At 37.6% G+C, this 261855-nt stretch overlaps 11 protein-coding genes and 4 long non-coding RNA genes across 38 annotated transcripts; 6 read left to right on the top strand and 9 right to left on the bottom strand.

Moving 5' to 3' along the window:
• Positions 1-78: 78 nt before the first annotated feature.
• On the bottom strand, positions 79-13737 carry LOC136249037 (uncharacterized; the record flags this gene model as incomplete). The annotated part of the gene is given in 7 exon segments (XM_066040941.1): positions 79-222; positions 280-349; positions 5134-5288; positions 5398-5493; positions 6892-6926; positions 6977-7278; positions 13448-13737. Coding segments are annotated over 7 exon segments (1014 nt in total), but the record flags the coding sequence as incomplete, so codon positions are not given.
• Positions 13738-16814: 3077 nt separating this feature from the next.
• On the bottom strand, positions 16815-31040 carry LOC136251764 (uncharacterized). Its single transcript, XM_066044177.1, has 4 exons — positions 30869-31040; positions 18714-19100; positions 18267-18315; positions 16815-18204 (listed from the first exon to the last, which is right to left on the bottom strand). Exons 1-4 carry the CDS (start codon positions 30966-30968, stop codon positions 16815-16817), a joined length of 1926 nt encoding a protein of 641 aa, XP_065900249.1. The 5' UTR covers positions 30969-31040.
• A 24449-nt stretch (positions 31041-55489) lies between these two features.
• Positions 55490-63023, bottom strand: LOC136249033 (uncharacterized). Its single transcript, XM_066040929.1, has 4 exons — positions 62709-63023; positions 61957-62259; positions 58225-58279; positions 55490-57139 (listed from the first exon to the last, which is right to left on the bottom strand). Exons 1-4 carry the CDS (start codon positions 62836-62838, stop codon positions 55693-55695), a joined length of 1935 nt encoding a protein of 644 aa, XP_065897001.1. The 5' UTR covers positions 62839-63023; the 3' UTR covers positions 55490-55692.
• A 955-nt stretch (positions 63024-63978) lies between these two features.
• On the bottom strand, positions 63979-71025 carry LOC136249031 (uncharacterized). Its single transcript, XM_066040928.1, has 4 exons — positions 70795-71025; positions 66221-66490; positions 66139-66166; positions 63979-65485 (listed from the first exon to the last, which is right to left on the bottom strand). The coding sequence occupies exons 1-4, from the start codon at positions 70970-70972 to the stop codon at positions 64063-64065; spliced, it is 1899 nt and encodes a 632-aa protein (XP_065897000.1). The 5' UTR covers positions 70973-71025; the 3' UTR covers positions 63979-64062.
• On the top strand, positions 70742-72116 carry LOC136249032 (uncharacterized). The gene is made up of 3 exons (XR_010697996.1): positions 70742-71031; positions 71224-71696; positions 71738-72116. It is a non-coding gene; the product is annotated as an uncharacterized lncRNA (long non-coding RNA).
• Positions 72117-72639: 523 nt separating this feature from the next.
• Positions 72640-88446, bottom strand: LOC136249030 (uncharacterized). The gene is made up of 3 exons (XR_010697995.1): positions 88302-88446; positions 73512-73621; positions 72640-72929 (listed from the first exon to the last, which is right to left on the bottom strand). It is a non-coding gene; the product is annotated as an uncharacterized lncRNA (long non-coding RNA).
• Positions 76839-98046, top strand: LOC136249029 (uncharacterized). Of its 5 annotated transcripts, none has more exons than XM_066040926.1 (17): positions 76839-76986; positions 88530-89161; positions 89712-89767; positions 89831-89953; positions 92576-92766; positions 92826-92907; positions 93942-94088; positions 94140-94230; positions 94607-94666; positions 94727-94903; positions 94959-95167; positions 95248-95370; positions 95424-95519; positions 95575-95670; positions 95724-95837; positions 96772-96879; positions 97765-98046. In XM_066040926.1, exons 2-17 carry the CDS (start codon positions 88588-88590, stop codon positions 97867-97869), a joined length of 2352 nt encoding a protein of 783 aa, XP_065896998.1. In that variant the 5' UTR covers positions 76839-76986; positions 88530-88587; the 3' UTR covers positions 97870-98046. The 5 variants fall into 5 exon arrangements, with proteins under 5 accessions (XP_065896998.1, XP_065896994.1, XP_065896997.1 ...); XM_066040922.1 differs by lacking the exon at positions 76839-76986 and adding an exon at positions 79024-79308; XM_066040923.1 differs by lacking the exon at positions 76839-76986 and adding an exon at positions 87936-88141.
• Positions 98047-100902: 2856 nt separating this feature from the next.
• LOC136251674 (uncharacterized) lies at positions 100903-102648 on the top strand. Of its 2 annotated transcripts, none has more exons than XR_010699142.1 (10): positions 100903-101174; positions 101322-101365; positions 101416-101593; positions 101643-101699; positions 101793-101905; positions 101945-102096; positions 102147-102227; positions 102279-102366; positions 102420-102488; positions 102540-102648. It is a non-coding gene; the product is annotated as an uncharacterized lncRNA (long non-coding RNA). The 2 variants fall into 2 exon arrangements; XR_010699141.1 differs by having other exon boundaries at positions 100906-101174; positions 101956-102096.
• A 713-nt stretch (positions 102649-103361) lies between these two features.
• Positions 103362-107011, bottom strand: LOC136249027 (uncharacterized). Its single transcript, XM_066040921.1, has 12 exons — positions 106857-107011; positions 105870-106373; positions 105746-105822; positions 105576-105692; positions 105436-105526; positions 105329-105370; positions 105044-105271; positions 104196-104350; positions 103993-104115; positions 103879-103929; positions 103747-103827; positions 103362-103692 (listed from the first exon to the last, which is right to left on the bottom strand). Exons 1-12 carry the CDS (start codon positions 106903-106905, stop codon positions 103645-103647), a joined length of 1566 nt encoding a protein of 521 aa, XP_065896993.1. The 5' UTR covers positions 106906-107011; the 3' UTR covers positions 103362-103644.
• A 3688-nt stretch (positions 107012-110699) lies between these two features.
• On the top strand, positions 110700-118108 carry LOC136249025 (uncharacterized). Of its 8 annotated transcripts, none has more exons than XR_010697993.1 (8): positions 110700-111552; positions 111609-111711; positions 111763-111831; positions 112256-112348; positions 112398-112558; positions 117392-117455; positions 117698-117807; positions 117894-118108. It is a non-coding gene; the product is annotated as an uncharacterized lncRNA (long non-coding RNA). The 8 variants fall into 8 exon arrangements; XR_010697988.1 differs by having other exon boundaries at positions 110702-111552; positions 112398-112531; positions 117894-118106; XR_010697994.1 differs by lacking the exon at positions 117698-117807 and having other exon boundaries at positions 110704-111552; positions 112402-112531; positions 117894-118105.
• An 11218-nt stretch (positions 118109-129326) lies between these two features.
• Positions 129327-152741, bottom strand: LOC136249023 (uncharacterized). Of its 3 annotated transcripts, XM_066040916.1 has the most exons (10): positions 152382-152741; positions 151655-151813; positions 151019-151118; positions 150886-150961; positions 148873-149261; positions 144585-145009; positions 144474-144529; positions 137975-138082; positions 134089-134429; positions 129327-129803 (listed from the first exon to the last, which is right to left on the bottom strand). In XM_066040916.1, the coding sequence occupies exons 5-10, from the start codon at positions 149017-149019 to the stop codon at positions 129408-129410; spliced, it is 1473 nt and encodes a 490-aa protein (XP_065896988.1). In that variant the 5' UTR covers positions 149020-149261; positions 150886-150961; positions 151019-151118; positions 151655-151813; positions 152382-152741; the 3' UTR covers positions 129327-129407. The 3 variants fall into 3 exon arrangements, with proteins under 3 accessions (XP_065896988.1, XP_065896990.1, XP_065896987.1); XM_066040918.1 differs by lacking the exon at positions 152382-152741 and having other exon boundaries at positions 151655-151865; XM_066040915.1 differs by lacking the exons at positions 150886-150961; positions 151019-151118; positions 151655-151813; positions 152382-152741 and having other exon boundaries at positions 148873-149459.
• Positions 152742-152765: 24 nt separating this feature from the next.
• LOC136249024 (uncharacterized) lies at positions 152766-173409 on the bottom strand. 2 transcript variants are annotated; one of them, XM_066040920.1, is made up of 26 exons: positions 173302-173409; positions 171449-171560; positions 171315-171394; positions 171111-171199; positions 170974-171051; positions 169613-169827; positions 169396-169564; positions 169270-169348; positions 169175-169225; positions 168982-169076; positions 168885-168935; positions 168779-168838; positions 163221-163399; positions 163039-163101; positions 162946-162972; positions 162679-162885; positions 161855-162015; positions 161763-161804; positions 161653-161711; positions 161531-161596; positions 160590-160672; positions 160460-160538; positions 160153-160203; positions 160033-160091; positions 159817-159982; positions 154266-154631 (listed from the first exon to the last, which is right to left on the bottom strand). In XM_066040920.1, exons 20-25 carry the CDS (start codon positions 161534-161536, stop codon positions 159889-159891), a joined length of 372 nt encoding a protein of 123 aa, XP_065896992.1. In that variant the 5' UTR covers positions 161537-161596; positions 161653-161711; positions 161763-161804; positions 161855-162015; positions 162679-162885; positions 162946-162972; positions 163039-163101; positions 163221-163399; positions 168779-168838; positions 168885-168935; positions 168982-169076; positions 169175-169225; positions 169270-169348; positions 169396-169564; positions 169613-169827; positions 170974-171051; positions 171111-171199; positions 171315-171394; positions 171449-171560; positions 173302-173409; the 3' UTR covers positions 154266-154631; positions 159817-159888. The 2 variants fall into 2 exon arrangements, with proteins under 2 accessions (XP_065896991.1, XP_065896992.1); XM_066040919.1 differs by lacking the exons at positions 159817-159982; positions 160033-160091; positions 160153-160203; ... (20 more) ...; positions 171449-171560; positions 173302-173409 and adding an exon at positions 159403-159664 and having other exon boundaries at positions 152766-154631.
• Positions 173410-173495: 86 nt separating this feature from the next.
• Positions 173496-200992, top strand: LOC136249022 (uncharacterized). 3 transcript variants are annotated; one of them, XR_010697985.1, is made up of 20 exons: positions 173496-173765; positions 178084-178502; positions 179358-179410; positions 180887-181006; positions 181263-181432; positions 181487-181556; positions 183985-184140; positions 184198-184288; positions 188267-188338; positions 188387-188569; positions 188627-188823; positions 188960-189082; positions 189133-189228; positions 189301-189396; positions 189511-189639; positions 191247-191354; positions 194030-197753; positions 198002-198202; positions 198254-198355; positions 198411-198897. XR_010697985.1 is itself a non-coding variant. In XM_066040913.1 (17 exons), the coding sequence occupies exons 1-17, from the start codon at positions 173596-173598 to the stop codon at positions 200797-200799; spliced, it is 2334 nt and encodes a 777-aa protein (XP_065896985.1). In that variant the 5' UTR covers positions 173496-173595; the 3' UTR covers positions 200800-200992. The 3 variants fall into 3 exon arrangements, 2 of the variants coding, with proteins under 2 accessions (XP_065896985.1, XP_065896986.1); XM_066040913.1 differs by lacking the exons at positions 194030-197753; positions 198002-198202; positions 198254-198355; positions 198411-198897 and adding an exon at positions 200719-200992; XM_066040914.1 differs by lacking the exons at positions 194030-197753; positions 198002-198202; positions 198254-198355; positions 198411-198897 and adding an exon at positions 200224-200710.
• A 3253-nt stretch (positions 200993-204245) lies between these two features.
• On the top strand, positions 204246-223984 carry LOC136249020 (uncharacterized). Of its 7 annotated transcripts, none has more exons than XR_010697984.1 (18): positions 204252-204464; positions 209538-209953; positions 210322-210368; positions 210536-210646; positions 212154-212329; positions 213116-213191; positions 213244-213390; positions 213446-213536; positions 213854-213913; positions 213976-214149; positions 214198-214409; positions 214855-214977; positions 215029-215124; positions 215183-215272; positions 215320-215433; positions 217164-217271; positions 223640-223817; positions 223867-223984. XR_010697984.1 is itself a non-coding variant. In XM_066040908.1 (18 exons), exons 1-18 carry the CDS (start codon positions 204274-204276, stop codon positions 223709-223711), a joined length of 2256 nt encoding a protein of 751 aa, XP_065896980.1. In that variant the 5' UTR covers positions 204252-204273; the 3' UTR covers positions 223712-223984. The 7 variants fall into 7 exon arrangements, 6 of the variants coding, with proteins under 6 accessions (XP_065896984.1, XP_065896980.1, XP_065896979.1 ...); XM_066040908.1 differs by having other exon boundaries at positions 204252-204336; positions 204385-204464; positions 223640-223984; XM_066040910.1 differs by having other exon boundaries at positions 204314-204336; positions 204385-204464; positions 209258-209953; positions 223640-223984.
• A 27227-nt stretch (positions 223985-251211) lies between these two features.
• On the bottom strand, positions 251212-252363 carry LOC136251673 (uncharacterized). The gene has a single exon (XM_066044122.1). The coding sequence runs from the start codon at positions 252300-252302 to the stop codon at positions 251229-251231; it is 1074 nt and encodes a 357-aa protein (XP_065900194.1). The 5' UTR covers positions 252303-252363; the 3' UTR covers positions 251212-251228.
• Positions 252364-261855: the final 9492 nt, after the last annotated feature.

The raw sequence follows: 261855 nt of genomic DNA, 5'->3' as shown, positions 1-261855 counted from the left end.
ACAACAACATGTTAGAAGATTTACATCAGTGTATTCTTGTTGATGGTAACAGAAGTCAAATGTATGCATACAACAAACCTTATGCTCCTCTTTAACTGCAACATCCCCCAGCTTTGTACTTAGCTTGTACACATTTCCAAATCCACCGTGACCAATTTTCTCCTGCTGCCTGTAATCAATGTAGTCAACACAGACCTTTCCAACCATCTCCTTCCTTGGCTTCTGTTCACCAAATGCAAACATGCACACATGTACATTGCAAACCAAATCAATACTTACAGAATAGAGCAATATATTATTCTCTGCATACTTCATGAGATCAAATTTATTCGTAGCAGTACAATATTTCCTAATATACAAAATGTAGTTGTACAGTCATAACTCATAACCTTTGACTATTATTATGTACATGGCTGCATATGTCATTACGAATATCCAAGGTGTACATGTTACATGTGTATACAGTTAGGGCTTTGCAGTACACCTAACCGAGATTTTAACAAGGCTACAATGGCAGTACATCTAACTGAGGTATTAACAAGGCTACAATGCTATATATGGGACCTCAAACCACGATAGCAAAATATCAAAAATATTAGTAAAATATAAGAAATTAGCATTTTCTGCATATTTACAATAGGGATAGCTGAGCAGAATGTTTTTGGCCTGCTCACTTACTAATTACCATACATTTGTGATCAATCTTTTCTTGCACTGTATCCATTCAAGGACAATACCTATCTTTAGCAATACCAAGGTATTACCATACCACAAAGTCCTATATGTAGTTACAAATGCATACATACAGTACATATGTATGTGCATCAGGGGCGTAGCTAGCCAGACGGTGGTGGGGGGGCAGGCATCCCCCACAAAACACTCGACATTGTTCATAATTGCACAAAAGGCTAATGACCCAATGATGAGCTAGCCAACATACGGTGTTGTATTATTACAGCTTATGTAACTAGCTACATAACTACTTCATTACTGATTACTACCAGTTATCACTTATCAATGGAAATATTTTCGTCGAGCACCATCGCACGTGCCACAACTACTCCAACAAATTCGTCCACAATCCAGTACAATTATATTGTGAATATTTTAGTACAATACAATGTGTCACAGTTACTTACGTCAGCCACAGTCTGTGCTGCAGTCCTAGCACACTGGCATAGTATAACGAGCTCACTCACTTCAGCTGGCAAAATTCAAACGCCATGTATTGGCACGAAATCCCAACTCTATACCTTTCCTGTTAGCAGAATTTGTAAGCTTGTGACGGATCATCTGACTGACTGACAAAGTGAAAAAAATTAAACTGGCATGCCACTACACTGTACGAAGATCCAGTGTGATTAACTCGGGAAAATAAAGTTGGTCCATTTAACACTTTATCACCTCGTAGGTTTGTAGCATCATTGCATATCACTTGTCACTTCTGAGTTGCGACTCTTGCGAAGTCACTTTGAGCGGGTCATCTGTCTTTAGATTCAAAAAATGCACTATCACATGAGTAGTGTAGGCTAAATATAGAATTGTGTCTAATATTTTCGTTCGGTGAAGGCATAGTCTACACAGGGGAACCCCTGGGGATTCGGGCATACCTTATTTTTAGCGCATCGTTTTATTAATTGCTTGTAACGCGTAAGAAATCATCGTATTATTATCACCATTCACAAACGAGTTGAATGTTGTGTGCACTTGCGTAGTAGTGCACAAATAGTAATTTGGGATGCGTGTCAGTTACTAGAAAGCTTGTGACGGAAGTTTTAAAAAAACATCACTTAGTGACGGGGGGGGGGGGGGGGGGGGGGGGGGCAAATGCCTCCCCTTGCCCCCCCTTGGCTATGCCACTGATGTGCATACACAAATTTATGGAGCTAGAATGTATAGGGATGGGCATTTATTCAGTTATAGTGATTTCACCTACCTGTGAGTATATTACTCTTGCGGTTAGGTAAGTATATATATATATACTCACCTGTGGTTTGATGCACGTAACACTAATGCATGTCATGCCTAGCCCGTGGCAGGCAACAGTACGGTTGATCACCAAAGCCAGTGCAGGCTAATAGCCTCTGCCACACTGCAGGTGAACCAGTCAGTAAAAATCCACCCACCGGATTCATTTATGAACTTACCTCACAACTTCCATGATGGGTGATAGCAGGTAACGTTGCTCCTACATTTGTTGATATGAACAGACAAGTCCTAGGGATACACAGAATATGTTTACAATCGATCATTTGTTAGCTTACTCACCGATAGTTTTCACACGTTTTTGAATACAGACACACCCCCATCATGAAGCCACCACTCTGCAAGGAGTAACTACTCTACAAGCAAGCTTACCTATCTAGGCCTTTAGATATGTATGCCCAACTGCCCGAGGGCCGCAGGCCCAAGGGCAAAGGGTATACATATCAGGCAAAGCCCGAATGCACCATGTTACAGCTAATATGTAACACTTATATGCATACCTAAAATTTTTGATTAATGGTCAGCAGCTAGTATGTTCTGGTTACATTCGGTTATGATGAACGGACATATCCTAGAGATATCACAGACAATTTCGGTCACACGAGTTTAATGTTTTAATCAGTGCTATTGAATCATTTATGCCCTCGGGCCTGCGGCAGGCAAAGCCCTCATGCCCGTGTTTCAACTATTACTTATTACATGTCATGCAATATAAAATTTCAATCAAGTAAATAATTATAAAGTTTTAAAAACAATAGTTAACCATTTAATACAGGTTGCATTTATGACCTAATTTTAGAAAACCGTCTACATACGCACATTTATCAAAATTCGTTTTATTGGTTCTTGGTTGTCTACAGGGACAAAGGAATTAATGGGTAAGTTTCAGCTTCATAAGATAAGCAGTGTGGGAAATACAGCAGTAGACACCCAGACAAGCAAATAAATCAATATGTATACAGAAGACATTGAGAAAATAATCTACAGGCGCTTACATAAACCATTGTAACTTACTGATACAATGGCGTACAGAGTTGAATCTTTGCTCATTGTATTCGCCATGAATTTGTGAATCCACCAAGGTATAGTTTTTGCCAAAGGTATTCTTCTGTGATTCAGAAGGAAGGAAAATTCATTAAAGAAAAATTGTCGTAAATTCTTTCGTCACCGCAATGTAAGCAAACATCCGTAACTCAGACAACCACCTGTGTATGAAGATAAAACAAAGATTTTTGAACTTCCCATGAATAGGGGAACATGATGATATCCAAGATTCATCCACTGAAGTGTCAATTCACCGACCAGTAAGGTGATAAAAACTTGCATGGATTTTTTTCTGAAGCTTGTGTTTTTTACCCATTGTTTTTGAATGCATTTTATTACAAAAGTACTATTGTGCGTAAATCGACTGTTTTCTAAAATTAGGTCACACTTACTGTTTTAGAGAAATGTGGTTGACTGTACAATAATGTAATAGCTTTATAGAGACTTCAAATCCAAGGCTGTAACATATTTATGACATACTGCTAAGCTTGTAGATATAACCATGCAAACTTCAGAGTAGTACGTAATTGTATGCAATGCAGACAAAAAGATTAAACTAATGTGAAGAAAGCACTTGACCTTCAAATGTCATAATGTTAAGTGCCCCAATGACACTAGGCTCCTACAGTTGGATCAAGCAAGTAGGTGATAGCTGACCATAAAAGGAAAGAACCACGACCAAGATATTACCAAGCTATAGGGCTGTTCTTCTTACAGAAAACAGAGAACCAAGCAAGTCTCTTGAGTCTTGACTAATGCTTCCTTAGCAGTGCATAGCAACCTAATTACCAAATTGCAAAATAATTCATAAATTAAAAATTACACTAAATTACAATATTTACAAATTTAATTATCTAGCTAATTTAATGACAGCATAGCATTAGTATAAAATACATGGTTGATAACTGCTTGCTTAGCTTAGTAGCATGGGGACCTGGTTTTTAGAAGTAGCACAATATCAACTTGTTTATAGAGGAGCTTAACATGTATGCTTGTGAGTAGCAGTTCCAGATTATTTTGTAGCTAAAGGAGGTATGAAAGGTGCTTTTAATATACATGTACGTACAGTAAGGGTGAATGGTACACAGATTTTTGTTGCACTATTTCATTCAAAAAGTGACTAGTGCCAATGTTTAAAAATGAAGTAAGATTCCACCGATAAAAAAGTAGTGAAACAAGAAATATGAATGATGGTAGTATCACACTACATAGCTATGTGGGAAAATCCCTACACTGTAGAAGTACCCTAATTTGGAAATATACTGATAACCTATAGTTATAATTGCCAATTCTGATTGTGGTGAACATAAAAGGTTTTAAGTATTGACACTAGTGATAAGAAAATTAATACCTGTGAATAGGACCGCCCAGAGAAATTAAGGGGCCCAGGGCAAAGAGTTAAAGTGGGGCCCAGATGCAAGGAGGTTTTCATTCTAAATTACAACCCAAGCTGTAAGTTGAAGACCAAAAAAAAAAAAAAAAAGGTCATGACCTGCTAACAGTAACATTAGCTACCCCTTACCAACTATATCTCCTTATCTATAAACTTACTACACTGCTCCTCTGAAGAATACTGTGACTGCTCTATTCGAGTATTTAGATCTGACTACTCTATTAGAGTATATTGATCTTTTAAACAGGTATTCGGGGGGCCCCTTTCAGGCTGGGGCCCAGGGCAAAATGCCCCAGTTGCCCCCCCTGTGGGCAGCCCTGCCTGTGAAAAAGGTGTGATGAAAAAGTCTGAGCAAAGAAAAATTAGCCTAACTTATTTAGGAATTGAACCCTTGGCCACAATACAGCAGTGATATCATCTCCAACCTCACATTTCAATCACAGTGTACCAAGACCAATCATCCAGAAACTGATCATTTATAGCACCCATAAGGAATAACTGCTTTATAAAAGTAAAGTTTTTGATATTAGCAAATTGCTGTGATACAACAGTGTTGACAACAATACTGATATTTATAACAGTGCACTTGGCATGTCAGGTGTTCAATGCAAAAGTAGGGATTTCCCCAAATAGCTAATGAGAATCATGAAATTGGTTCATGACAATAGTTGTTTAGTAAAACATCAATAACTACAGCACAGTAAACTGACCATGTTAGCTCAAAATAATCAGATAAGCCATGCGTTTTAAAATGGTATTCAAGGTAATGCTGATAATCTACTGCAAATTGTTGATGAGAATGACTCCCTTTCAAAAATATTTTCAAATCATGGGTAAAATCTTCATCAAAGTCCTCCTGGCATCTCTACATAATGGAATACACAGCCAATCAACACATAGTAGGTGATGGCTAAGTATAGGATGAGCCTTATCAAATAGTATGGTAGTACTGTTTAGTAGGGCCACATACTTACCTGTCCATACGGACACAATTTGACTGATCCTTTGTTTAAAAAATGATAAAGAGTGTGCACATATCGTCCATCTAGCTGTGGTGTAGTCTCATCAACCTGTTTTAAGATAAAAGTCAGGAGATACATGCTATGCTGCAAACTACACACCATAAAACATTTTTAGTATCATACAGTACGGTAGTACTGCATAGTAGGGATGATGAAGTTTGGGCTGTAATACCCAAAAATATAAACCAAAAGCCAGCCTCACTTTCCTTCACAACTTGGCAGTATTGGTCAGGCAGAATTACACCAAACAATGCCTTCAAAACAACCCCAAACCATTTCAACAAATTTCTAGTAAATATTTAATTTTGTACTGACTGCCTAATGCCTCTAGCCAGCATAACTCGAATATGGATAAGGTAATGGGTTTGATTTCTCATTGTTTGCCATCACTTTGCCCAAGATGTGCCCTTTCGCTAACCGCAACAACTACAATGCATGCATCATTGACTTACCTTTGTCCATCTTTGTGTCCAGTTTCTTTCTCCACTACCATGTAGGTGCTGATTTGTGGTATCACACTATGGCTTCAGCACAGGCTATTGTGAGAGTCATCCGTAATTTCTATAGTGTGGCTGGATTGATTGCAGAGGCACTTATTGCGTTGTTCTTCGTTTGAAATGCTGAAAACGAAGCAAGATTCTACTTTGCTTTTCAGTCAGGATGACCAAATATGAAGCCACACAAAATATATTGGCTGGACTTGCAGTGATAGTCATTTTACTGAACAATTTAAGACTGAGTTGTATAATTATTGTGCTGAAATTACAAACATCTGCGAGCATGGCCATTTATTTATTTTTTGTAAATTTCTATGGCAACATTTTTGACAGCTTTGCTATCATGGCCAATTGTGTGGTCATTCGGTCATTCCAGTGACTCCATGGTGAGTTGTGTCTATGGTTGTGTCATGTTCACACAAAGAGTGCTTTATTGCAATAGTGGAATATATACATAGCACCGTTTGGCACATTATGTAAAATAAAACACACTTTTTTTTCTTTTGAACTTAGATAATATCAAATGTATATTAAATACAGAACTTATTGCAAGGAGTAGTTTTTTTGTAGTAAATTGTACTTTCTACTGTACATAGTCTTCCTTCTTGAGTTGTAAGGGTAAGTGACAGCAGTGATTTCCATGAATGAGTAGTGTAGTTTACACTATGACTCTAAAGTAATTAGTTTTGTATAATACAATTAAAGGACGGCTACATGCGATTACTGTTCTATTAGCATATTGATTTTGTATGAATTATTTCCTTTGAGGATGGGGACAGGTAGAGAGAAGTCCTTTTTCCCCCTACCCTATATTAGCTATATAGGTGTAGGATAGGACTATAAGTATAGGGAACATAGGTTCTACAGTATAATAGATAGGCCAACTTTGGTAGGACCATGCAATTCGCTTGATACTTATCTGATGTGTCAAGTCTTACATAGTACTTACTGGTTCTTGAGTTGCAGATGAAGAGCTTCCATTTTCTGCACAGAACATTAAACAGTTAAAACCAAATTATGAAAATCCTACTTACCTGCTGTGGTTGGTAAAGTGGTTCTAATGGAACTACTTTGTAGCAATGGACCATTGCATTTCCCAGAATCTGAGGAAGATACTGTTGTGGTCACCTCTGCTTGTAAATTAGGGAAAGAGTTTGATCTAGTATCATTATTTGCTAGGGGATTAGAATTTGGTACAAGCACATTATCAAATTTTCTTCTAGTTGTTGTAATTGCATCATAGTTGACCTCAGTGTCAGACTTTACAGCATATGGCTGAACACTGCCAACATCCAATGTCTCGAGTTTCTGAGCAAGTAATGTGGAGGATTCAGACCTACGTACATATAAAAGTTTAAGCAGGTATTTAAAGTACATAATAACAATGTAAGCAATATTTGCATATAATCATGCTACCATTGGCTACATAGGGTACTAGGAACATTGTTATAAGTAGAGTATGGCACTTTTGAATACCCAAGGATGAATTAAGTAAGACACAATGAATACACAACATGTGTGAAAGAGATGAAAAGACATTTCTCTGTTTCTCTTAATTTATTTCCAAGTTCTACATTCCTTAGGTCATATTCAGCAGAATCTAACTCAAATTACTTTGATTGCACATTGGATCATGTGCATTGATAAAATGATGGTGCTCATAACAGTGTAAATGCTTAGAAATGTATACAGTGTAAATTGCTGTCAATTATACTCTGAAAATTAAGAAAGCAAGCAGAAGTTTTAAATGGAGTTACATGACTGCTCTATTAGAGTATTGGCTGTTAAAATAAGAGTATTTAGAGCATTTGACCCTTGGATAATACACACCTTGTAAGTTTATAGAGTATGATAACCAATTTTATAGACAACTTTTACTACTACTATTCAATGATTACTCATAGGGAAAGTGTTAATTAACAAAAGCCACTAGTCATCCAGTTGGACAGTTTTTGTGTACAAGAGTTAATTTACTTAAATTTTTATAAAGTGTGTGAAAAGAAAATTTATGTAAGAAGATTAAGAAAAAAATATGAAGAAAATATAACAAACCTTGAAGATGCATATCTCAGTGATGGCTGGGTGGATTCAACTCAAATTTGGAATAGGAGGTGCCCTACCCTGAGGGAGTTTTCACAGCAAAACTGGTTAATTTCCATTCAGGCACTATTGAGCTAAGAATGCGTGAAAATAGCATTTTCCTGGCTCCTGTAAAATACACATCTGCGTTTCACACTAGCTGTACTTGGCCGCACAATAGTGTGTCCTGATACAGTAAATAAAAATGCCATTGACTTTGAGCTAGTTGTAAATAAAAATGGACAGATAAGTTTCATGCAAGACAAGATGTCACGGCTGCGTTGCAGGATTAGCTGATATACATTAGAGGGGAGCTAGATCACATCAGGGCTGTCCACTTTCACTAGGAGCACTTGACCTTGCAGTAGCTGAGGATCATCAGGTGGCTCCAGCTCATTGATTGAAATCTTATCTTAGTATTTGTCTAACACTTATACCATCTTTAGTGCTAGGGATGGTGGCAACCAAGGGAATAATAATTTTAAAAAGTTTTCATGTATCTGTAACTCCATAGTGTTTGAACAGTATAATTAACCATTTCTGCTGTGGAAGCTTCCTCAGGGTAGGGCATCTCCCATTCCTAATTTGAATCGAATCTGCCCAGCTATCATTGGGATATTCATGCCTTCAAACTTTGTCTTATTTTAGTTCTTCATATAACTACACAGTCTTCAACAATTCCTGTAGTAAAGGGTAAAAAAGTTAAAAGGAATTATCAAGGCCAACCATAAGCTGGATTTGGAACTTGCAATTAAAAAAAAAAGTAATATATGTCAGCCATTATTAAAATTTATTAGTATTAACATCATTGCAGCCACTTGTTGGCCGCCATCTTTGATTTCACAGCTTTTTTCACCCAGGGTTTTTAAGGCCAAACCTTTCATGGACATAGAGAGGATAGTTTCCTCAGGTTTTAGGAAGTCCCTCTTTGAAATTCAAATTTCTATTCAAATTTCTAACAAGGAACTGAACATACTGTTCAGTGTAACTATGATAAATAAATAACAAAATTCAGCGATACATTATATTTTATAGTTAAATAAAACTATGCATTGATGGCAGGATAAGCCAGGTCTGACCCGGATTACAAAATATCTGGATTGTGCATTAGATTATGTGTGTTGATTATAATGTCTGGATTGACGGTGACGAAGAGAAGTGTAGAAACAGACCGCTAGCAAGCATATTCTTAAGAAGAAAGTAGGCTGCATGTGGGAGCAGTTTCATGTAGAGTATTGTCAAATATTCATAAACTCTTGGTAACGTAACTGTGCACCCTAAAAGTATAATTGTAGCAGATAACCATTTTCGCATCATGTATATACAATTCATACTACATTTCAATGATCACTCATGCATGAAAAATGCTAGCGGTTGGCCAGTTGGAGCTACGCCCAATTTTCATGTAAGAGACTACTTTTAATAAAGCTTACCTGTGTTACTGTTTGGTTAACATGTAGCCAAACTCTACACATTTGCCTTTTACTCTTGCTAAAACTCCATTATAACAGAGACCCAACTAGTATTGTCCAAAATGGCATGCCTCTACTTCAATGAATTACGGTCAGATCTGGATTGCTATTCATACAGGTCATTGCATGGTGCTGACCGAGTATCAACCCTGGTACAAGATGGATCCTCAATACTCTTAACAATTCATCAGCATATGTATCTTACCTCACTATATAGCTATTTGCCAGGGACTATAAAATGTAACTGCATCACCAATTCAAACACGAAATATTACAATCTATTGAATTTGAGTTCAATACTTTTCAACAGCTAGGGACTGCATCCCCCAGGTCCCTGCATCAGTCAAAATTCAAGGGTAGCACGGACACCCCCTTTTGGAACAAGCCTTTGTTGCTTTTTTTTTCAATTAAAGAAGTTGGTTAAGTTTGTGCAAAAAAAACAAAAAAAAAACAAAAAACAGTTTATCATGCATTTAAGGAAATACTTTATTATGGTAGTTACTAACCTACTAGGGACCCACAAAGAAGGCAACTGAATGCCTGGGAGTCAGAAACATGTCTGTTAAACACAAAAAAATCCCAGACCAGATGGTGGCTTGATCCACAGACAGCTTGTAGTCTACGCAAGTGCCTGAAGAGCCACACAGCCTGGGACCCAAGATTTCATGGCTAGATCACCTTTTCTCCATCTATTCAAAGTGACTATATTGAAATTATAAGCAGGTCTGGACTGCTTAGCATAAGCCACTCATTTTTCACACCTCTGGCAAGATTGTTTCACTGTTTCACTGATTGTTTCATTTTTTTGTATGTAGAACCTACTTTTTGAAAACTGTAGTTTGAACAAAGTTTCTGAACTTAGTACGTGACTTAATTAACTAACCAGCTATCACTCTAATGATATTTGAAATTTGGCCATTAATAAACTTTAAAGGTGAAATTTCTGTTTAAACCTCTATATTAAAGAAGTCATAATAGATCTCACTTGATGACTGTTTTTATTTCAAGTTGTTTAAGGGGTATACAAAAGACAGATGCCCATACTGTTATGCAAGAATATTAGACATTTGACAAGCTGAATTTAAAATTTGATTGACAATATTGACCCCATGCAGCTGCCAGTCCGGACTATATTTTTAAGTATTGGTATATATGTATATGCACTGTGACAGAAAAAAGTTGTCTAGCTCACCATGTGAGACTAGATACCATGTCTTGCAAAGATATCTACTAACATGTGCAGTATAGAAAATTCCAATGGGACCTCCTCTGTTTCTCATCCACCGCCCACATTTGGTTATTGTCAGCTCCAAATATTCCATTATTCTATATTCTTCTATTATTTTCTAACTATTCTTGCATACTGTACAGACTCAGTAAAAGCCATCCTGTAACAGTGTCAGCTCGCATGTCAGCAGTACTATCAAGTCGGCACAAATTCACGTATACATTATTTTTGCAACTTAAAAGAAAGGTACAAGCTTAAGCATGCTTTTATGCAGTTTTTTTTTTATCAAATGAAAATCTGTAAATTTTTGTAATGGAATAATGGAAATGGACTGCCCGCCCGCATGCAAATATGCCTGAGTCCAGGATGGAATTTATTTGTATTATTATTAATTGTAACAGGTAAAGAAAGCTTGGAGAGCCTGTAAAGCCTGATCTTTACAACAAAAAAAACAACAAAACAGTTGCTTATTATTACAAAGCAAAAACTATAACTACATGTACAATTGTACAACAAACCAACTAATTAACAATTATACAACAACGTATATCAGCTACCACAGTGAAGTAAATTTTTGAAATCATTTAACAACGGTGTATTGGCTACATGATAAGGTAGGTTATTCCAGTCATTGATAGCTCTTATGATGATCTCACTCTAGTTGAAGTATATGGTTTAAATTATGACCCCTAGTTATGGATGAATTATTATTGATTAACACATCTACATTGAGATAATTGTTCAATAGCTGGTAAATCCTTATCATGTCCCCACGTTGTCTCTGGTATTTCAATGAATTTGTTGTTGATTCAAAATGTATTGAGGTCCCCAAATAACATTTCCATATTCCAACACAGGCTGAACTAGTCTCATGGGGCCATACCTACTCTTCGCACGGCGCTTATCGATTGATAATTATAAGTGCACACCTAGTTGTGAGAGGGTCTGGTATAGTTTGAACATAGATAATATACCCCCCTGGATTGGAGACTAGTAAGCGCCATTGGTTACAGGCTGTTTCGTGCCCCCTTCAATAACAAGACAAGTTTCTCTGGGCAAAACAAGACTCACCACTGGTAAAGGGTTCTTTCTCAAGATGTTTTGGAAGCCAACAGCGGGTATCGAGGCAAATTGGCTCTTTATTGTGCGAACAGTAGAAGCAAAACTGAATGTAAGATGTGATGGCTAGAACACATTCAAGGAAAACACCGAAACCCTGTACGCTACGTCCTTCGCACCCAGACCAGTCTGCAGAGCATTATTTGATGACTTTGTAGTATAAAATGTGTAGCGATGCTATTTAGAATTACAGAGAATGTGCTTCCCATTTTGCCAAAAAATACCATCTCAAAAACCTACCAAAGAAGTTATGGGAAGGCATATTATTTAGCCGAGGCCATTTTTTATAGCATAGTTAACCTTGTGGTACTTTCTTTTTCTACCTACAGCACTTAGTTTAGTCAAGAATGTGCTTCCCCCAAAGCATGTAATCCGCTATTGTAAGACTTCTAACCAAAACTGACGCGAAGTAGTCAAACTTACCAAAACAATTATCATAACAACACCACAAGTCATTCTCGTTACAAACTGAAGTCGCTAATGCCACTGTTTAGTTGTAATAGGATTAAATTTGTTGAGGCACAAAACTTGTACAAAGTCTATCGGCACGCAGCACAGTTTCCAATCCAGGGGAGGGGGGGTATATTATCTATGGTTCGAATAACACTGAGCTTTTTCAGGGTGATAATAAAACACCTGGTTAACTTTCATCACACCACGTCACATTGTGGACTGGTGGCTTACTGTCAGCAAGGAAAGGAATTCGCTAACAACTCGCAACGTCACGTCACGTGGTATGATGAAAGTTAACTCGGTGTTTCATTGTCACCCTGAAAAAGCTCAGGGTGTCAGAACAACTTAACTATTCGAACTATACCAGGCCCTTTTGCAGCTAGGTGCTTATAATTATCAATCGATAAGTGCCGGGTCTGGTCACACGAGACTAAGGCCACTCCAATTGGTATACCGGTTTCTGGTCCTGTTCACTCTGCAAGGGGCATGTGGGTGGGCAAGTTTTGTCATTACGTCATTATTATTATACTGTTAAAATCACTATATCAAAACTTTACTGGATACAGCTACATGACTATAATGCATGCACTAACATGAATTATTTATATACAACAAGGTAAAACCTACAAATGCTGACACATTAGATACCAATCACGAAATACAAACTAAAAGCAAACTTTAAAAAGTCAAAAGCCATATACCAAGGTTGTCACTTACAATTAGCAACAATAACACGTACCAGAAAGCAAACATGTGCCAATAAGCGGGATAGATGTTAGGTAGAGTATGCACGTTGTAACAAGCAGCAAAATCGTAATAATATCAATAATGACTAATCTAGAGATTTTAGATATTTTGGTGCAGGTGGGGGACCAGAAACCGGTATACCAATTGGCTAAGGTCAAACGTAAGTTTTGTATAAGTTAATAAATGTATTAACTTGTACAAAACTGGAGTGGCCTAAGCCTGGTGCTTGGGTTTATACCAACTACTTCCCTCTTGTTCCTAACCACTTTATAATTTCATTAAAAATATGGCTATTTGAGTTGTAAATGCCCCTACCCTGGGAACAACTTGGGGTGACGAATTCCCTACAAATCCCGTTAAGCAAATAAAAACAACATACATAACTGATTGATTTGATTTTAACTTACATTAACTCATATGGTTTGACTCTCGGCTTGACTATTACGTTCAATTTGACTACAGGATCTGTCGGAATACTGGTCGGGACCACACCTTCAACTTCCACCACGTAGTGATCAGTGCGACTCGAATCAGTGTTATTGAAGAGCTCATTTAGTACAAGATTATTGCCCAGCGATGACACAGGACAACAAAACAACGCTCTACACTGTCGAATCATCGGTCGATTTAGTGGTTTCCTTAGTAACAGCCTTTCTGAGAATCGGATTATACGAAATAATAAGAATAATACCCTTCGTCCCCATCCGCCCACGCGCTTAATCACACACTTTCGCGTGATCGAGCACGTGGGTGGCTGGGGACGAGCCTATTTTTCAGAGCCTGCCAGAGCCATGAGCCATGCTGGGCTAACACAAAGCACACAGTCAGTAGGCATTCCAGCCCGATTTTAAATTCATGGCTTACGGATTGCCAATCTAGCTATTAAGTCAAATCATTTTTCTCCGGAGCTGGCCATGTTTTTTAAAGGAAACAATGGCACCTGATCAGGAAGCCACCTAGCAACCCGGGCTGTCTTGAACTGCAGGTGCTAGCTACCAGTTGAAAGTTTGTAGCTACTGTGCATGTAAGTTTGTAGCTACATGTAGCTATCGAATGAGAGAGTCAAGGGAGAGAGTTCTTCAAGTCAGGGTATATCAGACCTCAGCAATCTTTGTGTGCTTTGTGGCTGGTGAGCAAATATGTTTCACCTACAGCATACTTGTCAATACAATGGTGTATAGTTATACCAAGAGTACATAATATAAAGTAGTAAGAGAGAGTGTCCAACAGGAGTACATTCCACCAAATACACTGAATAAGATAGAATATCAACACCTTGGTTTGTACAAAGGTTTCACCATCTCAACACATATCAACACTTGCCTTCCACCAGTAAATGTGTCAATTGGATCAAAACTTTGAAAAGTCTAATTTTACACAGTGTGTTTGTACAGGCTATATTGGCAGTTTGACATTCTTCCTTAATATTGTATATTATAAACTCTTGGTTATACAAGTGACTATCTCCGAGTCAAATAAGGAAAAAAGATAGTGACAACTTGTTAGAGTCGGGTAACAACTAAAGTAGAGATGTCACTATGATGCAACAATACCTAAGATGGAGTTGTAGTTTCAATTATGGCATTGCCATGCTGACTCTGAGTTGGTTTTTATAGCTATATGCTTTTGAGATAAACCATCTGAAAATTGCTGTGTATAAAATCGCTAACCCAGCAAAGAACCTTCCATCTGACAGTAGATTTCCATAATGGTTGGACAAACTCTATTACAATTTTCAACCCCATTGTAACTCGGATGATGGAGCAATTCCAAGTGGTAAACACATGTTGCTGTTTTGTGCCTGGGAATATATACAGAGAATTTTTTTCAAAAAATCTTGGATACTGGAATACCTACCTTTTGGCAGACCATGACAATGAAAAGGACAGGTAACATCGAAGCCATCTCATCACAGTAGCATATGGGGTTTGGACCACTTCTCACAGTCTCACACAGTAAGGAATCCAATTAGCAGATTAGCATTCAGTTGTAAAAAGCACAAGATTCTTCAGTCATCCCTCCTGTCATATAAAAGTGAATGAGCTCCCTTATCTTTCTTCATGGGTACACTTCTTCATGTTTTCATGTCTTCTGCAGGTAAATCCCCCTAGGTGGTGGGTTATTAGGCTGGGATTCTGGGAAAAGGGGTTAAAAACCCTGACATCAAGAAATGTTCTCTCGCAACTGCTGTAGAAGCTATTAACAGAAATGTGTAGATAAATGTGCAAATGTTTAATGGTGAATTGAATAGTGCTGGGGAATCCTACCATATCAAAGTTTTATAGCATCATGTTATGCAAGGCAAAGCCATATTCCCTCCAAGGAAGAGCTGTGAGCCAACTTGAAGCTCATTTCCCTCAACAGATCTCAAATTGGAGGGTGCCCAATTAAGTGAATCAAACTGTGTAGAAACAGCCCTTTACAATTTGACTGAGACAAAATCAGTGACAGCAGTAGTCAAGCAATTTCATCAGAAGCAGAGCGAGACTCACTGCATGAATGACTAAAAGGGTGGGCAATGTCAAAATGCTCATCAATTAACCAAACAGCTATAACAAGAGTACATAATATTTATATAAATATTATGTACTCTTGACTATAGCTATCATGCGAAATAGTAAATTTTTCTTCATGTGTACTACCATGCCTGCTATACTATATTTGGCCACGTGAATTGACATTTAAACAATATCATCAGCACTTGTTCCATGTGCACTATACACATCTACTAAATCCTTAGTTGTAGCTAATTGACAAAAATCATAACCTCTATGCATAAAATGAAGTATGCAAAGAAGCAAAAGCCTAAAAAGGTGAAGCTTTACTGCTGGACTATAAGTCCATAATTATCAGTAAAACACAACTTTTTTACTTCTACTGTAGTCAGATCCATACTGGATCCTGCAGCTACAATATGGCCTCCATGCCTATTTTTAGTATCAGATGAATCAAATAGAGAAAAAGCACAAGTAGTGTAGCTTATTTCATTACAAATTACTTTCCTTGTTACAGTATGTATAGAATGACTCACTTCCATAGACAACGGAGAATTTGCTTAAAAATTATAATGCTTTTCAAAACGCTAGCTACATGAATTCTTTGACAATTTTAACACTCCCTCCAACCTAACCTAACTTAACTCCAACCTTAACACTCCCTCCTCCTTCCAACACTCCCTCCAACCAATCTTAACTGAATTCATTACCTGTTGCCCTGAACAAATATACTGCCTCATTTTAAGTGTATAATTATCTGTATGTAGTAAATAAAATAATAGCCTTTGCTGCAACTGCTGAAGTACTTGAAAAAACATACCTATATGAATGCCAGGGAATGCATATATATTTTGAGCACTGCATATACTACGTACATCAAACTAGAAAATTGAGATGTAGAACAAGTTTGTAGATATATATGAACGTATTCTTTAACAATTTTGACAGATCAACTGTGTTTAGTACTCTACCATATATACCTGGTTCAAAGTGGTAAGGACTTTGATTTGGATAATTGGTGAAATTTGGTGCATCTGCCAGTATCAACTCCTGTGCTCCATCATGAGAAACCCATTCGTCAAATTAAAGGTATTCCATATTATGATTTATAAGCAAAATTCCCAAATATAGTATCACCGTGGTGGCTCTGTATGTACCATAAATGCAAACACTATAATTACAGTGTATATCATGTTAGCAATAGACACATACTATCCATGCACTCTATACTTGTACTGAAGTATGTGCAAAAGCTCACAAGTACAATGCATAACGACTGTTAATCTATTACAGAATTAATGTCATTATGAATTATTTCCATGTAGCGGGCCCAATCACAACCCATAAGTTCCAAGTAAAATTCAGGGTCTGAACTATACAACTTTTCCATCTCCTGCAGTCTCTCCAGTTCATTGTGCATTCTATGAAACTCTTTATTTAAGAATACAGCATCTCTTAAGGCTGCTATTTCATGATTTTCTATTTTTTCAAGAGATGTGTCAAGCTCTGCAAATTTTGCCTCTAATTCTTCACATTTTGCTCTGCATTTTTCTACCTGTAGTATTACATCATCTACTTTCTGACACCTGACAGTGACCTGTTCTTTTAAATGTTTGGCTATTAGTTGTTTTTGAACTTGCAGAGCTTCACTGACATTTAAGGCCCTGCTAAGCCTCACCCGAGATTCTTGCAATGATTCCATCCTTTGCTGCTTCAGTTCAGGGGATAAATGTACTAATTCACTAGTATGATCTATGACACTATCACGGAATTTTGTAGATCCAATCCCATCTTCCAATGTAAATACTAAAGCACAAATAATGGAGTTCCCAATAATATCTGGAATTGTCCCTGCTGCTTTTAGAGCACCTTTCTTTGGATGCTTCACCTGACCTCTGTATTGCTTACAAGTGTCTTTTTCTACACATAGTATGAAGTGTTTTGAAAATAGCTTTTCAATATCAATATCTATTGTTTGCACATGAGGACGATAAAATTGATGGTGATTTCCAGGAGTGCTTGGAGGGGGTAGATCAGATATGTTTTGCTGAAATTTGTCAAGGTGCTCTTTCACATGGAAGATAGATATGCTTTCATATCTTGGTATTGTGATAGAGGATATATAGACTGGTTTGACAAACAAATGACTAAGAGGACCTTGAATTCCCAAGAAAGCATTGATTAAAATTATTGAACTGCATTGTAAGGAGTGTGGCTTTCCAATGAATGGCCGTTTCCATGATAAAAAATGGCGTTCTTTTTTAGAAAAGAAACCACAGGGAGGATGTGAAGTGAACAAGTGTAGTTTTATATCATCTTTCAGCATATATCCCTTGTTTGTTTCATTGAGTATAGATTCTTGGCCATCGTGAAGTTTGTAAATTTCTGTTAAAAGGTAAAAGCTTGCCAATCGGTAGCAAACAGCTACAGCATGTCCATCACAGAGACCCCATTGAGGTTCATTGGCATCATGTGTCCTTGTAAAATAGGAACATTCTTGTTTGAGTCTAGTTCCTGCAGTCAGTAAGACAACCTTGAATTTGCCTTTCCTTTCAACTAACAAAGCTGCTATACATGTAATGATGTTTGACTTGCGATCATGTTTTGTACTTTTCTTCCATTTATCAATAAATTGAGCTTTATAGTACTCAGAGACTGCATTACAAATTCTACATAAAATAGAAAATGTATTATTAGCTGTAACATCTATACGCCATTCATGCAGACATACTTTTCTGACTTCTTTGTACTTAGAAAGGCTGCACCACTATCATTAATTCCTATGTATAGTGGGAAATCATGTTATGAATACACATCTACGAAGAAAACTTCATTGAAACCAAAATATATTTTGCCCAACCATAAAATTTTGTATTAAAATATTGAGTAATAAAAAAGAAACCAGTAAAAGGTATTATGTATCACTTTACTGTCACTCTCAATGGAACTTGATTAAAATGTGTGTTGAAATATGTTGCTACAAATTTGTACTGAATCTTGCACTAATTCAGAGCTCAAACAATCAGTTTATGTTTGCAATTACAACTGTAGCTATATACTACCACTAAAAATTCATATTACTTTTCGTAGGCCCTGCTACCAACTGAATATATTTTTTCAATGCAAATATGATTTACTGAAAAGGTATATACAATTTACTGCAGTCACATGTAATTACCTGAAACTATACTACTCTTAGCCTCAAGAGGTAAATTGATCTGTTCTGTTGAAGCTAATAACAATTTTGTTGGCTTTGATGCACCTGTGTCTGACTCCTGAAATGCTGTTTCACTTACAGGCTCTTGTTCCTCCACAATGTCACCTAAAACTATCTGCTCTGTATCTTGCTTTCTACCTGTATTGGCTTCTGATATTGATTCACCCATGACAGCAACATCAGTTGTTGAAGCCTCTTCCATAGTGTCCCCCCCTGCAGAAATTTGGTGTGATGTGGGTAGTGGCACTGGTGAATTCTGTGATGTATCAGACTGAACACCAGAAGATTGGAGTGACAGTTTTGAGGGATTTGTATTACTTGTATCTTCTGCATGGGTAAAACTGGAACCTGTGTGAGTATGCATGTGCACAAAATATATACAAATAGACCATTACTTTTGGAATAGACTAAGGGGTGGTCCACAATTTTCTGCTTTTCCGCGAGCGTACAAACCGTACGCTAGGGGGTAAAATCGTATGTACGCTTTTAAAATATCGATAACGTGAGTTGGCGAGAAATCCGAATGTAGTGATGAGGCTCTAGTAGTGAACCTCTACTGCTACTTATTCAGTGTCCAATTATAACGGTGGACTAAAGCGAGCTGATGCTGTTAATGCATGGGCCCAAGCCAACACATGATTGGAAGAAATTTTGCTTCAGCGAACTCTGGACAACAGTGTAGCTAGGGTTAGCTACCAATGAAAACAAGCTTTATAAGCTAAAGGAAAGAGCTCATTGAATCTACAGGTAAGACGGTTGCCTATAGAGAAAACCTGTCTCTGCAGAGTGTATACCCACATCTCCTGACTCCAGTCCACCTCAGACTATGGTGAATACTCAACAAACTAGTACCACTGTTGCTACTGCCAGTGTTGGGATGGTTTTGTATGAACATGTCGAAGATAGCCAAGAACTGTTTCTATGATGTGTATGTACACATTTGCAAATGTGCATCAGGTACTAATGCCTGCTGTGTGTAGCAATGTTTCTTTCAGGGTAGTGTCAACATTTATACAGTATGCTTTGGGATGGGGGGGGTTAGAAAAAAGAGTACTCTTTGCACGCTCGCAAAAAGCAGAAAATTGTGGACCACCCCTAAGATATATAGCTTTATATATATCAAACAGTACGGTACAGTGGAACCCCTCTTAATGGACACCCCTGAATGGTGGACAGCCTCTTTATAATGGACAATTAATAAAGTCCCAAATGCAACTTCCAACCTGTGTGTATTATTGTCTCTTCAATAGCGGACACCTCTCTATTCCGTAAAACGGACACTGCATAATTTCCAGACATGGCAAGCACTACAGTACAACACCTCGCTAATTTCAGACACAAGTAACAAAGGTTCATTGCCAGTTACAACAATCAATCGAGCTACATCATTTAATGCAGAAAACACTGTTTCTGTATTGCCTACTTTACAAAGTGTAAGACAAATTGCTGAAGTTACAAGAAGCCATATGAACGTAAGCACCAAAGTCACAAGATGCCATAAAAATGTATATACAAGTACTACTGCTAATGTTCTTACACAGGTCTTCTGAAATTAGTAGCTGGTGCACTTTAAGAATAAACTACACTACAGGATAAACTACATAATCTGTATAGCCAACCATCTTGATAACTATGTAATCAAATACGGAGTAATCCAGACAAATCTTTACGGGAGCATGTAGTTATAAAGTTATTGTGGTGCCTAATTGCCTGGATAGTGTAGTAGAGGCCACACACCATAGGTAACCCATGCCCAATAACATCACTTCCGTTACTATTAAACTGATCCTATCTGTTTCACATGTTACCATAACCCACCCATCTTGTTTCACCACTTGGTCTGGTCTCATGCATTAAAACTGATTATTTTAAAATTTTAGAAAATCCTTCAAATAAGGACACCTCCATATAAAGGACATATTTCATTTCCCCAATGGTGTCCATCTTAGAGGGGTTCCACTGTAGTACTGTTTAAGTAGGGATCACATCAAAAGTGACGCGCACCACCAAAGATGCCAACTTTAAAAGTCATCCTTGAGACATCTTATGTGATGAAAACCACCTTTATGGAATAATAATAATTCTTCTAACATGATATACAGTATTAAAAACAAGAAAACACTTTCAGGTGGCTGGATATAGAATTTTATAAAAATACCAAAGCTCAAAATTTGGTCTGCCTCACTCACTCGTTGACCATGGTCGCAAGCCTAGAGACCAAACAAAGCAGCACACAGCCACCATTTTATGCCATACTAACAAACTCACTGGTGGGATGTGTCTTTTGGGGTTCCGACGAGTGTGATTCATCTGTGTTTTCTTTTTATCTTCAATCAGGTTGGTTGTCTTCTTTTTCAAGCATTAAAACCATATTGAGGTGTTAATTTTCCGTATCAACACTTTCCCTGAGCAGCATATTTATATGCCACAAAATTGCTTCAGAAGGCTGAAAGAAAAAATGGACACTCAAACGTAGTCTAGTGTTGCGCGTGATACGTTGATACAGCAACTATGTTGTCACTTCAACTTTGCCAACGCCTGGACTGCAATTGACGAAGAGATTTACTATAGACAGACTAATAGCTATACTCGAGAGTTTGTTGAACACACTGACTCAGCCACTTGCCGGACAAAATACTTGCTGGACAAAATACTTGCCGGACAAAATCTGTGTGTACTTGGCTACAAAACACTTGAGTAGCTGTAGATAGTTTGGCTTACGAGAAGATTTTATTACTTCATTCTGTACTTGAGACAAAAGGCCTATTAGTTCGAACAACTTCCGGCCCTGGTAAATAGAATGACCATCCTTCAGACTGAAGACATACTATACTAGCTACTTGTACCTGAGACAAGTCATAGACCTGAGCGCCTGAGCTCCACTGCTACTACAATCAGAGGTAAGTTATGCATGGTACTACGGGCCTATGCACTTCCAATTTTGACACAGCACGTACTTTAATAAGCTGTTCAGGAACTTGATAACAATATGTCTATACTTGTTATGTGCCCCGTATATAGTTGTTTTCTTATTTACTACAGATAGCTATTATAGCATTGAGTTCACCTATGGTGTGTCATGCCCTCTAAAGAAAGGAAGAAACAGGAAAGGGATAAACCTATTCATGAATCCGTAAAGCTGATGGATCAACTGATAGGAAAGAATATTTTCATAATTATTATCATAGTGATCTAAAGCTTGGCCAGCAGAGGTCAGCAGCAAGTTCTAAATCCTCCTACCATAAGGATGTCGAAAAGAACAGGGAGGCCACTGCTGTAAGATCTATAAAGTCTTACGATAAAGATGTTGAAAAGAGCAGAGAGGTCACTGCAGTAAGATCTATATAAGGATGTTAAGACTAGCAGATGATTTAAGAAATTCAGGTGTGGAAATATAATTGTAGTGTTTTTATTTACCATGCATGAAATGTATTTACTTGTGATTCTTTTCTATAGGTATGCATTGAGATCACCAAATGATGCTACCATTCATATGTATGTTACTGCTGTTAATGAATCCCTAAGGAAGGACAAAAATATAAATGAATGTCTTGTTGCAAAGTTCAATGACGTTTATAATGTAAACTAAAAACTTATCATCGATACTCAAATCTTTGCATGATCAAGGTCCTGTTGCTCCTTGATATAAACAGTATACAATATCTTTCATATATAACCATGGATTAGTACACTTATAGCTACAGCTAACTATATCGCTGAACTAAATAACTCAACAAATTGGTATATCAAATTCTTAAAATGAAGTAGGGATCTATGCTACAAAAACCACTGAAACAAGGATTGTTAAGCTACAATCGTGACATCAAATGGTCAGTGGTTGTATTGTTTGATTGTGATTTGATGTCACAATTGTAGCTTAACAATCCTTGTTTCAGTGGTTTTTGTAGCATAGATCCCTATACTTCATTTAAAATTCGATATACATAACTAATATATATATATAGACAACTACGAAAAATTAGAAATTTATAGTATGTATAGGGATCATAGAAATAAATCGCAAGTAAACAAGGGAGGTCATCTACACCCCACTAGCAAACATATACATAGAAGTAGGGATAAAATGTCCACTTAGTCTAGTAGTGTAGATGACCTTCCTTGATTACTTGCTTTTTATTTCTATAGTCTCTACTGAAATGAGAAATTTCTAATACTTGTTTATTTATTTCGTAACTTAGACAATGGTAGGTAGAGTTTACTTTGATGTGTGGCGGTTTTTCGTTACGAATAAACACACATGATATAAGGTGTCTTATTGGTAAGACACCTGAACTCAATAGGACACTTGTTTCCACCACAATGAGACCCACAGTAATGGCAATTTGCCTCTTGTGGACAATTAGTATAGAGGACTTGCACGCGTGAAGCAACGGTTGCTAGGCGGACATGTTTCGGGACAACTTTCTATGGCGCATATTGGGTCAAAACGAAGGTAACGAGATTTATTCACTAAGCGCTGAATATAGTGGTACTGGGAAGCGGGGCTGGTTTCGAAATAGAAGATCTTATCATTGGCTTCGTGAAATAGGTGGCTAATTAAATTTCGATACATTACTCACCGATTCTAACTTCATAGCCTTTTTTAACGAGCTGGGTGGTATTTACAACACAACTCAACACTGATTCGCTTCATTACAGCCTGTACCAAATCCTGAGAAAGCGCCTTTCAGCCACAACACTGTCCCGAAACATGGCCGACAGCTACGGTTGCTTAGCAATTACGATGATTTACGTCACGCTGCAAGTCCTCTATTCAACACAGTCATTATGGAAATGATGCAATTGTGAGCCGATTGTAACAAAGAATTGCACACAGGTATATGCTCTCATTTTTGTAGCTAGCAGAGGATTACACTATTGTGGTAGCTGGATAATGCTTGAAAAAGTCATTAGCTAATCCAGTTTGTGGCTTGCGCCACATTGCATCACGCCCTGTAGACCTAGACAGTCATGCTGGGATTGGCTATTCACATTCACTACCATTCTCACGCACCTCTAAAGCCACAAATACAACTTTACAAATCACTATCATGTTCCATTGCTTGTGTGACCTCAAGTATTTGCTCACTGAAATGCTCTTGGTGTTTGTAATAGAGGCCCTCTATAATACTAGCCCTATATTGTCTGAAACACTTTGACACTCGTAATAGGCATCTTCAAGCCATCAGTGATGTCAATAATTACCTCAGCTGCATCTCAGTAATTATTGACGTCACCTCAGGTTTTTAAATCCTCGAAGACACCTATTATGAATATCTAACTATTACATAATTTATGATTGGTGAACCAATTCATACTGCATCAAAGGAAATAATGGCAACAGCCAGAAATTACATGCACCTGACTATCATTTACTAGAAAGCATTGCTGCCTTATTTTGCTTCATTTTCAGTATTTTTCTACCCATTATACGGCATTGCAAATGAAGAGTAGTATAAGAAGTGTCTCTACAATGAGTCTAGCCATTACAGAAATCACAATTAATTTTGTACCCCGACTATCAATTACTGGGAAGCAAAAAGCCATTCCACTTCATTTTCATGCAGGTATGTTCTACCTATTATACAACATTACAAACATAGAATAGTATGAAAGTACCTCTGCAATCAATACAGTCACTACAGCAATTCTTGTGACAGCCAGCTGCACTGAAACCACCATTACTGTGAATCAATACCTACAGCAGTGGAGAAAGTAATAGGACCAAGGAGGACAAAGGTAAGTCCATGATGCATGCATGCATTGCAGCTACAGCAGTTGGCAAAAAGACACCTCTAGGGCTGAACAAGTGAAGAAATTAAGAGTTGCATTGTGCTTGGCTGTATAGGCATCAGTTAGTCAGTAGAAAACTCTGTTAAATAGAAAATTTTTTAAATTCCTTGAAAAACTTATTGAAAGGATTTGGATTTGTTTGAAGGCATTTATGGGCTTTACCAATACTGCAAAGTTGTCAAGAAGGAAAAGGTACTAGTAATATAAGGCTGGTTTTTGGGTGATATTTTTGGGCAAGAGAGCCAAACCCTCCATGATCCCTACTACAAAGTACTACTGTGCTGTATCACAAGTGCAAGGTTTTTTACTGGATATGAAGTCATAAAAAGTACACAATTTATAGACCTATTAGAATAATTAATACAACAAAGAAGGTTAATTTTCCTACTGCTAGGTATCCCCTTGGTATGTTTCATAATTTTGGCACAATAAGTGTTTACCTACAGTATTTCCTGTTGCTACTACACTGCTGCCACTGCTGCTAATCCAAAGAATAACTTCCTTGTTAGTTTGGTAATACACATAAAAACACTCTACAATAGTGCTACCTCACTATATAATAATTACTATCGACCTTCAATATAGTTACAGTATATATATATCATTATAAATCTCGCGTTGTGTATTAATGGTCTATAGTGGGGGCGACAAGCCCTGCCCTAAGTAAGACTAGACATTATATACAGCGCTATTTGAGATGTATATTGCCAATCCAACACTGTATGTCAATTTCATTTTTAATCAGTGGGCCCATGGCTTCAAATTTTTGGTATTGGGCGAAAACAAAGTTTGGCAAATTTGTTGAGTTAATACAGATTTGTATTGGACACACGATTTGACGGATTTTAGTTTGGAAAAAACATCGTTCACTCGCCAAATTTGAGGACCAAGAGCCAGAGACATCAAGATGCTGTAGAGGAGGCGGGATGTGACTTTGTCCCACTTGCTGTAGAAAATTTTGGTGCTTGGTCACCATTTGCACTTCGAACCCTTCGTACCATCGCTGACCACACAACAGCCAGAAGTGGTGCATCAACCAAACAGGCTCGTAAACATTTGTTACAGCAACTTTCAGTTTCTTTATGGACGAACAATACCCGTATGATTTTATGATACTGGGCTTTGTAGTGTGAGGATACTGATTTTCCTTTCCCCAAACCCCTGTTGTGATTGTGTTTGTAGTTTAGTTGTAGAGTATAGTTTGCATTGAGCTGTATTTTGTGTTGTTTTTTTTTCAACTGCTTTATCTTCTGTTTTCAGTTGCAAAAAATAAATAAATAAAATTTGCAGACCTTGTCATGGATGGCAGCGGCTAATTCCAGACACTTTGATCGTTCTCAGCAATGGTAGAATCAATCCCTGGGCCTATAATTTGATGTGCTAATACAGTGTCCTATGGCCTATCTATAAACCAAAATCAAGCGATTCCGTTATTCCACCGCAAGAGTTTGACACAAATTTGTAGCGCAATCATGGGTACAGTGAGCTAATTTTGTTTTAATACTTTGAAAATGTTTATCTAACCAGGCATCCCAAGCTCATATTTTTGATTTTCAAAGGTTTATGAAGATCATAGTCATATCCTCGGCTAATCGGTTTAAGGCTCAAACGAATAGTGATTTTTACTATTCGAATACCCTTTAATCAATGCTACCGAATATTCAAACATTCTATTTTTATGCATACCAATTAACTTTGTCGGTGACTCACTGGAATCAACTACTTACATAAGAATATTTGAGTTGTTTTGTTTGAAATCATCTTGATCACACATGCATGTAAGTCAAATGTGACTAAAACAAACACAGTTTAGATACATTACATAGGTAACATAAGTGACAGTAGTTAGAATTACATGTACTTATGCATCGAACAGTTATAATTTGTTTAAAAATACTAGCATGTTCAAGTGTTCTGGGTTTAAACTTGATCGCAATCGGTTAGCTATAATTCCAGCACATGAAAAGATGCGCTCCGATGGAGTTGAAGTAGCTGGAACACAGAAATACTTTTGAACTAAAGGTACAAGTAAACTGTAATGTGAAGTACTAGCTTTCCACCATTGTAGAGGAGAAGATTCACGGGAAGGAATGTTAGCTGATAAATAAGCCCTAACTATTTCAGAGACATGATCACCACTTCGACCATTTTCAGCAGAATCATCTTCCCCAAGTAAAATATCTAGGGCAAACAAGTGATGTGGCTCAGAAGCACGTGTTTGAGAACGTTTGGCCCCTTGTACTAGCAGTAGTGTCCCTGTCATACTCAAAACTGTTGATAAGGTAAATTACTGATGTTTCCAGCAAAGATTTCTGTGAGCATTTAAGAAACTTGGTATCTTTAAACCGTGGATCCAAAAAGGTAGCTAGTAATGGAACACTAGGTTCACTTGGATCAATTTCATTCAAGTTCCATTGTTGGGTAAGTTCTCTTATAACAATATTCTTAAAATTTCTAACTGGTGCTGAGTCACCACTTTCAGGCTGCATATTTTTGATAATCCCGTGTATAACTGGTAGCATAGTTGAAACTGAAACACTGTATTTACTGCTTAAGTAGGTAGTGGCTACCTGAAATGGGTACAATACATCTTTTAGCTGTTCTAGAAGATCCCACGATGAAGGTTGTAAATCAAGGTGACGGTGATCTCGTCTAGTTACATTGCTATCAGCTAGAACTGCACTAATTGGCAATCGTAACTTCAACAGACGATCAGTCATGTAATAGACACTATTCCATCTTGTCTTTACATCTTGAACTATTTGTAGTACATCTTGGTCTGGTGACATTTGTTGCTGACGCTTCTGCAAAGCAGTATTAGCAAGTTCACTCTTCTTGAAATGCTCAACTAATCTTCGAGCCGCACTAACCACTTGCTGAATTTCATTTACTTCCAGGCCAGCCTTAATACATAATTGCAAATCATGACCAGCACAACTTTCACTTGACCACCCAAACTTTTCTGATAACATTTTTCCAGCACGAACAAAATTTGACCCATTGTCATGAACAAAGCTAACAACCTTTTGTGCACTTCTGCCAAAATTTCCCAGTATCTCCTCAATCCACGATGAAATATTATCACCTGTGTGCTGTTCAGATACTGGCATGGTACCCAAGCAAACTGATTCCATATTCCACTCACCAGAAATAAAGTGGGTAGTTAGGCTAATGTAAGCATCATTGGCAAGGCTGATCCACATGTCAGAAGTGATTGATATGTAATTAGCTGCTTGAAGAGTTTGTTGAACTTTGGCTACAGCTTCTTCATATTTGAGCTCACTCAGTTTTGTAAAGTAAGTTGCAGACGGTAAATGATAGCCTGGTTCAACAAAGCTCATGAGTTTCTGAAAACCTTCCCCATCTACAAAATTTATTGGCCTTAAATCTTTGATGATAACACTAGTTATACGGTCTGTAATAACCTTTGAACGGGTCCGAGAACACACAATACTATGGGTAAAACTATCTAGTCTGGTTTGCTTACTTGTAGATGGAGCATCACTCGAATCATTCGTGGTCCCGGCTTCACAAAATGCAGTAGCTATAGTGGCGTCTCTTTAAATGTTCACATATTGATGATGTCTCTCCGTGATATGCAAGTAAACCATCATTATTTCCAACTGGACACAACTGACACTGAACTGATTTTCTGCCCTGCAAGGCACTGAAAAACTTCCACACCACTGAACGAGGTCAGTGTTGTCTTGAAGAATTACCTCGAGAACAATTACTGGCAATGGTGCCAGTCTCATGAGTCTCTTCTTCTTCATCATTGTCATCTATTCTTTCTTCACCTGAGTCATAGCTAGAACTATCCATTGCCACGTGTATAGTCAGGCAGCGCAGAACAAAGGAAACAATTGACTTAGCACGTGATAACTTATTAACTAGACAGATGCTAAAGCATGTGGGGGTGAGCCTGAGCTTTATTTTATTTGATGTTTGATTGCATATAGCTTATTAATAAGTTGAGTAAATTTAGCAATATGTTAGTGATCTCATAATTACATTGGTGCTAATGGGTATACAAAATTAAGTTATTTTGTTAATACATCAAATATGCTTAAAATTATATAGCAGTTATCAACCAAAGGTAAATCGTGCGTTTTGCGTGCATGCTTAATATGTAGCTATATGAAATTAAGAAAGTGCAAATCAAAAGGTTGCAGGTTCGATGCTCAGGCTGGGTTCTGTACTGTTGTTTCCTTGAGCAAGAAACTTTATTTCCATTGCTCACAGCCACCGAGCATTCGGACCTATGTGGACAGCTTTGATTGTGGCAACAGGTTGACCACACGCATACAGTATGCTCTACTACAGCTTCAACTGTTGGGAAAAGATGAAGGGCATTATTAAAGCTAGAAACATGAGCAGGTGTTCTTGTCAAGTGTCTCCAGTCACTCAGTTACTTCACAATTCCTTAACCACATTATTAATAAGTTTAGAGTTTTTTGTCACTCTTTTTAGCCAATCATGTGATTTTTATTTTGTTTTCAAGTTTGGCAAAGCACTGACCCACCGCACTGGCCCGTGAAACATAAGATTAATTTTTCATGGCCTTAGTGATAAACCTTGCATCTCTTTCATCTCGTGATTCTTGGGCTCTTCTTTCTCTATCACGTTCTCTTCTTCTCTCATCTCTTTTCATGTGCGTGCGGGTGAATGTGCACGTGAGGTAGCTCTGGGACCACTACCAAGTGTGGGGACTTTCCGATTTGTATAGGAAATTTTTGTGCACACAACATACGTACCATTTCAACTACCAAGTGTGGTTTCTTTTGGGAATTTTCATGCACACGACATACATACCATTTTAACTGAGTGTTGGGCATTCTGTTTTCTTTAGGAAATTTTTGTGCACGTGACATACGTACCATTTCAACTACCAAGTGTGGGGCTTTCCAGTTTCTTTTGGGAATTTTCGTGTACGCGACGTACGTACCGTGGCCACTTCACAATACTGGGGCTCGCTCAGACTCGCCCCAATTACAGAATTCGGATCCCACGTACTTTCGATTACTCGAAGACATTATTATGGCTTCGAGTACTCGATTCGCCGGGTTCCGAATAGTCGAATATTCGGATATTCGTTTGAGCCCTAAATCAGTTGCATGTTCATAAGAATCCATGCATGCAGCACAGGCGGGCAAAGGGTATGAACTTTCTACTTGATTTATAAGCTGCAGATGAGTGGTACTTTAGTCTCCATGCTTCAAAGAGGATTGGTATAGCCTGTGGAAGGCGCTACTTGCTTTTATCCGAAGTGTCCAGAATTAGTCGCATGTTGCATTTTCGGACATTTTTACACCGGCGCTGCTAAAATTTCAGCTCATAGCTAACTCCTCAGAAGTTGATTGTATCGAAAAGAAATTTGTCTGCAGATGCACCATAACTGTAGGGTTTCCACTGAAAATAAGAAGGTGCTTCTTCTTGTTGTTTCTGGATATTTTCACACAGACCGACTTTTAAGATAAAGCATTGTTTGCAGCATTCGATATCAGCATAATTTTAACACATGTAAATATCCAAAAAGTGGTCACGTGACCAAAATCCTAGCATATAGGATTTCCACCGCACAATAGCATGATACCTATACTTTTTTCATTGTTTCTGGTTAGTTTCACACAGGCTGACCTTTAAGATAACAAACAAGCACTAATTTATTGTTAACCTGTCTATTGCTTTCAATATCAGTGCAGCGCTAACTGTAAATATAAAATACACTGGTCACGTGGCCAACAGTATCATTATACAGCTATGCATGATGAGCTATAGCATTAAAAAGATGTAGAAGTCTTCAATGAGGTACGAAATACACTAATTGTGACTTAGATCACCTTAAAATACAGTGATTTTTCAAAATTGGCTGTCCAATGTAACTATTATGGTATTTTTGGTCACGTGGCCACTTTTAAAATGTTTTTGTACATTAAAATTATGCTGATACCAATGCTACAAGCAATCCAATAATACTCTAGCACTTTATTGCTTTAATGTAAAGGTCAGTCTGTGTGAAAATCTACAGAAGCAACAAAAGGAAGCAACTTCTCATTTTGAGTTGGAAACCCTACCATAAGAGGCTTTAAAACGATTACTAGAGTTTGTCTTACTCATTGTGAGTGCAATGTTAGATTAGATTATCAATTTTTTTGTCAAAGACATGGGTACACAAAAGGCACAGCCTGCAAACGTGCTCCCCATACAGAACATACAAGTATATTAGAGCGATTTTACTAAAAAAGAGTGTCCGGACTACCCTTATCAGTGATATCAGGCTTATGCGGTAACGCCCATTTCGTGTACATTATAAATTGGCTCACTAGTGTCAATCTGCAGTGGAGTCATGATGCTCTTTGCAATTGTTTCGTACCCAGAATCTCCAGTGCACTGCTCGGCTGAACTCTCTTTGGTACCTTCCATAATGAATTATGATTCTTGGAAATGTTGACAACAAAATTTAATATCACGTGACGACGTTCGTTCCTCGCAGCAGGGACCCGTTGATTCTGACACGCAAGTTGCAAGACCAGACCTACCACCCGGCTCTGTAATTACATTTATTGGGGAAGTATACATTTATTAAAGGTGTAATTTAGACATATCTCGATATTTCCTTTTGAACAATATCTCGATTATCCAACATATCTAGATATTTGAAACAAATGCATTATTATAGTCAACTGCCAATTATGTTATTATTATTATTAGGCATTCCAGCCTGATTTTTAAATTTTGGAAAAATGGGCTTTTTATATGCTCACTAGATAGAGTATTGATTGCTGATCTCAGAAATATATAGTTTGTTGGGTTGGAATTAGCTACTTTGGCATGCATGGTGCTTAAAAACTGAAAAAAGGTACATTTTTTCTCCAGGGCTCCCCATACATTTTAAAGGGGAAAATGGCACAATTGAATCAGGAAGCCATCTAGCAATCTGGACTAGCTTGAAACTACAGTTGCTTCTAGCTGCAAGTTTGTACATGTAATGAGAGTAACTTCAGATCATATCGGATCTCAGTGATCTTTGTATGCTTTGTAGTGAGCAAATATGTTGCACACTTCTCAATACAATGGTGTATACCCATAGGCAAGTGGCTATCTCAAGTAAGTAAAAACATCAAGTTAACAACTTATAAAGGTAAACAACTAAAGTGGAGGTACCACAATGATGCAACAATACTTAAGGTGGAGTTGTGGTTTCAATTATGGCATTGTTATGCCGACTTTGAAGTGGTTTATACTTTTGAGCTGATGACACAGCCATCAGAAAATTGCTCAGGAGCTGAAAATCACTAACCAGAGCGAAGTAACTACACACTTTAAAGTAAGCACCAGTGACTACCTTCCACCCAACAGTACGTTTTTAAAAGTTTTCAAGTATTCTACATACATTGCATGGCTTGAAAAGATTACAAAACAACACAAAACTTACTTATATGTAACGCGCACGATAAAACTAAGATTTTCATGATGATCAGCGTGTGGACAAACCCCACAGCGATTTTCATCCTCATTGGAGCTCGTACGGCGGAGCAATCCCAAGTTAAACACGAGTTGTTATTTTGTGCCAGGGTTCTATTGGGGAATATACGGAGAATTTTTTTATTAAAAAATCTTGGATACTGGAATGCCTATTATTATTATTATTAATGGACAAAAATTGCTTGGCAGTACAAGACTGTCAAGCTAGGCCGCAGGCCTTTGAGAGTGCCCATATCTTGTTGTTCTCCATAAATCATCAAGATTCTTCTTAAACAATGCCACAGTTGGTGCAGAAATAACATCTGCTGGAAGAGAATTCCACAAATTAACTACTCTGTTGGTGAAAAAATTATGCCTCACTAGCAGCCGAGATCGAAATTTAAAGAGTTTACGGTGGTGACCTCTGGTGGTATCCGTATTACTCAAAGTGAAAAATGAGGTAGGGTTGATGTCATAGTAACCATTCAATATCTTGTAGGTCTCAATTAGATCTCCCCTTTGACGTCTACAATACAGATGACGACGTCTACAATTAGATCTCCCCTTATGACGTCTACAATTAGATCTCCCCTTATGTAACCAGTAAGGTGAACAAATTGAAATTTTGAAGAGCATAAATAGGGTCCGCAACGCGAAAAATCGATATCCTCCAATCAACTATCTAACTATAGTCACGTGTTAGGCTAAGTGTAACTTGAATAACACCGGCGTGGCACCCACGTTTGTCACTTTCTTCTGGTAGAAAACGATACAAATGTCTTAAAATCACGTGATTTTTCGTTGCAGCAGTTCGTAGGGCTCTTCGTATGCCACGATATTCATTCTTAACATTGTTCAAGTAGTCTATCATCAACTCAAAGTATTGGTGGTTTGATTTTATTTGTCAGTTTCTGGTGGCAGCACGATCTGTGCAGCTTTTTGGCGACAGACAAAATGTTTCTTGCTCTGGAGCACAGGACAAGCAGAGCAGCAACTGCGCTGTGGATCAGCAATGACCAGTACTAAGTAAAGTACCTACGTGCGGAGTATGGTTATAATTGAAGCTTGTTAGCCATCTGGCTGAGCCATCTATATGCTGAAATCCGGCCAAAATGACGCGATTTTTGCAAACAAATACCAGAATGGTTGACACATCAGTGAGACAGTCTCCAACAGCAAGGATACGAAGCTTATAAACACCTAACAATACGGCTATCTCGCCCAGTAAACGCATAGAGCAATCCAATGCATGAAATAGGCACTCACGTGATCGATATTCAAATCTCGACCATAATCTATTCCAATGACATTAAAATCACTTGGAATCAAGTGACAATCAGTTTGTGTGCATTAGGTTCAACATCTCGATTAGCCCAGCAGTCTGAGACTCTCCCTATGATGTCATCACAGCATAAAACACACTTGCACTGGCCCAGACCACGCCTGAGTGAACAATTAAACACAAATATTCACAAAAGGAGCACACTGCATGGTTCCTATTCAGAAATGAAAGCAATTTCATGGGCATTTCCGCGATTTGAATTTCGATCACTTGAGTGTCTATTTCATGCATTGGATTGCTCTATGCGTTTACTGGGTGAGATAGGGTTACCATTATTCCACGGAATGGCATATTCCGTGGCATTATTCTCCGGAACGGAACGCCTAAAGTGCCTAGATATATCCTCTAAATCACTTTCAAACACTATACAAAACGAGCCGGCTGTTTCTTGTAGCCGATAACTATAGCCTTTCGGCTATAATTATGCCTCGAATTATGCTAATGTAGAATTTTATCACGTGACATCAGAGGTGACGACACGAGGGAACACAAGATGAAGAAGGTGAGTTGGTGACGAATGCAAATAAGTCCTTTTGTGGTGAATTCAGTCTTTGCTGTAGTTATAGAAAGTGCTTATAGCAGAAAGAACCAGAATGGAAGGAAATTCTGACGGCAGAACCAGAGTGGAAAGAACCAGAATGGAAAACAACCTGGATGGCAGAACCAGTGTGGTAGACCAGAGCTAAGAAGGACTGAGAATTACATTTTAGGTACTATAGCAGATCTCTGTGATTTTGATGAGAGATTCAGAGTTTTATAAACAAAGACCACTCAGTTGAAAACTGAACTTTTGACTTGGTTTATGAAAGAGAAATTTAGTACTGCTGTATGTTGCAATACGTATGGCCCTAACACAGAATTTGAAAACTTACATGAGTGGACAAGAATCAGTAAAATAGGTGAGTTTGACATATTGTCTCTCAGCAGAACAGCCTAACTGCTCCAAACCTAGCTACAATTTATAATCTTCTTAAATGCAACAACTTTGTAAAGATCAGGCTTTACAGGCTCCTTGAGCCTCCTTACCTGTAAACCTAATGCTAACTTGAGAATGGATTTACCATCATTTGAGCAAAATGAACACTAGTGGTGATAATTTTAATGGCTGAAAGTTAAGCTAAAATTTTATCAAATCTCTTTCTTTGATATCGGCATGGGTTTGCTAAGCCTGTGGTGGAGTTATTGAAGTGTTGGTAGCCTGTAGTTGTTTACTATAGATAGGAAAAAATGGCAAGGCCAACAACAAAATGTCATTGCTTACTTTCTGGACAAGAATAGCATCGGTAGTAGCTTTTTGATGCACTGCATGCAGTGTCACATTGTGGTAGTGATATACAAACATCTAATGGTTGCACTCATTTTGCCGCTTTCTCTCTCAATACTTTTCTTTGACTGCTTGGTTCACACCCAATGAAATTATATAGAACATGCTGACCAGGTTTCTACTCTATTTAGAGCTAATTTTAATATGGGCTCTGCTACTAACAATTAACCATACATTTTTATTTTTTGGCGGGAAAAAAAGGATTAATATTTCCTTATTGTTTTGTAATTAATATCATTATGTTAACAGTTAATATGTTTGCTCCAACATGCAGATCATCTAGTGTGCAGTGAGGAAGGCTCATCACACAGTGGATCACTCCTTTTGGACAGCTCTCCATCGAGTCAACCTGTCAATGAAGCTTCGAAAAACTTGTTCAAAAGTATACGACTCAGTGAAAAGAAGCAGCATCCTCCTGCAAAATAAAAGACTGCTGATACATACTGAGAATCGTCCAAACATGAAGACACCCATTCCTGGATTGATGAATTACACTTCATGTATGTGGACAAAGCTGTGGTATTGTCGGGTGATTGGATTAATGTTGCAATTATCAATGCTAACCAATATAATATTGAACAAGTAGTTCAAACAAAATTTCAAGATGTTGGCTATTGAGTTATTTGATTGTTGAAAGTGCTTTCACTCAAGTTATACATGACAGCAACAGAAATCACTGGGTGACAATTAGTAACTCAACCAAAAAAGATGCGTTGGTTTTTGATAGTATGTTTTCTTATGACAACTAATGCAAGTGGCCTGTTTACTGCACACCAACTAAATCAGAATTTACCCTGAACTTTGTAGATGTTCATAAACAGACTGGATGTAATGATTGTGGTTTGTTCAGCATTGCATATTCAGTGCTCCTGTGTTTAGGTGAAAACCCTGGCACATTAGTATTTGACTACCCTATAAGATGTGTAGCCATCTCTCATCTTGTATTGAACAACAATGTTTTTCTATGTTACCAATCAGAGGCAAAAGAAGAAAAATCTGAAAATAAAATAAACTGAACAAGCAAAGGCTTACTGGATGCCAGCATGCCACGTTGACCTCCAATGATATGCTGTTTGGAGTGTTCAGAAAGGTACCATGGGGACGTATGCATTTCTCCAGTTTCTGTTGAAGCACCTTAGACAAAGACTGTATGCTGGAGTTCTCAAAGCTGTGTTGAAACTAATTAGTGTTTAGTAATTGTTACAGTGTAGTCTATTGGTGTACCATTTATTTGCTGTACTGCTTTTAATTTAATTGTGTTAATTTACTGTATATGCTAATACTTTGTCACTTATTTTACTCGATAATGTTGGTCGTGTTATCAACATAGTTAATTGTATTCAATTTTTCAGCGCTGTTCAACTGTGTATTCGTGCTACCTGTAAGAATTTTTTTCACTGGCATCAACCATGTAGCGAGGTTAAATTAGACATGCTGTATAGCTACATACATAGTTGAGACTTGGGAACTGGTCCAAGTTGAGAGACAACCTTTAAGTTTATTAGTACTGTAATAAAACAGACATAATACTGCGACTACTATTTTTTATGCTATAGCTTTGCAGACCTGATAGCTATAGATTTAGAGTTGAATGTAGTCTATAGAACTTTCCTTATAGATCTAGCCGTTCTAGGATGCCCATGGCCACCAAGTAATACTATAGTTGATGCGCTGGGGGGGAACGTGTGTCTGCTCTGTTCCGTTCCGGAGAATAATGCCACGGAATATGCCATTCCGTTCCGTGCCGTTCCGTGGAATAATGGTAACCTGAGATAGCCGTATTGCTAGGTGTTTATAAGCTTCGCATCCTTGCTGTTGGAGACTGTCTCACTGATGTGTCAACCATTCTGGTATTTGTTTGCAAAAATCGCGTCATTTTGGCCGAATTTCAGCATATAGATGGCTCAGCCAGATAGCCAGCAAGCTTCAATTATAACCATGCATACTCCGCATGCAGATACTTTACCTAGTACTGGTCATTGCTGACCCACGGCGCAGTTGCTGCTCTGCTTGTCCTGTGCTCCAGAGCAAGAAACATTTTGTCTGTTGCCAAAAAGCTGCACAGATCGTGCTGCCACCGGAAACTGACAAATAAAATCAAGCCATCAATACTTTGAGTTGATGATAGACTACTTGAACAATGTTGAGAGTGAATATCGTGGCATACGAAGAACCCTACGAACTGCTGCAACGAAAAATCACGTGATTTTAAGACATTTGTATCGTTTTCTACCAGAAGAAAGTGACAAACTTGGCTGCCACACTGGTGTTATTCAAGTTACACTTAGCCTAACACATGACAATAGTTAGGTAGTTGATTGGAGGATACCGAGCTTTCGCGTTGCGGACCCTAGCATAAAGAAGTAAAAAATGTTGGTTTTGGTACAGTGCTCAAGTGGTGGGAGAGTTGGAGATGTCTACACCATCAGATATTCCTTGATATACAAGTAATTTACGGAAGTTTACTATTATCTAGATAATAAACTTATCATCCTAATCTCAATAAGTCTTCTGATATCTAGATAATTGGATATATCTACGATAATCGCACACCTCTAATATTTATTTCACCTACAAGCCTGGGATATGGCTGGTACAGAGTAGCTAGTCTACCAGCATCTTTTTATTGTAATATTAATTTTCATTGCTAATTGAAACATGCTGCATGTCACCGTGGTATGTTTTTTATTTAATAAAATGTATGCATAGTAAAATATCATGTAGCTATGAGTAGTCGCCAAATTGAATTATTAGTAGAAAATGCAAGCAGTATGGTTATAATACTCAAGTTTCCAAACCAATAATGTGTATTTGGCTAACTGTAATTTTGAAAAAAACAAAAAAGAAGCTAGCTACATGATACTAAGACACTACATAGGCGTAGCAAAACACTTTTAGATGAAGGGCTTTAGGTATAACAGCTAGTGTGCAAAACACTCAACATTGTGAGGCATGATGCATGATTAGGGTCTCTCTGGGGGCACACACCCCCACCCCTCACACACACATGCACACAGAAAAATAGTTTGCTTTCTGAGGAGGACAATTTTACGTACCGACTGTTATATTATGCAGTTTAAACTCTGAATCACCTGCTAGTCACACAGTCATGTTCCAAAAGTCTACTGAATTTGTATCCTGTTATAGCAAAATTTCAGTTAGAGCTTGTTCAAACACTATTCCTCAAGGTGAGATTGTACTCATGTGCATGGGTAAGATGGTGTGCAATGCAAGAATGAAATGCGATACTTGTAGTAGTCTTGTTGTTCAAATAGATAAAGGGTCAACTAAATATAAGACCAAGTTCATTGTATATAGACTCTGCTGGATTTTTATTCTGAGTACCTGGAACAACTTGCCATTGTTTGTCCTAACCTTAATGTTACGTATACCGACAGTATGCTAGAAAACTTTACAAGGCTTACATGTCTCTGTATAAACCTTCAACAACTATGACTTGTTGAATGTTAAAACTGAAAAGATGGAGGATCAGGCACAATTTTGGAAAATTTGAGTGATATGAAATTGATTTGCCTACAGCAATACGTATGTCTGTAATACAGCCATCTATAGAAAACATGCAGAAATTGATTTTGCTACGTATTTCACGAATTCACAAGTCTGCAAGTACTGGAGCTATGAATGCAATGGAAGGTATAAACTTGTTGACAAACATAATTAAACATAATGCAGTGTTATCTAATTTCTCATCACTTGCATGTACACTACTTCATCGATGCTTTACATTGTTACTATAACTGCAGTACTGACATTATGAATGGTAGCAGTAGGATCTGATTGATGATTTTGTTAAACCATGCAGAAGTGTTGGAAATGTAACTGAAACAAGAATTCTCACACAGACAGCTATTTTTGGTGGGTACAGTAGTTACATAGTATAGCTGTTGGCCATGTGAATCTATTTAGATTAGAGAGTGAACAATTATAGTAATACTAGCTTGATTTCATTGTGAATCCCTAGATAATGACTACATAATATTATATTTACATTATTACCGAATGATATACGCATATCTGTACTTCTGTGACACCTTGAGATGTATACTTTACTTCTAGTGATTGAGTAGTTAAGACACATCTAGCTACTGACATTTTTGTGAGCAAAAGTTAATACACATCTTATAATGTTAGTAATAGACTTGTACATATGTTGTAGAGTTGAGACTTAATTGTAGCTCTTCACTTCAGTCATGTATGGTCACTTTCAGCTGCATTGTGTTGATAGTAAAGAGGAAACAAAGGATCCATGAGACATGCTTTATTTGCATTCACCTGAGCATCTGGAAAAATGTACAGTAATGTCAAAGAAGTGAATATGTGTTCACTCCTAATGGTTTTGTACTGGAACAAGCATGCTTTTAATTTTTTTATAATCAATAAATTAAATATACAATAATTTATGTTGTAAACCTGTATCAAAGTACTTTTTGGGCATTTAAAGGGCTTCACAGTGCTACTAAATATTTGGGTAGCTGGCTAGAGTTATTAACATGAATTCCACAGTTGTATGTGTCACAGCCAAGACTTGTATAATATAGCGTATCACCAGACCCTTGTGGTCTAGGGTGACCCCGACAGTTCAAAATGGTTTCATAGACTGATCAAATACTTAGGAGGAAGAAATTCTTTTCCCCAGTACTGGGGAATTTGACACTGGAATTTCCCTATATTGTCCCATATGCATGGTCGAGCATTACATTTATAGCCACATACATTAACAAAAGACCCCTATTATCTATGCTTCCCAGTACAATATGAGTGTGAAAAGCTCTCTGAGAATGGTTGTAAGGCAACCAGCTGCAGTACGCTTAGAGAATTTTGATTATCATGATTACCATATTGACGCACCTAACAAATTAAAGAAGCAATTAAACACACAGTTGCCATGCTTACAAACTCCTGCTTCCTGTCATATATCAGGACTCATTTTTCTGCTGTGTGTATTTCTCATTATACACAAATTTAACCATTATGTCTCTGAATAACGAAATGTTGAACACACACAACCATAGGTAGGTTTACAAGATTGTCACACTTGTGTAGTAGCTATACCTAGTGTATTGTGCAGTGCCATGCAATGCCTTTTGTGTTGTTAGATTTGTGCAGTGAGTCCTCTGACATTAACTACTGTACTTTGAGTGTAAACATCACAACTTGTGTTGGGTGAAAAATGTAATTTGTTTCAAAAATTCAATATGTCACAAAAGAACCACCCCCAAAATCAAATTTAGATACTAGCAACACACTGAGGTGAGAAAGCCAGCTTCACACTAAACACTTTAAGACACTAACCACTTTAAGGACAACAATACTTAGTAGCAGAACAATGAATATGCAACCTTTTTTATAATCTGTTAGTAAGATGCTGCAACATCAAGGGGTGAGCTTGCTGTATTTTATCGTTTACGAGAAACAAGGGCTCAAATGATTATAGCATATTTTTCTTGATATCTTGTATAGCATCTATACATATATTTGCTGCATGCAGAACTACAGACATATTACTGTAATATCTTAGTATTGGTTAGCTGAGATCATTTGTAAGTGATGAAAGTGTGCCTAAAAAACAGGGCTGCAACAAATTAAAATGCTTTAAACACACAATTGACACAAAACTGCAACAAGTACTTATGTATCAAATGAAAGAGTTATAGACTAATACATGTAGTTTCCTAGCAGCATCCACTTTAACGAGAGCTATGCAGCCTACGCATAATATGGAATAGTACACCAAATAAGTTTAAGAAGGATCAGTGTTAAGAGCTGCACTGGTTTTCAAATGTGTTCCATGCAAGTTTTTCACCACTGATGCTTTACAATGTTCCAATTATGCATACATCATAATAATTATGTGATCAGGCCTGCGAAAGTAGGGAATGTAGGAACATAATTTTGCCAATTTTTTTTAATTAAAAATTCATAACTTGACGTGATTATGCTATTGCCATGCAATTTTCAACACATATTAAACGTTTAGTTGACTTGATTATGCAATTTACATATTGCAGATAGTTTATTCCAATACCAAGATATAATAATTTATGTGATGGTGTGTAGTTTGTGTCCACATGACCTGTTTTTGCAGGCCCAGTTACATATGCTCAAATGTTTATTTCAATGGTAAACACTGTACTTTAAATAAAACTATTTATATAGGTTAAAGGGAGTAAAGAATTGATTTACTGAACAACATAATTATGTAATGCATTTAAGGGGAGGTGAGTGGAACAAACCAATGAGTTAGGGTAGGGGAAACTTTGGCAATAACAGTTATGGAAGTTTGAAGTATACAAGTGATACAACAGACATGGATGCTATGTATCCTGGGGGGATGCTACCACGAAACTTTTTTCAAATTATAGAAGCTTGAAATAGTGTTTTATACTACATTCAGTGCTCTGGTATAGTAAATGAAATGCCTTCTACTTTTATTGGTCAATACAAGCATTGACCAATAAAAGTAGAAAGCATTTCCAATGCCCACAATTATATATAAAGCTGAAAAACTGTCTGTCCGTCTGACCATCACGCCACTTACTCACCAAACTCAGCTAGATTCGACACATTCAGTGCTGATAATGAAGCACTCATCATTCAGCTACTCTAAGATTATTATCATGAGTTCACACATGTATCCATTCGTTCTCTATGGCGCATAGAAGGGGTGAGAGAAAACTTGAGCTACATTCCTTTAAAAACTACAGCACATATTGTTCAAGTGATAGAACACTTGACTAATTTATAGGAGGTTGTGGGTTCGAATCCACATGTTGACAGATTTTTTCTTTCTAAACAGTACCTTTTGTGTACACCTTTTTGAAACTCCACTTTTAGCTCATCATGTCAGCACATATCGACACGGAATTTTAGTGAAATTAAGTGCCCATCATCTGGCAATTCGAGTGTTGTTTTAACGAATCAAATACATGCTTTTGTTTGTTCTTTATAGGACGATGAAATTAACCCCAAGTTATTATAACCAATGTGGGTTCATTCCCCACCTAGGCCATAATTTTTTTTTTCACTTTTGGGACTTTTTTGATGCACTTTTTGTTTCTTCATCCACAAACTCTTATGCTCAGTTTTCAGCACTGTCTTACAATATAGGGACTCTTATAGAAATTTTGGGGCAGGGCCAGCAGGTGAATTGCTCACATGCATATTTGTCTATCTGTGTGTTGGTCCAGCGTGTTGTATTAATTAACACTTACAACTGCAGTATCCAAAATATCTACATCTATGTTTTAAACACATAGGTGTGCACTGACATTCAAAACTGGTTGTTCAGTAAATAAGCAACTTGCATGATTGGACAGGATCCACTGTGCATCTGAAAGGTGATATTACTGGAACCATGCAGATATTGTAGTTTACACCGAGGAACTGCGTGTGACCTGGCTCAACTGTTTCACTAATCCTGCTGACATCCTTTCACTCTAAAGGATCATACATTACCGCAATCAATTATACTGGAGGATTTTTAAAACTGGGCTGTAGTATGGCAAGAGGTATATGTGTCACTGCAACATCACAACTTAAAGTGCATATATATAGCATAGGACAAGTTCTGAACCTTTGCTTACCATGCAGTAACTATAATTGCAAATTATGTTACTTGACAGGTGGTATATGCATGCAGTTTCAGTTCTACATGATGTTTACCTTATTGTCAACAAAGAGAAATGAACTTGTGCATAATTTAAAGCCAATATGTGACCGGATCTTGGAAAACCTACCTTTTGGGCACAAGCTAACTTTTTGGGAAAACTCAAATGAAAATTTCAACAATATTTTTTAAGTTAATTTTTTTGCACATTTGGATAAAGCAACTATTAAACCTTCTTGCTGTGAAGTTTCACACCCATAGCTTCTTTTTCCTAGGAGATATGGATGATTATATCAGACCATGCAGTAATTTCACATGCGTGGGACAACAAGTAACTTACAAATTGGGTGATTTGTTCAGGTGCTGGAATGGCTAAAACTTAGACTAAGACAATGATGATACATGGCATTTAATTGCAGAAAAGTACCAAGAATACTTCATTAAACTATCAGAAATGTCTTTTAAAGTATTTTAGATGGTAAGAATGGAATTATTAGTAAACAAAGTGATTTGTCACCCTTAATCACCCGCAGAACTCAATACATTACCATAATAGTTAGTTTGTAATGTACAGGACAGAAAATTGGCTATATCTCAGGAATGCTTAAAGATATTAAGCTAAGATTTTAACACAAGATAGATAAGCACCTTGTACCTCATTTAAGCTATAAAACAAAAAAATTACTCGTGTGCCAAAAAGGTAGGTTTTCCAAGATCAGGTCACATATACCGTATTATACAACTGCCTTAGCTCGCATGCAGTTTAGCTAATTAGCCCTACATGCTCATTATTATGTAATCTAATGGCATAAGGATCATGTACTTTAAAGCATTACTGACATGCATGCTGCACAGCAATATAGGACACTAATATTTATGCTTGGTTCCCAATATATTAATTATTATTATGCTGGGAACAGAGACCAAGCATTAAACACCAGCACTGCTCATGTAGCTATGTAATGTGTATGGTGATGCCACTTTAAGAGCATGCGGTTTCCTTATGCCATCCTGCTGAAATTAATGATCCAAAACACCAAAGTTTATTGTTTGTGGTTTTGACAGGAATACAGTTCAATTATTTAGTGAGTCTTCCCCACCAGCAATGTGCTGTAAAGAACACACAAACACGGTAAAAAAAAAGTAGTGAATACTGTTGCAAATAGCGAATGTCACTGGAAATTCTTAGTGACGGTCACTAAAATTTACAGTGACGTTCACTATTTGCCACAGTATTCACTACTTATTTTTAACTGTGAAGCACTGGTACCTGCTTTACATGCAGGAAAACTAGTGCAATGCTTAATGTGGAGATGGTCCTGCATGTAGGGCAGGTACCAGTGCTAGTGCATTTATATAACAGTTTGCATATCCACTGACTGCTCTATTAGGAATATTGATCTTCTGCAGACTCCTTATTATCAGACATTCACCTAGTATGCTAGCCTGGAAAAACACTTCAGATGGATGTCTGTCTGTTCACTGAGGGACCATTTGTGCATTATGCATGAGCAATGCATAATTACAGCATTTAGCTATAATTGCATTGATAAAATGTGTACATGTGCAATAGTTAATGTCAACAAAAATACATGTACAACCTGTATAGCTATGCATAACTGTGGTTCATAATTATAGTATTCTATTGTCTACAATATTGATACCATATATATGTGACCGGATTTGTGAAAAGGGGTCTTCCACACACATCCAATTCTATGAACTTGGAAGACCATAACTTAGTGTTCAATAAAGATAAACACCTGAAATTTTCGCCATCCACTAACCTATGTTCAAAATCATTACTGACCTAATTTCAAGTCAACAGCTTTTTCCAATCTTACGTTATGATTTGTCAAAGTTCATACAATGAATGTGTGTGGAAGACCCCTTTTCACAAACCCGGTCACATATATTAGTTTCTCATCCAGTCTAGTATTATTTATATTCATGCAAAAACAGCAAAAAGGTGCAGTGCTAGCTTTTAAAAGCTTGTGTGAAAAATCAAAGATATTTTTTAATTTATTTATTAATGCTTTACAGCACAAGTGCTGAAGGTCTACCTGGTCCTACAGCCTGCTCAAAGACTAATTAGCTATCTAAGGTGTGTTTCAAAAAAGTTAGCTTTTAAAAGCTTGTGTGAAAAATCAAAGATTTTTTTAAAATTTATTTATTAATGCTTTACAGCACAAGTGCTGAAGGTCTGTAGGGCACCTGGTCCTACAGCCTGCTCAAGACTTTAGCTACTTAAGGTGTGTTTGAAAAGTTGGAGAAAGGAGAAAAAATCCGTGACTGGACCTAGGTAGCCTCGAACCTGCAGCCATCCGATTTACACTCAAACGCTTAAGGAGTCTTCCAGGTGGTCAGGATATTTCTCCTTGTTATTTTCATGTAATTATATCCATAGGAATTCAAGATGGCGGCCACAACTAAATGGCTGCAATGATGTGAATCCCAATAATACACACTTTGTGTGGACTTCACTTCTATTGTGTTTTATATAATATTCCAAAACTGGCCATACCCACTTTTAAGATACAATGATGATTATGGAAGACAGAAGTCACAATATTTGACTATTTGTTAATATTCTTGTAGCCAATACTCTAAAAGAGTGTCAGCACATCTTTTGAGAACCCTAACTGATACAACATTTATATAGATTTTCCATTGGTAGATCTATGAAATTATGAACCTTGTATAGAACAATGTGATTAGCAGGCCATCTGTCAGTGTAATCAATTAGCAAGAAGCATCTGAAATGTTAATTGGTTGATTTTGTCATAGAAGAGTCATGAATATGAGTAGCAGGCAAATGAATAGTGGCCAACCTTATAAGGTAGTTTGGTTTCACAAGGTTCGAGCAGTGATGGTTCCTATATACGGACCAATTTTGAAGTGTTTTTTTTGGAAAATGGTAATATGGGGGAATAAAGTATAACACTAAACCTAACTACTTACAATTACTACAACTATGATACATGCACTACTGTGTGTCTATATACATACGTAATAACATTGGTATCTGCATGCCCTATGTGTAGGATAATAATTTTACATTGCACATTAACCACAATTACATACATAAATTATAATAATGCATTGTGAACCAAGCATTAAACATTAGCACCATTCATGTCCTAAAGTTATATAACATGCATGGCTGATGATGTCACTCAATTATTATGCTATCCTGTAACTGATGTGAACATGCATGTAGGGATAATTAACTATGTATATATAAGCTATCAAAACAGGTGCAAACTATGTGATGCTAGTGGTTTCTAATCGTACAGGCACAATGATGTATCATGCTTTCAAAACGATACATAAAGTATTTAATACCAGAATTATTTGCAATAAAGTTACTACATAACAAATCTTAACACATAGGTGCATGCTTCTGGCACCAGGTTAATTGTTGTTGTTGTTTATTAAATGCAGGAAAGTAGTTAACATCAAGAAGAATTCAAGTTACAAAAGAGAAGGTATACTTACTCTAATAGAACACACAGGACAAACAGTCAAACACACAGACAAATTTACACTCATGCATGGCCTACATCTAATAAATATGTTACCAAGAGTTCCATATGTTGTGAAACAATACCAGAACTCAATGGCTGTGAGCAATAAAGTAAAGTTCAACACAAATAAGTATTTTACACTTACACCACACCAACCACATGTAAAAGGCAGGCACTCTACCAGCTCAACTATTTATTCAGTGGTTTGCTATGGAATGTAGCAGAAATTTCTCTACATTGTGGCCTTCAACACACTTTATTGGACGAAGTAAAGCACACTGAAGCTTGAAGTTGCAATAGACTTTGTAGGGGAACCAACCATTAAGCTTAGTTTTTAGTACCTCTGCACTGTACATGTAACTCTGGCCTGTTAACCTTAGCTGGTACATAACATGTCATGTTCCTGTCTGTTGATATAAATTAGATGTACTCAAAATATATAGTCTGTGCATGCCTATAACCCTATAGCCTCATATTAAAAAGCACAGTTTTTGCTTCCTGTTATGGCTACAAACTATGATTGTAGAATGTCTATAACTTTCAGTACTGCCATGAATAAGACATTACTATCCTTGCAAGCAAATACACAATAAGACTACTGAGATTACTATGATGTAGGCTTGCCCCTTCAATATTATACATTTGTCTTAAGTCTTTTCTTTTTCTTGTAAACTATGATATAACATAATCTGGCAACTTTTGACACATTCAAGTATAGCTAGCTATATTATGCACAACCAGCAAACAATGAATAAATTTAACTGCAGGTAGTCTTAGAAATGTTACAAATGTGTCTAGCTAGTCAGTGGGAGAAGGTTACAAGTTTACATAACTGCTATGAAGTGTATGTAATTATCATGTTTACAGCAACCAAAGCACTTTATCTGGTGCATTTCTCACACGTGAATTCCTTCAAAACAATTCTTATAAAAGCTGCAAACACACATGTACAGTATAGCATGTTCAGTTCAGCAAGATGCAAACTGTATATCTCACTGTTTTGTTGTTGTTATTGACTTCACTATCAACAGCTGAAAATGGGACTTGTGCAAGCTTAAGGTACGGATTTGATGTTGAACTTCCTGGTGTTTCCTGTGTCGACATACTTGATAAGAACCCAGCCAGTCATGGCAAGTCAGGATACTATATTATTGATACTGATCATATCCACTCTATCTACTGTGATATGGAAATGGAGTGTGGTGGTCACAAAGGAGGGTGGATGAAGATTGCTGATCATGACACTAGCAAAGGAGATGACTGCCCCAGTGGATGGAAGAAGATAAAAGTAAATGGTTTAGATTTATGTCGATCACCTAATGATAATGCTGGTTGTTACTCCACACATTTCCATGTCAGCAAAGCCAGTTACAATAAGATCTGTGGGAGAGTGAAGGGCTATCAAAAAGGATCACCAGATGCTTTTGAAATAAGAAGTCCTTCCTTAGATAATGGCTACGTTGATGGAATATCCATTACACTAGGCAGTCCTCGTAAACATGTTTGGACCTATGCAGTAGGCCTGAGTGATGACTACAACTATCCTCCACATAACTGTCCTTGCGCTAAATACCCAGGGCCACTCCCTCCTGCTTTTGTAGGTAACCATTACTACTGTGAATCTGGTGACTCTGGAACATTTGATGTCACTGTATACCACACCACTGATCCCTTGTGGGATGGTGAAGGGTGTCTTCCTAACAATAACTGTTGCACTGACACTAACCAACCATGGTTCTTCCGTCAAATGGCTATGGACAGAAAAGATGACATTGAAGTACGATTGTGTACTAACTTTGCATTCTCAGACGAAGCTGTCTTGGTAGAGCAAATCAAGATTTACGTGCAGTAGAAATTAATCAGTAGAGTGTGTGGGTTTCCCTTAATTTCAGAAATTGTAATTTTATGATAACAGATCATAAAATGCACTAAAATAGGGTAATATCTTTGGATCCTAAACTATTGGATTTATTGCAGACTTGTACATTTCTAAAACAATGTAGACATCATACTGTTTGGTCATTGGTGGGTCAACTTTATACCACTCAATATTTTCCAAAATTGTGAACAACTTTCAATTTGTACTGGTTGTATTATAAACGGGGTTGCTGTCATTATAGTTAACGTATATGGCACTGTGATAGTAGCTGCTGTCAGGCGGCGCCCGCCCCCTAAAAGCTGTGGGTGTGTCTATGATCATGTACTGATGTATCAAATCGAGTATCACGTTGTCGCTTTGATGTTCAATATGGATAAATGCGGAGGGGGTAGGACGCCATTGTTGACTCTTCCAACTGAATTGTTGGTTTATATAATGTCATTTCTGACAGCAGTGCGTGACAAGGTGAAGCTACGATATGTTTCACAGAAGTTACGAAATGTTAGCGATATACCATCACTGTGGAGGGAGTTTGCGTGGCCTTATTATCGCGATGGTGATGACGGTTGTGTGAATAACGTGTTGAAGGTGTGTGGACAACATTTGAAGCGACTATCCTTCCGGCCCCCATCACGTGATACCATCAAAACTAATGAAGATGTTAGAACATTGCAGCAATGTGTTAGAACTTCGTCTGCCAAAGACCGACGTGAACCATGAGCAACTAGGAAACATTTTATTGAACATGACACATCTTCAGAAGCTAGATGTACACTGGGATAGTGCCATTATAGGAATTCTGCCACTAGTGAGAACAGGTCTAACAGAACTGACATGCAGTCAGGACCACTGAAAAACAACCCTATCGCTTTAAAGCAATGGTACAATATTGGATGTCGAACAGTTTTGTTCCAAAGACGTTAAATATCTTTTATGCAAGCCAATATCTCCCTTATCCTTTAATACATGAATTGTGGGATTGTTGGGTTAACTCAAGTATAACTCAATATCACCAGTTGGTCACACTGGTCATATTTTAAGAAGTCCACTGAATTTGTATCCTATTATGCCAGAGTTTCAATTAACCTTTTGTCAACCAGCTGTTTCACCATTTGTCACAGTCAGCAACAGTCATGAATTATTGTGATTAAGCAGTGGGGTCATTCCATACCAAATCAACATGAAATTGACATGACCTCTTCAGATTTCTTTGTAATTTGCTACAGTTAAAGAGTCTATTGAGAAATTACATCACACCAAATTTCGGCCCATTCTACTAATTACCTTTGGAGATATGACCACTCAAAAGTTGATTGAAAAATTTCTTGCAACATACAAGCTAACACAAAATGGTTCAATGTATAAAGTCACAGTTTGCTTTATCAAATTCAATATTAATTTCTCTTTCTGGTGATATATAGTTTTTTTATAATTGCACAAAGTGGAAGGTCAAACCACAAAAAAGTGGTTTTTTCTTTGATGTCAATTTTCAAAGTAACGGTAGTTTTAATTACCTTCATACTTTGTACACAAGCTGTGTACATATACAACTTTCTCATGAAAAAGTTCCAAGTTGGGACAATAAGCAGAACATCCATTTGTGAACTTCTCTTATCAAGTCAATTAGCTACTTTATATATTTACAAACTTATACGGACACCACAATTAATTTGAAGTTTTTTACTTCTCCTTTAACTGTTGTAATACTGTCTTAGTTTCCACTTTTGAAATAGTATAAATTCTTCCAGAACTGGTTCTTGGATCAACTATTGTAAGGACGTCATCAGTAGACACTGTAATTACTGGATACTTGTATGATTGTGATGGGCCATGAGGAATTAAACTGTTTATACTAACTATTTTGTCATCTTGATTTACGTGAACAACACAACCCAACCACCATTCACCTTCGTCCACAGCTGTGACAAATCCTTTTATGTCATCAATTGCAATTTCAGTCTTATTTAAACGAGTAACTCTTTCCTCTTTAGCAACACTTGAATTTGAAAACATCTTTGTTAAAATTTTAACACTGCTTAGAGGAATAAAGCAGTGAAGTTTCTGTGTACCAGGTATATTTATTTTTAACCTTTCTTCTAGGATGACCTCTTCTCGTCTGTACTCATCTATTGTGCAGTATTTAAAATGGACCCTTTCTATGTTCTCAATTGCCCAGTCAAATAGCCAACGAGGAGTCATAATTTGGGAATGATATGCTCTTTGCAGACTCCCCTTAGCAGCGAGACATTTTACAGTACCACCAATTCCATCACACGGTCCCTTGCCGTGTGATGTAGCATAGAAATGCCATTCAGCTTGTATCCCAAAATCTTCCTTGTGATGGCAAAGGTTCACAAAGTTTTTGCGATTTTTGTATTGAACTGCAGATCCATCTGAAAAATAAAGTATTTTATCTACGCTTAGAAATTTTTCTTGGAGAAATTGTACCAGATTCCTTTGAAATAAATGCACAGCAATTGTGTCATGATGTAAGCAATCAGATATAACAACATAACTGATATGTTCTAGCTTTCCTGATTCTCTGTAATAGGCAACAAATGGATGTATTGTCGCCTGTGAGTTGTTCCAATGGAATTCTTGGGCTGCATCTTGTAACACAAAAGAATAATTCTCTGAGAAATCGCCTATTACTATAAACTGTCCTGGAAGCAGGCTTGACATAACATTTGTTTGAAATAGAGATTGCTGCTTAGCGATGAATGAATGGGGTATCAAAAGTTTAATCTGATCACAAAATGAATCTACAAAATCATCTGCTGACTTAGTAATTGTCTCTAGTGTTGATCTATCCACAGACACCCATTGTTTGTACTGGATACTGTCAATGTAATTGTCATCCATTATGTCATTCAGGTAATCTTTGAGTTGTGAGATTCCTGGGCAAAACTGACAAATCCTTAAGTAGCAAGTAGGCTGTGGAGGATTACATATGACTAGTGCAATACAGTGGTAATAATGCTGTAAATGAAACTCCCTACCAGCTGTAAGCTCTGCCAGTTTACCAGCAACCATCATCAACTTTGTGTTTTGGTGGATAATTCAAACACATACTGCATGTGTTCCACTAGCTCCAGCCAAGACACAATGCTTTGGGCGAAGTTCAGCAAACCTAGAAAATTCTATCTTTTCAGCTGGAAATTGATCTTTGAATTATTGGTAAACTTCTTTCAGGTTTCCTAACAATAATCTCTTTTGAACTAAAATTCTTCTGTCATCAACTTTAACAGAAATACAATCTTTCCAGGCATTACTCGACTAATATCATCAGACTCATAGTAGTTTGAACCATTAATTGTAATTGTCTCATTACTCAAACCATGACCATGATTTGGGTTTGGCATGGACAAAATACCTCCTGACTTAATTAACTAAGGTTTTAGCCTTTCAAACCATGTAATTGGAAGCCTTAAATTCACTTTCAATCTTTTTGATGCTCCAACTCATAGGAAGAACTGTTAAAATTTGTACCTTAACACTCTTCTCTTGGGTTTCATGGAAGAACTTTACTTTTAACTGCTTGATCATCTCACTTTCATCATCAGTATTCTCAGACATATGCATGGACTTCACAATAGCACATTTTATCTTAGTTAGCTTTTCCCTAGGGTAGCGTGTACTTTGTAGCCCACTTTTTATGACTGGTGATTCTCCAATGATAGATAAACCTTTGTTAACACTCTCCAGATCCTGATAATCATAAGAGTCTTCATCATTTGATTCTTCTTGTATTGTCTCCATTTCTGAAAATTTCTTTCTACAGCTATCACATATCTTCTGATCAAGGGTGAGAGTAGCAATCTTCTCATGCATCCAAGGTAAAACTGGCCTTAAACTTGTCTTCTTGTACCTTGGGTTGTTGAAAGGATTGCAACAACTATTTATCCAGTGCTTTTGTGCCATATGTTCATACAGTCCTAAACGAAAATTGGCAGATAGTACACACTATTCTGTGTTTTTATATGCAACTGACAATGTATCCAATGGTAAAAGATGGTAACAGTGGTGTCTAACAGAGCCTTTACATTTCCATTGAAGTTCTTTAACTGTAAAGAACTTCCAAGAGATTTGTAGACGATACAACAAGTCAACAAGTAAAAATTTTGGTGACATGTATAGAGTAAATACAACTACTTAGGCTGAAATTGTTTTGGAAGATTAGGCTAATCATGTAGCTTTAAGGTTGAACAATTAAGACAGAGCACTATGCATGCAGGAAAAAAGAATTAGTACATGGATCTCAACCAGTTCACGTTATAAAAACCATTTTGGTCCCATCATTACTACTGTAATTGCAGTCCCAACTTGAAACTTTTACCTATGATAGGTGTGCATATACACAACTTGTACACAGAATATGAAGCTAATTAAAACTACCGTTTCTTTGAAAATTGAGATCAAAGAAAAATATCACTTTTTTTATGGTTTGACTCTGTACTTAATGCAATCATAAAAACCTATATATCATCAGAAAGAGCAATTAATGCTGGATTTGATAAAACAAACTACAACTTTATAGTTTGCATCATTCACAAGTTATGGGGAATTTTGTGTTAGCTTGTATGTTGCAAGAAGCTTTTCAATCAACTTTTAAGTGGTCATATCTCCAAAGGTAATTAGTAGAATGGGCCGAAATTTGGTTTGACTTAGTTTCTCAATAGACCCTTTATGTGTAGTAAATTACAAAGAAATCCGAAGAGGTCATGTCAATTTCATGTTGATTTGGTATGGAATGACCCAGTGACTTGTTATTGACTGATTGTACTCATGGGGGCAATATGGTGTGCAAGGCAAGAATGAAACAAGATACCGATTGTAGAAATATTGTAGATAAGGGTCAACTAAATTGTGATAGCACCTGTCTTAAGTATGTGACCAAGTTTTGTCATAAGCTTTGCTGGATTTTATTCTGAACACCTAGAACAACTTGCTATTGCATGCCCTAATCTACAACGACTAAACTTACGGTGTACCAGGAAATGTTTGAAAAGCTTACAAGGGTTACATACTGTTGCCAGTTCCTGTAGAAACCTACGAGGACTAGACTTGTTTAATTTACAAATTGACAGGTTGGAGGATCAGACAAAATTTTGGAAAATATTGAGTGATGTGAAGTTGACCCACCTAGCGATATGTATGTGTGTAGTACAGCCATCTATAGAAAACATGCAGGAACTGATTGCATTGTTTCAGAAATGTACAAGTCTCCAAGCACTGGAGTGTAATTGTGAGTGCAGTGCAAAGTATAAACTTGCTATAAAAATGCATGTCTGTGTTATCCCATTTCTCATCACTTGTGCACTGCTTTATTACTGCTACGATTGTTAACAAGAACATTAATGTAGAGGACATATATACTGACCAGCTGTAAGAAAATAAAATGTTTGGTATATCATCATGATCAAAAATCATGGAAACCACTGTCATCAGTGACCTGTACCAACTTGCAACAGTTGTTCATGTCAACTACTAGGAGCATCCCTGATAATTTTATGAGTGCAATATCAGCTCATGGTGGACTGGTATACATGTAGTGTTGTGTGTGAGATCAGTGACCAGTGAAGGTGTTACTGTACTTATAAGGAACTCTCCTAACTTGCTGATACTTCATGCTGTGATTGGTGTTGATAAGATCTATGATAGCAATAATCATATTGTTAAACCAGCAGTGTTGACAACCTATCTGAAACAAGAAAATTCTCACATAGGCAGCTATTTTCAGCAGGTAGTTACATAGCAACAGATGTAAGACATCAAAATCCATTTGGCTTAGAAAGGGAACGATTAGATAGTACTGACTTGTTTTCATTGTGGTACCCTGACTGAGTGTTGTGTACATACAGTATCTGTAGCAACTCATGAAGTGTTTAATGTATTAGTTTATTAAAATTATACTGAGTACATAAGACATAGCTGCTTAGCTACACAGTTGCACTATGCACAGTGGAACCTCAGTTGTCCGAACCCTTTGGGACCAGGGGTAGTCCATAAGTCTGAAAAGTCCGTATCTCTGAAACGGTATATAAATAACTTTAAAACAACATAAAGATTTTTTTTTTTTTAAATATCAGGACTTTCAAATACCCTAATAGAACAGTCACTACTTTAATAGAGCAGTCATTTCCGTAGTTCAGTTAACCAAGAATCCGAATAACTGAGGTTCTACTGTATATGTTCCACTGTATATTAATTTTGCTGAATTCAGATATTAATTGGTCAAAAGGCTTAAGGTAACAACATGGAAAAAAGCTAAAGTAGATCCCAACCATAGACTCAGGACTTTCAAGAAAGATGGTATACATACAGTAGAGAGAACCATGCACTGAGTGAAGAAGAAACCAAAGCTGAACCACTGAGGTTTGCCTGTTAAGCATAATGAGTGATGTCTTTCACTGCATGTCTGTAGGTGAGCTAGGATTGGAGGTCATAATGAAGTGGTACCCTATAGCTCACCTTGAACTCACCAAAACAACAAGTGTGTTTAATGACCTCGGCTAATAATTCATAGAATCCTAGTCAAAATTTTGTCCAAATGTATTAATCTCCAAAAGCATTTCATCAATAATACATTCCATCGTTCCCATTATATTGTGTTGTGCTTAAATATTCACTTACCAAAAAATATGGTAAATGACTATTATAATATGCTGTTATGTATTTCAGGTTTTTGCTGTTAAGATAAGCAATGTATATAAATGATAAGTGATGTATTAGCTCCCAAATATATCTAAGCAACACATAATTATAATCCTGTAGTGGAGCATGCTATAATTGTGATAACTCTAGTGAAGCATCTGAGTATAACAATGTTCGCACTGTAGTATTGTGTATTATACTCAGTATATAATACAGTGTGAACATTGTATCATTGTTTTGCATTGCATAAGTGTGTTTTGCAAAAAATCATAATTATTGAAGTATTGACTGGTTTGCAATGAGAGTTAGTCCTGTATGGTTTGGTATCATAGGTCAATTGACTCAGTTCATTATCCCCCACCATTGCAGGTCCTTAGCCAGAATTTAGTTCTTTTGATGATGAAAACGTTGTGTGGTGTGATGATGAATCCTGAAGCTGGGTGCATGCCACCCCGGCCCCCTTCCCCCTTACAAGGAAATTTTTGAAAGTTAAATGTCTGGCATTTCAGACACTCTTTATAACACAAAATTTTAGGTTGGACTTTTGCTACTAAAATTTTGGAGTTTAAATTGTTGTCCTTTTCAAGAGGGAGTTTTCCCTGCCTATACATACAGGCCTATACTGTGACTGTCAATTCACCTGTAGAAATAAATATGTATATATAGTACATGCATGATACACACAAAGCATACCATGTGCGTGCTTATCACCTAGTTAGCTATTTAATTATAGCTGTGCACGTATGGTATTTCATTCATGCACAATCAGCTGGTTGCTAGGCTGTGCACATTGCATACCATCACCACCAGGCCATAATTATAATGATGTCGCATGTGTAAATCAGCCTTGAATTTGTAAATAAACAACTTGATCTGATCTAAATTGTGTTAATGTGGACACTTGAAAATGAGCTACATATACAAAATTGACATCTCAGAGTATGCATGCTTGTGTAGCTGTTTGCTTCCTATGATTACGCTTCTCAACCATGCAGACATGGAAATCTTCTGACAATGTTTACATCATATATGAGAAATGTAATTGGGATGGGGAGCTATACTCACTGATAGCCATGTGACACCAATAACAAGAAACTACGTGCACCACTAACCATCATATTACTGAATGAATAAAAAAATCATAATGGTATTTGTAAAATCATTTACAGCTATTTGTTGTACACATGTATTCACTATGCTAGTATTCACTATACAAAACTACATCACTACTAACTGTTAGACAACATGTACAGTATCTATTACATCACCTATAACTACATATGGAGCTATACTGTGCATAAAACCGCAAACAAAGTAGTAACCTATGTAATTAGTATGTCACTGCATTATTAATATTATTCCGAATAGCTTCCACGCAACGTGCATAATCACAACACATTAGATCGGAGTAGAGTTGTTGTTGGTCTATACCATCAGTCTCCTTCATTTCTTGCAAACTTTCTAGATCATTAAGCATCAGTTGATATTCCAAATTATGTGGTATAGCATCCACAACTGATTTTATCTGATTTTCTTTTAGGATGTTTCCTATAGATTCAGTAAGCTGGCTGACCTGTGCTTCTAAATCATCAACTTCTGTCTTTCGCTCCTTTGCCTTTTTCAATTCTTCAATAATTTTATCAACCTTTTGACATCTTTGCACATACTTTTCCTCCATTTCCTGAATAATTATCTTTCTTTGAGCTAGTAGAGCTTCACGGACATTCAAAGCCTGACTTAATCTGACTTGAGCTTCTTGTAGTGCTTGCAATCGTGATTGCTTTAACTCTACTGAGAGCTTCATCTTCTTATCCAGATTTGCTAATCTTTTGGAGCATTCATCAGACCCTACCCCATCTTCTAGCGTGAACGCCATTGTAAATATCCCAGCATTTTCATCAACAGCAGGTGTTACACAGACTATTCTTTTGGATCCCTTCGTTGTTGGCTTAACTACCATCGTGGTCTCTTGTTGAGGTAACTGACTACTGCAAGAATCAACATTGAATGGCTTTTCATTTATGTATGATCTAAAGCATTCTGGAAAAAGTTTTTGCAAGTCTACATCAACTATTTCTACATGGGGCATTTGAAAATGATATCCTCCTTTTTCTCCGCTTGGATGAAACATTTTATAAAATTTGCTCCGGAACTGGTCAAAGCGCTCCATTATGTAAGTGGAATGTAGAGTAGGTACAGATTCATACCTTGGTATTGTGATGGAAGAGATATAAAGTGGCTTCACAAGCCAATGACTCAGTGAACCCTGAATTCCTAGGTAAGAACCAATCAGTATTTTTGAACTGCACTGTAAGGTATGTGGCTTTCTTTTAAATGGTCGCTTCCATGAGAGCAAATGGCATTCCTCCTTTGCCATAAAGCCGCATGGAGGATGAGTGGTGAACAAGTGGAACTTTACATTTCTCTTTAACATATATCCTTCATCTGACTTATCAAATATGCTGTCCCCATCTTGATAGAGCTTGCAAAGTTCAGTCATGAAGTAAAGATTTGCCAGACGATAACAGACAGCTTCAGCATGTCCATCACAGATACCCCACCAGGCCTCTTCAACATCATCTGGACTTTTCCTCGTATAGTAAGAGCATTCCGTTTTTACTTTAGTTCCGGCTGTAAGCACAACAACCTTCATCTTATTTTTCTTCTCCATGAGCAGTGCTGCTATAACTTTGATGGTGCTGGATTCTTGTCTGGTCTTCTCCTTCCATTGGCTCATAAACTGCCCAATGAAATACTTGGAGACTGCGTCACAAATTCTAACAATGAGATTAAACAGACAGGCAATAAAAACAACTCACTGCTAAACAAAGCATGACATCTGAATCTACTCATAAAGCATACATACACCCATATTATACCAATGATCCAAGGCACAACGGAAATTGAATTTTTATGGTAAACAGACTATTCATACCATTCATTAAGGTGGTTTTGAGAGCCATGTTTTTGGGTGGAATGACATGATGGAGGGTCTAGGGGCACAACTCCCAGATGCTACGATTTCAATAGATAGTACAAACACATAATGAAATTTAATTGTGTTCTATAAACATGAGATGTAGGTATCAGTGACAGTGGCGATTTCCATATATGATCATAAAAACAATAATAATTTGCATTGTATTTACAAAGGACAGCCACCTGCTCAATATGAAAACTTGTAGCACTGACCATGGAATACTTAGCCTCCTAGAATTTTTTTGTATATGGGATACACTTGGAGGATTTTCTGATGACTATTAGAATATCTCTTTTTCTTTGGTTTGATGATGGAAAGGAGAGAGGGATCCCATGTAGCCTGTATCCTCCTTGTTGGATTCGCCAATGAGTTGCTTTAGTTAAACAAAATCAAACCAATTATCTATAGTATGCTGAAGTTTTGTGACTAGCTCTAATGTATACCGTAGGGTTAAACGTAAAAAGGTGTACTTGCTCCCCTGGATCTGTCACTAACTACTGGACAACAGACAGAAGAAAGAGATAAACGTCAAAATAATTTGACAATTACACATACAATATAATTACAAGGGGTGAGGAGTCGAGTGTCGGGGATAATTATCAAGTTATACTTAAAAAGGTAATAATAACTGGAGTCCTGGCAAGACAAAAAATAGGTACATAAATCGTAGGCTTTAAAGGAAAGGGACAGAATTTGCCTTTACAGTTTTGTACTTAGAAGTACAAACCAGGCTTCTAGTTACATAATCTGTTTTTCATGGCATCAAGAGACCTCTATATACAATGAAGCTCATAGCCTTAGCCATGAACTAAATTAATACCCTTTCTCACATAAAACAGTAGTTCATAGCTATCACAAAAAGCTATCAGCAATCTTACTTACTTTTTTGATTTTTCAATATTAGCCGGGATACTCATAGTTAGTCTGTTTTTATCACCTATAAATTAAAGTCAGAATAAAAATCATGCAGTGATATTACTGAGTAAACATTAAACACTGACTAATAAGTGAGCCACTATTATTTTATGATGCATACATATATTATACATGCTTACATGTACAACATGGATGGAGAAGCAGGCAAGAGTGAGGAGCCAACTTTAGCAAATGGCACACAATTTGCAGGGTTTACAGAATACAACAGACATGGATGTTATTCTAGAGAGTCTGGGGACCTGCCTCCAGGAAAAATTAAGCTCTGAGACATGTAGCTATAGTTTATTTTCACAGTGCTGTAATTGACCAATTGAAATTTAGAGATATAAATTGTGACCTAATTTGGGAAAACCATTGATCTTCACCTATCAATAGATTGTGAGATATGCGATTGTAAACATTTCAATCCAGTATAGCTTGGGAATGACAAAAGCTACAAGTTTGAAGTGTTTGCTGTGAATACAGCCAACCGTAGTGTTTATTTCACTTCAATCCATACCATGCTAACTATTGATATAACTATGATTTTGAGCACCTTTTTCATGACAGTATCTGTAACACAAGCACGCCACCATGGGGGGTGGTGGGTGGGTGGGTGGGTGGGTGATTAATATATGAACAGAAAATGGCCAAGTGAGTCATATGGTGCCTCCAGCCTTAATATCAGGCTCTCAAGACCACCTGTGCCACTGAAACTTAAAGAAATGTACATAGAAAATATCTGGGGAACTGTCCACGGCTGTTCATGTCTCTAGTCTCGTGTTTCAGCTGGCCATGGCATTACAAATTGTTCCCAGTAGCTGGCACATGTCTCTAAAAATCCACTTGTGAAAAGCAGCCTGATCAAACCAGATGCATGGTTGTGTGGTGTAAATGTGTAGAGATTGGTGTGGCTATCTATTCATGGTGAAAAGTGAACTTCACTGGTGTGTGTGTGTGTGTAGATAAACAATTTTCAAAAATTTGGTCACAAAGCAGGAGGGGGTGTTTCTACTGCCTATGATATACAATAGTCACTATACAGTACATTACAAACATGCATTGATGTAAGCACACATCATACAATGTGCATACAAAGCTAGCCTGTAACATTGATTTGGTATGTCAGTATTGAATTTTAGTTTTGTTGAGCCATGTTAGGGAGTCTTACACCTGGAGGATTGAAACTAGAATTTTCATCAGAAAACATGAAAGATGTGTGTAGCGTAAGTCGCCAATTATCAACATCATTTCGTCAAGCAAATGCAATTCTTCACTGCAGTGACGTATGAACTTCCGGTTTGACTAATCAATAGAGCAGTCCTTAGTCTCTTAGCGCACCAAATTTAAATAATCTCACATGAGTGAATGTCATGTTATAGTGAAACTGCAAAGCCTATTGTGCACCAATTATCAGCATGAGGTACCTATTATCGGCACCCTGTACTTCAGTTATTGACCAATTATTGGGAGATTGTGCGAATCCGTGAGTAACTCTCTGGTGCCCTGTTGGTTCTTTGTGAATTTTTGTGGGTTATACAGCCCTTTGATAACTCTGTTTCACAGAAGTTTTACGACCAGCCATTTGAGAGATATTCAGGTTAGATACAAAAGCATACTGGTTTCCGATACAAAATTTATTTTATGCAATTCCATGGCTAGCCAGCATAGCTTGTAGAGTGCTTTAGGAATAATAACTACCAAATGAAAACGATTGTAAGAAATGTTTTAGAGGGTATAATAACCTACAGTGTTATTGGATAGGTTCTATATATTCCGTAGTCTGTGTACTTTACAAGTGTGATAATTGGTGACTTATGCTAGGCCACCGGACCTTGCATAGATAAAACAACTACCCTTCTACTTTGGAGTTGGAAACCAGTCAGTGGATTTTCTAGACCTGTATTATAACTTTATGCTTATATTACACTTGTTTGCACATATGTAGCTATGTTGTATTATAACAATTGTATTTATTTGTGCTAGAGTTTTAAAACAAAATACATGCCTCCAAGTTATTTTGGTGTGAGTGTTCTAGTTTATTATGCAGTGACTGTTCTATTAGAGTATCGCAAATTAGCTCAAGAAAAATGTTAAAGGTGTATCTTGACCAAATACCGTTCATGGCTGAATTTCTGGTGCACTTTACAAGGCATGCCAAGTCATGCTGTATAAGCCTCACTGTACACTAAACCCGTTGGTTACTATACCTCCAAGTAAAATTAATGTTATGGACTAACGACCTTTACTCAGTTGATTGTATGTACAACCACAAAGTAATTACAAAGACACAAAATACATAGTCTGCGACAAATAAACAAGTGTTACAAACAGAGCTGGGAGATAATTTAGATAAAAAGATTATCTAGACACCTAAATCACCTAAGATAATGAATTTGCTTATTGAAATAATTCTAAATCTTTGTAATCTATTGTAAATCAACCACAGTCATATGGGGAAAGTGTCAAACTACATAGGCACAACAACGGGGGGTAAGGGACTCCAGCCCCCCTAATGATTTTCTGCTTTTAGTTTGCAAAAAGATTGAAATACTCTAATAGAACAGTCAGTTGTACTAATAGAGCAATCAGTGTGTAAAATTGCCCTCAGAATTGGTCTGAGAAGAATAAATCTTCAAAATTTTCCTGCCCCCCAGACTCCCCTATAGAAATCATGCTTCACATGTTGACTGTGCTTTACAACCACCTGGAACAGAACCCCCCTATCTAAAAATTTTTTGCTATACCTATGGATGTGATAAAATTTCTGAGTTAACAAACACCGCTTGGTTTTATATGTAAAACTGTGTTTGCAAAATAGTCCTATGATGTTACACCATTATCGAGATGATATTGATTACTGAGATTGTCACTTATCGAGATATAGGGTTTACTATTATCACCCTAGTTACAATGTATAAAACTATAGCTTATAATGTTTACTGAGTCTAAAGAGAAGGTTTATAAATCCGCAGTAGTGCAAACGATCTGGTTCTCCTAGAAATGGGACCTCTGTGGGTGTGGTCATTTCAGGATAAGCAAATTGTACTATGAAACACACAATAGAAGTGCTAGCATGTTGAGTACTCTGCACGTGTTTTATAACGTTGTACTGGAACGGTCCAGTTACAGCAATGAAAGGGTTATCCCTTTCATTGCTGTAACAAGATTGTCACTCAATGTATAGCTGTCACTCAATGTATAGCTATACATTGAGTGACTATACATTGGTTAAGGAGCTGTCACTCAATGTATAGCAAACAAAGCCTGCATGTGTTGAAATGTTCCAATAATTAAATTGGAACTGATATTAGCGAGATGCTAATTGGTACTGGATAAACTACTCTGATATATCCCCACCATACGGCATACACCACACTGAGCAAAAGCTGTCCCCCTTCATTGGTCAGAGTGGAGCTCTGGGAAGCCCAGTCTATAAGGTTAGCAACCTGGACTGAGGGAACAATTTCAGCAGTTACAGCCCCAGCCAGTCCTTCTGAAATTAATGCTTTTAGTCAGAGGGGGTAAGTGAACAGTTACATTGGTACTGTTACATAATCTGGTGGATGGCATTAATAAGATCAAAATTATATAGCTAATCATGATGTAGGACAACTTGTTCCCCACGAATAGCCTTAGTGAGCAACATACAATGGATTCATAGCTTAGTGGCATGTATGTTTTATGCGTACATTATACCTGTAACAAGGTTGCTCACATCGCTACCAGTTGGAGGTGTAGTTCTTGGTAATACATTTTCTGATGGTTGAGATGATCCAGTTGACGACTCCTCCTGAGCTGATTCTTGTTGAACCTCAATAACAGTGTCTTCTTGTACACTTTCTAGTACCATACTCTCTCCTCCACCTCCATTTAGTTCTGATGTAGCTTCAGATAAGGTTCTACCCCACATCGCAATTGCAGGTTCATTCTCTTCTAATGTTTGATCAGTCCCAGAGACAGTTAGAATATGTGATGAGTCATTTGTCTCCTCTACAGTACCTGCAAGATAATAAACACATCATTATATTAGACCTGACTGTGGTATTTCATGAAACACTCTATGAATCATGATCATAGTTATCAAATACAGGCATAATAATTAACTGAGGTAGCTAGCTATAGAATAGCTTCACTGTTTAGTGAATGTCCAGCAACCATTATATATACCAATTTAGCTAAACTTTTTAAATAACTCAGTCCTAGTCTCGCGTAGCCAGACCTTTTTCTTGGTGGCGGGGAAAGGAAAAGGCGCCCCGGGGGCCCACACAAAGGAAAGAAAAGGGTCTGGCTACGCGAGACTACTTCAATCTGGCATAGTCCCAGTGTTTGAATGGTAGCAGATAGCTATTGCCGGGCTAGCTAGCTACTGAACCTGCCTCCTTCATCTCCTAAACTGGCCGGGGACCAGCTAGCTAGCTATGCTCAGTAACACTGAAAGATGAATGTACCTTGGTCGGTACTGTGTGAGCTTTGGATGGCAATTTGTTCCGAAGACGTCAGCGTACTCTCTGCGGCTGAACGCCCCTTTGTGGCATATCCAGATTCCCACGAAATGTCTTCGGATTTCTTCTCGTTCATTTCTAGATCTGTGTAACCAGTGCGTAACAACACACCACAGTGTCTGCGAACTCGTCCTTATATAGTGCCTGACGACTACCGAAATTATCATGAAATTCCCCCAGGAAGTATTTATATACTAACTTAATATCCCGGCTACTGGCTTCTTCAGACAGGAAATGCCCGAGGTAATGTCACAGGAGCAGACTGAGTGAACAGTAGGTGCTCTCTGATCTGGTACCTATTTACAAGTTACTCCTATGCAATTAGATGGCCTCTAGGGTATTAGTTAGGTGAAAATCACCATTTGGCACATCTGAGTCACAGTACCACACATATTATTATACTTAAGTGCCAATGAACAAGGAAACAGCAAAACTAATGCTTTTCCTGCCATTTACAATAATACAATTAGTGATGATATCCCACATGAGGAAATAATAATACTTGAGACTCAGTGTCTTGTGCCAATGGTCTGATCTTGATGTATTAAATTTCACAGGCTGGAGCCATCCTGACATCAAGGGTGAACTCACATTCCCACATGCATATATGCAGTGTTGGGCAAGTTACTTTTTAAAAGTAACTAGTTACATATTACATATTACTTGCAGCTGAACTATTTAGTTACAGTTACATATTACCCATAAAATAAAGTAACTGTAGCTGTGTCCATAGCCTTAGCTGTGTCCATAAAGTAACTGTGTCCATAGCCTTAAGCTGTCACGTGTGAAACTACCACCTTATCACGTGACACGATTGCGTTGTTGGACAATGTGCAAGTCTTGATATAAGTAAGTAGCTGGTGAATAAGCCTCACTTAGTAGGCTTCATTACTTCGTTGTGGCTAGGCGTTACTCAGTGGGTTACTAACGAGATTAGTAACTTCGTTACTTTTAGTAATAATATTACGTAATATTAGATTCGTTACAGTAACTATATTACTTAGGTAACGCGTTACATTTGCAAGTAAAGTAACTTGAGTTATATTACCTGTTTTTATAGCGTATTTCGTTATATTACTTTGTTACCACAAAAGTAATACTATTACGTAACGCGTTACATAAGTAGCGCGTTACTCCCAACACTGCATATATGTATATTATAACACATGAATAACACTAACAGTTCTGAGCAGAGCAGTCACATAGCTATCTTCAATTACTTTTATATCACAGCAAGGTAATATTGTAATAATTACCCGTTAATTACAAGTCACATTATAGAGTTACCATAACAACATGTTTACAGCTCGTTACACATTGTTTCCACATAACGGGCCCAGTCACAACCCATCAGGTCCAGGTAAAGCTCTGGATTTTCTTCCAGCCTCCTTTGTACCAATAGTGCATCTTGATGCATCTGCTCGTACTCTAGATTTTCAGCTAATGCTGTTTGTAAAAATGATAGATGTGTTTCTTTGATTTCCTTTAGAGATATTTTGGATGCATCCACCTGTGTAGTCAATTCATTGAGGTCAGTTTTACGAACCTTGAATTCTTTCAAAATATTGAAAGTCTTATCAATGGTACTGCATCTCTTTTCAAACTGATTGTTCATTTGCTCAACTATTTGTTTATCCTGTACTTCTAATGCTTCTTTGACATCCAATGCTTGACACAATCTCTCTCTAGCTTCCTGCAAAGCCTTTAGTCGTTGCTCTTTGAGGTCTGGGGAAGGTCGAAACAGTTTACCTTTTAATTTTATCATCTTTTCACGATCAGCTTGGGATCCAATGCCTTGATCAATGGAAAATACTAGAGCTTCAATTCCAGCATTGCCAAGGACATCTGGCACAGCTCCACCAATTTTTTTACAACGCTGTTTAGGAGGTTTTGCCTTAACAGTAGTTTCCTCTTGTGGAACTTCAGCCTCACTGAAAGTCTTGTTAGTACGTTTCTCCTGAATGTATGGTGTAAAGCACAATGGAAACAAATCATTTGGCCTAACAGCAACAATCTGCACATCTGGTTTGCAAAAGTGATAATCAACGTTGATAAAGGAAGAGTGTTTAACATTGACTAGTTTCATCTCGAAAGCTTCAAGACGTTTTACAATATAATCATCATGAAGCGTATCAATGGTTTCATATTTTATTATTACTATTGATGATATATATATTGGCTGTACCATTAAGTGGCTTAATGGGCCTTGTATACCCAAATATGAATTTATTAATATTTTTGAACTGCACTGTGGGTTATGTGGCAATCCTTGAAATGGTTTCTTCCATGACAAATTGTGTCTTTCTCTTTTACCCATAAAACCACAGGGAGGGTGTGAGGTGAACAAATGAAATTGTATTCCACCTTTAAGTTTGTACCCCTTGTCTGTCAAGTAAAAAATTGAATCCACACCTTTATGAATTTTGTATATTTCAGTTAGTAGATAGACACTTGCCAATCGGTAGCATACAGCTTCAGCATGTCCATCACACAAGCCCCAGGAGCACTCTTCACCATCATCACGCACAAACGTACATGCAGTCTTGAATTTAGTTCCAGTAGTCAATACAACAACATTGAAATCACCAGCCTTTTCTATCAACAAAGCAGCCACAACAGTGTTAGTGTTTGACTCTTGGTTCTTTCCTGGACATCCCCTTGTTTTGTCTTTCCAGTGATGGACAAACTGTTTGACATAGTATTCAGAAACGGCACCACATATCCTAACAAAGGAACAATTCTGTATAAACGTTCATCTTTGATAAATACATGTATGTTCCTCATATAGACATGTGCTTAGTTCTTATCTAAACATGGAACACAATATGGAGAGAGAAAAATAATGTTTAATATCCTCAGAACAGGTTGTAATTGCTGATTTCAATTATGGTACACAGACACACAAATATACACAGCCAGGTGTTTATGGGCAGTCAAAATACGCCACTGCCTTTTCAGTACCTGACTACATGCATGTTGATCAACTTGTACTCTACCAAAAAATACTATGATACATTGGCCAACAAATAGCTAATTCAATTCATCTCACTTCAATCATTGTGCATAAAAATTATAACAGTGGAATTTCCTGTTAAGACCACACCTCATTATGCATGGAGTGATACCTTTGTGTTTACCAACCTTTCCATGTATGTATCTAATAATCTTTACATCATGTCGCTCATTTGTAAAAGGTCAAAAATTTGTGTATCACAATAACTAACACGTTTCTAGTAGATTAAATTTCCCAAGAATATCAAGCACTATGAATTCTTTTGAAGTTACCATGGTAATTTTCTCTCATGAGAGATACGTATAATACTCAAGTTACAACTAAAAGCATCAAATATGACAAAACAATACTTCTTGCACATACCTTGTTGCCCGATCACTACTGACTGAGCCTACATAAAAATAAAACAAGTGAACTGTTTACACATAAGGGCACAAGCCAATACCTTGTGTACTCCTCATAGCACCATGGATGTGACCACTAAATACAGTACTGGCGGGTATTGACATTGCTGAAGGCTGTGAAGACCCTTTCTGTGATTCCTCCTGAAGTTCAAACTGCTCATCATGAGGTTCTTGGCTGACAATCAACTCTTCTTCTTCTTCACATGGTGTATGTCCAATGGTAGCCAACCCTGTACGACTATTGTACTCAACCATTTGATCTCCTGGTTTTGTCAAAAATGGAGGAGAAAATGGTGAGGATGTTGGTAAACCTATAACGATGACAACATGCTGATTTATAATCAGATGGTAACTTGTACTGTACATGCATGTATATAGCTAAATTAAAATCATGTCCAGACCCACCCCACAGTGGGTCTGGACATGATCCATGACCCACCCCACAGTGGTACACTCAATAGTCTTGTACTGAGACTGTTTTCCTTCCTGTCTGTTCAAAAGAAAAAGTGGTCTGAGCACACACCAAGAGTTAGCAACGCTGTGCATGTGCAGGAAGCAAAATACAAAAAAAATTAACTCAGGTGGCATAAATGCCAAAACAAGTATACATGTTCACCTCTATGTTCGCTTGCATGCTGTCAATCCAAAAAGTATATGTACTCTTCTATATGACTACTTGAATAATACAATGCAGCTGGCCACTTTGCTGTGTTTGAGAAATTACATGTGGACTAAACTATCCCAACTAGTGAATGACTATTCAATAAGGATCTGGATACTGGCCCATTTTTTTCAGCCAGCTCAACCACACTACTATAGGTCACTTGTGACTCCTAGTACAAAACTTGGATTCAGACCACACCAGTGGGTACATACAATTATGTTCGACCAATTACACCTTTTAGCTATACACTGTTAGTTATAGGTACATATATGCTGCTACGAGAGTGATTTCAATATTATTACAAGAGTCTGACACATAGCCTCAGACTTGTGTACATATTCTGATATTTCTATATCCCTATGTGTAAAGTGTGGACAGTTTAAGGGTATTTGGTAAGTTCCTGTTTCAGTTCCATTGTGGTGGGTTCTAGTTCCTGTTAGTGCATGTGCTCAAGATTTAGACCGAATTTTAATTTCGTAGCTACTAGATAGACAACAGGCTATAAACTGTGGTGATGGAAACTTTTACAAAGCAGCAGTTCCGGAGGTATGATACGCCTTTGTCTGCCAGGGATTGGTGGAGTGGCATCATGTGGCATGCAAGGGCAAAAAGTGGCGGGTGTTACAAGATTGAATAATGGAGCCAGCGTTTATAAAAAGAAGTTGATTTTTCACCATATACTGCTGGGATTAATTGCCAGAGTGACTGAAAATAGACACTAACTGTATTTTTTTAATCCATCGCAATAGTGTAGTGCCACTGTGCAAAGGATTAACCATTTTATTGTAAGATTTCACAAATGTAATTGCGTATATGTTAGTATGCTTTATATTAACATTTCCATGTTAGGCTATTTGTAAACAATGCTGTTCACAGTTATTATGTCACGAACCAGTTTGAGTGGGATGAAGTTAGTTATTACTGGGTGAAAACTAACTTATTGCACAGCGGCAGAGCTGCTCTGTCTAGCTGTATGGTACAACAGGGCAGGAAATTTTCAAGTTATTAAATATTCGTGGATTATCAAAATGTAGTAATTTTTGTGGAACAATTTTTTTGTGGTTAAGAACATCAATCTTCACACGGGCTGTAAAATATCGATAAGATGTTCACGAAATCCACGGGATATTGTACCCTATAAAAATTTCTTGCCTTACGGGATTTTTAATAATAGAGCTTTTTCATCTCCTTGATGGCCAAAATTCGTACTGTAAATTTTTGTTCATTATTCTGTATTCGGTCATATTAATGAACATCAGTATAGAGTGGTCTATGGGGATACTTCGAACCATTTTACAGGTTAGTGTGCATTTTATATATGTTAATGCTTACCTGATACCAAGCCCAGTTTTTGGCCATTGGTTTTTAGCAGTTTAAGTGGACTGGCTAATTTCAACTTGACCATAGGCCCGTTGCATACAAATATTTTTAACAACAAAGCCGACAAAAACAGTTGTCAAAGAGATGGAAAAGCTCTCTAGTTATGGGACTATCACACTCTGGCATTTCATTTACATGGTTCTCTAGTCACCACTAGATCACCACAGTTCCCTTACGGACTCTGCCCATTCTGAGTGCAGAAAGAGACTTTGTGATTTGTACGCTGGGTAAGCCTCAGCCGGAGTTTACCAAATTTATGCTAAAATTAATGTACTTAGTATTTGTCCCGTTTCAACTTAGGATACTTACTCAAAGATTTCACTTAAGCTCCTAGGCTAGTAGTAAACACCTTGTACAGGCTCTACCTTCTGTGTTGCCTAATTGGTAAAGTTGATATGCTAAATTGATAGCTACAATCCTCAATTGTGAAGCAATGGTCTAGTCTATAATTTACAGGGGGGAAATAGCGAGGCCTATAAGGTCCCTGATCCCTAGATGTATACAGTGTGCAGTGGTGGATCTCAGAGGGGGTTTTAGGTTTAGGCAACAGGGGTAGATCTAGGTTATTCAACAAGTGTGCGAATTTTAACTAGGGGGTTTGCAAGGGGGTGACACTGTAGGTAGATCTGCGACTGTGGTCAAACTCTAAGTCAAGGGTCAAGGCCACTAAATTTGTGCTGTCAGGGGCAAAAATTTCCAATCCACAATCAAAAAGTACTGAAATGTCATTGCTAAGTCACAGTAAAAGCCCCACAGGAAAAATTAGCCTTCTGAGATTGGAATTTGGCAACACTTTTGATTGAATTAACATTGTAATGAATTTCTGAATGATATTGTTTATTATCCATCCCTGCAGTGGAAATAGACCAGTTCATTTAATGTGCAAGTATTTTAATAGACTCTTTCCAAAAATACGTCACTGCTTAGCAACACCTTTCCGACATTTTGATTGGGGCCACTGTCAATAATCACGATTGCACTACATAGAAATACGGTGGTGAAAACAGCTTGAGCAGAGTAGTATTGTTAAAGGACAGGCCATAGAAGTCTTCAAGTTTGCAAATTAGTGTTCTGGTTAGAGGCAGGTGGTTATCAGGGCTGAACAAGGTGCGCAACATCGACAACACTAATTTTCTTGTCTGCCTGTACAAGAAGCTGGCTTCAATAGCGTGTGGGAGGTCAGCCTCTGTTACAGTTACTATCACCAATACAGTACTAATGATTATACCCAGACTAAAATGCTATATAATAGCTTCTTGTATGGGCAGTCAAGGAAATTAGTGTTGTCGATGTTTTGCACCTTGTTCAGCCCTGATAACCACCTGCCTCTAACCAGAACACTAATTTGCAAACTTGAAGACTTCTATGGCCTGTCCTTCAACAATTCTACTCTGCTCGAACTGTTTTCTACTTAGTGCAATTGTGATTATTGACAGTGGCCCCAATCAAAATGTCGGAAAGGTGTTGCTAAGCAGTGACGTATTTTTGGAAAGAGTCTATTGCTGTGGTATTTGCTATTGTGCAATACCGGATGCTGTGGTTAGCCATGACAATGTACAGAAACCATTGGGAAATGGACAACCACGGGAACTAAATCCTTTGTTACGAAGAAAGTAAAGAAGATAACCGTGTTTTGAAGACAGCACGGAAAACTACATTAATTTCTACACCTGATGGTAGTTGTCTGCTGCTTCTAGGTGTAGAGATTGGCGAGTTATGAGCCACTGAAGTGCAGGTGTTTGTTTCTATGTTTATATGGAATAACAACACCAAAACAAGCGTTAGGATCACCTGGATAGTGTTTGCTGACTCACTAAACATGGTGTTTGCTTGTTGGTTTTCAAGTACAAACTCACTATTACCAACCATGAAAAGTGTTGTTCAGCAAAATCTTAAACTTTGCGGCTCTATAACTCGCTCATCCTTTACCCTATTCACAGCAGACAACCACGAAGCGAAAGAGAAATTAAGTAGTTTCAATCTATGTACAGAGAATTGGAACATACCGTATACTTTGTAAGTAAGGGAGATCTAACCATCAATTATCATCGTTTTCCCAATGGCTTCAATGCATTTTTATGGGCATCCACAGCATCCAGTTGTTACGTCACGCATTTTTAACTGGTCTATTCTAAAAGCTGACATGCAGCAAGAGAGTGTCATGTAGGTACGCACTGTAGGTAGATCTGCGACCGTGGTCAAAGTCTTGACCCAGCAAAATTTTGCTTTGACCTGTGACTAAGAGGCTTTTTCGATTGTTGACTGGTGACTTAGCAACAATATTTCAGTACTTTTCGATTGTGGGTTGGGAATTTTTACCCTTGACTGTTGACTTGGCACGAATTTGGTGGCCTTGACCTTTGACCATGGTTGTAGATGTACCTACAGTGAGTGCCTGTGTGTCACCCCCTTCCGTAGAGAGCAAAGCAAACCAACTAAATGAGTTTCACAGGAAATTTTGACATTTTAGCCTTAATTAGTTATTTAGTGCAATTTTGGATATAGGACGGTACAACAGCTCTCGTCAAATACATATAACATCTAGCCTAGTTAACATCATATCATACATACTGTCATCCATGATAGCGTTCTTTACAACTGGCGACGTCGATGACGACGCAATGGATATTGGTTTACTACTCGGTTCATTATGAACTCGACTAGGAGCGCTGCTGGGTTCTGTATATCCCGAATCAGACACGCCTGATTCTACAGAGATCTCTGATGAATGTCTCTTGTTTATACTCATCCTGATCCTCGTCCTGGTCACACTCGCGGTCACAATAGATCACGTGATTAAGTTATGCGGTAAGCCAATAGTTTAGTAAAATTAAAAAAAATTACTGATTTATTGTTACTGGGCAGACGGCAATTGCCGATGCGCCCAGGGGGCGATCAACACCCCAAAGAAATCACATATACACATAATATATACAGCAAACAATTAGATAGACAATAAGTAATTAGTAAATGTATCTATGTTTTCTGATTCTATGACAGATGGTCTACTGGCAAGCTGTTCCAATCTTTGATTGTTCTTGGAAAAAAAGAATGTTGATAATAACTGGACCGTGTACTGGGTTGGATAAAGTGGTTAGTGTGGTGGTGTCTGGTGGATCGTTGAGTTGGCAAGAAATATGGTGGAACGGATAGTATATCTATGGGTAAACTTACTTCGGAAATCTGACCGTTCCAGCTTTCATTCATATAGATACTGAAGAAATAATAGGCCATTGGCCTCTCTCATTATGTCCATATCCAATTTCTGCCCAAAAATATATTGGGCGCATCACAGGGCAGGTAACACAGTCAATGATCTTAACAAGGAGCTTGGATAGAAAATTTATGTTAATAATCATGTCTTTGAAATTGATTAGGTGTTGTTTTCAGTAGAATTATATCAAGTTACCACGCTCTCGTCCTCAGTGTAGTGGATAGCTTAGTCATTTTGGTAGGTTCTGAATGTATTCTTGGTAAGGTAGATTGCTAATTGGAATAATTATCAATTTTGTAGCACAGTGCTGAATTTCTCATACCTGCTATCCCGGACCTGTTAGAAGGCCAAAGCCTGTGAATAGCTACATGCAGGGACTCAGAGCTCACAACTAATTATTTAAAAGCTCTGAACAAGAGGATCTCAGTGACGCTGGCAGACCCAGTGACTTGATCCCCAGCAACATCATGATGTATTCTAGCAGTGGCGGATCTAGAAATCAAGTTTCAGAGGGGGTTTCAGCTGAAACCATTGCAACCCCCCTGTATCTGCCACTGTCTAGGCATACTCCAAAGAAGCCACAACAACTGGGATCTGAATCTTCTCCATATTCAACCTATACCTATCCAAGTACCACATAAATAGCATTGAATAAATATAACATTGATAATAACATTAAAGCAGGTCAGCCATGATAGCTACCTGGGAGTTATAACTACGTAGCTAATAGATACTGTAAACTGGAACAGCGTGCCATATAGAAATAACATATGAAGCAAATACAGTTAGAGCTAGGCTTTTTTCAACAGAATCTTATAGGCCATGTCAGAACAGCACAAGTAATGTGACTGTTATAAATCTCTTGTTTGCTCTACTCTAGAGTTATATGCTTGCCTGTTCTCTGTGGTAAGATTGGAATGGTAAAAGGTGTGCTGCAAGGTTTGTTACAAATAACTACAACAGATATGCAAGTGTTAAATACATACTTCCATGCTGGAAAACCTCCCTTGAGGACAGATGAAAAATGGAACTCAGAGCCTTTATAAAATTGTCCATGCTGACCTAATCTTAATTATAAATACCACTAATTCCAACCACCCGACTACATTAATATCCAACCAATGTGCATTTATATGGATTGTTAGCTATCTGCATTCTTTTACTCAGACACAGTAAAGATTTGGAGTCACCTCCCTAAACATTTAAGTATACGACAACAGACATGTGGATACTTTTATACAGGACATAACTATAACTGTACACTTGACTATGCACACACATGTACAACATTACTCGTGATTGAGTTCTGTAGATTAATTATATGGCAGTAAACATTGACTCCCTGTGTAATACATGCAAGCTATACATATCAGTCAGAAGTCTGTAAGCCTGTGAATACAGGAAGCCTATGTATGATAGCTAGCATTCGCTGGTAACTCCAACTGTCCTAGAGGTGGTGGCAATTGGCATAGCCTGTGGATGATCATCACAACTAAACAATAAACAAAATCATGCATGCAGTACGTACCTTGGTATAATATATTAGGCTAGTTATAGGCTATAACAAATTGAAATTTATTTATGTACTGTACACAGACTAGTTTACAATCCGTTATAATGCAAACACATGATAAAGACAATAATCACATGTATGCATGCTGCCATGTGTGACAGTATAGGTATACACGCTGAGCTGAACCCTCAACAACTAAAGCACATCAAATCTTGAAATTTGGCCCATTTGTAGTATTGTTTGACCCGCTAAAACTATTTTTTATTCAAATCAGTGGCTGACACAGAATTAATTTTATAACCAATCAAAATATTCACCCATAAATTTTCTATGGAGAATGCATGGGTGAACTTGCAATGGAGCCAAGCTCCACATGTCTGCTCTTGACACCTTTACTGTCACCACTAATAATCTGGTTGGCTGAAATATACTTGATGTTATTTGTCTTGAGAAAAAAAAGTCCGCTTTCCTTTTAGTTCAGGGTTCAGCTCGTGCATCTTGTATATATACGTACTAGCTAGCTATACCACACATTTCCTTTCAATGACATGATACACTCACTTCGAATTCCTCCTTGAGTCAAGTGCACACTTCCCACCGAGCTGATTGTAAAGGAAACCATGCATGTAACTTAATGTACTAGTCTCACATGCCCAACCTGTTGCGTGAGTCTAAGAAGTTACACTTCCATTAACAGAATTATTATAAGCTAACACTATACACAAACACACGCATGGTCGTTAAATGGATTAATTTAAGAATAAACCACTTGTGGAGCTTACATTTACTGCCTCAACCTTCATATATTTATGCATGTAGCTAAACTAGTTACATTACACATTCTCATGCACATGATATTTTATAGGAGCATGTAGCTAAGGCAAGATTCAGCCCACCATGTGTAGTCTACTTGAAAGCTGTTTCAATTTCACTATTCCACTCTTATAGGTTTTCAGTAGAGTTATATTAGTTCAAAACTTCTTACATATGCCACAAATTGCATATTTCTAGTCAAGGTCAGTTACTATTTCAGATGGTATACAGCTTCAGCAAATCATGCATGCAAAATATACTTAACTTGAAAGCACAGTATATTTTGCATGCATGATTTGCTTAACATTGGTATTTAGATTGTCTGTGCAGATCTCTCAAAGGAACGGAAAGTCAGAAAGGGCCGTTATATGTGTAGCTATAATATCATTATTAGTGACAGATTGAAGCATGCACAGATAACAAACATGCATTACTTCATGGGTGTGGAGTGTGCATCCTGTTTGAAAATTATTAGAACTTATGCACTTAATTATTAAATTAACAGAAAATACATTTCAATAAGGTACATTATATGTATGATCATACAGCCTGTTTATTGAATTATACAGTGTAAGTTTACTGTTTGACCAAACAATATCCTGTACAGGTTAGGCTGCTACACAAGGTAATTCACCCTCAATGTTTCTCATGAGGTATATGTGTATATAAGAATGCATGCAAGAAACAGAACACCTATTATAGTATAAGCTATAAGCCGTCATGTGACAAATAGTTGAGTGTTGCAGATGCATCCAAGTAATAGAGATACTGTGACAGCTGTCTGAATGACAAGCATACTGTAGTTTTATATTTAAAACAAACTCAATTTACAAATGGTAATACTATTGAAGTTTTTCACAGCATAATACAGTCCTTATTTGGCAACAATAACTTATTGCTAACGGTTGTAAGAATATACATCCAGTGACTCCTTATAAAGAAACTGAAACTATGCTTATTACTGGGATTCTTAGTTACCAAGCAACAATGTGATTGAAGTATGCATGTTCAGAAGGTTGTTTGGTTTGAAGATCAAAATACTGAACAAATAATGTACAATATAACAAAATTACAGCTATAGCTATTGCAAGTTTTGTAAGAAAAAAATATATAGCCGGTATGGTAAGAAAACATAATAGCTAATCTTCCAGTATGGTTGTGCAAGACACTTGGCATGGCATGGTCAATACATGTAGTAATTTTGCTATAATATACATTATTTGTTCAGTATTTTGATCTTCAAACCAAAACAACCTTTCAGGACATGCATACTTCAATCACATTATTGCTTGGTAACTAAAAATCCCAGTAATAAGCATAGTTTTAATTTCTTTATAATAAGGAGTCACTGGATGTATATTCTTACCACCCTTAGCAATATAAGTTATCAATGCTGTATAAGGACTACATTATGCTGTGAAAAGCTTCAATAGTATTACCATTTGTAGGGTTTGTTTTAAATACAAAACTTGCTATAGCTATATTGCAAGTTTTGTAAGAAAAATATATAACTAATTATAATCTGCTGGTACATGGTTGTGCAAGACACTGGCATGGCATGGTCAGTATACATGTAATAGTTATACCATGGGCACGAGTGCTTTGCCTGATATACACACAAGCACAAGCACGAAGGCCGCAGGCCTGAGTGCGTATATACAGGCAAAGCACGAGTGCCCGTGGTATAACTAATATGTTCTACTTTAGCATGTAGACCCACCTAATTGGCAAAATCTGTAGTAGCTATACCATTCTCTTATATAGGGAACCAAGTAAGCTGTGATTGTGGGATTCAATTTTATTTTTGCTAATAATATTATAGCAATTTTAAGAGACTAGTGTTAATTATGTTACTTTAATTGCTACATTTGTAAAAAGAAGCCCACGTAGCTGTGCAGGGCTCATCTTCTGTACAGATCAGCTTCTGTATAGTCTTTCATTATTTTATTTTTCCCGAGGGTAGCCAACGCCCACGCAAAACACAGAAATGGTGTACCAGAGGGGTTGCCAACGCCCACGCAAAGCACCCAACTGGCGTGTACGAGACTCCCAATCTTTATGTATTTTTAAAAGCATTTAGTGATATTGCTAACTAGTAACTACCTGTACAGTTGTTGATCTACATCTTGTTCTAGTTATTCATGATCGATCATTGTCTACTTTGTTAAACTCCCTTTCTCCATTATTTTTACATGATTTTGGATTTAGGATTTGGTTTCAAATATATTTGTGTATTTCTGATTGGATTTCTCACATAGCATACAAGAGTCCCAAGGCATTGGCTACCCCTCACTTTTTACCAATAGCCAGTTCATCTCTAGTTGACAAAGATAGTGTGTCTAATTATGATATTACAATCTAAATTAAATTCTTGATCACAGATCAGTACACATTTCCCTTGTTGTTATATGTGGCACACCACAAAATTAACCAGTGTAAACAACCATTACCATACCTTGTAGTGTTTTATTTTTATGTGAATATGTAGTGAAGTGTGTGTGTGTGTGTGTGTGTGTGTGTGTGTGTGTGTGTGTGTGTGTGTGTGTAGTGTGTGTAGTGTGTAGTGTGTGTGTGTGTGTGTGTGTGTGTAGTGTAGTGTGTGTGTAGTGTGTGTGTGTGTGTGTGTGTGTGTGTGTGTGTGTGTGTGTGTGTGTGTGTGTGTGTGTGTGTGTGTGTAGTGTGTGTAGTGTGTGTGTGTGTGTGTGTGTGTGTGTGTGTGTGTAGTGTGTGTGTGTGTGTGTATGTGTAGTGTGTGCGTGATAAAGATTTTTTTAAATTCACCAATTTAAATGTGACTGTTTTTTCCACAGGTTTATGTGTTGGAGAACTGCAAACAAATAACTTGAAATTTTTATAATGACCATTTTTTAAAATATTTATTTGATTACATGTACAAAATACAAAGATGTATCACGTGATCAAAAAAGTTATTAGCATGATGTACAAGGACTATTGACCATTGAAAAGTTGATGAATTAAACATTCAAGAACGGAATACTTCTCCATTGCAACTCGCCCACGCAATATAGCGCGCGCGTCACTAATAATCAGTGCTCAGCCAGGGTATGCGACTATTGGATTGAGATGGTGATTTTTATAAAATTATTTGTACCGTGTAAAACGTTCGTCACGAACGGTATAGCTAGCTGAAGTATTCAAGAAAGGATAGATCTAGCCTGGTATAATCTGGAATCGTTAAAAAGTTCGCGCCTGGATTGTTGGGGTGAGCCAATATTTTCATTGCCAATGGTTCTATGTGTAATGTTAAACCCCCTACTTTGTACCATGAAGAAGGCCGTATTAAGCTGTTACATTTTACGTGAAAGTAGATGCCATGCTGGCCATTCCTGCTAGAACCTGGGAAAGGTTTAAAAGTTATCTGACGCTCCATAACAGAGCCTTGAAAACCTGCTTCCAGTGTAGACGCGTGTATCTTGCCAATAAAAAAATTTTTATTACAAGTCGCTTAATCGGATATGGTTATATACACTACGAAGTTGAAGTTATTTTTGTGTGCATTTTAAATCTCTACAATGACCTTAAGATCCAATCCTGTGTATGACTTTGACAATCCACTATTATGTATTGCCTTATAATCCAATAGCATTTAAAAGTATATAGTTCTGTTTTTCTAAAATTGCTTACAACTGAACTCATCCATCTTGTACCTCCACAATCTTTCAGTACAATAGAGTATTTGGTTAAAAATAGCTTCCAGATTCAATCTTGTGATAGCTATATTCCAAAAATTTCCCAAAGGAGCATCACCTCTAGCTGGAAACTTCTACATGTGTGTACTCTACACACTGCATGGTGGGTGTATACTTGCCCTCTCAAGCCCTCCCTTCATTGTTACTGTTTGGGCGTTATAGTTTGAGCCATGAGACTGTAAAGCACACTAGCTATACCTTAAGCCAAGCAATACACTATAAATTTAGCTATCTTGCATATTGATGAATTCAGCATATAAATTTTATTAATTCGTGAATTGATGCAATCAATTAGCAAAAAACCTAACTCTAAAATTGCTAAATTTAATGTACCACTAAATTAAGGTATTGCAAACACAAAATTAATGGCAAGTATTGATCATATATGCGTAGCTGCATCCTTCTCCTTCCTGTTCTTGTAAAGAATATATTTTTAGTTACTGGCTGTGGCCGTATATGACTATGACATGCAGCTAGTAGCTGTTACAACTGTTCTGGAATAATGGTGTTGTTTCAACGTTGTTACACCTAGGTGAATCATAATGCTTTAATTACAAGCATTGTGAAAGCATTGTGAATCACTTAAACAAAGTGGCATCATTTTTCAGTCAAAATATTGCCAAATTTTAATACAGAATAGGCTAAATTTGCAAAAAAATTTCTGTGCATGGGGGCATGCCCCCAGACCCCCCTAGATAGAGCTGAGTGTGCTTTGCACACTATAGCTAGATGTAACCAGTTTCACTTTTCTTAGCCAACCAACAATTGTTAGCACCCCCCCTTCTGAAATCCTAGATCTGCCCCTGACCAATACCCAGCAATATCTTTTGGCTGCTAGAGCTCAGAAGGAAGCCGGATCAGTATGCAATATGACCTTTAGCTTTCTGGCGGGCTTATCTGTTAATCTTATTCCCATCGAGATTGGTTGTTTAGGCCATTTTATGCCAGACACAAAATCATACAATTTCCCAAGTGGCCAATGCTTGTGAAGTGACAAAGAACACTATAAGATCCCTGCTTGAGCAGGCTGCTTGCATTGCTGTCTCCTGCTCATGCAGGGTTTTTAATTCTATAGAGCCTCCCCAGACTGGAATCTATTGCTTTGCCTAAACTGAACTTTTCTGCATGCTATAATTATTATTATTCTTGTGTTGTAATTTAATAGTGTAAGTCTTGCCAGGGCTCCTGCCTGTACTGTCCATGGTACTCCTGAGTCTAGACCTCCATGTACTTACAGTATGTTGTATAAAATAAGACGTCTCTATCCACGATCACTAAATAAAAGTTTCCGTAAAGGTTTGGGTTTCCAATGCACACAGTTCTGTAGTAGCTATCATGTACAAGGATCATCCTGATGTGTGTCAGTAAGCCGAACAAAAGTAAAAAAAAAGTTAGCTATATTGAATGATGAAGTTTCATTTTCAGTTGGTTTCAGGTGGATGTATAAAATCGCTGGAATATCAGTGTCTCAGTATAATTATGTAGCCAAACATTGCGAAGATGATTGGGTGGAAGACATACAACATTGGCGTCATTGCTAACCGGGCCCGCGCTAATAGCTCGAGCCCGTCTGGACCCGAGAAGAGAAACTCACGGAAATCATAGAAATCAAGACTAGGCGGAAATATACTTGGCGGAGAGTTTATTGGTAGTTCCGAGCGAGGTTCCGAGGAACTCGCCATGGAACCTATACAAGAAACAGGTGGAGTGTATGGAGTTTTCTTCCACTCGCGTGAAGTACAGGACAGCTTTTTACAATCCCTTCATGGCAACACAAAAGCAATTCAAATCAATCACGTGGAGAGTGGCTATTTTCGAGGGGAAATAATAGCACCGTGAGTAATCTAAATGTTCAGTTGTATGATAGATAATTATTATTGTAACTTTTTTGCCACTCCAAATAAATTCTCTATTTCCCGTCCACCGCCCGCATCTGGTTACAGCGAGGGTTACAGCATAGATAATGTATGCGTTCCTAATGGATTGGAAACGCCCGTTAAATTATTTTCCTATCCTAGTTACGGTGCGCCAATAAATTGGGAAATTTGTTGAGTGACTATTTGGCTTTCTCTCGCTTGTTTGAAGGCCAGTTTGAAGGCATGGACATTCCTTTTACATTGTTTATTGTGTTGCGTTGTGTACCGAACAAGAACACAGCGTGTCTGTGGGCACTGGGAGAAAATATTTATTTATTTATTTATTTAATGCTTTATGGTGAAAAGTGACACCAAAGGTCTGATGGCAACTTGCACCATCAGCCTGCCTAAGTACAAAATTATCTACAATTATACAATGTTATGTTGATTAATTATAAATGTTTGAAGTTTGTGACTGGAGGCAGGTACGCACCAGCTAATAATTCAGCAGCAGTGCTATTAGCCAACTTCTCGTCACCGCATTTACACAACCAAAGAAATGTGTGATACATTGAAATGAAGTTTATGCTACAGTACCGCTCAGCTTGAGCTAAACAATAGCACAAAGTAGTGCCTGTTTTGTGACATTTTATTGAAGCAGTGGAAATTTAAAGCAAAGCAGTGGAAATTTAAAGCAAAGCAGTGAATATCTAACTAGCCTACTACACTCTACCTACTACAAGTGGTGTAAACAGCAGTAAAGAAACAATGCTACACTTTCTGTTTCTTCAGGAAATTTGCACAACCGTTTTGAAACGCCATATTTCACCTTTGAACCTGAATTTTCTTACGCTGTTGTTTACTGCTGTTGTTTACTACTCTCCAGCAGTCCAGCCTCCAATTAGTGTAGGTGGCAACTAACCCAGCTGTAAACAACAAACACTAATTTGCTAGTTACAAGAACAGCGAAATCTTCCACCTGTCGAGGCCATAAAGTTTATGCGCAGCGAAATGAGGATTGCCCATGACGTCGCTATGTAAATAATACGGGTGTTTCCAATCCATGTGACATATATTATCTATGGTTACAGTCAGCTCTAATTATTCCGTATTCTTCCATTATTTTCCGCCATACTGATAGACTCAGTAAAAGCTATCTTGAAACAGTGTCAGCAGTGCTATCACATCGGCACAGACTTCACGTTTGTGCTATTTTACAAATTAGGAAAGAACAAGCTTAAGCATGCTTTTATGTGGCTTTTTATGATTGTGCCAGGCAAATAATGGCTTGAAAAGTTGCCAATAGGGGATTCCACGAATTTACTAGAAGCCGCATACTAACCCACATACGCTAAAAATTTTCCCGGTTGAGGAGACTGGGCGTCCAAATATTTCCGTGAAGGTATTAAGAATAATTGAAAGCCCTGGGGTGGTTAGTAGTGAAATTAAATGCTACTTGTTGAAAAATCTCAATAGATAGGTTGCTTAAAGCCAAATTTAAAACTAATGTGGACACAAGTGACAAAAGCACCAAACTTTCTCCATATATGTGGTACAACCTTAACTTAGGATCCATCTTATTCTAAAGAGGGCCTTTCCATAAAAGCATTTATAGTTATGTAACTAAAGAATTTTCTAAATCGGCAAGCCATATAAGTGCTAGTTTTGCTCTATTTCATACAAGAAAACATTATGCAGGGTTGAAGATTAAACCAAGAGCTGATAAACAGTAGTATTACTCTCACAAGCTATATTCAATGCTAACAAGTAATTTTTTTCATTCATACTGACTGTTACTGGGTCTGCAAAAAGGTACCTTTTCCACATATAAAATTTGACCCATTTTTGAATTTTGAAGATTCATAACTTTTTGATCATGGCATATAATAGCCTGAAATTTTCCATGCAGTATCTGGCTACATTCTGGTACTAAGAGCAAGTTAATCAGTATAAGGAGTCAAGTGTTACATCATTTTGTTTGCTAGTATTTAAAATGTGTGGAAAAGGTACCTTTTCGCAAATCCGGTGACCTATAATTTACAGCGTATACAGCCTGTATGATCCACAAACTGTATAGAGAAATTTCCCTATAGTTGCTCACTATGGAAATGAATATACACTGTAATATTTGCAGTACAGTAGACCCTCGGTTATCCGGCCCCCGTTTATCCGGAACCTCGATTATCCGTAATTGAAAATGATTGTTCTATTAGAATATTTTGAGTATAGGTGTGCGTTCTATTAGAGTATTTCAATGGAGCTCTGTATATAAATGTATGGGCTTCAATTATCCGAACTATTCACTTATCCGAACACTTTTATCATTGCCTGAGAACAAAGGGGTTCGGATAACAGAGGGTCTACTGTAATTAGTTTGATGAATATCTCTTACATAATACGTTTTATTTTATTTATTTATTAAGGCTTTACAGCACAAGTGCTGAAGGTCTGTAGGACACCTGGTCCTACAGCCTGTTCAAGCGTTAATCGGATGGCTGCAGGTTCGAGGCTGCCCAGGTCCAGTCATGGATTTTTTCTCCCTTCTTCACCTTTTCAAACACACTTATGTAACAACTTTAAAAACAGGCTGTAGGACCAGGTGTCCTACAGACCTTCAGCACTTGTGCTATAAAGCCTTAATTAAATAAATACTGTAGTCATTCAGATGTCACATCTTATACAGAATTCATTTTATGCTTGTTTGCGAAGTAGCTATAGCTTGATAATTTACCAGCTTATACTACACCAACTCTTGTTATTTAGTATGAAAATATGTGTTAGTGCTACATGCATGATTTTGTGTTTATGCTGAAATCACATGCATGACCACAACAATAGGGTCCTTCATACCATTAACCCAGCAGTACAGATGTAAGATAAAATTCCTTTACTCAAGTCTCAAGCTGAATTATTACTATAAATGCATATTTGTAGTAGTGGATATAATGTACAGGATTTCACCAGGGTTTGTGAGAGCAAAGTGTGGTTTAAGTACAGTATAACCATGGGATGCAGTCACCATGGATTTTTTTCATGAATTTCCAAACAGCTTTCATTATGCAATGGTAGAGTACAAATGACTAACTATGTACATGTAAATATAATTGCCTTGCTACAAGAGCTTGACTGGACATGCAAGTATGTATATATCAAAATTAATGCTATAGTTTAACGATGTTTCAGACATATGATGCAATCTGATGCAGTATTGCAATTTTAAGATCAAATTGTAGCAGTGAAAAATAACTTTTAGTATTGCATGTTTACATTCACCAGTCCATTACCGTGAAACTTAGCAACCAAAGATTACACATAGTTAGCTTTGACGTGCTAGGTTAGGATGTAAAGAACACAGAATTGCAATATTTCATTGATCAGTTAATCAGAAGTGTAGAATTTCAACTATGACATGTATGGCACAATTGTATTCATACAATATTGGGTAAGATAGCTGTGCTGACATCACATGCAAAGAGGAGTTCAACTAGCACAGTGGTCATGGTAATTTTATTACCGTGAAGCAGAACTTTATAGATGACTGTTCTAGCAGTATTATTCTTTCAAATTCCCACATTCAATAAATCAGTCCTGCAATTATAATTTTGACCATGCAGCACTGATTAGTTTTCAGAAGAGCTTAGTTCTTTTCCTTGCTATTTTCACCTTTCTGTTATGGTACGTTTGTTGTATCATAAGCAAACAATTGATGAAATGTACTCTACTAGCTTCTCCTATAAGCAAGTACATGGTTAAATTTCTGAGGGGGTAAACACTCCTAGATCTGGGCCCCTATGCCGGAAATTGTACACTTCAGAGCGAGCTAATCTAAAGATTCCATTTGTCAAAGTATGTACATGCTTGAGGAGAGTACATATGCACTGTACACAGCATACCGCAACACAGCCTAGGAATACTTGTGGTGGTAGTCTGGTCGATTATTGCATGCTTTAAGTGATTATGGTTCAAGTGAATGTAAAACGCAGAGTGGAGATGTGCTCATACTGCCCGACTGCTCTAATAGAGTAATTGTGAATAAAACACAAAAAATAGACATGTGTTGATAAATATTTAAATTTAATGACATAATTTATAACTTAATGACATCCTTTATAATTTAGTGTCACTTGAAATACTCTAGGTTATTCTAAGGTTTCAAATTACTATTTAAAACACCAAAATTGCAAATAGGCATATTTCCGAGCCTTGGATGGCTTCCCAGCATGCATGCCTGAGGTGGATCCTATCAAAAAATTTTATCTGATGTGGTAAGGAACTCACAGAAAAAAAAGTGGTGCTTTTGTCAGTTGTGTCCACATTTTTTTGCTAAGCCACCTAACTACAAAGGAAAGTTGATAAGACGGTACGCTAAAATAACCTTAATTCGCGAGAAACCTTGGTTCGAAAGTCGTGATTTGTTCCGTAAGTCGTAGTTTCACAGCTATAATCTGGAAATTTGTTACATAGTACCCCTATGAACCTGGCAAAAATATATGTGTGTTTCGTCCCATTAGTATTGCTCATTTTCAAGATGCCATGAACAACTCCCTATGCTTCATGACCAATCCCGGTTAAATTATGGGGCATAGTGTTAACATCTCGAAATGAGCAATGCTAATGGGGCGAAACATATATTGTTGACAGGTTCATAGGGATACTGTGTAACAAATTTCCAGATTGTAGCTGTGAAACTACGACTTACAGAACAAATCACGAATTTCGAACCAAGGTTTCTCACAAATTAATGCTATTTTAGCGTAGCTACCTTCTTATCAACTTTTCTTCAAGATTTTTCGACAAGTAGTCTTTAATTTCACTACTAACACCCCAGAGCTTTCAATTATTCTTAAAACCTTCTGTAAAGATGGTTTCTAAAATATTCGTGGAAATTTTTGGTAGAGTGTGCAATGACAAATTTAGACATACGTATCTTGATATTTCTTTTAAACTTATCTCGATTATCTAACATATCTCGATAATTGAAACAATTATTTGTTGTATTTAACTGTCAATATTTTAACCAGTAAAGTGAGCAAATTGCAATTTGAAGAGTACAAAAAACTGAAAAATGTTAGTTTTAACAATGTTTCCAAGTAGTAGGAGAGTTGGAGCCCCCAAGAAGTGTGTACACCATCAGATATTCTTTGATTTACGAGTAGTTTACGGAAGTTTACTATTATTTAGATAAATAAACCTGTCATCCTTATCTCCACAGTCTTCAATATGTCGATAATTGGATATACCTAGATAATCACGCACCTCTAATTTTTGGACGCCCAGTCTCCTCAACTGGGGAAATTTTTAGCGTATGCGGGTTAGTATGCGGCTTCTAGTAAATTCATGGAATCCCCTATATTATAATGGAAATGGACCGCCCACCCAGCCGCATGCAAATATGCCTGAGTCCAGGACGGGAAACAGAGAATTTATTTGGAGTGGCCTTATATGCAAGTTTTGAATTTTCATTCACTGATGCTGGTGCTATACTAGTACTCTATCATATACTGTACAGCTTGTAATATTAAAACTGCAATGTAATTTGGAGTGACACTGTAACAACAACTGGGCTGGTCCATGTTAGTCTTGTTCCTGGACCCTATTTCCTCGGGGGTGGCGCTTATCATACAGTATCTATGGTAGTGAGAACAAAGGTGTGGGCGTGGCCTGCAATAAAATATCACCCAAAAGCCTTACTCAATTTCCCCTCATGACGACTTTACAGTATTGGTTGGGTAAAATCTAGCCCAAAAGTGCCTCCAGATCGACTCAAAATGTTTTCGTCTAGCCACCTTCCCACAACGCTTGCCTGGGCAGGCATCCTCCATTGTAGACGAGATGTCTCCTGCCACCGGGAAATGGACTTGGTATACACAAAACTATTGAAGTAGTCTGGCAGCTATGCCAGACCTTGGTGCCATTGGTGTATATCAGTAGTAGGTGCAGGAATGTACGTGGACAGCCTTTATAATTTCATGATGCAGATCATGATCTCACTCATCATATTATGAATTTCACTGATTAAAACTAGAATTATGTGACAGTTTTTGAATAGTGGTCATGAATTGACAAAAAAAAGTTCACAACAAGTATAAGAATTTTAAACTAGAGTAGGGACAATGTAGGACTGCTGCAATAAAAAGTACTGAAACAAGCTGGATCAGAGTAGTGCGTAATGTCCAGATACTAAGAAGTGATTTATCCCTACTGTGCATTTTGATTGTAGAACCTCCATAGTACAGTAGGGATATTCACTTCTTATTGTTTTACAGTGTCTGGACATTACGTACTACCAAGAGTTCATAATATAAAGAGGGAGGGAGAGTGTCCAACACTGTATTACTTGGTCAAAACACACTGCGTTCAAAGATTGCATCATATCCTGAATATTTCAGTATACTTCAGTATAATTCCATACAAATTCGTCACCTGGCTTCACCTACTGAAGAGCGTTGATAGGTGTTGATTTATCAAAGGGAAGCATTCTTAGTGCTTTGCTTTAATAGAATTAACACCCTTTCAGTAGTGATTTAATAAGTTTTGGTGCTGATAGTCATTGCACAATCTTTGTACACAGTGTGTTTTGACCAGGTAATACAGTGTTGGATACTCTCCCTGCCTCTTTATATTATGAACTCTTGGTACTACTCCGATCCAGCTTGTTTCAGTACTTTTTATTGCAGCGGTACTACATTGTACGTACTCTAGTTTAAAATTTCTGGCTTAAGTATGCAGTGCACTTTTGGCTTCTTGTATGGCTTTACTGGAGTACTTAAAGTTAACCACGAAAGCCTGTTTTCCATAGGCTCCAATGTATTTTGACATCACTTTTGATTAGCTGTTAATCCTGTATACTTTGGTGTGGAAATTAGTGATACGGGTTTTCAGAAGCTTCTGGAACCACTCTATTAATATAATTGATTCTTGTTGAATAGCGCTAATGAAGCTAATATGCAGCAATACTGGTGACCTGTTAATTATGACATCATTTGTGTGGAGTTGTCTTTAGCAGTTAAAACAGGCAAGAGAGAGCTCTTTTGTGAGGTAGGTACTTAGTGGTGAAGAGTTTGAATGATTTCTGGCCTTGAAGCCATTAACAAGTGATGTATTGCTTTGCCAACAGAGTAAACCTAGTTTTCACATGAGATAGTGTTGATAGTGGTGTTTGCCTTTATCTAACCATAAAGTCTTACAGTTTAGAGATTGAAATTGGTGTTTTCTTTGTACTGTTGTTTCTGGTAATCTTCCTTACTTTTGTCTTCCCTGCTTTCTAGATTACGAGCACAAATGATGTCATGTGTGAGCGATAATTTATACTACTGCATATTAATGTGATGCTTCGTGGTATGAACCACCAACATGGACTGGCGTAAAGAGTACTCCTTGAAGTTTATAAAGTTTCATAGCAGTAACCAATACTGTGAATTATGCCCAAGTAACATGCGTAGAAAGAAAAGGCTACAATACATTGGAGCCATTGGAAAACATGATTTTGCAGTTTAAAAAAGTACTCCACTGAAGCCATAAATTTAATTAGATTCCTTGGTAGCTTAAGTATATTGATTACTGCCCACCTTGGAAAGGGTCTGATTGTCTACCCATACTATTTTTATTCTGAAAAATCGACAACTTCTGTTGCGTGTTCTAACAGCCAGGGAAGCCTTCTGGAAGTAAAAGTACGATTTCAGTACCTCATGCCACAAAGGGCTTCTTTGTACCTCTTAGAAGACAGGTAACACGTGACAAAAGTTGTAACAAAAATGGTATGTGCACATTGGACAGACGACCAGACCTTTTCCAAGGGGGCACTTATAATCTCTAATCCATAAGCGCCACCCCTGAGGATATAGGGACTGGAAATGAGACTATAGGTCCATGTAGTCCTTTGCTTGGTTACAATGTGAACAGATTCCAGAAACTACTCCCTGTGGTACTTTGTAATGTCCTGTGTACAGTAATGCTGGCTTCATTGGGTATTTTTGGGCTCTGTTGGTAAATAGTCTAGGAGTGCAGATGTGACCAGAATTAATATTAATGCACATATGCATGCATCATATCCATGCACATTTCATTTTGATAGTGTTTATACTCATCTAAATGGTTCAGTTGGCGAGGGGAGCCTGTACTCCACGGAATAGTGGAATTACGGAATAAGCGAAAATCACATTCTAAATATTTTGTTGTTTATAGCCTCTATAACATTTTAATATACATGCCTCACCTCGTAGAGAACACAATCACGATGGCACCGGTCCTCGGGGCAATCTTTAAATCAGTAGGATATGTACAAAGATATTCACTCTAACTAAGCTAAACTACCGTTAAATACACTTCACTACATAATCGCTAAAAAACTGGAAGTTCTTTGTGCTATACATGCTCATACCAGCTGTCACACACGAGCAGCTAGCTAGCTAACTGGCCGAATAGTTTAGGACAAAACAATCCACTCCCTAGGTAGCTACCCTGCATGCATGAATAATCTGACCTTTCTTACTTATAACTCTGTTACCATTTCCTAAAGTGTTTCAAATAAATTCGGAGAATAATACTGCTTTCAGCTCCCAACATCAGAGCTCCAACCTTGGCTCTAACGCTTCGTATATAACTCTAATAAATTCGGGCAGTTACTCGTGTGTGACAGCTGGTATGAGTAAGTATAGCTCAAAGAACTTCTAGTTTTCTAGCAATTGTGTGGTGAAGTGTATTTGATGGTAGTTTAGCTTAGTTAGATTGTTCTAGAGTGAATATCTTTGTACATATTCTATTTAAATATCGCCCCGAGGATCGGTGCCATCATGATTGTGTTCTCTACGAGGTGAGGAATGTATATTACAATGTTACAGAGGCTATAAACACTAACAAAATATTTAGAATGTGATTTTCGCTTATTCCATAATTACGCTATTCCATATTCCGCGGAATACAGGCTCCTGTTGGCGAGTAATGTGAAATTAACTACTAAATTAAAACCATACCAAATCTGTCTTGACTCGAATGCTCCGTGGCTATCAGGCACCTACTCACCAAATGAGTAATAGTTACATACGTAGTTAACAAGATGCCAATTGTAATTCCCGCCGTAGAAAATACTTAGTGGTTGTTATTGCTACCCTAAGGAAATTCATAAATGTGACACTGTGTGGTTATGTACAATTTGTACATTATGTGTTTATGTTTACACTATTATGTGTTTATTCCATTAGGGTTGGTGATGGTGGTGGAAATGTACAGTCACCTTTATTGGTAATTGGGACTTATGAAATGCTTCGGGACCAGTTATTTAATAGCACACAATCACAGCAAACATCGTTTGAGTCATCAGTGAATAATCCTGTTAGTATTGTTTTGAAAGAACAAATGGAGCTTGCCCCTCAACAACAGCTGCAACACAATGAAAGACAACCACAGTTACCATCACAAAATCAGGAACAAGGTCAATGGCAACAACAGGAAGAAAAACAACAAAGGCACCAACAGCACCAACACCAAACGTATCAAGACCAGCAACAAATGCAGCACCTACAAGCACAGCAACAGCGACCACGACAACAGGAAATACAACAACAAGACCCAGCACAACAGCAGCTAACTCAACAACACCAAACACCAGAAGAGGAGGAACAGCAAAGTCAACTGCAGCAACAACGCCAAACAAATCTACAATCACAACAAGAAAACCAGCAGCAACAATTAAATCAACCATCACAAGTTGCAATTGCATGTTCAGGACCTTCTAATGCCTCAACTTCTGGAGTAAAAGAGTCTGTGGTAACAATGTTAACTTCACAACAATCATCACAACAGTCAAGGGGGAGAATTAGCAGTGCTTCAACTGGTAAGCAGTAGTAGATTTGTATGTGAACTCGTACACCCTGTATACCATAAAATCAGAAATTCGATTTTTTGATGTTGGCTGTATCAATGAAATAAATGACAAGCAATGGCCAAATAGGTAAACAATTTTAATTTAAGTTAGACTTTCCTCCAGGCCACAAAGAGCGAGACTAATTCTGAGTGTGGTTTACTATTTGATAGGTAGCTCCCACAAGGAAATTTTTTCAGGGCATGAGTCTTATAGTGAACATTCAGGGAGCTTTGTATTGCAACTTTGGGCTCATGTAGCAAGGTAATGTGTATGTCATGTTGTAAATCAAGCCTTAGATACAGCTGCTAGTGTTCTAAATTCATTGTGTTAGCTATACCTCTTTTTTGCCTGTTTTTCTTCGAATATTCTTGTCAAAAAAATTTTGCTGTGATCAATTTTGTTTAAAAATGAAATATTTTGCATCAGATATTCAAGACAAATATTTCTGTCATTGAAATTTTGTAATATGTACTTGAACTGTTTTCTATGTCCATGATACTTATGTATTTAATCACTGCAGGAATAGGCTGTGATCAAGACATTTCAGATACAAATAAAAACCCGAATGCTATACAGGTAAGAAGTATGAATGTATGTAAATGGATCAGGATTTTAAATGATTGCCTGAATTGTCCACAGGTAGATGTACCACAACTTGGAGCAAAAGCTGCATTTGTAGCTACCAGGAAGCGACAGCATACTGTATACTGTGTGTTACATGGAATTGAAACTTCACTTAACAAATATTATGACAATTTGGAGGTAATCAGAAAGTACAATTAAATTGTTTGTTTTCTTCCTATCGTGGGCTCTACAAACAGTAATATGTATGCTAGTACAGTATGTGTACTATCCTTACTGTATGCTACATGGTTAGTATACCATATACGTACAAATTTTCGAGGGACACAGTTCCTTGGCTGTCCACAAAATTTTCTTGAAAATTACCAATTATATCAGGGTTAGCTCTATGCTTTCTAATAGGTAACATCATTGAAAAACAGCGTTCCTCTAAAATAAAACCACAAAATTGTCTATCCTCGAAAATTTGTATGTATACGGTACATAAATTCTCTCTTGAGCATTGAAACAGTATTTTGATAATATGGCGATGGTAGACTAGTCATCATGCTTCCTTGGTTATTTTTGAGCCATTTAAGCAAGAGTTCATTTGTATTCAGTGAAAAACAAAGTTGATATTTACTATAGGTATGTATTTCCAATATATTTCCAGTAGTTTATTGATTTAAAAATGAAGTAGAAATCCAAACGATAAAAAGTAGTGAAACAAGAGATGATTGATGGTATAACAGCATAGGAAAATTCCTACATTGGTATCAAGAGTTAATAATAAGAGAGGAGAGTGTCTAACGCCGTATAGTCCTGTAATAGATGATTGCGCAGAAGTTAAACGGCTTCTTTTCCGCGTAACGTACAGACTGGCTAGTATATTTTTGCATTTAACCACAAAGGCTATCCCAGACAAAGGGCATGCGTTCAACTCGATGTTCAAGTTCACCACGAAGAGCATCGCTCTGTTGCGTAAAGAAGTGTCCTCGAAGATAACTCTGGGGGAGAGCGTCTGAGAAACCAATAAACAATGAACCAAAGGCGGAGTATTGCTTCGAATTTTCACTGCATCGCCATGTTACCCTACCTTTGAACATTCTTCAATTGAAGGAGCACTGTTCCCTGTACATACAGCTCAGTCTTTAGTTCAGTCTTCGAATATTCTCGAGGATTCATCACGGTGTGGCTAAACTAATTGCGGTAAGGAAACGAACAAATACTAGAAGCCTATACGTTACACGGAAAGGAAGCCGTTTAACTTCTGTGCAATCATCTATTACAGGCCTATACAGCGTTAGACACTCTCCTCTCTTATTATTAACTCTTGTTGGTATGTTATAACAATCATTTTGTTCATTCCCAAAGTAGGGATTTTCCCACCAAGCTATGCTCTAATACCATCGTTTATCTCTTGTTTCACTACTTTTTATCACTTAGATCACTACTTCATTTTTAAATTAACATTTTTAAAAATATATTATATAGTTTGTTATAGCATACAGCTATATAAGTGTGACTGTTCTATTAGGGTGACTGCTGTATTAGAGTATCTCCAGTCGGTCTTCACCTACCAGGGGGCATGTCACTATTTCATATTTTCATTGCACTAGCATTATAAATGCAGCTAGACCAATAATAACAGGGTGTGTGGTCATCGTGATCGAGTAAATAGATTATTGAGAGGTATGGTCCCCACACTCAATCGTTATTGATCAGCCAAGATTGTTAATGGGCATTGTGTTGAACCTATCCTGAAGTTACAGGTGTACGCACTTTAAATAATTGTGGTGTCTCAATATGCTGCTTAAGGAAGGTGTTGATACGGAAAATTAATGCCTTGATATGGTTTCTTTGCATCAAGGAGAAGATGACCAGCCTGATTAAAGATGAAAGGAAAGATAAGACTCAGATCGTCAAAAGGCACATGCCACTACTGAGTTTGTTATTGTGGTATAAAATTGTGGCCATGTGCTGCTTCATTTGGCCTCCAGCCTTGCGACTGTGGTCAGGCAGACGTGCGGGCAGACGAAAATTTGAGTTTTGGTGATTTGTTTAAGATTCTATATCCAGCTGCCTGTGTTTTCTTGTTTTTAATTCTGTATTTGGTGTTAGATGGACTAATGTTATTCCATAAAGGTAATTTTCATCACGTAAGATGTCTCTATGGTGGTTTTGAAAGGCGGCATTTTAGGTGGCGCTCATCACTTTTGGGGGGATCCCTACTTAAAGTACTGTCAGGTGCCCCACTATTACTAATTAATTCAAACAAATTTTATACCCATCAATTAAGTACAGAAGACTATTTTGTACAGTGGATCCTTGCTTATCCGAACATCAATCGTAGCTGCTGAAATAGACGAAAAGGGCATAAGCAGCGGTGAACAGTGAAGAAATCAAGCCTGTTGCAGTTGAGTTCTGCTTGAGTTGGGCTTGGCTTGACCTATAAGGCATCAGTTAGTCAGTTATTAGAAAATAAAATTGCTGAAAGAGTCCCATAGAAATTTGTTGTAAGCGTGGGGTCGCTCTTGGTTTGATTATGTCTAACCAATGCTGCCAAGCTGTCTTGAAGGAAAAATGAGGCTATTTTTGGATGGGCAGGAAAACCCAAGCCTTGAAGACCCCTACTAACTATACACAGTACTGCCGTACTGTACTATACAGCACTTACATATTCAACTGTATCTGTTTTAGTCAATAGGAATATTGTTCACCATCTGTAACCAGCAACTCACACGCTGCATGTAATAAATCATATGGATGTTTGGGTGCTTTTAGCCCCTAATCTTAAAAGCTGTGTTGTTTGAAAATTTCCAGGAATGTCAAGCCAACTTTGACAAGGAATTTGCTAGAGGGTTTGAAGAGTTTTTAGATAAAAGACTAACTATTAGTGATGCTGCAGCTGCTGCTGATAATAATGAGGACCATCAAACCAGTGATGATTATACTGAGTACATCTGTGATCACCTTAAGAGGAAGCTTTGTCCGTTCCATTGTGTTCGATTGTGGTTAGCTAACTAGAATTATTTTGTGTAAAGTCATGTACATGTGTGTGTTTTCAATGTAGGAAATACTGTGTGGATAATATTTCATGCATGCAAATTTTCAAAGATTTGTGCGGAGACAATGAAGGGCTTGTAATACTGTCAGTAAGTTTTTTCCTATGTTGCATTGTAGGGCAGCTAAGTATGAAGGCTGAATAATGTTTAGGGGATATTTAATTCAAATAATTTTGTTCTCTGCCTTTTATTTATGTAAGACTAATCGATCAAACTGCAGTATGATAGGCAGTACATCTGTAAACATTTTAGCATTACAAATAGTCACTTCAAAAATTAAATATTAATTCCGTACTTAACGTTCAAGTTGTAGTAATAATCTTTGAAACACATAGTGATGTAGAAAGAATATACCATACAGTACAGTACAGTAGTACAGTACGTAATTTTCCTGCCATCAAAAAGCCAGCCTCACGTATAATTGAACTCGAAGGTGTCTTCTGAGTGACTTGAGATATTTCTAATAAGCTATATAATGACTGCCTGACTTACGCTGTACTTTACTTTCAGACAAACCAAAATAGATGACACTATTATACAGCAGGCTTCATTTCTTTATTGTTTGATGTTGATTGGGTCCAAGACATGTCTTTTTACCTACCACAACAGCTGCAATGTATGCATCGAGGACTTACCTCTGTCCTCATTTGTGTTCCATTTCATTGGCATTAATGCATCTGTGGTTTCTTAAACTGGTTATCATGGACAAAACGAGAATCGTCTGTAATTTTTATACCATGCCAGCTCCAATGAGTGGATTGATTGCTGAGGTGCTTCTTCCACTGTTCTGTGCATGTAACACCTTGTAATAGTCAGATCATATACACACAAAGCAAAATGTTGCTCACCTGTAATTGACTATCAGGGTGCACTGAAACCTGTTTTTATGTCTGATGTACAGTAGTATCCAAGTTTACTATAGTCAGTTATGACCTCCCTACTTTTTATTTCTATGATCCTTAAAATTCCTTCTACTATAGTTCACTTGCTCATATTCATTCCAAAAGCTTTAATTGATGCTTGGTTCATCCCTAGCATGTAAGTATTCAAACTATAGCCCTGTAATAAAATACACTATACATGTACATATATAATATAAATGATGTATACACCATATATTGCAGAAAATCAAGGAGAACAGTACTGGAACTATCTGTAAAGACTACACTGAATACAAAAACATGAAGAAAATTGGTAGTGGTGGGTTTGGTAAAGTATACAAATACTCTCCTGGGTCTGGTCAACAATTGGCCATTAAAGAGGAAATTAAGGTACCAATTAATGTTTTTAAATGCTAAATAATTAATTTTAGTTTTTCTTAGCATCCATTAGTCATGGGGAGTACAAAACTCTTTCAGAAGATAGCTCAACTTAAACACAGGCACATAATTGAAATGTTCGAGTATATAGTGGGTACGTGTATCTTTTTGTCTTCCATTTTGTATGTACAAGTCCAGAATTAAAAACTGAAGTGTCCCCTGGACACCAAATGCACTGATATAGTAACACTATGGCTAGTGTGGGTTTAAAATTTCAGTACTGTTAAAATTTACAGTCATATATGCATACAAATATGCATGCATGTGTGCAACACAAACACACACCACACTACATACACACACAAACAATTAGAGGGAGCCTGGTGCGTATCTAGTTAAAGCATGCAATGTCACTAGTACATTGTTATTTTGGTACCCACTATGGTCCTTTTATTGTATCCACTTATTAACCTACTACTACATACATAGGGTGTATGTTACCATGGAAATCTAATGTTGTCATTCTTCAGGACCTCGTGGTAGTGATGGCAAACAATCTTATTTGTTTGTGATGCCATTTGTGAATCAAAGTGAGTCAACATGCTCTGAAGTTTTTCGTGTATAGTATACGTATGTATTGTATCGTACAGAGAGCCTTGACAAGCAGTTTGTTAAGGAGAAAAGTTGCAAATGTGTTTTAGACTACATGAAACAATATCATGATCAACAGAATTATATTTACCGGAATTATCTTTTGCTGTTTCACCAAGTGTTTGATGGGTTGAATTATTTGCAGACTCAGAAAGTTGTACACAGAGATGTGAAGCGTTAGTTTTTACTCTGATTTTAATTTCCTTGCTTTACTGTACCCTCTTCATTTAGCTTCCAATATTTTGGTACATCAAAAATGTTCATGTCAGAGTGTCATATTGTGTCCATGCCGTGAACAAGATCGAGTAGTGTTTATACTGAGTGACTTAGACCTGGTGTGTATGGAGGGAAAAGATGCACTAGCCTCATCCTCCGGTGAAGTGTGGGATAAAATGGCTATGCATGATCCAGCTGGCACAATGGAAATGAAATCCCCTGAGGTATGGACTTCATGTACCACAGTCCCACAGTTTTTTTGTTTACAGTGTATTACACATTTTGTGTATTTTTTTGTGTATAGTCATTCTACAGGACTGGTAGTGGAGAGACAGTGATAAGTCATAAGTCAGATATTTGGTCTGGTAGTGTGACAATGATGAATGTGTTAGTTGGGAAAGAAGCAAACTCTGCAACACACGATCAGGTCTGTATTGTGTCAGTGATATTCATATGTCATCCTTGCTTATATTTCTGCAGATAATGGGCTTCTTGAAAACAGGATCCAATACTATTCGCAGTGTCACTCATGGTATGGATGAGAGTCTTGGAATGCTTAAAAGTATTTCTGAGAGAGTGAGTGTCTTTTTCCTTGTGGTGATATTATACGTACATTTCTACATAATTGTAGTACACAGAAATATGTAATCAATTGAAAACAGCCAATAGTGTTATCGTCAACAATGAAATGCTAGACATAACAGCAGATTTTGTTAAATTGAAAAAGGTGAGTAAATTCTGGGCCATCTGTCTTACTATTAGCACGTAAACTATGTTAAGGTGCTCAAAGATAGTGGTAAATACCTCAGGAGTGTGCAGTCTTTTCAAGGAGGAGTTCCTGAAGTGTATAAAGAAGAGAGTCCACTGGCAGGAATACTATCCACAGTCTATTTGGTTAGGAATAATGTGTGTGTGTGTGTTGTGTGTGTGTGTGTGTTTGGATAGGACAAGCCCACATGAAATGGTCATGAGAAGATCGTTAGTGCTACTAAAATATAATGGATTCTTCTACACTACTTTTTTATAGGGATACATCCACAGACAATTGTTTGATAAATTTGGGGCAAATTGATGACTGCCACACATTGTCGTTTCTGTATTTTTCATAATTAAAATGCTTTGTTTCTCTTCATGAAATTTACTCCATTGTAAAGTGTAAATACAGTAGAATTCGAATATCTATCAAACCTCATCAAACTTCATTTGGCTCACATGAAATATTATTAGCATCACTAAAGTGCATTGTGTAGTTCATTTCAATTCATGTGGGCTTGCCATGTTTGAATACCCATTGACTACTATATTGCAATTGTGGTATTCCCTTGAATTCTTTTCGAGTCATATTGAGGGTGACATATTGCTCTGCAGTCGACCCTTGGTTATCCGAACCCCAATGGTCTATAAGTATTCGATAAGGCAACTATTGTAACAATTAAATCAACTTGTTCCACTCGGATATTAACTGTCCAACAATTGTCTCATAGCTACATATAAGTAGCTCTCGTTATTTGACATTCCAACTACTAATTCACTCAAAAGCAATCTAACATCGTAATTATTATGAAATACTCTAATATAACACACAGCTGTTTACTCTAATATAACAGTCATTTCCAATTTTGGATAAACAAGGGTACAGATAACTGAGGACTGCATTGCCATACACTATCAGCTATCTCATGATCAAGCATACTTAACTGCCATTGTTGTCAAGAACACATTAGCTTCTCTTTGTGAAAGCGACAATCAGGCTAGTGTGTGCATGCACTACACACATGCCACATAAATTTTATGCAATACATACATCACACAAGATTTTCTTATGCAGGCCAATAACCTACATTGGGAGTGTCTATCTAGATTACCCAAGGTTTATGATACGATGTTATGGGACTGTATCAAGCAGACTTTTGCAGTCATTGCTGCAGGAGCAAAAGTGAGTTGACTGCATGATGTGAAACCTATTGTATAAGTGGGGATCCATGCATTAAAAACAAAACATTGAACAAAAGATGTACATACACTATCCTTACTTTTATCTTAAGGTTACAATTTGTTCAAGCCTAAGTAGGGATTTTCCCACTTAACTATCTTGTTTTACCATCATGTTTCATGTTCTTAGTGTATATATAGATCCCTACCTCATTTTATTGATATGTAGATGTGACTATCTCAGCAAAAACCCATTTAGTTCCTGAGTTTCCTCAGCATTATCTACAGTGTCCAAAGTATGGTTACCAAAGTTTCAGCCTATTGTGGTGAATAGTAACTGCAGGCACTTAAATTTGCAGCCATAACTTCCGGTATACAGAACTGGAATTTAGTTTACAATGTTCACCAAGAGTTGACAAGTGGTATGGTTTTAGCTTTGTAGTCACTTGCGCATCACAGATGAAGGAATTTTACATGAGAAAAATGATGACGATCTTGTTTACATTGTATATGACATTGGGCTATAGAAATGATTTAAACTCTTCATGAGTAGGCAAATAAGATGGAGACTTGCTTCCTGCGTAGCATGAATTCACCAATTTTTTAAAAATCACATTTCTCTCAAAAAGTATGCAAGGCAACTTTTTGCTGACCTCTACATGCATAACAGAGAAACAATAAAAAGAAATACATAATGAGAAACCTATGAACATGGTGGGTTTTGCTCACAACAGTCTCATATTTGAGGACTTAGAGTTGTCTTTGTTGGTGTATATAACCATCAACACTGGTTGTACTATACGGTGTTGTCAAGACCCCTCCCATAATATTATTAACTCTTGATGTTGTACTTATATTATGTGTGTATTCATGTCTCTTATTCCAATAGTTCATTCCTGAGAATAGAAAAGATGCCAAATTCATTGTAGGAATGTTAACACCCATAGAAAGAGTACTACAAGCAGAGATTCAGTCACAATCACAGTCACATTGAGTTGGTCGGTGGAGTTGGTCGGTGTGGATGGGATCATGAAAAGCTGGAGCTAGTCCTAGAACATCTGATAATAACTGTATACGCAAAAGTAATTGTGTATCAAAGTCTGTACTGTCCTGCATACAAATAGTGTTGTTTGTTAGTTAAAAATATTGACACTCATCATAATGTCCAAAACCACTGAAATAGTTAATATTGACATATGGCAATTGACTTGATGATATCAAGGTAGCTTGCTTACTTTGGGCATGGCAACAAAGAATTTTAGCATAAATTCCTCCCGGAAATAGTTGCAGATTTACTGCCTAGATACCCTACTTTTTCTCTACAAACTTAACTGCAAATAGATTATTGCATGTTGAGTGCTATTTTAACAGAATTTCTAGCATTTTAGTAGTGATTTTACCTAAAGGGACTCAATAGAAATGAATATCATAAGATCACACATGTCACAGAAGATTGATTCCAGGTGTCTAGAATTGAGCTTGTTAACAATAAATAAATAACAACTAAAGTGTTGTTATAGCAATCAATGTAGAGAGTGATCTAGACATGACTATTCCACCAATCAAGTGAGATGGATCCCAAATAGATAGAAAATGTACAACTGATGATTTTATATTGTTTCCTAAGAATTTATTATTCTCACAAAGAATCCAAAAATTAATTTTTCCATCATTGTTGCCATGTTCATTACACCGTGAAACTTGTGATCACAGAATATTGTCCCTTACTCATCACACCTCATGTTCCCACTGAAGATTTTTGTACAGTGATTTTTCTCCATCTGTAATTGTATGTATTATTGATACGCCAGATACTATATACACACCTTGCAGTACTCTACCATCCTTTGCATAATGTGATGGTCAACTCCACATGTATGAAATAGCTCTCCGACTGGTGAACAACTAAATGATCATTTTATAAGCATACCTGGAAGGCTATACTGCCATGATCATTGGTAACTACTGAACCAATAGGATAGGCAACATACATCCTCCAAGAACTATAGTCATTCCAAAGCCATCATGAACACAATGTTAGTGGTCAGTAACAATTCATGTACTGAAATATTTCCAGCGCATGCCAGGACTGACAGATTGTGTACCTTGCTAATTATATTTCTACAGTGGTCCCGCAATTTTCCAGCCATTGATTATCCAAACTGTGGAGGTGACTGTTCTGTTAGAGTATTTTGTCTAATGTGTGTGTTCTATTAGAGTATATCTGAACTATTTGGTTATCTGAACACACTCAGGGCCCAATGAGTTTGGGATCCTCACTGATTAGGCACCAAAATAAATCTAGAAATTGGTCCAGTAACAAGACCTCTCCCACAAATTACTGGCCTGGATGACAATGAGCAATTGGAAACAATGGAAATGCAAAACGTACGAAATGTACTTCGGTTAGTAGCCACCTCTAAAAGACCTTTTTATAAAGACCACCTCTTTACATGGTAATATTTGATAAGCTCCAAACATGTACGTATTTCTTGACTCATAGAAAGGGACCAATGTCATCTCCCATATTAAGTCCATACTTCATTCAAGTCATCTGGCTGTATACCTGCATTGCTTAGAATGTGTCATACTAAAATAGTCCACGCAAGTGAAATTTAGCAAGTTCATGAAATAGAAGAGATGGTTGGAACTTCACTATTATTACAAAGGTGGTCTTTAAGAGGTGGCCACTAAACAAGTGTTTTACTCTAGGGTACATTTATATGACGATTATCAATTTGACCATTTCCGTTTTCCATTTCTACTGTTTCCATTCCCTGATGACAATGATATTACTATAGACGTCAGTGATGATTTCTCATCTCTCTTGTCTACCAAATACATTATATTGAGAACTATAGGCTATGTTTTGACACTATAGTGTACATGTCAATACAGAGGAACCAAGATGTCCTATTGTGGTTGAAAGTTTTGATATGCTAGAGGTCAAGGGAAATGGGTTAATGGCATAACCTCTTTGTGTCACATCATTACTATCTAGAAACAATAGCAAGTCTGTATTGCAAGGATTCCACAATTCTCTATATATAGTCAATTGAGTTGTATTTCATCTTGCATTATGTAATCTTGTGGGAGTTAATGCTGAGTCACAGAATAATAATTTATAAGATTAAATGTTTGACTAAGCATGTGGCGTAAGCATACACTGTGAAAAAGAGGAATATAAGATGGTATATCTAATGGCTTAAACTACACAAATAATCTCAGTATAGTCTTGCATTATACTAACTATCTTATACTTTGGTATAAACCCCATCTTATATTATGGGAAACAGATTATACTTTAGTTTAATACACATTCTTTGTATGGCTTTGTTTATTTAACTAAATGTGATAACTTTTAGCTTCACCATCAGATCTCATTATTGTCTTATTTTTAGCTTCACCATCTCATTATCACCATCCCATGTGACTTAAGATTTTTTTTATATTATTATTATTAGCACTTTACAGTGACCAGCACTGAAGGTCTTACAGCAACATGTGCTGCAGCCTTAGGATTACCTAACCTAATTTCAGGGACGTATACCTAATGACTTCACTAACTGAAAAGACGTAACAGAAAATGGGCCAAAGTAAGGAAAAAAAATCCCTCCAACCCCAGGATTCAAACTGCAGGTCACCCAATGTCTAGTCGGGGCCACACTCAGTCTTCCTCCAGGAGGGATGGATTTTCTTCCTTAAACGTAAAGTATTTATTATTAGCACTTTACAGTGACCAGCACTGAAGGTCTTACAGCAACATGTGCTTTACTGTACCAAACAAAGTCATGATGATTTTACAATAAGTAGCTACACTTCTGTTAATCACTATATCTAGCTAACTAGCTTCAGTTTGTTGTGATAATTTCATACGCATACATTTTCATATGGCAAAGCATATAATACCAGAAAAATTAATTATTCAATCTAAGAGTCATACAAATCTAGATTTTCTTGCACAGTTAGCACACCTGCAAAACTTCGTAGTAATGCTGGTCTAAAATTGAAGGGGTCAGTGGTGTGCGCATGCGTATTAGATGCAATTAAGTCGCCATCTTTGTCGCTATTGTTGTATCATAGGTTGTAAATGTGAGCAATATGGTGGTGTCGCTCGGACGGTGTATCTCGCGGAGAGTGTGCGCGATCGGCGCCATCGTCCAATGAGCCATGATGATAGTTATGGACCACAACTGTACATCCCTGCTTGTCCCTGCTGGCCTGTCACGGTAGTGGTGAAGTGGCGCGGCCAAGTGGACAATTCCTTCAATGGCAGCCATCAAAAACAGCTCTAGATGAGTAAGTATTAGAACTAAAATGATAGCTTGTACGATAGGTTTAGCCGTATTAAATTGTTTATTGTGTATTGTATGACAATGGCCTGCAAATGATTCAACTTTGGTGTTGCTGTGTACGTATTACATGTTTTATATCCTGTTATCTCAGCTTATGGCGGATGACGAGTGGACACAGTTCATCAGCCATCAACGGTAAGAGTATGCATGGTCTGCTCTTATGATTTTGTATATTATCTCTTCAGAGGTACAGTTTCTTGTCGAACCTCTTGGTTCTGCAGGCTGTCAGTGTACAACATCTGCAGTGTTAGTTTCCTTCAATGGCAGCTGCTTCCGTTAAAGAATCTGGTAGCGACCATGTGTGGACTTTTTGGTTCTTTTTTTACGGAGTTGTTCAACGTCATCTTCTAATTACTTACAGCTGTAAGTGCATTAAGCCTGATTGTGTTTTTATTCATTTTCTTTTCAATAGGGTAGGAATTACAGACTTGGTCTCGGTTCTAGGAGATTCTTCTTATTGCTAACATCTGTAAGTAGGTACACTGAGAGTGTCCAGTATGTCTCATTTCTTCTGGGAACCGGTCTCATTTCCTCATGTTTTTCACTACTTTTTTATCAACAGCTGATGGCTGCTACCTCGTCTGGCTGGCACTGTAAATGAGTTCAGTGCTTTCAAGAACCTGTTCCATCTTGTTTGTCCTTATTTCACTGACCATGCTCGTATTGCTAACAAAAGTAAGTTCACTGAGAGTATGCAAATTATATTATATTTAGTCTTGTTTCAGTTGTACTTAGTGATTACAAGATTCTTGGACTTGGTTATCAGTGTATCAGATGCTTCTTGTGAGCTTACGTAACACGTTAGCCCAACAAAGTCACATACTAAGTGGCCATTTTATGTCTGGTTAGACTCACTGATAACACCTGTAAGTACACCAAGTAATCCAGAATATGAATTATGTTTGCCTCCGTTTAGGGTTGTGAGACCTGATCTTATCAGACTTGTCTTAGTTGTACATGGATTGTCGGTCTCAGTTTTAAAAGATTGTTACAAACTGTAAGTACAATGATTGTTCAGTATACGCATTATATTTACCATCTTTAATAGAGTTGTGGGACCTAGCCGCCGTTCTACATGGTAATGCTAGGTTTCCAGACAAGGTCTCGGTTTTATGAGATTCTTATTGTTACAAACTGTAAGTCCAACGATTGTCCAGAATAAACATTATATTTACCATCTTTGTATTAGAGCTGTGGGACAGTTCTACCTAACAACTAACAGATTGTCATAGAGTTCTACATAGTGATGATAATACAGGTAATTTGTAATGGAACTTGTGAATTGTATTTACTGTCTTACCTGCTGCAGTTGGATAAAGACTGATAAATGATGAAATTGATTTGATACTGTCATGGCCAAGGAGACATTGATTTACTAGCTGTACCTATTGTGGTTTTAACATATTTACAGAATTAAATTCATTACAAATATAATTATAGAAATTATTTAATTAAGGTAGCCACAGATTATAGGAAAGTAAAAAAGTACAGTAGTATAGTAGCCAATATATGGTTGAAATAGGCTTAGTATAGTCTGATAATACACCGCACTATACTAGTGATTTAATCTCTAATATATGACCGTCTTAAAAAGCTTGTTATAGTAAAGTCCTAATCTATTAATATATACTGTACTATTTCATTCCAATACTAACATAATAAGACTGTTATAGACCTTATTATTCTGAGCTTTTTTCACAGTGATAGTTAGCAATATACTTCTTAGTGGTCCCTACTATACAGTACTATCGTACTGTATGATGTTCCAATTTTTATATTCAACAATGAAATTGAAAGCTTGCAAAGTGGAATAGGAAGATTAAATTAATTTTATTCAACATTAACAATTGTTAATTTAAACAGTTTGTTAGTGATTTTATTAATGAAAGAAGATGTCTACCAAAATTGTGGTGATGCGCTTCGAAGTTGATGGATCACATTTTTGGTTAAAGAATAGTAATATACCAAGCTATCATGGCTGGTAGATGGGAGGGGAATGTATGTGTTATTTATGCTTTCATTGCTATTTTATTGCAGTAGCCACATATCTCAACCTGTACTATATATCCTGTGGTATAGAATATCCCACTTAATATAAACCTAAAGAATAAACAGGATGTCACATGATAGGTTCCTTCTAAATATTTTTATGATTGATAACATCTTTTAATGGTACAGTATATAATAGCAGACATCATCAAAAATGATAATACAGTCATAATAATGTATATATAAAGCATAAGGTAAAAATCAATTCAGCAAAATTAATGATACAAGCACAAGCTGATATATAGTATAGAAAGTTTAATTGTTCTCCATCAGATATAATATCAAGGTTAAATGTTAGGTTTTATCTTGTATCACATGAATGGGTCAGTTTCAATATAACCTCTAGCTCAGCAGTCACTCCTTCCTCACACCTCGTGCTCCCACAGAAGCTCAGCATAGTGAACTGCTGACATCTACAATATTAACATAGATGCATCACAAAAGCACATAATATAACATGTACACACCTCAAGATAGTCAGCCAACTTCTGCACTACGCTACCATCATTAACTTCACATTTGTTGAATAACTGTCTGATTTGTACAACCTTGAGAGGTAAAACAAGATGATCAATTTCTTTGATAACACTATAACTCACCAATGGCTCAGTTGACTGTGCTGAACCCACAATAGAAGACATCCACTGTTTCTATAGAACAATTAGTGATTTCATTGCATACATGTATATATGTACCATACTATTCAGACTTACCAACATCTCCTTACATTTCCTTTGACCACTGAACTTGGTTAATACTTTAATGATAGTAAACACCAAGTCCAGTTTATCGTATACAACCTCTGCTCTCTTGTATTGGTGTAGTGGATCAACAAGCTATAGGGGAATACTGTACTGTAACAACATGTGTGATATAACTAAATTTAAGTTATAGGGACTCATAAGGAATCCCATACCTGGAAGGCTTTGCTGTCAGGATTTCCAGTGATTATGGAACTAACATGATGGGCCAGGTCACATCCTCCAATAACTACATTCATTCCGTAGCCATCATGAACACAAGCAGCTGTGGCCCAACAGTCACAAGTGGTCCTCACAAAGAAGTTCCTTACTGGAAATAAAGCAATAAAATTAATAAAACAATATATGAACTTTATAACGTGTGACCTGCCTGAACAAAAACTGGCTGTTTTCGAAGATTATATTTAGCCAAAAAACACATCGGGTAAAAATACGTGTGCTTCATGAAAAATTTACACACACTTTAATCGCGTTCGTATGCACTGAAATTAAGCTCAAATTAATAAAACCTATATATCACTAGATTTGCCTGTTTATGGAGAGTATGAAAATCTTTGTTTCGTGTTCACACAGCAAAGGATACATGAGTTATGGATGTTTATTTATGATGCTGTAAAAACAACATTCAACATCGTTATTTCTTAGTTGGAATGACCTTCTTCTTTGTCAACACGGAGTACAGGGAAAGCAATATACCTTGATTGATTTGCCAGTTCATGGTGCACATATTGAGCCAAGTCCCATCTTCATAACTTGTTTCAATCATATGTTTCAATCATGACTTATGATCTATTATCTGAGCGCCAGTAATTTATTTCCCGTATTTTTACTGTACAAATCGACACTGTTCCAACTGTCAAGTGCTATAACTCCAAGACTATTCATCATAACTTTGGCTGTCCACTCTTTTGTTACTATAGATTACAGAAATGCAATAAAATGGACTTTGAGGAATGTGCGAAAATGGCTGGTTTTTTCTCAGCCGGTCACATATTATATTAACCTCGAATGTTCAAGGATACATGTTTATGCTTGTGTAACTCTTCCATGGCCTCTATTGTACTACCAATGAGTAGGCCAAAACAATGAGACAGTTTCCTCTTCTCGCTAAACTTCTTCTCCCAGTTCCTCATGTAAGATGCAGAGTGTTGTGGAAGATTGTCCAGCTCAGTGAGTTCAGCTGTGACCACACCCAACTGCCTTATGATCTTGTTGACAGCTTCAGCCAAGTCTGCATGATTAGCAATTCAATAAAAATGTTTGCTGATGAATCATGTAAATAACTTACTGTGGTCAAAATGTTCCCTGACGAAGTAACCACAATCTTGATCTGCAAAACAACAAAACATTAATCGTTGACCACTATTCTGAGATTATAACAGTTGTAGGTGGTACCTTCCAGATAGGCAACTATGCTATCTAGTTGGTTGCCATTATCCAACTGGTGCCATTTGTCAAAGAGCTTCTTATCCAGAATAAGTGAAACCTGCAGTACCACAGTATTTACAATATGTGTTACCCTATGTTCATCTAACCTTCGTAATTTTCAAGGTCACCACATGTCCATTTGTAGTCAGAGCATTTTGAAAGTAATGATCTCTATTGTACCTTACAGTAACAGCTTCACCATATGGAAATTCTCCTTCCCACTGCTATATATAACAATGTTATAAAGTTAATCATATTATGTCGTATAGCTTCTTACTGTTGAAACATAGCAAACTGTAGCATAGTGGTGCTGCTCTTTAGGCTTCAGTGGTATAAACTCCTCAACTGCTTGTGCTAATAAAAAGTGGGATAAATATCTTCTGTTATATTGTGAAACGTACTTGTCTTCTGTGGTATCACACAAACAGCATGCTGGCTAATCTCATTATCCTTTTCCTGACACTGCACTGGTGATCCAGTCACAATGAGCCCCTCATCATCATCTTGATGTGTTGCTTCAACACTGTCACAAGTGACTTCTCCTACAGACTGACACTCCTCATTAACAGTTGTAAGCAATCCACCAGTTGATCGGAGAGAAGAATCCAGAGAGGACAAGTCACCATCAACTTCATCACTGTCTTGTACACCAGGACCAACCAGGTCAAGATGCTCTGCACCATGTGGAGTAGTAGTACTGACTGCAGAGGAAGGCTCAGGGTCAGTACTTGTGTTGATGTCTTCTCTGCCCTCTAAAACTGACTCATAGTGAACCTTAGGAGAATTAAGATATCCAGCATTCTCCGATCGCAACTGGGAGAAAGTTTCATTTTGTGTAAAACCAATCGAAGTAGGTTGGTACACTAGTGTGTAACTCCTACGGGTTACATCAGTATCGCTGTCACCTAATAGGAAACAGAATTTCATCACATTGCACAATAAGGAAACAGAATTTCATCACATTGCACAGTAAGCACCCTTCACCACAAGATGTATTCATGTCTACTGGCCCCATTCAGTGATAAGTCAGCACTCAAAGAATAGTGTGACTTATATGAGTGCATAAGGTCATGCTAAAACACTCACTGTAGTTAACTGTGCGGGTTCTCTTTTGTTGCAAGTATACGCCCATACATGATGCATTTTAATAGTATATACCTCACTGAGTTAACCAACCCGAGCCAACCTACATTACCTGTAGGCTAAAACTATGCATTTTCACATGTTCACTATTCGCGGAAACTTAACTATACCATTGCTAAACTCAGTAAACTGAATACAGCTTATAAATTGTCAAATAATGAAATGAACGGCAGCGATGCATGTTTATAGTAGGGAATATATAATATGATAAAAGCAGGTCACACTCAAGCCAACTTAGCACTTACTTCTAGTGAAACCGATGCACTCAGAAGCGACGAGTTCTTCTAATTCCATTCAACAACGCACACTACGCTCTGTAAAAGTATTAGAATAAAAAATGATCGTTAGTGATCAAGACCTTACCTTATACTTATCATATACGTCATATCTAAATATAGAACTGCTGCACCGCTTTCCGTAATTGATGACGTGACATTCACAAGAAAAGTACCGGTAAGTGGTGCATAGCGCGCGCCTTTTCCGTACCCGAAGAAACTCGTAGCTTCCATGTTAACTCCGTTTAATTTATTAAACTTCCAATACTAATATTGTTAGCTATATATTAAATCATAGATCTATGATTAAATGAATGAATGCATGAAGTCATGAATAACAGATTCCCCTCCATTTACCAGTTTAGCCATTTGGTATATCCCTATTTTGATGGGCTAGTCAATTGAGCTGTTGTATTATGTAATCGCTTAGATTTGAGTGGTTCAATTTGGAATCTGTTATTCATGACTTCATTCATTCATTTAATATATAGCTAGCAATATTAGTATTGGAAGTTTAATAAATTAAACGGAGTTAACATGGAAGCTACGAGTTTCTCCGGGTACGGAAAAGGCGCGCGCTATGCACCTCTTAAACCGGTTGAACAGGTCTAACCACTCCAACACGTAATCCCATAGCAACGGTTAGTCTGGCGCCGCCCGCCCCTTCGCAAAAAGTAAGGGTCTGGTGAAATACAAATACCTATAAAAAATAATTATTATAATCATTTCAAAAAAAAATTTTCAATTAGACAGCGCACGTAATGCTTGTTACGTCAGATAATTGCACTTCAATTCGAACAAAAGCATTGTGTTGCCAAGGCAATTTCTGTGTGAATGTCATTGGCATGCACTAAATGGCTAGCGCCGAATCTGGGCGCTAGAAATGATTTAGTATATTTCACCATAGATACTAAATACATAATGGATTGGAAACGCAATACATTTTACGGTTACGGGCTCGATACGGTCACGTGATGACATTTACGGGACACAGCAGCATTTTCAATAGGCACAATACATTTTTGTCGAATTCGCCCAGAGTTTTCTCGAAAACAGGTGTCTTTTTTAATTCGTTCATCCTTTTTTTAGCACTCACGAAGGTATGAACTTTTCTTTAGTATAGCATGTATCGCTAGACTTGGTTTCACAAAGCCAGGAAAACCCCCACAGCCACTACCGTCATGTAGCCATTCTTTCGCTTCGCTTACGGAAAGTAACTGCTGTACAGTGCTAAAAATAATTATTTTGTATTCATTACGATGTGGCGAAACTGTTCAGCACTTCTAAAACTTCGTACGTCATACGCCCTATGCACTAAAACCCCCACAGTAGTTTTTGAACACAAATTTCGCGTTCCTTCCTTCACACCTTCGGTTGTACGAAACGACTAACCTTCAGTCACAAACCAATAAATAGCTGAGTCATTTAGCAATGATTTAACGCTTTATAAAACCTGTAATAGTAGTCTCAGTGTTAAGAACAACTGCAGTTCGTACACTTGGTAACGTTGCCATAAATCACGTGACCGTATCGAGCCCGTAACCGTCAAATGTATTGCGTTTCCAATCCATTATGTATTTAGTATAGTAAGGGTCTGGTGAAATCATAGATTCTATGATTTCACCAGACCCTTACTTTATGCGAAGGGGCGGGCGGCGCCAGACTAAGCAACGGTCTAGTTAAACTACTAACTGCTGGTGAGAGCTCGGTCTTTACGCTCAACTGAATTCAGCTCAATGGAGATTTCGTTGCGAGACGAAGATGTTCTGGCAATTATTCTGGGCTTGGCTACGCACAGGGAGTGCATTGAAGGTGTGGCACAACGAGTGGCTCTAACTACACGACCAAACACTGCTCCAACCCTGGAGGCTGCTACCGGTTCTTCTCAGAACCTCTCTCGGCTACCTCTTCCGAGGCCAACCAAGGTACGTGCTTCTGTTAACTCAACATGTGTGGCTGTTTTCGCGACGTTAGCCTCGAAGCGGCTAGCTCACTAGCTCCTCCCATTCCTTAAGGAGTGACCTCATTTGTAGTAACTCTTCTCTACTTCTTAAGGTGGCGCTGAAGTAATTATGTGAAGCCGTACAATGCCCATTTGTCACGATTAAAATTAGCCAACGCGCTTAATTAGCTATTTTAGGGTGGTGGAGAACTCCAGTTGTGAACCATGTAGTCTAAGTTTAAAGGGTTCTTATGTAGCCTGTAATGTTGTAGCCTAGCATGCCAAGTTTCGTGAAATCAACCGCTTTAATTTCGTGGTTATTAAACTCTGAACTTACGAGCCGATTTTAAAAATAACTCACCCCAGAAACAACCTAGCGCTAAGGCGCCTTGGCTCTTATGGTTTCTCACCTTGTAGAACAATTCTATGGAATCCTTTTTAACGATAACAACGTGGAAACTGGTTAAAATGCAAACCTGCATTTTTCAACAAGTGATATCACGCCCGTCAACAGCGAATCGCGAAAAATCTTTCCATAGCCCTGTAAAGAAACGCTTCACCAGTGCCTCTGCCAAATTTTGAGGGTCTATGGTACATAAATATGGAGTTATTTCACGAATTGTAAGACAGTGTAACTGGTCAGGGCGTGCTCCGTAAAGCAGTATATTGATTTATTGGCTCATCCGGCTGTCTACTGCCTTATTTGTCATGGATTTCCACCTTACATTTTTATAATAAATGACTTCATTTCTCCACAGTGGAAATGCTATTGCTTTGAAAGTACACAAGCTGGTATACTGTATGTTCTTTAGAATAGTTGAGTTAAAATGTGACCGGATTTGTGGAAAGGTACCTTTTCCACACATTTTACATACCAGCAAACAAAATGGTGTAACACTTGATTCCTTACACTGATGAACTTGCTCTTAGTATCAAAATGCTGCTAGATACCCACCACGGCATACCAAAACAGCTATTTCTCAAGAACAATAAACGACTGAAACATACTACCAACTGATACAATTGAAATTGCAGATACTGTTCTATTTACAGCTAGACTCCAATCATATTATTGTACCTAATGTATTTGTTTATGTGATTCCTGAGCACACCAGTAGGGCTGACTGCTCAGTAAACAATAATAATAATAATAATAATAATCTCCTATAATACTATCAAAGTATATTTATCGTCGGTTCGCCAGTCTCACGTTGAGCAAGCTCACTCGCCGCCCGACATCAGTCAAATGCCACGACTTCAGCAAGTTCTGCGAGGAATTAAGATTTCTGGTGCGTCATCTCCGGCAGTCAACAACCGCCCAGAGCCAATTTTTTTTTGGGCCCACTTCTGACTTAGAAAATTTTTCTCGTTTGGTGAACTTACCGTTTTTGTTTGTTTTACGTAAAGTCACACTACTCAGGGGGTTGGTGAATCTCGGGGACAAAACCCTCGGATCAACCCAGCTAGGTTCCTTGGGGTTCTTCTCAAGTGATGTAGCGAAGTCAAGGAGCGAATTATACAGGCAGCTAGTCTTACTAGGTGAAAATTTCCTTTGTCACCTCACAACACACGAGATGACTGAAACAGATTTGCCATGGGCTGAACTTGCTGGGAGTGGAGGAAATGAAGGCTATAACTGAGAACATGAAATAGTGAACACTGAGTATATCTATATGGTAAGATAGTGTAAACTGCAATTGTTGGTTAGTTGGATTTCCTGAGACTACATGAGTAGCTATCTTCATTTGATATGCCAGTATGTCAGTCATTCAGTGTCCAGTCCAGCCGAGGGTTCAGCTTGGTGACCCCACAAATAGCACAGCTAAGTTTGCATCATTTACTCAGGTGAATTGACAGGGAAGAACTCATTTTTGTGGGCCCACTTCTGAGTTAGAAAATTTTTACATTTTGTGAATTTACCGCTTTTTGTTTGTTTTACGGAAGTCACATTGTTCAGGCATAGATTATATATTCCCCACCTAGGGAATATATAATCTATGGCTTGCCATTTTCTAATCCTTTTAGTGTGCACATGCAGTACTAGTTTCAGTAGTAGGTGTTCTAGAAGCAGTTCCGTTGGGAGCTATAACATATACCATCATTCTATTATAATCCAATACTATAGTGCTGCTGTAGTGAAGCTTTATGTTTACTAAAGGAGACTATGGAACCCACTATGACAATTACGGTCATATGAGTCACTAGGCCAAGAGTTGTAAGATCACTTCAGTATAGTGACCTTGTCAAGTATATAGGTCCCAAACACAACTGAGATGTACTTCATGACCTCATTTATAAGACCACCTCAATATACAGTAGTGACCATGTCAAGTATATAGATCCCTCTAACTTGGTCTGTTGTTGGGACATGAAAACTCATGTACTGTATTAATCAACTCCTATGATATGTTTATTGTGGCAACAGTTGGTTTGTTAGTAGTGCTATTTGGGAAGGCTATGATTAAAGAATTTTTTATGGGTGTTTTCAACTATACTGTAAGCTAACAAAGCCATTGTCTAGGAAATCATTTTGTACAGCATATCGATACTGTTGCAACTGCTGTGACAAATCGCATGGTACAAAATAAAGGTGACATGTGGGAACCATTACTTGTGTATTATCTTGTGAGGTCATGTGATCTTGTCACAGGTGTTGACTGTGGTATTTCATAATGAGATGAATTGTACGGCACTATCACCATGATGACAACTTCAGAGACACTGGTATGATAAGTTGTGTGATTTTTTTCACACAATCAATTGTGCCACTCCGTTGTTAGGCAAGGTTAACATTACTGTGGACACCTCAACTAGTCCAACACGAAATGTAGCTACCCTGATTTATGTAACATGTTGCCATAGTGATAGCTGTTACAACACAAGGTTTGCATGACAACAGCATACTACTGTATCACATTTCCGCCATCGTAACAGGCCTACCAAATAAGCATAATTGAAGCCTTACTACAGAGCCCAGTTGGAATGGTAGCATGGACCATAAAGGTAGGTGTGGTGATGTGTTCAGGGCCGCCCAGAGAAATTAAGGGGCCCAGGGCAAAGAGTTAAAGTGGGGCCCTTGACCCAAGTTGTAAGGTGAAGACCAAAAAAAAAAAAAAAAAAAAAGGTCACAACCTGCTGGAAATGACAATAACTACCCATCACCAACCATATCTCCTTATCTATAAGCTTGCTACACTGCTCCCTGAAGAATACTGTGACTGCTCTATTAGAGTATTTAGATCTGACTGCTCTATTAGAGTATATCGATCTTTTAAACAGTTATTCAGGGGGCCCTTCATGGGGCCTCCTGGGGCCCCTTTCAGGCTGGGGCCCGGGGCAAAATGCCCCAGTTGTCCCCCCCTGTGGGCGGCCCTGGATGTGTTGTTACCATCTTGGTGTGTGTTGTGAGGGCCATGTACTTCTCCAGCCTCAGAATGGCTGTGTTGTCAAGGGGATAAGGGAAGCATTTATTGACTATAACAAAGTGTCCACCCACATGATCAAAGCTGCTGCAGGACAGGTGAGCACCAACCACATTCACACAACTATTATTGTTGCCATAGTTACAGAAAGGAGCATCATCACACAAACTACAATTGTGATACTACTGTCTTAAAGAGTTCCTACTTCATCAGTGAAGAAAACTAATGACGCAGAGGCGGATCCAGACTTATGGAAAGGAGGGGGGCAAAAATGAACTGAGGTACTACATTGTCTCTGGTTTGATAAGGTGAGACCAAAAAAAAATGGTCACAGCCAGCTGGCAATAGCTGCTCACCTTATCAATCAAGCATTTATAGTTGATAAAATACACAAAAATCCTTAAATAGCTCACTACACACTGTTCTAATACTGTGACTGCTTTATTAGAGTGACTGCTCTATTAGGGTATCTCGATCTTGGTATACTAAAAAATTTTGGAGGGGGGTCAAGAGCCCCCTTTGACCCCCCTGTATCTGCCCCTGTGACGCCATGGCAACTAGTGGCATGTACAAGTGAGCACGTGCTACAGTATGTAACCAGTCATGTCCATTTAACTGTCTGTCATCACAGGACTAACCTACTGACATTCAAGAAACACACTTCACAAGTCTTAGTTATATACATATACTATCTATGAGAACACTCACCAGATAAGATCCTCAAGTGATAGTAAGAGTATTTGTATAAATCCAAGATCTCACCAGTCTGTTTTTTCCATCTACAATTTTACTTTGGAGCAATAATTATCTAAAGGCTCTAATTCATATTAAGTATTTAAATCTGTAATTCACCTTATTGTAGTTGTACTAATTTTATTGATTTGTCTATGTTTTCTTCATTTTCCTTTGAAGTTGTACTGTATAGCACAAAGATAAATTTTCTCTCCCATCTTATTCTAGGATTTCTATTGACTAAGAAAAATTTAATTATTTGTATACAGGCTCAAAATTGAGAAAATATAAAGAAAGTGAATTAATATTACACAGTCAGTTTGCTTTTGGATAATGTCTCCAACCGCAACAAAAATTTGATGAATCCATGTATCTCATCGCTGGTCGTCTGAGCATTCTGAAAGTGATACCTCCCTCAATCAACCATATATTCTGTTTATTAGACTGAATAAAGTCATGATCACCTAGCCTTTTCCTGTCACCAGTAACTTTCTAGTTAATTTCTTTGCGGATATTACGCTCTGAAACTGAAGAAATTAGTGGTCTTCTAAACTATTTATCTTGTCAAGATCAACAGAAACAACTGACATCCAATCAGCTACTGTATTGTAGTAACAAAACTTTCCTTGGTCATGCAATAAATGAATTGAAGAGACCTACTTGATATATCAGGCAGCAGAACAATCACTGCATGAGACAGCTATTAATATTTTATTATTATCCTATTCCATTTTCTTGGAGGTTCCACTGATAAAATACAATTTCAGCAATGGTAGCGGCTGGCCAAGCTGCAAGTTTTGATTCAGAAAGCATTCCATTCTGTAAAATAGACCCCATCCTGGATCCAACTCACTACTCAGGCTGAGATATCTGGCATTAGTCCACTACTCTGAGTCCACTACTCTGTTAATGAATCATTGATGTTCACACAATATAGCCTCCTTGAGGTATCTGAATGTTTGCTCCTCACAAACTGCACAAAATTCCTTTAGATTCTGCTTAGACTAAGCTTGTCACCATACTTGTTTCCTTTGTAGTGTAGTTACATACTGATTTAGCCTATGCCGATTAGAAAGGCTGGGCCCCAGACTGTACATTCTGAAGTCAAAGTAAGCAAAAACAACTCACATACTAGTAAAAACAAGTCATGCATTAAGTTCCTTACTTGATACATCCGAAGATGAACACATTGAGTCAGCTATTCCCACAATTAGTAGAACTCTACTTCGTTACTAATGACAACCAACAAGAACCCACAATCGATCCTTAAATTCGTTTTATCTTTCTTGGGGTACGTTTGATTACCTGCTGGAAGTGCCACCGATAACTTGTACAGCAATGGTAAGCTGCAAGCTTCAATTTGAGAAAGCATTCCGTTTCCGTAGTTTAGTCCATCATTCCGTTCCGTTCCGTTCCGTAGAATAGACCCCACCTGTTTAAGCGCTTCTTTAATGGATAAATTCGCTAGGTGCTCTCTAGGCGTCTTCCTTGCTACTCCAGCTGGTTGTCTTACAACTATATATCCTATAATTATATATGTTGTATTGCTCTGGGCACCACTGATAATAGGGGTCCTTTATCTGTGTATGCAGTTATCAATGTCATGGCCCCACCCCAGGATCATATCATTAAGGGACAACACTGGCTAGTGTCAAACTCCCCACTACTGGGGCAAAGAAAGTTACTGAATCCCTTCCTCCTAAGAATTGTTTATTTATTTACTAAGACTTTTGTTTAATGACCTTATACAATTCACTTGAACTGTCATTGTCCCAGGGGTGTAATCTCTCTCACCCTAGGGTCTGGTGACATGCAATACAAAATCTTGGTAGTGACACATGGAATTCATTGGTTGCCAATCAGATTCCAGGGGCGGATCTAGGATTTATAAAAGGGGGAGCTAACTCAAGGTACTAATCTCTTGGGTAGAGGTAGTGAAGCACACTTCCCAGCATGCGAAGCATGCTGGAACTAGGGGGGTCTGGGGGCATGCCCCCCCAGGAAAATTTTGAAAAATAGATGCTAAAACACTGCAATTTGGAGACATTTCCACATAAAATTCATAATATTTTCTGCCTGTAGTAGATATTTTATATACTGCCTTTAGATTATAGGTATGGCTCTCTGAAGCATTTTGCTAATGGAAAAGTTTGGGTAGGTACAGACAACCAAGTACAGACAACCAAGTACATGATGCACCCCTCTCACAATTGCACAACACTGAATAGGTGCATGTTAGAATAATAATGTTGAAAGTGAAAAATTTTGAAATTTGAACAATACAAGATTGAATCTGAGAGCATTTTCAATGGAAATTGTGAACCTGAATTAAGTATTGTCATACATATTAACTACACAAGTAGATGAATGAAGCCCTTTAAACAGACCAGTTCATTTCATTGCATGTATAGGTGCTGGCAGATTTGGAAAAATTCCATAACAGAACCAACTACATGTTTCCAGTGAATGTTCTATTAGAGTAGTTAGCTGACTGCTCTATTAGAGTATCTCAATCTTGTAAACGTCCAATGCTGATTCGGGTCCTTGTTGCATAAATTTTAGCATAAATCCACTGATAATACCTTGGAAAGACGTTTATAAGGTGGTTTTATGAGTATTTGTATTATTAGTGATCATATAATTATGCTAAGACAAAATTTCATTATAATACTCAGCATATTGATCAAGTAAAGCCTAAATATGAAGGGGGGGGGGCTTCAGCCCCCAAAGCCCCCCCTGGATCCGCCCCTGGATTCTAGATAGCCTCTTGTGTCAGTTATTTTGGTATGACTAGAATTCAGTTTATTATTTATTGTTGTCTCCTGTTCTGGTCACAGTCTCCCAACGCGTGCACTTTTTATCATATCCTCCATCATCAATGTACGTCACACAAATTTGTAATGTGTAGTTAATGTAATATATTGTAATTACTGTCAAGCATTCCTATAGCATGTCACCAGACCCTTATTGTCAGGAGGTGACACTAGCCATGGTCATTATATAACTGTCAAATCCCTGTGTGTGTGTGTGTGTGTGGGGGGGGGGGAAGATCATTTAATACATGGGGCATGATATACTAAAGTGCTTGAACAGGTGACCATTAGTCATGGTAGTGCAATGGAACCTGCCTTGGTGTCCACCTGTATACTGATGACCTTAGTAAACCACAATTTGATGCAGCTACCATACAGCAGGAACTTTGCTGGAAAGAAATGCTGACAAATTCATACTTCATCAGCTTTGACAAAATATTTGTGCTCATCAGGTTTTTCTTCTGTCAAATTTTCTGTCATATAATACCTGTCTAGTAAGGCTGCAACCTGAAGGTGGCCATTATAGGCATGTCTTACTGTATGTGGACCAAGTTATTACTACATAAAAGCAAATGTTGATTGCATTGTAGTGAAAGTACCGTTGGATGTGCATATGGAAAACACAGCATTAGGAGGTGTGGACATGTATGGTGTGTTGAGAGACTACTATACAGCATGGGGCAAAGCTGACTTCTGTATTAGTCTTGAGACACTCACAAGTGCTGTATTTTTGTACACACAAGCATAGGCAGTACTTTAAGTGTTAATTGTACTTCCTGGTCATCTTGCTCATAGCATTTTATCTTGAGTAACTAAACTGCTTCAATATCCAGTGATCAGACTAAGTGTACATTGTTCTTATAATCTATTTGTAGTCATAGATCAAATTGGTAGGATTATATCAGTGATTTCAGTTACAATGTCACGCATGTGATCAATCATACTGCCCTTGTTTTGTAGCATTCTTGTACTGTATATCCACATAATGTGGCAGATACAGTGCACATACAGTATACTAGTTTATTATACGGAAATACAGTACACATTGGCACTTTTATTCATCCCACACAAAGTGCAATATAGATTGTTAATCAATTTGTTCGAACATAAAGAAGAGTGATTCTAAACTAAAATCTAATTATCAATAATAGGCCAAACATATCTAATTTGAAAATTGCTATGTAGTGTAGCAACTAGGTGTTAGCATGTTCAATTTCAGTTGATTACTTCCTGAGATTCCTCTGTGTATGCATAGTTATAATTATACAGGTTATTTGACTGTACATATGTGAGCCTCTGTGGCAGTACTTATAGCTGGTTTCTAGGCAGTGGTTGCTATGGAATTGTCAGGGGATACTATTAGATGGTGCATCAATTGTACAATGGTCCAATTGTTTTATAAACACCCTACAGGCTGTAGCGCATAATGCATACCTTATGCATATTCAAAAATTTGTAAGGAGTGTTCTTGATATTAATAATGGAGTGCCATTGGGCTCACATAGTACTGTAGTTTTTTACCTCAGTTACACATTAAGGCATTTAATCTGTATGTTCACTGTACTGTGTATTATGTAATCCTCTTTTTACTGACAGTGGAAGCTGTATGATCAATATTGGCAGCGGTAGCAGTAACAATGAAACAGCATCAGCAGTCCAAGTAAGGGTATGTACATACAGTAAGTGCTTTAATTTAGTGCTGCACCAATAATCGCATCAGTATCAGAAAAACCATACATCAGCTACATTTTTGTATATCAGTATTGGATTGGCAGAAAATGTATTAATTTAGAAATACATACTCATGTGCACCAAATGGTATTTACAAATGCATAATGTTACATTCTCCTACATAACAATGTTGCTATTACTGCTTAAAAGTACTGTTACCTATTGTTGTAGCACTATTGGAATTACAATTGGTCCACTACTAGTAAAATTTGCTGAGACAGGCATTCAGTACTATATCAAATTGGCTACGTTTATCACCTTGAAAATATGAAGCAATATCGGTTAGCAGAATATCGGCAAATGTCATATTGGTGCAACACTAATGTGCTTATGATTGTACACTACTATTATTATTACTACTTTACAGGGACCAGTGACAGCAACTTGTGCTGCAGCCTTTGAGTTACCAGCCTAATAAATAGAATTGGAGACTTTAAGAGTACTTTACCTAGTTAATTAATAGTGGACCAAAGAAACATGGTTGTCACATAGTGAGATACCTGTAAAACTGATGGGACGGTACATGTATGTACAACAAGTCAACAACTGTAACTATGTAGTTTGTTTAGTCATGCACTACACACTAGGGTTGGGAGGTATTTAGGTATTAGTAGTTAACAGTAGTTAACAAAGGTATTTTCAGATACCGATGTTGGCTTCAAAAGTACTGAATACCGATTTTAATGTACATGTAGTTATAGTTGATGGTTTAGTGGTACCATACATGAAGCCAAGCTTCATTTTATTACACTGCACCACTGCACATTACCACTAAACCATGAACTAATATTCACCAGCATTGTGATTTGATTACTTTTAGGGGCAATTCAAGCCTTTCTTTGTATGTAGTCCAGTTGATTAGAAAACTTTTACTACTGACACAGGTGTGGGTACGAGAGTGACATACAAGATATTTAAAGGTATTTAGGTATTTTTCTCAATACCGTACCGTTCTCAAAAATGCAATACCGCCCATCTCTACACACACAGACACACTACACTACAAATCTATGTACATGCAAAGTCCTCATCTAATGCAAAATTAATTGTATGCACATACATATTACTACTGTTCTGTACTTATGCAGGGGCGGATCTAGGATTTATAAAAGGGGGGGGGGGCTAACTCAAGGTACTAATCTCTTGGGTAGAGGTGTGCAAAGCACACTTCCCAACATGCGAAGCATGCTGGAACTAGGGGGGTCTGGGGGCATGCCCCCCCAGGAAAATTTTGAAAAATAGATGCTAAAATACTGCAATTGGAGACATTTCCACATAAAATTCATAATATTTTCTGCCTGTAGATATTTTATATACTGCCTTTAGATTATAGGTATGGCTCTCTGAAGCATTTTGCTAATGGAAAAGTTTGGGTAGGTACAGACAACCAAGTACATGATGTACCTCTCTCATAATTGCACACATGCAACACTGAATAGCTAGGTGCATGCATGTTAGAATAAGAATGTTGAAAGTGGAAAAGTTTGAAATTTGAACAATACAAGATTGAATCTGAGAGCATTTCAATGGAAATTGTGTACCTGAATTAAGTATTTCCATGCATATTAACTACACAAGTAGATGAATGAAGCCCTTTAAACAGACCAATGCACTTCATTGTATGTATAGGTGCAGGCAGATTTGAAAAATTCCATAGCAGAACCAACTACATGTTTCCAGTGAATGTTCTATTAGAGTAGTTAGCTGACTGCTCTATTAGAGTATCTCGATCTTGTACACCTCCAATGCTGATCCGGGTCCTTGTTGCATAAACTTTAGCATAAATCCACTGATAATACCTTGGAAAGATGTTTATAAGGTGGTTTTATGAGTATTTGTATTATTAGTGATCATATAATTATGCTAAGACAAAATTTCATTATAATACTCAGCATATTGATCAAGTAAAGCCTAAATATGAAGGGGGGGCTTCAGCCCCCAAAGCCCCCCCCCCCCCCCGGATCCGCCCCTGTTATGTATACAATGTATAGAATTATCAACAACTTGTAATAAATACACAATTAATTTACTAAAACATAACTTTGGCTGACCATTTTTGCAATTCCCTGCAGCTACCCATGGCAACACATTTTTCATAATGTAAATATTCAATCAAATACAAGTATACAACACAAGTACAGTAAAATACATATCTTACTTGAGACTGCTGATGCTGTTGCTGGCACCGCATCCATTACTGGTTCTGCAGCATCCAATCAGGTTACTGTTAGGAGGAACAAGGAGGATTGCATACACACTACACGCAGATTTTGTAATGATGAAATGTAACATTAAAAAAAAACTATACACTACAAGGCTCTTTAAGAAATATAGATGTACATGGCTCCACTATTACACTGACTTACACATTACCATGGATATTCATTGTGAATTACACACATAAAAGTAAAGGACCAACAGTGAAAGAATCTTAATTCCCACATGGAAATGATTTACATACAGTGCGTACTCCTCTGTGTGTGCAGAAGTGCATGTATGGTTATAACATTTGTGCCACACAGACATAGGAAAATTCACTATACATGCACCATTGGTAGACATTTAGGGTTCTGTCTTGTATCCATTAGATCATGCAGATGCATTGCTTGAATGAAATACAGTAGCTGCATGGACGAGCAGTCACACTTACTCAATAAAACATGCCTATAATGGCCACCTTCAGGTAAAATATTTGTAGCCTTACTAGACAGGTACCACACGACAGATATTTTGCACAGAAGAAAAACCTGACGAATGTGACATACATGTATCAGCATGAATTTAAGTAAGTATACCTGTAAAAGTGACATTGCATTAAAGCTGATAAAGTGTGGATTCATCAGCTTTTCCTTCCTGCAAATTTCCTGTTGTATGGTAGAGCTACATCACCCCCCCTCCCCCCCCACACACACACACACAAACAAAGGGGTTGGCATCTACATAATGACCACAGCTAGTTATCTACATAATGACCATGGTTAGTGTCACCTCCTGACAATAATGGTCCGGTGACATGCAATAGAAATACTTGGTTGTAATTACAGTATATGGCATCAGCTACACATTACAAATTGTGTGGCATGTATTGATGATGGAGCTTTGCATAGGATATGATAAAAAGTGTCGAAAGCTTAATACTGTGACCAGTACACTGAAAAAAGGGTCAGAAGACTGTGACCAGAACAGGAGACAACAATAAATAACACACTGAATTCTAGTCATACCAAAATAACTGACACAAGGGGCTATCTAGAATCTGATTGGCAACCAATGAATTCCATGTGTCACTACCAAGATATTGCATTGCGTGTCACCAGACCCTTGTGGTCTGGGGTGAGAGAGCGGATTACACCCCTGGGACAATGACAGCTCAAAGTGAATTTTATATATATATAAGGTGAATAAGGTCATCAAACAAAAGTCTTAATAAATAAATAACTTTCTTTGCCCCAGTAGTGAGGAGATTGACACTAGTCCCATAATGATATGATCCTGGGATGGGGCCATGACATTGATAACTGCATGCACAGATAAAGGACCCCTATTATCAATGGTGCCCAGAGCAATACAACATATATAATTATAACTCACATAGGATAGTTGTAAGACAACCAGCTGGAGTAGAAGACGCCTAGAGAGCACCTAGCGAATTCATCCTTTAAAGAAGTGCTTAAACACACGGTTGCTATGGTTATAAGCGCCTGCTTCCCGTTGCATATCGGGATTCATTAATTTTGGTGCCGGCCGGACAGCTTTCCAAATTTTCTGTTGCACGTATACACTTAAATCATGGCTTAAATCTAGGGGCTTGCTTCAACAGGAAATTTTGTATTCTAATCTATAAAACTGACATTTTAACATGATTCGTATAGGCTGGCATAGTATCACAAGCAGGCTAGTTAGAGGTAGAGCTATGTGAAGTATGAAACATACAACAAAATATGGATGCCATTCTGGGGGTCTTAAACACTCTTGAAATATGATTTTAGACTGTGTAGAGTAACTTAGAAAATCACAGTATTTTGATCTAAACCTTTGATACGCCGCTTTGCAAATCAATGCAAAATTGTCTGAATATACTTGACTGGTTTCTGGATCTGGAAATCACAGAACCCCCTGGATCCACCCCTGAGAGCTTAATACCCCTGAGTCTAGGCCCCTGTAGCTATATTGTATAGTTTGTCGTAATCAATAAGACATTTTTCATCACCATTTAGCTACATCTGGGGGCACTGACAACTGTAATCACTGCTATTTCTATAAAGTCAACCAAAGGAATATTAAGGAATTGGCAAGAGTACCAGAATTTCAAAATCCCTTTATCTCTAGGGAGTGGGTGGAGCATGCAGACAAGACAGATTTTGTTTTGTATATCTCAGTCTGGGGGATTTCTGAGGTTCCAAAATCTGGACAAGCAAATCCAGATACCCTAATAGAGCAGTCACCCTAATACAACAGTAAAATATTATTTGATAAACTCTTTAAATTGAATCTCCCAGAGGATTTAACTTCCAAAAATTTCCCTGGGGAGCATGTCCCACGACCCCCTACATAGGCATACTTTGTATGCCGATGGCTACTGGATCAAGGCTACCCAGGTCCAGTCATGAATTTTTTCTCCTTTCTGCAACTTTTCAAATGTCTGTAGGACCAAGTGTTCTGCAGACGTTTAGCACTTGTGCTGTAAAATCTTACTAAAATTATAAAATGAAGTGTTAGTGTGCTTCTCTCACATTAGGGTAGATGTATTGCACATCAAAACCCTGGCATCACAAAATGGTCATAAGTTCATAGCTGAACTCATGACTGCCACTGATCCCTACATGCATGCAGCTCTTTATCAATGTAGACCACTTAGAAAGTTAATATATTTGTGCATAAAAAAACTACTCTATACATCAAAAATTCAGTCCTGAAACATAAAATACCTATAGCTTCTGGGGGTTATGCCCCCAGACCCCCTGCTTTATACTGCTACCTACGCTACCCTATAGTCATGGTGCGCCCCCCTTGTCAAACCCTAGATCCACCCCAGGGCCATGGGAAGCTATATTAGGCATGAGGCTGTTATGCTCCAAAATTTGAGCATTATGCTTTTGAGCAGTGCTCAAAAAATTACCTATTATGCTTTTGAGAATTGCCCATTATTCCCAAAATTAAGCTACTATAATTGGCTAATAATGCCAGTTAATTGCTGTATCAGACCATTTTCATTGATGTTTAAGCTTCAAATATTCTTGCATTCTTTAGCTGGTTGTTTTATTAGAGTATTTTGTTTCAGTATGACTGCTTTGTTACAGTAAATATTCAGTGACTGCAGGGGCGGAGGAAGCGTCTACATGTTGGGTAGGCAACTGTAAGATCATACTTCTATGACCATCACCAGCATCATAGTTGTGCAATCACAACCAGCATTTGCAACATGCTTAGGCCAGCTCCAGAAATTTTTTGAAAAATTGCTTTCTGCGATTGAATCTGGAGACAATTTCACATCTATAAAATAATGCATAGCTAATATAGTCTAATGGAATGAATAGCCACTGACTGCTCTATTAGGGTATCGATGACTGTTCTATTAGAGTATCTCGAGTGATAATAACCAAAAGCGATCCTAAAAAATCAGAGCAACCAGACTGCTTTCTATGGACTTGGAACATGGCTCAATAGTTACCACTAAAAGTTGGGTAGGCATTTGCCTACCCTTCCTACCCCGTTCCGCCGCCCCTGGACTGTTCTATTAGAGTTTCTGACTGCTCTATTAGAGTATCTCGATTTTTTTTAACGGAATTGTGCAATTTGCATATTTTCCTACTGTTAAAGCTTTATAATCACCTCAGAATGCTAGCATAATTCCTGATTCCCACACATACCTATTATTCCCGAAATTATGCTAGCATAATCACCGCATCCCTAAGCTATATCACATCAGTGTATGTTGTCTTGTCTGGAAAGTAAATAATTTTGTGTTCTATTGGAATATGGCTTAAGACTGGTCGGTTGCTTTCAGCTTTCAGTTTTGCATTCTCACTATCCGGACACACACTAATATTGTGTGTTCCTATGCTCTCTACAGTTGATGACACTGTGTACAGTCATACCAATGAACATTACTGATGCATTTAATATAATTATGTGTACACAGGTAATATAAATTTAATCTGTCAGTATGTACAGTACTCTTTGAAAAAGTTTTGTGGAACCATGTAATGTATAGTGTCCATACATCAACAAACTCATTATAAGACTTTATAGAACTTTGCGTGGGCGAGATCAAAGGGAAAGTGTACTTTAAATTTCATAAAGTACACTCTCAGCCGGCCAACTGTTTCATCGACCACAAAGAGTGCTTTATTGCACCGCAAAGAGTGCTTTATTCACAATAAAGCACTCTTTGCGGTGCAATAAAGCACTATTTGTGGGCAATAAAGCACAGTTGCCCACGTGCCTTGGTGTAGGATAATAGCCTACGGGGCTCGCGCCAGTACGACTAATCACCCAAGCCGGTGAAGGTTGATAGCCTCGCCGCTGAGTGATCAATCACCCCAGCCAATACGAGTTCTACCACTGGATTACTTTTATAGACATACCTAAATGCTTCGATGATGGGTGGGAGAAGGTAACGTTGCTGTTACGTTTGTTAATGTAAACGGACAACTCCTAGTGTTGGGCGATATATCGATATTATATCGTATCGTTTGATTTTTTGCTGATATCGAAAAGTATCGATATATTATTCAAAACTCGATATTTCGATACGATACATCACGTGATCTGATTTAATTTTAAAATGTCTATTTTAGCTTATTTAATAGTTAATTGTAGCTTTCCATTACCTTCAGCAATTTTCCAATTACTGTTACTCTTGTGTATGTGGACAGGAAATCCCCATTGTGTATAGCTACCTAATATCAAAATATGTGAAAACTAGCAATTTACACGTGCAAATTAATGTTACAATATCGTATCGAAAAGTATCAATATCGGTCAATTTTAGTCAATATCGTATCGATATCATATCGTTCTGAAAATCCTGGTATCGCCCATCACTAACAACTCCTGGAGATATCACGGAAATACTTCACCATGTGACTCACAATAGAATCGATTGTGGGTTGCGAGCAAAACCAGCCAAAAGACGCGATGAACGTCTACTATGCCAAACTATGGTGAAATACACGTGAGTTACTTTGTTAAACTAGTTTGTGTTCGTTCAGGCTGCTAATAGTTCGTGCAACGCTTGTTAAATACGAGTCCTAGTACATGGTGAAGCTACACGACTAGAAAGTTCCATAAATCATTTAAAGCATAGCCCTGCTCGTGCTATATGAAAAATAAAGTACTCGGCCGCGCGCCTCGTACTTTATTTTTCATATAGCACTCGCGGCTATGCTTTAACATATACATACAGGTTAGTGGATTGAGAATGTCTGATTTCATGACTTTTATCATGGTCACAACATTTCAGTATGATATTGCTTTCAGGCTTGAAAGTGATATCACCATGTATGCCGTGTGAATACATGGTGCTGTTTATGACTTTTAGTTAGTGTGGACATGGTCCTGCATGTAGGGCAGGTACTAATGCTAGTACATAATAAAATAAAGTGTTAGTGTGCTTCTCACATTAGGGTAGATGTATGCCCTAGCATCACAAAAAGGTTGTGATTATGACTAAGTACTGGTAGCTAAAGTATAGATTATAATAATCTATGGCTAAAGGCACAGCCTGTATACCAGATCAGCACATAACAGTACAATCATAAGATTCATAACCTTATAGATTGTCCAACTTAATCCTATAACTAAACATTCTGATATTCCAGTGCACTCTTTTTTCCAATCAACTAGGCTTAGTGAACTGTCCAGTTGCTACCTCTTGGTCTGCTCTTTAAACTGGGAGGTGGTTAAGGAAAATCTGTGATTGAGATAATCGTTCATTTTTCAATAAAAACACCATATTTCTTATGAGGTTTGTAGCACGTGTAGACGGAGGCATGTAAAAAGTCCTTTGGAGCCCTACTTTTTAGACCTTGTCAATAAAAATATTTGTAAACAATCATCCTTTGCCAACTCCTCAGCTGTAGCAGCAGTCCAGCACAGGATGACTCTGGGACTGTGGCTTTATCCCACTTGTTACCGGAACTTTTGGTGTTTTGCTCTTCAAGCTTTTTATTCCATTGCTGACCGCACTGCTGCCATGGTGAAATGGCTGAGAGAAACCTGCTGCAACAGCTTTAAGTAATCACACATCCCTAAATCATAACAATTGCTGGGTGGGTAGCTAGCTCAACAATTAAAGTCACAGTTCAGTATGAGACAAATCATTTATAAAAGAGAAGTCACCGTGTAGCTATTACCGGGGTGCAAAAGGTCCGAGGTGATGCTCCGAAGCATCACCAGGGGCCTTTCTAGGATCTTTCCACGCAACCGTGCAACTTGCTCGTCATCAGTCCACGTTATGATGTGCAGGTAGCAGAGATTCGTAGATGACCCTAGGAAGTCCGCCTCACTGATGAGATCTCCTAAGACCGATCACTGCCACCATAGATATTAGAGAGAATATCTATGCTGCCACTATATAACTGCGATTAATTGATTTGTATTTATAACCTAACCATCATTGTTTTGAATCGATTGTGGTAATGATCTTGCAATGGTGATTGTATCCTCTAATTCAGTATGACATTGTACGTATCCTTGGTAAGATCGCAATTACTTTACTGTACTCAGATCTGGCGACCACATTTGATGAAAGACATTGTTAACCTTGAGAGAATCCAACGCCGAGCCACTAAACACATCCTTAATGACTACACCAGCTGCTACAAAGATCATCTAATTAACCTGAAGCTCCTTCCCCTCATATACATATTTGAACTGCAGGACATACTGTTTGCTATCAAGTCACTAAAGTCACCAACCTACCAGTTCAACATCAACAACTTTATCAGTTTCAACTCTTCTACTACTAGGGCTGGAGCAAGCAATAAACTCTTGATACCCCAACACCTTAACAACACAGCTCGACATTCTTATTTCCATCGGTTACCATCTTTGTGGAATGCCATGCCGATAATGGATATAAACACATCATATTCTACTCTCAAATCTAAGCTTAAATCATTCTTATGGAACCACTTTCTAACGAATTTTGACGAGAGCAACAACTGTACCTTTCACTTCCTTTGTCCTTGCAGAACCTGTCATCAATCCAGACCTCCAGTCACAAACTTCAAACATTTATAATTAATCAACATAACATTGTATAATTGTAGATAATTTTGTATTTAGGCAGGCTGATGGTGCAAGTTACCATCAGACCTTTGGTGTCACTTTTCACCATAAAGCATTAAATAAATAAATAAAATAAATGACGCTCGAGGGGTCCGCAACGCAGCGAAATCGCGTACGAGATTCAGAATCTTTACGGATTCACCGGAGATTCAGGGATTCCGAGGGATTCAGTCGAGATTCACTAAGATTCCCCGGGATTCATGCAGATTCGCTGAGATTCGGTGGAATTCAACCAAGATTCAGTGGGATTCACTCGAGATTCAGTGGGATTCACTCGAGATTCAGTGGATTCACCCGAGATTCAGTTTATATTCAGCGAGATTCACCCTAGATTCAGGCAGTGAGGTTCACCCGAGATTCAAGCAAATTTAGCCCGGCCAAAGCTCAGACTCAGAGGTCGGCATTCTAGCGACTAAATATGTTCACCAGGATATATTAGGCCATGCACACCAAGTCAAACCTTAGTTTCTGGTCACGCGCCCGCATGGCAAACCTGAAACCCTAGTTTATGAGGACTATTATTAATATTACAGGTGCTTAAGTGCACGTGACCCAGCAAGACACTTATTTTTTAATGCAAAAGATCGATATACTCTAATAGAGCATTCAGGGATTCCAATAGAGCAGTCACACTACTCTTAACTCTAATATTAGGTATATATTAGGTATATATGCCATACTAATAAAATGTTTCTATCTATAGCTAGTTTTGTCCTTGATTATAGATTATATAGCTGTTCAGATTATAACTGTTACTAATGCTTCTGTAACCAAAGTAATTTCAGTAGCATTAACTACTAGTCCATGCAGATGGGCCATACCTTTAACTTTATAATTCAAATGTAGTCCTCTAATGATTAGTCTAGTAACTTCAAATTCCTTATCACTGAACACTACAGGGGTATGGAAAGCCGGCAACATTCGGTGAGCTTAAACTTAAACTTTTCCATAACTAAAATTAGATTGGCAAGTAGAAACCCTTATAGTTTAAACATTCCAGATGATCACTAAAAAACACTAGTCTGGAGCACTCAATGACTCAAAACTTTGACAGTTACTTTTCTCAAGGTTACTGAATAGAAGGCTGGAAACACATAGCTAGTGGGCTAAGACTTCACATTTGAATGAAGAATTTCTGATGTGAAAATAGAAGTTAAATTTCATTGTGTATCATGATCATTTGAACAACTTAGCTATAAGTCATAGTAATACTTTCCTGACATAGCTAATGAGACATTTATTTCACTTGGAAAGCATAAGTAGCTACATGAGCAAAACATTTCCTATAGTATATTCTAAATAAATAAATAAATATACTTAAATGCTATACATCAGTGTATAGCTAGCCATGATCCATCAACAACTTTCCTAGTGCATTTTTTGCCGAAGCACAACTACTTATGTTAAGTTTGACTAAAAACAAAATCAACATGAATTTGCTAAATTGAGCAAACAATAATACCATACAGTATATTGTCACAGTAGAGTCTATAGTCCTGATCATCCGCCCGTCCGCATCCATTTGTAGGCTTGGGAGTGACCAGAAACTAAGGTATGACTTGGAGTGGCCTTAGTGTCAAAAGCAGCTCTAAGGGAAGTTTTGGATTCTGCTTCGCAGAAGTGTATTACAGCATCCGTACTGTAGCAAGCTATAAATCGTACCTCACAATGTTAAATCTTTTTTCGGTTCTAACTTAGTACTACCTCGTCTTCTTCACTTGCCATCTTTGGTTCTCCTTGACCGCTGACCTTTAACGTTTTATCAACTGAAACCAGAGTACCGTGACGAGGAGAATTTTTTCGTGTCAGCTACAAATACCAAGTCGATTTCTTGCGTAGTTTTATAATACCGAATCATTTTTTGCGTGTCACAAAAAACCGAGTCGATTTTTGCAAGTTATTTACAAAAACCGAGTCGATTTTTGCAAGTTATTTACAAAAACCGAGTCGATTTTTATGCGTGTTATAAAAAACCGAGTCGATTTTTGCAATCAACCCATCAAAAGAGGCATAATTTTGAAGCAAACGGCACTGCACACCAAGCGAATGTGTTGATTTTTGCAAAAAATCGACCCATCAAAATAGACATCATGATTTTGAAACAAACAGCACACCAAGCAAATGTGTTGGTTTTTGCAGAAAACCGACCCATCAAAATAGGCACAATTTTGAAACAAATGGCACACCATAGATAAGTACTGTGCTGAGAAAAAAAATTTTTTTGAGAAAAATTGGTCTGGCCACACGAGACTATCAAAGACGTACACACCCACAAAAGGTTTCTAATAATCTCCTAGAAGTCAATTTACATCAATTGGCACATGGAAGTAGTTGTTGATTTTTCAGAGCAAAAATGGTAGCCAAACCTTACGTACTTTCCAAGTGGGGCACTTTACATGGCCAGCAACCGTGACATCAGCCATAAACTGCTACCATTTTAAGTGCATATGCAGAGAAAAATGTGGCACATGAATAAACTTATGGAAAAATTTACTAGCCTCAAAAACTATTAATTTGTCAATTGATTCACACAAAATGTACAAATAAAAAAACAAATGGTACAATAACACTATATATAAATCTGTAACTAGCTAGTAATAGTCAATCTCCTGCTCATTCTCCTAGCAACTGATGTCACAGAATGTTTTACTGTTCTAAATTGTACCACAAGTGGTAGACTGGAAAAGTTGAAGAATGCAAGCATCACAGTATAAATCAAGTGCAGTGACGGATGAAACAAGTCCTCAATTTCTTTTTTGTATCTACTGCATTCTTTATTGTCACCATGAGCCATACAAGCAACATATCTATCAATGCGATACATCAATTCATCAGAGTTGCTAATCACTAAGCTAAATGTGGTCCATGCTATCACCATAATTGCTAGAAGATAACACAGTATTAGGAAAATCTTGATCTCTGGAGCATTAAGTTCAAAAGTGCACACTTTTCTAATAGATCTTTTCTTAAATATTCCTTGATGCTAGATGTATATAAGAAATAGAATCATCAACACTGCAACATTTATGTACCTAATTGACTATAACAATAATGTTACTAGCTAAAGATATCCATGCCAAAAAATACAGTCAAGTTATGAAAAATGCAGCCTTTAAAACACATGGAATCCTGCAGTATGGTAGTACTGTATAGTAGGGATCAAGAAATTCAATATCACTCAAAAAACAACCTCACTTTTCCTTCAAAACAGCTTGGTGGTATTGGTTAAGCATAACCAAGCCCAAAAATGCCTTCAGAGTGACCCCCAAACCTTTAACGAAATTTTTATTTAACTAAATTTTCTACCAACTGACTAACTGATGCCTTGCATAATTCAACTATGCTTAACGCTACAGGATTGATTTCTTCACCATTCAACATTGCTTTGGCTCAAGTCATGCCTTTTCACCAACCAAAGCAGCTACAGTGCATGCAACATAGTCGTACCTTTATCCTCCTTTCTTTCTCCACTACCTCGAAGGTGTAGATTCACGAAAGCTAACACATGGTGGCTTCAGTGCAAGCCGGCTGTTATGAGAATCATCTGTAATTTCCATAGTGAGAGGATTGATTGCAGAGGCGCTTCTTGTACTAACTATTCTTTGTTTGTAATGGTAGAACATATCTTAAAACAAAGCAGAATAGCTGTTTACTTCCCAGTAATTGATAGTTGGGGCACGCGTACAATCACAATTTCCATGGTGACTGGATTGATTGCAGAGGCACTGATTGCACTGTTCTTTGTTTTTAATGCTGTATAATGGGTGGAACAAAGCTGAAGATGAAGTGAAGTGGCAATAACGTTTTCCAGTAATTGATAGTCAGGGTGTGCGTTATGTCTGGCTGGAGCCATTCTTTCCTTTGATGTAGTATGTGTTTGTTCACCAGATAGAAGTCCTCAAATAATGTGCACTCAATTAGAGTATTACAAATAATACAATTGTAACTTCTGTATCATTGCTGTGCCTGTAGATAAGAAGAAATATAGGCCTATGGCCAGCTTTAGAGTATATAAAAAAGACATGAAATCTATGCCAAGTCCCTGTGATGACTGTTCTATTAGAGTATTTTGGCCCTACGATGTTTCATTTCTTTGGTTTTCGCTTTGTAACTCTGTAGCTGGTACTAAGATTTCTTTGAAACTATCACTGCTATGATGTGTACATGCCATTTATCAAGAAGTGAGTTGCCCTGTAGCAGATCAATCATTTTACCCAAATAAAATGTCCATATAGCACAGTGAACGTTTATTGGATTTGTAGCAAAACTTGGTACATAACTTCATTTATAGAGTATATTTAAAAACTATTAATTTAAAGTGAAGTAATCCAAGTGATAAAAAGTAGTGAAACATGAGATGAAAGATGGTATTACAGCTAGTTCTGTGAAAAAATCCTTACATTGGTATATGTTACAACAATTGTGACCGTCTCAGCAAAAATCTGACTTGTTCACACACTTTCTGAATTTTTTTATATTTTCTCAGCATTATCTGCAGTGTCCAAGGAATGGATCACCAAACTTTCAGCCTTCTATGGTGAGTAGTTTTGGAATTATAGTGCTATAGACAATAGGAAGAGCAAGATAATCGATTTGTACAGTGACTATACTGAAAATAAACTACAGGCGCTTACATTCACAGCCATAACTTCCATTTTCATTAGTCTACAATGTTGCAATTTGGCTTAAAATGTTTACTATGGATTAGCAAATCACCCAAGGTATAGTGTTAGCCCTGTAGTCACTTACACATATGGGTATGAAGGTGGTTTAGTTGAAGAAATGACGACAATCTTGCTTAGGTTTACTGCATCGTAAACCAATGCATATGATACACACAAATGAAACAAACTTTTCAAACTCTCCATGAGCAGGTGAATAAGATGGTGTATAGTTTCAATCAATTTGAGTCTTCCTTCTCTGAGTAATGGCATGATAAAAACTTGTGTTATTTTTTGTAGCATGCGTAATTCCAAATTTTTTAAAATTTGATTTTCTCAATACACATGCTTATGCGAACAAGTCGGGTTTTTGCTGAGACGGTCACAATTATTATGTGTATTGCCAAAGTAAGGATTTTCCCACTGAGCTTTGCTGTAATACGTACCATCTTTCATCTCTTTTTTTCACTACTTTTCATCACTTGGAACCCTACTTCATTTTTTAAAGTATATACTAGTTTGTTGTTATAGCATACAGCTATACACGTGTGACTGTTCTATTAGGGTAATTGCTGTACTAAAGTAGCTAAAGTCAGCCAATGGAGCATGCTTATTTTCACTGTGCTATTATTATAAATACAACTAATAAGGGTGTGTGGTCATTGTGTTTGAGTAAATAGATTGTTAAGAGGTGCACACTCGATTGTTATTAATCAACCAAGATGGTTAATGGGCATGGTCTCGAACCTATCATGAAGTTACAGGTATCTACTGGGTATATCCAGTACTTAACAGTAGCGTAAGCGCTTTAAATAATTTTGTGGCATCTAAATATGCTGCTCAAGGAAAGTGTTGATACAGGTTTCATTGCATGAAGATGACAACCAGTTTGATTGAAGATAAAAGGAAAGACAAGGCACAGTTGGCACACACTTTCGGAACCCCAAAAGATGCATGCCACTGGTGAGTTTGTCATTGTGGCATAAAATGGTGGCCATACATGCTTGACTGCTTCGTTTGATCTCCAGCCTTGTGACTGTGGTCAGGCAGGCAGACAGGCCAGCAGAAAAAAAATTTGAGTTTTGGCAATTTAAAAAAAAATCTATATCTGGCCGCCTGTAAGTGTTTCCTTGTCTTTAATGTTGTATTTGATGTTAAATGGACTAATATTATTCTGTAAAGTGATTTTCATTGTGTAAAATGTCTCTAGGATGATTTTTAATAGCGGAAATTTAGTTGGCATGCATCATTTTAAGGGCAATCCCTACTTAAACAGTACTACCATACTGTTTGATGCTCTTTATTTGTGGAAAAAAATGTTTGCATTGCATTTAATAGTGATTCCTACAAAGTGTGCAAAATCCTGCATGTTAACTCCTTAAGAAGAAAAAAAAAAACAAAGACAAAATAATAAAACTTTGGCTACCCATAGTTTGGAAATGGCTGGAACGATTTTGATCAAATTAGGTGTGTGGCTTAGACTTCACAGTCAACCTACCATGATGTCAAGGCTGGTAGGATACCTCGACCAAGAGTTAAACGGAACCTAGCTTTTGCGTCAATTGTACACATGCATTCACTGTGTTGTGGGTTAACACCTGTGCAATACTAAGTGTGAGGATACAGCCTTTAGCAACAAGTGTATATAACTGACATACTGACATGTTTAACAAAAATAACGGTGACCCCATAATTACAGGTTTTTGCAATTGAATTCTGCGACTTTGCAATTGAATTCATCCCGTTTGCAATTGAGTTCGTCGCTTTTGCAATTGAATTCGTCCCGTTTGCAATTGAATTCGTCGGTTTTGCAATTGAATTCGTCCCGTTTGCAATTGAGTTCGTCGCTTTTGCAATTGAATTCGTCCCGTTTGCAATTGAATTCGTCGGTTTTGCAATTGAATTCGTCGGTTTTGCAGTTAAATTCGTCCATAACAAGAATGGCAGCTGGAGGAAACACGAAAACATGATGTAGCAGCTGCTACAAGAACTTGTTCAAGTACAACAGTAGTAAACAACTCTTTATAAGGCAATAATTCTTCCTCTACAGCCTATCCAGCAACATTCCAAACTCTACTACGCCATTCGCGATGGGTGTGGTCACTCGCGAGCAAGTTAATTAACTTGTCAGACAGCTATCAACTTCGCGTACTACCAGCTCCAATTACTTTCTAGTGTCGCAAGTGTAACTCTCCAAGGCATAAATGGTTCATCTCTTAATGAACGGGTTGGTTTCTTGGAGCCGTTTTGTTTATGACGAATTGTAATGCAAACGCGACGAATTCTATTGCAAAACCGACTAATTCAACTGCAAAACCGACTAATTCAATTGCAAAACCGATGAATTCAATTGCAAAACCGACGAATTCAATTGCAAACGGGACGAATTCAATTGCAAACGGGACGAATTCAATTGCAATACCGACGAATTCAATTGCAAACGGGACGAATTCAATCGCAAAGGCGACGAATTCAATTGCAAAAACCTGTAAGTAACATCACTATTTTTAACTGGAGGTGCAAACAGACTTTGTAACTATCTCCTTCAAAAAGGTGCCATGCCTTGGCCCTAACTTATCTATGTATATAAAAATGTAAATAACTTACAATGTGGATCTTGTAAAGCACAATCAACATTAGAATAAGACTAGTACATCCTAGAAAAATTGTTGGAACAATTGCACCATAAAAATTATATGCTGCAGAGACTCCACATCCCAGTGGAGGAAACACAGTTATCTGAAACTTGGATGTTGCAGCAAGAACCAGATATGGCACAGTTCCCACAATGAACACACACATAACTTCAACAGTGTGAATCTTTCCACTGTATTCTGACTGGTCAAGTTGGTGTGATTTAACAGGATATAGTAATCTCAATGAGAGATGGAACACATACACCTGCAAGAACATACAGTATAAAGTCACTCCAGATGTTAATATAAATCCTACAAACATAATAAAAATAATCAAACACAGATAATTATACAATCTAAATAACAGGTAGTATTTGTACTAACGAAAATGAGATAAAATGTATATCATTTATGAGACAGATATTTCACAACGAAGACACGTGATAGTGTGTCGTGCGGCCAAGTACAGCCAGTGCTGGCGTGCAACAGACAAGTGTGTATTTTTCAGGAACTAAGAAAATGCTGTTTTCATGCATCCGTAGCTTGATAGTGCCTGAACAGAAATTAACCATTTTTGCTGTGGAAACTCCCTCAGGGTAGGGCACCTCCTATTCATATTTGAGTCAATTCCACCTAGCCATTACTGAGATATGTGCCTTCAAAATTTGTCTTATTTTCTTTATATTTTTCTTCTTAATCTTCTTATGTAATCTACGTATTTTTCTTTTCACACACTTTAGAAAAATCGCAATAACTTGCATGTGCTTTAGTTGATTTACTTCAAATTTGGAGGGCAGTACAAGCATAATGCAGCACAATTATAGTTCTATTTTCGTACTGATTGGATTAAGAACAGGGGAACTATGCATGATTTTTGAAAAATGCAAAAGCAATTTGTTGACACACTTACAGAGTAATCCGCTTGACGGAATAGCATGAAAATTGGTCTGTACATGAAGTAACTATTGTAGTGCAAACTTTTTGCAATGAGAGTATTAGGTAAGAAGATATAACCAAACATGTGAAACAAGCACAATCAAGATACTCTAATAGAACAGTCACAAAGAAATTTAAAAAAATGTGCACAAAAAACATCAAAAAAATCTGGTTCAGGGTTTGAACCAGGGACCTCCACACCTATACACCTAAACCCTTTACCACTCTGCCACTGCTGTCAGTTTGACTCAGTTGCTCACCTTACTTAATTTCTACCTTATAAATGGAAGTTTTCTAGTTTACTATACACCCATCCATGGAGATTCTAGAACATTCTATGCGTGTTGTATCAGTATGTTCTATTAGAGTATTACACAAAATTTTTTTTGGAATAAGTAGACAGGCTACATACCAAACATAAGAGTTATGTGATCGAGAACCAGCTAACTACTTATGCAAACTAGTTGTTTCACACATGTCAGGTAACTATCAAGGTACAAACCTTCAGTAATGTTGGAAACCTGTTAAATAAGTATCAACAAGTTAAACCAACCATACCAAGCACATTTTGAGATCCCTTTATAGAGCAGTCATATACATGCAATGTTCAGCAACTAAAATAATCCAAAACTTATTTTCAGTACAAATGTCTCTTAAAATCTAGTTTTTCTGTTTAACTGTAGGAAAATAAAAGATAGACAAAACAAATGTCTCTTAAAATCTAGTACTTCTGTTACCTGTAGGAAAACAAGTTGATGTTGTGCCACTTCTAAAATACCAGGTAGCATGCAGCTACATATAGCTATAGCCTCAACAGTGTATAAATTAATGCTATATGCTATGCTATTATTTGTTTTATAATAATGCAATAAGTTGTTGTTTCGTATTAGTGAATTATTTGTAATTTTCTTATTACATTGCAAAGGAAGCACTATTCAAACAAACTGCTTTAATCAACATATTTTGCACAGAGGTATCTTCTCAACTGTTTTATAGCTTGTCTATCGTGCCTTCTCCATAAATTCTCTTGACAAAACCACAAGGCTTCCTTCCCTACATTTTTGTACGCGTACATATGTGACATGCCCCCTTTCAACTTAAAGGGATAGGCTATTCCTGATAGTCTATAAGGCCTGCACCATTGTTTTTCAGTTGCTAAATGCCAGTAAAACCAGAAGGGAAGGTAGTTCACAAAGCCTGAGGAGAGTTGCCACACCCATATTTCAGACCACAAACCAACTCAGAGCAAAGTTTACCTGTGTGGAAGTTTAATAAAGATTTCATTTAGCTTATACTTCTTATGTACAGGCTGCTATTACCATTGCTCACGTGGGTGCATACAGACAAACATAATAGATAGGTACACACACACACACACACCCACGCACGCACGCACGCACGCACGCACGCACGCACGCACGCACGCACGCACACACACACACACACACACACACTTTTAGAAAACAATTTCAGTAAACTAGTCGCACCCACAGCCGACCTTGTGGGCACGCACCTGGTTTAAAAAGATAGACAAAAGCCAGCATAGCTACAGTACTGCCCAGAGGTAACGTTACAATCCCTCGCGAGTGCTCAAATCCAAGCCATGACTCGACACGACGCACGACTGGAATACATCACGTGCGAAGGCACGCGGTTACTCACCCGAGGGAGCTCACCTACTGCGGCTACAGGTGGTGAGTTAGTTAGCACACACATGCCAAAGAATTTGCAGGTCGAAAATTGGCTACACAAATGTCAACCGCTTGCGAGTGTAACGTTACCTCTGGGCAGTACTGTATACAGATACAAAAAGAAATGATATCTAATCCAAAACAGCCAAGTTGTGCAGCCTTCCAAAAATAGGCTAGTATGAAAAAGATGTGATATCAAAGGTGACGGTAAACAAATGGCTGCAATAGTGACCGTATAATATCATTGCAGCCACCACTTTTGATATGATATCTTTTTCATACTAGCCTATTTTTGGAAGGCCGCACACCCTTTTTTTTCACAGCTTGGCTGTTTTGGATTAGATCTAAATAGCAGGAAGTATTTGACAGCAGGAAAGTATGGAGTGGCTCAACTATTTCCAAGAAAAAGGTGACACATCTATAAATCAGAGAATTTGAAACTCTCAAAAATATTATTAGATCTGTACAAAGTGAACTTATACACATAAAAAGTGCAAGACAATAAAAGGCATCTAAAGAAGCCAGATAAGCATTTGATGTTCAAATTTTACTGCCAAATCACGTGTTTTATTGTAATGAACTTTTCTAGCATGTAAAATTCCTAATTTTTCCTTACAATTGTTTGCTACTATAATTCATTACTTCTATAACATCGCATCAAAGGAAAGAACTGTGCCAGGTGAATGAAGTTATAATTGTATGACAAAACGTGTACCCCTATACTATAAGTACAATAGCCATTTCACGTGGTCTTCAGCTTTATTCTGCCCATTACACAGCCCTACATGTGGAGAATAACACATAAAGTTAGCCTAGAATCAATTTGTTTATTGGAGGTGTGGTGTAAAAGTTACAAACAATTCCTGTTTTATTCTTATGCACACAAAGCCATCTACCTGCTACCTGCAAATTGACACCTTGCACTGCAAACAAAAATAAATGAACACAACAGTAAGTGTATGAAGTATGTATTGTACCAACTGAGGCATATCTAAAGACACGTGTTAGGATTAGGGTTAGGGTGAGACTGATATTTATTTTGGTACATACTATACAGTAGTAGTACTGTACTGTTTGATAGTTTCAATACAACACAGATTAGCCAGGTATTAGGGTTGAAAAAAGTTTTAGTGACAGTAACTCCAACCCTAGTATTTTTCATATAGTTTTATCACAAATTGTCTACCATCAACAACTTCACAATACACATTTCTCAAATATTGCACTAACCTTGTACCTGACAAAATGGAGATGCAAGATTTTCTTTAGCAAGAAACTTTTTTCCACACAGAAGATTTTTAGTGCTTACACTTAGCACAACAATGAACAAAAAGAACGCTGTGATGGAAAGTATAATACACACTATGAATACAATTATTGTGTACTGTCTTGCTAGAAAATGAGACATAAATTAATGAGGTTGCCTTGTACACATTAAAAGTATTATCAAGGAGACATACTGTACATGAAAGACAAAAAGCTTTGAACAAACTATTCAGGGATGATTACCTGAGTAAAAATAAAGATTGCATGAATTAGGCACACATTATGCATTATTTTTAGACAGTAACTACGCAAAGTAAATTTCAGACAATAATCAGGTACTTTATTTGATGGATGATAAAAATTATGACTGGATTTTGGAAAATCACCCTTATGGGCGCATTGCTGATTCAGAGAAAAACATATTTTAATAATTTAAAGCATTGTTACTCACCAGCCTTGGTAGCTACACGTATGGATTTTTCACCAAAGATGGAGCAATTCACAACCTTTAAGAGCACCTGGTGGCCAAGGTAATTCTTGTAGAGTTTCCTGCCATTTTAGATAGGTTTTTTCACCAGTGTTGCTGTATCATGAGTCCCCAAAAAGGGGTGGTGGGTGGTGGGGTGGGCAAGAGATAGACCACAAAATGGACAAGGATGGTAATTGAAGGCACCAGACCACAAAACAGCCCGGCCATCAGAGGCAGGAAATAGACTGAAAACTCACAAAACAGACATACATCACACATTCAGCTCCCTGCTCGTCTGTCCAGAGTGTATGAACCCTCCAAAGCACTTCCCTGTTGTTCACAGACCTGTACATATGTCTGGCATGGTTATACAGGCCACCAGAAAACAGTCTACCAAAAGCAAACCCGACAAGTTAAAGGCGAGTTTGATGTGGAAATTGTTAGCCTGATAGCGCAGCAACTTCATGCTGGTGTTATCTGATTTTTGGCTGTTGCGCCCATATGGTTGATTTTGCTAGATCTGGTCATAATTGTTCCATGAGCATCTCACATGCACGTTAAGCCAAGAACAACAACCAAACTATATATATAACAGCAATAAGCAGTTATTTACTCTATGCATTCTTCTTAGAATTACAGTTCTTGGTCCCAGAGCATTAACAAATCTATCTATAGTGTAGTCTTAACAAAACTCGTACCATATGATACTAAGTGTATACAATATACAAGTAGAAGAAAAAATTAGGAATTTAAGTTGGATTAGGGATTAAAGAAAGGAAAAAAAGAAAGTAGTGAAAAAAGGGAATAACTAAAAAGTAGTGAAACAAGAGAGGTTGTCTATACCTGCAGATATACTAATGGATATTATTTTAATCCCTAATTCAGTCATAGTTATAGACTGAAGCATAGGGATTAAATGGCCATTAGTAATCTGCAGGTATAGACAACCTCTTACTTTTTAACTCTTCCCTTGTTTCACTAGTTTATTTTTAAACCAGGTGTGCGCCCACAGCTGGCCAAAGGCCGGCTGTGGGCGCACACCTAGAGCCTGCATTAAACTGCCTATATAGAGCCTGTATTAAACTTCTGGGCAGGTAGGCTTTGGTTTAAGACGGTTAATACGTGCCGGTTTGAAATACAGGTGAAACGAGTTTGTAAGGACGTGGTGAAGACCTTACCCAAGGGCTCTACAGACGTCAAACAGCCAAAAAACAACACAGCTGGCCTCCTAGGCTACCGGGTATAATGAATTCCTTCGAGATGAAAAGGGGGTGTGCTCGTACATACGCAAATACAAATGAAGAGCAGCTTTGAGGTTTTGCTTGGAGAATTTGCGTAAGAAAATGTTATAGACAATTAAAACAGTTAAGAAGATACTTCTGTGTATTATTAGTGGGTTAAAATGTTTTGTTTGGGGTACGCCTCCTTAGCAGTGCTTAGCAACATAATTGCAGAATTATGAAATATTTTATCAATTACAAAATACAAATTACTATGATTCAATTGTGTATGTAGCAACAAAGCAAAACCCAATATTATTAGTTTAGTACACTTTTAATTAATTCCATTTAGGTTTGTTTGCTGCATGGTGTCTGGTTTTTAGAAGTAGCACAACATCACCTTGCTTCTCTTTGATCCCTAATCCAACCTAAAAATTTTTATTCTACTTTTTTAACAGCATGATTATGACTACTGAACCCTCGCATACTACATCAAAAGAAAGAGTGGCACCAGGCATGCCATAAAATAAATGTTGCGTCTGAATGTGTGCCCCAACAATCAATTACTGAAAAGTGAAGTGGTCTGAAGACATATATGGGCTTGGCTATGCCTAACCAATATTGCCAAGCCGTTACAAAGGAAAAGTGAGGCTGTTTTTAGGTGATACTGTTGGGCAAGAAAGCCCAAAAGGCCAAGGTGAAAAAAGTTGTGAGCAGCCAAGAAATGGCTGAAGTGATGCTAATGTCAATCATTTTCAATGATCACTCGTCACTAATAATGATTGACATTAGCATCATTGCAGTAATTTTTTGGCATTTCACAACTTTTTTCACCCTGGCCTTCTTGGGCCACACCCTTTTTCACAGCTCGGCTGTTTTGGCAGATATTACTTCTTTATGTAATTAAAAGTCCCAAAACCGACCACAATTCAGTTTTGGGGCTGACTTTTACTTGTTTCTTTACTGTAGGAAGAACAGAAGAGAAAAATAATTAATTTGAACTATTTTTGTAAATTACAGTTGTCAATAAATATTACAATGTACCGAAAGGATAACTTGTAATATAGCTCATGCAGACTCTCTACTGGGTGACTTGTAAATGTACGTAGGTGAACTCTCTAGTGACTTGTAATGTAGGTACTTAAACTCTACTGGGCAACTTGTAATGTAGCTGAGCTTTCTACCGGGTGATTTGTCATGTAACTGAAGCCAGTAGAGACTTCAGCTACATTACAAGTCTCCCTATAGAGAGTTCAGCTACGTACAATCACCCAGTAGAGAGCTCAGCTATGTTACAAGTCACTAGTAGCAGTGAGTGATTTGTAATGTAGCTGAACTCTCTACTAGGTGACTTATAGTTTAGCTGAATTCTCTACAGAGAGATTTGTGAAGTCTCTACTGACTTCAGCTACATGACAAATCATCCAGTAGAGAGCTCAGCTACACTACAAGTCACCTAGTAGAGAGTTCAGCTACATTACAAATCACTCACTACTACTACTAGCAACTTGTAATGTAGCTGAGCTCTCTACTGGGTGATTTGTCACGTAGCAGAAGTCAACGTTGAAACCGGGTCACTACTGCTGACCCGGATGACCCACTGACCCGGATTTGACCCGGATTAATTAAAGCCGAGACGTGTTTCGGCTAGTCTCGAGTGAGCGAACGAGTCTACATTTTGAGCGTTCGATTCGTGTTGAGTAAATATTGCAACTTCAGTAGGGACCCGCCGATTATGCTCATAATTTTACCTATTATGCTATGCTGCACTGCTCAAAAATTCACCTATTATGCTTAAATTAATGCTCAATATTTACCTATTATGCTCGATTATGCTCAATGTTCATGCCTTAGTTCATATGCTTTGCTACTAGTTTAACACTGTATAGAAAGAAAAAAATGAGTGGCTGGAACACAAGTAATAAATTCTTGCTGCATGCCTGCATGTAAGAGACAAGATCGATATACTCTAATAGAACAGTCAGTTTGATGATTGTTCTATTAGAGTTACTGACTGCTCTATTAGAGTATATCGATCTTATTTTGCAATTGTCATTCTTCCAGCAAGAATTTACACTATCGTACAAATATTTAACCTATTATGCTGGCATTATGCTCAATGCTTTTAGGTACCTATTTTGCTCAAAATTATGCCAGCATAATCGGCGGGTCCCTAAACTTCAGCCTAGCTGTAGGTTGAAGACCAAAAAAAAAAAAAAAAAGGTCTTCACCTACTGACAATAGCTACCCCTCACCATAGATACCCTCAATTTCGTGCTGCATGCTACACTTACTAACAAATGAGCGTGGCTGAACGTATGTTGGTAATGCGATAAGTGGGCGTGGCTCACGAAAGAGCTGCGCGATAGAGTTTATAAGTTCCACGTCGTCAAATGAACAATTTCGTTTCTCACGTGATCCAATCCGGGTCAGACCCGGATAAATTGTGACCCGGAGAAAATGTGACCCGGATGACCCGACCCGGTTTCAACGCTGGCGGAAGTCTCTACAGGGTGACTTGTTATGTCTCTACTGGGTGACTTGTTTGTAGCTAAACTTTCTACATGCAGGGTGACTTGTTTGTATGTAGATGAACTCTTTACAGAATAATTTGTTTGTAGCTGAACTCTCTACAGGGTACTTTGAAATGTAGCTGGACAACTTGTTACATAGCTGAATGATGACTTGAAATGTAGCTGAAGTCTCTACAGGTGACTTGCTGGTAGTTGAACTCTCTACAGGGTGCCTTGTTTGTAGCTGAACTCTCTACAGGATGATTTGTTGGTAGCTGAACTCTCTACAGGGTGACTTGCTCATAGCTGAACTCTTTACAGTGTGACATGTTTGTACAGCTGAACTCTCTACAGGGTGACTTGCTATGCATAGTTGAACTTTCTACAGGGTGACTTGTACCATGGTGAGTGCTCTAACAGAATACGTAGCTGACTGCTCTAATAGGGTGACTGCACTACTAGAGTATTTCTATTGTGCCCTTGCTACAGGTAGTTGGTTTTCGCATTACAACTCACAGGTTTTAAACCAATTATTCTATTCCACTGAAAGGCCTTTCTAAGATGATTAATCTACTAACATTTCAACTTTCAGCTTATCCCCTTCAGTGGTTTGCCTGGTAAGTGTGACAATAAATTGCTTTTTATCCATGAAACAAGATCGCGTGCTTGATACACATGGTTGGCATTTTTGTTATAAGTTGATGATCTTTTATCTTGATTCTTTTCAACCACCAAAAGACACTTCTTTGATGGTTAATCTATCTACAAACCAATTTTCAACCTGTTCCCTAAAGCAGTTTACTGTGCTTGTTCTTATCCGTCTGTAAAAAGATTGAACTGTAAATGTGTCATATGACACTTCCACTGTCCTCCAAATTTGACGTAAATCAACTGAAGCATGCATGAGTTATAGTGATTTTTCTCATTGGTGCAAAAAGAAGAATAAGAGTATGAAGAAAAATAAAAGAAAATAAGGATAAATTTTAAAGGTGCATATCTCAGTGATGGCTGGGAGGATTCAGCTCAAATATGGAATAGAAGGTGCCCCACCCAGAGGAAGTTTCCACAACAAAATTGGATAATTTCCATTCTGGAACTATAGAGCTCTGGATGCATGAAAAATACACACTTGTCTGTTGTGCACCCGCACCAGCTTTACTGGGCTGCACAATACACTATCATGTGTCTTCGTCTATACCAAAACAGTTACATTGTGTGACCGCTCAAATAGGCTAAGGTGAAAAATATTGTGAAATTAAAGGTGACAGCTAAGAAATAGCTGCAATGATGTTAAGGTCAATAAATTTTAAGAAAGACATGGTGATGTTGTCATATCATTTCTTAGCCACCACCTCTGATTTCTTTTCTTCATTGCTTGACTGCTTTGGTGAAGATATCACTTCTTTTTTTCCTTTTCTTACACAAAAACAGAAAGAACATCTATACATTTTTAACTGTGTGCATTTATTTGACATATTATGTTTCACTTTTGCAACTGAGATAGTGAATGCTCTGTTAGGATGACTGCACTATTAAAGTATCTTGATTGCACACTTTTTATACATGTTTGGTTCAATTTCTACTACATTATAAGACTCTTCTACGATTATTAATGCTACATACTGATTTTCAACATATTCCCTTAAGTGCATGGTATGCCTGGTAGGTATGACAACAAACTGTTCCTTATTAGCAAAACGCTGTTACAATTAAACGTTTGGCTTTTGCAATATAACTCCATGGCTGTTAGTCTATTTTCCTTCATTTCTTTCAAACTACAATAGTTTGCACTATGATGGTTATTCTATCCACATTCCAATTTTCAACTTGTTCCCTCCTGTGGTTTATCCTTTAGGCATGACAGAAAATCAGTCTTTTTAAATGAATAATCAGTTATAACTCCACCGAGTTGAAAAATAATCTTGCCATTGCTAAACTTTAGTGTGATCAGTTTGGTTTTTTTGTAAAAATGTGCAATAAGAAGAAAAACCCAAGTGGCTTGGGCAATGCACTGAAATTTTGTATGTAGCCAGCTCTAGCGTAAAATTGCTTCATTCAGTTATATAAGCCACATATACATGAAAACTGCTCTTTTTTGTTAATAACACACTGGTGTGGCACACCGACTTCTTATACAAACTAAACTTTGGCTTAGTTTCTATACAAGTCATGATATCAACATCCCCAACACTTTTGTATTGCAACAGGAAAATCATATACACACATCCACAAATAAAGTTTATCCTCTAAAACACACTTACATCCAGTTGTCATAATAATGGCATTTACGACTATCAAGACTTGAGGGAAAAGAAACCTTTATTAAGACAAAAAAGTGTTATGCAACAATCAAACAACAAAGATAGCATTACATTTTCTTTCTTTTCCAAATAGAGACAATCACCACAACGATTCCTCTAATGATGTTAACCCCATTAGATATGCCATTGAGAACAATATATGCAGTGGTAAATGTTTCACCAAAATATGAAAATTTTTCACACAGTGGTAGACAGACATTGTTAGCTAGAACAAATTGATCAGAACACTTCAACTGGACAAATTCATCACAATTAAACTCTTCAGTTTTGTCAATAATCCATTCTTCACTGCAGTTCTCTACTTGTACGGTTTGACAAATTATATACTTTATATTAGAAGTATTATAACAAATGTCCAGATTATCACATAGTAAATGCTTTGTTCTATTAACACAAGATGAATTTGACTGGCTAAGAGCTTCATACAAGTGGAAAATGTCTTCTGAGCAAGATTCATTGATTTTTGACAAACTACACTATATGGAAGAAAACGTGTAACTACACATCATGGCACACACAGAGCTAAGGATACCAAAATAGCATGTCCATATTCTCAACACAACTTTAACTAAAGTAGAGACACTAAAATTACACCTTGCACCTTAATACAGTATTGATCTTGAGATTCTGTCAGAACAGTTATTTAAATACTTGGAAACTGCAAAATAGTGTCTTATAACAAAGAAATAACAAAATATATCATTTCTGCTTTGAGCTAGCAAAATTTGTTAACATCTGCATGATACCATGCTATGCAATGAGGATCTTTGAAACAGATTCAGTATTTTGCAGTTTGCTTACAAAAAAAATTCTGTGGTTGCTTAATTAATGTTATCATTAAGTACGGTAGTACTCATCATTAAGTATGATAGTACTTAATAAGTAGGGACCAGTAAGAAATCATATGGCTTCATAAATTTTTGCACTTTAAAAGACAGCCTTGCAATACATTTTCCCAGAAAAAACCACCTGGAATGCATTAGTACAGCTGTAACGATGCTGTACCTTGGTTAAACGTAGTGAAAAGTCGACTTTTGATGTACAGTGAATTTTAAAAATTTTGAAATTCACCTGCATTTCATCTGTCTGCCTGCCATAAGACCTGGTAGCGCTAGGTGTATGGCTCCAGAAATTTCAGGTTGCCAAGGTAATGATGGCAGATTCATGAATCTGTTGTTTTGATTACGTTTTGTCCACTGCACCATGCCGTTTACTTTCATCATTCATTGGCCTTCTCCTTTTTCCCGAAAGATAATTGATAGTTGTGGCGGGCATATCTGCACACATGATTTTTGCACACTAACGCATCAGCCGTAGTAAAACAAGAGTGTATGGGTGTAGTAATCAAAAAATCATTGTCTTAAAATTGTGTAGTCATTTTAGCTATGGTTTTACCACGAGGTAGCTAGCTCTAATCATGCCTCTGACAGGAGCAAAGAAAAAACGCTACAACAAAAAGTACTATTCTAGTGTATAAAATGTTGTGATCGTGTAATATAGCTAGCAAGCTAGACATAAATAGGGAACAAACTAGCTATTAAAAATTTAAAAGGAAATAGGGATCAATATAATATAATGCGCATGCTATAAAAAGTAAGGAAACAAGCTTTAAAATGTTACAGCTGAAATGAGAATGATCCACAGAACAAAAAGTAAGGAAACAAGTACAATAAGATTAGATGGCTGCTTGGTAAAATGAGACACATTTTAATGCCTACTTTTGGCTAACATCTTGAAATGGGACTAACTTCATCAAATTAGGTATTAAAATGTGTCTCATTTTAGCAAGTAGCCATCTAATCTTATGGGACTTGTTTCTTACTTTTTGTTGCATGGATCATTCTCATTTCAGCTGTAACACTTTTGAGCTTGTTTCCTTACTTTTTATAGCATGCACATTATATCAATCCCTACTTCCTTTTAAAATTTTAATTTTTTTAATAGCTAGTTATATAAAAGAAACTTGGAAAACGTGTAAAACCACAAAACCCATTTTCACTGTAAATTAAGGTTTGGATTATATGGCTATGATTTTAAATGACAATTGGCTACATTCATAACATTACTCAAGTACAACAGTTTCAATTCCAAAAAAGTCCAAATTGGGACTTAACTGATAGTAGTTCCAGTTTCAGTATTAATGTCCATTTTTAGAACAGGAACAGCAATAAAATCAGTTAGCTTGAGTACTGAGAACTGGAACAACACTAGTTACATAGTTATGTTTAGTTGGCAAAATCAAGAATACCAAATCACTAAAAGCATGTGAGTATGGAACTGTTTTACTGAAGAACTCTACAGTACACAAGTGGCAATACATTAATTTTTTCCCTCAACTATATATATATATATATGTAATATATAAACCATGGCTACAAGGTGTATTGCACTTATATACACCCCGACTCCAAAGTCAGAGGAAATTTACTGTGATAAACACCAAGGCAAAGCCGAGGCATTTATCAATGGTAAACTTCTGATGACTGAGGAGGAGGGGTGTATATAAGTGCAATACACCAAAGTGAGCCATGGTTCATATGATATATACCATGTTTCTAAATTAATCCACACTACATTACTTACTAACAACCCACATGCACACAACCCATATGCACACAAACCAACTTAAAGTATATGCTTACACTTAATTTGCCATAGTTTGGCATGGTAGACACACTGGTAGCGTTCCTCTCACAATTCAGCACACAATGAAGAATCAAATTGATTGTGGGACTTAGTAAACATATCTCCGTATATTCCCAGGACTTGTCCGTTCATATCAACAAACGTAGGAGCAATGTTACTTGCTGCCACCCATCATCGAAGTCGCGAGGTATGGTTATAAAATGAATCCAGTGGTTGGACTCTTACTGGTTGGGGTGATTGATCGCCTAGCATGATGAAGCCTATTAGCCTGAGTCATCTGGGTGATTAGTCATGCTAGCGTGGGCGTCGTTCGCTTGCCCACGTCGGGCTATCAGCCCGTAATCATGACACGGTAATGTGTCACGTGACTTCCCAGGTGAGTATATATATACTTACCTCAAGTAGATATACTCACCTGTGGGTGTGGGGTGTATTGCCCTATATGCAACCAACAGCTTCTTTGAAGTTTCACGAGATCATGGTATCATACAGTACGATAGTAACTGTATAGTAGGGACCACAAAGGAGTAGGCGTGGCCCACGAAATAATATCACCCAAAAACCAGCTTCAATTTTCCCAGACAATGATGAGGCAGTATTGGTTGGGTAAAACTAAGCCCAGACAAGCTTTCAGATCGACCCTAAATGCTTTCAACAATTTGCTACGGAATTGTTTTTAAAATTTTATTCGACGAAATTTTCTACTGACTGAGTAAGTAACTGAATGACTGATGCCTTCAAACAAGCGTAACTCGATAACGGCTAAGGCTACGGGCTTGATTTTTTCACTGTTTGACATCACTTCGGCCCGACAGGTGCCTTTTGGCATACCGCAGTACGTACAATGCATTCTTCATGGACTTACCAGTGTCCTCCTTTGTGTCCCATTCATCTTTGCTGACAGTGAAAGGTGTTGATTTGGCGGTAGCACGTGATGGCTTCCCTTCGTACGGAAATCGTCCGTACTTTTCATAGTGGCTATTTTGATTGCAGAGGTACTTTTCAAACAGTTCTTGATTTGTGCTGCTGTGTAACGGGTTGAACATAGCCGACAGTGAAGCGTAATGGATACTTCACTTTTCAGATGATAATTAATATAATTGGGGCACACGGCACTATTTCTTTCTTTTGGTATGCGTGGATTGTAGAGGTGCTTTTCAAATAGTTCTTGGTTCGAAATGCTGTATAACGGGTTGAACATAGCTGACAACGAAGCGTAACGGATACTTCACTATTCAAATGATAATTGGTAGCTGGGGTATGCGGCGCCATTTCTTTTGATGCGGTATGATGGATTCACCAGTCATAATAATTTTATTTTACAAAAAAGGTTGACAAACAAGTACACAAAAAATTGGAATTTTCAACTAGAGTAGGGACCATAGCACATCAAAAAAGTACTGAAACAAGTTGGAGTAGTCCATCATATTAAATCACAGTAAAACAATAAGAAGTGTTATATCCCTACTGTGCTCAAGATACCATAACGGAAATGCACAGTAGGGATATAACACTTCTTATTGTTTTACGATGATTTAATATCATGGACTACTCCAACTTGTTTCAGCACTTTATATCGATGTGCTATAGTCCCTACTCCAGTTGAAAATTCCAATTTTTTTGTGTACTTGTATATATATATATAAGGTATAGATACAAACACATTAACTCCTGTATAAACTAATGAACACACCTCCTGTGTATCTATCCTCTCTCTGTTATTAACATAGTAGAAAATAATTGGCAACATGAAGCATCCGATGATGAAGCATATAGCACAAAATGCTGCTACCTTATATGGTGTAAGTTTAACTTCACCGGTGCTAACACTGTGGCTCATTTTCCGTGGAAGGTTTCTAGTAATTTCTTGTGCACAATTCTCTAGTTCTAAACTGTCATCTTTAAAAACTGAATCACAATGCTCCAATTCATCCTTATCTTCAAAAACTGAATCGCTGCACTTCACTTCATCCTTAAAGGCAAGTTTTTTAGGAGAACAAAGATTATCTGTCACCACCACCACATTATGAAAGTCAGCAATGGAATGGAATTGGACTATCTGTGATGTCGTTGCTTCTTTCACTGTATTAAACAAATAAACAATTTTAGGATACATAAGTAGGTGGGTAAGTTTCCAACCATGCCCTATATATTAGGTGTCAATAGCCACTGTGTCTATCACACACTAGAGGTATGCATACAAAAGATTATCGTTAAATTTACAGATACCACAATGAGAGACTTACAATACAAACTGTGCTTTGTGGTACACAGTTTAACTGGAACTTGGGTAACCTATGTGTCTGGATAATATACTAGATTATCTAAGTATTAGTTAGAACAGGCTGACAAGGTTTCTACACTATTTAGAGACCTGAGGATGATGTAATTAAGTTTGTGGGTAGCCTCGCCCACATCGTCTGAGGGGCTCTAAATAGCGTAGAAACCAATGTCAGCCCATTCTAAGTGTTTTCCTGAACAAAGTAGGTAAAAAAAGAGTGAGAGAAAGTGGTAAAATGTGTGTGCTAGCATTGTGATTTATCCTTAGGTCAAGTTGATCGCGTCAGTGCCACTGCACCGGCATGACATTCATAGTGCCAATATCAAGTAGTTACTATGCCAGGCTAGAATGACGCTTGTCTCGTCCAGAAAGTAAACTATTAAGAAGCAAACTGTGGGTGCTAGCATCAAGATTTATCCTTTGAGTTTATTATATCAGCGCCACACTGTGACATATTGACTGGATCGCCTAGATCTGAATGCTAATAAGGAGATTTGTGACCAGATTTTACAGAACCGATCCAAATCGCACATCAGGCAAAATCAAACTAACACCACCAGTGGATAGCTACACTATCGTACTACAAGTTTTGACCCTCAGCACTACTCAAACTACACGAGGCTGGTTTTTACACACGTCTTTTCTGGGTGGTGTGGAGTGCTCAAATGGCGGTTTCAGGCCTTGTGAAGGACCTGGCTTGACAAGAGTCAGTGGTTTACTGGTGGACAGCCTTATAATGTTGGCCAGACGTGTTCTCTGTTGATTTTGCTACATATCAGCCACTAAGGAGCCAGCACAGCCCTGTAATCTCGTGTCTGGACTCCAATCGTGGTCTGCCTCCATTTTGAGGTCTATCTCTTGCCCTCCCCGCCACCCCCCAACCTCCACCCCTTTGTGAGCACTCGTGATACTACTTCGCTCGTCCAACTGCTCAGATTTTCTATCTTATTTGGCGGGAAACTGTACAAGCAGCTACAAGTACTGGAAGTGGCTTGAAAGGTAACAGATTGATGCATCTTTTGTGTAAATTTCATACGCGTGCTTGCTATCCTTGGCTGAGTTATGCTGGCTTCAATTCTTTAAAACCGTTTATCTCGGAACTTCTAATGTGCGATTTGGATCGTTTTCCCAAAATCCAGTCACATATGAAGTGCTTAAAAAGGACCTGAAACAATGCTAATTTAACCTTTTAATTGCTAATTAGATATATAGACTAAAAGTAAATTTGGAATAAGGAGATGACTCCCTGGTTGAAGTATTTCTTATTCTAATAATCCCTGTGCTACCGTGTAAGCAATTAACCTGCACTACCTTGTAAAATTCCTAATTATTCTTTATGCTTATAAATATAATTTTATATACATTTCACTAGTAAAATTGGACATATCATATTTCTAGGTATACAGTATGGTTAAATTAATCTACCAGCTTTTTAAATACATCGCACACACTACAGAACCATTCACTATCAGGAGGTTGCTCTTTCACACCTACACATTCCCTGCATAGCACAGATAAAAAGTTATTATTCATTTAGCTACATGTGTGGAAAACTTACCAATGAAACCAACAGAGACATTTGTCACACATAATCATGTTTTTAAGGAGAGTGGCAGTGCCACAAAAATTGCACCTCCATTCTTTATATTTATCATCAACTGCAAAGAGTTTGATAGGATGTATTTACATGCACAACAATGACGACATAAAAACAAACATATATATACCAGCTAGCAGAATATTCATGATACAGCAAGACAATATTTAAAATCTAGTATGTATGTAATAGTTATACCATGGTTGCGAGGGATTTTGTTGATATATACACCCGAAGCACAAGGGCCATGTACAGGCTGAGGGCGAAGAGTGTATATGGTTGGTAGAAATACGCATCCACGGATTACCCGAACGATTAGTCTACTGATCATTTGTCATTTAGTAATTGTCAAAGTAACTGTCAACTAGTTAAAACTTAGCAACTACACTGAGCCCAGCCTAACCTGTAAAGCCAAACCCACAATTAAACATTCTGTGTTGTTTAATATAATGAGTCAAAGCATATCGATCTTTGAACTGGTTGGGCATCAAAGCCATGAGCAAACTGCATTCCCATGATATTTCCTGGGGAATATGCGACAGAGTGGCACCTTTGAAAGCCCACACTAAAGTGGTGTACGTATATATAAATACATACCTCTTCTTTTAACTTCACTCCATGCATCATCTGTAAATAAATTTTCAAACTTGTGGATATCAAGATTAACAGCTTCATCATCAATTTCTTTTAGATCGCCAATCTCAACTTTACGTCCCCTAATGATGGACTTGCAGAAATACTTCAAAACTTCTTCACCTGGTACATCAATATAATTGTGTTAATTAATAAGCAGCCAAACGAATTCTCTTGCTATTATACTGTTTAAAAGAATATGAAGCACATTGGATAGCTGCATGGATGATATTAACACATTTTATGTTCATTGATATTGCCAAAAAGTAAGTACAATTGTGGGATGAAAATAGCATTCACAACTTTTTCAGTGCATGATTGACTTATAAAACTATCATGATACATGGAAACATTTGCATAGCCAGACCAATGTTTTCCCTTTTTGAATGATGATCGGCAGAAAAAGGATAACCAAACGGCTGTTGGAGTTACACCAGACCCTTTTTCTCCAAACCAATGATCACTCGAAAAGAGATTAAAAGCAGTCTGGCCATGTGAGAGTCATAGCTCACTATTATGTGATTAAGGTATTATGTACTGCCATAAGTTATTTATGTATAAGCTTTATTTTCTATAATATCACTGCAAATTTTAATCACTACAGCATACAAAAACACAGTTTGCAAAATTTCATTGTGGATGTTAGTTAAGTGTATACATATATACACATTGCCAAGCAAAAATTGTTTACCTGATAGTTCATCAGTAGATGTACTTGTGGTATATATAAGGTTTGTGAATTGAGCTTGCTACAAATGGCCTCTTTATCTGATTGAGATGGCTTTACGAGTCTCGATGGTTGTTTGTGTCACTTTTTTTGTTGATAAAAATGGTCTTTGTGGAATTATATTTTTGTTTAAAGGTTCAATACAAACTGGATTAAGTTGTTGTTGCTCAGATGTGTTCACTTTAACAGCATTATTAGCTGTTTTATCAGAGAATCAATTATTGACAAAGCTGGTAAACTGTCGCAATTTTTAATTTGGTTAGAAAGTGATGAAAGTTTCTCAATTAAAGTGCTCTTCATTATAGACACTGGTGTAGTACTGTCTTCTTTGTGTAATAATGTCTCTAGTAAGGGTTCGTATTCAGATAAGTCAGCACAATCCATTGGAACTTCCTCTGAATGATGGTTGCCACTAGGTGGATATGCTTACAGATAGTATGATGAATCAACGCATCACAACAATTACATGAATACATGTGCACACACACATTGAATTCTTGACACCTCAAGGCACATTTAGAATCACATTCATGTGCATCCCTTTCTACAGTGTACCACTGATTATTATCTGTCGAGGATTGTACTGACCACGTATTATCATTAACCTAATTGGCAAAGGTTAACCTAATCATTAACCACGTAATACCATTTTTTTCCCTTACTTTGGCCCCTTTTCTGTTACACCTTTTCAGTCAGTCAGTAAGTTAAGTCATTAGGTCTAAGTCCCTGAAATTAGGTTAGGTAATCCTAAGGCTGCAGCACATGTTGCTGTCAGACCTTCAGTGCTGGTCACTGTAAAGTGCTAATAATAATAATAATAATAAAGGAGATAGCTTTTGGCTTGCCAAATGACGTTTGTGAATCACTGTCAGCCTACTACTGATTTTTCCCTTCTCTAGTTTTCTTAGTCTTTCAAAAGCTTTGTCCCTTTCTAGCTTAACAAGCATATGAATACATTTGTCTACTCGCTTGTTACATTTCCCTTTCATATATACATGTTTCAGGAGTCTATGAAATGCTTCGACATACATATTTGTATTAAGCTGTGCACCTTTTCTGTAGCATGCTGCCCACTGAGACTTTCTTGCTACATAGTACGTCGTGAAATAATCAGAAAAACTCAATGTCTTGGTTGATGACTTCAATTGTGCTTGAGTTTGTTTAAGCAACTCTTCAAATTTCTCCTTATCAGTTTCCTCAAGTAACACACGTAAATTATGGTAAATAGTCTGTGAAAGTTTCTGATCTTTTATTGATAATAAATGTCCTCTCCATGCATGGTCTACATGCCATGTACATAACAATTTGTGGGGAGTCCCACCAAATGCACTTATCCAGGCGTTATATAATTGCTCAGCATCATCTGTCATTATATACTGTGGAGCAATCACTCTAGATCTTTCTTTGACAGATTGAAAGAAATGCGTAAGCAATACAGTATCAGTTCTGTTTGAAAGACACCATGCTACAGGGTAACCCTCACCTAATTCGTCAACTACTATGACAGTTGTTAATGCATTGGTGCCATGGGTGGAGTCAATGCAAACCACTTTGTCATTTCCGAAAGTCATTAGCATATACGCTTGAAACGGTGTCTGCAATGCTAAAACAAAATCATCTTTACACAAAGTGCTATCATTCACACCCTGTGCTTTGTACAACAGCACAGGGTTATTGTCTGATTGCCTCATTTCTTCAACCCAAAGTCCTACACTAGTTGCATCGTCTTCATGTCTTTCATTTCCTCTCAGTCCAAATGCCTTCTCTATATTTCTGATGTCCTTCTTTGTAATAATATGTATTCTCTCATACGTACTTTCCTTGCAATCCATCCCGAATTTGGTCAAAAATATGTTGATGTGACATGCCCTGCACTAATTTTGAAGTAATGTGTTCTCTATGACATTTTTTGTAATCTAAGACGCCCTAAACGTAACTCATGGTCATAATGAGTTTTGCATATATGAGCCTGAACAAACTCCTTTCCATCACTCATTTTCATCTTAGAGACAATAATAGCTGCAGTACAGTAGGTGTTCAGCTTTGCTGTTCCTTTGGATTTTGTGTGACGCTTGCCTTGGCTCTTCTTTGTGTAATACCCACTTCTGTTACAATAATAATAAGTTGTGCTGTTGTCTGCTCTTTTGTCACCTGTAGCCTTAACAAATGATGAACAACTTGAATTCTCATATTTTTCTTTCCAAGCAATGAAATCTGCAACACCATTATAACAGATGTTATTAAACATACAATATTAGTATCCATACTGACTTATGGTTGAATGCATGGACAGGGATACTAGAGGAGTTTCTGAGATTTAAAAAAAACTTTACAGTTATACTTGTATTCTTATTATTACATGTATGTATACATGTACACACATACTAGTAGTGGTGTCATGATATGAAAATTTATAATCATGATATCGTGGAAATTATATCTCGGTAGTCATGATGTACTGTATTGAATATACAGTGGAACCTCTCTTAACAAACTCCCTGGATTAAGGACACAATAGAAAAACCTCCATAATAAGGACAAAAATTTTGTCCGAACAGGTCTGGTTAATACATTTTTTACCTCTGAAAGAGGAAAACTTCTGTATTACAGCAAAAAGTGACCAAAAATTCTGGGTCCCACAATGTCCTTAAGAGAGGTTCACTGTATGTCAAGCTTTCACAGAGCAAGTTTTAATCAGTCACTTATGCTTATGCATGTAATGATGTGTTTTATGCACCACCACCTGTTGCCAGAGACATATCCTAAACTTTTGTTAATATCAAGTCACTTTTCACTAAATGATTTGTGTTTTTATATCATGATATAGCTTATTCTCTATCACAATTATTATGAAACATTTCTATCATGATTATCGCAATATACAATATATCGTAGCATCACTACTAAGTTCTACCTTTAATAACTAATGCATCTTGTAATGCATGCTGAAATGTATCATTTTATGTTTGATAATAGAACAAGATGCACTCAACAGACCAATACCTGCATGCATGCTTCTAACATATGTAAGCAGTGCTTTGATAAAGTTTATACAATTTTCATCAAATCAAGACACACGGTAGTGTGTCGTGCGGCCCAAGAAGCCGGCATGCCACCCGTGAGTATATTAACAGGAAGAAAGAAAACGCAATTTTCACACCTATGTACCTCTGTGATCCCTTATTCGATTGGAACCAAATTTGCTAGAGAGGTGTCGGCCAGCAAGGGTAGTCTACACACCAAATTTGAAGAAAATCGCTCCAGCCATTTCCGAGATACGAGCGAACAAAATTTCTTCGTTTTTTTCTTCTACTTCTTCATTTCGCACATTTCGCAAAATCCGCCATAAAACACGAATGCGTGCTCGGATCGGGCTAAAATTTGGCACACGTAAAGGGCTCATTAAGGCGGATCTCTGTACCAACTTTGGTAGGAATCCGATGAACATTCACGGAGTTATGACCGATTATTTGCGTAAAATAAGGTCGAAGGTCTGTCACGCCTACAGGGTAAACTCCTTTGAGGAATCAGTTGAAAATTGCTATGTAGATGGAGCAACCATCGTAGGAGTGCCTTTTTGTGGTTTGAAAGGAATCGGGATAAAGACCACGGAGATATGACACAAAACCCGACCTGTGTCAAAATTACGCGATCGATTTTTATGAATAAAAATACTAATAGTTTTCGTGTCTATCAGGCAAACCGCTTAGAGCAATGAGCTGAAAATCAGTGTGTAGCTGGAATAATCATCATAGAAAGTCCTTGCAGTAGTACAGAAGAATCGGATTACAAACCACTGAGTTATGATTCGAAAGGCAACTACGTGTAGCAAATGCGAGATCGAGATACTCTAATAGAACAGTCACCCTAATAGAGCATTCAGCTACGTTTATAACTTACTCCATTATAGAATTATATTACATTGCAGGATATTCTGTACGGAATTCAGCTACAAACAGTTAATCTGATACACAATTCAGCTACATGCAAGTCACCCTATAGAGAGTTCATCTAGAAACAAGTCACCCTGTATCAGCTAGAAGAAGTCACCTTGTAGAGAGTTCAGCTACAAAGAAATCACCATGTAGAGAGTTAAGCTGCAAACAAATCACCCAGTAGAAAGTTCAGCTATGAACAGATCACCCTGTTGAGAGTTCAGTTAGGAAAAAGTAATCTTGTAGAGAGATCAGCTAGAAGTATCACCTTGTAGAAAGTTCAGCTACAAACAAATCATCTGTAGAGAGTTCAGCTACAAACAAATCACCCTGCAGAGAGATTAGCTAGAAGAAGTCACCTTGTAGAGAGTTCAGCTATAAAGAAACCACCATGTAGAAAGTTCAGCTGCAAACAAATCCCCTGTAGAGAGTTCAGCTAGAAACAAGTCACCCTGTAGAGAGATCAGCTAGAAACAAGTCATCCTGTAGAGAGTTCAGCTAGAAGAAGTCACATTGTAGAGAGTTCAGCTACAAAGAAACTACCATGTAGAGAGTTCAGCTGCAAACAAATCACCCTGTAGAGAACTCAGCTACGAACAAATCGCCCTGTAGAAAGATCAGCTAGAAGAAGTTACTATGTAGGGAGTTCAGCTACGAACAGATCACCCTGTAGAGAGTTCAGCTACAAACAAATCACCCTGTAGAGAGTTCAGTTACAAAGAAACCACCATGTAGAGAGTTCAGCTGCAAAAAAATCAATCACTCTGTAGAGAGTTCAGCTAGAAGAAGTCACCTTGTAGAGAGTTCAGCTGCAAATAAATCACCCTGTAGAGAATTCAGCTACAAACAAATCACCCTGTAGAAAGATCAGCTAGAAGAAGTTACCTTGTAGAGAGTTCAGCTACAAAGAAACCACCATGTAGAGAGTTCAGCTGCAAACAAATCACCTGTAGAGAGTTCAGCTAGAAACAAGTCACCTTGTAGAGAGATCAGCTAGAAACAAGTCACCCTGTAGAGAGTTCAGCTAGAAGAAGTCACATTGTAGAGAGTTCAGCTACAAAGAAACTACCATGTAGAGAGTTCAGCTGCAAACAAACACCCTGTAGAGAACTCAGCTACAAACAAATCACCCTGTAGAGAGTTCAGCTAGAAGAAGTCACCTATTAGAGAGTTCAGCTACAAAGCAACCACCATGTAGAGAGTTCAGCTGCAAAAAAAATCAATCACTCTGTAGAGAGTTCAGCTAGAAGAAGTCACCTTGTAGAGAGTTCAGCTACAAACAAATCACCCTGTAGCAAGATCAGCTAGAAGAAGTTACCTTGTAGAGAGTTCAGCTACAAAGAAACCACCATGTAGAGAGTTCAGCTGCAAACAAATCACCTGTAGAGAGTTCAGCTAGAAACAAGTCACCCTGTAGAGAGATCATCTAGAAGAAGTCACCATGTAGAGAGTTCAGCTACAAAGAAACCGCCATGTAGAGAGTTCAGCTGCAAACAAATCAGCCTGTACAGAGTTCAGATACAAACAAATCACAGATCAGCTGGAAACAAGTCGCATTGTAGAGAGATCAGGTAGTATAAGTTACCTTGTAGAGAGTTCAGCTACAAAGAAACCACCATGTAGAGAGTTTAGCTGCAAACAAATCACCCAGTAGAAAGTTCAGCTATGAACAGATCACCCTGTTGAGAGTTCAGTTAGAAACAAGTCATCCTGTAGAGAGATCACCTAGAAGGATCACCTTGTAGAGAGTTCAGCTACAAACAAATCACCTGTAGAGAGTTCAGCTACAAACAAATCGCCCTGTAGATAGATCAGCTAGAAGAAGTTACCTTGTAGGGAGTTCAGCTACAAAGAAATCACCCTGTAGAGAGTTCAGCTACAAAGAAATCATCATGTAGAGAGTTCAGCTGCAAACAAGTCATCCTGTAGAGAGTTCAGCTATGAAAAGATCACACTGTAGAGAGTTCAGCTAGAAGAAGTCACCTTTTAGAGAGTTCAGCTACAAAGCAACCACCATGTAGAGAGTTCAGCTGCAAACACATCACCCTGTAGAGAATTCAGCTACAAACAAATCGTCCTGTAGAGAGACCAGCTAGAAACAAGTCACCCTGTAGACAGATCAGCTAGAAGAAGTTACCTTGTAGAGAGTTCAGCTGCAAACAAATCACCCTGTAGAGAATTCAACTACAAACAGATAACCCTGCAGAAAGTTCAGCTAGAGTCAAGTCACTCTGTAGAGAGAATCCTGTAAAGAGTTCATCTACATACAAGCAGATCACCCTGTAGAGTTTCAGCTACATTTCAAGTCACCCAGTAGAGAGATTAGCTGCAAATTATCCTGTGGGGATTAATTGACATGTAATAAATATATGTTCTCCTTTTATATTATGAACTCTTGATATATGCATTATATATATAATTTGTACATTTACTGATAAATCAGAATGAGTTAAAGTGTTTATAAAATCTGCTTCATCTTTCTTTTTCCTGTGGTAAAGAAAAACATATAGGTTAAAAAGCCCCAAAGCTGGCCATAGGCCATCTTTGGGGTATACAAATACAAAAAGAAGTGAAATCTAATCAAAAACAGCCAAACTGTAAAAAAAAGGAGTGCGGCCCTTGAAAAGGCTATGGTGAAAAAAGATGTGAAATCCAAGGTGGCAGCCAAGAAATGGCTGTGATGGTAGGTTAATGGTAAAAATTTTAATAACGACAATTCAGGTGAATTTTGTGCCAATTGACCAAGCGGCACCAAATTCACCTGAATTGTTGTTATTAAAATTTTTACCATTAACCTACCATCACAGCCATTTCTTGGCCGCCACCTTGGATTTCACATCTTTTTTTCACCATAGCCTTTTCAAGGGCCGCACTCCTTTTTTTACAGCTTGGCTGTTTTTGATTAGATGTATATACCATGATCACTTAAAACTTCGAACGCACCGCCAGATGTATATTTAGGCATATAGCCCTCAAACCACAGTGACCACAACCACAGTATATAGCCCTCAAACCATTGTAAGTAGTTATCGGTACTCAAATAGATTTACCTAAAGCGTATAAGCATTGGTTTGTGCATAGAGCACATTTGTGCACATCCTGCCTTGCCAACAAGTTAAATACCTTCAAAGGTATCAAAAGCTTTAGTTTCTTCATCCATGTGCTTGTTGTGGATACACTGCAAATGTTCTCTCAAGTCTTGCAAAGTTCTACACGAAAATAAACAATGCTTTTCTCGGCAGAAAATACTGCCAGATGATAATCCTGGATGTACTTTCCTGTGTCTGTAAAGACTGCTACTGTGAGCAAAACGTTTGCCACATATGTGGCACATAAATGAATCTGTGCATTTAGATGTTATATCAATCAGTATTTTGTGTAGGTGTTAGTGACTGTACACTGGAATTCAAATCGCCTACAAATTGGTTCATGTATGAGTACAATAATTGCACTTCCTAATTTACCAGGTGAAATATCAGATTCATTTTTATTTTCTGAGCTCTTCTCTTCAAGATTAATCTTATGCTTTTTAATATTCACAACTGGTTAGTAGTAGTTGTAGTAGTAGTAGTTGTAGTAGTAGTAGTTGTTGTTGTTGTTATGGCACTCCCCACATCATCATCTTGCAACCTTCAATTAAGGAAACTCGATAAATGTACAGAACAGTCCAACATACATACATGAACTTTCCATTCATCAAGTCATTCAAAATCTTGTAACGAACTTGACAAACATCTTCCTGTGTATACATATCAACAGAATAGTATTCATTACAGATAACTGATCAATGCAAAAAATACCTGCATAAACTTCATTTGTCCAGGGGACTGAGATATTATACTAACTGCTGCCTGTGAAGAAGCACTTTTGTTTATTATTATGTGGTTAATACACAAGTAATCTTTAGTGCAAAAATTCCACAGTCTGTTGCATTTTGTTGCCGTGGAAACTCCTGCCAATGCAATTGTTGTATGTATAATTATGTTGCTATGCATTTTTGATACAGTTAAAATAAGGCCGCTTTATACAGGGTAAAACTTCTATATAGTTAATGTAGTCACTTAAATTTAGGTTGCTATATTCTCACACAGCATACACACAACTGACATAATGAAGCTGTATCCTCCAATCTTTCCAACCAATTGTTAATCTTTTTTCCATTGCACATTTTGCCTCCATAAAACTCCTAATAATCATTGTACTATTGCAATGATCCATAATTGATCTTGTCACTTACATCATTCTACATATTGGTTTGTAACCACTAACACAATCCACAGAGTCACTGTAATGGAATGTCTTCTTCAAAAAATCTACCACCTATGTATATAGAAACAAATATTTTGTAGAAAATAAACCACGTAGTAGTAGAAACCTTTGGTAGTATAAAACATCGGCAAATTGTCCTTTGAAACATTTTTCTACCAAAGTGTATTTCCAGGAGCCATTATCTACAAGCAATATGTAGTGACACCTGATAAAGTGTGGCGGGTTTTTTTCTTCGACAATTGGCCATAGATTAAAGTTTCATGTTACCGTCAAAGTTTTCTACTATACAAGCAGTAATACTAAGTACAGTATAACCCATGACCCCTCAAAATGGATAGTAATAAGGATCGTTACTTGTTACTATCATGTGGCCTGCATATCAAATGGTATAATGGGAAATGCAAGAAGGCTAAAGCGTAGGAGTCACATTCATGTTTGCCACACCGCGCAGAAAAGACGTCACTTAAAGCCAGCCTTGAGTAGTTTGAGTAATGCTGGGGAACAAAACCCATTAGGATGGTAGTGTAGCTATCCAGTAGTGGTGTTGGTTTGAGTTTGCCTGATGTGCAATTTGGGGTCACATATATTGCTACTACCCTGTATCGATAAAGTGTAAAGGGATATATACTCCGCAATATGAACAGCTTGATTATCAACTTATTTGTCTTTGAATGTGAAACCAGGACGCTTATAATGTACACCCATGTACACCTTTGCACGATCCCAACCTCCCAAAGTGTTAGAATAAATGAACACTACGTACATATGTACACACTTATGTACTGATGCACATTATGTCATATTATAACTAGATTATCAGTTATACAGTGTATAAAATACAAGTTGCTGTCAGACCTTCAGTGCTGGTCACTGTAAAGCAGTCATAAAGCACTATTGCTTTGTACTCACCAGCATGGCCCAATGATTGTGTAAATGTATGGGAGCTATCCAATAATCAAAAGCAAAGAGTTTGTCCTAAAATGTACACAACAGATGTGTAGCTAACAGATATCACAGATGTGTATACATACCTGCTTCCAACAGATAGATGGAAATTTGCTACGGCTTGACTATTCATTGGGTACACATTCTAAATAGACTTTAGCATAAAACTACTTCAACATACAATTGGGTCAAATACCTTAAAGCTCTGTGCAATAAGAATTGTATATGCATTGATAACCTAACATGTATAATACATAATTAATGTAATTTAGTACAGTAATAGCATACGTGATCATTTAGCCAAGAAGATACACCTGAGCTGCATGGGTTTAGACACTGCAAATGCGATCTGTTCAATATGAATGATTTCTTCTTATTCATCTTGGACTCTTGGAAAACCACCTCGGTGCATTTCTCATCCAAGTGTATGTGAAACTTATCAGCAGATTCTAAACAGTCAAAAGACAATGCAATCATGTACAAATATACAGGGTAGATCACACGGTGTTGTCCTGCAACAATTGTATCAGCAAGTAGGCACCTCTTGGCAGTATTGGTTACAATCAACCCAAACACATCTCAAAGTCCTTAATTTTTCTTTTAATTTGATGGATGGATTTTCTACTGGTAGACTTACTAACAACCTACGTAACTTACTGACTGAGTATATAGTACCTCAGTAAGGCATTGATTTGCTGTAGTGTGTCAATGGCTTTATGTTTTGTCTATCATGCAAAATTTTTGCATATGCCACTAACAGGGGAAGCCATCAATCAAGCTAAGTTACAATGTGTAGGGCCACGTAGTCACAAACTAAGCATAACAGCAATTTTTATTGCAATTAGCATATTGTGGTGTGCACTTGGATAGGGCCACGTAGTCACAAACTAAGCATAACAGCTATTTTTTATTGCAATTAGCATATTGTGGTGTGCACTTGGATCAAGTATTTGAGACAGTAATTTCTATGTACTTTTCATGTTCTTGCTAGTAAGCTAATGTGCAATACAAACAAAAACCCAGTTGAACCCTACATACCATTATAACTACAGCGAAATCGAAAGACTTGGCTAACTATCCATGCTATGTGCACTTATCAAGTAAGCACACACCTTTGTTTATTGTTGGAGTACTTCCACCATCAACTGCAGAACCATCCTCTTCTTGGCCATAAACGGTCTGAATACAATGCTTGATGTCACGAGCTGAATTAACGAATTTGTCTTCACTATATGTGACAGAACTGCTTCTAGCAGTGTAAAACTAAGCTTCAGTAGTTCAGTGTTATAATCTGTTGTAATACTGCAGTACCTTGAGGGCTAGAGTTTTTATACAATAAAGCAGTTACTACAGTCATGCATCATACAAATTACCAATACTTTTTCTTCCCCAGGTGTAAGTTCCTGCTGTAAAAAAATAAATTGTATATAATGTTATAATACTATGTGATATAATTTGAAAGATAAACTTACATTCTCTGAAACTGAATGGGTAATATCATTAATTATCTCCACTCCCTCACTCCTTACATGTACCTATGTATATATGTAGTTAAAGTAATTACATTACAAACCTACTTGTATACACTATGTATGTATACCATTAATTGTGTTACTAAAAGATGTGATATCACAGCCTGAGAAATACTATGTACCTGTATTGTGCCAGGAACATCCTAACTGTTAAATGTAGTCTGTTGCCCAATTTGGTACTCAACAAACTTCATTAATGAATGTGTACATCCTTCACATTTATTAGATAAAAACCTTTGCTGTGCTGCTAGCATCTGTTGCAGTAGTGTTGAATTTCATCTGTTGCTTGGCTGATATTAAGCTACAGTGTTATCAATGAATTAAATAATCATTCACGTTAATTATATCTAATCCAAAACAGCCAAGCTGTAAAAAAGTGTGCGGCCCTCAGAAAGGCTATGGTGAAAAAGATGTGAAATCCAAGGTGGCGGCCAAGAAATGGCTGTGATGGTAGGTTAATGGTAAAAATTTTAATAATGACAATTCAGGTAAATTTTGTGAAGCGGCACAAAAATTCACCTGAATTGTCGTTATTAAAATTTTTACCATTAACCTACCATCACAGCCATTTCTTGGCCGCCACCTTGGATTTCACATCTTTTTCACCATAGCCTTTCTGAGGGCCGCACACTTTTTTTACAGCTTGGCTGTTTTAGATTAGATTTCATTTCTTTTTGTATTTGTATACCCCAAAGCCGGCCTATGGCCAGCTTTGGGACTTTTTTAACCTATGTTTTTTTTCTTTACTACAGGAAGACGAAAAGATGAAGTAGATGTACTTTAAATATTTTATCAGTAAATGTACAAATTATATATATAATACATATGTGATGGGATTTGCGAAAAGGGGTCTTCCACACACATCCAATTTGCCAACTTTGTGACAATTGATAACTTCAGATTGGAAAGAGCTATTGCCTTGAAATTTGGACAGTGGTGATTTCTTTGTAGCTGAACTCTCTACATGATAGTTTCTTTGTAGCTGAACTCTCTACAAGGTAATTTCTTCTAGCTGATCTCTCTACAGGGAGATTTTTTGTAGCTGAACTATCTACAAGGTAACTTCTTCTAGCTGATCTCTCTACAGGGTGATTTGTTTGTAGCTGAATTCTTTACAGGTGATTTGTTTGCAGCTGAGCTCTTTACAGAATGGTTTCTTTGTAGCTGAACTCTCTACAAAGTAACTTCTTCTAACTGATCTTTCTACAGGGTGATTTGTTTGTAGCTGAACTATCTACAAAGTAACTTCTTCTAGCTGATCTCTCTACAGGGAGATTTGTTTGTAGCTGAACTCTCTACAGGTGATTTGTATGTAGCTGAATTCTGTACAGGTGATTTGTTTGTAGCTAAATTCTGTACAGGTGGTTTCTTTGTAGCTGAACTCTCTAAAAGGTAACTTCTTCTAACTGATCTTTCTACAGGGCAATTTGTTTCTGGCAGAATTTTCTACAGGGTGATTTCTTTGCAACTGAACTCTCTACATGATGGTTTCTTTGTAGCTGAACACTCTACAAGGTAATTTCTTCTAACTGATCTCTCTACAGGGTGATTTGTTTGTAGCTAAACTATCTACAAGGTAACTTCTTCTAGCTGATCTCTCTACAGGATGATTTGTTCGTAGCTGAATTCTGTACAGGTGATTTGTTTGCAGCTGAGCTCTTTACAGAATGGTTTCTTTGTAGCTGAACTCTCTACAAGGTAACTTTTCTAGCTGATGTCTCTACAAGGTAGCTAGTTTGTAGCTGAACTCTCTACATGGTGGTTTCTTTATAACAGAACTTTCTACAAGGTGACTTCTTCTAGCTGATCTTTCAATAGGGTGATTTGTTTGTAGCTTCACTCTCTACAAGGTAACTTCTTCTAGCTGATCTCTCTACAGGGAGATTTGTTTGTAATTGAACTTTCTAAATGATGGTTTCTTTGTAGCTGAACTCTCTACAAGTTAACTTCTTCTAGCTGATCTCTCTGCAGGGTGATTTGTTTGTAGCTGAATTCTGTACAGGTGATTTGTTTGCAGCTGAGCTCTTTACAGAATGGTTTCTTTGTAGCTGAACTCTCTACAAGGTAACTTCTTCTAGCTGATCTTTCTACAGGGCAATTTGTTTCTGGCAGAATTTTCTACAGGGTGATTTCTTTGCAGCTGAACTCTCTACATGGTGTTTTCTTTGTAGCTGAACTCTCTACAAGGTAACTTCTTCTAGCTGATCTCTCTACAGGGTGACTTGTTCGTAGCTGAACGATCTACAAGGTAACTTCTTCTAGCTGATCTCTCTACAGGGAGATTTGTTTGTAGCTGAACTCTCTACAGGTGATTTGTTTGAAGCTGAACTCTCTAAATGATGGTTTCTTTGTAGCTGAACTCTCTACAAGTTAACTTCGTCTAGCTGATCTCTCTACATGGTGATTTGTTTGTAGCTGAACTATCTACAAGGTAACTTCTTCTAACTGATCTTTCTACAGGGCAATTTGTTCGTGGCAGAATTTTATACAGGGTGATTTCTTTGCAGCTGAACTCTCTACATGGTGGTTTCTTTGTTGCTGAACTCTCTACAAGGTAACTTCTTCTAGCTGATCTCTCTACAGGGTGATTTGTTTGTAGCTGAACGATCTACAAGGTAACTTCTTCTAGCTGATCTCTCTACAGGGAGATTTTTTTGTAGCTGAACTCTCTACAGGTGATTTGTTCGAAGCTGAACTCTCTAAATGATGGTTTCTTTGTAGCTGAACTCTCTACAAGTTAACTTCTTCTAGCTGATCTCTCTACATGGTGATTTGTTTGTAGCTGAATTCTGTATAGGTGATTTGTTTGCAGCTGAGCTCTTTAAATAATGGTTTCTTTGTAGCTGAACTCTCTCAAGGTAACTTCTTCTAGCTGATGTCTTTACAGGGTCACTAGTTTGTAGCTGAATTCTCTACATGGTGGTTTCTTTGTAACTGAACTCTCTACAAGGTAACTTTTTCTAGCTCATCTTTCTACAGGGTGATTTATTTGTAGCTGAATTCTGTACAGGTGGTTTGTTTGCAGCTGAGCTCTTTAAAGAATGGTTTCTTTGTAGCTGAACTCTCTACAAGGTAACTTCTTCTAGCTGATGTCTCTACAATGTCACTAGTTTGTAGTTGAGCTCTCTACATGGTAGTTTTTTTGTAACTGAACTCTCTACAAGGTGACCTCTTCTAGCTGATCTTTCTACAGGGTGATTTGTTTGAAGCTGAACTCTCTACAAGGTAACTTCTTCTAGCTGATCTCTCTACAGGGAGATTTGTTTGTAGCTGAACTCTCTATAAGGTGATTTGTTTGTAGTTGATCTCTCTGCAGGTTGATTTGTTTTAGCTGAACTCTCTACAGGCTGATTTGTTTGTAGCCGATCTCTCTACAGGGTAATTTGTTTATAGCTGAACTCTCTACAAGTTGATTTGTGTGTAGCTGATCTCTCTGCAGGTTGATTTTTTTGTAGCCGATCTCTCTACAGGGCAATTTGTTTGTAGCTGATCTCTCTACCGGGTGATTTTTTTGTAGCTGACCTCTCTTCAGGGTGATTTGTTTCTAGCTGATCTCTCTACAGGGTGATTTTTTGTAGCTGACCTCTCTTCAGGGTGATTTGTTTCTAGCTGATTGCCCTACAGGTTGATTTGTTTGTAGATGAACTCTCTACATGGTAATTTGCTTGTAGCTGAACTCCTTACTTTGTGTCTAGTTTGTAGCTGATCTCTCTACAGGGTGATTTGTTTGTAGCTGAACTCCTTACATTGTGTGTAGTTTCTAGCTGATCTCTCTACAGGGTGATTTGTTTGTAGCTGATCTCTCTACAAGTTGATTTGTGTGTATATAGATGATCTCTCTGCAGGTTGATTTGTTTGTAGCCGATCTCTCTACAGGTAATCTGTTTGTAGCTGAACTCTCTATAAGGTGATTTGTTTGTAGCTGATCTCTCTGCAGGTTGGTTTGTTTTAGCTGAACTCTCTACAGGGTGATTGCTTGTAGCTGAACTCCTTACATTGTGTCTAGTTTCTAGCTGATGTCTCTACAGGGTGATTTTTTGTAGCTGAACTCTCTTCAGGGTGATTTGTTTCTAGCTGATCTCTCTACAGGTAGATTTGTGTTGATTTGTTCATTGCTGATCGCTCTAAAGGTAATTGATTTGTTGTAGTTGAACACCCTGCAAAGTGTTTTGTTTGTAGCTGATCACTCTAAAGGGTAATTTGTTTGTAGCTGAACTCTCTCCACAGTGACTTGCGTGTAGCAGAATTCTGTGTAACTGAATTCTCTAGTGAGTGACTTAATTGTAGCTGAATTCTCTACACAGTGCATGACTTGTTTATAGCTGAACTTTCTTCAGTGTGACTTGTAATGTTCTGAATCTCTATAGTGGTATATTTGCTTAACTCTCCACATGGTGATTGTCTTCTTGCTGAACTGTCTATAAGATTAACTGTTTGCAGCTGAACTCCCTACAGAATAACTTGTGATGTAATAAAATTCTATAATGGAGTAAATAAATTAGCCGAATGCTCTATTAGGGTGACTGTTCTATTAGAGTATCTCGATCTCGCATTTGCTACACGGAGTTGGCTTTCGAATCATAACTCAGTGGTTTGTAATCCGATTCTTCTGTACTACTGCAAGGACTTTCTATGAAGATTATTCCAGCTATACACCGATTTTCAGCTCATTGCTCTAAGCGGTTTGCCTAGTAGGCGTGAAAACTAATACTTTTTTATTCATAAAAATCGATCGCGTAATTGTGACACAGGTTGGGTTTTGTGTCATATCTCCGTGATCTTTATCTCGATTCCTTTCAAACCACCAAAAGGCACTCCTACGATGGTTACTCCATCTACATAGCAATTTTCAACTCATTCCATGAAGCGGTTTACCCTGTAGGCGTGACAACAAATCGATCTTGTTGTACGCGAATAATCGGTCATACCTCCTGAACCATTCATCGGATTTGTACCAAAGTTGATGCTAGGATTCGCCTTTGGACTCCCTTTCTGTGTGCCAAATTTCAAGGCGATCGGAGTACGCATTTGCTTGTTATAGCAATTTTTGCAAGTGTGCGAAAAGACGAAGAAGAAGAAGAAAAAAAAAACGAAGAAAAAAAAACGAAACTTTGGCAGCTCGTATCTCGGAAATGGCTGGAGCGATTCCCTTCAAATTTGGAATGTAGACTCCCTTGGCTGGCGGGCAACTGTGTAGCAAATTTGGTTCCAATCAGATAAGTGATCACCGAGATACAAAGGTGTGAAAATGACGTTTTCGTTCTTCCTGTCAATATACTCACGGTGTGGCGCGCCGGCTTCTTGGGCCGCACGACACACTACCGTGTGTCTTGATATACGTACCTGCGGAGCACTAGTGGCATCCTCACTATTAGTTTTGTCTCCAATGCCAACTTGGTTCTTACATTAAAATTTAGAAAATAAGTTAGTGTAGGTACAAGTGTAGAAACCTGGGTTGTATTGTTGGTAGTATTAGTGCTAAGCTTAGGTTGTTGTTTTATTGCTTGATCAACCATAAACTATAGTGTTATCAATGAGCCATGCACCTCCTTCACCTACTATTGTTTTACCTGTGAAGTATCAGTAGTGTCCTTTTTGTTAGGTTTTCCATCTTGACCAATTTGGCTCTTATTTTGTATGCATGTGTGTATAAATCCACTATTGTAAGGGATATGTAAACCTTAGTTGTGCTGCTAGGATCAAAAGTGTTGAGCTTCTTGGTTACTTGGCCAACCACAAACTGTGTAGTGTCAAGAATAAACTCTAGTATTTATATTTAATTATACCTGTGGAGCACTAGCGTTGTGTTTAGCTAAATCTCCTTGGTTAACTTGGTTCTATAACCATGCCATGAATGATAAAGTATTTTCTTCAAACACAAACCCATGCTGTGCTGTTAGTCTTCTTTGTGTTGCTGTTAGTCTTCTTTGTGCTTAACTTCAGCTTTGCCTTGGTTGCTTAAATTGTCTAACTGCAAACTATATTATACAGTAGTGTTATACAATATTATACAATATTATATATTATACATTATATAATAGTATCTAAGTTTTAGTTCATAGTTTACTACACATACCGAAGCATTATTGGCATCAATATCCTTGCTATTAGACATGTCGTCACAAACCTATTATTGCCAATAAAGTAGATGTATTATAAAATTACACAAACTTGTGCTTTGTTGCTAGCATCTTTAGTGCTGAGTTTCAGCTGTTGCTTCGTTGCTTGGCCAACGAGTGACAATGACAGTCTATTGCATTGTCAATTAATTAACTTTGACATTTACATTATATGTACCAATGGAGCAAAAGCACAATCCTTGCTGTTTGATTGCTTTCCGTGGCCAACTTGGTTCTTGTTTACCAGCTGTAAAGTGGTACTCAATGGATGAGTATAATGTGTACAGAACCACTGTATTAATAGCATCTGGTTTAGGTCCTTGGCTACCACATATGTTTGCATTCTCCTGCATTAACCATACATCATATTCTTCTCAAACTAATATGTGAAATACCTGTGTCAGTGTTATTGCAGAATTGTCCTTTTTTGATAAAACAAAATGTAGCCCTGTTGTTTAAGGACATCTGCTTCGGAAACGTATCGTACATTAGAATCATCAAATATTGCCCATCCTGCAAATGTATTCACACAAGTGACATAGTGTCCAGAAGCAGCTTCTGTCCCAATGTGTGACACAACAGCTTTTAGATCATAATTGTGTTCTGCTTCCTGCAAAATAGTTTAAATGTGGTTTTACCATGTGCACATTAAACCTGATTGTAAATAATGCATAAAGAACTAACAATTGGCATAGATGTGCATATTTTCTTGACTTTACTTCGCCTACTTTCAAATCTAAATGCATAAACACAGCAGATAACAATGGCGGATCCAGGATGGGGCATTTGGGGCAAATGCCCCCCCCCCTTCAAGAAATTGCATACAAGATCAAGATACTCTAATAGAGCAGTCAGTTACTCTAATAAAGCAGTCACAATGTTCATGAGGCAGTGTAGCTTACCTATGAAGCTATAAATAGGATTTTATTTTACATAACAGACGTGATATATTTGGTAAAGGATCACTAGCTATTATTGTTGTTTTTTTTTTTGGTCTTCAACTGTTTTTCAGTAAGGTGCCCCCCCTCTTTCCAAACTCTGGATCCGCCCCTGGATAAGGTGTGTGCAGGATAATTATATGATAGATAGATAGATAGATAGATAGATAGATATATAGAGAAATGGATAGATAGATAGATGATAGATAGATAGATAGATAGATAGATAGATAGATAGATAGATAGATAGATAGATAGATAGCTATAACGTAAGAACAGTTTAAAAGTATATGTATGTATGTAGGTGTTTATGGTATTTAGGTAACATGATATACTAATTTTTGTAGTCTTGCTAAAATATGTCCAAAGGGGCATAATAAGATTATTGATGAAAGCGTAGGGGAGTGAAATAGTGTAAAGATCTGTATGCTTACACACATCGGCATCCATACAGGGCAGGGGTCCTGCCCTATATTACAGCAGAGTCCCCAAAGGAATTTTTGTATTTTAGACTCTCCAGCTCAGATTGTTTCTGATGCGTTCAGTGTATGCTTAAGTTAAATTAGGTAGGCTTACCACCTACCTAATTTATTATACATTAGAATATCCTATAGGGAACGATCATTCACTAAATCCAGATGCACATGCAGTACAGCAACTAGCTATAGTAAGCAAGAAAGTGTATAGTTCATTTTCAGACTTAATAATAGATACTGACAATTATTGTTCCAATTGTGATTATAAAAAAGTGTTGAAAGATGCTAACCCATGCACTTGGATGAACGGAGTAAATAGTAACTGTAATATATAATACCTACCGTTTAATATGAACAATCAGAATATCAGGCAGTGTTTTAGCACAATAGTGGATGTCAGCTATGCAAGACGTTTTACATCTGTGTAATTAAATCACTGTATTATATACAACACCAAAAATGTAAACATGTATACATACCTTGAACAGTTGTATTTGTTGGGTCCATCCAGTTGTTCAGTTTTATCCAGCTCTTCTACGATGGCTTTTGGTAAAGTTGAATTGAAAACCTGAAATTAAAAGGTTTAAAGCCGAACTAATTGATGAAGCAACACATGTGCAAGCATAAACATCACATAACATCTAATACTTAGGCTAGGCCACACAAATATCAAATATGTGTACCTGATGTGAATAAACTGGTACATCGAGATGACTATACTTTGATACTGCTTGTGATAATATTTGACATTTGCTCCATGTTACTAATATAGCAAAAACAGTAGAGCACAATGATACAGTAATTAAGCTATACTTACCTTCTCTGAACATTTCAAATTGAATAAGTTTTTCAACGCCTGCTGCAACTGCTGACTTTGAATTCAATATCCCCAATAGCATTTCATGAGCATCATACTGCACTCCATATCGCTAATTAATTATGGATAATGTCTAGATCATTATATTAGCATTGTATAAGTTGTTTATAATAAACCTGCAATATAGCAACAAATTCAAGTTGGATTAGCAAACACGTAGCTACTAACAGGAGGCCCAGTGCTCGGAACAGTTTGCAGATGTTATAAAGTAAGTTCCTTTGTAATACGTTCTAGTTCTTGTTAAAGTGCTCAAGATTAAGTACAATTTTAACTTTGTAGCTAATTGTGGCAATGGACGTTTGTACATATAAAGCAGCAGTTTCCAGAGCTACAATTTGCCTTTGTCACCTGTTGGTGGAGTTACGTGCTTGAGCTAAAAAGTGGCAAGGATTACTCCTGAAATAGAATGATAGAGCCTGAAGTTGATTTTTTACTGTACACTAATACCGCTGGGACTGATTACCAGAATGACTGATAAACAGACTGTTTCTTGACATTTGTTTAATACATCACTATAGTATGGTGCCACTATGTAAAGGATTAACCATTATTTTTTATTGCAGGTGTAAGTACTGTACTGGTGTGTTTTTACATTAACAGTTTCATATAATAAATAAACAAATAAATATTTAGTTATCAGTAAACATTTCCATTTGTGGTTGATATTATGTCATGAACTACATAGTATGAGTGGCTCTACCACAGGTCGATAAGCTATAGTTATCACTGGTGATAACTAACTTATTGCACAGTCCAGTAGCACCACTCTGTCTTGCTTTACGGTAGTTATCATGCAGTGCAGCACTTTGATACTCCCACATACTGGGATTTATACATACTACTATATCCTCAGTGCTGTAGAGCTATAATTAGATAGTCCAAATACATGGAAATGTGATTGTGCTAACTGTGAAAAAACAGCTGGGGCACATTGGTATACATTACACAACAGGTCATATCTCAGTACTGGAATAAAAAACAGTGTATTTTATACTGTAACCCATGGCTAATAGGTCATAGTATCAAGAGTATAATATTAAGAGGTGATGGCATTAAGTTATGCATAATGACAGACAGTTTGGACAAGTGGGGAAATTTTGTGTACCCTGTTTCTGCAGGCTCAGTTATAATTTAGGTTGCATGCACACCACCTTAAAGTTTACTTAAAATCAAAACTAGAGTAGTTAGATACATTTCACCTATAATGCTATTATTATAGCAACTACTTTACAGTATATTAGCTAAACTGAACAGAACAATCATGCAGGTGTTGCGAATAGCAACAGCAGTATAAAATGCATCATAGATCAGTATTATATAGTTACTTGGAAGGTAGTTGACGATAGCTGTGAGATACACTGGCCTTGAGATAAACTCATCACTTCTCTCTACTTGACTGCACAACTTTCTCAATTCACTACTAGCCACAATACCTAAATAATTTTTAATTTAGCACTGTTAGCTATATAGCTGGCAGCATGTTGTAGCTATGTATTGACATCCACAATCATGCATGGTTGCATAGTATCAAACTGCTGACTGAACAGAACCTCAACATATTGTAAACATAGGGTGTTCAATAGCTTCATTCCCAATAGCTTGATGCGGAAAAAGGCAAGTGTACTAGCCGGCTAAACTAAATTGGACAGCATTCACTCTGATTGCTATGTGTGGCTACAAATTGTGTAAGTTCTTGTAGCAAGGAGTGCACACAATATCGCTAGCTACAGTAGCTGCATAACAAAATAATCGACTAGGCTATTCATTAGTAGCGTTGGCGTGCAATTACTTACAATTTCGATCAGTGACGACACTGTGCAGTGTGTCCAGAAATGAAGAAACTTCGGAATCCTAATCAAGCATTGCAACACAGAAATCAGAAAGCAGATGTTTCCTGTTTTCAAAGCCAAACAAACCCATCGTGGTTTTCGCATCCACGGGTAAAAACCACAATTATTACGAATAGCTGCTGCATAAGTCACGTGAGAGGTCAAAGTTCAAATGCTACATTCCTGTTATTAGTTGCTTGTGTTTCACTGACGTCTATCAGCAGTTTTCACCATGGACTAAGTCCGGTGGAGTTGATAATGAATGATGGTAGCTATATTGATCCGAAGCAAGAAACTAGGCCCATCCAAATAAAGATTAGTTTTGATTCTACCGAGGAAGAATGGCGTTTTGTATGCGCAGTTAGTGATGTGAAGGAGATAAAGATCAGTGGTCGGGAGGATGGCAGTTTCGATTGCAAAATAAAGAGGTAATGATTAATGTAGAGTATTCTATAAAATGCACACCCATGATTTTGATGGGCACTGCATTATGCTAGTCTTGTACCCAGACCACTTTTTCCTTTTTTGTATTTGGGTGGGGAAGTGGTCTGCAAGGTTAGAAATCATTTTCATCTGTGTCTGAATTCACTTTTGTACCCTTTGTTAACCCAGGCACATGCCCACTTTACTGAAATTGTTTTCGTAAAAGTTTGTGTGTGTGTGTACCTACCTACCTACCTACCTACCCACCCACCCACCCACCTACCTACCCACCCACCTACCTACCCACCTACCTACCTACCTATGTTTGTATGTTCATACGTACCCACATAAGCAAAATCATTAAATAATGGTAAAAACAGCTTTTACGTAAGAAGTAAAAGCGAAATGAAGTCTGTATTAACTTCTGCACATGTAATATTGCAATAAGTTTAAGGGTGCTCTGTACAGTTCGTACAAGGCTTCCCAAGACATACCGTATAGCTCCAAATTTTCGTGGTCTTAAATCTTCGTGAGCGATGGAATAATTTGACAAATATAAAATTTCGTGATGAAATTTTCGTGAATGCAGCAACATTTCGTGAATGAATAATTCTTGTGGGTGCTACTCAAAGGTTGCTGGTAAGATTCTGTGAGGGAGTTATCAGCAATTGCGCTATGAATATGATTTAAGTAACCATTATACAGACAGCTGGCTGCTATGCCATAGCTACATGCGTGTAGGTCACGAACCACGGGACGATCACGACACCAGAATCCATTTCAGTGCCATTTTCAATAAGTGTGTGAAATACTGAATATATCAATCAGTGCTATAGCTATACGAGGATGGATGATGCTAGCCTTGCAGTGGTAACATACGAGTATAATTCGAAAATTCGAGGTTACCATGTATATCAAGAAGTATGGACACCTTTTCTTGGTGAAACTCTGCCATGCTCGCCAGAAGATGGAAACTCACACGACCCATTCTGTGTGAAAGTAACCAAAAGAGATGTTGGAACTGTTGGACATCTGCCAGTAACAATAAGCTCTTCATGCTCAGTGTTTTTGCAGATGGGAGGAGCAATCTCTTGTAGAGTTACTGGAAGCAGATGCTATTCTCGAGATTTAAACCAAGGTGGGTTGGAGATACCGTGTGTATTGGTGTTTCAGGGTAGCAACTGTCTTGTCTCTAAAGCAAAGAAAATGTTGCAGCTATGTGAGCAAAAACCAAATAATATAAAAGCTACTACTGCACAAGACACACCAAAGGAAGCCTTAAAAGATGGGGAAGATCTCCCAGGAAATCCAGCCAAAAAAAATTAAAGTTGAAGAGGAGGAAAGTACATCGAGATGTGACCATAATAATGAAGATGTTTGGCTGCATCACAAAATCCGACTGTCTTTAGAAGATAGAAATGCCGTGTCCAATGGACGACAGTTAAACAACAAGCACATAAATTTTGCTCAGATTATTTTGAAGGAGAAATTTCCAGACATCACAGGCTTACAGTTAACATTGCTACAAACTAAATTCAAACTTGACATTCGTACGCCATTGGTTCAAATTCTGCATGTCCATAGTAATCACTGGATAACATTTTCTAATCTACAGTGTGAGGCTGGGAAGATTTTAATTTATGATTCCATATTCAACACAGTTGATTCTCAAGTACGGCAGCTGGTTGAAAATATTTGTGGTTCAGATATCAATACCAGCATCCATGGTAAAATGCCAAAGCAAGCTGGGACCACAGATTGTGGTGTCTTTGCTATTGCTACTGCTACCTCACTTCTACATGGAATAAATCCTAGTGAATACACACGATCACTGATACGATCTCATTTAATCCAGTGTTTTGAAAATCTTGATTTAACACCATTTCCTTAAGTTAAATATAGCTACATGTACTACAAATAATATTAATTATTGTACTATTACTGTTGTAACCATACATTTATGTGATGTTTTAATAAATACAAAGCTACTTGTTAAGAATGTCTAAAATTCCAACATGCCTAAAGCCATTGACAACAATCTCAGGTCTAGACTTGAGGTAATCGTACAACTCAATCATCCATCTTGCTCCTACAGGTTTCACAATGCTTAACCTGAGATCCACAGGTTGTAGTCGTCTGCTCAAAGGGCCACTTCCGAGCTGCTCAGTTATTTTGGTAGCATACCATTCATTAAACTTTGCACGAAGGAAGTCCTTAGCTGGTTTATTAACGCTGACATCTAGAGGCTGCAACATATCCGTACAGTTGGGTGGCACAATTACATAAAAGATGTTATTGGCTTTTAGTAATGACAGCACCCTATCGGTAACTTGACCACTGAATTCATCGAAGATAACCAATGAAGGGTAGGTTGGTGGGAGTTTCAAAGTTGTCTTCTTTTCTTGTAAATAAGGAAAAATGATTTTGCTGATATATTCCACCATTGTATCCTCGTTGCACCAGTGGTTGTGTGTTGCTGTGATGTGCCATTTCAGTGGAAATGAGACAGAAGGAAGGCATTTCGTTGTTGTTCCTTTGTAAACAAGTTGAACAGGAAGAAAATCTCCTGTTAAACTCCCAGCAAAAACTGCAGTTATCTGCCTCTTATCGTTAATGCCAGCAATCTCTACCCTTTTTGATCCCTCCTTCTCCATCGTCCATTCTGACACTGGGATGTATTTAATCCCTGTCTGGTCCCAGTTTATTATTAGATCATAAGGTATCTCTGCCATTTCCACAACTGTATTGATGTCAAGCAGGAACTGGTATCTTACTTCTTCAAAATTCTTCACAATCAACTTGGACTTTGTTGTTGCCTTCCGCTTAACAAAGTTCATTTTCCCCAAGAAATACTTTGTCCAACTTTTCTTCAAGGCGATGTGACCACCATTGCATTCTAATGACATCGGCTCTCGATGCTGCACTATTCCAGTTCCTGCAGCTATTACAATGGAGGTGTTGACAACCCCTCCAGCTTCTCTTATGGTCCGGATATATAAACGTAAATCCTTGCTTAGCTTGTCACTTAACATTGCTGGCCTACCCCTCTTCTTTTTTTTCAAGTTCGTCAATGGAAATTATCTCGTTAGTTTCTTTTCTGTGCAATTCAGTAGTTCTGATGATCTCCTTTTTCCAGTCATTTACTGTACTCCACTTTAACTCTGGATGCTTTGTGGCAAAATGCTTGATAGCTGTCGCTGTGCCGTGTTGGACGGCATAATTACCAATGGCAGCTCTCTCTTTGTCAGTATAAAAGGCATAACTCCCTCGTTTTCCATTGCCTGATGGATGGCAGCGAGAATCATCACTAACAAACTTTTGCACCGCGTTATTTGCTGCCTGAATTGTAGACGATGGCACAAGCTTCGACAGTGGTCCATCCGGACTGGGCAGGACTGCGGCCACAGCGTTGGAAGACGAGGTGGCAGATGAATTTGAAGACTTTGGCTTAAAATACTTGTAAAGAGACATCACTTCCGTTTGAACACTGACTTTCTAATAGCTATTGTAAAAATTAAAATTTCGTGAATAATATTTTCGTGATCACATGCAAATTCACGAAAATCACGAACATTTAAGACCACGAAAATTTGGAGCTATACGGTAGTCTGTTTTGCCCTAAAAGAAATATTATGGTCACTTAATTAGTCTGTGACATGTTGACGCATTTAAGTACCTGTAAATTAGGTATCCCATAGCAACAAGTGCACGCATCTTGCTATTCTACACCCTATCACTTAAATTAGAACTACTCTGTCATTTTTAATCCAATAGACATGAAATTTTTACACAAGCTACTTTAGTAATTTTGCCAAAGAAGAGCGTTTTCCATTTTTAAATAGCAAGTTCAGATGATGAATAATATGGAAGTAAAGAAAAGGATTTTTGGGAGTGTCAACCCGAAAGATAAATATGTGATGACTGAGAAGCTAAAATACAAAAATAAAATGCACAATGGTTTGTGCTGTTTAGCATAGTGTATCATAAAAGTATCAAGGCTCTTGTGTGTAAACTGTAGGACTAGTTCTAGTATAAAGGGGGAAACTGTAACTCCTGTTCTAAAGCAAATTTAGCAGTTGGGTTTGGACTAAACTGTGTTTGATGTTTGCTTATATCCAGTAAAAAAGTACAGAACATTTTTTTGTATTTCTGTACAATGTGATTTAAAGATTTTCATTGATAGCTATCTTAGTGTTAAAAGATTACTCCCTTTCCCTCTTGAAAAAAGCATTCCACTAAATAGTATACTTCTATCTTGTTATGAAACATACCATTGTGTAGAATATTGTATGTTTTGATGCACGTATTGTTTGTGTACAATAGTATTGATGACCCTACTGTGCCTTCAAATATGGTGATTGGAAATGTAGTAAGAGGCAGGACTGGTCTAGGTAGTGATCCATTACAACTAACACACACTTCTCCTGTTGTCTCACTATCAAGAGCTGATGTCACTCTCAGTCCAGAAGAAAAAATACACATTGATCAACCAGACCACCATCAGCAGCAACAACAAAAGCAACAGCTTGATGTTCCAAGTGCACATGTACAAGTACAAGGAGATGAAAGTCTTTCTGCTGAAGTTATGCCACCCCATGGCTCATCAACTTTACAAACCATTACCCATCAACCTGAAGAGCATTCTAATGAATCATCTGGTGCAGTGATCCCATCTAATGCAACAATGTCATCGCATCCTTCACTGCAACCATCTATCAATCCCTCACCTACTGTTTCTAGCAGTAAGTGGAATGAGTGTGACCATACTTTGTATCTGATGGGCAAGACAGAACCCTGGCTATACACAGTCACACAGAATCAAACTCATTAACAATTGGATTGCTTGGCTTACTGATTTTCGCCTCCTTAGAGTAGCCTTTCTCAGACCCTGTGTAAGCCACAAGTTGAGGGTTTGGTACCACACAATTCCCATGTGGGGCATTGGTGATGCTGAGCTTGTTAATCCATGGAGAACTGCCCAGTCTATTTCTTTATTATCAGAATCCTGTACAACACACAGTCAAACATGATTTGTCTGGTTCAGTCACGTTTGAATATGTAATGAATGGTACAACTGTTGTGGTATGCAGTGTTGGGCCAGTACTTTTTAAAAATAACTTATTACTCGTTACTACCACTGGATGAAACACGTTACAGTTATATATTTACTTCAGTTTAAAAGTAACTAGTAATATGTTATATTACATATTACAACATGTATAAAGATACAATCAAGAGTTAATAATATATGAGTAGTAATGTACTACTTTAGTAACACATTACTTATGCAAAATAACTATTGGTTAGATATTGCTAGCATAAGAAATGCAGTGCATTATATTACTTTGTTACTGCATTAAGTAATATTATTACATAACCGTTACAAAAGTAATGTGTTACGCCCAAACCTGGTGGTATGAAAGTTTTTCCATAAGTATCGTGTCCTTATCTGCTACTGTTTTATGATCGTATGTATGATTGTTCAATGAGTTTTATATGGATTTTAATAGTAGGATTTCCTTGTGTGTTGTTAAAATTTTTACCGTACATTATAGTGCTCTGCTTAGAAGTTTGTCTTTGTTATTTTGTTATTGTAGCTGCAGCCACTGAACAATGTGGCGATGTTGATCCTGAAGGATCTTCTGCCATTGTAAGTATTGGTGCCTTTGTGTTACATAGTTTGCCCTCTAGTAGAGCTTGTGTGTAGTATTGTGTATATGCATTTTAACTTTAGATATTTAATTTCCTAATGTGGCACTCCCAAAGTCTCTAACTAGAAAAAAGCCTAAATTTAACAAACAGTATACATACCAGAACAAAAAATATCATCGTGTGTAGTCTGGTCGTGCTGAATGAAGAAACTTCCCAGACCAGATGGTGATTTGATCCACAGACAGCTTGCAATCTAGGCAAGTGCTTGAGGAGCCACTTAAGCTGGGATCCAAGATCTTCTCTGCACTGGGCCAGTACTTGAATATCACGACTTCTTGTCTTCATTTTAGGGGTGATTTATTAGTGAACTATCCTTCTAGGGACCTGCAAAAGGCTACAGTAAGTATGCCCTCTAGATAAGTGGCATAGAAAGACTATCACTACTGAAGATACTTCTGAAAAATACTACAGGATAGTCCACTTGACTTTCCTGACTGAAAGGGTAAGCAGCTAACTCTTTAGAACAATCAAGGACTATGTAATAGCTGTGGCATTTATTCACGAACAGCATTTACAGTATACTCTATCCTTAAGGGAACAGTGTGGTTACTATTCAAATGCAGTGACTATTTCAAGTACAACATTTAACCAAGAAAATGGTATCTGGATATATAGTGCAGTGTAGTTTGAAACATCTGATGGTAGTGCCAACTTTCTTTTATATACTCTACAGGTTTTGCAAACCGTACCATTGTACAAATGCTTCGTTTATTTCAAACAAGCGTGCCTCTTTGCCATTTTTTTAAAAGTGACTACATATGTGCAGAGTATTTGTTTATGTTTGATATCCCATATCTGGATGGTATGATATGTATTTGCTAAGGCTGTTCATCTCTACTGTGTTGTAGAGCTGGACGATATACTGGTAAGTATCGTAGGAGAAGGTATTTTAATGATACCGTTACCATACTGGATGAGTTTAGAAAATACCATTTAGATTTAGATGATAGCTGATTCATAGCATTATCTTTATTTCCTTCCTTTACCAATGTGAAAGAAACTTCATGCTGGCATGTTTCATCAACCTTCTATCGTACTTTCTGAAAGATAGTTCTGTTATTACTTTAATTTTAAAGTTGCAATCCATGCCTCATACTGCATGCTGAGCTGTACTGTTACACACGTACAAGAAAGATTAATAGAGCAGTGTATCCATGTACGTAGTATAATATGTCTGTATGTGCATGCACATGTGTGTGCCATACCTGCATGTGTTCTTCATGAGTATGGTTACCTAACATGTCCACATCATACATATGTAGAGTCAGACATATATGGAGTTTGTTGGAAGCACTGCTACAGTTACTACATATTACTAAATGTTATTGAATTAATGGTATAGTGTATGTTATTTGCTGCCAATGACCATACAGGTACATCGTAAAATAGAATATAAATTAAGTGTTTTTCTCAGGTGGCACCACTTCACAAGGAAAGGATCAAGATAGAGCTGACAAGAAAGAGAAGGCACACAATTGATTGTTTTCTGCATGGAGGCGAGTTTGATACCTGCAAGTTTTACAAAAAGGATGAGGTTTGTATATGTGCATGTATTAGAGGAAAGTGGCATCTTTAATTGTGAGCAGTTCAAAAGTTGCCAAATTGGTTAACAGAAATTGCAAAAAAAACTTTTGGGTGATTTCTGAACGGGTAAAGTTTCCATAGATATGGTTTGTAACATACGTACATACCTTGTTAATGTGTAGTTATTTCTAATGCACTGTATATACACATCCCTGTATCTTAGTTGAAGTATTCATTATAGTGTTTCATGTTTATTATAATATTAGGAATGTCATGCCAATTATGATGAAGTATTTGAAAATGATTTCAAGCAGTTTTTATGTGGTGATGATAGAAGAGCTGTTTCTCCTACTAGTGAAGGTCGATTGCGGGATGAGTACTTGCGGTATATTGAAGATCATCTGAAAACTTGTCCATCGTTTTGTTCAAAATTATGGTATGATAAGAAAGTCTTGACCTGGTAGCATGTACTTCAATGTATTTATGATAGGAAATATTGTACCGCTAACAATCTTTGTAGCATGTATCAACATGCTAAGGAGGGACTTGTGATATACTCAGTAAGTTATAAGCCTAGGGACATACATATGTATGTACAAAGTGCACGATATAGTATGTACATGTTGAATTGGATCCTCAAAAACATTTAATAACTCATTACACATGTTCTTGAAATTTGGCGCACTTGTAGTACTGCTTGACCTGCTAAAAATATTTCAAAGTGTTTTCATTCAAATGTCTGACATAATATTTATAGCCAAACCAAAATTTCACCATACATTTCCTATGAGGAAGCCATAAAGGTGCAACGACCATTACAGCTGTCCTGAATTCGTGATGGAGCCAAGCCACACATGTCTGTTGTTAACACTTGCTGTCACCATTAATCATCTGGTTGGCTGAAATGTTTACTCTGTTGAGAAAAAAATCCACTTTTATTTTTAGCTGTTTTTCAGGATCCAGCTCAACTTGTACATACTATAGGAAGGTATAAATATATGGAATGTTATTTGGCTTTGTATGCAGATAATGTCCCACTAAATCACCTATGTAGCTAGGGAAGCCCTTTAACCACATACATACAAAATAAGTAGGATTAGGGATCAAAGAAAAGTAATAAAACAAACGAGTAGTGAAACAAGAGAAGTTGTCTATACCAACAGTTATACCAATGGACATTTAATGCCTATACTTCAGTCTACAACCATGACTGAATTATGGCATTAGTATATATCTACTGGTGTACAGTGGAACCTCTCTTATCCGGACCTCTATTATCTCAGTATCTCCACTGTCTGGATAGCTCAAATTTGTCATGTGGCTTGTAGTTTAGGGTAGATAAAAACAGTGGACCCAGTGACCTGTGGAAATCCAACTCTTCTTGGAATTTTATACACTTCACAGTATTCTATACTTGTACTAGGTACCTTTGCAAGTAGTCTTGCATGGCCAATCCCCTTCGCAGCGTCTCGCACGATGTTTACACCAACTAGGAATTATGAGCGCCTCTGAAAAAGTTTCTGAAGTTGACTGCATTAATTATAGGTCACTCGCTATTTCCCCAGAACATTTGTTTGCACAATGTTTCTAAACTTTAGTAGCTAGGTGACATAATAGGCTAGTACGTGTATTGTGCAGCAGGCAGTAGCCTATAAATGCAGTCAGCTTAGACACTTTTTCAGAGGCGCTTATAATTTCTAATTGGTATAAACATTGTGCAAGACGCCACGAGGGGGGAAAAAGTGGATTGGCCATGTAAGACTACTTGCAGAGGTACCTAGTACAAATATAGAATACTGTAAAGTATATAAAATTCCAAGAAGAGTTGGATTTCCACGGGTCCCAGGTCCTTGGTCCCTGGGTCCACTGTTTTTACCTACCCCGTAGTTTATTGTCCATAATGAAGTTTGGTTTAGATAAAGCACAAGGAGGGTTGTTGTTTACCTGTTTGGTGGCTTGTTTATTCTACTAATAATAACTACCACTTGGTTGCTAGGTGGGCTTTTACAGCCCAGGAGAGTGACCATGAATGCTCTGTAGTGCCTCCTTCCTCTACCCATTAAACTGCATACCACTAACTGATGGCAAAAGCATTACTTGCATTTAAGGTAATCATTTTAGCATACTAGCATGTTATTCTTAGTTATGGACATTTCCGAGATACAGACAGTAGAGAAGTTCCACTGTATAGACAACCTCTCTTGTTTAAGCTATTCCTTTGCTTTACTACTTTGGTCCTTAAAAATTCCTTCTATTTGTTTGTTTACTTAATTTGACTACTGAACCCATGCATACCGCATCAAAAGAAAGAATGGCACCAGACATGCCATAAAGTTAATTTTGTATCGGAACGCATGCCCCAACAATCACTCACTGAAAAGTGAAGTGGCCATTACACTTCATTTCCAGCTATGTTCCGCCCCTTACACGGCATTACAAACAAAGAACAGGCATCTCTGCAATCATTTCAGTCACTACAAAAAAATATAGGCAATAAGTGTGATAGGGAAGTCATTTTGCATTATTGTGAACTGACACATTGCATTCAATGTCAGCAAAAAAAGCTGGTGCACAGAAGAGAAGTCCATGATGCATACATTGTACATATGTATTGCAGTTGGCGAAAAGGCACGTTATGCTTGGCTGGAGGCATTAAGTAGTTGATCAGTTAGAAATTTGTTGGAAGGGTTTAGGCTGGGTCACTCTGAAGACATTTATGTGTGCATGGGCTTGACCATTCCTAAACAATACTGCCAAGGTGGCTGCTTTTTGGATGGGCAAGAAAGCCCAAACCACCATGATCTCTAATATACAGTACTCCGTACTGTATGACACACAGCTTAGAGCTAACTACGTAAGAAGTATTGTTTGGTAACCTTGCTACTGAAGACACTAAACGTTAGCATTTAAAATTTCTAGCATGTACATATGTGCATGTGTGATTTCTATATCTACAAACAGTGTACTGTATGTATGTATTGTTGGCAGAAAAATGGTAGTGACGGTCATGTTATTGGAAGTAGCTGCTCTACTTATTGTGACTGCAGAAAGGAGGAGAATAAAATTGGAAAGGGAGGATTTGGAATAGTGTACAAATATATCAAAGAGTGTGGCCAGGTGTTAGCTGTGAAATGTGAAACAAGGGTAACTACCAGTTGTGTGCTATGTTAGGTGCCTTAATTACTATGAAGCCTTCTGTAGCTACCACTGGTGGAAGGTGATGCAAAATTGTTCCAGAAAATAGTGAAACTAAGCCATCCTCGTGTGATTGATTTAATAGAATATGTTTCTGGTGAGTATATACTGACCAGACTACATACCAACAAATTTTCATGTTAGGTTAATAATTGTGTATGCAAATACTTGAGCCTTTGTCATCAACTGTGTATAGCTACTGTAATTTATCTGAGTAGCTACGTTGCTTTTCTAAATAAAATTATTTTTTTCTGAATATACTGATCATTGTTTGATGACAGAATGCAAAGATTTGGTTTATGTGATACATATTGTGTACATATTAACTGTACTAATATTTTAGTTGGTTTACCAGTATTAAATTTATCTATATGGTACAGTCAAATGTCTAATCCAATACCTGCATAATCCAGAATCCTCTCTAATCAACCAAAATGTCATTTAATTACCAACACTTTTGTATAGAAAATAGCCTCTGTAATCTGACACCTTTGTACTCCATAATCCAGCACAAAATTAGATTCCCTAGACTTGGAAATACATTGTTTTCAACCTTTATAATCCAACAGAGAATAAAGTAGCATTAAAAACAATCACAGAAAATAATTTCTAAGCAACCAAAGCATTTAGTTGGTTGACAGTAATAGGATGAAAAAAAGTTGTGATGCTTGCAAATTCTAAATAATAATTAGATGTCAAGAACCAGCGTTCTATTTATTTTTATTTATTTACTAGGACGCGTCACACAACCAAGTACATACACCAACGTTGCAACCTACCCATTGGGCAAGTATAAACAGTGCCATAGGAAACACTCAGAGCAGTGTGCGTGTACCTGTGGAAATGATACATATGCATACGTACACAGGCAAGGGAGTTTAACTGGCATCAGAAAACCACAATACTAAAACACAACCTACACAAAAAACCAAGTTAAGTTAGCTATATTGAAAGTAACTATATATTGTAGGTGTGACGTGTCTCTGAAGATGACTCAGCAGTGAAGTGAGGCTATGCAGAATAAGGGATATGGTGAAGGCACAATTAGCAATTGATCCCAATCAAGCCAATATGGCACAACAGACTCTGTTGTAACTAGAGGCCACTGGTGATGTACCTGTATATCAGCGGTGTGGCATTGGCACAGTGATCACAGTCTATAATATTATGCATACAGCCATGCTCAACATACAGGAGATAGTTACACATTGTTGTATATGCAGCACTGCATCGGCTTCTTGTTTAGCTATTACAGACTCACAGTAGACTAGTAGTTAGGCCGAGTGGAAAATAATTCCAGCCGCCAGCAAGCCAGATGAAGGTGGCGGTATAATGAAAATAATTCCAGCCGCTAGCAAGCCAGATGAAGGATGAAGATGTAGACCTATAATACAACTACCGGTACAAGTATTGCATTACTCATTACCTTGTTGTTCCAGCTGGTTGTTTATAAGCGCATCAGCTCAGGGGCGGAGATCCAGAGTTTGGAAAGAGGGGGGGCACCTTGCTGAAAAAAGTTGAAGAGCAAAAAAAAAAAGGGTCGCAACAATAATAGCTAGTTATCCTTTACCAAATATATTATATCACGTATGTTATGTAAAATAAAATTCTATTTATAGCTTCATAAGTAAGCTGCACTGCCTCATGAACGTTGTGACTGCTTTATTAGAGTAATTGACTGCTCTATTAGAGTATCTCGATCTTGTATGCAATTTCTTGAAGGGGGAGGGGGGGGGGGGATTTGCCCCAAATGCCCCATCCTGGATCCGCCATTGCAGCTGGTATCCCAACTGGTCATCAGCTGGTCGTTCACTGCATGACGTCTGGAGCGCATATCCTGCACACAAAAGACACAGTTACAAACATTTAAACATACTTGTAATGTTGTTGCTTACCAGTAAAGTGGCGCCTGGCCTCTCCGCGGACATTTACTAATCTTCTCGTTCGAGCAATCTGTAATTAAACAAGGGCGTGGTGCTGGGCGTTATATAGAATTACACGTACGGTAAAGTCATCAGCACGAGCAGGCGTACTTATTATACAGTTGTGCCTTCATTCACAGGCGAATCTATCCCCGCTTAGTTCATGTCTCTAGGCCTCGTAGTTTTCTCAAACATTATTTATTATTTATTCATTCATTATTAATGACGTAATTTTAACCGCATTTCGTATTATTCTTACAACTTGGTTGTATAATTATCAATTTTTGTCAATATGGGATTTAGAAAACTCAAAGGCCCTGGGCTGTAGCGCCCAAGCACAGTGAGGGAACTACTAAGTAGGGCTAAAACGAATATACCGAATATTTGAATTCGATTCGAATTCGTTCGGAGCACTTATTGTAATTCAAAACTTCAAAATTATGGTAAAGATGGCGGACACTAGCAATGAAGAATCTTTGTCAGTCTCTACAACTTCAATAACATCAGACACTGCACTAGAGATGTACTGATAATTGGATTGTTGATTGCGAGGGTGATCAGATCGGTTGCTGATATGCCTTCCATATTCAGTAATAATTTTTTTTTTGATATGCCTTCCATATTCAGTAATAATGGGTACAAACGCTCTATGAATCAAATAGTTTGCATGGCCAGCTATGAAAAGCCTTTTTGCTCATTACAAACAAACAGAAAGCCCCTCTACACTATTGTATTAAACACTAAGTTACAAGAAGCCATAGGACTGCGCATGTAAGTACTGCCGTTAGTGTTAAAATATTCTTACCCAGAACGGTAGCTGTTAGCTACACTTTAAGAATAAAAAACTATACTACGGGAAAAACTAAAGTGATCACCTATGTATAACGAGATGTATAACAGCCATCTTGGTAACCAATCAAAACACAGAGTAATCAGGAGAATTGAGGGAGCACGTATTAAAATATTTGCGGTGCCTAATTGTCTGGGTTGTGTAATAGGCCATACCACCATAGGTAGTTGTGCATCACTTCTCTTTTCTCAATGCTACAAATCATATCATGTAGTAGCTACACCTGTAATTCTATTTGATTTACACTTTACAAAATATACAATAATTTAATCAGTATCAGGTACAAATTAATTGGATGTCGATACAACTGAAAAATACTCATCGGTACACCTCTAGTAGCTACATCATCAGACACTTTTCTTTTATTTCATTTCAAAAGCTGCCTACGGAGGTTTTAAGATATCAAATTTTAAACACGTAATAAGAAATAACACATATACACTATATTTCAGTGTTACACTGTATATAGTTATTTGCTCTTGACTAAAAATATTCCTTCTCTTTCCTTTAGAATATTCGTTTTAGCCCTACTACTAAGGGCCTGAGGGTTTTCTTAATCCTGTAGAACCCATTGGTTCTTGATGTCTAACTTACGTATTTAGACTACAACTTAATAATGTACCTTGAGTTGACAACTGCTTGTAAACTAGAAATGTATGGTTAATTACTAGAAAAAAGCTCTCTACACCTCCCTCTAATTCAGCATAACTGTTGCTACCCATTTAAATGCCCATGTGTGTGGGTGCTATATTCAACTACAACTCATTGTTGTGTCTTGACAGCTGCTTGTAAACAAGAAATGTAGTGTTGAATAGTACAAACAAGCCCATTATACCCCCTCTAATTCAGCATGGTTGTTATTAGCCATTTAAATGTTCATGCATTGTCAATGTTACAGACACACGATTGCCGTGTTTCGTATCGCCTCAGAGCGTGGTCTCTATTGGACAAGAGAGTGGCACTATGAGATTTAGAGACCACATTTTCAGCCAATCAAATTTCAGTATCAAACTTGTTGTAGTCTAAAATTAATTACCTTTTGTGATCCATTCTATCTGTAATTTACTGCATAATCTGACATAATTCTAGATATTGTACAATGTCGAATTACAGAGGTGACTTGATAATCCGACAACCTCCTTAATCCAGCACAAATTTTAGCTCCCATTGAGCGTTGGATTAGAGAGGTTTAACTGTACTAGCTAACGGTGTGTAGCGCAGTGTGCAACTCAAATGGAAGATGCAATAATGCATCAACTAGTTTAATTGATACTGGACCTGCAAATCATTTTTATTTATGTAGGTCCTCTAATCAAAGATGACAAAAATGTTGACAAGCGTTCTTATTTGTTTGTAATGCCTTTTATGAATCAAAGTGAGTTTTATTTGGTTTATGTTGACTTATTGTTTAGTCTCAATATAGAGGGACTTGATGAGCAGTTAAAACATACTGATCCCTCCAAATGTCATTGTGTATTGGAATACATGGCCGATTTTGGTGACCAAAAGAAATGCATTTTCCGTAACTACCTGGAGTTGTTCCATCAAGTTTTTGATGGGCTGAGCTATTTGAAGACACAGGAACTTGTACACAGAGATATAAAACGTAAGTTATTGTCTGTGCATATTCAAGTTTGTGTATTCCACTATATTGTTCACACAGCCTCCAACATTTTGGTGCAACAGAATTGTGAATGTTACAGTACTTTAAAGTGCATCTGCAATAAAGAAAATCGAGTGCTGTATGTGTTGGGTGATATGGGGTTGCTTTGCCATGAGGGAGCAAATGCCAAACATAGCTACTGGGAGAAAATGGCCCAACATGATCCAGCTGGAACTGTGCAAATGAGATCCCCAGAGGTGTGCGTGTGTGTGTGTGTGTTTGTGTGGTGTACATGGGTATTGGTTGTACTGTACGTACAAGCACATATACGTAGTGCATCATGAATCAAGATATTGTGGCACATAATATCTTGCTGCATCTTTTGGTGTCCAGTCATTCTACAGAACTGATGAGGGCGAGCCAATGATCACCCACAAGTCTGATGTGTGGTCAGGATGTGTTACTATGATGATTGTGCTAGTTAGCAAGGTGGTTAACTTAATACCTCACAAGCAGGTGTGCGACCATTGGTGAATGTATTCACTTACACACGTGTGTTTATTTAGATCAGTGCATTTCTGAAAAAAGCTTTGACAATTCTTAGAAAGGCTTTTGAAGGTTTTGAAGAATCTTGTCAGAAGTTGGAATATATTAATAGAATTGTGAGTGTATGCAATGCATACAAGTTTCCTGCAAAATCAACTTAATTGGATTTGTTACTTGTATGTACGTAGTATGCTGATATGCAAAAAGTAGTGAAGGAGCAGAAACTGTCAGTTCTGAATAATGAGATGGCCACCATGTCATCGGAACTTCAGTTGCTGATGCAGGTATCATAAATTTCTTGATAATCTACTGTGTTAGCACAGTACATCATTCATAGCATTGTTTGTTTTCAAAACAAGTGTTTATTTTTTGAACTTTTCAAATGTTTGTTGATACAGCTGCTTCATGACAGCAATACAAAGCTAAAAGAAGTGCAGTCTTTCCAAGGCCAAGGAGGAGGGGGAGGATATCCTAAACTCTACAAAGAGGATAGTCCACTGGCAGGGATACTATCTACTGTTTATGTAGTGAGATGTGTGTACTTGTCACTAAATCTTATACAATTAGTGGCTTTTTGCTGTAAAGTACCAAAGTTACTGCTGTAGTTATGTACATGCTATTAGTAGTGATGAGCGAAAACTCACGATGTTTGCAAAATCCTACTTACTTTGCTAATAATATATACTGTAGGGTGGAGAAAATAACATACTTGCTACAAAAAAAATAAATAAATAAAATGTGGACATGAGTACTATACATAGTGAAACAAGGTTTGAATCAATCAAACCTCTCTGCTATCAGGTTTGCCAGCTCAAGAGTATTTTTGTTTCGTTTTTGTACAGCTTAGGGTATAGAGTTATATAGGTGTTTTGCATGCTTATGATGCAGTAGAAATAAAGAGGGTAGTGCTAAAAGCCAGAACGGAATGGAACAGGACGTGCTCCAGGTTTAAAATTGTTTTTGCAGATTGTGCACCATTTTCTACTGTCACATAGTAGCTAGAATTGTTTTTTTCTACCAGTAGGCATGCTAGAAATTGCTCGCTCGGAGTTTCTATTTAATGCCCACTGCAGGAATGTGTTTTGCCCGGTTTTGCAATCACTTATGAAAAACGATCATGTATATCCTGCTAACTACTATTTTGTAAGCATTGTAAACATATAAGTCACAGCCACTAACATACACTGTGGTTAACTCTCGTAAATCACTGCCAATCTTGGCAGACTTCAGAAAACCATCCTCACTGTTACTAAAGGCTTGGACACAACTATAACATGAAAGTACAGTAGTTTACCTTTTAGAATGATAAGGAAATAATCCTACATCAAGATTAAACAGAATTTGATGGATTGGTAAGAACACAATATGCCACGTGGCAGGCATTAAATAGAAACTTTAAGAGTGGGATTTCTGGCATGCTTTTAAGTAGAAGGAAACTAACTTTAGCACAATTCTAGTTACTGTGTGGCAGTTGGAAACGGTGTAAAATCTGCTACAAACGATTTTTCTACTAGGCATGCGCCCATCCATATGGTTCCGTTCTGTTCCATTCCGTTCTGGCTTTTAGCACAACCCAAATAAAGATTCCTGTTTTTGTCAAGAGTTCATATGTATGCACATATAAGGAGAGTGTCCTATTCTCATATAGAAGGGCGTATTGTAAAGTTATAATATACCACTTCTGAGTCCTATTTTTCTTTGTATAACTAGTGATGTCAGTAATTGAACATAACGTCGCTTGAATGCCTGCTTAACAATGTCGCCATAAACTGAACTAACACAAGCTTTTAGTATTTCTTACTTAGACAAACATTTCTCGTAGGACATTCATGAATAATACGGCCATTCTGAGGTTTTCACGTGCAACAGTGCTAACGATTCTTGACTCTATGGCTTCTTGCATGTTACAAGAATAGGCCACTCTTGTCAGTTACGTGACATTTCTTATTTTTCTTGTTTGCACACATGGGTAATCGAGTGCTATGGATTTGCCAATTCACACTAAAATATTGGCAGTTTACTCCTTTAATTTGTTGCTCCTAATAATGAAGTATTTTGAGAAATGTGTGAACGTGGTGGGTTTTTGCTTACTGTTTATTGTGAGTATGCTCTATTTTACATTATGTGTGTACAGGCCAATAGTTTACATTGGACATGTCTTAGTACAATTGATGATGTCTATGACACTGAATTGTGGGAATGTGTGTGTGAAACACTGAAGATCATTGCTGAGGGAGTAAGGGTAAGACATTGAGTATACTGTATTTACGATATATGTGACTGGCTGAGCAAAAATCTGTCATTCCTTGAAATGCTTGTCTCTTATCTATGGGCTTAGCAGACTAGTATTTCAGGTAGCAGCTTATATAAATGATGGCAATGGGCCACGCCCCCTTACATGATAAAAACACCCCATGATACCTCTTGCTGAGAGCATGCTTCTCAACGATCTGGCTCCATAGAAAACAAGGTATAGTACCAGTACCACGCCCCCAGCTTAATTTGCTACGTAGCTGAATAGATACTCTAATACAGCAGTCACAACAACAACAGTGTATTTTATAACTATGTTCTAGCAAAAAATTTAAACTATTGGAATAAAAATTATGGGTTTCGATGATAAAAAGGTAGTGAAAGAAGAGATTATGGTAGCTATATGACGGAAAATCCCTACTTGATGAGCAGTGCGGGAAAATCCTAATCTTAAGATGGTGAAAACATGGATTTTCCCACATTGCTATAATGTCAAGTAGGGATTTTACCTCATAGCTACAATCCACTACTTTTTATTGCTGGAATCTTGCTTCGTTTTTAAGTTAGTAATTTTTTAACCAGATGTGCACCTGGTTTACTGAAATTGTTTTCAAAAAAGTGTGTATGTGTGTGTGTTTGTCCGTACGCACCCATGTGAGCAAAATCGTTAAATGGTAAAAGCAGTTTTTACGTAAGAAATAAAATCAAAATAAAGGCTGTACTAAACTTCTGCACAGGTAAACTTTGTGGTTTCTTTTCAACGGTCTGAAATACGGCTGTGGCAAGTCTCCTCAGGCTTTGTTGAATTACCTTCCCTTCGGGTTTTACAGGCGTTTAACAATTGAGAAACAACAGTGCTAGCCTCGTAGACTACCAGGAATAGCCTATCCCGTTGAGTTGGGAAGAGGCCCTACGTACGCGAATGAAAATGAAGAGCAGTTCTGAGGCTTTGTCAAGAGAATTTGTGAGAAAAAACACAATACTCAAACTATAAAACAGTTTAGAAGATACTTCTGTGCGTAATATGTTGTTAAAAGCAGTTTGTTAACAAGCACTTCCTTAGCAGTGCATAGCAACATAATTGAAGAATTACAAAAATTTCATGAATTACAAAATTCGAGAATTAAAATAAATTAACTATGTATTATTGTACAACTAAAAACCTATTGGTTATTTCCAGATGAGTTAGCTAGCTGCATGGCACCTGGTTTTTAGAAGTAGCATAACATCAACTTGTTATTTCACTAGTACTTTTGTTAATTTGAGCCTTTTTTCACTGCATGCCAAAGTGATTAAAACATGTGTAATAGTTTTATGTGATACACGTATTTGCTTCAATACACTTATTTTTCAAAATAAAATTTTATAGTTTTGTGAAAATGACACGTTTTCACTTGGGCCTACCAGTCACATATGTTTGTTACTTTGTGACTATGAATTTAAGCTAGCCACAATTTTATTGACAGTTAACTGTTAGTTACTGAATAACATCACAAACTTTTAAAAATATTAGCTTAATGCTTGACATATGTTCACCGCATTGTCAATTCCCTTACTATACTGCATCAATGATCATTGTACCGTAAACGATTAACTAGCTAGAGCAAACTGAGAAGGGTAGTGCTAAAAGCCGGAACGGAATGGAACGGAATGGGGCGCGCGCCAAGTTAATGAATCGTTTTTGCAGATTGTACACCGTTTCTTACCATTACGTAGTGACTAGAATTGTGCTAAAGTTAGTTTTCTTCTGCTTGTAGGCATGCTAGAAATCGCTCGCTCGAAGTTTCTATTTAATACCCACTGCACGAAAGCGTTTTGCAATTACCTACGCTGAAAAAACTATCATTTAACCTGCTAAACTATTACTTTGTAAGCACTATAAGCATATGATTCACAGCCACTAACATGCACTGTGGTTAACTCTCGTAAATTATTGCCCATGCTGGCAGACTTCAGAAAACCATCCTCGCTGTTACTAAAGAGATGGACACGACTATAACATGAAAATACTACAGTAGTTTACCTTTTACAATGATAAGGAAGCAATTCTACATCAGGATTAAACAGAAGTTGATGGATTGGTAAAATCACATGCCACGTGGCGAGCATTAAATAGAAACGTCGAGAGCACGATTTCTAGCTTGCATATAAGTAGAAGGAAATGAACTCTAGCACAATTGTAGTCACTGTGTGGCAGTTGGAAACGATGCAAAATCCGTCTCAAACGATTTTTCTACTTGGCGCGCGCCCTAATTGGTTCCGTTCCGTTCCATTCCGTTCCGGCTTTTAGCACTACCCACTGAGAATGTTACATTCCAAGTCATGTGAGTTATCTAATTCACTTATAATAAATGAAATAAGAATCTGCCCATCCACATTACTGTTTAGAGTATAGGTGGGTAAGAAACAATGTGACCCAACTTCAGTTTTGATGCTGTGTATGTACTGCACATACGACATGATCTTGCCTATACATTTGTAAGTTTGTATTAGTTGAAATGTAATCTAGTGCTAAGATACATGTAGCTAGAGTATGTATTGCTGGGCGGTAACTATGTACGTACTAGTATTATTGTAAAACTGTGATATAATACAAACAAAACGATAGTTGTATTGCCCAAGTTTTAGTGAAACAATGTTATCACAATATCGATCTTACTACAGTGTTCAGAACTACTGATTAACTGGCCAAACTCTCAGGGACCACTGGCTGAATTGTGTCATACTACCTATCCAATACACAGAACTACTTAGTAACTATACATATATCTAAATACTTGCTATTAAGTAAAGTTGACTATGTTGTTTAAATTGTTTACGTAATAACTGTGACGAAACTATCAAAAGCAAACCGTTAACTAGTCAATACCGTTAACTTTGATTTTAAAAAACCCAGAAAATGAGTCCCAACTAAATATTTACAAAGGTGTATTACACTCCACAGAACTATTCTATACAGATTACTTACAGTACAATCTATTCCATAGTTAGTTCAAGAGTACATAATAATAGAAGTGGGAGGAGAGTGTCTAACTCTCAATATAATCCATACAAACACACTGTGCTCAAACCCTCCTACTTCAATCCATAAAACTTCTAGTATTAAATCAATACCTTTAAGTGAACAGAAGACTGTTGATATTTTCTAATTGAAGCAGTAGAAGTACTATAACCTCCTTCATAGAGCAAGCCATTTGTCACCTTTGGTGGCTATGGTTGATTGCGCAAGGTCTGAGCACAGTGAGTTTGGTGAATTAACTGAAGTTAGACACTCTCCTCCCTACTCTATTATTATGTACTCTTGGTTAGTTTTATCTCATCTTGCTGTTGTGCATGCATATCCAGTATGTACTCCTGCCTTCCATGCCACATCCAGGATAAAGCAGTCAACTGTACCTCTCTCCATCAATGTAAACATTTTCTTTGTTATCAAATACGTTACCGCTCAAATGCAACGTCATCTCGCAAGAGTGCAAGTGATAAAAAACTTGCTAATTAATGGGTGTGGCACCTGTTTCACTTGCGAGTATTCATCCCAGTATGGTACTGCTGTTGTATTTAGCACATCTTGCTATGAAACACACGATCAATATAGGGTATACGTAGTAAGGCAAAAGTTTATTTGTGACCCGATTTGCGAAAAGGTACCTTTTTCGCACATTTCAAAACTCGAGTAAAGAGCGACTGAAAATTTCCAAAAATAATAAGCCTCCTTTTTTATTGCATATATGGGTACGCATAAGCCTAGGCTATTACACTGCAAAATTATAGCTTCGTGGGTACATCGTACCGAAAGATACTATGCAAAATATAGGGCCATGTGCACATATTACGATAGATGTAACACGGAATCACTTACAAATAGCCGATTTGTTTTCAATGGCGGTTCTTTTGCGCGCGAAGCTGCTGCAATGGCCAGTCGGAGTAGAAATAGAGTTACTTCAGCTTTAAACTCTCTTTGTAACGATGGGCTTGGTCACTCTCTAAACACAAACCACGAAGAATTTGAGGCGCTTATTGAGGAATATTTTGACGATGATGAAAGTGACGTAGAATCGGAATGTGGTAAGGAATCCATTAAAATATTTCTGCCATGTCGAGGTGAAAATTCCACCTAGGTTACGATGTAAACACTACTGAATGTGATGAAGACACTTATGAAGAATTTGACAACAATGCAGGTATATTTACAACATACACAAAAAACATTAAAATTAGTTGAACAGTAGGTCTTTTCGAAGAAGAGATTTCCCTGAACTTTACTTCAGCAGTTGATACTACTATGTCTCCAGGCAGTGGCATGCTTCAGTCTCCACTAGCAAATAACCACCAGGAAACGATGACTCCAGAATCTTCTTGTGTTCCAGAAGTGTATTGCCCAGCCAGTGTAGTGTCTACTGATAGTCAGCAGATCACCAGTACGCCTGATACATCACTGAATGATAGTCAGCCCATCACCAGTACGCCTGATACATCACTGCCTGATACATCACTGAATGATAATCAGCCATTCACTAGCACACCACTTACCAACAGAAGCAGTAGTACTCCTGGTTCAACATCTGCAAGGAAAAGAAGGAGAATGGATTCAAACAGTGACAGTAGCAGTTCATCATTACCACCTCCAGCCACAGGTAGTAGTACACTGGTAGATGAAAGGGAAGGTCTACTTTGTGAAGAGTTCGTAGTAAACACATGTGGTTGCAAGAAGACTGATGGTAGACCATGTAGCTCTCAGTTCACAACAGAGCACTTCATTGAAATGAGGGCTCAAGCCTCTCTTATGACACACGACGAACTTGACATGGTCATCTTAGGGTCATTGATGACAACATTGAACAGGAGTGAGAACATCATAGATGGTAGACACAAGGCTAAAAGGAGACAAAGGAACTATTCTGACTACATGCACAACAGGGTTCCGGTTTGTTCAGTTACCTTTGGGTTTCTTTATGGAATTGGACCAAAGAAGAGACTTCAGTCCATTAGGTCACATTACTTGGAATGTGGAATGACACCACGAGTCCATGGAAACAGTAAGTGTCTTCCTCACAACGCCATGCCATTTGATGTCATCAATGCTGCTGTCAAGTTTCTGCAGAACTATGCTGAACAACATGCCATCCTCTTGCCTGGACGCATACCTGGATATAAAAGAGACGATATGAAATTGTTACCATCGAGCAGCAGTAAAAAGGTTAGTTTTCTTGTATGAAAGGACTGAAACAATTCTATAAGTTCTTGGGATTTCAAAACTGGCATTCAAGGAACCATTGAGATCATGTGATCCTACTCACATAATATTTTTTCATAAAAGTTGACATGTTAGAAGCTTTCAAACATAGAAACAACATACTCTATACATGACCGTCTCAGCAAAAACCCGCTTTTTTGCACACTTGCTGAATTTCTTTTTATTGTCTCAGCGTTATCTCTAGTGCCTAAGGAGTGGATAATCCAAATTTCAGCTAATTCCGGTGAGCAGTTTTGGAATTATAGTGCTAGACAGTAGGTAGAGTAAGAAAATCGATTTGTACAACAACTATACTAAACATAAATTACATGCGCTTACATTCGAGGCTGTAACTCTTGTTTGCTTTACCCTACACTGTTGAAATTTGGCTTAAAAGATTCAGCAGTCATTGGCCAATCAACTGAGGCATAGGTTTAGACTGGTATTTGATTGCGTGGTTACTCACAAAGCCAGTTTTACAAAAGAAATGGCAACGATTCTTCACGTCTACTGCACTGTTAACAAATGCACGTATCAACCATATACTATTAGCGCTACAGAAACAAAACAAGGATTTTTGAACTCTCCATGAGCAGGCGAGTAAGATGGTATATAGTTGTCATTGTTTTGAGACTTCCTTCCCAGAGAACCGGCCCCATTTAAACTTGCAAACTTTTTCCTTTAGAATGCATAATTTTACAAATAATTTTCATTTTTCTAAATATGCATGCTTGTGCAAACAATGCGAGTTTTCGCTGAGACGGTCACATATGTCGGGCGTAACAAAATCGCACTACAAGTTGTATTGTAAACGCAAACATTTGAGAGATGTAAACAGATGACTCTCCCCCACCCAAACAAAAAGAAAGAGAAAACAATTATTTTACATTTCAAACAGTGACACCACTCAGAACGATCTAGTGCTGAATCATTATTGTATTTACTCACATTTAGGATGTGTGGAGACGTTACAAAGACTCTTGCATTCAGGCTGGCATCAGATACGTAGCAAACACCACTTTTCTCGCATACTGGAGAAAGCTGCTCCCACACATTCTCATTGCCAAGCCACGCACAGATTTGTGTTGGGTCTGTCAACAAAATAGCACAGCTATTATGAGATCCATTAATAAACCAGAAGAAGAAAAGTCACAGGTAAATTTAGAGACATAATCATGACATTATAGAAAACAATACATGAAAATATTAGAATATCCCAATTAGAGATGACCATTTTGGTGATGAATATCACTTTAGTAACCTACTGTAAATTACAACAAAGCCATGTCTATAATGTGCAGATTGTCATTACAAAGCTTCACATGCTAAACACTTAACAAATCAAGGTTTGCCAGTATTCTATTCTGAAAAGTATCAAAGTTCTATTGTTTTTCCTACTGTAGACCATCAAGGAAGCTGAAACACACATCAAACATGTTAAGGAGGAGAGGGACTATTACAGAAAGGCATGCAAGGACAGTGTGAAAGCATTGGAAGAGCTGTACACACATGGTGAAACGATGGAAGTTCCTCTTCCTGGAGCAGAAATACCTTGCAACTCCAACAATAAAACCATACATTACAGCTTTGACATGTCACAACAGGTATTTGCATAAAATCATAGCTAACTGACTATAATGACTTACTTATTGTAGGTCCATTACCCAAGCAACCCTTTCCAGCCTGGTCCTATTTATTTTCTGACACCTCGTAAATGTGCCATATTTGGTGTCTGTTGCGAAACTGTTCCTCGGCAAGTAAGTTGATACTGTGATGTTTATGAGTTGCATCTCCAATGTGCTATAATTTCAGATAAACTACTTGATCGACGAGGCATCCAATGTTGGCAAAGGTGGAAATACTATAATTTCAATGCTACATCATTTCCTTTATCATCATGGATTTGGAGAAAAAACAGTCCATTTCCATGCAGATAATTGCTGTGGCCAGAATAAGAATCGGTTTCTTATGTACTACTTCATGTGGCGCATTCTCACTGGCCAACATAATGATATCACAATCTCTTTTATTCCTGTTGGCCACACAAAGTTTAGTCCTGATTGGTGTTTTGGACTGCTGAAGCAAAACTATAAGAAGACTTCTATTGGATGTCTTGATGATATTGTGAGAGTAGTAAACCAGTCAGCAAAACCAAACTACGCTCAACTAGTTGGAGCACAGGACGGAAGCAACATAGTGCCAATGTACAACTGGGCAGAGTATTTCGAGCAACACACCATCAAAACTGCGTTGAAGGGGATAACGCAGTTGCACCACTTTAGGTTTAGCTCATCACGCCCTGGAAAGGTATTTGTGAAAAACCGTATTTCTGACACCGAGCGGTGTATTAACTTACGGAAAAATTCTTCATGGCATCCACATCACACAGATCTTCCACAAGTTATCATCCCTGATGGACTATCTATAGAAAGGAAATGGTATTTATTCGATAAAATTAAAGAATTTTGTCCAACAGAAGTGCAAGACATCGTATGTCCTGAACCAACAGATCCTCGGCCATGACCTCCACTTCAGAATACTTCTGTGTTGTATGTATTTAATCTCTTTGAATTGTATCTGTTAACTCATTTTCTAGTTACTAGTGCTGTTACAGTAGTGTTTCACTGTGTTTATATCATAGGCCAGGTTAATTACAATCACGCCGCCATTTTTAACCTGACAGAAGCTAACAACTAAAATTAATTATTGTATAATACCACGGTTCTCGCTGTGGCTATTATCCAGTATCATAGTTTACTCTGCTTGCTTTAGTCGGCTTATTTTAAACAACTGAACAACAAAAGCATTGAAACAGTGTGCACTAAAAGAAATCCTTCATTTGACAGGTATGTTACGTGTTTACAGTCGACAAAACTTCGTTACGTAAACAATAAACTCACCAAACAATCTGAATTACACAGAATATGGCAGTAGCACATCGTCACGAGGAAAAGGAAACAGCCATGCAATAATTAATCCATTTTATTTTGTAATTTCACTCCGTTTCTGAACACAGCGATTTGTCACGATTAAGAAGAAGATTTGTCGCCTTGATTGGTTACGGAGAATATTCGGAATCTTATACTACAGGTTTGATAGATGTATTAAAGTTAATTTGTAATGTATTGAATCGAAAAACTCCTATATCTCAACGGTTGGGTGTATCGCGCTAAAATTTTAACAGCAAATAGTATGTGATTATACAAATGCTTTAATAACAAAAAACAGGTTTTGAAAAATGTGCGAAAAAGGTACCTTTTTGCAAATCCGGTCACATTTTATGGGTGAGTTTACTGAGGTATAATGTAGAGGCAGTAGTCGTTAATGGGTTAGCTTTACTACTGCATGTATAGTGATGTTCTAGTCTAGAATATGATGTTATTGAACATTGGGGGTGCAGATTATCTAATCAAACAGTCTAATAGTCAAATTAGTAATTGTCTAATTTAATACCCAATAAGTATTCATATACTTTCCAATTTATTATGTTGCGATTTATTTTTCATGGTAACCTGTATGTATGGAATTTTTCACAGTATGAAATTTTCATGTTGCAAACCAAAACAGGGTTTTAATTTCACTGTTTCATGCCAATACTGGATTGTTCATGATTTTATTTTTGTAGATCATGTACCTCGTGGATGCAGAGTTGTTTCGTATTGAACTCATGTTACACTGACTATGAGATGGATATAATGACTTTAAGCCAGTGCTTTGCCAAGCAGTGTGTCGCAGTCGATTATGTTAACAGAGAGTTGAAAGCAATCTCATGCACTCCAGTTTTGAAGCGCTACTGCAAAGGGGTGTCTTGCATTTCTATATTCCCTCACAATTTGCCGTCTCTCCAACTGGGGGGATTCCGTATAGCCCATGAATGCAGCTCCTGATGGTTAAAGTATGTACTGGTCATTATTGAACCATTGCACATTGTGAAATTTTCACAGATTTTATTTTCATGGTTGCTGTGTTAACTGTAAAATCCATGAAATTATGTACCGTGAAAGTTTCCATGTGTACGGTATACCACCAAGTCCTACTATATGAATGATCCTCAAATTGTATTCAAAATAAACTTGGTTTATCAAACATTATTGTATGCAGTATTTTTGTATTAATGTAGTTTATTCCCAGTCAAAGAAAGACTGCTTTTGAAGTTGCAAGATTATTGCTACCAATAAAGAACAAAATAATGTCAAGTTAATTGCAAAGGCAATGATGTACATGTATGCATATAGCTGTATCAATGCCATTATAGAGATTTTTTTTGTAGCTTACCATGGTGTTTATAATTTTTATATTTCTGAATTTTGTTTACTGTTATTTATTTTGTTGTGCTTTAATTTACCTAGTTATGTACATGCGTGTATGGAAATCAAGATTTCATCTATGCAACTACTAGTCATTCACCGTACTCATAGGCTTAGCTATACGTCTTAACAAGAGTGCATAATAAATATATTAATTAATATTTTTACTATGTACTCTTGGTCTTATACAAATTTGATTTGTATATTAACACTATAGTTTATTAGGCACAAGTGGATAATTTTATTCTAAAGTGGCATGGGTTTTATGGTATGTATGTAGCTAGTGTGCTGATTAATTAATTGCAAGCATTCTTTGAATGAGATATGTACTGTTTCATAATCAAGTGAACATCAATGGCTAGTGCATGTGTTTCATTTCCAAGAGACAACACTTCTATTGCAATCTCAAACAATTTAAACTTTTTAGTAAAGTATCTAAAAATTTGGACCTGCCTTTTAGCCTATTATTTTGCAAAAAAAAAAGTTTACTGCAATTTTCTGTTAATGCATGCTAGTTTTCACTAGAAAATGCAACCAAATACTGATCAAAGGCCAAAGCATCCAATTGCAGGTAACACATTCTCAAAATAGGGTCAAGGGGATGGCAGTATATTGCACTAACCACATATCTGCACTCCAAATTTCATTATTGGTCAAAGTAAAAATAGCCTTAACCATTGACTTCAGCTCAAAACTGTAGTTGAACTTGGCAGATATGTTTATGCTGTAGCTAGTTTTAAAACAATCAACTGTTGTCATGCTTGCACAATATTATTGTTCTTTGACCTACCTGCCAATTTTTTGCTTGGCCTTGACTGGGGATGAAGAGGATATGTTGGAAGTGCCATTCCCTTTGAAGTGGTCTGGCTGCTCAAAATCAAACTCTGCTCTTGTTGCATGTTTAATATATGTGACCGGATTAATGAACAAAATTTGACCCATTTTTGATCTTAAAACTTCATAACATTTTAGTCATTGCATAAAATTGCCTGAAATTTTCCATGAGTGTAGCTAAAGAATCTGGCTACACCTTGAAACTAAGACCAAGTTGATCAGTGTATGGAGTCAAAAGTTACTTTGCTTTGTTTGCTTACCTGTAAAATGTGTGGAAAAGGTACCTTTTCGCAAATCCGATCACACATATAATGTGATCGAATTTTGGAAAATCACCCATATGGGTGCACGTGAAATAATCAGAATTTTCGTGTTTAGTGGGTTGCTAATATGAGCAGGACACAGTTTTGAAAATATTTCAAGAATTTTCTTGTAATTTAAGGTATTGAGAATGGCTTGAACCCATCAACAAATAGATTAGCACTATAAAGTTTGTGATTTTAGCATTAAATATTTTAGGTGTCAAATGCACCCATATGGGTGATTTTCCAAAATTCAGTCACATATAGATCCTTTACATCCCCTATATGACAAACCTGTACTTTGCAAGAGTGATCATGAGTGTTGCCAAACAAATGACTTCTAGTACATGTATTACCGTACAATATAGCTGCAATGTGTACTCTGCACAGACCTAGCATAGTATGTACGCATTGACTCAAAACCATGCAATTACACACGACCTAGAAATTTGGCTCATTTGTAGTACTGCTTGATCTGCTACAAACATTTCAAAATCTTTTCATTCAAATGCCTGACACAATATTTAAGGTGAATCAAAATTTCCACCATACATTTCCCATGGGGAGCCGTAAAAAACACTATCCATTTCAACCCATTCCCAAACTTGTAATTCACCTATCAATGTCATGCTCCACCCCTGGGTAGGGTGGGGCAATACAGAGGATTTGACAAAGTCTAGTGTCAAATTCCCCAGTAGTTACGTTGGGATAAGAAGCTTATCAAAACCCCACCTCGATAGAGGGGTTTCTATAGGGGATTTGATTTACCTATTAAAATGATTTTTGGTACAGCAAACTGCTGCCGTCAAAAGCCCCAGGGGTGGGACAAGTTTAGATGTCAAATCCCCAGTAGGTGTAGCTTTGTGGATGAGTATTACTAATCACTGGACTGGACTGACACATTTTTGGTTTTTACGCATTTTGAGGTTGGTTTTATTGAGTCTTGCTAGCTAGCCAAGCGCCTTCAGATAACTTGCAGAATGCTACTAAAATGATGAGTGTAAGGAGTGGACTAAGCCAAAACTGACTTCTAGTGATTTCACCTTTATTTACAGTATCATATTCTTCTACAGTACATATACCTACACTCCTTAAAAATCAGTATGCTACAGGGAATGCGCTAGTTATGTTAACCAATGATAACGTCTTGGAGATAGCAGCAAGCTTGTAAATTTGGTCACATATTATAGTACGCCAACCAGCACATGTAAGAACTAATCATGATAGCAGAAAAATCCTAGTTATGCAATGAGTTTGTATATTAGCTACAATAGATTGTCTTAGGAAGGATAGGTTGTGTCTTAGGGGTCTGAGCTATTAAGTTCAAGGATACATATATTGTACCATAGTTAGGCCATACCTATTTGATCTTATGTTGCGCGGGCCCGACCGACTACATTTTTCTTCAAATGAAATAATTTTGAAAATCATGTGTGCGGATCACGTGTACTTAATTAAAGACAACACATCATCAGCACCCTCGTGATATAGTCCAAAAGGGACCATTGAAGATCATCCAATGCTCTAAAATTGTAGAATACGATGGGAAAGCTCTTTTGGAGATATCTGATGCTACTAGAAGAGTATGAAACCTAGATTTTTAACTGTGTATGTACTATTATAGCTACATTCATTATTTGCATTTTGTATGCTTGCATTTAAAATTTTTATCATTTTCATTTTCAAACCGACCTACCTACCCAAATTTAAAATAATTTTGCCCGCGCAACATAAGATCAAATAGGTATGGCCTTAGCACAAATATAGTAAAATGATTTTTGGTTAGCTATTGCATGCCAGATATTACAATCTCCAAAAACACAATACTAAGAAGGGTATAAATGCTGTCAGCATAACAAGTAGTGAGAACTAGTCTGACTCAGTTTTTTGCTTACTCCACTCCTGACGCTCATAGCATTCCGGTTATCTGAAGGCGCTTGGCTAGCAAGATTCAATAAAACCAACCTCAGAATGTGTAAAAACCAAAAATATATCAGTCCAGTAGTCTAGTCCAGTGATCAGTTACACCCTATGGGGGTTATACAGTTATAGGTGCATAATGGAGCCAAACCACACATGTCTGTTGTTGACACTTTTACTGTCCATCTGGTTGGCGAAAAAAAAAATCCAGCTCAACTTGTACATATACTCTGGTACATACTATAGTAGCTAGCAAACCAAATAAATAGAATACAAACAATTGCAATTATTTTAATAAAAGCACACCGAAAGATGGAAGATCATACAAAGCGCCCCGAAAGCTTTATGGATGCAGAAGAGGAGAAAACTGTACAAGTGAGACTTCAGTTTTCAACTCAAGACCTCAGGGAACGTTTTTTAAAGTTGTCTGCAGTACTATCGAGAGTCATAAACATCACGGTTGTAGAAGAAGATGGCCAGATTGAAGGACGGCTGGTGCAGCAGTAAGTATTTGTTGTATATTATAATCTGCGTAGTTGTTAGAGGATCGGCTTTGATTGATACAGAGTCTAGCGTATTCAATCAATTCAAATAGGGGCAGAAACTTGTAGTCTCGCTTAGTCAGACCCACTCTTCGCGCGGCGCTTATCGATTGATAATTATAAGCGCCTAGCTGAGAGAGGGTCTGGTATAGTTCGAATAGCAAAGTTGTTCTGACACCGTGAGCTTTTTCAGGATGATAATAAAACACTTGGTTAACTTTCATCACCCCACGTCATTTTGTGGGTTGTTAACAAATTCCTTTCTCTGTTGACAAGTCCACAATGTGACGTGGGGTGATAAAACTTAACCAGGTGTTTCATTATCACCCTGAAAAAGCTCACAGTGTCAGAACAACTTTGCTACAGACGATTGCGCGATCTTTGCGTCAAGCGAAAACCGAAAACGTGACCATTTGCTTTGAAAAGGTGCCGAATTACGTAACAAGCTCACGTTTCCATTGACTTCCTGTGTTGCATAGATTCCGCAATCGTCTGTATGAGCCATATCCACAATGACGTTTTATGACATCACGATAATAAAGATGGCCGCGATAGTTGGGGGACCTATGGAGAAAAATTTTTAATTGTTCATATTTCAGCCAGAAAAGAAGATCTAATCAAAAACAGCTAAGCTGTAAAAAAAGGTGCGGCCCCAAAAAGGCCATGGTGAAAAAAGATGTGAAATCCAAGGTGGCGGCCAAGAAATGGCTGTGATGGTAGGTTAATGGTAAAAATTTTAATAACGACAATTCAGGTGAATTTTGTGCCATCACAGCCATTTCTTGGCCGCCACCTTGGATTTCACATCTTTTTTCACCATGGCCTTTTTGGGGCCGCACCTTTTTTTACAGCTTAGCTGTTTTTGATTAGATTTCACTTCTTTTTGTGTTTGTATACCCCAAAGCCGGCCTATGGCCGGCTTTGGGGATTTTCTTTTCTTTACCACAGGAAGAAGAAAAGATGAAGCAGATGTTAAATACTTTAAATATTTTATCAGTAAATGTACAAATTATATATATATATAATACATATATTTATTACAGAACACTCTACACGGTGGTTTCTTTATAACTGAACACTCTACAAAGTGACTTCTTGTAGCTGATATTTCTACAGGGTGATTTGTTTGTAGCTGAACTCTCTACATGATGGTTTCTTAGCAGCTGAACTCTCTACATGGTGGTTTCTTTGCAACTGAACTCTCTACAAGGTGGCTTCTTCTAGCTGATATTTCTACAGGATTTGTTTGTACTGTAGCTGAACTCTCTACATGATGGTTTCTTTGCAGCTGAACTCTCTACAAAGTAACTTCTTCTAGCTGATGTCTCTACAGGGTCACTAGTTTGTAGCTGAACTCTCTACATGGTGGTTTCTTTGTAACTGAACTCTCTACAAGGTGACTTCTTCTAGCTGATCTTTCTACAAGGTGATTTGTTTATAGTTGAACTCTCTACATGATGGTTTCTTTGCAGCTGAACTCTCTACAGAGTGATTTGTTTGTAGCTGAACTCTCTACAGGTGATTTGTTTGTAGCTGAACTCTCTACATGGTGGTTTCTTTGTAACTGAACTCTCTACAAGGTGACTTCTTCTAGCTGATCTTTCTACAGGGTGATTTGTTTGTAGCTGAACTCTCTACAAAGAACTTCTTCAAACTGATCTCTGTACAGGGTGAATTGTTTGTAGTTGAACTCTCTACAAGGTAACTTCTTCTAGCTGATCTCTATACAGAGTGACTTGTTTGTAGCTGAACTCTCTACATGATGGTTTCTTTGTAGCTGAATTCTCTAAAAAGTAACTTCTTCTAGCTGACCTTTCTACAGGACGATTTGTTTGCAGCTGAATTCTCCACAAGGTAATTTGGTTGCAACTGAACTCTCTACATGGTGATTTCTTGTAGCTGAGCTCTCTACAAGGTGACTTCTTCTAGCTGAACTCTCTACAGAGTGATCTTTTCGTAGCTGAAACTCTCTACAGTGTGCAGCTGAACTCTCTACATGATGGATTCTTTGTAGCTGAACTCTCTACAAGGTGACTTCTTCTTGCTGAACTCTCTACAGGGTGAATTGTTTGTAGCTGATCTCTCTACATGATAGTTTCTTTGTAGTTGAACTCTCTACAAGGTAACTTCTTCTAGTTGATCTTTCTACAGAGCAATTTGTTTGTAGCCGATTTCTCTACAGGATGATTTGTTTGCAGCTGAACTCTCTACATGGTGGTTTCTTTGTAGCTGAACTCTCTACAAAGTGACTTCTTCTAGCTGAACACTCTACAGGGTGACTTGTTTCTAGCTGATCTCTCTACAGGGTGATCTGTTCATAGCTGAACTTTCTATGTGCCTGGCGAAGTATCGAGTACACTGTGACGCTTCTGACTTGTTCTATTGGTATTTGTTACCATTTCACATAGTACGAGCTTGCAGGAGCGATTTTAACTATATGAGCTTAACAGGAAGTGTTTAGCGCAAGTACTTCATATGCACTTACCAAGCAATGTGTGCTCAATAACCATATGCGCCTAATAACCAGAATTCATGGTATGGATTATGATGTGTCAAGTAGTGCTCAGCAATATACCAGCAATACTGTTTATCGTGATAAATTAACTAACTGAACTCTCTACAGTGTGATTTGTTTGTAGCTGAACTCTCTACAGGGTGATCTGTTCGTAGCTGAACTCCCTACAAGGTAACTTCTTCTAGCTGATCTCTCTACAAGATGACTTGTCTCTAACTGAACTCTCTACAGTGTGATCTGTTCATAGCGGAACTTTCTACTGGGTGATTTGTTTGCAGCTGAACTCTTTGCATGATTGTTTCTTTGTAACTGAACTCTCTACAAGGTAACTTCTTCTAGCTGATCTCTCTACAGGGCAATTTGTTTGAGCTGAACTCTCTACATGATGGTTTCTTTGTAGCTGAACTCTCTATTAGGTACCTTCTTCTGGCTGATCTGACTACAGGGTGACTTGTTTGTTGCTGAATTTCCTACAGAATAACTTGCAATGTAATATAATTGAGTAAATTATAAATGCAGCTGAATGCTTTATTACGGTGACTGTTCTATTAGAGTATCTCGATCTCGCATTTGTTACACGTAGTTGTCTTTCGAATCATAACTCAGTGGTTTGTAATCCGATTCTTCTGTACTACTGCAAGGACTTTCTATGATGATTATTCCAGCTACATACTGATTTTCAGCTCGTTGCTGTAAGCGGTTTGCCTGGTAGACACGAAAACTAATGGTTTTTTTGTTCATAAAAATCGATCGCGTAATTTTGACACAGGTTGGATTTTGTATCATATCTCCATGGTCTTTATCCCGATTCCTTTCAAACCACAAAAAGGCACTCCTACGATGGTTGCTCCATCTACATATCAATTTTCATCTGATTCTTCAAAGGAGTTTACCCTGTAGGCGTGACAGACCTTCGACCTTATTTTACGCAAATAATCGGTCATAACTCCGTGAATATTCATCGGATTCCTACCAAAGTTGGTACAGAGATCCGCCTTAATGAGCCCTTTAAGTGTGCCAAATTTTAGCCCGATCCGAGCACGCATTCGTGTTTTATGGCGGATTTTGCGAAGTGTGCGAAATGAAGAAGTAGAAGAAGAAAAAAACGAAGAAATTAAAACGAAATTTTGTTCGCTCGTATCTCGGAAATGGCTGGAGCGATTTTCTTCAAATTTGGTGTGTAGACTCCCCTAGCTGGCCGGAAGTCTGTAGCAAATTTGGTTCCAATCGGATAAGGGATCACAGAGCTACATAGGTGTGAAAATTGCATTTTCTTTCTTCCTGTTAATATACTCACGGGTGGCACGCCGGCTTCTTGGGCCGCACGACACACTACCGTGTGTCTTGATATCGAGTTCTAAACAACAGGTACAGTCAAGTTTTATATAAGATATTACGATAAACGAGTTTTTGTCGCGTTTCAAATTTTTTTCTAAAAAGCGTACGTTTACATTAGCTTTTGGTACTTCATAACCATACCTGCCGGTTAATGGTCGATATCTCCATGCCTAGCTGAAATGTGAGCGATAGAAACTTTATCTCCATAGGTGCCTGTATAACAGTCCCCCAACTATCGTGGCCATTTTTATTCTCGTGATGTCATAAAACGTCATTGTGGATAAGGCTCATTCGAACTATACCAGGAACTATACCAGACCCTCTCGCAGCTAGGCGCTTATAATTATCAATCAATAAGTGCCACGCAAAGAGTGGGTTTGGCGACGCGAGACTAAGAAACTTGTGTATGTAGTATCCACTCAATATTTGGACCCTATGCTGCATTATAAATGGCTGCAATCTACTTGTAAATGAAGAAAATAAAGGAAACGTAGTGGTCAATTTGTTTATTAAAGAGTACTGGTTGGTGCCAACTACTGTGAGCCCATCTTATTGTCTCACATGGCCAGACCACTTTTTTTTCTCTGTCATTGGGTAGGGAGAAAAATGGTCTAAGTCTCTAGGAGTCCCGTCTGCCATTGATCTTGCTTTTGCTTAGGGGAGGCTTTTTCCCTTGTCATCCGTAGGATATAGTAGGTTCTGTTTAGTTTCTTTTCTGTAGTGAATATATACTTTTGCTTTTACTACCAGTTATGGGTCTTTTTTGGTGAGCTGAATCTTTGTTTTATCACGGAGCCATTAATACTACATACTTGTGACATGTCAAGACGATTCTGGGATCTATACAACTGTGGTATAGCTGCATAAGCATTTTACTGGAAATTGTATTGTATGTACATAGTGAAAGAATGCTTTAAAGTGATGTGACAACCTCATTAATAAGGACATGGTTACCATGTGAACTGGATCCCAAACAGAAATGAGGATCCGTGGACTGTGACACCTTAAGTATATTATCAAGACCAGAAGTTTGCCTAATCACAAAGATAATTTGAGAAGGATTGGTCATTCAGTTTCATTTCAATTTGGTCTCTTTATGTAACCATGTATGATTTCTGTAGCACTTAGTTGTTCTGCTACTCTGAACTGTTTGACATGTTTTGATGTATTTTTGACTATAGTGAGGATGATGATAAGTTTGGAAGACAGTCTAGTTCTACCAGTAGCATAGTCACTGGAATGACGGCATGTTCACCAGGACAACAATTGCCATCCTACAAAAATGAAGCAAATGAACTAAACAGGAGGTTGGCTCAGAATAACAATGTTGCACAAAAGGAAAATGTGCCACAACGAAGAGAGCAGCAGAATATGGAAATGTCTTTGCGAGCTACTAATCTTGATACTAATATCTCCACACCAGTAAATGAGCAACTTCCTTTTGGTAATATGATCGATCCTCACCAACAAGGAGAAGGTTCAGATGTTGTGAAGCCTATGGCAGGACCATTAAACATTCCAGCTAGTCTAAAATCTGATGTGTCTAAAAGTGCATCTGCTCATTCAAAACTGCATCATACCTCTAGTGTTTCAACTGGTATGGTGTGCGTGCGTGCGTGCGTGCATGTGAGTGTGTGATCCAGGTATGCCTACTGTGGTGCCTGATGGGCAATGGCCTTGCTGGCTAACATAATTGGTACACAGTGCTTTGGTGGTTTTGCAAGCCCTTAGTGTGTTTCTTTAATTTGCATGAGCTGAGGAATCAATGGAAGGTGGGGCCTTATAGGTGCTGCTGGTTGTTTTAACAGCTGATGTCATTCCTGGCTGGTCCTGGCTGATGTGAATGTGCGTGCATGCATTTATGTGATTGTGCATTTGTGTGCATTTTCCGTTTGCATGTATTTGTAAACGGTACTGTATGTTTGTGTGTTGTACTTGTAGTGATAAATAGTGTTTACATTACAGGTAAAGCAGTTTCTGAGAGAGGACTATCAGGTGTCAGTCAAACAGTGGTGCGTAATTTAGTATGCTAATACAAACATACGTGCATCTACACAAAATTGCATTCACACTTACGTACAGTTCGTACATACTCATTTTTAAATCTACTGATCTGTGTACTGCCAGTATATGTACTAGATATTGTTAACTTATTTCTCTGTCATCCATCTTTTCTCAGGTTCAGTCTAATAGGCACAGTATGGAGCTTTCTGAAAAGAGGAGGCACACATTACATTGTGCTCTGCACAACCCTGACTTGTCAAATTGCAAGTTTTATCAAACAGCAGTGGTATGTAAATACATCATGATGTTGAGATGTGTTGTATATAATCATGATGTTGTGGCAGTTGTGATTAGTAAAATCAAAACGGTGGCACATAATGTTGTGGAAGAATTAATCTAGAAAAAAAGTCTAAACTTAGACAATTCATTGTTGCCTGTTGAAAACCATTAAATTTGGCCTTAATTGTGTTGAACAGTTGTGCAACAATGTCACCTTGTTTTAATAATTCATACAAAGTTGTGCGCTATTGATGCATGTAGTTATAACATCGTGATAGTTATCGTAATCAGGATATGTTGCATCCTACAATTGTGAAAGTTGCAAAATTTCACAATCGCTCAGCCCTAATGAGTATGTATTACGTATTTAGTTTGGTACGGTGTGTTGTCAGGTATTGCACATTCGTGTATGCATGAAGACTTTTATTGAAGAGTATAATGAGGGTTGTGCTTCTATTACTTGTTTTCTAACAGTTTCTGGCAAATCTTGCATTTCTACTTGAAAAAAAAATTGAATGGATGGGTTATATGGGTTTTTTTAAAGATCGAAAGCTCTGATTATTGGCTTCACAGGATAATAAAACATTTCAACTTCAGTGGTACGTATGAAAATAATGCTCCGTGGCTGAAAAGAATTTTCATAAGAAATTATGACAGAGTAAACATACATACGTATATAGTTTCTGTATTTGTATTTTTAAGTCAGAGGATGGTGGAAGCAGTTTAAGCACCGTTGAAATGAATTATGCAAAATCCTTGGTTTTCTAGATTAAATGAAACGTGGTAGCGATGTAACAAAGCGTGGCATAATTGTTTTGTTTAGAAGAAACACATAGATGGCTATTACAAGAATTGCTAGGCACGAAATAGCGTTTCATCAGATTTTTCTAGAAAACGAAGCGCTTTTACAAAAGAAAGCACGTACATCATTTTAATCCTTACTCGAAGTGCAATTGAAAGAGTTAACAATCCCAGCAATCCCCGCCATTTGCTGGTTATGAACTACATTGTGACCATTGGCGTTCATGTGATATTAACTATGCAATTAATGTAATATTTTCAAGAGCACCTAAACTGCTCCGCTTTTTATGTATTGATTATTGTGAATTCCACAGAAACCAATTTAAAAATGGTAATAATATTACTTGATTATGCATTTAATTGGCAGTTAGTTACTAATTGTGGTTCATCCCAACATATAGATTTTACTCCCGGGTCTGTGTAATGCTGGGGTGCTAAAAACTAAGCTAGAGTTCTATTTTGTTCTAGAGTCTGTGTATATGTTCATGTTTCATTGTTGCCATTGAAGACTAAACTGTAATGTTGATTATTATTACTCTCATCACTACTATACGTAACTACCACCATCCTGTGCTTGGAGCATACCTTGGTAAAATATGACACCCAGGCTTTGGAAGTACAGTAAATGTATTGTTTGTGTACATAAGTATACATGCATGTGTATGGTTGATATATATTGTATGTTGTTGAGTGCCTAATAAATTTTTATGTAGGACTGCTCATATAACTATGATAAGGAATTTTCCACAGGACTAAAGCAGCTCTTGACTGGACAAGTGACCACTACTGATAATGCTAACAATGAGGAGCAGCTTAGCGACTTGTACATGGAGTACATTGTAGAACATCTACAAAGAAAGAAGTGCCCTTCATTTTGTGCTCAGCTGTGGTACGTAAGTCATCTTTTGCAATGTAAGGACGACAGCTGTTGTGAACATGTTGAACTTGTCATGCATTTGTAAGTCTGAAATTTTAGTGAGGGCAGAACTATATGTACATACGTATAATTTTTTGGATCAGTATCGCATGAGCTCTCATTGTGGGTTAATCTGTGAATGAAATGGTATCAGTTTGTTTAGATTTAAGTGTGCCTTAAAGAATTTATTGAGTCTAAGTAAAGAAATTATGTTTATTACTATACAACAAGCGATAAAGTCCAGAGATATCACTGTTTAATGCCCATCTGTTTTCTATAGTGCTTTGAATTGTTTTTTATACCTGTTGTTCACACTGCTGGGATGCCATAATAGCAACGGTGAAGGCACTGAGTTTCTTTGCGACATTTTCTTTACTAGCTACTCATGTAAGCGTGACTTTAAGAAGCAGCAATAAGATGTGAGCTTTGACTTTTGCTCTTTAACTAAAACAAATTCCGCAGTTATTTTAACAATGTGACAATCATAATACTTATAATCCAATCCCACAATAACATCATATAAAACACCCCCATGATCTAAGTTGATTAGAAACCATGACCTCGGATCTTCAGGTTTTAAACACCTTGGCTTCGCCTCAGTTTTTAAAACCCACAAAGATCATCGTGCTGCACTTACATAGGTCAAATTGTAGTCTTCTGAACACATTGAATGTGCTAAATTGAAGGCCACTAACCAATGACAAATAGAGTTTACTCAGGTTCTCTGCATACATTTTCATTCACTGTTTTGTTTTATAGGAAGTATTGTGTTGTGAATGAATTATATGAATTTATGCAGTATGCTGGTACAGACTTCTTGGTATACTCTATATATGTAAGTGTACAATTCTTGGAATTTACTTAGTAAATCTACTTAATCGCTACAGGAAAACAGGAAAGATAAAGTTGGAACCATTTGCAAGACTTACTCTGGATATAAGAATATGCCTGTACTTGGAACAGGTGGATTTGGTCAAGTCTACAAGTACACATCAGGGTCTGGACCTCGCCTTGCCATTAAAGAGGAGACCAAAGTTAGCATTCAGGGGTGTTTCAAACTTTCTATCTTGTTACTTTGTTATTGTACAGCGTCCACTAATCATTGGGAATCTCGATTTATTTAAGAAGGTCATAAATCTGAAGCATCCTCATGTGATTGAGATGTTAGAATATGTTGTGGGTAAGTGAATATCACAGAGGTAGAGATGGTATTCTATATTTAGTGCGATGGCGTTGGTACTAAGTAAGCAATAAGCAAATATAGAATTTGACAGGTGCCTTATATCAACATGTAAAATAATGGAAATATCATGCTGATGTTACATATATCAGTCAGTCAGCTATTATCTACACTGTATATCTATTTTTATATTGTTATCCAGTACGAACAGTATCATTGAAATGCTTTTATCCATAATCATACAAGTCCATATATCACCCACCTCTATGATGTATTTTGAGCTACGTACAGTAGGTATGTGTTTGTAAATTATACAGGGCCTTGTGATAAGGATGGTAACCAGTACTACCTGTTTGTAATGCCATTCATGAATCAAAGTAAGTGTCTTTGTTTTATGGGCTAGAGGCAGCTTGCTAATGGATGTGTGTACTACCATCAGGAGGTTTTGATGAGCAGTTTAAGGAGAAAAATTTAAAATGCGTTTTGGATTATATGGCACTGCATCAACATAGCATTGAGTTTGTTTTTCGAAATTATACTGTTTCTTTTCGGCATGTGTTTGAGGGATTAAGTTATTTAGAAGACCAAGGGATTGTCCATAGGGATGTAAAAGGTACATTAGTTCCACCAGTGACAAGTTTTGAGTATTGTATGTTCTTAGCTTCCAATATTTTGGTGCACCAGAGCTGCAAGTGTTCAAGTCCGTTACTATGCAAGTGTCCTGGTGATGATGGTGGAGTGGTATATGTGTTGGGTGACCTGGATCTGTTGTGCCTTGAAGAAAAGTGTTCACCCTGTCCATATGACAAAGAATATTGGGAGAAGATGGCTCGACATGATCCAGCTGGAACAATGGGAATGAAGCCTCCTGAGGTTATCATCTGCTTTTAAGTTTGTCTGTATGTTTTTAAGTGGAATTTGCTAAGCTGGTCACTTTCAGGCAAATTTCTTTGCTTCACAGGCAGGCAGCTGGTTTAGACATGTTGATTAGTGTATATGTATAAGCTTCTTGTTCAGGGAATTGAAAGTTGGCTTTTTAGAGAGGTGATCTTTCTATATAACACAGATTACTATCAGTCAATTTTTATAAGGGTATATGTACGTGCTATTCTCCCTTCTCTATGAACTTTTGGGGCTAAATTGGTCACTTTCTGATAAATTAAACTGTCGAACTCTTAAATCGGATAGCATACATTGTAACTTATTAATGGTTTCAAATGTGCATGCATTTTTGATATAAACCTGAATTTGGACACATCCAATTTATGATGGCTCAAAATAGAGGGACAGTGTTGACATAACTGAAATCTTTTTCTAGTCATTCTTCAGAACTGGTGAAGGTGAGCTGGTAGTGAGTCACAGATCTGATGTGTGGTCTGGCTGTGTGACAATGATGGATATATTAGTTGGAAAAGGAACACAGTCAGAGTTACACAAAGAGGTTTGATACTATGTCTCAATGTATTCACTTGTACTAATCTTCATGTATTAGGCAAAGAAATTGATTGAGGTGACTACAGAGAGTGCTAAAGGTGTTACCCAGATTGTATCACAATCATCAAATATAGTTACTAGGATAATAGATACGGTAAGTATGTACACACTAGTGTGTAATATCAACATAATGATGGTATGTGTCTGTGTAGATACAAACTGAGTACAAGTCAGAAAAGACAAATGAAGTAGAAAACAATGTCATGACTAAGCTGCTTACTGATCTTGAGTTTCTACAAAAGGTTTTGTGAATGTCTTTAAATCTCTTATGTTCACCCAGTAAATGTAGCTACTTGATGATGGAACTTTGAAATTGTGCCGATTGCGATCTTTTCAGGGAGGAGAAAGTGAGGTGTATGAAGAAGAGTGCCCTTTAGCAGGAATACTGAACACGGCTTATAGGGTGAGTATTAACACGCTATGTTATTATGTGACCGGATCTGCGAAAACCCAACATAATCTTGTGCAAGTCTAAACTTTACAGTATAAAGCATTGATTGCAATGAGTAAAATACTTGCTTATTATTTTAAATTTCTGAACACTTTGTTCTTAGTGAAGAAAGAGCCAAACGATAAAAACCTGGATATGATTTAAGAGAAATTCAAAAATCTTTGCTACGTTGCATTAGGAAAAGATACATAAGTACACGATCAATCTTTCTTCACTGAAATTTGATAAATGCACAATTATGTCAGTTTTTGCAGATCCAGTCACGTATGTGTTTCCTACCCAGCACAGTGAATAAGTAGATATTAAATATATATGTTAGAGTTAAAGTACCGCCACGCGTGTGTACAGAAAATACAGTACGAGGGGTGTGTCGAGAGGCTAATACAGCATGAGGCGAAGTCGAGTGCTGTATTTGCCTCGAGACACCCCCCGAATACCGTATTTTTTGTACACACAAGCAAGGTGGCGCTTTAAGTGTTATATTGTACTTCCTGGTCATCTGGCTCAGAGTGATTTTCTCTAGTACTCAAACCGCTGCGATTTTCGGTGATAAGAATGTCAGTAAGTGTTCATATAATCTATTTCTACTCGTAGAACGAACTAATAGGATTAGTTTGGCTAGTTTTAGCGATTTACAATGTCATGCACATGATCAATCGTGCTGTTTTAGTGGTGTCGTATTTAAAAAACTTCGTGATCAGACAATCAATGAGTGTTTATACAATCTATTTCTAGCCGTAGAACGAACTCATATGGTTACGTAGCTTGGCTGGTTTTAGCAATTTACAGTGTGTTGTTTACGTAACATTCCTTAAATACGTAAATTCTACGCATAGCTGTACTGTATTTTGCATAACTGTACTGTATTTGCCTAATTAGCTGCATAACTGTTCTGTATGACTCATACAGTACAGTTATGCAGCTGATTAGTACTGTATGGACAATACTATACGCGGCATCGCTTTGATCCTCCCACGCAATGTACAACTGTGCTTAATTGGGCAAATACAGCACACTCGGGAAAATACAGTACAGTTATGCAGAGAATTTATTTAAGGAATATTACGTAAACAACATACTGTAAATCACTAAAACCAGTCAAACTAATGCTACAAGTTCGCTCTACATGTACAGCTAGGAATAGATTGTATAAACACTTACTGATCATCTGACCACGAAGCTTTTTAAACATGACTCCACTAAGAGTGACATTGTAAATCGCTAAAACTAGCCAAACTAATCTATTAATTCGTTCTACGACTAGAAATAGATTAGTTAAACACTTACTGATATCCTGATCACTGAAAACCACAGAGGTTTGAGTACTAGAGAAAATCGCCCCAAGCCAGACGACCAGGAAGTACAATGTAACACTTAAAGCACCGTCTATGTTTGTGTGTATGGGGCACTTGGAGAATGTCTCAAGGCAAATACAGCACTCGACTTTGCCTTGTGCTGTATTAGTCTCTCAACACGCCCCCTTGTGTTGTATTTCCATACACACAAGTGGCAGTGCTTTAACTATAACCAAAGTATAGAGGTATAAGAAGCTGAACTCAATTACTCCAATAGAACATGCATGCACTTGTTGGCAGCACTCTAATTGAATAGTCACTTGTATGTTATGGATGTACATATCCACTTCTGATGTATAGTATAATCTATTATATGTCCTTGTTTAGGCTCACAATTTGCAGTGGGTGTGTCTATCCAAGTTACGACAGATGTACAATACAGCATTATGGGTTGTCCTACTGAGAACACTTGATGTTATTGCATCAGGAGTTAGGGTAAGGTGGATTTAATGACATTAGGACTTTCGCGATTAATCGATTAATCATTGAAAATATATAACTCATTAATTATTTTGTAATCAATTAATTGCGTAGTATACACACATCATCAATAAATCACTCTAAATAGTAAGCAGCCTGAAAGGAAAAACTGTACCAATATGTAATATTGCTGGAACCCATCCATACGATATTCTGATATACTGTGCAATAATTAAGACACATTATTCTCCCTTTAAAAGGCTGGATAGTAGTAGCTATCTTTCTTGCCCGAAAACACTATACTATGCAAAACCATATATGTGGATGCCTTATTGCCCTTGAGGCCACACCACCATGGGTAAACAGGCTTAGCCAGTGATTGTAACCTAACTACCTGTCAACTGCTGCTAACCACTCAACTCTCTTTTTACCCACTAGATCATTATGTTGGGTGGTAGGTGGATTTTCACTACTATACTGTGTACAGTGTTTGATTAAGTGTAGTTGTGTTTAGTTTAATCAAAAATATATTAATTGAAACTGAGAGTCCTATATGACATATCACAAATGTGCAAATGCTGAATGTGTATAACTGTACTAGTCATGTTAGAGTACTGTATGTGTAGTTACAAAGATATCATCTATGTAAAGCTGTAAAAAATAGTATATTAAAAATTATAAATTTAAAAACAAAGTAGGAATCCAAGCGATAAGAAGTAGTGAAACAAGAGAAGAACAATGGTAGCTATTACAGCATAGTTCAGTGGGAAATCCCTACTTTGGCATGATATAGCCATTATTTTGTGTTCAATGCCAAAGTAGGAATTTCCCACTGAGCTATACTGTAATAGCTACCATCGTTCTTCTGTTGTTTCACTACTTTTTATTGCTTGGATTCCTACTTTATTTTTAAATTTATTATAATTTTTAATATACTAGTTTGTTTAGTTTTTTGTTAAGGCATACAGCTATAGCATGTACACATTGTGCTGAATCCTGAAAAACAACTAAAAATTAAAAGTGGATTTTTTCTCAACAGAGTTAACATTTCAGCTAACTAGATGATTATTGGTAACAGCAAAGGTGTCAACAACAGACACATATGGTTTGGCTCCATTACAAGTTTGGGAAAGGGCTGTAACGGACACTGTACTTATATGGCTTCCCCATAGGAAATGTATTGTGAAAATTTTGATTGGCCGTAAATATTATGTCAAACATTTGAACAAAAAGATTTTGAAATATTTTTAGTGGATCAAGCAGTACTACAAATGAGCAAAATTTCAAGATCATGTGTAATTGCATCCATGAGTTATTAAATGTTTTTGAGGATTCAGCTCAACATGAACGTACTATAGCTATAAACATGTGACTGTTCTATTAGGGTGATTGATGTGTTAGAGTATCTCGAGTCAGCCTGCAAAAATGTGCGCTTGCCCAAAAAGGGGTGTGGGTTCGATCAATCATAGACTATCTCGAGTCAACCTTCCAAATTGAAGGTGTGTGGTCACTGAAATACAGCTTGTTGCAAAAGGGGTGTGTCATCGTGGTTTCAATCGATAATGCGTAGAATGAAGAATGAGCGTGACCTATCGTGAAGCGATCTAGTACCAGTACCCTCCATCATAGATATATCAGTAAGGAATATAATCTATTCGTCTGTACAGTAGCGTAGTCTAAGTACCTTAAATAATCTTGTGGCGTCTATTATGCTGCTTAAAGAAAGTGTTGATATGGAAAATTAATGCCTCGATATGGTTTCGTTGGATGAAGAAGAAGACAAGCAGCCTGATTGAAGGTAAAAGACAAGGCATAGAGGACACACACTCGTCGGAACCTTAAAAGGCACATCCCACTGGTGAGTTTGTTATTGTGGATTAAAATGGTGGCTGTGCACTGCTTCGTTTGGCCTCTAGGTTTGTGACTGTGGTCACAGTCAGGCAGTCAGGCAGTCAGTCTAAAATTCAAAGTTTTGACGATTTTTAAAATTCTGTATCCGGCCACCTGTAAGCGTTTTGTTGTGTTTAATGCTGTTTTATGTATTATATGGACTAGTACTATTCCGTAAAGGTGATTTTCGTCTTGTAAGATATCTCTAGGATGATTTTTAAAGGCAGGATTTTGGACGGCACGCAAAAATTTCACATGGATTCCTACTTAAACGGTACGACCGTACCGTTTGATTATTTGTAGTAACTATATTTTGATTATACAATGGCTCAATATCTATGCCTCAGTTCCCATGTTGTGCTGACAAATTTGGTAAATACAGTACTGTATGTATAGTAAGTTCGCGTTGAGCTGAATCCTGAGTTGTTGGTCAAGAAGCCATACAAGATCAGAGGCTTTAAACATGATGTTGATGGCACATTTATTCGTAAGCTCATGTTACGGGTGTACATTTAATTGTTGAGAATATGGCGTCCAGTGCAGCATCAGCGAGTATGGAGTGAAACCCTCTTGGAAAGAGGTTTAACAATGAAGTATCTACTTACAAAACTATGGGAATACTTTAAGCAAGAAGCGAAAAAGTGTAAATTTTCCGTCAACATCAAGGAGAGAATCTCGAAGGCCACCAGTAATACCACCTTTGCTGAGTTTTGGCATACATTATGCCACGCATGGATTTCAAAGACATCCATTGTTAAAGTTAGAATGGAGTACTGCAAGAAAGGCGGTTTTTCTATGCCAAGAAAAAGGTACAAAAAGCACTTTGCACAAACCGTTCAATTGTAATCATCAGGTACAAACGTTCACGTGTCCATGTTGATGCAGACAGTTTCAACCAAGATGCCATCAGACAGAAGATCCATTCATTTGTATGGAAGGAAGGAAACTCTATCGCTCTCAAAGATGTTGGTAAGTTAAATTTTGAATCCTGGAACCTTTGTCACGTACGCCGTCTTAGGCCAAACTTAAGAATGATGGTGCTTTCTGTGGGGGAAGAACATAGCTTAAAAGAGTATGGGATTTAAGGACAAAACGATTAGTGACAAGAGGTTAGCATTGCAACAGTTTGTGTTTTAATGTCACTACACATATACACAGGGTATACTATGAGCAGCCCTGCATAGTCCATCAGGGTCATTAATATTTAAGACGAATGAAGTGCAATGGAACTGAAAGAAGACTAATTGTGTACTTGAATGAGACTTGGGTAATGAAGAACTTCTAGAGCAATTCCTCATCCAAATCAGCAGTGATAGTGATAACGAAGATGGTGTTGGTGGTATTAATGACTCTTCCACTAGCAGCAGCAGGTCCAAGTCTTCTTCTGAGCTTACTTCAAGATTGTTTGATATTTGCAGCATTGGTGTTACAACTTGATGTTGTTCCCCAGGAGTCATCGGGTAGCTAGGATTAAACTCTGAAGTACAGACACACCTGTACATGAAAATACAGATGAAGTGTGTGTGCACTGTAAAAAAGATATCATTGCTTTAGCAGAAGTTGAACATGCCATCCCTTGTCTATTTGATCAGTGTAGGAGTGTTTGGAAGTCACTACAGGTACATCAGCCCAAATTCATATAAACAGTATAATTTCATTTGTTGAAACTTTTAGAGTTTTGTGGGAATGTGACTTCAAGAACAAAACGCTAGCTGGAAATGTTGTGTACATGTGTGGCGAAGTGATGAGAAAAGGATTAAAATGACAAATTGGCTAAATGGGAATAGAAGACGATGGGCAGCTGTGTGGTTACATGTTGTTTGGCTCACTTGCAGGTACCGTAATGGAAGCCCATGCGATGTAACAATCGCGAGTTATTAATTGTTTTTTGAGGATTCAGCTCAACGCAAATGTACTATAGCACAGACTATGCATCCTTGCGTGTCAAAATGCATTTCACAGAAAAGATTGACATACTGTAGTAAAACAGTCAGCTACCGTGTTGCAGGAAATTTTTTAAAATACAAAAATAACAATGAATTTTCAAAAATTAAGTTTTTGTAATTTATTGGAAATAGCTATAGCTACTAAGTAACAAAAACTAATATTGCATCTTAGAAATGATATCAAAAGTTTGAGTGTTTGTTTTCTACGAAGTCAGTTAACTAGAGTATAGCTAGGCACTGGCCACAGTAAGGCAAACATGATTCAACTTCACAATCGCAAGTAACACCACGGGCTTAAGAGAAAATTGTTTTTCTAGGCTGAACTTGGCTCAGTTTGCAAGCTGTTTGGTTTAACATTAAGTCCAAATAACTTGGTTCAAGCTACGAAAGAAAGGGATAACTAGATGTAATTCTACCAAAGCCTTTATCAATATTAATTTTTTAATGCTTAACTGAACAATCAAAAGCAGCATACGTATTCTACTGTAGTATGATCAACACAACCATTGTTAGCTTACTCCAATTAACTAGTGCGTGGAGTTCACTAACCCTTCTAGTTAATTATCTAATGTGCAGTTAATAAGATCTGTTTTAAAAATATTTTTTGAACTTACAACCAAGCACTCTTTTAACCTTTCGCACTATATGATATCTGATTGTTTTATTAGAATTACTGACTGTTCTATTAGAGTATATCGATCTTTTTCTATGTTAAGTGTTTTGACAAGCAAGGATGGCACAATTATTCTACCTATTATGCTCATTGCTTTCAGGCTGGCGCTTATTATGCTCATAATTTTCCAGCATAATTGGTGGATCCCTAGCTTTACAGTCTAATTTTCTTTTTATATGGATTGGATAAATCACGTTCCAATGTGCACATTAGAAGTTTCAAGATAAAGAATTGAAGTCACCATACCTTGCCAAGAATAACAAACACACATACGGAATTTACACAAGAGGTGCATCAATCTATTGCCTTTCAGACCACTTTAGAACTTGTAACTGCTTGTAGAGTTTCCTGCCAAATAAAAGAGCAGTTGGATGAGTGAAGTAGTATCACAAGTGCTCACGAAGGGGTGGAGGGTGGGGGATGGCAGGGTGGGCAAGAGATATACTTCAAAATGGAGGCAGACCATGATTGAAGTCCAGGCACAAGATTTCAAGGCTGTGCTGGCTTCTTAGTGGCTGATATGCAGCAAAATCAACAGAAAACCACCAGCAAACCACCAATTCTTGTCAAGCCAAGCCCTTCACAAAGCCAGAAACCACCATTCAAGCTCACCAGAAAAGATGTCTGTTGAATCCAGCCTCAAGTAGTTTGAGTAATGTTAAGGATCAGAACTATTAGTATGATAGTGTAGCTATCCACTGGTGGTGTTAGTTTGATTTTGCCTGATGTGCAATTTGGATCGGTTTTTTAAAATCTGGTCACAATTTTTGATAATTGCACTTCCATTGGCCATTATGTAAATAAGTCTTGTATTACATATTGATTACCTGTAAAGAGAATGGGGTATGTCTTCCTCAACTATCATTTGCAAGCTCAACTATCATTTGCAAGTGCAATTTGATGTAACACCTACCGCTATGATAGCTAGATGAATATCTTAATAACTTTGTTAAACTTTAAAGGAACACCACAGAATGGGCATCAGATCAAAAATCAAGTTTTAGCAAAAACCGAACATATGTAACAAGTGCACAATGTGGTTACTTTATAAAGTCACTTTTTAAAACCCAACATTTAATATATTGGACGCACATGCATGGATTTTATAAAATCCCTAAAACCAATAACATTAGAAAAAGTTTGCTAGCACTATAGCAGAACCTCAGTTATCCAAACCCTTTGGGACCAGGGGTAGTCCATAAGTCTGAAAAGTCCATATCTCTGAAACTATAAATAGCCTTAAAATACATATTTAAAAATCAGTACTTTCAACTACCCTAATAGAACAGTCACTACTCTAAAGGAGCAGTCATTTCCATAGTTCGGTTAACTGAGAATCTAGATAAGTGGGGTCTGGATAACTAGATTGCTCACCATGAAAAATAGTACCAGGTATTTCTTTGTTTGAAGAATATCTTGGTTTACACATTTCACCATGTTTGAAGAATAACTTAGTCCTTGAACAGACGCAAATATTATGTTGATGTAATAATGATAAATCACGTTTGGTACTGACATGTGTTTATCTGTAGAAAAAATGTGAAAAGTCAAGCTTTTACAAATTTGTAAACATTAATATAACATCAAAATTGTAGTAATTTCTTGACTTTCATCCTTTGGTATCAGACCTTTTCCAAATTAATCTATTTGTAATGGTTGCATTCTTTTATTGAAGTTTGCTATGTTGATTTGCTGTCATCCAATATTACATTACACCAGAGCTTGTTATATTCAGAAAAATCAACAAATTTGACACTCTTTGTATAAAACTTTTTGTTAATGTTTGTTCTGTCCATTAGATTGTAGGCAACTCACATATCATTATGCAATACAATGTAATGTATAATATTGTTTTATGCATTTCTTTTTTTTAGCTGTTACCAGAAAAGAGACAAGATGCTAGTGCTGTGGTAAATGCTCTACAGTCCATATACCCTAAGAAATAACTTATTACTATCTGAGCACTATATTATATACTTGGTATATAGCTATAGCTTCAATTCCAGCGGAACAGGAAGACTGTTTATGTACATATGGAAGACTCATAGCTAAGTAATTGAAGACTTTATATAGATACACTGTGTAATGTCATTTCTTTCAGTTTTTGTATGTCTTGATTGCATTGTACAGCAGAATTTTAGAGCTTTTATGATGATTTTCTATCCTTTTATTTACATTTTCTATCTTTTGTTTTTTTCCTATGTCTTGTTGGAAAATAATTCAAGCATATTATATTAACTCTAAAAATTATTGCTCTATCATTCTTGAGCATACATGTGTTTGTGGCAGTAAAGTTGATGTTTTTGGAACTCACGGTTTCTCTTGCAGGTGTAGTGGGTATTCCTCAGCATACTGCAGTGAATTGCACTTTGGTGTCTGGAGGTGTACCTGCTGTTTTGGAGCCTGTCGTGTGTCATGATGATGGTAGAGGCCAGATGGCATGTCATTTGCATGATTCCTTGGTCGCAGCGCTTTATCCTTGCTCTGGTACTTTACCTGTTCAGACACCCTAGCGCCATCTAATTTGTCTTGTAGTTTCTTGGCCACACAACTCATCACTACGTATACCATGAGTCTTGATAGCTAGGAGTAAAGAAACAATGCTTTCTTTGGCTTTTCTTAAATTGTTTATGCGGTGTACAGTATGCTAATTTTCGACCTGTTTGCCCTTAAATTTGCCAATCTCATGGTAGCACAGCATAGTGTAAATATTGTAACAGTTTGCATCTTTGGTACTTTTAACTAATGTTACCGTATTGCCTCAAATAGTGGCGTAGTCTAGAACAATGGCCTGGGTAAAAAGTTACCTGCATGTTTATTTCACTGAAGTAGCTTTTCACCCAAACCACTAGCTGGGTCTGGGTGAAAGTTGCTTGAAAGAAATAAACACCTGGGCCACTATTTGAGGCAATAATTATATATATGTGGCATAATTACGTTGATGATCCAAAACCTATTATGCTGGGGGAGTATAGTTTCTAAGCATCTTTGAGTTTTTAAAAAGTACATTCAGCTACTGCATGTCATGTAATTGATTGCTACCTCCTGGAGTTGGCCCACCCTGTTATGACTATACAGAATGCAATTTTAGATGACATGATAAGAGTGTCGCATGAATAGACAGTGTACAAGGCAACCAAAGATTCAAAAAGATGCATGCAGAGACATACTGTATATCTCAGCAAATAAAATTAATTTACATACCTGGTTATATTGGAGGTACTTGAAATGCAAAGTAGAAAACAGACTAAATTGTCCATGTGGTTATATAATTACTTCAGAGCTTGTGATTCTCCATGCAAACTAGTTTATTACTGAACATTAGATCAAGGCAAAAGTAGTAGTAGTGGCTCTGTGGTTTAATATGCCACATAGCAGCATGCAGATATGTGTAGCCAGACAATTTGCAAACCAATGCAAAGAAAATGCTTGAAAAGCCATAGTGATCTTATTGTAGTATAGTGCATCTAATGAGCTGTACATATAGCCACTTGTGAATGCATTTTCTGCAACATTGAGGCAATTTTGAAAAAGCCTATGTTACACACTCTTTTCTAATATTACAACCTAACTTGCTTTCAAGGGAAAAAGCATGTTTAGTGGCAAGTAGGGACCCGCCGATTGTGCTCATTATTTTACCTATTATGCTATGCTGCACTGCTCAAAATTTTGCCTATTATGCTTATTAATGCTCAATATTTATTATTTTATTATTATTGTTTTTCAGTACACACACACAAAAAAGGTACTGAAAGCCACTGACAAGTGCTGCCAGTGACTCTACTACAATTAATTACAGTAAATAATTACTTATAGCAGTACTGCATATATTGGTGATGGTGACGCTGTTGAACAGTGGCAGCAGGGACAGAGGTAATGGAAGGTATGAATGTTTGTATCATTGAATTGCCGCATGAAATGATCCCACATGTAGTTGTACAGTTTGTGTTTAATAATGTTTGTGGACAGAGATAGGTCTATTTTTGGTAATGAGTTCCAGAGACGTGGTAAAATTTACCTATTATGCTCGATATTTAGACCTTAATTCCCATGTTTTTCTAGTAAATTTGCACTTTATGGTAAACAGTAAGTTGCTGAAGTACAGACTGTAAATCCTTGCTTGTCAAAATGCATGTCACAGAAAAGATCGATATACTCTAATAGAACAGTCAGCTGTCTGACTATTCTCTGACTGTTCTATTAGAGTATATCGATGTTTTTCTGTGATATGTATTTTGATAAGCAAGAATTCATGGTAATGCACAAGTGTTCTGCCTATTATGCTAGCATTATGCCCAATGCTTTCAGGCACCTATTATTAGGCATTCCAGTATCCGAGATTTTTTTAATAAAAAAAATTCTCCGTATATTCCCCAATAGAACCCTGGCACAAAATGACAACTCGTGTTTAACTTGGGATTGCTCCATCGTCTGAGCTCCAGTGAGGATGAAAATCACTGTGGGGTTTGTCCACACGCTGATCATCACGAAAATCTTAGTTTTATCGTGCGCGTTACATATAAGTAAGTTTTGTGTTGTTTTGTAATCTTTTCAAGCATTGTAATGTATGTAGAATACTTTAAAACTGTAAAAAACGTACTGTCGGGTGGAAGCTAGTCACTGGTGCTTACTTTAAAGTGCGTAGTTACTTCACTCGGGTTAGCGATTTTCAGCTCCAGAGCAATTTTCTGATGGCTGTGTCATCAGCTCAAAAGTATAAACTACTTCAAAGTCGGCATAAAAATGCCATAATTGAAACCACAACTCCACCTTAAGTATTGTTGCATCATTGTGGCACCTCCACTTTAGTTGTTTACCTTTATAAGTTAACTTGATGTTTTTACTTACTTGAGATAGCCACTTGCCTATGGGTATACACCATTGTATTGAGAAGTGTGCAATAGGTGAAACATATTTGCTCACCACAAAGCATACAAAGATCGCTGAGATCCAATAAGACCTGAAGTTACTCTCAATACATGTACAAACTTGCAGCTTGAAGCAACTGCAGTTTCAAGATAGTCCAGATTGCTAGATGGCTTCCTGATTCAATTGTGCCATTTTTCCCTGTAAAATGTATGAGGAGCCCTGGAGAAAAAATATACCTTTTTTTCAGTTTTTAAGCACTGTGCATGCCAAAGTAGCTAATTCCAACCCAACAAACTATATATTTCTGAGATCGGCAATCAATACTCTATCTATTGAGCATATAAAAAGTCCATTTTTCCAAAATTTAAAAATTGGGCTGGAATGCCTACTATTATGCTCATTATTATGCCAGCATAATCGGCGGGTCCCTAGTGGCAAGTGTAGTTATAGAAGAAAACTGTCTAGATTCTAGACAAAAATTATTTTATGCATCTTTCCCAGCACCTTTTAAAGTTTCCAGCTATGTGATCTTTATGACGAGCTATGTAGCTTAAAGATGCAAGGGTAGGTTGTTTAGTATATGAACTGCATTTGCATGGAAACTTAAAAAGTGCAGGAAAGATGTATAAAACCTAATACATGACTGGATCTGGGAAAACTGGTCTTATCCCCCCCCCCATGTCAGCAGATTTGTCTTTTCACCAAGAACGAAAAACTACATAAATAAACTATCAATTTCAGAATCAGCTAGACTTGAATGGTCTGCTTTTGCTGGCTGCTTTTCCCAAGCCCAGTGTAGGCTTGAGTACATTATGCTTTTAAAATTACCTATTATTCTTTCTGGCAATTCTTTTTTTATTCACCTATTACTCCCAAATATATTCCTGGAGTAATTCCTGGAATTGTAAAAGTCAAATGGATATTCTTCTGCAGCTGAAAATATAACCACTTGCAAGCATAAAAACTATACCCAAACATTGAGACACTCTAATAGAGCAGCACAGCTAAAGTTGTCTGACTGTTTTATTAGAGTAAGTGACTACTCTATTAGGGTAAGTGACTACTCTATTAGAGTATCTCGATCTTTTTGCTTGATTTTGTGTTCAGGGGTGGATCTAGGATTTCAGAAGGGGGGGGTGCTAACATGGACATTTATATATGTAGCAAGATAGTTGATATAACTAGTGTGAGAAGCACACTCAGCATGTAGAGCATGCTCTATCTAGGAGGGTCTGGGAGCATGCCCACATAGGAAAATTTTGCAAATTTGGCCTATTGAGATTGAATTTGGTAGTAATTTGTAGCAAAAAATGATGTCACTTAGTGTATGTGATACCATTATTCCCCTACACCTTGTTAATATAACTAAAGGGTGCAGCCATGTAGCTAAAATTCAATCTTATACTAACATCTTAAAGAACTAGTAGTGGAAACATATGGGTATCAGCAACTGCACATGGTCAAATTTAGTGCTTTGAAGTATAGCATAATTTACAGTCTCATGGCTCAAACTACACTAGCTGTCCAAACAGTAGAGAGGGTAAGTGGGAGTGGAGAGAGCAAGTAGACTGACTCACCAGTGTATGGAGTGCATGTGCACTCAGCTGTATATAATTCTCCAGCTAGAGGGGCTCTAGATCTGGTGGCGTATACTCTCGGACCCCCTGGAAATTTTTGGAAAATGGCTATCACAAGATTGAATCTAGAAGCCAAATGTGGGTACAAGATAAATGAGTTCAGGTGGAAGTAATTTTAATTTTTTTTAAAAAAACAGAACTATACAACACTGTTTCTTGTTATTGGATTTGAAAATGTATAATAGTGGCTTGTCAAAGAGAATAAAGAGTGTATAGTCAGTATAATTAATTGAATGTAAGGTCAAGGAGAATATTTAAAACACAGGATTGAATCTACTTCATATGTAGCCACTGTTCTGAAGTGAAAGTTGCTATTCAATCTAACTTTTAAAATGATGCATCCATCCATCATTATAATTGTTTTACAACTATAGTCTACAAATTCAACTAGTTTTTGGCCACAACGAACCCCTTTTTAGCACACAATGATCATGACAACATAAATGCTGCAGTATCATTTAAGCTTAAAGTTGAGCTTCAAGGGATTTGATAGTGCAAACTCCAAAGCTGCTAGATTTATACAAATGTAGCATGGGATTTGATCAAGCAAGGGAAACAAACAAACAATTCTCAGGTGTTGCAGCCTCGTGAACTTTATAAAAGCTAAGAAATTCACTATTATATAAGACTACTGTTTTACTTGCAAGAGAAGCATTTCAACCCAAGAATCAAGTTTGCAGCAGAGTTAAAAAACCTTAAACTATTTGACAGAAAAGGTTATTTTCAGAGTAGATTTTCAATTAATGATGTTTTATACAATTTATAGTACATTAAAGATATAAATCTTTTAATTGGTATATGGTTTGGTACAATGGTGAGGGTAGCAGTGCGCAGGTCTAGAAGACTAGGTTTAATTTCAGCTTACACTCTGGCAACTTCTTGAAAATTGTAGTTTTAATGTTGGATGTTCTATTAGAGTAGTTGACTGTTCTATTAGAGTATTTCAGATTTAGCAACTTCTAAGATAAGACTTACTCCAAAAGTATAATTTTGAACTCCTTTTAGTAATTCTTGGATAAGATTAGCTATTCCCCTTGCTCTTTCCAACTTTTCATTGCCCATACATGTGTATAAAATGCAGCTGCACCTGGCTAAAAGCTTCCTAGCTTGCTCATTGTAAAATTTTGGAGGGGTGTGCTTCAGCACCCCAAGCACCCCCCCTAAATCCGCCCTTGGTGTTAGCATTGATTGTGCTTCTAATTGATTATTCCGGAAGATCACCCTATTATTCCGGAATTATTCCTGATTCTTTTTACCACCTATTATTCCAAAAATTATTCCGGCAAATATATTAAATGTACGCATGCCTAGCCCAGTGGTGATCTGTATACGTGTGGTGTGGGGCCTTAATGGAGCTATGATCAGCCTGGGGATGGCTGTAACAGCCTCTGGCCCTGCCCCCGTCTCCCACCCCAAATGCACCACAGCTAGATCACTCCGTTCATCCTTCAGTTCAAGACCTCAGTTTCGGCATCCAACTACTACTGGAGAGGCTCGATCCTACCAAGGCTCCTGGACCTGACCATCTTTCCACTAAACTAATTAAGCTTTATACACCACAAATTGCTCCTGTATTGCAGACCATCTATTCCCAATCTTTAGAACATGCTACTCTCCCTCAGGATTGGTTGTCAGCTAACATCACCCCTGTCTTCAAGAAGGGAAATCGAAGTTCTCCTGCAAATTATAGACCAATCTCACTAACATCAGTCCTTTGTAAAGTAATGGAACATGTTATTTTTTACCATATAATGTCCTTTTTACATCACTAAACACTTTAAATCCTCTAGAACATGGATTCAGGCCCAATCACTCCTGCCAAACACAACTAGTTGATTTTATAGATGAGATCCAACGATCTATGAATAGCCAGCAACAGATTGATTTATTGTTTATAGACTTTTCTAAGGCTTTTGACACAGTCCCTCACAAAAAACTATTAAACAAATTAAAATTCTATGGTATACGAGGGCCTCTTCTTCAATGGATCTCTTCCTGGCTAACCAAACGATATCAAAGGGTAATTGTTGATGGAGAATCATCTAGCGCAACAACTGTTAAGTCTGGGGTACCACAGGGTACTGTACTAGGCCCCCTCATGTTTCTTGTATATATTAATGACATAAATGAAAACATTACATCTTCAGTTCAATTGTTTGCTGATGACTATGTTATTTACAAGACTGTTACAACACCGCAAGATTCAAAGCAGTTACAGGAAGACTTACATAAAATATGTGAATGGACTCACAAATGGCAAATGAAAATAAATGTTGAGAAATGTGCTGTGCTGAGGTGTACTCGTTCCCTGAACCCCATACAATATACGTATACCTTATCAGGTCATAATCTCGATATAAAGAAGTGCCATACATACTTAGGTGTAGCGATTGATAACACTATGTCATAGTCATCACATATACAAACAGTAAGTAACAGAGCAACCAAAGTGCTAAATTTTATTAAACGAAACCTAAACAACTGCCCATCTGATACTAAAAGAACAGCGTATTTAACATTGGTTCGACCAATTATGGGATATGCCGCCCCAGTTTGGGATCCGTATTATAACACTGACATTTATAAGTTAGAAAAGGTGCAAAGAAGAGCTACTCGATGGATTTTATCAGATTACTCCAGAAATAGTGTTACGTCATTATTGTCCTCTCTTAGTATACCCACATTACAACAACGCCGTCAGTCATCAAGATTAACACTATTCTATAAAATAATTAATAATACACTACCGATCTCCATCCCCTCACATTATCAAAGAACTCAATTTTGTACCAGGCAACATCACCCCAATCATTTCATTCTGCCACAAGCAACCCTCAACACCTATAAATATAGTTTTTATCCTAGAACTGTTAAAGACTGGAATGAGTTGCCAATTAATATAATAGAATCAAGAAACTTGGATGAATTTATTTACGTACTTAACTTTCACTACTGTAATTAATTATCAAATTGTATGTATGTATGTATGTATGTATGTATGTATTTGATTGTACCATTTGGGGTTTTCACCCCCTGGGCAAACCAGCTGAGCTGACTGCCCAGTACCTAATCTTAAATCTTAAACCCCATTTGGAGCTTGCCTGATACAGCCAACCTCAGTTCAAAAACTATCTAAAGTGGTGGGAAACTTAGCTGCTAGCTACTTGTACAGTGGATGTTCTGGAAGGAAAGGAATTGGTGTAAAACATGTGAAAATTTGGTACACATGGCTTCAACAATGACGGCAATTCTTGTCACTGTCAATTTTGTATGATATTTGGAAGGGGCGTACTGGAATAAATTTTAGTGATTACTTTGAATTCAATACACTGTGTACAAGGTCGCACTCCTTAACTTTAAAAGTGTTTTCTTCTACTATCAATGCTTTCCGTTATTGATTTTTTTGTATCCGTGGCATTCTTGTGGAACACTAACTATTCCTGAGGACATTTTGGCACGAAGCCAGGTTAAACATTTCAGATCTATATTGAAACAGTTTATTTTAATGTGATTGTTTAATTCTGTACTTGTATTGTGTACATTGTTCTGTTTTTGTAATTGTATTTTTGTAACTGTAAAGATTGTATGTAAGGGTATCACCTTGTACAGGCACATGCCTTTTGTGTATCCCTTTAAACAATTTGATAATAATAATAATAATTGGCGAGTTACAACACACTAAATACTTAAATCCGGCATTTCTCGATACTTTACGATGGGTGATAAGCCCAGTTTTCCCAGACTGGGTCACATATTATGCGTGGGGTGAAAACAAAATGGCCATCAAGTAGCCCCAGTATAGTACATTTACGGTATGTCATACACTTGAATGTGGTACAATTAGTTTTTCTATATTACTGTAATTGAATTATATTTGGCATTCAATATGTACTAAATGGTGCTGCATGTATGCAATTTTGAGTAGTCATCTTTATGGGTCTAGTGTTAACAGTCATTACAAAACTGCACTATATGCATGAGCTATATAGCTTGGGGCAAAATTTGCATATATATTATTTTAACTAGTCCAAATGCACTGACCAAAGAGCAGTTGTGAACATGCATCTAAGAAGACTATTCACATGCAAAAGTTAACTTACACTAATTCATTTGACAAGTCTGTACATATTGAATACAAAATGTAATAGGAAAACTACCGTAGGGAAAGAAATGTTTGTGCGGTAAAAATTTTCATGGATTTCACAGTGTCTTATCCACGAAAATTAACTATTTTGTAGTTCCTAAACAAGTTGTATGGAGATCAATGTCTAACCATGAAAATTTGTTCCACGAAAATTACTGATTTTACTACATTTTAGTAATCCACAAAAATTTCTTGCACTATGGTATGTAAGTGCACTCCATATTCAAGTGTATGATATACCATAAATGTACTATACTGGTGTTAGTTGATGGCCATTTTGTTTTCAGCCCACACATAAGGTTTGGTGGGCACTTCTTCTAATATAGATAAGTACACTATAAAGAACTTGTGTACCAAATATTTATCCACCCTGTAATAATAATTTTGCTAAGCTACCTCATTATATAAAGTGACCAGCAAATAATTATGTTGCTGTGGTGGTAACTCATTCAAAGTAAACAGCTGCAGGATAGCATCATGACGTGGTAAATTATCAGTGGCCTGGTAGATAGTGCATGCATTGGGAAGTGTTTCACTGGCTAACTGAACACTATGCATTGCAGCTGGTTGCTATTTACAAGCATTATAAACTAAGAAGCTGGCCAATCCATATATAGTGAATACGCAGACTGCTGAAAGGTTAGGCAATGCTACATTATTTCAATATAATTGCAGGTGTAAAACTGAGTGAATTTTGTCAATGTGTGCTATTTTACAAAAGAAGACTGACAGATGCATTTAGCCGTGCACAGTGCTTGTATCATTGTTATATTTAGTGGTAGGCAAATTTTTATTTTTATAACAAACTACACTGAGGTTTTTGTGAATAATGTGCAATTTTATGTCTTGTGGTCAATGGTGTGATTTCTAAAAATTTTAATGGTTTGTGGTTAAGTCTAGCTATAAAAGGCAAGAAAACAAAAAAGAATTGAGTCCAGTAGTCCAGCCCAGTAATCCAGTTCAGTGAATGGATACACCCGTTTTATACAGTACATTGGCATTAGAATATTGGTGGTCCCTCCCTTGGTTTGCAAGAATGTAGCATCTCCTAGCAACCGACTGGTTTTATTGTTAGTAGAATATATAGCCATACACAGCTCAGACAGTAGGCTTTCCTCACACTTTGAAAGGACTTTTATGTCCTGCCAAATAAATCAATTATACATGGTCAGAAATGGGCAATTTGTCAGGAATTTGTCCATTATCATTAGCCCTGGATACTATTACATAGGCAAAGCCAAAATTAAAAAAAAAAAGAATTTCCTTTTAGTCACAAGCCTAGGTATTTCAAATAACTGACATACTTAAATCACATTCGAGGATACTAGCCCTGAAATCCATGCAAAGAATGCTCTATACACAGCTGTATATAATACTGGTGTGCTGAGCCTTCTGTCACCATTACCATCCCAATACTTTCATAAACATTGCCATACAGCTATATACTACAATAAATATACAAAGTATGTAATTCTAATCATGCATATAATATATGTAAGTGCGATGTGCATAATTACATGTTTTTTTCCATACAGCCACCAATTAAAATTCTGTACTGTTTCTAAGATTTTGACTATTTCTGTGGCATCCATTCTGTGTACCGGGAGAAACTACATAAATGGAAACAATACATGTACAAAATACCATTTTACTATTAGGGATCTGCAATACATCTCGGTATGGCAATATATCGATACAGCAAATAAGTATCACGATACGATACTGTACTTAGAAAATATCAAAGTTTTCTAATAGAACAGTCAGTGATTGCTCTATTACTGTAACAGTGATCTAGATACTCAAATTGAAAGCCTCTTTATTTGCTCGTGCTGTAAAATGTAACATTATGAGAAGCCATACAAATATGCATGTATAAGTGCTGCTGGCTAAAATATTCTTATCCAGGTCTTCTAAAAACAGTAGCTGTAGTGGCAAATGGTGCTTCCAGTAACTGCAAATTTTTTTTGCTTGCACAAAATCTCTCAACATCAGAAATCAGGAGTAACTTACAAAGTACCAAACATTTGTAGACAAGGACATTATGTATACCTGATGCCAGGCACCCCATTTGTTGAAAACTGTTCGAAACGCTTTGTACAATTCACAAGCAAACAGAACTTGGAAGTTGATTGTAAGTTAATTGTTATGCTACGGACAAAAAGCTAATATATATATCCATTAAATAATGGACATGAGATTAAGTGGGCACATCTAGTAGAATTATACAACAAGGAGGTTGCTGATAGTGGTCTATATATAGGAAACAAGCTTGCCCGTGAGCATGTATACCTGATGTCTTATTCACGTATGAATGTATGACTGGCAGCTCAGGTTAATATAATGTATGCTTGTATGCATTCAATAGCTGTGGATTATTTTTTTAGGTGTTGAGTAGTTCTGTTGCTAATGGTTTTGAGACCATGAGGACCCTAACTAAAGCAATCTACTACAGATACCACTGAAACTGAAAAGTTTTGTCGAATGTTTGACAAATTCTTCAATATTTTTTAACACATGCTCATTAGATAAGCACATGATAAAGAAACCTTCACCCATTTTATAAAGGTGATAATGAGAGGCTTAAGGTAATAACTTATGGATAATTACGCGTGAAAGTAACTGTATACAATCTTCATGTATTAGTGGCTAGAGGAGACTTTATTGAAATATTTGGAGGACTGGCAGAAGTGGGTAGACAATAATTCTGAAATTCCAGATTATACGAAAAGGTACTATGTGCTACCAGATCAAACTGTTGAAGGGATAAAGATCTGCGGTATGCATGCATGTTTACCCTTTTTACACTTTTACTGTACCTGTTCACCGTTCACTCACTGAATGATTTAGTTCCATTTCTGTTAAGTCATGAAGAGATAGAATACATTTCGACTGAACGATTTAACCAAGATTCCCTAGAAAGATTTTTTGGACAACAGAGATTATGAGGATGCAGTAATTATAACCCTTCTGTGAATCAGTTGTTAGAGAACACTCAGGCTATAGTTGTTCAAAAATCATTGGCTTATGGTGGAAGTAGCAACGTAGCTAAGAAGAGGAAGAGTACAGTTTCATTGTCTCCACTATCTAGACCACTGCCAAAGCGGAGACGCACAAAGCTAATACAGTGAATTTATATACTTGTTATGACTCTGCCATGTATGAATTATATGCAATAATCATAGTATATGTCACGTTACTGTGACATGTAATAATACATTCAGTAGTACCTGTTTAGTAAACTTAATTCCATGTTTAAATTTTACTAGTGTAATTCTTTACGTATACCTTTTGTCCCTTTAATGTTCTTTTTTGTAGCAGCCTTGTGCTGTTCCAATAGTTTACTTGCAACTGAAAAGCCTCTAATAGTGAACCATTCCTGTACAGTTTCTCGTAACAATGTAACTGACAGATTGTCTTCTGACAAATTAGTTGCTAGAACCCACAAAAACAACACATTCTCATCTCCTGCAACTTCACACATCACTTTCTCTTTAGTTTCACCTACCTCCAGCAATTTGTAGGTGATCATCTCCATGGCCACAAAAAATCTGTACATATCATCTGATACGTGCTACAGTGCTTCTCGGTCATTAGCAATGGTCCAGGTCTTCACATAGTCTAAGTATGAGTCTGTAGTTTGTGGTGTATCTTCAATACTATTGTGGCCAACCATATTTAACAGAGCACCTATAATAACTGGGGATTGACTACTTGAGCCTCGTCTGTGTTTCTTCATGAGTTTATGGACAACATATCCTACTGCATAGTAAATGACATTCTCTTCTGTCACAGTCAACTGATGGCATGGCTCAAGATTTACTCCTGGGTCACCAGCACCCTGCACATCAGTGCCTTGTACATCAAAGAGTCTTTCCATAATCATCTATAGCATACAATGATAACTAGTGCCTGGTGCCATACAACTGATCATTTCCAATACATTGGAACCTCAGTTATCCAAACCTTTGGGACCAGGGATGGTCCATAAGTCTGAAAAGTCTGTATCTCTGAAACTTAAGCATAAATAACCTTAAAATAGAAATATTAGTATTTCAAATACCCTAATAGAACAGTCACTTCTCTAATAGAGCAGTCATTTCTGTGGTTCAGTTAAGCGAGAATCCGGATAAGTGGGGTCTGAGGTTCCACTGTACTACATTATATACAACAATACCTTCCACTCAGTAAAAATTTTTCAGTGGTCACAAGCAATGATTAAAGTGTTTAACAGAAAGTGCATGGTATTTAAAGCCCATTCATTTAAGGCATTTTCAAGTGCAAGAATACTTATCCATTACTTGCTTTCCATCATCCGCCTGCACTTTCCCTTCTGCATTGGTTATTGTAATTAAGATTTTATTATTTTTGTGTTAAACATCGATATACTCTAATAGAGCAGTCAGCAACTATAAATGACTTCGACTAATATAAAATGAACAGGAAGTTGTTTTCTGTAGACGCCTTTAAAAACAATTAATTAAGCCTAGTGCGATGTTTCCAGCATAGACTACTCAGGTTCTAACTCGAAATTATCATATCAGATACCAAGTTGAGCTGTGCCAGTGAGTGCTAATGGTGAACGAAGTATGTATGTTGTGTAGATGTGGGCATGCAGACAAATTGCACGATATGTAACTAACTACTGAGGATTTCCAAATCTTTGCAACATGTCTGAAACATAAAGCAGAAAACATGATCCTGTAAGCGGTCACTTGCTGCCTTTTACTCATGGGACAGTGTAGACCGGAACAAAGGTTGTAATTCAGCCAAGTCGCTTGTTAATAGATTTTATACTCATGTATTAGTGTTTTCCCATGACATGTTATAGGAATTTTAAATTTCACATTATAGGTGTGCACGTGAATGCATTGTGCTTAAGCGTTGCAAAGATTTGGAAATCCTCAGTAGTAGCTAGCTAACAGTGGCTAGCAACCACGCAAGTGTATAAGCCACACAAGTACCAGCTCAAAGGTACACACGTGTCACACGTGCGTGTGGTATACTTTTGGCTGGTTTGTACTGTATGCTGTGCATGGAAGCGGCGCCTCCACTCTCTTGTCTCTATGTTGGCAAGCAATGCTATTAAAGTCTCCTGACTACATCCTCTAATTCCATTGATACTTCTACATTGACACACAGTCAAGCATATTATACATGTATACCTATAGCATACCTGTTGACTTCCAATAGACTGAAATCATTTAGTACCTCATCCTTATGATAAGGCATAAGGTCGTCTAAAATATAGTCCAGGAATTGTTGGTTATATCGGCTTCGCAGTGCATCTAAAATTCCTCTCTTGTCACATGCTTGCCTCCAATTATGTACAACACGGAGATATGAAGCCTCTACTTTTTCTCCATCCATGATATCAAAGAAGAACTGACAAGTATTCAACATCTTCCACAGACTGTTTCCGGACACCTAAGAAAGGATGGCTGGCATTTAATCTGTGAATTACCTGATAGAGCAGTATATGTCAATCCTGCTTTACTGTCATGTAGCGCTTCTTCGAGCCACTCTAGCCGCAAATTTCATGGTTTCGTGGTCCACCCTGCCGTAAGTTCTGACCAATACGCTAAAATACCAAACACATTATGAAAAATAATTGATGATCCATTTCCATTTACCTTCAATTAATGTCCATCATCTTCTTGTTCACAGAACTCCGTACCAGTTTTAGGGTGTATCTCTGGTACATAAACATAATCCTTAAATGGGACACCCTTAGCTTGCCAAGAATTTATTTGATAGGTATATTCAAAGCTGTGCCAATATAGACCGAAGCTGCTCTACTGAGTTCTCATCTTTACCTATATAGAAAAAAAAAATTGTTTGAGATGCCAATGTGAAAATTCCAAATACCATCAATCCAGTTGTGAACAGTATCCCTGTATGCAGGTGGTACGGTTCTCTTCCTCAATCGTACAAAAACATTTTGATCAGTAGCACCTTTTTTCTTCCAGGACAGTATCTCCATCAGTGATGTATTGCTTACAGCTAGGTTGCATACTTTACCAGTAACCTTTCCATTAGAATCATCTGAAATATCAACAATAGCCTTAGTATACAGCAGGATGCAATTATATGTAACATACAAACTGGGGTTAACATTCCAGCTCTTCATGTGGGCATACTTTGCTCTTGCTTCACTACAAACTTGAAGAATTGACCTAGGTCTTGTATTTCCTTTGCTTCGTAGAGAATTCCATTCTCCATCAGTTGTAAAGCCTATTTAAAATTGTAATGTTACTTTGAAAGCAAGTATCTTATTTACCTGCCACTTTCATTCCTCCTCCAACCATTTCATCTATTATCTCATTTGCTAACTTCCGCACCTTAGCATCTGATAAACCTTTGTAGGGTAAACATTGCATGGGTAGCGCATAAGGATTTTTGTCCCTTTCTTCATTGCTGATCATGAAGACCAACACATGTGTTGCAGCAGTACATTGGTGGCGGACAATGTGGTATTATGTAATGAACAGACTTCTTATAGTGATGTAATGTAGGGTATAAATAGTCTCGTGATTGTAATTATTATCAGTTGTTGTAATTTTGAGTATGCTGGTGATTGTTATATTGATTAATAGAATTATTAATAATTGTTTGACTTGTTAGTGAACGCACCGCAGCAACCGCCACATGGTGTCAGAAGTGGGATGGCTGGCATTCAGTTGAAAACACCGGAACCTTTCGACTTCAATAATCCAGACAGCTGGTCCAAACGTAAAAGAAGATTCGAACAGTTTAGAGAAGTGCCTGGTATCTGAAACTTAACAAGTGAGCACACTGTTGTATATGATGGGGGAAAATGCCGACAACGTTCTAACTTCCATGCAAATTACTAGTGAAGAATGAAAGAAATATGACACTGTCCTGGCCAAACTTGATGGGTTCTTCAAAGTTAGGAACGTGATTTTTGAAAGAGCCAAATTTAATCGTTGCAACCAATTACCTGGTGAAACGGTGGAGCAGTACATCTCCGAGCTTTATGCCTTAGTAGAGACTTGTGAGCACGGAAATTTAACAAAAGAGATGCTCCGTGGCAGAATTGTTGGAATAAGAGATGAAGCCATGTCCAAACACCTTCAGCTCAACCCGGAACTAACACTTGACAAAGCTAAGAAGGCAGTACGTTTGAGCGAATCTGTACAAGATCAGCAGCGTCAGTTAAAAGTGAAGGGACTATGCAAGACCCTGTAGTAGTGGATGATGTATCCAAGTATTTCAATAAGAGAGCCATTGGAAGAAAACCACACCCCACCCACAACAACTCAGAGGGGGAATTTTGCCAGACAGACAACAATCTGCACAAGCATGCAGTAGGTGTGGCCACAGTAGACATCCAGAAGGTGTGAAGTGTCCAGCTATCAGTGCCACATGTCACAGATGTAACAGAAGAGGGCATTACAACTCACTTTGTTTTTCCAAGACTAAGAAACAAGCATTTTCAGTTGACACTTCACCCACTGATGAATTATCTGTAGATACCACACCCAGTGAGAGACTACCTCCTGTTGAAGAACTGTCCCTTGATACTGCATTCCTAGATGCCATGGCAACCAGTTCAGAATCATCTTGGTATGTTACAGTGACTCTGGATACCAAAGTTGTTCAGTTCAAACTAGCTGCAGTAACAGCCATATCATAGGAAACATACCGTGCACTCTCAAAAACAGAGTTGAAGAAGCCTTCTAAGATATTGTCAGGACCTGCCAACCAAAAGTTTACTGTACTGTGACAATTTGCAGGTGCCCTGTCTAACAAGGATATTTCATCTAGACGGGAGATTTTCATAGTACAGGGCTTGAGACACAACCTCTTAGGCTTACCAGCTATCACAGCACTGCAGCTCATTTGCAGAATTCATGCTATGGTTGCTGAGGACATTTAGAGCCAGTTTCCCACAGTTTTCTGAGGTTAGTGAACTTTAGGGGATGAATATTTCATTAAACTCAAGGGTGATGCACAGCCACATTCTCTTCATACCCCTCGTAACATACCACTACCGCTTTGTAAGAAAGTCCAAGAAGAATTAACTCGAATGGAGTCTGGTGGTATTATTTCTAAGGTTGATGAGCCCACACCATGGTGTGCTGGGATGGTGGTGGTTCCAAAAAACTCTGGGGCCATCAGAATTTGTGTCAATTTGAAGACGTTGAATGAAAGTGTTCTCAGAGAAGTACACCTGATGCCCAAAGTAGATGAAACTTTAGCCTTGTTAGCTGGTGTCACTACATTTTCCAAGCTCGATGCCAATAGTGGGTTTTGGCAAATTCCTCTTGCTAAAGATTCTCGCCACCTTACAACATTCATAACTCCATTTGGGCGGTATTGTTTAACAAATTGCCTTTGGCATCACAAGTGCCCCAGAACTATTTCAGAAATGTATGAAGAGAATTCTTGAGGGTCTGCAAGGGGTAGTATGCCAGATGGATGATATCCTTGTGTTTGGTTCCACCCCACAAGAACACAACTCTAGATTATTGGCAGTACTTCAGCGACTACAGTCAACTAATGTCATCCTGAACCGTACTAAGTGTGAATTTAACCAACAATCTGTGAAATTCCTGGGACACCTTGTTGATAGTCAAGGAATCAAAGCATATACCTAGAGAAGATTGCGGCAGTATCTAATATGAAACCCCCTACTAGTGTTACTGAAAAACTAAAAATTTTTGATTGTGGGCGGCGTCTACTTTATCCTCTTCACTTTCACCTTCCTTCTCACGATGGACTTTTGAGTGCTACTATTGACCTTAAACTACCTTGATCAAACCGCGTATTTCGTCAGAGTTTGAAGGTGACGCTGTGGCCGGCTGGTACAGCCGTTCAACAGTCTTACTGTCTCCTAAACGCCCACGCTGTTGTACCGTGGTTTTAAATAATGGTACCTGTGAAGGCAAGCCATCTTTTTGTAGGAACATTCGTGGTTGTTGTTATTGTGCAGGTTTCAACGTCTGGCACCCTTCGTTGTCAAGATGACCACACCAGCAGTCAAGCAGAGATGCGAAGAAGATAACACCCCACCAAAATTAATGAGTATGCCAGGTGATATTTGTAACCATTGTAAAAAGAAGTGTACTACCAAGGGTAAAGGTAGTGAGGCAGCTCAGTGTGATATTTGTTTTTCTTGGGTCCACACAGCTTGTGAGGGTCTAAGTAAGGAGCAGTACAAACTGCTTTCAGAAGTTACTAAAAGTATTCCTATCCTTGTTTACTGCTGCAAATTGAATGGTTGTGAAACACGTTTTAAGCAGTTGGTCAGAAATACAGATGTATCTACTAACAGTGTTGACAGTATTACAGTTAATCTTCAACAAGGTCATGAGCTAGTCAGCAGAAAATTACAAGAAACAGCTTACAAGATAGAAGAGTTATCTGCCTGTCTAGTAGCCTTATCATCAAAGGTTGAAGCCCTTGCACATGATCAGTCTAAATCTGACAAAAGTATTCCTACAACCAAACCCCCTTCACATCCTCCTCCACCCTCCACCGGTGCTACAGAAGCCATAAATGTCATCAGAGATTATTCAGAAAGGGAATGTCATAAACGTAATGTTGTTGTATACAATTTATCAGAATCAGATGAAGATAGTGATGCTTTTGCTCACGTCTGTAAAGAGGGTCTCAGGCTTAACATAAAGATAGTTAAAGTGCTACGATTAGGTAGATCTGCTAGCAACAAAGCTAGACCTCTCTTAGTAACTGTTACAGATCTAGAAGAAAGCTACTAATCCTAAGAAATGCTCATAATCTTCACCGCCACAAAGACTTCAGTAACATCTTTATCTCACCTGATAGAACAAGACAAGAGAGAGAAACATTTAGAATGTTCAGAGATGAATTAAAAAGAAGGAAGTTAAATGGAGAAATTAACTTGGTAATAAGAAATAACAAAATTGTAGTGTTAAGCAAGCCACTTGATAATAACCCTGGTCCTGTCATTACTGCCCATATATCTGCACCACCAACTCAAACTCAAGCCATGAATCAAACGCCACACATTACTTTTGCTACCCCACCTCCCTCTAACAATTGTTCCTGACCCTGTTAACAGTACACCTACATCTAATCTACTTTCTAAACAATTAACATTGATTTCAGTAAACATACAATCCGTAGTTAGTAAAAAGCAAGCTTTGTGGGAATCTATTGACTCGTACCAACCTGATTTCATTACTGGTTGTGAAACATGGCTATCCCAATCAGTTTTTGACAGTGAAGTTCTCCCTGAAAATTATAGAATCTATAGGAAAGATCGAAGTGATGGCTATGGAGGTACTCTAATTGGTATAAAAAGGCAGTACCAATCGGAACTTATTGGCAGTGATGACCACTGTGAAATATGTGCAGTAAAAGTGAAAACATCTTCAAACTCTAGTGACATACTGATACTTATAAGTGTATACAGACCCCCTAATAGAGATGTATCTAATTACCACTCACTTTGTCATGCTGTCTATAGCATTGTCTTAGCCTATCCAAGGGCAGTGATTGTTTGTGCAGGTGACCTAAACTTACCTGATATATGTCGGAGCACCAGCTCCGTTTGTGGCTATAGATATCCTCTGGAGATCAATAATATAACATTGGACTTAGTTTCTGATTGTGGGTTTACTCAAATGGTTGAGCTCCCAACTCGAGGATCAAACCTATTGGACATACTTTTTACAAACAGGCCAACCTTAATACATCAATCTGGTCCAGTTCCTGGAATTAGTGACCATGACATCATTCTCACAACATTTCAAATGAAGGCATCCTACCAAGAAAATACAGCTCGTAAAATATTCCTGTGGAATTCCTTGAATCAAAATGACATAAAAACTAAGTTACTGGCACTTAGGAACTACTACACGTCTGTATTTATTGAAGATACCCCCGTTGAGCTTCTCTGGAATGTTTTACATTATAACTTACTGGATATTATGGACAATTACATCCCATCTAAAACCGTCCGTATAAACCACAAACAACCCTGGATTAGTTGCAACATCAAACAGCCAAGGAGGCGTAAGCAGAGATACTACAACAAAGCAAGATCCTCTAATTCAATTTCTGACTGGAATAGGTTCAAAGATATTAAGAGAACTATGCAAAGGGAAACTAGACGTGCTTTCAATCAGTATATGTATAAGATTATCCACAATCCTTATGTGTATGGTAAGCGGAAAAGGTTCTATAAGTACATCAAATCTTTAAGATCTGATCACACTGGTATACCCTCCTTAGAAAGATATGGGCAATCCTATACAACAAGTCCAGAAAAAGCGAAGATCTTGAACGAGTACTTCTGTACTGCTTTTACACCCGACAGAAATGATGAAGACCTGCCAAGCATTGGAGACTCTCCTTTCTCAAGTATTTCTAAAATCAATTTACAGGCCTCTGGAATAACTAAGCTTCTAAAAGATCTTGATCCATCAAAAGCTGCAGGACCCGACCACATCCCTGCTAAATTTCTGAAGATGTTTGCTGAAGATTTGACTCCGTGTTTGTTCATTTTGTTTTCAGCTTCCCTTAAACAAAGCATAATCCCTACAGATTGGAAAAAAGCAACAGTATCACCTATTTTCAAGAAAGGATCATGATCCGACCCAGCCAACTACAGGCCCATTTCATTCACTTCTTTATTATGTAAAACTTTAGAGCATATTATTTACTCGCATGTGATGGGTCATTTAGAATGTAACAATATCCTCTCAACCAATTAGTTTGGCTTCCACCAAAAATGCTCTGCTGATCTTCAACTACTATTAACTGTTCATGACTTAGCATCCAGTTTAAATGACAATGCACAAACTGATTGCATACTGCTGGATTTCAGCAAGGCTTTCGACAAAGTTTCCCATAAACTCTTACTGTTAAAGTTAAGGTACTACGGAATTACCGGAGAGACAATCAACTGGATTCAGTCTTTTTTAACCAACCGTAAATAGCAAGTTGTTTGTGATGGTTCTATTTCAGAAGCTGTAAATGTTACCAGTGGAGTACCTCAGGGCTCTGTATTGGGCCCCTTACTGTTCCTTGTTTTTATAAATGACTTACCCAGCTGTATCAAATCTACTTGTCACCTATTTGCAGATGGCTGTCTATTGTATTGCCAAATTCACTCTAAGCATGACTCCGATGTCCTACAGAATGATTTACGTTGTCTGGAACATTGGGCAAACAAATGGTTTATGCAATTTAACCCAATTAAATGTGTTGTTTTAATAATTATTCACAAAGTGCATCCAACTGTCACACACTACACACTGTATGGTCAAACGCTTACCCATGTACAGGAAGCTAAATACTTAGGACTTACATTAGACAGTAAACTTACCTTCAACAAGCATATTGAGTGTATCTGTAAAAGAGCTAACTCTGCCCTAGCATTCATAAGAAGAAACACTCATTTCCGTCAGAAGAATATTAGAGTTAATGCTTATTGTACATATGTCAGACCAATTTTGGAGTACGCAGCTTTTGTTTGGTCCCCCTATACCAACATTAATATTAACAAATTAGAATCTGTTCAAAGGAGAGCTGCTAGATATGTAATGTCTGATTTTAACAGATACAGCAGTGTTAGTGAAATGTTATCAACTTTACAGTGGGACAGCTTGAAGAATAGACGAGATATTCAGTCTCTATGTGTTCTTTATAAAATCTTAAATGGTTTAATAGATGTTTCACTCCCAGAATGCATGATTAAAAACTCTCTTATCACTAGAGGTCACAACAAAAGATTTGTTACAATATCTTCAACAGTTAATAGCTACGTACAGCTTTTTTCCACGAGTAATCCCTCAGTGGAATGCTTTACCAAGTGTCACTGTCAATGCACCAACTCTACAGCAATTCTCTAACACCAGTGATCTCTTCAATTACTTAATTACTTAACTTACTTAATTACTTACTTACATTCTAATTTAATTTGTAACTAATCATTGTTCTATGCTCATGCATATGAGTCTTACAATTATCATGAACCACGATAGTGGGTTCATAATAGGGATTGCCCATGTTTTTTGCAAAAATCCTAATAGAACCGGGGCGCACACCTAAAAACCACCTTGAAAAGCATCCTTCAACTCAAAACAACCCTCTGGTGTTTCTTTGCAATGAGTATAGGTCCACTAGTAAGTATCAAGTGAAAAGGAAACAGTATGTGTATTTCAGACAAAACTGAAACATGCCCGTTTGTTCATCATGAACCACGATAGTGGGTTCATAATAGGGATCGCCCATGTTTTTTTGCAAAAACTCTAATAGAACGCACGCCTAAAAACCACCTTAGAAAGCATCCTTCAACTCAAAACAACTCTCTAGTTGTTATTTACAATGAATATTGGTCCACTAGTAAGTATCAAGTGAAAAGGAAACAGTATGTGTATTTCAGACAACACTGAAAATTGCCAGTTTGTTCATATTATTATTATCTAATCAAAAACAGCCAAGCTGTAACAAAAGGAGTGCGGCAGCCCTTGAAAAGGCTATGGTGAAAAAAGATGTTAAATCCAAGGTGGCGGCCAAGAAATGGCTGTGATGGTAGGTTAATGGTAAAAATTTTAATAACGACAATTCAGGTGAATTTTGTACCAAGACCAAATTCACCTGAATTGTCGTTATTAAAATTTTTACCATTAACCTACCATCAGTGTTGGGCAAGTTACTTTGTAAAAGTAACTAGTTACATATTACATATTACTTGCAACTGAACTATTTAGTTACAGTTGCATATTACCCATAAAATAAAGTAACTGTAATAATATTACATATTATATTACTTTGTGTCCACAGCCTTGAGCTGTCACGTGTGAAACTACCACCTTATCACGTGACATGATTGCGTTGTTGGACAATATGCAAATCTTGGTTATAAGTAAGAAGTTGGTGAATAAGCTTCATTCAGTAGGCCTCGTTACTTCGTTGTGGCTAGGCGTTACTCAGAGGACAACTAATGAGATTAGTAACTTCGTTACTTGTAGTAATAATATTACATAATATTATACTCGTTACAGTAACTATATTACTTAGGTAACGCGTTACATTTGTAAGTAAATTTACTTGCGTTATATTACCTGTTTTTATAGCGTATTTCGTTATATTACTTTGTTACCACAAAAGTAATAATATTATGTAACGCGTTACTCCCAACACTGCCTACCATCACAGCCATTTCTTGGCCGCCACCTTGGATTTCACATCTTTTTTCACCATAGCCTTTTCAAGGGCCGCGCTCCTTTTTTTACAGCTTGGATGTTTTTGATTAGATTTCATTTCTTTTTGTATTTGTATACCCCAAAGCCAGCCTATGGCCAGCTTTGGGGTTTTTTAACCTATATTTTTTTCTTTACCACAGGAAAAAGAAAAAGATGAAGCAGATTTTATAAATACTTTAACTCATTCTGATTTTATCAGTAATATGTCAATTAATCCCCACAGGATAATTTGCAGCTGATCTCTCTACTGGGTGACTTGAAATGTAGCTGAACTCTCTACAGGGTGATCTTTTCATAGCTGAACTCTCTACAGGATGATTTGTTTGCAGCTGAACTCTCTACATGATGATTTCTTTGTAGCTGAACTCTCTACAGGGTGATTTGTTTGTAGCTGAAATCCCTACAAGGTAACTTCTTCTAGCTGATCTTTCTACAGGGCGATTTGTTTGTAGCTGAGTTCTCTACAGGGTGTTTGTTTGCAGCTGAATTCTCTACATGGTGATTTGTTTGTAGCTGAACTCTCTACAGGTGATTTGTTTGTAGCTGAACTCTCTACAAGGTGATACTTCTAGGTGATCTCTCTACAGGATGACTGGTTTCTAACTGAACTCTCAACAGGGTGATCTGTTCATAGCTGAACTTTCTACTGGGTGATTTGTTTGCAGCTGAACTCTCTACATGGTGGTTTCTTTGTAGCTGAACTCTCTACAAGGTAACTTCTTCTAGCTGATCTTTCTACAAGGTGATTTGTTTGTAGCTGAATTCTCTACAGGGTGACTTGTTTCTAGCTGATCTCTGTACAGGGTGAAGCTGAACTCTCTACAGGTGATTTGTTTGCAGCTGAACTCTCTTACATGGTGGTTTCTTTGTAGCTGAACTCTCTACAAGGCGACTTCTTCTAGCTGATCTCTCTACAAGATGACTTGTTTCTAACTGAACTCTCTACAGTGTGATCTGTTCATAGCGGAACTTTGTACTGGGTGATTTGTTTGCAGCTGATCTCTTTGCATGATTGTTTCTTTGTAACTGAACTCTCTACAAGGGAACTTCTTCTAGCTGATCTCTCTACAGGGCAATTTGTTTGAGCTGAACTCTCTATTAGGTACCTTCTTCTGGCTGATCTGACTACAGGGTGACTTGTTTGTAGCTGAATTCCCTACAGAATAACTTGCAATGTAATATAATTGAGTAAATTATAAATGCAGCTGAATGCTTTATTAGGGTGACTGTTCTATTAGAGTATCTCGATCTCGCATTTGCTACACGTATTATTATTATTATTATTATCAATTTACCAAAAAGGAAGGCATACACAAAAGGCAAAGCCTGTACAAGGTGTCCGCCTACAAAAAACAAACATACATATACATATACCTACAGTACACTACAAACTAAACAGTACACAACAAAACACAAAACAGTGATTAAGAAGTTACTTGACACATAAGTAATTATAAAGGTGATACCGGAAAGACTTTCGATTACTGTCTTCAAGGATATGTAATGGCACAGTGTTCCAGAAGAAAGTTGTGTTGACAAAAAAAGAATATCTCCTAGAATTAATGGTGGACTGTGGAGGGACTAGTGAAAGATGGTGACTTCTGGTAGATGCTATGGAATTAAATGAACAGTGACTATTAAATGTAATAGATGTTTGCTGGTGATATATGTCATTGAGGAAACTGACCGAAAGGAAACTTCGTCTTGACTGGAGAGAAGGAAGGTGAAGTTGGGAGCAACAATCATTCGAAGAAATGGTCCAAGAGCTGATAGATGGACTCCAGCGACTCCCACAGATCCATCGAGCTGCCCGCTTTTGTAGGGACTCTAGTAGTTGGATATCTCCCAAATTATGGGGATTCCATATGACTGCAGCATACTCTAGCGTTGGCCGGATGATAGCTTTGTATGCGGCACACTTAGCTGCACGGCTGCAACCAAACATTGATCTACGTAAATAGTTCAAAGACTTGGTGCCCTTACTGACAACATACTTGCAATGCTTAGACCAGTTTAACTTGGAATCTACCTGCACACCAAGATACTTCACAGGATTACTCCATGAAATAGGTTGATGGTTAATGGAGTATGTAAATGGAATTGGTTTGCGTTTGTTAGTAATCATCAAAGCTTCACATTTGGTGGGATTTAACTTTAATTGCCAGCGACTAGCCCAAGAAGAAATGGCAGTGAGGTCATTTTGTAGGGAAGAACATTCCTTGAGAGTGTTAGCTGGAGCATAAAGTAAAACATCATCAGCAAACATTTTAACAGTGGAGCGTTTTACAACAGAAGCCAAATCATTTACGTAAATCAAAAACAAAAGTGGACCCAAGACAGTTCCCTGTGGAACCCCAGAAGTAACAATGGCCCAATCTGAAAAAGTACCATTGATTACCACTCTTTGTTTTCTTTTAGTTAGAAAAAATCTAAGCCATGACAGTACTTTACCATGAATTCCTAGAGAGCTTAACTTAAGCAGAAGGCGTTCATGTGGTACAGAATCAAAAGCCTTCGCAAAGTCAAGCAGTAGACAATGTACAGTGCTTCGTTGTTCTAAACATTGAGACCAATCATCAACAGCCTCAGTCAGAAGAGTTACAGTAGATCTTTTATTTCTGAAGCCAGATTGAGAAGGACTAAGCAGTTGGTGACGCTCCAAAGCAGAAACTAAGTGTCGGTGCAAAATACGCTCAAAAACTTTGATTACAACAGAAGTGAGACTGATTGGTCTGTAGTTACTAGGATTATGCTTGTCATTACGCTTGTGTATCAGAACAATATTTCCTGAAACCCAGTCAAAGGGAAGAGTACCTGTTGATAGTGATTTGTTGAATAAGTGACAAAGAGGAATGGAAATATAATCTGCAGCATTTTTCAGTAGAAATGAAGTAATATTATCAGGGCCACAGGCTTTGTTAACACTCAAGTGGCACAGTTCAGCATGAACTTCTTCAGGTGTTATAGAGATTGAGTCGATGATAGTAGGATGTGAGGATTCAGGAGTTAGTGAGTCAAGATTAGAGGTATTTTCCTTGGTGAAAACTGAGCAGAAATATCTATTAAACAATGATGCCTTGTCAGAGTCTTTGGTGATTGTATTACCAGAGTCATGGAGTGGAGGGATGGGATTACGATAGCCTTTCACTGTATTAATCCACCTCCAGAATTGCTTTGGGTTGGTATGGCTCTGCTGACACACTAAATTAGAATGACTAGCAGTCTCTTGGCGACACTTTGAACGGACCAGGTTACTGATAGATTTATACTTTCTCAAAGTGGCTGGATTACCTGAACGCTTGTACTCACGATATAAATGCTTTTTCCTGTGGATTAATTTTATTGTAGATTCTGAAAACCAATGCTTCATTTTCCGCTTATTCCAACGAACTGATGGAAACACATAATCCACAGCAGAGAAAAATAAATCTTTCCATTGAGACCATGGTAACTCAATATCACTATTCTCAAAGTCAATAACTTCCCAGGAAACACGGGACAAAACTTCTATAAAATCATCAATATTAGCTGCTTTATAATTATATAACACACGTTTAATGGTGGACTGGTGTGGTATACTGGCGGATAACATAAAGTGAATAGCATCATGGTCACAACCAGGAAGGCTATCAGTAACCCTCACTGATGAAATCAGATCTGGGTTAGTGGTGAGTAGCAAATCAAGAATAGTCACCTCTGGTAGGATGAGATACAAGTTGACTGAAGAAGTTATCACAAACAAATTCACATAAAGTATCAGCAACTGGAGATTTAACTTTTGGTGATGTGGTTAACCAGTCAACATCCGGAGTATTAAAATCTCCACAAACAATAAGTGGTAAGGAAGTGGAAGCAGCACCAAGTGCAGAGTGCAGTGATCGTAGCGAGTCTGTTGTAGCTGTAGGTGGTCGATAATAAGCCACAAAATTAATAATTCCTCGAGAAGTGTGCAACTCTAGCCACAACATCTCACAATCACTTTCTAAGTCCTTACGATGAACTGCAGTGATTGAATTGCGAATCAAAACCAAGACACCGCCACCATGTCGATTACGATCACGACGAAAAATAGTATAACCAGATGGAATAATATGAGCATCAGGAATTGATGAGTCAAGAAAAGTCTCAGTAACTGCCACTATATCAAAGTGATGCGTGCACAAACACGCAATAAGATCAAAGCTTTTCGGCAAAATACTTCGCGCATTAAAACAAATGCACGATAAGTAATTACAAGGTGTTGAACTACTAACTGTAGACAATCGGTCAATACTGGATTCACAAACTGAGCATATTCACGAATCTTCAGGCGGTTGATTCACCATATCCTGATATTCTGAAAGTGTAATCTTCTTTTTTTTTTCTTTTTTTTTTTTTAATTATATTTTTTTAATTCCGGCCCTAATGGCACTCCCATCCTCCCCGATCTCTAGCTAGAAGTTAAACCTAATTTAATTTATAAATGACAAAAAGCAGAAAAAAGAAAAAGCAGCTAAACCTACAGAGCCTACACAGGCCTACAAAAACACCGCATGAACCGCCAGCATACACACAACAAAACCCCCGGACAGGGGCCTTAACAAGAAAGCCCTGCAGTCTACTGGCCAAACTGCAGGGGGTGGGAGCATGAAACAGAGTTCAACTCCCACAAAGGACTGCCAGGCAACAGGCTAAATAGGTGTAAAAATGTCCGGGAATTGTGGCGCCACAGACAAACAGAGAGTTGCTCTAGCAGATGGCGGTATGCTAGGCCACGAGAAATGCCACTTCTGGTGGTTGTCCTCAAAGCAATATCCTGCAAGACAGGACGACTAGCAGCAGACCACAAACCCAAGGACTCAACCACCAGGGGGACAAAAACACCTCCAGCAGCCTGTACAAGCTCATCATGGTGAGCATCCTTATCTTCGTCTCCCTTAGCAGCAGCCACACCTGCTGAAACTGCAGACCGACCCAACAGAGATTCTTGTAATGGACAACGTACAGTAACATCGAAGTACGCAGGCTTCCCATGCACAAAGTCAGGGTGAAAAACATCACCCGGGCGATCCAATCGGGAACCAGCACACCGTTGCTCTTTACGGCAACCAGTGTTGTCCTGAAGTAAAGCATGATATATCACATCACATAAAGCATCGTGCCTACGTATACGCATGGGTCCATGTCCACAGCCAAGCAGATGATCACCAAATTGATCAACAACACTACCACATGGGCAGCGAACTGGAGAAGTGGCAGAAAAGAGAGGGACACCAAGCCAGTATCGAAGAGAACATACAAACTCCTGTGAGGACATGGATAGGCCTAAAGAATCACAAGGAATGGCCCGAAGCCATGAACTGGTACAGGGGTCAGCAGAAATTGAACGAATTCTGGCTTGGTCCCGAATGGTAAGTGAATTAAGCAAAAGGGTCTGACGAGCAATATCAAGTTCATGTTGGAAAACACGCTGCCCACAAGCTGGATGGATAAGATCAGGAAGGGAATCACTGTTAATCAAGGGCAGCAGAATTGAGGTAGCAACATCCTGATCCGGGATGGAAGGAAACACGTCAGGACCCCCACTAAAAGACTGGAGCAGACGATAACACAATTCTTGGGAGCTGAAACAAGAGCCTAAAAAGGCTGCTGAAGAGGTACTGGTAGCTTCACGCAAACCCAATCCTCCCATAGAACACGGTAGAGTGGCCTGCAGCCAAGATAAGTCAGATATAGAAGATTTGCAAATACGACCTAAAGCAGATCGAAGAGTCAGTAATCTTCCGGTCACAAGAGACATGAATCCACAAATCACAAAAATCACAGCAGACAGCTGGATCCGAGTCCGATACTTCACAGTTACAAACTCCACACGGGTAATCAACACTAGATGGACCTGGATTAACGGAAATGTCTCCACATAACAGTAATATCATGATGAGATAGCGACGCCAAGTGCATTTCCATTCTGTAACGCTCACTACGGCAGGTGGTCCCGTCGATCGATACAAAAACACCGTCTCTCCCAACAAGCCCAAAGGATCTTCTTCAATGCGAAAAACAGCATCTCTCTTAAGATAGCATCCATGGTGTCTTGCTTCTCCAGATAGCGTCCTCACAAGGACGAGAAAATACAACGCAAAATACACACAACCAACCGCGACATCACACAATCCATACCAGCATGTAGTTGCCTTTCGAATCATAACTCAGTGGTTTGTAATCCGATTCTTCTGTACTACTACAAGGGCTTTCTATGATGATTATTCCAGCTACATACTGATTTTCAGCTCATTGCTCTAAGCGGTTTGCCTGATAGACACGAAAACTAATAGTATTTTTATTCATAAAAATCGATCGCGTAATTTTGACACAGGTTGGGTTTTGTGTCATATCTCCGTGGTCTTTATCTCAATTCCTTTCAAACCACAAAAAGGCACTCCTACGATGGTTAGTCCATCTACATATAAATTTTCAACTGATTCCTCCAAGGGGTTTACCCTGTAGGCGTGACAGACTTTCGACCTTATTTTACGCAAATAATCGGTCATAACTCCGTGAATGTTCATCGGAATCCTACCAAAGTTGGTACAGAGATCCGCCTTAATGAGCCCTTTAAGTGTGCTAAATTTCAGTCTGATCCGAGCACGCATTTGTGTTTTATGGCGGATTTTGCGAAGTGTGCGAAATGAAGAAGTAGAAGAAACAAGTTGATGTTGTGCTACTTCTAAAAACCAGGCGCCATGCAGCTAGCTAACTCATCTGGAATAACTATAGACAGTATATACTACTATGAATTAACCAACTATGTATTACTACTTTACAATAGGGTAGTTTGGGTTGTGCAATAATATAATTAGCTATTTCTCGTATTTCGTAATTCATGAAATATTCGTAATTCATGAAATATTCGTAATTCATTCAATTACGTTGCTATGCACTGCTAATAAGCGTTTGTTAAATAAACCGCTTTTACCAACATATTACGCACAAAACTACCTTCTAAACTGTTTTATAGTGTGACTAACGTGTTTTTTCCCACAAATTCTCTCGACAAAGCCTCAAAGCTGCTCTTCATTTTCGTTCGCGTACGTAAGGGATACGCCCCCTTTCAACTTGAAGCGATAGGCTATTCCTGGCAGTGTACGAGGCCTGTACCGTTGTTTTTCAGTTGCTAAATGCCTGAAAACCTCAAGGGGAAGGTAGTCTGAGGAAAGTCACCACACCCGTATTTCAGTCCGCCGAAAAGAAACCACCTCAGAGCAAAGTTCACCTGTGCAGAAGTTTAATACAGACTTCATTTCACTTTTACTTCTTACGTAAAAGCTGCTTTTACCGTTATTAAACGATTTTGCTCACGTGGGTGCGTACGGACAAACATAGGTACATAGGTACATACACACACTTTTACCATAGATAATAGAGTAAAGGGATAGGAAACGCACGCGATTTCCGGTTTGATTTCCGTTACGCGTGACTTGATAGGACAAGACAGTTTTGTGCCCAAGCATGAGAAATAGTGTTCTAAGCAGCGTAAATAGTAATCCAACAGACTACAGCAAGTATTTAGGCCTATGTGAGAGATTTCGGCGAGAGAACTCAGACTGTAGATTTTATAACAAAGCGTATCGCATTAACCGTGGTTGTTACACGCTGTCACACTTTCGCTCATGGTACCTTCATGCCTCGTCCATACCGCTTCTTTTATAGCCGGTTCCACTTTCGAATCTTGTCGTAAGCTAGGCGTGTCACCAACACAGTCTTTTACCGTTGCGTTGTACTGCAAGGTGGTTTAAACTTTTGGTTAAAAATGGAAGATACTTAGTCGTTTCTTCAAGCAACAGTTCCTGTTTTGCTCCGATATTTCCTCTGGTTCCCTCTGTTAACTGGTAAGGAATAGGTTTATCACAGTTAAAAGGATAGAATATATTTACTAAGAAAATAAAGTGGTTTAAAGTAATTTTTGGGCCGTTTTTTTCACTTTCAATCTCCTTTAATTTTGCGTATAACTTCCTTGAGGGTTGGTACCATTCTATTTCCCTCGATTACTTACTTGAGTTCACTGTAGCGAAGTTTCACAGTCGTTGGTTACAAAATTCTGTCGTTACAACAATTTGTTTCTCTTTGATACAAGCGCAGCAAGCGTAACGAGTATGTTCGTGACGTAATACACGAAATTCCAATAGAAGTGTACGTATTTTGTGACGTCACGTTATTGCGTTTCCTATCCCTTTTAAGTACTCTATTATCTATGCTTTTACGAAAACAATTTCAGTAAACCAGGCGCACGCCCACAGCCGGCCTTCGGCCGCGGCCGCCTGGTTTAAAAAACGAAGAAATTAAAACGAAATTTTGTTCGCTCGTATCTCGGAAATGGCTGGAGCGATTTTCTTCAAATTTAGTGTGTAGACTCCCCTTGCTGGCCGGCATCTCTCTAGCAAATTTGGTTCCAATCGGAAAAAGGATAACAGAGCTACATAGGTGTGAAAATTGCGTTTTCTTTCTTCCTGTTAATATACTCACGGGTGGCACGCCGGCTTCTTGGGCCGCACGACACACTACCGTGTGTCTTGATTATTCATAATATTGTTTTATTATTCATTTTATTAAGGATTTACAGCACAAGTGTCGAAGGTCTGTAGGACACCTGGTCCTACAGCCTGTTTAAAGTTGTTACAGAAAGTAGAGTAAAGTATCAATTATCGGACAATATGATGTTCGGACCGCTGCCATTCACTTCCTGGGAATCCTGCAGCTTTGGTTATTGTACCAAAAGGTAGGCTACACTAAGCAATAATTATCCTCCAATAATCAGCTTTGCATGATTAAAAGCTTAAGAGTTACAGCCAATAGTATGCTTAGTCCGATAAAATCTATGCTCGGATAAAACTATCAGTTGTCGGACTTTGATTTTTACTACCAGTAAACAATGTCCAATTTATTTCAAATTTGTATGCAATATACCTGTACTCATTAGCTATTAATGGCCAAAAAATGGTTTCGTTATCTTTAGCATAGAGGGAGTAAGAGCCTCCCAATTTTTAGCGGTATTGTCGGACGCCCTCCGCTTTAATTTAGCCATGCCCACCAACAGAGTTCATGTTTTTTTGCAACAAATGTACCAGTGCTAAACCACAGAAGAAGGTAAATAAATATCTTTCAAGAGTAGAGGTGTGTTTTAAAGTTGATATTCAGGATATTTCTATTGGAACGCAGTATTTTTGGCTCCTAAATGAAGGAGATACACGCTAGGTGGAAAAATGAAATTACAAGGCACAACTTTCTGACCAACCACATTTGTTAGTCTTGGTGTCTCAATCACGAATACCACCTAGAAATGAAAAGATGTTCCATTTTCTACCTTCTATGGATGCACATAGCAACATTTTCGTCCTTTTTGTTTCACCCATATAAGGTAGAGAAAGAAGAGCCTTTCAATTTCCGTGACAGTATTTGTGATAGGACACCAAGACTAGCATATGTAGGTGATCAGAAGGTGGTTTTGCATAACTTCATTTTTCCATCTTGCGCGCATCTCCTTCATTTAGGAGCCAAAAATACAGCGTTCCAATGGAAATATCCTGAACATTAACTTTAAAGCACACCTCTACTCTTGAGAGATATTTATTTACCTTCTTCTGTGGTTTAGCACTGGTGCATTTGTTGCAAAAGCATACAAACTCTGTTGGTGGGCATGGTTAAATTAAAGCGGAGGGCGTCCGACAATACCGCTAAAAATTGGGAGGCTCGTACTCCCTCTATGCTAAAGATAACGAAACCATTTTTTGGCCATTAATAGCTAATGAGTACAGGTATATTGCATACAAATTTGAAATAAATTGGACATTGTTTACTGGTAGTAAAAATCAAAGTCCGACAACTGATAGTTTTATCCGAGCATAGATTTTATCGGACTAAGCATACTATTGGCTGTAACTCTTAAGCTTTTAATCACACAAAGCTGATTGTTGGAGGATAATTATTGCCTATTGTAGCCTACCTTTTGATACAATAACCAAAGCTGCAGGATTTCCAGGAAGTGAGTGGCAGCTGTCCGAACATCATATTGTCCGATAATTGATACTTTACTCTATGTTTGAAAAGGTGGAGAAAGGAGAAAAAATCCATGACTGGACCTGGATAGCCTCGAACCTGCAGCCATCCGATTAACGCTCGGGTTATTCTTTCACAGGCATAGCGAAGTTTACAAGGAGAATCCTGGGATAAAAAGTAGCAAGGCTTGCTGAATGGATCATTGTGCATGTCCATGGCCTATTTTGATTTTGTTTTCGGATGGAAACAGCCCAAACCGGGCCGTTTCTTCTTGCCAAAACGCCATTACGCTCGAGAAGCCATACAAGATCGCACTCAGAGTTAAGTTTTTTGGTGTGCGTTACTTGTGGCTAATAGGATCTGTCTTTATTAAACTCAGTATAGGCCAGGAAGCTTAATCTGGGCTGATGACTTTGTTGCAAGGTGGTTTTTTCGCTCCGTGATTATTGTACGTGGGCGGGTTATCCAGATTAAATACTCTAATAGAGCAGTCGCTTAAATACTCTAATAGTGCAGTCAAGTGTATAACTACAATCCTTGCACTGAATTTGACAGCTATTAAAGGCACCAGTAATGTAAATTGTAGCTCATATTAGGAGACTCTCAGTCTGTATGCACATTGCAATTTGATCAGTTTCATGTGTGTACTAAAATGTTGACAGTGTTACTATGCAAAATGCAAAATTACACTATTCACAACTGTCTTTATTATCAATAAAAGAAATCTCATAATCCATTCCTGGATTAATTAAAAAGTACACACAAACTAGATGAATTAAAAATTGGAAATTTTAAAACGGGAATAGGGATCGCTGAAAAAAGCCACAAAACAAGAAGGGATCGCTGGGGTGGTAATGTAAACCACAAATCCCTATTTTGACTCTCTGTCGGTGGTAATGTAAACCACCAATCCCTACTCACTTCAAAATGACAGAGCATGTAACTAAAGGTTTATGACAGAGTCAAAATAGGGATTTGTGGTTTACATTACCACCCCAGCAATCCCTTCTTGTTTTGTGGCTTTTTTCAGCGATCCCTATTCCCATTTTAAAATTTCCAATTTTTAATTCATGTAGTATTATTATTCATAATATTATTATTATTCTTTCACAGGCATAGCGAAGTTTACAAGAAGAATCCTGGGATAAAAAGTAGCAAGGCTTGCTGAATGGATCATTGTGCGTGTCCATACCTATTTTTGATTTCGTTTTCGGTTGGAAACAGCCCAAACCGGGCCGTTTCTTCTTGCCAAAACTCCATTACGCTTGAGAAGCCATACAAGATCACACTCAAAGTTAAGTGTTTTGGTGTGCGCTGCTTGTGGCTAATGGAATCTGTCTTTATTAAACTCAGTATAGGCCAGGAAGCTTAATCTGGGCTGATGACTTTGTTGCAAGGTGGTTTTTTTTGCTCCGTGATTATTGTACGTGGGCGGGTTATCCAGATTAAATACTCTAATAGAGCAGTCGTGTAAATACTCTAATAATGCAGTCAAGTGTATAACAACAATCCTTACACTGAATTTGACAGCTATTAAAGGCACCAGTAATGTAAATTGTAGCTCATATTAGGAGACTCTCAGTCTGTATGCACATAGCAATTTAATCAGTTTCATGTGTGTACTGAAATGTTGACGGTGTTACTATGTAGATTGCAAAATTACACTATTCACAACAGTCTTCTTTATAATCCATTACTGAATTAATAAAAAGTACACAAAGTAGATGAATAAAAAATTGAAAATTTTAAAATAGGAATAGGGATCGCTGAAAAAAGCCACAAAACAAGGAGGGATCGCTGGGGTGGTAATGTAAACCACAAATCCCTATTTTGACTCTCTGTTAGTGGTAATGTAAACCACAAATCCCATTTTGACTCACTTCAAAATGACAGAGCATAACTAAAGATTTATGACAGAGAGTCAAAATAGGGATTTGTGGTTTACATTACCACCCCAGCGATCCCTTCTTGTTTTGTGGCTTTTTTCAGCGATCCCTATTCCTATTTTAAAATTTCCAATTTTTTATTCATCTAGTAAAATATAATATAATAATAATAATACTGAGCTACACAGGTTCCTGGGAATGGCTAACCAGTTAGGGAAATTTTCTCCCTGGCTAGCCCAAATTTGTACGCCATTATGTGATCCGTCACATGCTTGGGTGTGGGGCTATGTGGGGCCCAACACAGGAAGATTCATTCACAGCAATTAAAGCTGAATTGACACAACCAACAGTCCTGGCACTTTATGACCCTGAAGCCAGCAGAAAGTATCCGCTGATGCATCCTCCCACAAGTTGGGTGCGGCTCTCCTCCAACAGTCAGGCCAAATCTGGAAGCCAGTGACGTGCACATCCTGCTCCATGACTGAGACTGAACAACATTACGCCCTGATAGAAAAAGAGGCCCTGGCAGTTACATGGGCATGTGACAAATTTACAAACTACATACTGGGTACTCAAGTTTTAATAGCATCAGATCACAAGCTACTCATCCCATTGTTGAATGCCAAAAACCTTGACCATTTACCTCCTAGAATTTTTTGCTTTAGACTCAGAATGGCCAGGTTTAATTACACTGTGTCACATGTACCTGGAAAGCTACTGACTACAGCTGATGCCTCATCAAGAGCACCATCCCCACATTGTGACAAACAACTTTAAGAAGAAATAGAATGGTTTGTTGATACTGTAGTAGCAGCTATACCAGCTGGAGAGCACTGCTTGAAACAGTACAAAGATGCTTAGGATGATGACTCAACGTGCATGACAGTAAAAAGATGGTGCCTAGAGGGTTGGCCTGCCAAATCTCCTACAGATGAGTGCATTTTGGAAGGTGAGAAGTTTCGTTTTGCTTCATAATAATTTGCTATTATATAACCAGCGTATTGTTATTCTTTCTTCTTTTAAGAAAGGAGAAGATTCACGAGGGGCATCAGGGGATCGAATGCTGTAGAGCCAGAGTGAGGTGCTCCGTTTGGTGGCCTGGGATTACCAAGGATACTGCGGAGATAGTTTGTCAGTGCCCCACATGTGCTAGAGAAGCCCAACAGAGGAGAGAACCCCTGATCAAGTCTACCCGCACTCCCAGATTATCCATTGCAAACTACAGGGACAGATTTGTTTGAACTGGAAGGTACCAAGTACTTGTTAACAGTAGACTATTTTTCAAGGTACTCTGAAGTAACCAAGTTGACAACAACTACTTCAGCAGCTGTTATTAGCCACCTCAAAAATGTGGTCTCACATCATGGAATCCTGGAAGTAGTTTGCAGCGATAATGATCCGCAATTCTCAGCTCTAGAGTTTACTCAGTTTGCAAAGGAATATGGATTCTGTCACATCACAAGCAGCCCCAAGTATCCCCAGAGTAATGGGCAAGCTGAACCATGGTTCAAACTGTTAAACATTTACTGAAAAACAGTAAAGAACATGGCAATGCTTACTTATAGGTCAACACCTCTTCCCTAGTGTGGAAGGAGCCCAGCTGAATTGAGTATGGGGAGACAGATCCGAACTTGTGTTCCTACTGCAGACTGTAAGCTGATTCCTCAATGGACCTATTTGGAAGAATTTCAGAAGTCTGATGCCACATACAAGCTGAAACAAGGACAATTTTGACATACTTCATAGGACCAAGGATTTACCTATGATCCCCGATGACACTCCCGTTTGGGTAGACTCTGATAATCGTCCAGTTTCGGGCAGAGTAGTTACTTCAGCAGAAACCCCCAGATCCTATCTTGTAGAGATTCCTTCAGGTCAACTTCAGAGGAACAGAATCCAATTAAGAGTTGTTCCTCAAGGATCTAATGCTGGGTTTCCTGAAGAACTGTCAGAACCAGAAGAGCCTCACTGAATGATGACTACAAATCAAACTGGGACTGAGATTCGTCCCCGCCCCCCGTTTCTCTTAAGGGGGATATTTGGTATTATGTAATGAACAGACTTCTTATAGTGATGTAACGTAGGGTATAAATAGTCTTGTGATTGTAATTATTATCAGTTGTTGTAATCTTGAGTGTGCTGGGGATTGTTGTATTGATTAACAGAATTATTAAGAATTGTTTGACTTGATAGTGAACGTACCGCAGCAACCGCCACAGACAACACCTTTGATAAATGTACAAAATTTTTGTCGAATCTCGTGGAGGACTCTTGGAATGTTGACACTGCGATCACACTCTTCTGTTGGCAGTTTACTGATTAAAAGATTTACTTGTGAGAAAATGTTTCTTCCATTTTCATTCAGATCACTCAGCTCTTTTACTTTCCAAGTTAGGTTGAACATTTTTTTTTCTTTGTGCTGTCATGACTGCAGTTTCTCTGAGTACTCATTGTTCACATTAGTCAATTCTGCCAGACACATTGTACAATTAAGGGTAGTTCAAAAATAAAGACTGTCACTGACCTGAATTAAGAAACACAAGATCTTTGGATAAATCATTTAGTAGCATTTGTAGCTGATCTTTGATTTTATTCCTGTCCTCTAGACCAAGTTTCTTAGCACAGTCCAGTCATTTCTGGTACGCTTCATACTGCTTCTGTACGTGCCCATCATTTAAATCAACATCTCCACTCCATTTCTGTTGCACTGACTCCTTTAATCCTTTGTTGATATCACATCCGTCAGCTTTTAACCACCGCCAAGAGTTAGGGTGTGATCTTGCTGCATCATCCAAAACAGCCACCTACATGTACAATTTTACAAAGCTTACTCGTACCTGTATCTCTGAAGTTATAGTTATTGCACTTGAAGCAAGGTCACATCTCAGTGATTTTTCAGATATGGCTGGAATGTTCACTAAAACCTGTATAATGATAACAAAATAATATTATTTCATATAATGCAGTAAGGTACAAAGTAAAATGGTTTATAAACAATCCAGGATGCACACAATATACAGTATAGCTATATGAAGTAACAGAGAAAGCCTACACTACACACACAAAACGCACACATGAACATGACACCTATGTGTATGTACTTACATTCATAGTACATTGTCTTCTAGTATCATCGGATTGAATGCCACTGGATTGTGGTGATGAATTGACACTCCACATTGGTCCATGGTGAAGTATAGACCATTTCTGCCCAAAATTACTATACATGGTCTATTGCCAGAGTCGATAATCCAATGGGCATGAAATCTATAATAGCATGTTGAGAATTACCAGACACTAGTTCTT

Source organism: Dysidea avara, chromosome 3, assembly GCF_963678975.1.
Source record: "Dysidea avara chromosome 3, odDysAvar1.4, whole genome shotgun sequence".
NCBI lineage: Eukaryota > Metazoa > Porifera > Demospongiae > Dictyoceratida > Dysideidae > Dysidea > Dysidea avara.
This window is presented reverse-complemented; position numbering and strand designations above follow the sequence as displayed.

Excerpts from the sequence above, each read along its gene's own strand:
- LOC136251764 (XM_066044177.1), bottom strand. The coding sequence starts at position 30,968 with ATGGAAGGTACCAAAGAGAGTTCAGCCGAGCAGTGCACTGGAGATTCT. Across the intron at positions 19,101-30,868 it reads TCCACTGCAGATTGACACTA|GTTCCAGTTTTACCCATGCA; the intron begins GTGAGCCAATTT and ends ATACTCACACAG. Across the intron at positions 18,316-18,713 it reads TAAGAGTAGTATAGTTTCAG|GAATTAATGATAGTGGTGCA; the intron begins GTAATTACATGT and ends CACTATACATAG.
- LOC136249033 (XM_066040929.1), bottom strand. The coding sequence starts at position 62,838 with ATGAACGAGAAGAAATCCGAAGACATTTCGTGGGAATCTGGATATGCC. Across the intron at positions 58,280-61,956 it reads TGTGAGCAACCTTGTTACAG|GTGATAAAAACAGACTAACT; the intron begins GTATAATGTACG and ends TTTAATTTATAG. Across the intron at positions 57,140-58,224 it reads AATATTGAAAAATCAAAAAA|AATTTGTGACGCAGTCTCCA; the intron begins GTAAGTAAGATT and ends TCTCATTGTTAG.
- LOC136249031 (XM_066040928.1), bottom strand. The coding sequence starts at position 70,972 with ATGAGTATAAACAAGAGACATTCATCAGAGATCTCTGTAGAATCAGGC. Across the intron at positions 66,491-70,794 it reads GAACGCTATCATGGATGACA|GTTTACCAACATCCTCACCA; the intron begins GTATGTATGATA and ends TCATCGTTATAG. Across the intron at positions 65,486-66,138 it reads AGTAGTGATCGGGCAACAAG|GATATGTGGTGCCGTTTCTG; the intron begins GTATGTGCAAGA and ends TTCCTTTGTTAG.
- LOC136249029 (XM_066040922.1), top strand. The coding sequence starts at position 79,154 with ATGGAACCTATACAAGAAACAGGTGGAGTGTATGGAGTTTTCTTCCAC. Across the intron at positions 95,371-95,423 it reads ACTCTGCAACACACGATCAG|ATAATGGGCTTCTTGAAAAC; the intron begins GTCTGTATTGTG and ends ATATTTCTGCAG. Across the intron at positions 95,671-95,723 it reads ATTTTGTTAAATTGAAAAAG|GTGCTCAAAGATAGTGGTAA; the intron begins GTGAGTAAATTC and ends AACTATGTTAAG.
- LOC136249027 (XM_066040921.1), bottom strand. The coding sequence starts at position 106,905 with ATGGAATTAGAAGAACTCGTCGCTTCTGAGTGCATCGGTTTCACTAGA. Across the intron at positions 104,351-105,043 it reads TGTATCCTTGAACATTCGAG|TAAGGAACTTCTTTGTGAGG; the intron begins GTTAATATAATA and ends CTTTATTTCCAG. Across the intron at positions 104,116-104,195 it reads CTGACAGCAAAGCCTTCCAG|CTTGTTGATCCACTACACCA; the intron begins GTATGGGATTCC and ends ATTCCCCTATAG.
- LOC136249023 (XM_066040915.1), bottom strand. The coding sequence starts at position 149,295 with ATGTATCCTAAAATTGTTTATTTGTTTAATACAGTGAAAGAAGCAACG. Across the intron at positions 145,010-148,872 it reads AGAGGATAGATACACAGGAG|TGTAGTTTGTCAAAAATCAA; the intron begins GTGTGTTCATTA and ends TCTTCCATATAG. Across the intron at positions 134,430-137,974 it reads TCCATTTTGTCAGGTACAAG|GATTTATATTAACATCTGGA; the intron begins GTTAGTGCAATA and ends TTATGTTTGTAG.
- LOC136249024 (XM_066040919.1), bottom strand. The coding sequence starts at position 154,249 with ATGGATTGCAAGGAAAGTACGTATGAGAGAATACATATTATTACAAAG.
- LOC136249022 (XM_066040913.1), top strand. The coding sequence starts at position 173,596 with ATGAATGATGGTAGCTATATTGATCCGAAGCAAGAAACTAGGCCCATC. Across the intron at positions 181,433-181,486 it reads TCGTTTTGTTCAAAATTATG|GAAATATTGTACCGCTAACA; the intron begins GTATGATAAGAA and ends TATTTATGATAG. Across the intron at positions 184,141-184,197 it reads CTGTGAAATGTGAAACAAGG|CTACCACTGGTGGAAGGTGA; the intron begins GTAACTACCAGT and ends AGCCTTCTGTAG.
- LOC136249020 (XM_066040907.1), top strand. The coding sequence starts at position 204,274 with ATGGAAGATCATACAAAGCGCCCCGAAAGCTTTATGGATGCAGAAGAG. Across the intron at positions 215,125-215,182 it reads TTACTAGGATAATAGATACG|ATACAAACTGAGTACAAGTC; the intron begins GTAAGTATGTAC and ends GTGTCTGTGTAG. Across the intron at positions 215,434-217,163 it reads TACTGAACACGGCTTATAGG|GCTCACAATTTGCAGTGGGT; the intron begins GTGAGTATTAAC and ends GTCCTTGTTTAG.
- LOC136251673 (XM_066044122.1), bottom strand. The coding sequence starts at position 252,302 with ATGGGAGGATTGGGTTTGCGTGAAGCTACCAGTACCTCTTCAGCAGCC.